The 288,358-nt window shown below is 36.4% G+C and overlaps 6 protein-coding genes and 1 long non-coding RNA gene across 11 annotated transcripts in view; 5 read left to right on the plus strand and 2 right to left on the minus strand.

The window, feature by feature from the left end:
• LOC121378528 overlaps positions 1–1,950 on the plus strand; it is a 48,738-nt gene extending 46,788 nt beyond the window's left edge. For both annotated transcript variants that reach the window (XM_041506741.1, XM_041506740.1), the window contains one exon: positions 1–1,950. This exon is cut by the window's left edge. The gene's annotated coding sequence lies outside the window, so the exon portion shown is untranslated.
• Positions 1,951–28,958: 27,008 nt separating this feature from the next.
• On the plus strand, positions 28,959–77,693 carry LOC121379460. Its single transcript, XM_041508102.1, has 24 exons — positions 28,959–32,014; positions 44,945–45,126; positions 45,667–45,840; positions 46,536–46,691; positions 47,218–47,339; positions 48,192–48,389; positions 49,319–49,447; positions 51,684–51,821; positions 53,174–53,276; positions 54,543–54,736; positions 55,984–56,040; positions 56,373–56,744; positions 57,572–58,061; positions 59,001–59,143; positions 59,618–59,851; positions 61,283–61,450; positions 62,951–63,111; positions 64,498–65,020; positions 67,183–67,377; positions 68,754–68,871; positions 70,972–71,213; positions 72,389–72,563; positions 73,820–75,079; positions 77,289–77,693. The coding sequence occupies exons 1-24, from the start codon at positions 28,959–28,961 to the stop codon at positions 77,471–77,473; spliced, it is 8,775 nt and encodes a 2,924-aa protein (XP_041364036.1). The 3' UTR covers positions 77,474–77,693.
• A 26,714-nt stretch (positions 77,694–104,407) lies between these two features.
• On the plus strand, positions 104,408–145,533 carry LOC121379040 (SEC14-like protein 5). The gene is made up of 15 exons (XM_041507482.1): positions 104,408–104,544; positions 106,319–106,468; positions 108,563–108,694; positions 110,147–110,275; positions 111,171–111,393; positions 112,730–112,869; positions 114,470–114,659; positions 115,497–115,585; positions 118,292–118,362; positions 119,370–119,676; positions 120,853–120,990; positions 121,956–122,204; positions 123,484–123,629; positions 128,854–128,952; positions 141,864–145,533. Exons 1-15 carry the CDS (start codon positions 104,482–104,484, stop codon positions 141,877–141,879), a joined length of 2,142 nt encoding a protein of 713 aa, XP_041363416.1. The 5' UTR covers positions 104,408–104,481; the 3' UTR covers positions 141,880–145,533.
• Positions 145,534–156,677: 11,144 nt separating this feature from the next.
• On the minus strand, positions 156,678–219,934 carry LOC121379117 (dynein beta chain, ciliary-like). The gene is made up of 51 exons (XM_041507593.1): positions 219,415–219,934; positions 218,205–218,398; positions 216,489–216,675; positions 209,771–209,870; positions 208,678–208,889; positions 206,800–207,033; positions 205,161–205,445; positions 204,496–204,761; positions 203,479–203,547; positions 202,536–202,662; positions 201,631–201,886; positions 200,930–201,174; positions 200,109–200,441; positions 199,325–199,579; positions 198,335–198,504; positions 197,837–198,059; positions 196,449–196,652; positions 195,504–195,905; positions 194,491–194,736; positions 193,640–193,864; positions 193,041–193,259; positions 192,333–192,485; positions 191,481–191,714; positions 190,644–190,936; positions 189,905–190,061; positions 188,608–188,870; positions 188,169–188,307; positions 187,592–187,684; positions 186,076–186,270; positions 185,540–185,750; positions 184,754–185,030; positions 183,225–183,507; positions 182,751–182,924; positions 181,318–181,623; positions 180,726–180,893; positions 179,692–179,931; positions 178,103–178,264; positions 176,947–177,570; positions 175,751–175,912; positions 173,624–173,857; positions 170,804–171,064; positions 169,344–169,490; positions 167,424–168,884; positions 166,577–166,747; positions 164,676–164,798; positions 163,588–163,781; positions 162,758–163,034; positions 161,882–162,421; positions 160,828–161,070; positions 159,588–159,776; positions 156,678–158,748 (listed from the first exon to the last, which is right to left on the minus strand). Exons 1-51 carry the CDS (start codon positions 219,769–219,771, stop codon positions 158,131–158,133), a joined length of 13,401 nt encoding a protein of 4,466 aa, XP_041363527.1. The 5' UTR covers positions 219,772–219,934; the 3' UTR covers positions 156,678–158,130.
• A 9,020-nt stretch (positions 219,935–228,954) lies between these two features.
• LOC121380054 (CDP-diacylglycerol--glycerol-3-phosphate 3-phosphatidyltransferase, mitochondrial-like) lies at positions 228,955–243,843 on the plus strand. The gene is made up of 9 exons (XM_041508787.1): positions 228,955–229,018; positions 236,506–236,710; positions 237,453–237,524; positions 238,656–238,945; positions 239,488–239,669; positions 240,471–240,838; positions 241,707–241,932; positions 242,863–242,945; positions 243,663–243,843. Exons 1-9 carry the CDS (start codon positions 228,960–228,962, stop codon positions 243,780–243,782), a joined length of 1,605 nt encoding a protein of 534 aa, XP_041364721.1. The 5' UTR covers positions 228,955–228,959; the 3' UTR covers positions 243,783–243,843.
• A 771-nt stretch (positions 243,844–244,614) lies between these two features.
• LOC121378965 lies at positions 244,615–248,262 on the plus strand. Its single transcript, XR_005958790.1, has 2 exons — positions 244,615–244,855; positions 247,575–248,262. It is a non-coding gene; the product is annotated as an uncharacterized LOC121378965 (long non-coding RNA).
• A 2,574-nt stretch (positions 248,263–250,836) lies between these two features.
• The window catches only part of LOC121379864 (poly(ADP-ribose) glycohydrolase-like), a 67,608-nt gene continuing 30,086 nt past the window's right edge, over positions 250,837–288,358 (minus strand). For 2 of the 4 annotated variants that reach the window (XM_041508517.1, XM_041508516.1), the window contains exons 12-20: positions 287,716–287,876; positions 286,398–286,480; positions 285,347–285,483; positions 280,274–280,421; positions 275,813–275,891; positions 274,444–274,552; positions 271,860–271,962; positions 261,650–261,781; positions 257,065–257,887 (exon numbers count right to left, since the gene is read on the minus strand). In XM_041508517.1, coding sequence (XP_041364451.1) covers positions 257,643–257,887; positions 261,650–261,781; positions 271,860–271,962; positions 274,444–274,552; positions 275,813–275,891; positions 280,274–280,421; positions 285,347–285,483; positions 286,398–286,480; positions 287,716–287,876 — 1,197 coding nt within the window. In that variant the 3' untranslated portion in view covers positions 257,065–257,642. Of the gene's footprint in view, positions 251,633–254,737; positions 255,506–257,064; positions 257,888–261,649; positions 261,782–271,859; positions 271,963–274,443; positions 274,553–275,812; positions 275,892–280,273; positions 280,422–285,346; positions 285,484–286,397; positions 286,481–287,715; positions 287,877–288,358 lie in introns of those variants that run through there. The other 2 variants (XM_041508519.1, XM_041508520.1) reach the window with 2 other exon arrangements.

Genomic DNA, 288,358 nt, shown 5'->3' on the forward strand with positions numbered 1-288,358 from the left:
ATGTTTTCATATCAATATTGGTAGCCTGTCATTCGTTCTTATCACATTCGATGGCACTTAGTTTATAGTACTAATGTTTTCATATCAATATTGGTAGCCTGTCATTCTTTCTTATCACATTCGATGACACTTAGTTTATAGTACTAATGTTTTTATATCAATATTGGTAGCCTATAATTCGTTCTTATCACATTCGATGGCACTTAGTTTATAGTACTAATGTTTTCATATCAATAGTCCTAGTTTTCTTTAAAAAGTATGACTAATGCCTTGCATTTCACATTTGCTATTATATGCAAATCTTCTTGTAAACTTACACTGTTTTAATGCATAGACAACAACAAAATTAGTGTAGCATATAATTTGTGTCACACTTGAAGGTGTTTTTTGGGGGGAGGGGTTGTATGCTGGGGTGCTTTTCTTTTTATTTATTTCGAATTTGGTTGGTGTTTATTTTTTGTTTGTTTTTTGCGGTGGCGATTTTGTTTTTTTAGTTCTGTGTTTTTGCTGTGGTTGTGTTTCGGTTGTGTATAGTTGGTTTTGTTTTTTAGTTCTGTGTTTTTGCTGTGGTTGTGTTTCGGTTGTGTATAGTTGGTTTTGTTTTTTAGTTCTGGGTTTTTGCTGTGGTTGTGTTTCGGTTGTGTATAGTTGGTTTTGTTTTTTAGTTCGGTGTTTTTGCTGTGGTTGTGTTTCGGTGGTGTATAGTTGGTTTTGTTTCGATGTTCCCCTTAATTTATGGTTCTTGTTCACTTTTATTTATTTTTTGTTTTCCTCTCCAGTAATGTTTATTATTGTTTATTAGTTAATTATTATTTAATTAATTAAGTGATGGTGGGGCATTAATTTTTGTATCAATAATTAATTTGTTCTAGATATTTTTTCTTGTTAATTTCTCTTTTTTGGTGGGGGTAGGGGGATGTTATTCTTCTTGGGGTTTTTTGGTGGGTGTTAGTATGCTGAGGGGATTCTGGTGTTGGGGTAGATTGGGGATGAGTTGGGGTGAAGATTGTGAACACATTTTAATTATTTCAATATAAAATGAATTAAGACATTTATTGACTAATTGTGAATAATTTTCGCATGATAGTAGTTGTATGCTTGTTTTCATCTTTGTATTTGGATATGTTACAAGTACATGTATGTATTTTTTTATCTTTTTATTTTTATTTTGACTTTTTTCTTTGTTTATCAATAACGGTATCACTTTCACGTTGTAAACAAATATCTGTATGCATCCACAGATTTTTATAGTTGATTTTTTTTTCTTCTTTCAGTTTATTATTACATTTCCTATAAATTGTCATAAACGTAACAATTGTTTCTATTTCTACTGTTGGACGAAATATAGCATAATCTACATATTTGCAATATAACAAGATGAAAATTGAACATAAATGTTTCAAATTACACTTTATGTTCCCCTGTGCCAGAGTTATAGATAAAATCAAAGTTATAGATAAAATCAAAGTTTATCAAATATATTTTTTATTATTATTATTGTTATTATTGTTGTTGTTGTTGTTGTTGGATGAACAAATGGTTTGCTATCATGTTCTGTTTATCGTTGCAAACTGTGGTATTTTTGCATAAACCACCAAATTAATATACTTAATATTTATATCGCAAATTAATTTTAACACGGAATCGCGAGGGCCTTTGTGTGCTCAGTAGACACACATTTGTGGTAGAGATATCAGTAACTAGTAGTTCGACTTTCAACTCACAGGGGGTAGGGCATTATCTTCTAAATTGAAAGAAGTGTTACCTAAATTGACCTACATCTGCTTCTGAACCTATGGTTGCTTCGAGTTAGGTAAGATCAACAGAGGGCGTCTGTTTTTACGTACCAATGTTTAAATCTTTACCTGTTATTGTATGCTTTAGTGCCGTGTATGTATATGTATTATTATGCAATGCACTTTAATCCTTAATAAATGTATTTAGAGCTGATTCTGTCTTATTTTCGTTGTTCAACAATTTGTTATCTTTTTAGCAGCTACAGATTCTATCTGTGGATCGATTCAGTTTTAAAAGTGTATCTCTCGGTCAGAGGTCGAATACATTCATGAAGACTAATATTTTCAGTCCAAAACAGTCCATAATAGATCGATATTTAGTACATACCTATTCAGTCTTACTATAGTGATAAAGACATTTGTTTCACTATAGTGATAAAGCCATTTGTTTCTTCTTCCTTCTAAATCACCTGTTGAATAGTGCTATTGGATGTCAGACATTTTATCATTCTGACACAGTCTTCAGAGGGGGAGCGGGACGTAGGCCAGTGGTGAACAGCTCGCCTGGGGACGCACGGTGTGGGATCGACCCCCGTTGGAAACCCATTCGGCTATTTCTCGTTCCAACCAGTGCACTACGACTGGTATATCAAAGGTCGTGCTATATGCTATCATGCATATAAAAAAAAATTCGTTATCACTAATGGGTTTCCTTTTTGATACTGTATGTTAACATTTGACATCCAATAGCCGATGATTAATAAATCAATGTGTTCTAGTTGTGTTGTTAAAATTAAATAAAATGAACTTTAAGATTTTTAGCGGTCTTCAGAATAGAATAGAATAGAGGTTTAACGACACCCCAGCACGAAAAATACATCGGCTATTGGGTGTCTTCAGAGGAAAAAAAAGTAAAAGTTTATTTTATTTAACGACGCCACTAGAGCACATTGATTTTTTTATCTTATCATCGGCTATTGGACGTCAAATATATGGTCATTCTGACACTGTTTTTTAGAGGAAACCCGCTGTAGCCACATAGGCTACTCTTTTACGACAGGCAACAAGGGATCTTTTATTTGCGCTTCCCACAGGCAGGACAGCACAGAACATGGCCTTTATTGAACCAGTTATGGATCACTGGTCGGTGAAAGTGGTTTACACCTACCCATTGAGCCTTGCGGAGCACTCACTCAGGGTTTGGAGTCGGTATCTGGATTAAAAATATTTTGCCTCGACTGGGATTCGAACCCAGTACCTACCAGCCTGTAGACCGCTGGCCTAACCACGACGCCACCGAGGCCGGTTTCTTCAGAGGAAGGCCGCTTCATGTTTCCAACGACTCCAGATCCACCGGTGAGCACTCTACCGACAGATCTAAATCCTGAATCTCTTCTAGCTGAAGACGATTATATTATATCACTGTAAACCTGCTAGTTAATACAAAGTTAAAGTTTGTTTTGTTTAACGACACCACTAGAGCACAAGAGGCGGGACGTAGCCCAGTGGTAAAACGTTCGCCTGATGCGCGGTCGGTCTGGGATCGATCCCCGTCGGTGGGCCCATTGGGCTATTTCTCGATCCAGCCAGTGCACCACGACTGGTATATCAAAGGCCGTGATATGTGTGATTCTGTCTGTGGGATGGTGCATATAAAAGATCCCTTGCTGTTAATCGAAAAAGAGTGGCCCATGAAGTGGCGACAGTGGGTTTCCTCTCTCAATATCTGTGTGGTCCTTAACCATTTGTCTGACGCCATATAACCGTAAATAAAATGTGTTGAGTGCGTCGTTAAATAAAACATTTCTTTCTTAACCATATGTCTGACGCCATGTAACCGTCAAAAATGTTAAGTGCGTTGTTAAATAAAACATTGATTTATTAATGGATGTCAAACATTTGGTAAGGTTTTATTTGTAGAAAACCCGTTACATTTTTCTACTCTCTTCATTATACCCGAAGGCAGCACAGTGATATTCCATTAGGATTTATTAATTATTCATGTCTCATGGATACCACGGCATACGTAAGGGATTTTGTAAACTGATATTTGTTCAGCGTATGTCACATGAAAATCTTCAACTGAAATCTTAACTTGTTTCATCTGAATCATTAATATTAATCTCCCATTCTATCTTTTCCCGTTGTGTATCCTGAAATCTGGACAACAGGATCAGTAAAATTATTCTCTCTCTCTCTCTCTCTCTCTCTCTCTCTCTCTCTCTCTCTCTCTCTCTCTCTCTCTCTCTCTCTCTCTCTCTCTCTCTCTCTCTCTCTCACACACACATTTAAAACCATTACTCCTTGTAAAATAACAAATTAATTGTTCCACAGGGAACTTCATTTTTCATACTATGGAATACACCATTGTGACTCACACGCCAGTTATATGCTCGTAAAGCAAATTTCATATACACCATTCCGACTGGCACTATAGCTGTATGCTCGTATAGCACTTGTCCCATACACCATTCGACTCACGTGCCAGCTGTATGCTCGTATAGTACGTATTTCATACACCATTCGACTCACACGCGAGTTATGTGCTCGTAAAGCAAATTTCGCATACACCATTACGACTCTCACGCCAGCTATATGCTCATATAGCACTTGTCCCATACACCATTCGACTCACGTGCCAGCTGTATGCTTGTATAGCACTTATTACATACACCATTCGACTCATACGCCAGTTATATGCCCGTAAAGCATATTTGAAATACACAATTACGACTCATACTACAGCTATATGGTCGTATAGCACTTGTTAAATAATCCATTACGACTCACGTGTCAGCTGTATGCTCGTATAGCACTTGTCAGATACACCAGTACGACTCACGTGCCAACTGTATGCTCGTATAGCACTTGGCTCATACACCATCACGACTCACGTGTCAGCTGTATGCTCGTATAGCACTTGGCTCATACGCCATCGCGACTCACGTGTCAGCTGTATGCTCGTATAGCACTTGGCTCATACACCATTGCGACTCACGTGACAGCTGTATGCTCGTATAGCATTTGGCTCATACACCATTGCGACTCACGTGTCAGCTGTATGCTCGTATAGCACTTGGCTCATACACCATTACGACTCACGTGTAAGCTGTATGCTCGTATAGCACTTGGCTCATACGCCATTACGACTCACGTGCCAATTGTATGCTCGTATAGCTCTTGGCTCGTACACCATTACGACTCACGTGCCAATTGTATGCTCGTGTAACACTTGGCTCATACGCCATTACGACTCACGTGTCAGCTGTATGCTCGTATAGCACTTCGCTCATACGCCATTACGACTCACATGTCAGCTGTATGCTCGTGTAGCACTTGGCTCATACGCCATTACGACTCACGTGTCAGCTGTATGCTCGTGTAGCACTTGGCTCATACGCCATTACGACTCACGTGTCAGCTGTATGCTCGTATAGCACTTCGCTCATACGCCATTACGACTCACATGTCAGCTGTATGCTCGTATAGCACTTGGCTCATACACCATTATGACTCACGTGTCAGTTATATACTGATGTAGCACTTGTCCCATACACTATTATGAATCGCTCGCCAGTTATATGCTCCTAGATTTAAGCTTGTCATATATTTAATCATTGATTTGTCTGGATAAGCTATCCGTGTAGTTTAAAAATGACCTGAAAACAAATGTCTTATGTTAGTGTAGTTGACGAGTCCCTGTATCATGTAATGTGTTATTTTAAAATCTAACCTGTTACATTTTGGTCGGGGCTGCTGAAATCATTAAAGGGGCATAAACATGATACGTAATGGATGCTTGTTTAATATGTTATAAATTATATATAACGTAAGTAACATAAACATGAAGGCGCTAACATGTTCGCTCCAGAACGCACATACGTGCGATACAAAATAATTTTTATGCCACTATAGTAAGATTGATTTGTATGTAATAAACAGTAGTTATGCCACATCTTTAGACGTTGCTTTTTTTTTTTTTTTTTTTTTTTTTTTTTTTTTTTGGTTTGGGGTTGTTTTGTTTTTTGGGGGGGTGGGGGGGGGGGGGGTAAAAACAAAACGAGGTATGTAACAAGTACAGAACTTCATACACGTAGTTTTCGAGTCCTATTTGTTGCACTCGTTTATTTTGCGTTAGGACATACCGATATGTGGTCTCACGGTATATACTAGGTATAATAAACCTGTGTATGAATGAATGAATGAATGAATGAATGAATGAATGTTTAACGACACCCCAGCACGAAAAATACATCGGCTATTGGGTGTCAAACTATGGTAATGCAAACAAATAAAGTGATGATCAACATCAATATAAAATTCAAGATTTAAATAAAAACACAGTGTAAAGAACTGTGCAAAAATACAAATATCACAGATAGATACTGACTTTTACTCAAAATTTCAATTGTATTTCAAAGAAAACGAGGGGATTTGTGCTGTATTGGCCATTCTCAAAGAGAATGTTACACCCCTGCATCACGGTGAGGTTACAGCACGCGCAGGGTGAAACATGTGCAATAAATAAGAACAATGTGCATGTACGTGAAGTTCTGTTTATGTAGCTATAAACTAGAAACAAATACGTCACTTTATATGTAGTTAAATGACTTTAAATTAAATAATTGGTTTTACTTAATTTACAAATATTGTTCTAATTTATAAAATTTCTGCTGTGATAATGGATGACAATGGTAATGAACAAAGCTACACACGCATATGCACACACGCGCGAGCACACACACACACACACACATTGTACATATATATATATATATATATATATATATATATATATATATATATATATATATATATATATATATATATATATATATATATATATATATATACAGATAATGATACACTAAATTAAAAACCTATAATTATGGTAGGCTATTAAAAGTAGTTGATAATTTATGCTTTCTTAAGCATAAATATTCCACGATTGCATAGTTGTAAACGTTGCATTCGTTAACGGGTGTGTGTGTGTTTGTGTCTGTGTATGTATTTTTATATGCATGATAGCATATAGCACGACCTTTGATATACCAGTCGTAGTGCACTGGTTGGAACGAGAAAAAGCCGAATGGGTTTTCAACGGAGGTCGATCCCACACCGTGCGTCATCAGGTGATGGACTCAGAGGGAACGGAATAGAGTCGCATTTAGAGATGAATCACGATTCACACTGCGATTTGCCGATGGTAGGCGGAGGGTTTGGAGACGACGTGCTGAACGTCATGCTCAGTGTTGTGTCAGTGAAGTTGACGGATTCGGAGGCAGAAGTGTAATGGTTTGGTGTGCTTTCTGTGGAAATTGCCGTTCTCGACTTGTCATCCATGGCAACCTCAACGCTGCTGCATACCGCGACCAGGTGCTGGCCCAGGAATTTGTACGCCTCATGGCAGCTCATGGTCCAGGCTTGGACCCATATTCACAAAAAGGTGTAAATTTACGTCTACGACTAGCACTTACGTCTGCCGTAGATTTACGTTTACGTGCAAGAAGCACCTTATTCTCAAAGATGGTCGTAAATATAAACGTAACTTAGTTGGACGTAAATCTACAATTTAACACTCTCACCAGAGAAATTAAAAAAAAACACATTATAAACGATGGCTACCGGGTAAATAAAAAATGCGCAAAACGCAATTTCGTTTGTCGTCTGCTAACAATAACATCGCGAACGGCGAACCATGACATTTTAGTATTGATGAGGATCCGCGTTTTGGTACGAACTTGAGGACATTTCTTAAAAAGAAAAAGATAACTCAGGAGAAATTGGCCGAGTCGAAAACATCCGTTCGATCACCAACAAAAATATGTTCAATCCGTGGGCGTTCGCCATCGCAAACTGCTTCAATTATTGGAAATGCTGCCAGTTTCCGTAAATAATAGTAAATAACGGCGATCGTGCTTTATTTATAATATATACACGACTTACATGCAGCGTTAGTTGTAACCGAAGGCACTCTTATATTTATGTCCAACTTTACACGTAACTTACGTTTACGCTGTTTCATGAATAGCTCTTCAGTCGTAGATTTACGTTTACGTGTAAAACTAGGCTTACGATGTTTTATGAATATGGGTCCAGATCTTTCAGAATGACAACGCCAGACCCCACACGGCCATCTTAACGTGGGATTACCTGAGGAACGCGGGCATCAATGTCATGGAATGGCCTTCAGGGTGTATACTACCAAATCAAATCCCATAGACGACAATAGTAACATATGTGGCTAAAACTCCTACCTGCAACGTATCAACCGACATAAACGCCACGGATATAAATACTACCACCCCTTACACTTAAAGTGAATCAGAAAAAAATGGGGGGGTCAAGCTGCTCGTTTCTGAGATAACGGGTAGCGTCTATGACTACCCTAGTTCCGCACAAAATTCGAGTACTTTTTTTTACAGGTACCCCATACATGTTTCAAGCACAAGGCTACTTGACACATTGGTACTAGATGAAATAAAATTGCACATTTTTTTTTACCCAGATGAAACTATTATTTTTTACAAACAATACACTCACATTTATAACCAATCACAGGACTTGTGGTGTTCACTTCTCTATCAAAAGTTCGGTGCACCTCGAACTTTGACCCAGCCGGAAGTTATTTGGTTGATACGTTGCAGGTAGGAGTTTTAGCCGTATATGTTACTATTGTCGTCTATGGGATTTGATTTGGTAGTATACACCCTAGAAACTATTACAGCAAATTAATATCACAAATTGAATTAAATAATGGAACAATAGTCAGTGACCAAAAAGAAATTTTAAAAGAAATAAAATGTTTTTATCAAAAGTTATACTCAGCACCAACTGAACAATCAGTTAATGATATAGCAGACAACATTTCTGATTATACTTTTAATAAATAGACCAATGACGAAGCGAAATCATTACAAGGACATATTACTTATTCGGAAATATGAAAAACGATAAACGTCCTGGCTCGGATGGATTCACTGCTGAATTTTTCAAATTTTTGGGTCTGATTTGGGATATTTTATAATATATTGCGATATTTTATAATATACAGCTATTAGGAATAATAACATGCATTCCAAAGCCAAATAAGCCTAAGCAATTTTTTAAAATTTGGAATCCATAACACTTTTAAATTGCTAATATAAAATAGCTGCAGGTTGCATAGCTAACAGAATTAAAACGGTTCTTGATATAATAATAAATAATGATCAAACGGTTTTTATTAAGGTTCAATATATTGGAGAAAACATACGCTTAGTTAACGACATTATGATACTAGTAGATTTTGAAAAGGCATTTGATTCTGTATCTTGGTCCTTTGCAGAAAAAGCATTAGAAATATTTAACTTTGGATCATCAATAAAAAGATGGGTAAAAACGTTTTATAATAATTCAAAATGGTCATATATCAGACCAATTAAGCTCGAAAGAGATCCACTTTCTCCGTATATTTTTATAATTTGCGCTGAAATCCTTACTATTTTGGTTAGAAACAACAAAGATATAAAGGGCATTACTACTGATGGTGAAGAATACCTGATGTTACAATACGCTGATGATACTACGTTTATTTTAGATGGATCATCCCGGTCTCTGAATAATACTTAAGAATTAATTACACTAAGCCGAAAGCCATTTGGATTGGTAGCAAAATGCATTCCAAAGAAGTCTCTCACCACACACGATGGAAATTAGAATGGGGTGCGGAAAATATTAATCTACTTGGTATAAACTTTACATTCAATTTAGATTGTATAACAGAATATAATTATAACTCAAAGATTATACAAATGCAGCACTCAATTAAAACTTGGTCAGTTAGAAAACTATGTCCTTGGAAGGGTTACAGTCCTTAAAACTTTAATAATACCAAAAGTGCTCCATTTACTAGTAACACTACCAAATCCAGTAAAACATATGATAGAAACCCTTAAAAAAAAAATTCAAATTTATTTGGCAAAATAAACCCGAAAAAGTTAAGCGAGAAATATTAGCACAAGATTGTACATATGGTGGCCTAAAAGTTCCAGGTATAGAACACTTTGTTACATCTCTAAAATCTAAATGGATACAAAGACCTTTTCGGAAAACCACAAAATGGATTGCACTATTTGAATCCACTACTGGTTTAAACACTAAAGATCTCACTATATATGGAGATTATTTTATTGCAATGAAAAAAGAATATATAACAAATGTGTTTTGGAGAGATGCCTTATACAGCTGGGTATTAGTTCAACAAAACCAAAACGTTACAAAACACAGAAAATATCCAGGGACTTAATATTATTATGTCTTTAAGATAATATTTATATCATATCAAATAAATTATAATATTAATAACTTTTAACAGGTTATATTTGCCGGACACAGGTTAAAATAACTATAAATTCAGATTTACGTAGACAGTGATACCTGTATATCACATTCCAACTTCGTTAAAAAAAATATCATGATTCAGTGTGGCCATATCGCGATATATCGCGATTTACAAACATTCGTAATACCGATCCTAATTAAAATATCATGATTCAGTGTGGCCATATCGCGATATATCGCGATTCAAAAACATTCGTAATACCGATCCCTAATTAACATTTTGCTCATTATGTTTTAGCCTCTCTGAAGTTGTTTTCCAATAGCACCAACTGAACCTCGTCCTGATTTAGTACGTTTGCTACATATCGTAACTGGATTTTTCCTTTCTTTCTTTCTTTCTTTCTTTCTGCGACGAAGATAAAAGAAATCGATAATCCTTGTTTAAAAAAACCCATACAGATCTCAAAGTGGAAATGTCACGCTACATTATTCATATTAATCCATTAACATTTCACGAAATTCCATAACTATCATAATTGTTCATCTAGTAAGCCAAGCAAAACGCTCACGCACGTACATACATCAGGCACGCACACGCACGTACACACATTAAACCCTTAGAAACTCGATCTCAGTCAGCCACCCACGCTCCCAATGTCTACTTGCTACCGCCGTGCCTGTCACACATATACCAAGGCGTGCACACACGGAAATACACGCTGCTTTGAAGGAGTCGTTGTTTTTCCCGTTCCATCCATTGTTCCATAACTGGCCCAGTGCGTATATGAGTCGAGACTCATGACTTCATTTAATATTTAATATAAGACTTTATTAAACGTCACGACAATAACATACAAATCGTGTGCGTTTGACGTCATCAGAAATTTCACCCTAGACATTAAAATAATTTATTGTATAAGTACAAAAAACTAGGGTATTAAATACTGTGAAATTTTGTTCATACTTTGGAGGCATAGTGCTTATATAATATTCATTGTTTCTCGTCTATAGGAGTAGCATATTAGGTAGTAATGAGTTTTATTTTTAACAGTCCAGGCTCCAAGCTGTCCAGGCGGCGACAACGCTCAATTATCAAATATTGTAAATATGTATTTATTATAATATGCTGTTTTATTATAAAGCTTATAAGTTGTATTACTTAAAGCAATAAAGAACTTCAACTGTTGTCATTGCTAGAATAATTACTATCTTGTCTTATTATTCCAGCAAATACATGGGCGTGGCCTTTGGGGGTGCGGGCGGGTTTCGTGTGTGCGAACTAACCCTCCTTCTGAGCCTAAAACTATTTTTATAACGTTAAAGTTGTTTTGTTTAACGACAACATTACAGCACATTGATTACTTAATCATCGGCTATCGGATGTCAAACATTTGTTAATTCTGACACGTAGTCATCAGAGGAAACCCGCTACATTTTACCATTAGCTGCAAGGGATATGCACTTTCCCACAGACAGGAAAGCACATGCCACAGCCTTTGACCAGTTGTGGTGCACTGGTTGGATCGAGAAAAAAACTATCAGCTGAATGAATCCACTGAGGTCAGCACTCAACCGACTGAGCTAAATCCCACCCCATGATTTTTATATTGCAATTTTAGTCAGGTGTCCAGGGCAAATGTTAGAGAAAACCATCCGCTAGGTTCATATTCGAATACTCCACCCCACCCCAGACGGGTGTCATACTAGCTTGCCTATTGCCATTGCGAACACCTATTATTATGCAAGCGTCAGTTACCGAAACAAGTTTACTGCTTTATATCATAGCTCTTATTGACAATGTAGGTCACATACGCTGCACGGGTTAATTGCACAACAAGAAAATGAGCGTGGCAGTGGAATATTAAGTCTTGTCAAATTCTCATGTAAAAAATCTAAATCATTAAACCGTTATCCATGATCACAATAAAGGTATTTTTAACGTTTGTTTTGGTTAACGACACCACTAGAGTACATTGATTTATTAATCATCAGCTATTGGATGTCAAACATTTGGTCATTTTGACATATAGTCTTAGAGAGGAAACGCGGTACATTTTTCCATTACTAACAAGGGATCGTTTATATGCACCATCCGATAGACAGGATAGCACATACCACGGCCATTGATATACCAGTCGTAGTGCACTGGATGGAACTAGAAATAGAGGGTCGATCCTAGACCAACAGCGCATCAAGCGAGCGCTTTACCACTGGGCTACGTCCCGCCCCATTGTCCACGATCAAGACCGTACCTCTGTAGAGTCGAATGGGTATTTGGCAAAATAGTGGATAATTCCATGATTCTATATTTAGTGCCTCGTCTATCGGAGGACAGTCACTCATGGGGAGATCCTTTAGTGGACATTTCATTCTTTCTGAACCGCTCAAAGAAGACTGCCACTCCCATTCTAGTTTACTAAATCAAAACTAGCACAGGACAGAGTTCATTGGAATACGTAGATATGTAAAAAAAAAAAAAAACATGTAGTCATGAATGACTGTCAAAACAGTGATGACATCAGGTGATCGCAAAGGTAAGCTATCCTGAGCAACCTGTCGCACCCTTCATGAGTACTGCCACCACAGCTATCCTGACCAACCTGTGGCACCCTTCATGAGTACTGCCACCACAGCTATCCTGACCAACCTGTGGCACCCTTCATGAGTACTGCCACCACAGCTATCCTGACCAACCTGTGGCACCCTTCATGAGTACTGCCACCACAGCTATCCTGACCAACCTGTCGCACCCTTCATGAGTACTGCCACCACAGCTATTAGTAGATATAGCCTCCAATTATCTACCATAAAGCTGTTTGAATGCCCTCGTGGACAGCATAACCCTGATGGAATAACTTCCGTGCCAGAATGATATGACGTTGTTTTAAATCTGCTTACAATGAGCATGTCCTAAGGTATCTTACAAAATTGTGATATGTATACACTAGAACGCTGGAGCAGAAGGTATGTTGCTCGACATGAGAGAAAAATTGACTATTGGAAAGTTGAAGTCATCCTTTTTGTCATACAGCTTTGTTTGGATACCTGTGTCACTTTGAATCTCTACGCATAGACCGCGGTATCGAACTGATTGCATACCTTCAGGTGCTTCTTTTATTTGTAACTATTGTGCATAAATCAATGGAAGGTAATCTGTGATCCTGCTATTACTGAATGATTTAAGATCATTAATATAGCGGAAAGTAAAGTTAAACGTTTGTTTTGCATAATGACCACACTATTAGAGCATATTGATTCATTAATCGCCGACTGTTACTAGGTACATTTTCCTATTATGAGCAAGGTGTATTTTATATGTACTTTCCCACAGACAGAGAAACATATACCACGGCCTTTGAATAACCAGTTGTGGGGCTGCCCTGTGCAAGAGTATATGCATGTGTACCAAGCAAAGAAAAGTTGAAAATGTTAGCCATAAAGGTGTCTTCTGCATCGTTATTGCCAAACTGTCTGGGGGAGAAACTTTGTTCATTAATAAAAGGTCTACATCTATTATAAATACTATGTTTTAGTCTTAATGTTCAATAATGACCAGTGCTGGAGTTTCGTTAAACATTCATTCATTCATTCATTCAATAATGACCAAACATTATCTGTGAATTTTTGTTGTGAACTGTAAAGATTATACCTTTACAAAATTACAGCCAAATAATCTCATATAATACTGTTTATAATGTTTTATTATTTGCAAAGTCTATTAAGTGTTTATATCCAATTAAGGTTCAAGCACGCTGTCCTGGGCACACACTTCAGCTATCTGAGTTGTCTGTCCATGACAGTGGATTAGTTGTTCAATTGTTAGTGAGAGCAAATAGGGTGTAGTGGTATTACACCTTCCCACTGAGTCGTTAAATGTCGCTCTGGGTGGGAGCCGGTACAGAGATGCGAACCCTGTACCTACCAGCCTTATGGCCGATGGCTTAGCCACGACGCCACCGAGGCCGGTAACATCATCTCGTGGAGGGATTAATATAGGCTTACTGCCTGTTTGCCGATCCACTTCATTTATTTGATTGATTATTTGAATAAATATTGTTTAAAAAACAAACAAAAAAAACCACGGTAACTGCTGACGCATGGATACAAATAAATCGATACCACATATAAATTCTGCATAAATAACTCGAGAATATCTAAATTATAATATACTTTGATTCCGGATAAACTGGTTTTACAAACAATCCTTGACCAAAAAACATAAAATGCATAAAAAATATTCATAAAATTTTCACCAAAACGGTATCCAGGCATTTGTCAATATGGAGACTCGATTCAACTTGAAAATGGGATGAAAATAAAGTTGAACTGAACTGAATTGATGATGGGACGTGCTGCATAAATTTGAATGAATTATAAATATAAAAGATAACGTTTCAAAAATATCATTTCAGCCATTACATACGAAATACAAATACTGGGATGGGTTTAAAAATACAGTGCAAATAGTGCACCAACTAATATTGTAATAGTATAGAAGAACATGCTTAATTGATAAAGAAAATACAGTGCAAATAGTGCACCAGACTAATATTGTAATAGTATAGAAGAACATGCTTAATTGATAAAGAAAATCGCTTTGTTAAGATGAAGAAATTACATACATATTGTACTATCTTTAGGTTCAATTCGGATGGATAATCCTTGCTTCGAATACCACCGTTTTATTACCAAAACCGCTAGAGTAAAAGAACATGGTTGGGCGAATATGATCATACAAATGACAGCAGAACAGAAAGTAGAATATATCTTCAAAAGGGTGGCCACAACAACAATAAGGATTATCATAGACATGTCTTGTGAATCTATGGGAATTTAGATCATTGCAATCTAAACGGGGTCTGCAGTGGATTATTTGGTTTGAACGTGATTGCAATTCTGGAAGGTATTTATGTTGTAATATGTTTAATGGACATACTTGTCGTTTTAAGTCTGTTGAGATAGTTTAACTTTATAATATTAATATCAAGAGCATTCCAGTCCCGAACTATTGACCCCTGCGCGTGCTGTAACCTCACCGTGGTGCAGGGGTGTAACATTCTCTTTGAGAATGGCCAATACAGCACAAATTGATGTTTAGAGTAAAATTCGGTGTCCGTAAAATTCTGTGATATTTGTATTTGTATTTTTGCACAGTTCTTTACACTGTTTTTGTTTAAACCTTGAATTTTTATATTGATGTTGATCATCACTTTATTTATTTGCATTACCATAGTTTGACACCCAATAGCCGATGTATTTTTCGTGCTGGGGTGTCGTTAAACATTCATTCATTCATTCGAACTATTGATGGCAAAATGATTTCTTATTGGAAGGAAATGTTTTATTTACGGTTATATGGCGTCAGACATATGGTTAAGGACCACACAGATATTGAGAGAGGAAATCCGCTGTCGCCACTTCATGGACTACAAAGAGACAGGAGAGTACATACTACGGCCTTTGTTGAGCACTGGCTGGAGCGAGAAATAGCCTAATGGGGCCACCGACGGGGATCGATCCTAAATCGACCGCGCATCAATCGAGCGCTTTACGACTGGGCTACGTCCCGCCCCAGGAGGGAAATAATGTGACCTTACGGACAGAAATATATAAACACCGTCAGATGACAAATTGACAGATTTTCGGAAATATGTTTTTAACATAAATTGAGTAGATAAGCAAATTAAATATGGTATCAGGAAAAATTATGTAAATTGGAGTATAAGATAAACAAGCAAACAGGTGGGGTTTTTTTTTTAATCATGAACGTTTGCCTGTATACTTGTTGGTTATTGCTTTCATTTTGTACCACTGTTTGACGTCATTTTTAACGCGCACAGCTCATTAGTCGTGCATTTGTTAGGTACGACGATATATAGATAGATATAGAGATACATACATACACACACACTCACTCACACACACACACACACACACACACACACACACACACACACACACACACACACATACATACATACATACATACATACACATATACATACATGCATGCATGCATACATATATAAATACATATATACATACATACATACATACATACATACATACATATATAAATACATATACATACATACATACATACATACATACAATAGCTCAGAGCGCAATAGTCTGCAATTTGCGGGCGATTCGGTGCCACAGGTTCGAGTCCCAGCAACGATATGGGACAAATTATGAGGCCAGAAAGGATGTAATTATCCCCTGCGCCAGTGCGTTAATATTTATGCATGTAACAGTCAACCTCGACATACATACAATATATAGATATTCATACATCAATACATACTAGCCAGTGCCTGGTCTGCCCACTGTTTCATGCACGTAAGCGGGATCGACCGCGTAGATTGTAGGCCCCATGCATGTGGTTGAGTTAAAGAACATCCTTTGTATGGATGCCTCGATAGCTCAGAGCACATCGTGGTTAGTCTTGCAATTTGCGGGCGATTCGGTTCCATATGTTCGAGTCCCAGCAACAAACATGGGACAATTTGTGAGGCCAGAAAGGATTTAATTATCCCCTGCGCCAGTGCGTTAATATCTATGTATGTAACAGTCAATCTCGACATACATACAATATATAGATATTCATACATCAATACATACTAGCCAGTGCCAGGTGTGCCCACTGTTTCATGCACGTAAGCGTAGATTGTAGGCCCCATGCATGTGATTGAGTTAAAGAGCATCCTTTTTATGAATGCCTCGATAGCTCAGAGCGCATCGTAGTTAGGGACAATTTGTGAGGCCAGAAAGGATTTAATTATCCCCTGCCCCTGATCTTTTATATGCACCATCCCACAGACAGGGTAGTACATACCACGGCCTTTAATATACCAGTCGTGGTGCACTGGCTGGAACGAGAAATAGTCCAATGGGCCCACCGACAGTGATCGATCCCAGACCGACCGCGCATCGAGCGAACGCTTTACCACTGGGCTACGTCTCGTCCCATAGCTTTAAAAGTACCCGCGTCAAGGATATAGGATAGAAAAAGAATGACTACAGCTTTAAAAGTACCCGCGTCAAGGATACAAGATAGAAAAAGAATGACTGCAGCTTTAAAAGTACCCGCGTCAAGGATACAGGATAGAAAATGAATGACTGCAGCTTTAAAAGTATCTGCGTCAACGACGGGAGTCATACTATTATCATGTAAGCTGATAGCCATATCTTCGAGATGTTAATAATTTATAAACACTTGTGTTGACGACATTGAAGCTCTGTATTATTAACCAATTCCCTTTCGATAGTTTCTTCACTGGCATCATGGTTTTATAACTGTGCAATATGGAGAGAGGGACAGTGCATTTAATAATATGTTTCTTTCTTGGTAAGTGATAAAAGCTAAATTTTCAATCATTTAGTTTTCGCCTATAAATAACCAAAGGTTAAAAACAATTGGGCCTCTATGTGTATACGTGTCTATATGTATTTGTGTGAATTATTGGGGCCAACTTTGTTGAAAATATAAACATTTTTATTGCGATTATACGCAATAGTTTTGTGAAAGTAATATTTTGACAATATTCGAAAAACATTTAGTAATAATATTATACTCCATGTTTTTTTGTGAACATAAGCAATATTTTTACAAAGAAACGCAATATTTTTATAAATGATTATTCAGCTACGACATGGAATAGAAAGAGTAATTAAGCTACCATACAGTTAATTAATTGTCTTTATGTATACATTGTGGTAAAATTAACATGTTGTCAGAATCTGTGCACTAATTACATATGGATTCCACGGCATTTCCTGTTTGATACACCATATAAACCGAACTTAAATTGATTGTTTTGTCTGCGAGATTTAAACGAATATATTGCGACCTAAAATACGAATTGCACAATCAGACATTCCCTGTAAAACACATTCGGTGGCAGCTTATTGTCAAAGTCACACGAATACCAAACTTAGACCCTAGTTTCAGACTGTGAAGATGGACGCCAAGTTTAGTTAATCTAGAAACTTGCAGCACATATTTAGATAAGGTTATAACAGACAAAAGCTATAGTCTGTGATGTTTAAACAGGAAAATACCGTTTAAAATAGCTTGAGCTTATCTCGATAATCATTATTTCTCTGACGAACGTGCGTTTTTAGAAACTAGGGTCTGTCACTTTAAGTCGATTGTTAAATTCATCTCTTGTCACTGGAAGATTTTGCAGATTTAAAGACAGTGGTCCTTCTTGGTTTCCTCTTACAGTCAGATACTGATTCAAAAGGAAGACATTTAATAGCATTAGCCTGTTGGGTCACTAAGAGACGAACGATCGACCGTGCAAACTTGAACGTGAATCTGCTTTATTGTATGTATAGAAATGTGTACATTTGTTAGCGAGATCTGGACCCTATACTCTGATTGTTAACGTAATTGGAAGAAATGCTAGCAATGGTATGTGTTTCTCTTTCTATTCGTCATTCCAAACTCCACAAAATATAGCTTGTACTACTACGACTGGAATCAGTAAAACACTGAAGTGATACCGACGTTGCCCAAATGTTCTCTAAGAAAAATGACTTACCATTGTTGCACATAGGTACTTGATGACAGGATAATAAACTATTTCCCAACTGTGACACTAGTACATGATACGGTTACTGCATATTAGCTACTATCGACGTTGTAGACGAGTATGTGGAAGTTACTTTGTCACCAAATACCAAAATGACGGGGGGGGGGGGGGGGGATGCAGCGAAAGTAAGAAGAAAAATGAGTGATTAACTATCAAAAACTTGAGAAAGAGAAGTTCAATTTGAACTGTCAAACAAAATATTGATGTAAAGTTTGATGATGAGCTTAATATCGAAAAGTTATTGTAATCAAGTCTATTATTGTTTTTAAATAACATTTTGGTGAAATAACAGACCCCCCTCCCCAATGTCCGTTAACCTGTCAGTACTTTGTTTCTTGTTGTTTTACTTTGTTTTAACAGCACTCTCTTCAAGGCGTTTTGTCCGCGTTTTATTCCCGGCCGGGCCGAAGTGAGGATTTTACCCGGCCCATAATATAAATTTTAAAACACGAAATTTCATGAAATATGTAAAAAAATAAGTACACAATTAATTTTACTGCTTAAGTTGCTTCACATGCTTCGTGAAAAATACCTTATAAAGTATGAAAAACCTTCACCGGGACCATAAAAAAGATTATATACCCGACTTTGACCAAGAACGTTTTTTAATTACTTTGTATAATATCTACATTTTATTGCATCTCTATAAAGCATCTTAGAGATTTAAAAAGTTTCCTTAATTATTTGGGGAAATGCCACAGTCACTGACATCTGCAAAACGCTTGTAACAATATAGGCTACATCTCAGTGTTTGGGACGCTAATTTATGGAAATAAAACATATTTTCTAACATTTATTATAAATATTCATCATATTTTAAATTTCATGATACAATAATATTACTTTTATTATTATTATCAGACGTCATCACTTTTGAACGAGCATATTTTTCCTTTGGTAATAGGTATATCTATATCTTCAAAACCTTGTTCTAATTGCAGCAATTTTATGCTGCACATATCCTGTCATTTGTCTAACTTGGCCAAATAATAAACAATTTCACGAATACCTAGCTTTTCTTTTAATATCCATTTCAAACAACTGACAACTGGAACTGCAACCTATTGGTAAATTCCTATCACAGTAAAATTATTCCTTCCATTTAAGCCTCAAAATGGTGGGCCCACTATAACCCCTGCCCCCCCCCCCCCCCCCCCCCCCCCCCCCCCCCCCCCCCCCCCCCCCCCTCCGGGATTTTTCAAGATGAGTATATCTTTGAAGCCTATCCATAGACATATTCAAATCAGCTTGTCTGCAGGCAATCTGTTGGTGGGTGTGCCTGTAGGGTATGTTTAAGTGTAGGCACCCTATTTATTTTTAACAGGGCAAATTTCTGATCAAGGTAAATGTTCCACATAATTTTCAAAAATATTTGAAAATAATTCTGGACTATATCACTGCTTTTACTTTAAAGCTGGGTTACTGGTGAATGTATTCTACCAAAAAAATAATACATTTTTGGGATCTGACTAAGCATAGTGAGTCAATGAATTTGAAATGTCCTGAGTATTACAAACATAGTATATGAAAAAACTGCATAGCAATGTTCAAGTTAACATCCAAACATATTTTGAACAGGTTTGAGACCAAATTATGAATGCTATTCATGCTAAATTACATGTTCATAACAACAAACCACAAAGCAATGCAATATATGTGGTATGGATATAGTACCGGAGGTATACTCACCAGCAAAAGTTACACAGTTCCCGATATACGTAATTCTTTATGTACATGTGTATATATACATACCGTACCTAAAACATTTTGATCCTTTTATTATTGTATTGTATTTAATATCTGAAGGCAGCATTACTTAAATATGGTGCAGTACGTGCTGTCTAAACCATTTACATGGATATTTTGAATATTTTTATATTACACACAAGTCTTACAAACATAAAAAGTGAATTTACATACCATTCTAGGCAAGTCTGCATTACATATACAATTTATCTGTCTCAGAACAGTTCATCTTACAATAGCTAGGTTTTTTGTTGCTTTTTGTAATAGTTTAGAATTGCAGTTCTATTTATATTATGTTTAACTTATGTTTTGGTGTATATAATTGATATCTACATAGAATAATGTCATCAGCCAAATATCTAGCACTATAAAAATCCAACTTTCATTCCCAATTCTCAATCATTTTATGTCACCCAAATATGATATATGTGAAGTTTACAATTTTCTATTTCTACATCCTTCCTTTTATTCTATTAAGTAGATGTTAATAACAATTACAAAACAATATAATATGAGGTATGAATAATTATATACTTCTCAAAACAAGTTACTAGTAAGCAATGCCAGAAATGTATTAATTTCTATGTATACACATACTTAGGATTGCCTGAAGCTTTTATTATTAAAAAAACAAATTGACCTGGCTTTTTTCTATAACATATTGAGGCTTCATTATTCAAATATGGTTAAGTATATGGAGTTTATATACTATGTTCACAAATTTATGAAGATGTCCCTCTGTTCATAGTACCAACCAATTAAAGTACCTTTCCTTGGCATGTGTGTTAAAACATTTACAATTCATCTATCTCACAGAAGCTTGTACTATTTTTAAAAACATATTTGTATTTAAATTGTGCTTAATTTATGCTTAGGTTTATATAATTGACATCAGATATAGTCATCAGGCATATCTAGTACTTGACTTTCTTTCCTATTTCAGTCTTATCATCTGACTCAAATATAATGTCTATTATGTTCACAATATCTGTAATTTCTTATTTTGTCCTCTGGGCCTTTGCTCTTGTTCCTCCCTCAGTATGTCAACAGCTCTTGTTATCAGATCACAAACCATCCAATTCAACTTCAGTATTTCTTTGGACATTTCTCAGCCATTTCTATGTGGTTGAGGAATACCCTGGACTTTGTGATATGACTAATACCATATGAGACCATGGCAATTTGCTCTCTTCCAATTTGCTCTATTGGTACAGCATATTTTCAGGGATATTTACTGGATGGAAGGTTTGCAACTAATCCACAGTAGCATAATAACAGCATTCGTGGTTTGGCATTAAATTTCTCATGTGAAAGGGGTTCTTCCAAGCCACACTTGATCTAAGGAATCTCTACAAAGATCTTCAGAGACTGGGAGACCATTTAAATGAGAAAAAAAAACTCTGCCCTCAGCTTCTTGGGAAGACGGTTCTATTTGTGAGACAAAGTACATGTTTCAAACGCAAACCATGTCTGAGGGTGTTGTAAAGTGCACAAGAAGATGCAGAAACAAAGATTATACTTCAATGTCTGTACATTGCTGCCAGTTCACCATCCCAGTTTTGTATACACTCAGTTTGGCAGCAAGAGGCATCTTATAGATGTGCACAGCATCATTAAGGATGCAGGGAAGACACCAACTAGCAATTCCAGCTGTGCTTGCCATTACTGGCTATGATACCAACAGTGCTTTTATGCAGAATGGAAAACTGGAGGTTTTGAATATTCTCAAGCAACTCCAAGACTTCCTTGAAATGTTGTTAGCTCATGGAAGTTCAGCAAAAATTGATGTTCATATATTTAAGAAGCAGATCATTTCATATACCTTCTCTATGGGAGTGCAGGTGCGAATAACATACAAAAAGATCATGACTTGAGAAATATCTGGAAATGTTTGTTGCCAAACCAAGGATGATAATATTGAACTACAGTAGAGTATAAATCAGCCTTCTCCACTCTACATGCATTCACTGAGAATGCTCTGAGAATGCACATAAAGAGAACAAATTGCCAAGTTGTCATTTGGTATCAATCATGCCAGGCATACCAGGCTATTCCCCAACCAAATTGTCATATGGCTGAGAAATTTTAGAAGGCTGATGGACATGCTGATGGGGGAACCAGAGCAGAGTCTGGAGAAGGAGAATACCAGAAATTGTGAAAATGCAAAGGAATATGAAAGGAAGTCAAAACTTTCCTAGACAATATTTGATGTAGAAACTAATTATATACACTTGAGCATAAGTTAAGCACAATGTAAATATAAAGGCAAATCTAAAAATATTACAAACACAGACTAGTATAAGATGAACTTCTGTGAGATAGATGACTTGTACATGTAATGCAAAAGAAATTATGGTAGGTACACAAAACTGATGCTTTAAATTTTAACACTGGTATTTAGTAAAGAGGGACATATTCATAATATTGATGCACATACATGTATACTCAACAAAATTAATTAAGGGTTAGTAAACTTTCTTATATTATAATATAATTCTTTGTTACTGTCATATTATTTCAGTAAACTTTTACTGGTTATACACGCAAAAAACACTGGGTATTTCACATACTTATGAAAAATATTGAAATGAGCATTAGGCAAGTATTTGTTACACATTTGTTCAGAATGTTTTTTGTCATTGTGTTCCCTCAAAATTGTTATTTAAGTCATTAAGTTTAAGAACATGCCACAGTGCTGACAACTTTCAACGGAAGAAGTTGTATTTTCCTCCATATTTAAAGGAAAATGCTAAAATATCTATTGGACCTTAATTAATTTTGTTGAGTATAGTATAGGCAGATATACTGAATCATATTTGAATAATGCTGCTTCAATATATTAAATACAGTGCAATTTTTAATAGTAAAAGGTTCAAGCAGCCCAAAATATGTGTAAATATAGAAAATAATGCATTTCAGGCATTGCTTAACTTTTGCCGATGAGTATATCATTATTCATACCACATATTGCATTGTTATTTGGTTTGTTACTATTAACATCTAGTATAGGATGAATATCATTCATTTTGGCCTTATATGTGTTAAAAATTTATATGGATGACAAATTTATCACTATATTTAATTTTTCACTATACTAGTAGTGTTTTTGGAACACAAAATGTGCAACGGTACCCCCATTCAAATGGCGATATTTTTTTAATCCACCAACATTTTTGCTGCAGACAAGCAGATATTAAATTCATATATAATGAGGTATCTAAAAATACTTGTCTCCAAAAATTCCTGGGGGGGGGGGGGGGGGTTTCGGTATCTGGCCCATGGACTAAGGGTTCTTCTGACGCATAATTACATACAACTGATTCCATATTTTACGCCATTAAGCAAAAGTAAAAACAAGCATTTGGGCTTTTTAAAACTAAAATATAATGAATCAGTATTATCGTTATAATTGTTGACGTTCTCTTTTTCAACAAATTCCCCATACCAAATTTTGTTCTTAATTTTATCCGATAACTATGGTGCCATGCTTACCATTAATATTATCAGATCTTAAATAATTATTAAATACATTAGCGCTAGTATCCTGACCTGTAGTATATGTACTGATAGGAGAATCCTTCATTATTGACGCAATAGCAGGCCTGCTGGTTAGGAATACCATCACTCCTTCAAAGCGTCCATTTATATGACCCGATAACTTGTTCAAAACTTCTGCTGTTATCCCATCAGCAATGAACTTTCGTTAAAGACTAATATACTGTTTCTGTGAAATATTCGCAGAACCCTGTTTAAACCGCAGTCATTTATTAACATTGCAGAGATTTGGTGAAGTGCTTGTTGAAATCTGATTAAAACTTTGTTTTCGTGGCCTGTCACCGACTTTGTTAAGTACTTTAGGTTTACGTTTTGTCATCTGCAAGAAGATCATAATAAAGAGCTACTCTCGGATTACTAAGAACAAAACCTATTAGCTCTCCTCACTATTACAATTAGAACGACCATCAAAATTGCGCCAAATTTTCTCCATCAAAATGCGCACCACTTTCTCTTTGGATATAATCCTACGGGACATTCAAAATTCCATAGCACCAATTACTGCTGGTGCTCCCTTGCACTTGTCAGTGCAGGCGTCCCTTCTCTTACCCCCCCCCCCCCCCCCCCCCCCACTCCACCTTTCCTGTCCTGGACAGAGAGATCCGGCCAAGGCCGGTCCCTGTGCCCAGTATAGGCGTGCGCTACAACAGCTTGCTCTGAATGTGCACGTAAAATCCTTCTCTTCTTCTTCTTCATCTGCAAATCTGAAAATCTGAAAATCGATCTATGTAAAATGAAATTATAGAACTAAACATAAAAATTATAATCTTGTAAGTATACTCAGTATTTATATAACATGATGAATATTCACCAACAATAATTATAACTTTTATTACACTTTTTACGTGATACTGACTTTTATTTTAAATTTTAATTTTATCTATCTGTGATATTTGTATTTTTGCACAGTTTTTTACATTGTATTTTAATTTAACTGTTGAATTTTTATCTTGATATGGTTCATCATTTAATGTTTACATTTACCATAGTTTGACACCCAATAGCCGATGTATTTTTCGTGCTGGGGTGTCGTTAAACATCTATTGTATTCTATTCCAATAAAAATTCTACAATTAAGGAATACATACCAAGTATTAAAATACTACCAGTCGCCCACGAGCTTCCTAACATGATAAATACTCAAAGTTGATCATTCTAAATTCGGATTAGCCGTCCATGAACCTCATATAACATGTCGAATACACATCAATGAGTATTCAGTATCTAAAATGGACTAGCCGTCCATAACATGTCGAATACACACCAATGAGTATTCAGTATCTAAAATGGACTAGCCGTCCATGAACCTCATATAAAATGTCGAATACACACCAATGAGTATTCAGTATCTAAAATGGACTAGCCGTCCATGAACCTCGTATAACATGTCGAATACACACCAATGAGTATTCAGTATTCTAAAATGAACTAGCCGTCTATGAACCTCATATAACATGTCGAATACACACCAATGAGTATTCAGTATTCTAAAATGGACTAGCCGTCCATGACCCTTCTATAAAGTGTCGAATACACACCAATGGGTATTCAGTATCTAAAATGGACTAGCCGTCCATGAACCTCATATAACATGTCAAATACACACCAATGAGTATTCAGTATTCTAAAATGGACTAGCCGTGCATAAACCTCATATAACATGTCGAATACACACCAATGAGTATTCAGTATTCTAAAATGGACTAGCCGTCCATGACCCTCCTATAACGTGTCGAATACACACCAATGGGTATTCAGTATTCTAAAATGGACTAGCCGTCCATGAACCTCATATAACATGTCGAATACACACCAATGAGTATTCAGTATCTAAAATGGACTAGCGGCCCATGAACCGCATATAACATGTCGAATACACACCAATGAGTATTCCGTATTCTGAAAAGGACTAGCCGTCGATCAACCTCATATAACATGTCGAATACACACCAATGAGTATTCAGTATCTAAAATGGACTAGCCGTCTATGACCCTCCTATAACATGTCGAATACACACCAATGAGTATTCAATATTCTAAAATGGACTAGCGGTCCATGTCCCTCCTATAACATGATTAATACACACCAATGAGTATTCAGTATCTAAAATGGACTAGCGGCCCATGAACCTCCTATAACATGATGAATACACACCCATGAGTATTCAGTATCTAAAATGGACTAGCGGCCCATGAACCTCCTATGACATGAAGAATACACACCAACAAGCATTCTAATGCTCATTCCTAGCTTGTTATTCATAAAAATAATATTTTGGATAATGTGGATAATACAGAAATTAGTACACTCACGTGTGAATTGTACTGATTTTACGAAACTCGTGACAGGATTAATGTATTACCTTTGTTCTTGCTCGGGCAATACAACAATCCTGACACTCGTTTGGTAAAATCAGTACGACACACAAACTTGTGTAATAGTCTCTATTTATTATCCACGTAGTTCAAGATATTCAGGGAAATATAACCAGTATGTCCCACGTGTGTCATAATGATTTCTCGTGCACAACGAATGACGTCATTTTGTGAAGCGACGTCATAACTTCCCCAGTGTAAACGCTTATCAAAATGACGTCATAGTTTCTTTTTAGTAATGGTTGAAACGTTTTGACATGGCTGTAGTTTGTTATTCGTGAAAATAATATTTTTGAAAATGTGGATAATAAAGAAATTATTACACTCGCGTGTGAATCATACTGATTTTACGAAACTCGTGTCAGGATTCCTGTATTACCCTCGTTCTCAACACATCAAAACACATACCATAGTGTGCACGTGCATCACGCAGTTGCCCCATACACGTGCGTGGGGTGTCATTCTCGATTTTGACCATTTCCAGGAAGGTCGATTAATCACTGTGGAACATTATTTCTGTCAATCGTTTTCATTCTATTGATCATACAGTTGTTATTGTTTTGTTTTTAGTCATTTTTATTGTTTGATTTTGCTATTTACTGATAAAACCGTCAACTTTCAAATTTCACTTTTGACCCCAATCGTCCTTCAAGATCTTTAGTGGTCATAAAACCTGCTGTAATATTGAACTACCGGTTGTAATGTTCGCTCAATTAATTCACTTTATCATATATTCATTCCCCACAGCCAATATACCTTAAACGTTTGGCAATTGTAAATTCTTACTAGAGTTCCCCTACTTTTTTTGAAGAGTTATATATATATATATATATATATATATAGAGAGAGAGAGAGAGAGAGAGAGAGAGAGAGAGAGAGAGAGAGAGAGAGAGAGAGAGAGAGAGAGAGATCTTCAAAAAAAGTAGGGGAACTCTAATAAGAATTTACAATTTACAATATATACTGACACACAATGAAAACGCAAAAACAACTTTTCATTGCAAATAACGACAAACTATTAATGAATTGATGGATAATGTAATATGACATTAATGACTGGTATTCATGAGATACATCCACATGGAAACATGGCCAGTTATCATCAGTAATCGAGTTGCATTCGTAATCGAATATCAAGATCAGTATCTGGTGTGTCCACCATTGGCCCGTGAGCATGCGTGAAGACGGCGGGGAAAGGATTGGCACAAACATCTCAAATAAGCCACAGGAATGTTCCTCCACTCCTCCTGCAACGCCTGTGCAAGCTCAGCGACGTTACGCGGTGGTGGCTGGCGGTGACGTACACGACCTGCTAACTCATCCCACATGTGTTCAATTGGGTTCAAATGCGGTGAAACGGCGGGCCAATTCATAACGGTGAAACGGCGGGCCAGTTCATAACGGTGATACCGGCTTGTTGCAGGAATGCCTGGATAATTCTTGAAGTATGTGGACGGACATTGTCTTGTTGAAACAGAAGGGGACCTCTGGTCTTCGGTGACGGCGCAAAAGTGGCTGGAGAACTGGTCTTAGAATAACGTCAACATAACGCTGGGCTGTAAGGGCATCGTGGACAATGATGAGATCACTCCTGAAATCACAGTTGATTGTCCCCCCCCCCCCCCCCCCATACCATCAAACAACCGCCGCCAAACCGATCACGTTCCCTGGCCCATCTGTCAGCGTACAGTCCATGGAGTCTCCTGTACACACGTGCTCTTCCATCGGCAAAGGAGACAGAGAAACGGGACTCATCTGAGAAAACAATGCTCCAGTAAAAGGCTGGTGGATGATTACCATTCTGGAGAGCAAACTGTAGTCTCGCAGCACGATGTCGCAGTGTCATGATGTTACCGTTGTACGGGCGTCTGCATCTGAGTCCAGCCGTTCTGAGTCGACGGATGACCCGAATCAGATGGATATGCCTTCCATGACGTCCTATCGTGTTGCTTGCTGTCATCGTCGCAGTTCTGAACCGGTCACGGAGGTGGTGTCGTCGAATCTGCCGATCTTAGCGTGGGGTCGTAACGGGACGTTGACCAGGTCGAGGTCGATCACGGATACTCCCGGTCTAATGATGGCGTTCAACAGGTCGTACAATAGTTGATGGATGGACTCTGAAGGTCCTAGCAACTTGGCTTTGCGAAGTCCCCCCCCCCCCCCCCTTGAACCATGCCCAACGCTCGCTCCCTTTGTTCTTCTGTGAGTCGTGGCATTCTTAATGTGACGAGGAATATGACACCGTTACGTGACTTTTATGTGTCCATATACTGGCATTTAACGTGCATTGCATGCAGCATGATTGAGCATGTAGTGAACGCATTTCACACCATTTGTGTGTTTCTGCTATTGTATGTGTAACGAGAACATAACCAGGATTAAAACCCAGACAAAAGTACCAATCAATGGCTTCCTCTCATAAATTGTTATTTTAAGTCCAATACATATATTTTTCATTAATCACAACAAAATATTGAAAAATATCTGTTTTGCGTTTTCATTTTGTGTCAGTATATATATAACTTGAAATGTTTCGTATGAGATACTGTTTGGAACATTATTACTTTATTTAACAGGCCTGTCGTCAAATAAAGTTATAACTAGCGTCGGAGGGAATGTAGTAATGTCTAAATCCAACGGTAGCGTCTGCGTCACGTGTAACATCAACAGAGATACGAACTACGGGCTGAAGCTGAAACCTGGCGAAAAGTACATCTACCGGTTAGAGCTCGGCTCCACCGACAGCGTCACGGTGACCTACAATGATACTAAGCAATACGGCATCCCGTACAACGTCACCATGAATTTGAACGATGACCCAAACAAAACCGACTCCGACGTCTGGAACAGTAATGTAAACAACATACAAACAAGTGGACGCGATCTGACCATAAACCTGAAGCCATCCACGTTTGGTAAATTTTACGGAATCCACGACTTTCGAATCGAGCTGGGAAATGGAGATGACTATGATATCCTAGAGATATTTGTCTACTATGACGAACGTCCGGTGGGTCTGCATGCCGACCAGCACCAGTTTGTGTGCATTCACAGAAACTCCACGTTTATGGCGTTCATCGAGAATGGCACAACGCTGCTGGTCGAATGGATGATAGATAAGCAGAATTCCACATTGTACGATTACAGGGACATCGTCAAGCCGCGCCGTTTAAACCACACCGGCATCTATCACGACATAGCCAATATCAACATGACCGTCATCGCTACCAACGAAATCGGTGGCATCTCGACATCTTTTATCCTACACGTCCTGCACCCAATCCAGGGGATCGCGTTTAATGCAAACAACACTGAACTGGAACCAGGAGAAGTACTAACACTTAGCAGAATGTTGTCTGACAATCTACCAGAACCAATGGGCATGGTCAACGTGACTATCGACTATTCGGACGGACATCCACCAGTTACTATTGGTCTCATTAACAAAAAAACAACGGGTGATGAATTCAGAAGCCAGAAGTACCAGAGACAGGGTGATTTCAACATCAGTGTCATCATGAGTTCACAGGTAGACACCGTGGAAAAGAATATTTCTATTCAAGTGTGGCACAAACTTAATATTTCGCTGAAAGTAAATAGAACAACATGGGCAGTTGGAGACAAAGTTGTCTTCGAACTAACAAATATACCAGATTATGGTTTCAATTACATCATACAATATGGAGATGGGCGGCAAACCCATCAAAGTGACGAGCAGGTGTTATACTCACAAAACAAACTTAAGATTTTAACCCACGTGTACGAGAAGAAAGGTGAATACACGCTTCAAGGCAGGATGTTTAATAAATTGCATGATAGCAACAATTCAGCACATGTAATCATTGAGTATCCAGTTCCTGAAATGACTCTTTTACCAAACAATGCTACCTACCCAGTTCCAGACGGTAAGGTCTTGTTTTCGCTGAATGTGCCAAAAAATATTCCAGTCCCAGAAAATGGCCAATGTTTGTTTGAATTTGAAAAAGACAAAGCAGTGAAAATGGTTTTGAATGTCACTTACGAACGGCCACTAGTCTACGAATACACATTTTCCAGAAAAGGAACATATAAGGTTAACGTCACTTGTAATAATACTGTAAGTAAGAACGTATGGAAGAGCGAAGTCACGCTTGCACCATTCCGTGTTGACGAGTTAAAACCGAGTTTGTTTGGACCATTAGCCGTCGGTGATACAGAGGAGTCCACGACCGTTAATTTCAGCTTGAATTTCGGTAACATGGTCCGGCCTCCACACAATGCATCGGTTTTTTGGAACTTCAATGACACAACTACTGTACAAGAAGAAGATTTAACAAACTGGACAAAATCGCACACATTCGAGGATAAAGGGATATACAACGTAAAGGTGACAGTATCCTACAGCGGCATCACAAAGGTGATAGAGTTTCCTGTTCGAATTGGAATAGTGTTACTGTTTGTCAATCAGACAGCTGGTCGCGTTGATCAAGACTCGTTCAAGTTCACTGCTGATGTTCCGCCAGGAAGTAATCTTCGACTCCTGCTGTCGTTTGGTGACAGCGAAGACCAGGGCGTAAGAAGTAATGAATCTGTCTTGCATATGTACGAAAAAGCAAACATCTATCACCCGAGACTTACGGGAGAAAACGAAACGTTCTCGGAGACGATGGTACTCAAGACTCCTCTGGTTGTGGACTATTCCATCGACACGATGGAGATAAGCATGGAAGGAAACATAACGCACCCGCCGGGAATGCTCAAAGTACGCCTTTCTGTACCTAAAGGTGGTCACGCCATAAGAAACCTCTCATGCCAGCTTTTATTTGGTGATGCTATTGATCGCCAGACGTACAAATGGACCGTCGATCTTGGACGTGGAGCGCACGTGAATTACCCGTACAGTTACAAATCCCTTGGTAACCATGGTGTTACAGTGAACTGCTTTAATCTGATCAGCACCAAGAGGGTGCAGAGAAATGTCACTGTAACAAACGGATGTTTTGACGACGAAGGCATGTTTGATCGACAGCATTCCTTCAGCGATTCCCCTCTGGCAGTGTACTCCCACTCCAGAATCGTAGTCCGAGGACGAGTTGCCGTTATTTGCTACGACAGAGACCCCGTGTACCAGTGGACGGTGCGAAAGAGCAGCTCCAGTCACTGGGAAGACATATCGCTTACGGACCCGCCGTCATCTGAAGTGTTTGAGTTTAAGAAATCGCTCCTCTCGGCTGGTCTCTATCAACTCAGTCTGAACATCAGTTTTCGGCAATTGCGTGACAACTGGCTTGCTGAGACTACCTACGTTCAACTTATTGATGCGCCTCTAGTAGCCAATATCGACGGTGGGAAAATTCGGGTGACACCTTCAGAAGACGTTCTCATAGATGCGGTCTCACGGTCGTATGACCCTAAACTTGGCCTTGGGAAGTCCGATCGGCTCTTCTTCAACTGGACCTGTGGCTGGTGTCCCAGCACGTCCATACAAGAACTGGAACGATGTCAAGATAATTTAAGTCACGTGGCATGTGATGAAATCTCCAAGCCTGTGAAAAATGGCGCAATACTGTTTCTGGGCAGCAAGGTTCGGCGTTTTAGAGGATACATGTTCGAGGTCAGAGTAACATTTGGAGGCAGGTCATCATTGCCAGCTAAACAGCTAATTCAAATCAAGTTAGGGGCGCCATTGCTGAAAATCACGTAAGTCAATCTGTTTCCTTACTTATCAAACTGTTGTATATGTACAAGCACGCACACAAACTAATAGACAGACACAGAGAGAGACCGACACAGACAGTCAGAGACGTGCATACATACATACATACATACATACATAAATACACAATACAGACAGACATACAGACATACATACATACATACATACATACATACATGCATACACACACATACATACACAAACACATCGCACACGTATACACAAGTACCAGTGGCGGATCCAGCGTGAAATCGAGCAGGGATCACGACTGAAGTATCTTGATCGGCAAGGGGATGGGAGGGGATTTAGTAATTATGAATATTTTAATATGGTCAGAACTGGCTGTAGGAGATGTAGGATTTTTGTAGGGAGTATGTGCAACACTTAAAGGGACATTCCCGAGTTTGCTGCAACTTTTAACATGTTATCGACTAGCAGAGACTTTTTAACGATTGTAATTACATATCAAATATATTTTTCTGCATAAAATATTAGTGGCTGCATATTAAATGTGTTTCTGATCGTTCTAATATTTGTACTAGGTTAAATTTCATTTTATTTCCTAAAATATTATTTTTTCGTACGTACGAAATTATTTGAAGACCCAATCCAGTTTGGCCGTCTTACAAATATTAAGATGACCAGAAACACATTGAATATACAGACACTGATATTCTAAACAAGAAAATATATTTAATATGTAAGTTTAATCGTAGAACTACTTTATTAGTCGGAAACATCTTACAATGCAGCAAACTCAGGAATGTCCCTTTAAAACGGGCACCTGTATTATCTATAACTTTAAATTGTTCACAGAAATACCAAGGTGTCCGTTGTATACATGTTCCCCACTAACAACCAATAAATGTATTATATTCATCTGCAACACTTAAAACGGGCACCTGTATTATCTATAATCTTAAATTGTTTAAAAATATACCAAGGTGTCCGCTGTATACATGTTCCACACTAACAACCAATAAATGTATTATATTCATCTGCTAATCACTAGATTTTTCGGGGCACTTCGAATTTTGGAGGTACATGTATGCGTACCCAACAAACTCCTCTTGGATGATCCACGATTGCAGTTCTTGTGGGTTTAAAGGGACATTCCTGAGTTTGCTGCATTGTAAGATGTTTCCGATTAATATTTCTACGATTAAACTTTCATATTAAATATATTTTCTTGTTTAGAATATCAGTGTCTGTATACTCTGGTCGTCTTAATATTTGATAGAAGTCCAAACTGGATTTTGTCTTCAAATAATTTCGTACGTACGAAAAATAATATTTTAGGATATATAAAATGAAATTTAACCTAGTACAAATATTAGAACGATCAGAAACACGTTTAATAAACAGCCACTAATATTTTATGCAGAAAAATATATTCGATATGTAAATATAATCCTTAAAAAGTCTCTGTTAGTCGATGACATCTTAAACATTGCAGCAAACTCAGGAATGTCCCTTTAACTGGTGCAATAAACTAAATTGAACTGAATTGAATTAACCTCGCGAACGTTTGTTGTAGATTTCATTACTGTGCATTGGCATAGCTGGAAGAATGGAGACATGGTGGGGCATGCCTCCCACTCACGCGTACTCCCCCCCCCCCCCCCCAACATCTTTTTATATGTGCATGTCGCGCCATAACACGACGGTCTGGGTGTCTCCTCCCATTATCCTGGATAGACTAAGACTGTGCAGATAGGACAGCTGAGGTGTGTGCCCAGCGCGCCATAACACGACGGTCTGGGTGTCTCCTCCCATTATCCTGGATAGACTAAGACAGTGCAGAAAGGCTAGCTGGGGTGTGTGCCCAGCGCGCCATAACACGACGGTCTGGGTGTCTCCTTCCATTATCCTGGATAGACTAAGACAGTGCAGAAAGGCTAGCTGAGGTGTGTGCCCAGCGCGCCATAACACGACGGTCTGGGTGTCTCCTCCCATTATCCTGGATAGACTAAGACAGTGCAGATAGGATAGCTGAGGTGTGTGCCCAGCGCGCCATAACACGACGGTCTGGGTGTCTCCTCCCATTATCCTGGATAGACTAAGACAGTGCAGATAGCATAGCTGAGGTGTGTGCCCAGCGCGCCATAACACGACGGTCTGGATGTCTCCTCCCATTATCCTGGATAGACTAAGACAGTGCAGATAGGATAGCTGAGGTGTGTGCCCAGCGCGCCATAACACGACGGTCTGGGTGTCTCCTCCCATTATCCTGGATAGACTAAGACAGTGCAGATAGCATAGCTGAGGTGTGTGCCCAGCGCGCCATAACACGACGGTCTGGGTGTCTCCTCCCATTATCCTGGATAGACTAAGACAGTGCAGATAGCATAGCTGAGGTGTGTGCCCAGCGCGCCATAACACGACGGTCTGGGTGTCTCCTCCCATTATCCTGGATAGACTAAGACAGTGCAGATAGGATAGCTGGGGTGTGTGCCCAGCGCGCCATAACACGACGGTCTGGGTGTCTCCTCCCATTATCCTGGATAGACTAAGACAGTGCAGATAGGATAGCTGGGGTGTGTGCCCAGCGCGCCATAACACGACGGTCTGGGTGTCTCCTCCCATTATCCTGGATAGACTAAGACAGTGCAGATAGGATAGCTGAGGTGTGTGCCCAGCGTGCAAAAACTGTAAGTGGATATAAGCAGGCAAATAACTATAAACAAACAAACCTACGCAACCAACCTCCTACATCATCGGGCCTGATAAACAAATAATTATAAAAACAAACAAAAACAATCAAACACTTATCTTTATTGATATATCCACTCAGCATTTGCAGTAGTTAGATGACGTCATTAGGTAGTAACAGTAGTAGACATTTAAAATAAAGGGTCATTCAAATATTAGGCTACGTAACGCTTAGGGGGTGGAGGTGTAAGTCCAAGCATTATGTGGCGTTACAAAGGGTGGGGAGGGGGGGAGGTATATTGAACAGCGTTACGTAACACAATTTTGTTTTTTCTTAAACGTGCCATGCCAAGTTGGACCGTCTTTTTGGACAACTCTGTGTGAGCTCGTCCGTACCCTTCAATTAGGGTCTGGTATAATTTTTCTTTGTCGACCATGATGGTGATCAATTAAAATGGCGCAGGTGAAAACCTGCGTGTTTTTTGTTTCCATCCTACAGCAAAACGTCACTTTAATGACGTCATCGTAGTACACATGGGTATAAATAAACATTGCCACGTTGCTTTGTATGTGTGTTGGAGGGGGGGGGGGGGGGGGGTATCTCCGAGCGTTTCGTAATATTTTGGGGTGTATGGTCTAGCGTTACGGGGCGTTATAAGGGGGTGGGTGGGTCTCTAATTTTGACAAAAATAGCGTTACGTAATATTTGAACAGCCCCAAATATGCTTATAAATGTCAAAGAGTGATTCTATTCCACATTTCTGAAGTTAAACTATATTCAGAAGAATGTACGTAGAAGCGCTTTGACATCAATATTAAAACGGCAAAGCATTGTTAAAGCCGCACACCCTAGTTCCATCCAGCGAAAATAAATTATAATTTGGTTAATCTACAAACCTGTAACACACTTAGATCACGTTTTTATTAAATGGAGTGAAAAAGCAGGTTTTATATCGATAAATACCATGGGAATCCCCATGTCCCAATTGCTTGAAATAATTTTGAAAGTTAGTATTCTGGGCCCGGTTGTTCGAAGCCTGGGTTAACTTAATCACTGATTAACACTAACTGTGAGTTAAATTCCTTAACCCAGGGTTGGCTAATCACTGGTTAAAAAACCGTTGCTGAAAGACACTTTTAACTCTGGGTTAGTAAACTCAGGATTAGTTTTCACTAACCCAGGGTTAGTCTTCAATAACTCAGGGTTAAGTGCAGTTAACCAATCACTGTAAAGTAAATGTACTTCCTGTTGTCAACATTAACTTTGCCTGTCCGTACTGCTAGTGCTTCAGTAATTTTCAAAAATGAACAGCAATAAACAGGAAAGGTGAGCAATACGATTTGCTGATAACGTTAGATAACTGTAGATTATGATGCGTAAAATATTGAGACAATTAGTGAAAACAATAAGACAAAACTAGCGGGAGAAGGCAGTTGCAAAAACATGCCACATTATATTACTAGAGTTGATGACAGGACATTGCGGCATCATCGTTTTGGTTTCGCACACAATAAATAAATCACATATTACTGTAATATTTTATATGTCATGTTTATAGCTTGTATAGTTTTTAGCTTTCATCATTTAAGCTTTGCTATACATTATGAAAAAATATAAATATACTAAGTGTCCTTGTCTGATCCATGTGGAACAGACAATTGTTTTGACAGGGAGTGAAGATTACCTAGAAAGCTATGTCCCATCGTTCACACGTGTTTTAATTTCAATGACGTCAGTATTCGAATGACATCACTTTACATGTTCCTGCAATAATAATAATAAACTAATCTAGATATTTCAATTTTTAAAAGGCTCAAAATCTTTCAGTGTAAAATTGCTTTTTGTATGTGTTTAATAGTTATGAAAGAAAGAAATGTTTTATTTAACGACGCACTCAACACATTTTATTTACGGTTATATGGCGTCAGACATATGGTCAAGGACCACACAGATTTTGAGAGGAAACCCGCTGTCGCCACTACATGGGCTACTCTTCCGATTAGCAGCAAGGGATCTTTTATTTGCGCTTCCCACAGGCAGGATAGCACAAACCATGGCCTTTGTTGAACCAGTTATGGATCACTGGTCGGTGCAAGTGGTTTACACCTACCCACTGAGCCTTGCGGAGCACTCACTCAGGGTTTGGAGTCGGTCTCTGGATTAAAAATCCCATGCCTCGACTGGGATCCGAACCCAGTACCTACCAGCCTGTAGACCAATGGCCTGCCACGACGCTACCGAGGCCGGTTAATAGTTATGAAACATATGGCTGTAATTAAAAAGCTGCAATAATTTAGGAAATTATACCGTTTGGTAAAAATGGACCTTAAGTGAAATGTTTGATATTGTGTATAAAAAAGGCTGACCTTGAGCTAGGAATGTCTGATATTTCACCCCCAAGTTAGTTCGACCCATACCAGTTCGACCCAAACACATTACCAGTTAGCCCAACAAAACAAAGTTCTGTTCGCCTCCACTTGGGGTTTGGTGTATCTGTTCTTGAACGACAATAAGAATAAACAAACATGAAACACACTACGTGTATTATACAGCTAGGTAAAATAAGTTTATGTCACGTAGAAAAACAAACCAAATTATATTTTGGTCCTTACTTTAAATAAAATGTATAATATTTATATATTAGTACACGTATATATGTAATGCAGATTTTAATAAGATTGCCCATTACAGCCGTGACACGACAGGTGCTACTAAGTCAAAAGCCCTTCGATATACACTGACGAAACTGCCGTGCTGATAATTACTAGTTAACTGTAAATTAATCATTCATTTCCTGATGGCGTTTATCTTCTTGATACTTTATTACTAATAACCGCAAATTACCCCATTCGTTAATCTCACTGGTAAGGAAAAGGCATAGAAATACAAATAAATTTTGCACTGTTAATTCTAAAACTGTTACTTGATCACGATGAGTATCCTTTCGTGACACATAGCTAAATGGCCAATTATAAGCTTTGATTTTTACATCAGTCAAATAGTTACTCATTCGTGTAATTTTCTAGAAGCCCTGCGCCCTTTCTCATGATGAATAAATTCAACATATCAAGATGTCGAAATTATAAAATAATATTGGGTTACAGTTGAATCTCGTTGGCTCGAACCCCGTCGGTGCTCAAGAAAGTGTTCGACCCATCGGGTAGTTCGACCGAACCATTCGGTCAACATCGGATATTTCCGTAACATAAGTTAGAAAATTGAATTAGATAGGTGTCAGGACGTGTTCGTGTATACAGATATATGCTGTAATTGGTATAGTAACACCGGTAATAATATAAATAAAATACAAATTTGTAACATTAATTTGTCGAATAACATTCATTGCGCGCGCACACACACGCGCGCGCATACATACAACCCCGTGACACGCATACACATACACACATAAACATGTACATCAGCGCGTTCATGTAGAATATCACTGATAAATGATGGTGATAAAATAAGGAAGCGAAACTTACGCTTAACGATTCAAGCGGTAGAGAGTTATACAAGACAGAACTTACCTAACCCACGATGCCATCACAAACAACTCAGACTAGGTTTAGGAACTGTGCATCTATGTGTTTTTGCTGTTTCTTTTAAATGCTAGAACACTTGAGATGTGTGTCCAGGATAGCTTGGTTGAACTTTAATGGGATATAAGCACGAAAATAAAGTTGAACTGAACTGAACTAGAACATGTCTTAATGATGCTACTTTCAATTTACCTACCGGCCTCAGTGGCGCAGTGGTTAAGCCATCGGTCTCCAGGCTGGTGGGTACTTGGTTCGGATCCCAATCGAGGAATGGGATTTTTAATCCAGATACCGACTCCAAACCCTGAGTGAGTGCTCCGCATGGAAAACATTCTTTGTGATCATACTTAATTTCTGTACATATGTAACCCCTACTGACGTCAAACATCAGTGGTTCCAATTCTAGCCACATGTAAAGCACCCCTATTATGGGAAGGGTCTACATAATATAATTAAGTAGAACAAACGCAAAACAATTTATTGCAATTTATTAAATTGTATTTACACAAACAAGAAAACCAGTTCATTTTTATTTTTTGATTATCAAAGCTAAATACAGTTTTGGTTGGTTGGCTCTTATTTATTCTTTAACACTCGGATATTATGTTCAATTAAAAATAATAATAATAATCACAAAAAGAGAGAAAGAAAGAAAAAAAGAAAGAGAATGAGAGAAAGAAATTACAATACTTACGATAAAATTTAATAACAAAACACAAGTGACTGAATAATTTGATTTATAAAACAACAATAACCGGGGCCGAAACGTCTGGGGTCGAATGTGTAGCTGAGCCGAAACGTCTCGAAAGCATTAGATACATACTAGTATTATTCGAATCCGGGTCGTTTCGCCCTAAAACCATTTCGAACTCTGCGTTGTTTCGCCCTTAGTCCTATTCACCCAGAGTTGGTTCGCCCTAAATCTCATTCGTACCGAGTCGTTTAACCTCAGCAGGGTATGTAGTATATTTAATAAGAAACCACAGCACATAGTAGTATGCAGTGTGACTGTTCATAAATTAATTATTAATGTGAATACATTGTCTGTATATTATCTAAGGCCTGTACGTATTTCATGTATATGGCTTGAGTAAATGATACTGGAAATAAACAAAATTATAATATTATATTTATCTGTAAATATAAAAATATAAAAATCTAAAAATCAGTGGATATAGGACAAATCAATAAATAAATGTACTTTATTAACAAAATAAAAATTAGTGCGAATCAAAACATGGGGCGAAACGACTCGGTTAGAGGTACAAATCAACCCTATTCAAAACGACTCGGGTGAACTAGTAATAAGGGCGAAACGACCTGTTACCATATTATTTTGGTAACTGCAAATGAAAGGATTTATTAGAAATTACTCCGATTGTGTGATGCAGAAGTCCTTGCCGAAGTGATGATACCGGAGTACCTCGCCCCTGGTTTCATTGAAAACTGGTCTGGTAGACGTGTTCAGAGTAACGTTCCCGCCGAGGCCAATTGTTTGATTGGTATCACGGTTCATCGAAAAGGCACTGTGACACTAGCTGTACTTGAAAGACTTTTACCGACAGCCGCTGGCTGAACAAACAACATGACAGGTATGGCAAAGAAAGGATTGCTTGGCTAGTGTCGCGATTCTCCGATCCATCTATAACTCGTTCAGCCTAAATTATTATAATCCAAAGGTTGTAATAACCAACTGCGCAAGCGCGGCAATTGTTGGTCCTTTTCGGTGGTTTTCCATTTGATAGTTGATGTATCACCAGTTCGAGGGAAATATAGCTAATAACACAACACAGAAGTGACCGATAATTTAGTTCGAGCGAAGCCTTATAGTCGACTCTGGACGTATTCGACCAATCATCAGTTAATATACGGGTTTACCGGACAAAAAACTCGGGACTTCGTTTTTGGTTCGAGCGTTGCGGTGTGGTCGACCCTTCTGAGGTCGAGCAAACGAGATTCTACTGTATTTTGTTGTTATCTTTAAATGAAAAATAAATCAAGGCTCCCTCTTGTTAAAAAAATTTGCCCTCTCAAAATTTGTGATTGAAGTGACTTCACTCTATTTGGACCTCGCGTGAGTCATGCATAATAGTCTTATCATCAAAGCAGCAACCTAATTTCTTGATCCTCTTGGTGAAACGAACAAACAACTTTCACCAAAATCATCTTTATTTAATATTGGACATATTAACGGGGGAGGGGGTGGGGGCGAACTCAGAAATAGTTGAGACAGCAAAACATATATTTTAAAAATCGGAGAATGGGTCTACTGAGGTGATTCGATCCTATGACGCAACTACCTCAGGCTAGCGCTCAACCGACTGAGCTAGATCCCGCCTGGGAAAACTGGGAGCGAACTGACTTGGGGCGAACTGGCTTGGGTACGAAACGTCTGGTACCTTTGACGAATGACTTGGATCATGTGTTTTAATTCTTCATACTGTTATTTAATGGACAATTTAATGATAAGAGACGCTTAATACAGATCGATGTGTTTCCCGATACTGATCACCTTCCACCCTCCCAATCCAAAAATAAAATCAATGAACCTGCTATTCTACGTCATTCATTATTTTTTCGCGGGAATTTGACGTCACTGTAATTTATGCCGATACTCTTATTTCAGCACAATTTTACATTTAAAACGCATCTAAACATACAAATGGAATAAAATTCGCCACTCTTAATCACTGGTTAGACATTTAACCGCAGATCAGAGCTGCTTTAACTTTAACCCAGGGTTAGGGTATATTTAACTCATGGTTAGCGCTAACCAACGTTCGAACAACGCATTTTTCAATCGGTGATTAAATTTAACTCTGGGTTAGGCACTTAACCCAGGGTTAACGCTAACCCAGGTTTCGAACAACTGGGCCCCGATGTCACCGGAAGAAGCACAACAATGCCTACGTCACGACAAATTTCACAGACTTGGGGTGCGTTCGTTTCACGTCTCCTGGACATGTTCCAACTGTTCTGTCCTGGTCTTATCCCTAGAGGCACTGATTTTCCGGAATCGCGGACGGAATCGCGGAAATACCTATTTGAAACGGAATTATGGACACCGACATCTGCCTGTGCTACGCTACGACACTAGTACCTTTGTATGTTACGCCAAATGTAGAGTATCTAGACGTTTTACCAGTCGTGTTTTCTTCGCTTATTCCCGGCGATTTAACGGGAAAAACCGAACATTGTGAGCTAAAATTGTCCGATATTTACTTAAGTGAAAGATATGTTATGTTTGCTTATTAATTTTTAACATTTGCGGCATTGCCATATTTCCGATCTCACAAAGGAATGCAGTAATTGCATATTGTATGCCAGGCTTTGTTCAAAATAAATTATACAAGGGAAGTGGTTTATAGTGTGATCGTTTGTAATTATTTTCCCGATCATATCGTAAAGAAACCGAAAATGTCCGAAGTCTGCGTCGTGGCGTATTCGTGTTTAAATTTAAACCAAAAATAAATACAAACTACTGACATGTTTTACCTCATTGCATATTTATTTTACACCAGCAATTAATTGCTCGGTGTGTGTGTGTGTGTGTGTGTGTGTGTGTGTGTGTGTGTGTGTGTGTGTGTGTGTGTGTGAAACAAAAACAGAATTTGTTTAATACTGAAACGGAAAAAAAACGGAATTTGTAACATTATGAAACGGAAAAGGGAAAAATCTGAAACGGAAAATCAGTGCCTCTATATCCCCTCTCCAGATATCGTAAGACTTAGCAAAATTATTTGTTTAAGGGTTTGTAACGTTTTGTATTGAGACACTTACTTGTCTGAACTTTATTGTTACTGAAAATGTTCACGAACTGTGAAGAAAAATCTCACAAATGAACAACAACAAATCGGATGTTTATTGCGCGAACCCTGCACGAGAAAACAAACCGAACCAAAATGATAACGGTCACGTGATATACCAACGTCTGTGACATTGAAATGGAAATATCCCCTCTAAAAATAGATTGGACCTCGCTTGCTTAACGGTTTTTTCTCGACAACACGTTTTGTGGAAAAATGCAAAAAATGCATTTCGTGGTTTTACAAACATCAGGATTACCAAAAAGCACTTCAGGTGAATGGAAATGTGTATTCTAAATAATAAAATGTAAGTAAAGTGCAATTTTATTTGTGAAAAATGGGGTTTAATAGCGAAAAACAACGCCGTAATGGTTAACAAATAAACGTAACTAGGGTGTGTCCCTTTAACGTCATGTCAATGGCGTTTTTATAGTAATGTCTTCGGCAATTTTCGTAACTTAACGGAAAACCGCGAAATACCATTGAAACGCGCAGCTCCAGCTCCCCACCCCTGGATTCGCGCCTGACAAAGAAAAGGTACGCAGAACTGTGCACAGTAATAATATATTGCCCGTCACCGGCACGATTGATGATGCAAAAAATATCAAATATATTTGTTTAAATATATTCATGCCATGTCTTTGTCAAATCCAAAATGTAACACAGCGTCTTAGTTTGTGGGTCATTAGTGGGTCATATGTCGGTAAATTTGAAGAAAAAATAGGAGTAAATAAAATTATTGGAATGTATTCTTTTTTCTTGGGGGTACGGTGTGGTGGGGTATTTAATTCAAGATATAATATTTACACTTCAGAAGAAAAATTAATAGTTTGGTCATTATGCAACTTAGAGACTGCAGCTTTAAATGAATGTATCTTAAAATTGCATTATTTAACCACTTAGACTAGACAATGCTTTTCGTCGAAACCGGCGAGTCTGTCAGGAAAGACAAAAATAGATTTAGTCTAATTTTAAATGGCTTCCTAATTTAGATGTTTGCTCAGTTTGTTGATCTTAGAATAATGTACAGCATTTGTTTTAGTGTAAAATGTGTAACTACTGTGCCTACGTGAATAAAACATATTTAGGGATTACAGCAAACTACTGACCCCTGTGACCCCTCCCCTTGGTTACGCGTCTGAATACACAGAGGAATTATATATATATCTATACTGAACAAAAAAAGAAACTTCCGATTTGTACATATAGTATTTGTTGTGTTAAAGAATTCATTGTGTAATGAAATTATATAGGTAGTATTAGTCTTGAGCTGTATTATCAGAATTCATGAATTTTATCGATTATTTTTGCACTGTTAATCGTCGACAACGTGAAATTCAGTTTGCACGTGCATGCATGGTTCGACATGTCCCGTGTAGTATTCGGTCAATTTGTTTTACTTGTTTTACTGACATTGTTGTCAAGTGAACGAAAACGCTTCAAAATTTGTTTAAAAAAATAACGTTTTTTACATTGTAGCATTTTTAGTATGCCAAGAATACCCATTAATTTACGCGAACGGGCGATTGGCATGCTTGATGCTGGCATGTCGACAGAAGACGTTGCAAGGCATGTTGGGAGTTCTAGTCGAGCGATACGAAATCTTCGCGTAAGATTTCGAACGATAGGAAGCACCAACGACTTGCCACGTCGTGGACGTCCGCGTGTTACAACGTGTTCGAAACCCTAGTGGTATATGGACACGTTAAACCAGTTACTAAGCTAAGTCATGAACACGCATTTGCGCAATCGATTCCAAACTGCCACTGCTACTGCTGCTAACACACCTGGGCTTCTTAATAACCGAATCAGTGGGCAAACTGTTCGTAATCGTCTGCGGGAGAACGGTTTACATGCACGACGTCCTTACGTCGGATGCGTTTTAACACAACGTCATCGTCTAAATCATCTTAATTGGGCACGTGTACACACTCGTTGGATACGGCGACGCTGGAATACCGTTCTTTTTTCGGATGAATCCAGATTTTCTTTACAACGTGGTGATGGCAGGGTGCGCGTCTACCGTAGCTGAAATGAACGCTATGCTGACTGTTGTGTTCTTGAACGAGATCGTTTCAGGGGTGGGGGTTGTGTCATGGTCTGGGCAGCCATTGCCCATGGTTATCGTTCACCACTAGTCGTCATTGATGGCAATTTAAATGCTCAACGTTACCGCGATGACATTCTCGCTCATCACGTCATTCCTCTGTTCCATAACAACGCCAACATCTCGATTTTTCAGCATGATAATGCCACCTCTCATACAGCTAGAGACACTGTAAATTTTCTTAGGACAAATAACATTGATTTCATTGATGACTGGCCCGCTAAAAGTCCTGATCTCAACCCCATCGAGCATGTCTGGGATAGTCTGGACAGACGATTGAGGCGTCGTCCCAACCCACCCGCTAACGTCAACGAACTTCGTCAAGGGCTCATTCAGGAATGGAACAATATTCCACAGGCAGAAATCAACACTTTAGTCAATTCTATACGCCTGCGATGCACTGCAGTGGTCAATTCAAGAGGTGGTCATACCCGTTATTAAGTGGGTGTTTTTTTTTTTTTTAACCCCTACCACACTTGGTCAAAATTTCTCCCAGTTTCTGTTAACCTATGACCATGATTTTTGCACCAAACGATGCATCATGGAACACTCTTTAAACGCATATATAGCAATTATTCCCCCGGTTTGTTTTCATCAAGTTATGTTCAAGCAAAGTTAGTGTTCTATATATATATATATATATAGATATATATTAGTGATATATATATATATATATATATATATATATATATATATATATATATATATATATACGTACGCTATACTACATTTTTGATAATTTAATTATATTTTTTACTTACACAAATTTTATGTTTTGCTTGATCTGTCTGTGTATAACCATCAATCAGCTGTGTGATTAACTGTGAGATGAAAACAGCCGTGTCGTCAGATTTGTCCGTCGAGTCCGAGTGTTTGTCATGCGTCGGACAGGAGCGGTTCCAGGCTCGGTATTCGTGGACACTGACGCGGAAAAACAGCAAGGAGAAACAAATCATTGTTCCCCATTTTCAACAGAATATTATTAACACTGGTAAAAATGTTTTTAAATACTTCAATTGTTAAGTAATCCCTCTTTCTGTCTCTCTGGCTGTATCTGTCTGTCTGTCTGTCTGTCTCTCTCTCTCTCTCTCTCTCTCTCTCTCTCTCTCTCTCTCTCTCTCTCTCTCTCTCTCTCTCTCTCTCTCTCTCTCTCTCTCTCTCTCACACAGCAGTAATAGTAGTAGTAGTAGTAGTGGTAGTAATAGTAGTAGTAGTAATAGTAATAATAGTAGTGGTAGTTGTAATAGTAGTAGTAATAGTAGTAGTCGTAGTAATAGTAGTAATAGTGGTAGTAGTAATAGTAGTAGTAGTAGCAGTCGTAGTAGTGGACGTTGTATTAGTAATAATAGTGGTAACAGTTGTAGTAGTAGAGGAAGTGGTAGTAGTGCTGCTGCTGCTGGTGGTGGTTGTAGTAGTACTTGTTGCTGTAGTATCTTCTAACAGTCATTATTATTATTAAAGTAGTACTTTTAGTATTATTATTATTATTATTATTATTATTATTATTATTATTATTACTGATGATTTGAAGGGGACAACCAGTCGGCTATCGTGATAAAGAAAGACTTTCTAGAACCCGGTCAAGAGTACAGTTTAAACTTGTGGATGAATTTGCCTGGGAGCAAGTCTAGTGGATTTGCCTCACTAGCCATTGTCACCAACATTCCGCCGCGTGGAGGAAACTGTAGTGTGCAACCCACGACAGGTATGCGTGTTTATATTAGGGGATAAATATGTTGTATTTGACCATTTACGGACGTTAATTAAGAAATAAATATGTTGTATTTGACCGTTTGCGGACGTGAATTAAGAGATAAATATGTTATATTTGACCGTTTGCGGACGTGAATTAAAAGATAAATATGCTGTATTTGACCTTTTGCGGACGTGAATTAAGAAATAAATATGCTGTATTTGACCATTTGCGGACGTGAATTAAGAGATAAATATGTTGTTAAAGCTGGTTTTACAGTCGCAAATTGAGTTTTATTGGTGATGCAAATTTTAAATGTTTCTGACTAACAGAACCTGTTTTAACTGCTAAAACTTCAAATTAAATACATTTTTGTTTCCAATATCAGCATTTAATATGCCTTTGACTTTCCTGATTTTTTAAACTTAATTTTATTCCCAAAAAGTATATGGGAGGTAAACACTTTTATTTTTGGGGGTTTTTCCAAATGTTTTATTTCCAAAATTAGGGTTTGGGGTACTGCAAGCACTAAGACAAACAAATCATTACCTTCCTTTCTTCTAGGCTATACATATCAGACCTGTTGTTGTTGTCTTTTTTATCTTCCAAATATTTTATTTCCGAAAATATATTTTGAGAGGTAAAATCTAATTTGGACCACGGCAAGCATTAGGACAAACACATCGTTATACCTTCCTTTCTTCCAGGCTATGCATATCAAACCGGCTTTGTGATCAGCTGTTTTGGGTGGCAGGATGAGGGTTATCGCGCCAACACATCCGATACCCGCGACGGTAAAGAACCCAAGGGCTTCACGTACATTCTAGCCAAAGATGACTTCCAGTTAGTGCTGCGAACTGGGGGTAAGTATGAAATCAGTTTATATTGTTTAAACATTAAATTTATTATTTAAAATTTATTTTGTAAGTGATTTTTATAGTGCATTATTAATTTAAAAGTGTGCAAACATGAATTCTCTTGATTTAGTATAATTTGGTTTAACGCCTTTCTTATTGTTTCGCTCTAATTGTATTTCAGTATTTGTAAGCTATTTTTATTTATTTGTTGTAGGGTTTTGGTTGTGGTTTTGTGGTATGGGGAATTGGTTTTGTTTCTTTGTTTATTTGTTGTTGTCTTTTCTTTGTTTTTTATTATTTATTTGTGGGGGGGGGGGGGGGGGTGTTGGGTTTTGAGGGGTTTGGGGAGGTTGGGGTTATTTTTGTTGTCGCTTTGTTTGGGGTTGTTGTTTTGTTGTACTGGTTTGTACTTGGTTGGGCTTTCTTTTTTTAGGTGGTTGGGGATGTTATTCCTGTATTTGCTTAGTAATTTTTTCATTTTACTTAATTATTTTATTCTAATTTATTTAATTTCGTTTAATACTTTGTGCAGTGGAAAGTACCTCTCCACGTCTGTTACTGCCGATCCAACCTAAACTGACGTCGACGTACCAGTTAATAGTTCGTATACTGGATATACTCAATGACTACACTGATTACTCTATGAATGTGACGGTGAGTAGTACATGTAGTTTAATTTTTCATAACAAATTAATATTTTCTTGCTCACTGGCAGGAATTAGCCAGGTTTTACACGGGGCTAAATAAGTTAGTGCACAGATTTACCCTTTATGAAAACCAGGTATGCGCCTTATGCACGAGAGGTTCTGTGGAGGGCAGGCCAGTAGGGACGATGTAGTGTAGTGGGCATAATCTCTATTGGACGATCTCTAGTGGTGGAGCAAGACGGTATTTGGTTTTTTTAAATCAAAGTAGGACAAAAATTACTTACATTTTCGTCATCGAGTTGGAGAGCACCCCCCCCCCCCCCGCACCCCTCCGGCACACACACACACAGGACACCCCCACCCCACCCCCTCCGGCTCTTACATATCTGGAGGAGCGACTTTAAAGGGGTACATGTCTACAGTATTCCATATAACCTACAGTGTATTACCAGGAGACAATGTCACCTGGAAATAACAAGCCGACCAAGATACAGAATCTTCCAGATTAAAAAAGTAAAAACAAATATTATACATTTACTAAAAGTAATATTGGATTTTCAGGGCACTTCGAGGTTCGGCTGAGGGATGGATTCGTTACTGCCCTGAATAAAAGACGATCTTCGACCAATACGTATCTATAGTCCTCATTCTCCTACAAAAATGGCTTTTGTAAATAATTTAAGGTTTGGTTTCATGTAACAAGAAATGTAAAGGTGTTTTCGAAATAACACAAATATACAATTTGTGTGCGCAATTTACAAAACAATCGGTTGAGAATAACTTGTAGTAAATTCCATTGTATGAAAAAATGTGTTTCCCTGTGGGACGGACTATAGGTCTTCCTTTATTAATCTTTAAGGTATTATCCCCAATCGAGCATTTGAATAAGACAGAAGAGGACTACGAATATGATCCGGAAGAGGAAGCCATTACGTTTGCCTCTGTGAAGAAGATCATTGATGCCGCAAACCAAACCATGGCTGAGGCCATGGCTTCCACTAATCTGCTGAAGAACATGAACGTCTTTACGTCACTGGCGTCCGTCCTAAACGACGTGGTACGTTGTCATGACGATAAGTGCAGCCAATAGTATCTCGTTAGGTCAAAGATCGAAGTACATCCAGTTTTTCATTTCACAGTTATCGCTACCAGTCCTGGCATTGGTGATACGTGTGGCAGGGTTTGTTGTCCTAAAATGTTGTTTCATCTGGCCGGTAAATTCCTTGAAACGTGGGGGGGGGGGGGGGGGGGGGGGGGGGGTGGGATGGGTGGGGGGGGGGGGGGGGGGGTAAAAAATAGGATAGCAATTTTTGTTTGGAACTAGGATAGTCTGTCTGAAGAGAGCAGCTTAACACTAATTTTCTTCTGGTTAACTTTAAGTATGACGGATGGCAGTATTAATATCCATGGTGTATATGTTGATTGAAGCTATGTGTAACAGTTTTAGCCACATATGCTGTTATTATTTATGTGATTTGTGTTGGTGGTACACACCCTATACGTCGAATCTACTTTGAAGGCATATGGTCTCTCTCTCTCTCTCTCTCTCTCTCTCTCTCTCTCTCTCTCTCTCTCTCTCTCTCTCTCTCTCTCTCTCTCTCTCTCTCAATATTTGTCTGTGGAGAGACAAGCAATTAATATTTATTTTCGTAAACATTCTGAAAATCATCATTTGATAAAATAGTATCTAAATGTTAACCATAACCCTTCTGAAATCTGGACAACAGTATCAATAAAATAAGTCTCTCTCTCTGTCTCTCTCTCTGTCTGTCTGTCTGTCTGTCTCTCTCTCTCTCTCTCTCTCTCTCTCTCTCTCTCTCTCTCTCTCTCTCTCTCTCTCTCTCTCTCTCGCTCACTGGTGTAATTGGTGTAATAAAGGCCATGGTATGTACTCTCATGTCTGTGGGATACTGCATATATGTATGTGTGTCACGATAATTTGTTTTAGTCATATGTATGCATTAACCACGTGTTTCATTTGAACAGAAAGTTCCTAACGAAACCACTCTGGTTTCTACGAAACTGAAAACGTATACGACGTCGACACAGTGGATAAAACTGTGGAAAGATTACCAGACTCCCAGAGATGGTAAAGTGACGACAATGATAGCAACGGTTAGCATTAACTTTGAAACACAACTTGCTTTCATTATAAGGAATATTATATTCTGTAGTCATGGTAACATGCTTTCAACAACACGACGTTCTTTTTAATTATTAAAATTTACATGTTTCTTACATTATCTTGCTTAGAATATAAATATAGGTATATTAAACGCATTTCTGGTCGTCCTAACCTGTATAGATATGCAATATGGATTTTTACTTTAAACAAAATTGTATACTTAAAAAGTTCGATATGTGTTGTCCTGCCAGTGGGACAGTGCATATAAAATATCACTTGCTGCTAATGAAATAATACCGGCTTCGGAGGAGTAGTGGTTAAACCATCGACTGGTAGGTACTGGGTTCGCCTCCAGGTACCGGCTCCCACCCAAAGCGAGTTTAATGACTCATTAGGTGTACCCACTATACCAAGTTTTATTTCACTAACCACTAACCTGCTGTCTTGGGCCCAATTTCACAAAATATCTTAAGCCTAGTTTTGCACGTAAACGTAAATCTACTATTAACAATAAACCAAATATAGTTTCAAATACACATATTTCGTTTTCTTTTGTCACTAAAATGCTCCATCTTCCGTAATGATGTCATTTTCTACGTGAAATAGATTCCAAATAAATGTAAACGTATTACCGACTTAACTGCTAGTCACAAACGTAAATTTACGATGTTTTGTGAAATTGGCTCTAGGACAGACAGCCCAGATAGCTGATGTGGATAGCGTTCTTGAACCTAAATTAGATAAAAACATGAAAATTCGTTTGTTACACACCCGTTGGTGAGAACACCGTGAATTATGTTTGATAACACACGAGTTGTTTACACATGTACGTATGTTAACAATTTCATCGACTGGCTGCTCCTAGATGATGACCAGGTCACCACTGCCATACACCCAATGAAAAACTACACGATGAAATCAATTACACTGTGACAATCATGGGTCCGTTGCGCGTAAGTTAGCTACAAGTGCAACGGCTGTAAATGACGTTTAGTCGAAAAAGATGTTAAAATTTGCTTAAAAACCTGGTTTTTGATAATATGTAAGAAACAGAATGATATATTCGTGTCCTTCAGATACCATTTATCTCATAACTCGTTGTTTAAAAACTTATCAAACTCGCTTTCGCTCGTTAGATATATTTTAAAACAATTCGTTGTGAGATAAATGGTATCTAACGGCCACTCATGTATTATTATCGATATAAATGAAATGGAAAAATGTTGTGGGTCAGATCAAGTGTCAGAATTACCAAATGGTTAACGACCAATAGACGATGATTAATAAATCAATGTGCTCTAGTTGTGTCGTTAAACAAAACCAGCTTTACCTTTGTAGAAAATGGAGTAGATGGCTGCTGATAGAAACATATAGTGACTTTCGTTCTTTATCTTTAAAGGGACATTCCTGAGTTTGCTGCATTGTAAGTTGTTTCCGACTAATAAAATATTTCTACGATTAAACTTACATATTAAATACATTTTCTTATTTAGAATATCAATGTCTGTATATTCAATGTGTTTCTGGTCGTCTTAATATGGGGCTATTTCTCGTACCAGCCAGTGCATTACGACTGGTATATCAAAGGAAGTGGTATGTGCTATTCTGTTTGTGGGATGGCGCATATAAAAGGTCCATTGCTACTAATGGAAACATGCAGTAGGTTTCCTCTCTAAGACTATATGTAATAAATTACCAAATATTTGACATCCAGTCAGTAAGGGAGTCCAAATGTCCGCCAAGCTCTCTTACCGTCAAAGTACTCGGGCTATACATCCAATAGCCGATGATGAATAAATCAATGTACTCCATAGGCGTACGGGTTCCCATCTTTGTAATGGGGGAAGGGGGCAGGCTGCCTTTTGCCCGAATTAAACAAAAATGCCCGAATCTGGATAACTACATTTATTCATATTAGCAGTACTACGAAACAGCTACATAGGGTCGCAAACGAACCACTACGTATCTGTACATGGATTATAACTAATATTGAGGGTAGAATGATGGAAATATATGGTAAAAAGATCTTCTCATTTGAGCATATTTTTCCCCGAATATCTGTATAATTTTTGCCCGAATTTGATGTTTTGTTCCAGCACTAGGAGGGGGGGGGGGGGGGGGGGGGGGGGGGGGGCAGTTGCCCCACCCTACACTTTGCCGCCTGTCTCGTACGCTTATGATGTGCTCTAGTGGTGTCGTTAACTAAACCAAAGTTTAACTTTGTAGAAGACTGAGGAGATGACGAGTATCGTGTCGTCCCGCCTCACGGAGATCGACCAGTTCGACGAGGACCAGCTGTCCACGCTCAGCGAGGGAATGGCCGTCATCCTGCAGCAGACGACCAAAACAACGCTCGTGTCCGCGGTTAGTAGCACGCGTCTTTCACTGGCCTAGGAAGCTGGGGGGGGGGGGGGGGGCAAGGAGGGCATGTGCTCCCCCACTTTGTAGCAGCAGCGATGTTTTATACATATGCCCCTTACCTCCCTCCCCAACACACACACTTTTCTACGCCCGTGCGTTTTCTTTAAAGGTTCCAATTCCTATTGCCGATAATGTTATCGCTTACTAAAAAAAAACCCCACCTGATATAACTTATATTATAAGCACGGGCAGCGGCAGGGCACCAATACAAAGTGTGGCACCTCACATTTAATCTACCTGCACAGAAAAACAGGGGTTCACTACCAATCAGAGCCGCAGCTGTTTTAACTCCGTAAATATGAGTGCACCTCGAACTTTGACACGGAACTTTCTCCTTTGGTGGGGCGGGATTTAGCTCAGTCAGTTGAATGGTCGCTTGAGGTGCATGTGTCGCAGGATCGAACCACCGCGATGGATCCATTCAGCTGATTGTTTTTTTCTCGTTCCAACCAGTGCACCACAACTGGTCAAAGGCCGTGGTATGTGCTTTCCTGTCTGTGGAAAAGTGCATATAAAAGATCCGTTGTTGCATTAGGAAATATGTAGCGGGTTTCCTCTGTTGACTACATGTACGTGTCGTTAAACAAAGGAAACTTTAGCTTGTTCTTCTTTGGTACAATGCAACCTAAAAGTGGATTGTCAGATCTCACTGTAAAACCTTTCTGAGTTAAGTGATTAATTGCTCCCCGACATATATTATAAGGAGCCATTTAAAATATCATATACATTCATATGGCAGGGGGGCCTTTACATTACTCTTTTTAAACTAGTCTCAGGGGATTGACGGGAGCGAGAACGATAGCTTTCCTTAAATGACAAGTTTTGTAGGAAATTGGTTTATAAGTATTTGTCCAAATGTAAATGTAACCTACAATTATTTTTATGGACTTGGCTTATTTAATTAAAGCACTTACCGGTACTGCTTATTCTAAATTCATCACTTAAACACCTTTACCCCTCCCCCCCCCCCCCCCCCCCCGTCCCGGGGCCGGTCTCTGGCGAAGTCAGAGATCGGATACGAGATGGGCGTGCCTGAACCTGGTTTTGGATATGAGCAGGTAAAAAGAGTTCCCATACCCATATAAGTATTTGTGATAAATAGTTGCAAACAGGTCAATTACAAATGTAATATTTGCATAATTAACGCAAGAATATCAGAATTATTAATTAAAGCGATGCCACTGGCAGTAAACAGTCGCTACTGATATTTGCCCTTGCCATGCATTTATTTCAATGTTGTTTAGGTAAAACAGTTTTTATTTTTTATGTGGGGGTTTTTTGTTGTTTATTTTTAGCAAATCAGTAGTACGGTTGTGAACCGTGCATCAAAGGTGCTGAATAAACTGTCGCGGAAAAAGCCATATCCGATGAAAGAAAAAATAGTAACAGCAATAAAAGGTATGGAAACAAACTGTACAAACACTAACAATGTGGGTCTGGTGGATGTGTGCAATATTTGGCACGCTTCTGTTACGTGACGTATATTGCAAACACGTGTGTCTTTGTCATTAAAACTAAAAACATTTACCTTTCATAATCCATTTAAAGGATGATTTGGTATACAGCTTTGTAATGAATAACGCTAAAATGCCAACATATTGTGAACTTTTAAACCCATTCCATTTTGCATAACTTTTTTTTTCTCCAATATAAATAAAAGAACGTTTCTTTAAAAAAAAAGAAAACAAGTTAACAAAATGTATAGAATACAGGGCCGTAGCTAGCGGGCTTATGGGAGGTGGGGCAAGTATGTAACCTCCCTGAAATGGCTGCAAAATGGTATTTCAGTGCCTCTAGATTTTAATATTTCCTTGGGGGCATGCCACCGGAACCCCTATTCTTTTGCGCCTCCCATGCTCGTCCGTTCCAGGAATTCCCCCCCCCCCCCCCCCCCCCCCCCCCCCCCCCCCCCCCCCGCGCCCCGCGGGCCCCCACCGCCCCCCCCCCCCCCCAGACCCCCCCCCCCCCCCCCGCCCCCCCCCCCCCCCCCCCCCCCCCCCCCCCCCCCCCCCCCCCCCCCCCCCCCCCCCCCCGCCCCCCGAATGGAACGTGTCTAAGTTTTGAAACTTTAATGGCGGCTAATGCGAGAACAAACAATGTAGGCAACTGTATATATGATATGGAAAAGGATGATATCATTCGGGTACAAAGTATTTATTCCATTATTTTATAATTTCAACTGCAATAATTTGACTGAAGCCGAAAAACTGGGTCCAAATTAATGTTGTATTTTAACATCGGGGTTAGAGTTAGAGTTAAGGGTGGGTTTTGACATATTCTTGGATATAACGTAACAGTAAAATTGTAATAGTAATTGATGTGCAGTACATTTAAGCGACGAATTTCACTCAAGCCGAAAACCTGGGTCTCTGTTATTTTACAAATTTTCACATCAGAGTCAGAATTAAGAGTTAAGGATAGTTTTAGACTTGAAATAAACACTCTATATTCTTGGATACATAACGTACAGCGGAACATATCCACATGCCTGCTTGGGTATGCTAATGATATGTTTTCATTTTGATTAGGGTTAGAGGTAGAGTGAAGGTTAGTTCTAGAATTATAATAAACATTCTAGAGTACCTCTATAGTCTAACGTACAGCGGAATATATCCCCATGCCTGCTTTGGCACGTTAATGGTATGTTTCGTATTTTGATCATAGGCACAGTGAGTTTCATTAACAAGATTCTGAAGAAGGCATTACCAGATCCGAACAAGTCTCTCCCGTCAGACGTGCACGAGGACATAGTTCCCGAACCCGATGGGACGTCCGACACTCACAAGGAGGAGAACATGTTCCTCATCAAGAAAACAGCACAAGCTAACCTCGTCAAGAGATTCCAGCAAATTAACAAGGTCATTCGTCTTTCTAGTGATACTAATATACTCAACTAACCTCGTCAAGAGATTCCAGCAAATTAACAAGGTCATTCGTCTTTCTAGTGATAGTAATATACTCAACTAACCTCGTCAAGAGATTCCAGCAAATTAACAAGGCCATTCTTCTTACTTGCGATGCTACTATACTCAACTAACCTCGTCAAGAGATTCGTGCAAATTAACAAGGTCATTCGTCTTTCTAGTGATAGTAATATACTCAACTAACCTCGTCAGGAGATTCCAGCAAATTAACAAGGCCATTCTTCTTACTAGCGATACTAATATACTCAACTAACCTCGTCAAGAGATTCCAGCAAATTAACAAGGTCATTCGTCTTTCTAGTGATACTAATATACTCAGCTAACCTCGTCAAGAGATTCCAGCAAATTAACAAGGTCATTCTTCTTACTAGCGATACTAATATACTCCAACTAACCTCGTCAAGTAGTGATACTAATACACTTAAGGACAGCCTCGTCAAAAGGTTTCAACAGATTAATAAGGTAATTCTTCTAATTAGTAATACTAATATACTCAACTAACCTAGTCATTATGTTGCAGCAGATTAACAAGGTCATTCCTTAATTAGTAATACTAATATACTTAAGGATAACCTCGTCAAGAGGTTCCAACAGATTAACACGATCATTCTTCTAACTAGTAATACTAATATACTAAACTAACCTCGTCCAGAGATTTCCAGTGACTAACAAGATCATTTTTCTAATTAGTAATAATAATATACTAAGTTAACCTCATCAAGACGTCCAACAGATTAGCAAGGTCATTCTTCTAACTAGTAATACTAATGTACTCAAGCTAACCTCTTCAAGAGATTCCAAATGATTAACAAGGTCATTCTTCTAACTGGACATATTGATGTACTTAAACTAACCTCGTCAAGAGATTCCAGCATATTAACAAAGTCATTCTAACTAGTGATACTAATATACCCAGGCTAACCTCGTCAAGAGGCTCCAACAGATTAACAAGGTCATTCTTCTAATTAGTGATATTAATGTACTCAAGCTAACCTCAGATTAACACGGTTATTCCAACGTGGAGCCTGATTTTGTTTAGTAGTAAGTCGCCAACCTGAAGATGGACTGTGGGTTATCAAATAATATTAGAGTACCATTATGAGTTCAAATAGTTAGGGTGGGGGGGGGGCGTACAAAAAAGTACCATTTTAATATATAACTGTTTTTGTGTATATTTGTAGGCCCAAACCTCTCCTAAAACAGCTCCCTATCTCCCTCCAAAAATGTTTTTAAAATTTGTGAGTGCTGTTTTTATATGGTTGCAGAATATCTTGTTTTAATAGTGTGCCCTGATTTTATTTATTTACATCCTGACCTTGCCGTGAAAATCAAATTGAGATGAATTCACACGTTTAGTGGAGCTACATGTTGCCCTCCTTGAACTAGTCTCAGGCGAACGATGCGGAGCGAGAGTAATAGCTCCCCTTAAACGTTGAGGTCCGATTCGCCTAAGTACAACCGTAGCCTTCCTCTTCCAACAGAGAAATAAGGCAATAGCTGCACTCCTAATGACAGAGCAATACTGGGTTTATTTTTGAATAAAACATTTAAATTTCTTATTATTTGACAGTCCAAGGATATAATGAGGAACATCGAGCAGGCGCTGCCGAACGTCCTTGACACGATGAGCAGCCTCCAGGTGAAAGGTGAAGGACCGCTGGTGATCGAGCGTGGGGAAATCACAATGATTACCGAGAAGAAGGACATGGAGATGGGTTTAGAGTTTCCCATCCTCGTGTCTCCCTACTTCACGATGCACGTCCACGAGGCAATATTCGTAGACACCGGTACTTTACGAGATAATGACTTCAGCGATACAAACGAATCAGAGGGAGAGAGTGATGTAGTCAGTGATGAACACAAGACTGATGATGATGATGCTGTTGGTGTGGAGAAGACAACTGAGAAGAAGAAAAAGAAGATACAGTATGTTAAGTTACAGGTAGAACTATTGGATATGAATTTTAGACCCTCCTGTCTGTAGGATAAATGTATATATTGATAACTGAGAATGAGAACTGGCTATCAGTACATCCAAAGCAGACGCTGATCCATTAGGATATCAAGGTAAACGTCCCTTATAAATATGTTTAAGTGCCTTTGTTTTCTTGATTGCCATTTTCACGAGTTTGTTCAGGTGCCCTTTTTCTTTTAGTTACTCCCTAAAACAATCCGCTCCTGTAAATCTGGATCCGCACCTGTAAAGTCTTGGTCAGAAGAAGGAAACACCTAAGATTTAACGTTTATAAAATCTGGAAAATAGGCAATACTAATTTTATATTAAAATTAAATAGCTCTGCATCACTTCTATTATATGTACCCTAATTATTGCCCTCTCTCCTTCCTAAAAATTAAGTAAACAAAATGTGTAATGCTGGACTCATCTCATTTTCGTAAACAGTGGTCATTAGTCATTTGGTATAAAAGTTCCCTTATTCCTTATCGGAAGATGTAACATCTATGGCGGTAATATGTTTCTTGTCTCATTCTTCAAAACGAATCTTGCAAAAGTAATGAATATTTAATTAATAACAGCTCCGAGCATATGTAAGGGTGTAACCCTGTTTTGACTACAAACCAAACCCCTTTCGGCAGTTCTTTGTTTTGAATAAAGTAATATTTACCAGCAGATTACTGAAAACAAACACCTGGGAATCAGGGCACAGTAATATACGGACCAAACCGGTACTTCTAAACTAAATGGAGTTTTGTCATATTTTCTCGGAATGGAGGCTAGTTATGACTCCATAGTGATATCTTCACTTCCAGGCTATTGAATTTAAGAAGAATCCTTACATCTATGGAACGGACGCAGAAACCCACGACGTTACCTCTCCAGTTCTGAAACTGACACTCAAAGACGCAGGCGATAACCCCATACCCATCGACTTCGCCTTGAAGATGCGTATCGCCAAATCTACGACTTCCTTGGAGACGTACAACACTCGGGACGGCGTGACCGGACCCTCTGGGTTTCTGTACCACCACTTCAGACTTAGAAATCAGCACGACGTCACGTCCATCTTCATCCGCATGAAGCAGACGACAGTGAACGTCACGTGCTTCCTCCGCGCGAAACGTCCGCCCACTCTGAAGAAGTTTGACACAAAAGCGACCGCTGAAGCTGAAGATGTGGACGGCAAACCAGGTTTCAGGGTGTTCATACCACCGAAAACCCTCCAGGCGGGGCTCAACTATCTTGGCATTCAAATGTCCAGTGACCAAACAACGCATTCTGATGTAAAACAGCGACGTCGACGTAAGTATCTTCAATTTTTATTAATTTTAAAGCTGAAATTTGTGCTATCCCATCTTAACATTGCTTAGGACACAAGTTATGCAAAATACGAAGTTTATTGCAATTTTAATAATAAACCGTTTTGTCCATCAACGTTATTGATACAAACTGAGAGTTTTGTACCATTTTTATACATTGAATCACTAAATAGTGAAGAAATGCCCTACCTTTGGAGAGCTGGAGAGATACCAGTATATGTTTGTGTGCTGTAGATTTGCTATTGTATCTATTCTCTTATTTTTAATTGTAAAATTGAGTTTTAACGTGAAGCAAAAGGGAAGGAATGCTTGCATATTTACCTAAGCATATTTGAAACTACGCCTAGTTGGTGTCTAATATATGGTCAATCACACATTTTGGTCAATGGGAAAAAATTTGAGAAAATTCATTGCCACCCTATAGACTACTACTATCGATAAAACAGCAAGGAGTTTACAGTCTGTCAACAACTCAATGTGACAGGGAAGTCGATTCTTCATTTTCATTAATAATGGCTTCAAGGAAGGCGCTAGTTTCTGTTCTGAAGTTTGTAGACCGTTGTCGTGCTGGGAGTGCTCAGGAAGCTACTCGCCCATCAGAATACAGTATATTGATGCCACTACCAGTTCTTTATTGCGTTTCCGGTTGAGTCGTCGATGCAGACATGGATCTACTGTGTGGTGCTGTGTTTTCACTGTCAGATATTTTAGGATGATGTCTTGACTGTTCTCCATTCTTGTTCATTCCTAGGACTTCTTCTACAATTATTATGTTTTTGCAGGATATGTCCCAATCCTCTAAATCATCAGAGGACCCCATTCAGCTAGTGCCCTTGATTAGATGTCAGAGTTTTTGCACTGAAGTTGTTTTTCCAGGTTCTGTCATAAGATATATTTCGTATTTCTCTGCCTTTGTTAACAGGAAGCGTTGATGATAAATTGGCCAATATGACACAAAATGGAGTTGGCGACTCTAACGTCGTTGAGTACGAAATGACGCTGCACACAGAAGGATGTCGTGTCTGGGATGAGAAGAAGCAGAAATGGGACAAAGAATTTTGTACGGTAATTTTAAAAATGTCACCGGAATGCCAAAGGGCGAGCCATGGAGACTATGACTTTCCCAGATACCCCTCTTCCCCTGCCATCACATCTTTTTTTCCCTAGTGACTTCGTTTGGTGATATTTTATAAAACTGAATACCAAAATAAATCATGAAGTGCTTTAGTGAATAGACACTGATCTTTTCAAGCAGTAACAAGACATAGTAGGACGTTAGTATTCGATAATTTCTCATTATATCATAATTTAAGTGCTAAACAGGTAGATGCATTTTGTCCAAAACACAACAAAAAACCCAAACCCATATACAATGTCTCTCGCCGAAGAGGCTCATTAGACCCTGCACACCTCCCTTGGTTAAGTGTCATGTGTTAGCTGCTTACAGGAGAGCGTTCCAAGGTAGTGCTGCTAATTATTAAGTCCATTTTTAAAGTATAATTTCAGGCTAAGCTTGACTGTAATTTTTACTTATTGCAGGTATCGAAATTCACAACAATAGCCGAGACATTTTGCATCTGTGGACCAAATGCACCGGGCAACTCGTTTGCCACTTCTTTTTATGTCCCGCCTAATGCCATCGACTTCAACCTGGTGTTTACAAAGTTTGACATCTCCAATGCGGCAGTGTACGGCCTTCTTATCGCCGTGGGTGCTGTGTATGTGTTGTGGGTGCTGTGGGCAAGAAAACAGGATAAGAAGGATAAAGAGAGGGTAAGAACAGCATATTCAGTGTAAACGCATTTGAACAATTCTTGACAAAGCCTTTACTTTACTTGGGCATGAGCCTTATAACTAAAAAACAGAAAGAAAGACATGTTTTATTTAAATGACGCACTCAATACATTTTATTTACGGTTATATGACGTCAGACATATGGTTAAGGACCACAAAGATATTGAGATAGGAAACCCGCTGTCGCCAATTCATTAGCAGCAAGGGATCTTTTATATGCACCATCCATATACAGGGTACTACATACCACGGCCTTTGATATACCAGTCGTGGTGCACTGGCTGGAATGAGAAATAGCCAAATAGATCCACCGACGGGGATCGATCCCACAATGACGGCGCATCGAGCGAGCGCCTTACCACTGGGCTACTAGGTGATGCATATAAACGTGTGTACATAAACCAAGGCAGCAGAGAGAGAAAAATATTTTGTTTACTAGGTATTGATATTTAAGTATGTAATCTCCCTGAAATGGATGCAAAATTGTATTTCAGAGCCTCTAGATTCTAATATTTCCGGTGTGTATGGGGGGGGGGGGGGGGACATGCTCGCGGACCTCCTAGTATTATGCGTCCTTCATCCTCGTTCGTTCTAAGAATTCATCTGCGCCCTACAACCCCCCCACCACCATCACCACCACCACCACCACCACCACCACCACCACACACACACAAAATCCTAGCTACGGCTCTGTAATCTCGGATCCTGTCATCAATTGTTTACGGGACAGGGATATGGAGCTTTTTGGGAGACAGATCCTTTACTGAATACTTTAGGTTTTTTTAATATTGCTTGCACTGGGCTAAACGACAGTGCGCCTTATAACTATCTGTATGATCAGTTGTTTTTGTTATGTTATGCTCCATTGAGTGCGTGTGCAAGAAAGGCACCATAAAAATGCCTAGACAAATAGCTACAGACCTTCAAGTAAAATGTTACTTCATATCGCCATGACTGTTATATATCTGTACCGTTCAGTCTGTACTACATTTCCATTTCTGTAATGATGAAATGTTGTGCTTGAGAAAAATGGAAACGTATCAATTTGTCACTCGAATTGTGAACTTGGCACTGGTGGTCGAGATGATTTTGTTTTAAAAAGCATTACTTAAGACCTTCGGGTGATGAACTGAACTTGTTTTTCAATTTTAGTGGAAGATGGGATACCTTTAAAATAACCTTGTGATGAACTCCTTTTTTTTCAGTTTCAGACAAAAGGTTTGGTACCTGAAGAACAAATTTGTGCTGTCCGAATATATTTTTAAAAACTTTTAGTCAAAGATGCCATACCTGAAGACATCTTGTGAAGAAATGTTTTTATATTATTATTATTATTATTATTATTTCAGCGTAAAGTTGGTTACCTGAAAGACAATCTTGCGACATGAATGTTGTTGTTTTTAATTTCAGTGGAAGATTGGGTACCTGAAGGACAATCTAGTGATGGACAAGTATTTCTACCTGATATCGATCTACACTGGTCTTCGTAAGAACTCTGGCACACGGTCTAACATCAGTTTTGTGCTGTCCGGAGATTTTGGAGACACGGGTGTCCGGCAACTCACAGATGGAAAACGGGTACTGAGATTGTTTCTAATAGGAAGCCTCGTTCTGTGAACATTCTGCTCTGCAGGTTCATACCTAGCCTAATGCCTAGTATGTGGGCAGTGAAAAGAAAGAACTAGGGCCAAGTAATGTAGGCGTCTCTCCAGTTACAAAATCATTGCTTTTGATTCCTTCAACAAATGCTATGGTATGTACTGCCATGCAATATAACCATTTATAAGAACCATATGTATCCTTGCCCACCACCTCCTCTCTCTCTCTCTCTCTCTCTCTCTCTCTCTCTCTCTCTCTCTCTCTCTCTCTCTCTCTCTCTCTCTCTCTCTCTCTCTCTCTCTCTCTCTCTCTCTCTCTCTCTCTCTCTCTCTCTCTCTCTCTCTCTCTCTCTCTCTCTCTCTCTCTCTCTCTCTCTCTCTCTCTCTCTCTCTCTCTCTATATATATATATATATATATATATATATACTGTTCAAAAACAGTAGGGGAACCTGAAATATTAATGTGAATATCAACTATTAGACCGAACATACGTTTTGACCACAGCTCAGGTCTGTTCATCGACACACCAAAACACATTACATAGTTTACACATGCATCACGCAGTTGCCCTGTACACGTGCGTGGGGTGTCATTCTCGATTTTGACAATTTCCAGGAAGGTCGATTAATCACTGTGAAACATTATTTCTGTCAATCTTTTTTCATTCTGTTGATCATACAGTTGTTATTGATTTGTTTTTAGTCATTTTTATTGTTTAAATTTGCGATTTACTGATAAAAAAAAAAAAACCCGACAACTTTAAAATTTCACTTCTGACCCCAATCGTCCTTCAAGATACCTTACTTCTGTTCGTGTGTCGGTTACGCAACTTTAAAATAACGAGAACCGCCAATCGGTTACGTGGTGAACAATTACATTCGAAAATTAAGTACCATATATCAGTAATGAAAGTGAAAATCAGTTTATGTTTTTAACTATATTTGAACCACCACTGTAGCACATAACCGTAGTTCAAGTCTTTGATGATTAGGTAGGCCTAACTCACTGGGTACAAGAACTATGTTCACGTAACCGAACAATCGGTTACCTAAGTAAAACTCACTTGAATTGATTTCCGGTTACCCAAGATTTTGAATATTGTCCCCTGTGACTGATATTATAAATTACTAGTTGTGTGAAATTTGTATTGCTTCTGTTGTTTAGAAGTAGCTTATGCAGTCACAGCGGGTTGTTGTGTCAAGACAGCCAAACAACCCAACAACATTTAGTTTAAATTGTATCCTAATAACCACTACAATACCATTGGTACATTAGTACCTGCGTTTGTGTACTTGTACAAGAAATGATGGTCCATAGGTTATTTAAACAAACCCGTGACATCTTATTAAAATCAGTAGAACCATGCACATCCCTCCACTTCGGAGAGCAGACATTTTTTAATAAACATGACGACGATAGGTTTATATTAATGTTACTTTTCTTATTCTGTGATTGTTGTGGGGTTGTTTTTTCTTCAGACAATAAACACTGGTTCAGTAATGAACTTTATAATGAGCGTATCGGCGCCTCTAGGTGATCTGTCGTACCTGAGGATATGGCACGATAACGCCGGAGAGGGGACTTCCGCTTCCTGGTTCCTCAACAAGTTAGTGGTGGAGGATCTGCAACAGCAGTTGAGGCAAGCGAGTCGCCATTTTCTTTGACTGGTCACAAATAAGAACAACAGACACACCACACATACACACAGGTGGATGAATGAATTGTTGACCCAGGTGGATGGATAGATGGGTGGGTGGGTGGGTGGATGGATAGACTGATGGACGCAAGTGTGTATATGTTTATTTACACACATAAATAATACTAAATGCTTATTTGTATACATTACTATAAATATGTATTCTGTGTATAGAACGTTTTTGTTGCACACAAACACACACACACACACACACACACACGCACACGAACACGCACACACACACACACACACACACGCACATATATATATATATATATATATATATAGAGAGAGAGAGAGAGAGAGAGAGAGAGAGAGAGAGAGAGAGAGAGAGAGAGAGAGGGGGGGGGTTTTTTAATGTGTGTTTCGTTTTTCTCCTCTTTTTTTGTAAATATATATACACGTGTTTTGTTTTGTAGATATATATTTACACGTTTGTTTTTGTAAATATATATACACGTGTTTTGTTTTGTAGATATATATTTACACGTTTGTTTTTGTAAATATATATACAAGTGCTTGTTTTAGTGTGCGTGCGTGTATATATCTATGTATGTATGTATGTATATATATATATATTCAGGTGTTTCTGTAGATATATATTGACGGGTTTTTTTAATAGATATATTGTTACATTGTTTGTTTTTGTAGATATATTCCCACGTGTTTGTTTTGTAGATACCTGTAGGTCTATATATTCACGTTTGTTTTTCTAGATAATTATATTTATCATATAATATCTTACATTTCCAGTACAATCAAAGTATTTCATATTTTTCAGATCACATACTTTTATAACTTTTTCAATTAGATGTAATATAATCGAGGTAACGGCACTAGTTTTATTGATATTTAAGCAAACGTATTAAGGTGACACTCCATAACTGACTTATGCATTCATAGTCCTCAAACAAAAACATTTCGATAGCAACTTTACACTGAAAGCTGTCCAGCCTTCAGAAAACAAAAACGTTAAGCACTAGTTTATTCTTATGTATGGACATCTAACATGACGTCATTCAAGCTTGACGTCATTTCCATTCAAAGCAACACCGCGTTACATATTTTTACGTCATTTGAATATCAGGTAATGGCTGACTGGAATTAAAGTTGTGTATACAGTTTAGAAAAACACGTTGTATTAAGCTTGAGATTATATGATAAAGAGATTATTACCCTCGTGTGTTTCTGTATCATCAATATCATATATTAGGAATGAAAATAGTGTATTATGCTCGTCATAACCTCTATTTACGTGTTTGTTTTTGTAGATGTATTTTCACGTGATTATTTGTTTATTGATATATTTTCACGTGATTGTTTTTGTAGATATATATTCACCTGTGACAGATGGCTTTCGGTCGACAAGGACGACGGACTCTTGGACGTTGTTCTCCCAGTAGTCGTCAAGGACGAGTTCATGACGTTCGATAAGCTGTTTTCCGAGCACGCTCGCCTCAACATCACAGACACTCACTTGTGGCTGTCCGTCTTCATGAGGCCAGAACGCTGCACATTCTCGCGTGTGCAACGTGTATCATCCTGCCTCGCGCTTCTAATGCTCGTGATGATCACGAGCGCTATGTTCTACAAGACAGAAGCGGAAAAGGAGGACGAGGAGACGATTCGCCACGAGGTGAAAATCGGAATTCTCCGCTTCTCGATGACGGAATTTTTCATTTCCACCGTCAGCCTGCTTCTGACGATGCCGCCGATGGTGTTGTTGGTAATGTTGTTTAAGTCGTGTAAGCCGAAACGCAAGGCGTTGTTAAGGAGAACAGGTTCCAATCAGAGTCCGGATTCGCTGGCAAAAAGCATCATGTCAGACGACGTCGAAGATGACGTTCTTCAGGTTAGAATTTCAGATGTGCATGTTTGTTAAAACAAGAGCTAATTCCGTTCATAAGCGGATATAATTGCATTTTATTGGGGTTTGGGGAGGGAGGACAAACGAATTTGCCCTGAACAGTTTGAAGAATGATGACGTTCATTGGGTTAGCAGTGTTCGAGATTAAACATTTTGGGCAGTATCCCAGTTGGATACTAACATTTCAAAATCTGGTAACCCACCTGAGAATTTAGTATCCTACTTAAATGAAATTCATAAATAACATCATAACAAACTTGGACGACATTGTCCTCGTTCTCAGTCTATTGCTACATCGCAATCAAAATCGTGGAATTTGTGACATTAGCAATCAAACGGAATTTGGACATAAATTAATATTTAGCAGTAATCTATAAGTGTTTCTGACATTACTGATGATAAACCTACCTGTATCAATTTTCTGCAGATGTGGAATCGATACCTCAAATAAAATTTGAAGTGAGAAAACATCCAACAAAAACAATAGCGACTTAGCGGTTCCCAGTCTATTGCTACGCCGCTATTGCTCCAGTGTAGCATTAAACTGGGTACAAGTTGGGGGGAGGGGGAGGGTATTGTTATGGCATAGCATTAGACTGGGTACGAGCTCGAAAATACGTTTACTTAACTTACCAGAAAATGACGACTTACATTTTTTTTAGTGAAAATTAAGAACGCAGGATTAAAAAAACAAAAAACAACATTATATGGCATCCCGGTGGGATACTGGGTTCTTGAAGTCTGGTATCCAAAATTAAATTCTGGTATCCCTGGCATGTCGGGATACCGTCAATCTCGAACACTGGGTTAGAAGCTCATTTATTAAAACAAGAATCACTGCCGTTCACAGGCATACAGAATTGCATTTTATTGTACGTGCAAAGGGAGTTGCCCTGTATATTTTGAAGAATGATGACGTTCTTCGTATTAGATGTCAAGAACCTCGTGTTTATAAAACTGTCAAGTCCATATTTACGAACTCCGCAAGACCCTGCTGTTTTAGCTACATACAGTGTACATGGCATTTCCTTGATGTTTAAATTGATGTAAAGACGTTTAGAAAGTTTATAATCTGAATGAACTGGTCTGCATGCCTATAAGAAACAAGATCATTAACCGTATCTCAGATCCTTGTTTCATTAACAGAAAGGTCCAAGTTGTGTTGTTAAATGCATCGTAGTTCACTCACGATTCCAAACTTCATGATGAGTTTACATGTACCTCTCACTCCCTCTGCCCGTTCATCAGTTTCCGTATAGCAGGCACGGTGGAAGCAAGTAGACATTGGGGGGGGGGGGGGGGGGGGTTGGCTGACTGAGATCGAGAGCGCAAAGCAATTTTTAGGGGGTTCTGGGGTATGCTCACCAGTAAAATGTCCAAAACTAGATGTCCCGAAATACAATTTCCTGTATTCTACAAGTAACATTCATCTCTGCATTAATTGATTTTGAATATTATTGATTCAGAATCATTTGGGGGGGGGGGGGGGGGGGGGGCTCGAATTTTCCCCCCAGCCACCCTCCTGCCTGCTGCGCCGTGCCTGTATAGCCATCAATATCATGTATGAGCAGACTCTTCTATACATTTTCTTTACGGCAGGGCTTCACATACTCATGATGTTTGTGTGTGGTTTGTTTGTTTGGGTTTGGGGGGTGGTGGGGTGGGGGTGGGTATGGTGGGGTGGGGGTGGGTAGGGGTGGTGGGGAGGGTTGGGAGTGAGGCGGTCTCTCGGCAGGGCTGCACATATCAGGTTTGTTTTGATTGTATTGTATTGTGCTTATGAATTTAATATTATTGTATATTTCAAATGTATTTGATGTGATGAATTTATTACTTTGCGTATACAGGTGTTTTATGTAACATTGGTATTAATGGTACCATATACATGATGCCATGTAAATTGGGTAGGTAGGTAAAAACAAATGTTGTTGATTAATTTCTAAATGATTAAACAACACAAAATATATTCCACAGTATACCTGGTATAGCTTTAACAACATATTTGGGGGTTGGGGGGGGGGGGGGGGGCGGCAGGTAAACGCAGGTGTTTAACCATTCTAAATACATTTAGTCAAACATAGGTTTTGTAAATTCGGCATCGATCTCTGTTTAACTTAGTTTTGTATGTTGTATTTTCCACCATTCAGAGGCGCTACCACAACAAACCACTGCCTCATTTCTGCATATACGTGGCGTGGTTTCTGTTGGCCACAATCGTGCTGACGTGCAGCTTCTTCCTCGTGCTCTACAGCATGCAGTGGGGTAAGGCGACGTCCGAGGCGTGGCTGACGTCGTTCGTCGTCTGTTTCATAGAGAGTATTGTCGTCATTGACCCCTTGAAGGTAACGATATCATCATGTTTAATGGTCTGTTAATGGCTTTGCTTTATTAGTATTGAATGGTTGGTTTGAAGAAGTTCCCTAACGTCACTGGTCCTTTACTAGTAGTTAGACATCGTTGTTTATTCCTTAAAGGTAAAGAACGAAACGTCGTCGTTAACCCTTTTAATGCATACTCGCCGCTATCGTCATCATCATCATCGTCACTGACTATTAAAGGTAATGCATTGTCGCTCTTGGTTCATTAAAAGTCATACATCATCGTTATTGGCCACTAACCGTTAAAACATCATCTGCGTTACTGATGCATTAATGGTAATGCTCCTATGTCATAAAACTGTGCTGAGAGCGTCGTCAAATAAAATATATAAGTTCACTTTTCTTTAATGACAATGGGCCATCGACTTTGACGCATTAAAAACATTCAAAGGCAGTTTGACACTGAAACACCGTTAATTTATTGTTTTAAAATCTAGTGTGATTTTAACTGACTAGTTGATCCATAGTATTAAACATTAAACATGAGATGGGGTACGAGAGAGAGAGGAGAGAGAGAGAGAGAGAGAGAGAGAGAGAGAGAGAGAGAGAGGAGAGAGAGGAAGAATGGAGGAGAGAGAGAGAGAGGAGACGGGGGAGTTGCGGGGAGAGAGAGAGAGAGAGAGCGGGGGGAGTTGCGGAGAGGTAGGAGACGAGGGAGAGAGACGAGAGAGAGAGAGAGAAGGAGGGGGGGTTAGGTTGGGAGGGGGGCGCGGTGAGAGGGAGAGAGAGAGAGAGAGAGAGAGAGAGAGAGAGAGAGAGAGAAGAGAGAGAGAGAGAGACTGGAGACAGAAAACTGGAAGAGAAGAGAAAGAGAAAGAGGAAGAAAGAGGACGTGAGAGAGAAGCGGGTAAGAATATATAGGTGATTTACAAATGGTTTTATTGCGGAGTTGCACCATCGTAATTTATTTCACTATACGACTAACACGTCAGCATGTTGAACACGCTGCCGTACGTGTATTTGATTTCTTTATTGCATTTGTCCTGACACATTTTCTACCAATTCAAGGGCGTAACTAGGATTTTGTGTTGGGGGGAGAGAAAGATGAATTTTTGGAATGAACGAGCATGGAAGCCGTAAGACACTAGGAGGTTCGGTGGCATGTCCCCCTCCCCCGGAATTTTGAAATCTAGAGGCTATGAAATACCATTTTGCAGCCATTTCAGGGAGGTAACATACTTAAAACGTCAATATCAATAACCAATAAATTATCATGTTATTACAGGATTTTGGGGGGCACACTCCCTTGCCCTCATCCACCTCCGCTAGCTACGGCCCTGCAATTCTACACGTGAGTGGTTGTGATATTGTCATTAGATATGTTATCCTCTTCTACACAGGTGGTGTTGGTAGCATTGATGTTGACATTCTGTCTTCGAGATCCGTTCTTCACTAAGGGTGATGTTGATATGAATCGAGTGGAGACTGAAGCAGAGAAGTTTGGATTAATAAAAACGGGTGATAATAATAAAACCTGACCATAATAAATAAAGGATAATAAACGAGTTACCAGTTATTGTCAAATTTATGTCCCGAGTAAAATCATTTTCACTTGTCACTCGCTTCACAAGTCAAAATTATTACTTTTTTTTTTTAATATTTATATCACTGGTTATTAGCCCCCCCCCCCCCCCCCCCCCCCCAAAAAAAAACGTCTCTGGACAAAATTTCCAGAATTAATGCGGCGATGATACTCTTTTTTTTTTCATGGATTGTACAGAAAAGGTGGGTATATTTAGTTTGATTACGTTCTTCTCATCTGCGTTGATCCATCCTCAATGGCTATGGTGCCACATGCCTTGCATGTAGGTACCCTAAATATTTTCCTTTACATTTTCCTTATAGCCAAGGCAAGTTTTTCAGTCCAAAAGGGCCTGTTTTAGAGAGAAATGAAAGAAAGCTAATGGTCCAAGCCAGCATATAGATCATTTTGGCTCCAAATGCAGTTTTGAAAAAAGTGGGGAAAAAACTGTTTAAAATGCTGACGCGCTAGGGTCAAAATACTCCAGCGCGCTGACGAGAGACCAGAATATTTATTTTTGGAGGGGGGCCCTAGTAGTAGTAACAGCAGCAGCAGCAGCAGCAGTAGTAGTAGTAGTAGCAGCAGCAGCAGCAGCAGTAGTAGTAGTAGTAGCAGCAGCAGCAGCAGCAGTAGTAGTAATAATGGTAGTAGTAGTAGTAGTAGTATCAATAATAGTAGTAGCAGCAGCATCAGCAGCAGAAATAGTAGTAGTAGCAGCAGCAGCAGCAGCAGCAGCAGCAGCAGCAGCAGTAGTAGTAGTAGTAGTAGTAGTAGTAGTAGTAGCAGTATGCCAGCAATAATTTTGCGTCTCCTCAAATAATAACACTGTGACGCACCATGACATTGTGAGTCCAAATGAGGTCATTTGGGGCAAAATGTTTGTTTTGTTCAATTAAACATCGGCTATTAGATGTCAGACATTTGGTAATTCTGACACATTAATCATCAGAGTAAACCTGTTACGTGTTTCCTAATGTAGCAAGGGATCTTTTATATGCACTTTCCCACAGACAGGAAAGCACATACCACGGCCTTTGGCCAGTTATGGTGCATTGGTTGGAACTAGAAAAATCATCAATGGGCAATGAGGGACCAAGGCAGATGAAAAGTGTGTGTGTGTGTGTGTCTGTGTGTGTGTGTGTGTCTGTGTGTGTGTGTGTCTGTGTGTGTGTGTCTGTGTGTGTGTGTGTCTGTGTGTCTGTGTGTGTGTGTGTGAATGTGTGTGTGTGTGTGTGTGTGTCTGTGTGTGTGTCTGTGTGTGTGTGTCTGTGTGTGTGTGTGTGTGTCTGTGTGTGTGTGTGTGTGTCTGTGTGTGTGTGTGTCTGTGTGTGTGAATGTGTGTGTCTGTGTGCGTGTGTGTGTGCGTGTGTGCGTGTGTGTGTGTGTATGTGTGTGTATGTGTGAGTGTGTGTGTGAGTGTGTGTGTGTGTTTAAACGAGCTTCTAGTCCGTATCATGTTATCCTATTAATTACCCATAATCGATTTTAATTCATATCACTCAACTCGTTTGATTGACGTTCCTGTATGCTTGTATTTCGCCAATTGATTACGCTACCGTTGGACCTCGAAGTGTTACGTCCCACTTGACATTCTAGTGGGACGTATCATTTTGATATGTACCAAGATATTTTTAACCATATGGGTAATAAATATATTTATTATCCATATGGTTAGAAATATCTTGGTACATATCAAAGTGATACATCCCACTAGAATGTCAAGTGGGACATAACACTTTTGACGTCATCAATTGGCGCACAACAGCCTTACAGGAACGTCATCGAAACGAGATGAGTGCGATGAATTCAGATCGATTATGGGTAATAAATAGGATATTAAACTCACTACCATTTCGTATCATGTTTATGTTCCTCAAGACATGATAAGAAATGGAAGCTCGTTTAATATCCTATAAATACCTGCCTTTTCTGTGCAGTCCGTGCTTTTTAAAAAATAATAATAATAAAAATATATAAAATTAATAAAGACCGAATATTTCGATTTTTTCCTTAATGTTATTATTATTGTTGTTAAGATGAGTTGAAGAACCTGCCGGAACCGCTCCCGCCGTCGGTGCTCGCCAAGGCTCGCAGACGGCGCCGTAAGGAGATGAAAGCTCAGAGCGTGTTCTTCGAGCTCATCCAGTACGTGGTGTTCCTCTTCGCGCTCTACAGTCTGTCGTTCGGCAACCGCGACGACCGCTCCTACATGATACACGCCAACATCGAGCACAACCTCTTCAAACAGGGACTCAACATCGAGTACCCTTTTGAACTGGTAAGACGTTCTTGTTCTTTGCATTTATTATCATTATTATTATTATTATTATTATTAAAGTGACAGACCCTAGTTTTTAAACACTACTAAGCAGGGCTCACGCGAGCAGGCGAAGTGAGCCCATACTTCGCTTTGACCAGCCTGACTTCGCCATACCAGTAACCGTAAGGCGAAATCGGTTTCGCCTTTTAAAAAATAGTTGCCACTTGCATTGTACACAATCACAAATGAATGATGAAGAACTTAAGCAACACCTATTCATAGACAGTAAATAAGTGTCTGAGAGTTCAAAGTGATACTGGCGCCACAAAGTCGTTCGACAGGCTCACATATAAGCTGTCTACATGAAGCTCAAACAACATCTGTGTCTGGTATTAAAGTAGGCCTACACGTGATTATCGAGTATATACAGAACTTTTTATTGTTCCTTATCTTTCATTCCTTCTTTCTTTCTTTATCTCTATCGATAATATTCATTTCTGTTCATATTTAAATTGCATAAATATATTACTGTCATGACGTGTATGTATTATGGAGAAGGCCTCGTAATAAGTTGTATAACGTGTGCCTAATCTATTTGTTTGTGGTTTCAAAACATGTTTCAAATCAATCAACTAACAACAATGATGTTTTTTTAAAACTATGTAATCTAGTGGTGTGTGAGGGAGGATCACACCTCTTCTCCATTTGCTCTTGTGGGCTATTCTTGGGCTTTGTCCGATAACACTTGTAGAACTGACTTCAAAACGTTAATGGTTATCCCAGTTAGTAGTTTGCATTTAAACACATGACACAAAAGAGTCCCCATCCCCTTCCCGTCTTGGTTATCCCAGTTTATAGTTTGCATTTAAATACATGACACAAAAGAGTCCCCATCCCCTTCCCATGTTGGACAGAACTCTCTGGCGATGTCACCCGCTCCCACACACACTCTCTACACCTTGTGCCCATGACTGGTTTAACAAATGCCGTGCTATGTACTGTCCATCCTGGGGGAAAGTGCATGCAAACAATCCCTTGCTGCCAAAGGAAAAAAAAGTAGCAACTTTCGTCTGAAGACTATGTGTCAAAATTACAAAATGTTTAACATCTAATAGTTGATGATTAATTTATGAATGTGCTCCAATGATGTCCTCAAATAAAACGTCTTTACTTTCACCGATTCTCTTATTCAGATTCAAAGCCATGCTGATTTTCTTACTTGGGCCAACGAGACTTTTATACCTCGCATGTTCCCAGAAAAAGACACCAGAGGTTGGCGGTTGCCATGGACTACCAGACTGTTCTTTAGTGACTTCACCAGCTTCCGTGTGGGTCCTGCCAGGATTCGTCAAGTCAGAATGCCTCGCCGTATGTTGATTATTCAATTGTTTAAGAATGTATACCATGATATTGGTCCAACATTTGTATCACACAATGATCATTTCTTTTACCAATCTCGTTACATTAGCGGCTGTCTTGTATTCCTATATAACGGACGGGTTGTCCATGTTTCTACTGAGTTCATAGTTATGTCTTGTATTCCTATATAACGGACGGGTTGTCCATGTTTCTACATAGTTATGTCTTGTATTCCTATATAACGGACGGGTTGTCCATGTTTCTACATAGTTATGTCTTGTATTCCTATATAACGGACGGGTTGTCCATGTTTCTACATAGTTATGTCTTGTATTCCTATATAACGGACGGGTTGTCCATGTTTCTACCGAGTTCATAGTTATGTCTTGTATTCCTATATAACGGAGGGGTTGTCCATGTTTCTACCGAGTTCATAGTTATGTCTTGTATTCCTATACAACAGAGGGGTTGTCCATGTTTCTACTGAGTTCATAGTTATGTTTTAGTATGGAGGTACGGTTTAATCTGAACGACAAAACCGTTTTGCCGTATTAAAATCATATCTGCACAAGGTAAAGTCGAAAGGATGTCAGGCAAAGTTGTGATTGCTTCCATGATCCACTACCAGGTGCTGGTCTTTAGCAGGACCGCCACTCCTCTAGGAGATATGTAACAGGATATTTCATCGTACTACACCACTCGTTAGAGGACTGCCACTCCCAAGACTAACTTAGAAAACCACAACTTACACAGGATAGAGCTCATTGGAATATATACAGCTGCCATGGCATGTATTCATGAATCACTGTAAAAACAGTGATATCAGGTGTTCGCGAAAGTTGAGCATGTCCTGCCTTACTGGTTGCACCCGTCATAAGCACAGCCTAAAATATTTTTTTACTTTATTTATAAATCCTCCTTGCATATAGAAACCGAGACATCTTGTATCTGGTCACTCCATTATTTGATTTATACAATATTAGTAATTATTAAGATTGAGTTCAGGTTTATGCAATCAAATTAGAATGTTAGACATTCCTTTAAAATGAACACATGGATAATTCACTATTTATACTAAGAGACTGGACATTTCATCACACTGATTTGCTTATAGTCTCTTATTTAAAGTAGTCTCAGTAGCATATGATCTAATTTGCATATTTATTATATTTATAATCATCATATAGTCGTGTAATAGAAATTAAATTTGACTTTGTTGCGTATATCTGTGGTAACTTGTATCTCCTTCTCTGTCTTCTCTGCAGGTCAAAGTCCATTTTACGGGAACAAATATAAAAGTCTTGTGTCCGATATAACCTATTATGGCACTTACTCGATTTTCGGTGAAGAATCGGGTAACTACTGCCTCGGCTGGCAAAATGAGCCCTGCCCACTGAGTGAAGAGGCTGCCCACTTCACGTCACCAGCGTGGAGGTACACTCAATCCAGTGATGTGTGGGGAATCCCCGTCCCAGGACAGTACAGAGTCTACAGCGGCGGCGGCTACATCCTGGAGCTGAACGTAAACTACGACGTGTCTATGGAGATGGTGAACGAGCTGTACTCCATGTTGTGGCTGGACCGACAGACCAGGGCAGTGTTCGTTGAGTTCACTCTTTACAATCCTTTCGTCAACATCATGGCGCACTGTCGATTCACTGCAGAGTTCCCAGAAATTGGGAGCACCATAGTCTGGAAGGACATCATGACTTTCAGACTCGCCCAGCACCTGGGTCCAATTGGGGCATACGTGCTCCTGTGCGAGGTGGTCATCGGCATCATCATGGTCATGTTCACGGTGAATATTGTGAAGAAGCTGTACGACCAGAAACTCAGTTACTTCACTCACATCTGGCAGACACTTGACTTCATAACCGTCATCTGGTGTCTGGTGGCGATTGTCTTCTACATAATCCGGGAGGTGAATGCCGCAGAGACGCTGAAACGCTTTCGTGAAAACCCAAAGAGGTTCATCAACTTCCAGCACATTGCCATATGGGATTCCCTGTTTGTGTATACTCTCGGTGCTCTCGTCTTCTTCACCACAATTCGAGTCCTGAGGATTCTTGGTTACAACAGACGAGTCACCGTGATTGCAGCAGTTCTGTCCTACTCCGGACGAGAACTGTTTGGCTTCAGTGCTGTCTTCAGCATCGTCTTCTTCGCCTACGTCCTCAGTGGATACATCCTGTTCTCGGCGTACTACTACAGCTACCACACGATCTACGATTCCATGTTCACGATCTTCACCTACATGCTGGGCAAGAACATTATGGGTCGCCTGATGTTGGTCGCCCCGATATGGGCTCAGCTCTACTGTCTGACGCTAGTGTTCTTCATCATCTTCGTTCTGCTGACGATGTTTCAGGCCATCATGAACAACAGCATGACCGTGGTGAGGGACAACATCAAGAAGGTGCAGTCGCCGTATGGCCTGATTGATGTCCTTGTTAACATCTACCGCGGCCTCATTCGAGACTGGTTGCCAGAGAGTCTCTTCAAAGTGCCAGACGATGGCCGTAAAGGTACAGGTGTTCTTTTGATGTTTGAATGTGTGTCAAATGTATAACATAAATAGGATACATGTATACATACTGACATAGTCAGCAGAGACATGGGTGTTATGTCCCCACTTCAGTTATACCTCTTATTTTTTCCATCACCTATTATATTTGCTTGATGTTCCATAAAACAACCTATAGACAGTACAAACACGCACACACACACACACACAGACACAGATATATATACAGATATATATATATATATATATATATATATATATATATATATATATATATATATATATATATATATATATATACACACACACACACACATTGCATATACATTTATATTAAAATCAGTAGAATTTATACTAGAAAATAACATCTTCCAATTCCTACCTTTAGACAAAAAGGCAAAGTAATTAAAGGAGCATCGCAAAAAGGTGATTTATGTATTTTTGTTAAAGTTACAGTCTCTGATTACCATATTATAACATCATGTACAAATATGAAATACAAGCTCAAATGCACTTTTGAAAAACTCGTGTGTGTTCGCTATGAACGGAGATCGTCAAAAGTATACGCTTGATTCGTCGCATGTGCCACCATAGCTCGGCAAATCACAAACGACAGCCTGTTGTCAGTTTCAGTTAACACGTGCGTTTGCCGATTTCAAATTGTAGGGTTCGTCTCAAAAAATTAAAAGAGAAATCTTGCGCTGTACGAAGAACGTTCGGTTGAGGATACGGTCTAGAGTCTTTCGTTAAAATCGGTTTGATCTTGACAACGTATTATCGACAATCGTACCTTCCTATTTCAGAATTAATATTTTATAAAGTGTAAGTAGAACTTTCAAAGTTTAGTTTGTATACTAGTAACACATTAATCATGTATATATTTTTTAAATAAAATATACTAAAGTAGACAATGAACGTTTTCACTTCTTAATTTTACGTATTAAAATCGACAAATTCAAATAAATATTCTTTAGTTTGGAAAGGGTAAAGTTATGGGGGGTTGTTTAACGACATCAAAGTTAGAGCATATTGATTTAATAATCATCCGACGCCATACAACCGTAAATAAAATGTTGAGTGCGTCGTTAAATAAATCCTATCCTATCCTTCCTTCCATCTGCTGTTGGATGTCTGACATTTGATAATTTTGACATATAATCTTAGAGAGGAATCGGATGCATGTGCAGGGGGAGGGTATTGGAGGTCGAAACCCTTACTTGCCCAAGCTTAAAAAAAAATGAAATGTATTTTCTAGGGGAACATGGCCCCATATAAACTTCGCTCAACACAGTCTATAACCCCAACCCCGCTGAAATCCCTGCACACGCGCCTTGGAAACCCGCTACATATTTTTTTTTTTTTTAGCATGGGATCATTTATATGTACCATCCCATAGACAGGATATCACATACCATGGTCTTTTATATACCCGCCGATGGGGATCGATCCTAGACTGACCGCGCATTTCCAAAAAACACCTTTTTCGGTCCAAGTAATGAATAAAAATAACATATAGTCTTGAAAAATGTTACGTAAATAGAACACAGTACCCTCTTCCTCTACCCCTAGAGCGTTACGTAATTTGTAACACCCCCTTACATGTAACGCGTATGCCAACAGCTGGCCACTGTCAAAATTTCAAGGCAAAGCCCCCACCCACCGACCCCTGGAAAGGCGTTGTACCATACCTCTATGGATATAAATATTTTTTGGAGATACAAGACGACCCCTCAATCAAGACAGTTAAAAATTTTCAAAAATTGCGAAACCTCACTTGATCTCTTGTTTGGGAATTCCACACTTGTGATAAGCCAATGAAAACCGAGATCGGTAGGAGCCCGTCAAAAGTGTCCCACTTTCGAAATACTGACTTTGTTTTTGACCTGTATAAGCCAGCGTAGTGAAACCAATGCGGAGTGCGGCGTCATATATGCACCAAACGTAATTGGATTTTCTGTTCTATATGCTTAAATAATAAAAAATATTCCAGATACTGCCGCTTTAACCATTATTCTTCATGTCAAGAATTATTTAAATCTTCAGATCCATACCGGGAGGTAAGGGCAAACCCTTCAATCTGGACACCCTAATCCTACTGCCGCCCTTTGTACGTGCTTAGACAACAATAACAAATAAATATTATGGTTCCATTGTAGGAAACATTGTTGACTTGTTCGATTGTGTACATGTTGATGATATTGAATTTTCAGAGAAGCTCGGAGCCCGACAGCTTCAGCAGCTAAAGAAATATGATCCAGACAGATCGCAGCATGTGAAATCGATTCTAGACCCAAACCAGTTGGTGGTGCTTGAAAAGAACTTTCTGGAGAAGGAACTCGAGAAGGATGACAAAGAGGAACTGAATGTGACGTCACTCAGTAACTCGGTGTGTTAAGAATGAAATTACAGAACATAGCCAAGATTACAGACGCAGTAATGTACTGACATTTATCAAAGATTGTCAGTCCCGTTGAGCTTTTCGTTTGATTTTGGTGTGGGTTGGGGTTTTGTTTTAGCTTTTCTGCTGCTGGTGCTGATGATGTTGTTATTGTTTTTGCTGCTGCTGCTGCTGTTGTTATGACTGCTGTTGAGGAGTGTGTTGTTGGGGTCTCTTTTTTTTTGAGGCGGTTAATGTTGTTTTGTCTTTTGTTTGGGGGGGGGGTGGAGTGTTTTGTTGTGGTGGATGGGGGTTTGGGTGGGTTTTTGTTGGGGGGTTGGGGTTTTTTGTTGGGTTTTTTTTTTTTACTTTAGGTTATATGGCAGATAATGAGAGAGGAACCTCACTGTTGCCACTCTATGGGCTACTCTTTTCGATTAGCAGCAAGGAATCTTCTATATGCACCTATCCTACAGACAGAACAGTATATACCAAAGCCATTGTTGCACCAGTGGTGGAGCACTGACTGGATCGAGAAATAGCCCAATGGAGTAGTGAATGAAATTATTTGGGATGTAATTTTATTGTCATGTAAATGGATTTTTCAACCGGAGTTGATGGGGTGGATCCCCTATATACTATATAGCACCCTTGGCCTCAACTTCAGATATCCTTCGTATACATTTATGTTTACGTTTGGGGGGTTTTATCATGTCACAGACATGACATTAAAACATGGCTGCTGTGATTAATGCTGTTGGTGTTGCTTCATATGGAGCAAAATATTGGTAGAATTTTACAACGAACTGAATTGCGAGTATGCAGGGGTGTGTGTGTTGTGTGTGCGTTTGCGTGGTTGTGATTTAGATGTGGCCTACGTATTAAAATAATATGTTTAAAAAGAAAATAGATTGGGAAAAAAACGAAAACTGAATATTCAGTGATGCTATAATATAATGCCATTAATCTCTGTATGTAACGGATTATTCCTGTTTTGATTGAAGGAGGGTTTGTGGCTTTGTTTTGGGGGTTTGTTTGGCTTTGGCTTGGTGTTGGGGGTTTTCTGAGGTGATCTGTTGCGGGGGTTTTATTTTTCTGTCGGGTTTTTGTTTGTTTTTGGGGTTGTTGTTGTTGTTGTTGTTTTATTTTTTATTTTTTTTTTTTTTTTTTTTTTTTTTTTTTGGGGGGGGGGTAGGGTGGATGTTTGCTTTGTTATTATTTGTCTTTTGGAGCGGTCTGTATTTGTTTTGTTTTTCTTTGTTTTTTGTTTAGTTTGTTCGGGGCAGGGGGGAATACTTTTTATAGTATATTTCGTGATAGTTTTCTGCATTTAGTTTTTCAGGATTTATTACTTTGCTTATAATCAGCAAACTGTACATTTCGTTTAGAAATATTTTTGTTGAATAATCATACGTAGCCAACGAATTTATTGGGAGGTAAAATGGTAATGTCTTGTCACAATCGGCTATTGTCGTGTCCTCACACGAGGTAGTCGTATCGTGTGGTGTGGCCCTGTACCCGAACTACTAGCAGCGGCACACACTTCTCTTCTTCTATATGTAATGGAGAATGTAAGAGGTGTAGATTCGTGAAAACAAATTAATTCACGAGCCCCGTAGGGGCTAGTTAATTATTGTTCATGAATCTGCATTTCCGAATGCATTCTCCAATTTAATCCATTATTCATTTTTAAAAATACGTGAGTGCTAAATTAACTTCTATTATATATTTTTTAAATGAAATATTGGTTAAAATGGCAAGGAATATTTTCAAAACTAACAAACCAAAACCCTTTCGGACCTAACCTGGTCGATTCGGCCAGGGAAGCATCATCAGTGGATGATTGGCGTTAAATGTGATGCACGTGCTAAACATGTAATCTCTTATTTCCTATTTGTTTCCGACAATCTTCACTGTGTTCGACCAGAATATATTACTATCACTAATATCATTTTTGTAAGGCTTAAATTACATCTTTATTTGATGATGCAGATGTCTGGCCTTGTGGGCTAAAGCGTTGTACTTTTCACAATGTATAAGTTATGTCAGACGTGGGTTCCAATCCTTGATTAGAATGCATAAAAGTTCAAATTGCATTCTTTCACAGGTATTAATTCTTGAAAAATAATCAACACCTAGAACAATAGTGTGACGTCACAGGTATGGATTAATGAGAAATAATTATAATTATATCTGTTGAATTAACGCGTCCTTTACTAACCACTAACCCTCTGTCCTGGACAAGATAGCCGAGGTGTGTACCCAGGACAGTGTGCTTGAACCTTAATTGGATATAAGACTGAAAATGAGTATAAATGACACGAAATGAACGCGTCCTGTTATGATAGATGTTTTCACATTCTATTAGCTCCGTATGAAATATAATTACATGTTTTAAAGGCATACTGTCACGGATTTAAGGACATTATTTCTCTAAACATGAATCATAACTAAATATTACATCAGTTGTTTGAAACCAAATCTAGCTATTGCATCACCTTAACTGAACCATGATGGAGTGAAATCCGTGTCAACCCTCTCGGCAATTTTAGTTTTTTTAATTATGGACTATTGCCATAATTCAATTATTTTTACAAAATATCATTAATAAATGGAGTATGGTGGTTATGAAAATGGTTGAATAAAGTACACTTAGGGACAAATCAAATTCTTTTTGTTCAGGTATTACTTTGTTAGACCATTAAATAGGTCAGTGGTCTGTGACAATATGCCTTTAAAGGGACATTCCTGAGTTTGCTGCATTGTAAGATGTTTCCGACTAATAAAATATTTCTACGATTAAACTTACATATTAAATATATTTTCTCGTTTAGAATATCAGTGTCTGTACATTCAATGTGTTTCTGGTCGTCTTAATATCTGTAAGAAGCCCAAACTGGATTCTGTCTTCAAATAATTTCGTACGTACGAAAAAATTATATTTTAGGAAATAAAATGAAATTTAACCTAGTACACATATTAGAACGATCAGAACACGTTTAATATGCAACCACTAATATTTTATGCAGAAAAATATATTTGGTATGTAAATACAATCGTTAAAAAGTCTGTTAGTCGATAACATCTTAAAAATTGCAGAAAACTCAGGATTGTCCCTTTAAAAAAATATTATGTTGCATTTCTATTCTGACCAACTATTCTGAATTATCTTGTATTATCGGTTTGAATTAGTATTGTTTCGTGTCATGCTTATTGCTGTTATTGTTCTTTAAATAAACATTTAAGTTTGGTGTGTTGTTATTTATTGTAGAAAACATACATCCCGCACCACACACTTGGACCTCTATAGCTTACCACTTTTAAAAGGATTGAATAAGGTCGTGGGAAGCGGTAAGACCTGTCAGGCCAAAGTCTTCAATTATTATTTCACATGATTTTTGTTTTTAAACCATCACAAGAACAAAACAAATAAATATTGCATGGTGGTGGTAATCCTTCTCGAAATATAATATCGACAAACACTTCTCGAAACCTATAAATTTCTGCTTTAAAAAAAAACCCAGAATGCAGCAAAAAACAACTATTGAAAAACATGGTGAGATATCATCTCATGCCATCCACGAATGCTGGAGTCAAACTAGGCCTTGCCAATAAATCTGAACTTGATATGGACCTGTAAAAAAAAGGATTACTTTTAATGCAATAATTAATGTTTAACGACACCACAGCACACAAAAAATACCACTCGATAAAAGCTGTGAAATAAAACTCTTCAGGTGATTTATTTTTCGCATAGACAGGTTGTGGGGAAAGTGGGGAGAGCCTCGATGACGTCACACAGGTCACTCCTTTATGTATCGGTTGGTTAAGTGAATGGAGAACGTGTTTTCTTTCGTCCAGGAACAATTGTGTAAGCCTATTTCTTTGTGAGCTGGATTTCTTTTGTCCAGTCCACCTGAGTGCATAGGGTTTTGGGCATCATTTGTTGTCGGGTGTAGTGGTTTTTTTGCCAGTGCAGCATGTGATAGATGTCTGTTAGATGATAAAAAAAAAATCATGTGGCTAGATATATGTTGAATGGTTTAAAGTTTTTCTGTTTAACGACACCGCTAGAGCACATTGATTTATTCATCATCGGCTATTGGATGTCAAACATTTAGTGATTTTAAACTGTAGTCTTAAAGAGGAAACCCGCTGCATTTTTTTTCTATTAGTAGCAAGGGATCTTTTATATGCACCATCCCACAGACAGGATAGCACCTACCACGGCCTTTGATAAAGCAGTCGTGCTCCTATGGCTGGAACGAGAAATCGCCCAATGAGCCCACCGACGCGGACTGATCCTAAACCGACCGCGCATCAAGCGAGCGCTTCGCCACTGGGCTACGAGTCAAAAGTGATAAGGATGACAATTTACTCGTACTAGAAATTGAAATAAAGTCCTATAAAATAACTATAGTAAACATATACGGACCTAAGACAGATTCACCAGAGTTTCACAAAAGTATTTCTGAAAATATTGCAGAATTAGATAACGAGTTTACTATTATTTGCAGAGACTTCAATCTGGTGCAGAATCAAGAGATGGATACCTTCAATTATAAACACTTAAATAATCCTCATGATCAGTGAACTAAAAAAAAAAACTAAAAGAAAACTAAAATAATTCTAATCTGTGTGATCCATGGGGAATAAATACTCCAAAGTGCAAACGTTATACGTAGACAAGAACATCTTTATTAAAAAGGAATGGATGGGGTTTTTTCCCCATGTATCCTAAGAACTGCTATCTTCTGTTAAACAAATCTTTTATATAGTTTCTGGATATAAAACCGATCAACAATTCTTTATCAGGTAATATATAGCATGTTCATAATGTTAAATTATTCTGTTCTGTAATAGAACAATACGCTGCACTACCATATCGTAGGGAAAACGTTTCAGAAGATGACCGAGAATCTATTAGCTTAACCATAAATTCCCACTTCAACTTTTTAGATGCTTCTTTTAGAAATTAGAGATATGACTGTCCATTATAGTTCAGAACTTTAAAAATAAAAGCTGCGTAAAAGCATCGCATTAATTTTTAATGGAACTAGTTGACAAAAATCCTGATTCAAAAATATTAGAAGAAAAGAAAACAAGAGGTCAAATTAGATAGGAGTGAATATATACATAATTAATTTTAAGAAGTCGAGCCAAATGAATTGAAGATAAGCGAAAAGCCATCTAAATACGTTTTAAATCTTGAAAAAAGAAACCATCTGAGTGAAATTATAACGTGACCTATTGGCAGAAATGGTAATGTTATAAATGAACAAAAGGAGACATTAGAGAATCCAGGTCTTATTATACAAAATTATATACATCACAGGATACAAATCTGACAGATATTGACTTAGAGAAAGTCTTTTAAAATATTACAATAATTCCAAACGTTGAAAATATCACTGATAGTTAGGTTAAATTTCACCATTTGAAATATAATAGCGGAAAACCGTTCCTGTGATCCAAATGAATGTATGCAGAATTTTATTTACTTGAAGTCTAGCCATGAACATTTTAGAAAATGATTGTGTAACCATTCCCTTCGATATTCCAGAGATGTTCTGTCATCTGCACGTGCTCTATGCGCACAGCTTGCCTTATGCGCATTTTGAGTCATGCGATCGTGGTTGACGTAATTTTCCTTATTATTTGACTTCAAAACCAGGGGTGCACAAATCGGTTGTCCGCGCGCCCGGGATAACCAAAATATGTTGCGGGCAACCATTCTTTGTCAAACAGTTGCCCCGGCGCGCAACCAAGAAAATCATAAAACAAGTAAAATAAAAAACAAAACTTCCCGACACTCGGACAGTCACGAGCAATTTAAAAGTATCGAAACTGATAACTTGACTGACAGGCAATATAAATATCCACCCTAACGCTGCCATCCACTCAGCGTCCACCGTGCATGATTTAACGAGTTCAATGCAGACTATTAGCACAGGACATGTGAAAGGCCACAAACTACACCAACAAGCATCCAGTTCTGAGCTAAAAATTTGGCTAAGCCATTTTATATCTTCCGATGTGAACAATCGGTTACATAATCTATCCGACACCTAACATATAATAATAATACCAAATATGAACAGGGATCTCGCGATTGGTAACAAGAAGCGGTGTCATCATGAATTCAGCATAACAATGTTTGCTTATTTTAATAATCACAGTTATTAATTTTAACGGCAACATGTATGCAAGAAAAGTCTGAAAAATCTGTAGCGTGTTATTTCAACTCTGTAGCGTGTTATTTCAACTCTGTAGCGTGTTATTTCAACTCTGTAAAGTCTTTGAGCTAAAGTAATAAAAACGGACCGAAATTGCGTGTCAGTTTCAATACACATGCTAGTTCAGGACCAAAGACAAGTAGGCTAGGGCCGAGTTCAGGTAGACCGAGCAAAACAAAAACGTCCGCTAAACTGGTTTATGCGCTTCACGTTAAACCCAATGTCCACGTCGGGAACCAATCGCATAGTTCGCGAACGTTTGGAAAACGTTCGTTGGCTGTTCTCAGTGTGCATATAGGTCACGCTTGACAGTCAGCCGAGACTTGCACATGTCAAAAGACATTGTTGCAGACATTAAACAATACGATTACACGCAAGTAAATCTTGATGTAAATTTGTGAGAAAAACCCCCATCACCAAATAGTTGTTCGCATTAATGATCACTTAATTGCTGTTTCGTTTATTTATTTCCGTTGTCTTTGTTAATTTCGCACTCATGCATTTCGCGATCGCGGGAAAGGAACATGCAGTATTTATACAAATTGCGGTTAAACGTACACTGAATACAATTAGTTTACAATAATCATGATATTTGTTAGATAAAATATTATATAAATTTGTTGACTGTGAGGTGACATCTCAAAAGTTAGCTAGATTTTAAAAAGACCGTAAAATTTGAATTCATTATCTTTTTAATCAAAACCTTTTGACGTAAATGGATAGTTGTCATAACGTGAAGTCAGCATTCTTAGGCTACGTATTTTACAAGCTAAAATCAACAACAAGCATTTAACACGACGAGGAAATCAACAAAATGGCGCAAATTACGAAATTGTTGGGGTGTGGAATAGATGGGTTATTTTAAAATACAATTAAAAGCAGTTCAAACCAAAATAAAGATTGCTATTTTACAGAAATAATTAGCACTGTTTAAAAAAAGAAGAAGAGTATTGGCTCTCAGATTTTATTAATGCCATAGGCCTTAGAATTTTGGGTGTGTTTGCAGAGGGCATTGGCTTCCAACTCTGTATATCTCCCCTCACCCACTGAAAAATCAAAATAATATATTAACAGCCCCTAACCCCATTGCTGTCTTTGATTTTGATCGGGGATACTTTTGTTATTCAGATGTATTCCTGTTTGTACATAATTAGCTGAAAAAGATACAAGTTTCATATTCATATATAAATACTCTATACAGTACAACACAAAACAATTTTAGCTAAAACATTTTCATTATGGCAAATAAAAATCCCATTTGGCAATTTTTGTTGGCAACAGGTATTTTTAATCTTGGATGAGCCCTGAGTTCATCAAGTATTATGACTGTGACAGCCCAAGCGAGATCGAACCACCTCTGTGGATCCATTCAGCTGATTGGGTTGTTTCTCGTTCCAACCAGTGCACAACAACCGGACAAAGGCTGTGGTATGTGCCTTCCTGTTTGTGGGAAAGTGCATATAAAAGATCCCTTGCTGCATTAGGAAAAATGTAGCGGGTTTCCTCTGATGACTACGAGTCAGAATTACTAAATGTTTGACATCCAATAGCCGATGATTAATTAATCAGTGTGCTCCAGTGGTGTCGTTAAACAAAACAAATGTTTTTTCAGCCTAAGCGAAGATGAGCTGTAGATAAATGATGTTAAAAAAGAAATAAAACTAAACTGATAAGTAATGATAATAATAAAAACATTTTAAATTTCAGTTTCATTTTAAAGACAGTTCAAAATTATATTTATAAATGTTTTATGAAATATGTGGGCAACCAAGAGATGATGTTGGGCAACGAAACTTCAGCTACTGGTTGCCCACCGGGCAACTATCACAATTTCACACTTGTGCACCCCTGAAAACGATTGTATCACTCAGAAAAACACTTTTGGTGGTATCTGATTGTCATCAACGTGGTGTCACGCCTTTCAAAAACATTAACGTCTTCTAACGATTGCATATGCTTAAAGCTGGAATGGCACAAAACATTGTTCATTAGTGTTCATAAGAACACCATACATTGTCTGCGGAGATGTTATCAACGGTTAGGAGTACTACAGATATTCTGTATTTAGGAAATCTACGTGACGTCACGTTAGAAAAATGCCTATATGAGGCTAGTACACCTATGGAATCATTAGGAAACGACAAGTCTGACATCCCGAAAGATCCCTGAATTAAGTTAGTTACCGCATAAACAAACGAGTGGTATGCATGATTATTTGCACACTATCGATGTTTTTATTGACAGCCATATGTGGAATGTTTATATGCAATAAAGTTTTTATCTTTTATCTTTTACCACGAGTAAGTTTATGAGGTAACTGATTTGTACTACGCCCCCATAATATGACGTTGCATGATGCGATAAGGAAGTTTGGCTTAGACTTGTTTTTAAACGGCCTATAAGCTTCGAATGCAATCCCAAATGCTCGTATTTGATCCTAGTTAGAAAATTGAAGTAGCCTAATTTTGTTACTTCAGAAGAAAAACAAAATCACAGAAAACTCTTTTACGGTTGTACTGTTATAGTTATTGAGAGTGGGTTAAATGGTCGGTTGGTTTATATAGTCGTCCCATCCTCCTACAAAAATGCGGGGTTTTTTTTGTTTGTTTGTGTTTTCTTTTTTGAGGTTGGGTTTTTTTGTTTTGGGGGGGGGGTTGGGGGAGGAAGGGTTGTAAATAATTTCAGTTTAGTTTCACGTAAGAAGAAAAGTAAAAGTGTTTTGGAAATAACAAAACAAATACCATTTTGGTGTGCAATTTAGAAAACAATCTGCTCAGAAATAAATAACTTGTAGTAAATTCCATAGTATGAAAAAAGGCGTTCTCTGTAGGTTTGTTGGCAAGGCCTATTTTTATATTATTTATTTATTTTATTTTATATTATTTTTTGTTCTTGTTTTTCTTTTTCTTTTCTTTTTAGTTCGACCCCTCCAACGACCAAACAGACAAATTAAACTGAAACAATTTACAAAATAATAATGTTCATGAAGGCTGGGAAGGTCTATAAATAGAAAATCATCTGTTAAAGAGGAGGCGGCATGTAGCTCAATCGGTGGAAATATGTATTTAAAAATTTAGCGCCTATAAAGTTTCGTACACAACCGATGATAAACCGCCCCCATCCTCTCCCCCTTAGCCAAGTGGTGGCGTTCTATGGATACGGAACAATGTTTTTTGTTTGTGTAATAAAATTAAAGTATTACTTATTTTACCTTTTTGTCTCAGTTTTCTTTTTTCCGCAGTTTAAGAATAGGCGTGAACAAATGTTGACCAATCACGGGTCTCTCTGCACTTGAGAGGTAGGGTTTTAAAAGTGTGCAGTGTATGGACAAATACCGCATACTTCTGTCAAAGGGACCGACACCAAAGCGTGCTAAAAGTTGTACGCCACCGGTCACGTGATTACAAAAAAACTAAACAAAACACGACTACGACTGTTTAGCAATACGTTATCATATTACGTCATCGACGACGCACCAAACACGGTGTAGACTGCACTTTAGTAGGTATGACAAACTTTGACGTCACTTTGCGCTGCATATCTGCCACCAGCTTAAAATGACTCACTTTTCAACACAAATATTACACCTTCCCAAAGAAATACAGTGATATTAAATACATGTACACAAACAGCATTTTATTGTCTTTCCAAGAAATATAATTATTTAATTTGTAATTCGGTTAAAACTACACAAATAACGATTTTCAAGAGAGCTCTGTCAATAACGTTGCGTAAAAAGTATGACGTCGCGGCCATTTTTACAGTTGATAGGGTCACATGATAATTTTTTCTTAACGCGGCGTCTGACGTCAATGGCTTCTTTTGGAAGTGTTTTGAGGCGTTCAAGACGTGGCTCATAGTAGAGAAAGGTCGATTTTATGCCATGCTTGGTGCCGATAATCCCAAGTCTTTGGTCACCTCCATCTTAAAAGATATTGCAGAGGAAACTATTCCTAAGACTTCGGCAGTACCGAAGCGTTTCAACAAAAAATGGTTCAATGAGACATGCAAAGATGCAATCAAAGAGCGAAACAGGACCCTCAAGAGGTTCAAACGCGAACCTACCGGGGATAACCTGAATAGTTATCGCATTGCTCGGGCAAAGGCTCGTAAAGCTATCAGACAGAGTAAGAAATCATCTTGGAGAAATTATGTCTCCAAGTTGACTTCTCAAACATCTGTGAAATCTGTCTGGAATAGGATAGGGAAAAGAATTCAGTAATACAGTTCGCCATTTGTCTGTCAACGACACGGATGTGACGTCTCATCGTGACATTGCCAATGTACTGGCAGACAATTTCTCTCATAACTCTTCTTCTTCTTTCAGTACAGATGCTTTTACATCTGTTAGAAATAAAGCTGAAAAGCAACCTATTAACCTTTCATCTGAAAATGCTGAAGTATACAACAGGCACTTATCTTTGGAGGAGTTGCAGGACGCTCTACGTAGAGCCCATGATACTTCGGTGGGACCAGATGAAATACATTATCAACTCTTAAAACACTTACCTGAATCATCCTTAATGCTTCTATTAAATATCTTTAACAAAATCTGGATTTCGGGTGACTTTCCTTCCGATTGGAGAAAAGCCATTATCATTCCTATTCCCAAGCCTGGTAAGGATCCAACAAATCCTACCAGTTATCGCCCTATTGCTTTGACAAGTTGCATTTGTAAAACCATGGAAAGAATTATAAACCGTAGACTTGTCTGGTATCTTGAGTCCCACAAATTGCTTATTAATGTGCAATGTGGGTTCAGGACTAGACGTAGCACGGTTGATCATCTTGATAGATTTGAAACATTTTGTAGGGATGCTTTTATCCATAACCAGCATTTGGTATCGGTCTTTTTTCACCTCGAAAAAGCTTATGATACCACGTGGAAGTATGGGATTTTGAAAGACCTCCATGGAATGGGCCTAAGAGGCTGTATGCTTGACTTTATCTCAAATTTCTTTCAAGGTACGAGTGGGATCTATGTTATCCGATTATCACTCCCAAGAGATGGGTGTGCCTCAAGGTAGCATCCTGTCAGTATCTTTATTTTCCATGAAAATTAACAGCATCACCCAGTGTTTAAAACCTGGCGTTGATAGCTCGTTATGTCGACGATTTTCAGATTTGCTACAGGTCGTCCAGTATGAGTATCATTGAACGCCAATTGCAGCTGTTTGAATAAACTTCAACAATGGGCAACTGACAATGGATTTTGATTCTCAAAGTCAAAAACCGTCTGTATGCATATCTGCCAGAAAAGAGGTCACCATTTAGATCCTAAGCTGTTTCTGGACAAAACTATGCTTCTAGTTGTGGAGGAGACCAAATTTCTGGGGGTTATTTGTGACAGGAGGCTATCTTTTGTTCCTCATTTACAGTATGTGAAAAAGAAGGGCTTGAAGGCCCTCAATATCTTAAAAGTTATTGGCAAGACTGAATGGGGAGCAGATCGAAAGGTTATGCTCAGACTTTACAGATATTTAGTTCGGTCTAAACTTGATTATGGGTACATTGTGTATGGGTCAGCACGTAAGTCTTACTTGCAAATGCTAGATCCTATACACAACCAGGGACTTAGGCTTTGTCTTGGTGCTTTCAAAACATCTCCCGTGGAGAGCTGGTGCGTCAATGCACACGAACCTAGTTTGGGTGCTAGACGTGCAAAGCTTTCTCTGCAGTATGCTACAAAGATTAAATCAATGTCAAAACATCCTGCACACAATGCGGTGTTTGATAATAAATATATGAAGTTATTTGATGCGAAACCGAATGCGATTCGAACATTTGATTTTCGCATTAAGCAGTTTTTATCAGTTTCCAACATTGATTTAACAGACATTTTGGAAACGCCTTGGTGTATCAAACCACCAAAAATTGTATTCGATCTTGTGCATCTAAAAAAGGATCACACAGATGCAGTTATTTATAAACAACATTTTATGGAAATCCAAGAGAGGTACTGCGATTACATTCCTATTTACACAGACGGATCACGGGATGGGAAGTCTGTGGCTTGTGCTACAGTTTCCCTATCAGACGCAATAATTTCCATGAGATTGCCCGATTCAGCATCAATCTTTACTGCTGAAACCTGGGCAATCATTAAAGCCCTGGAACAGATTAAGGATTTATGTGCATCCAAATATATTATTTTCACAGACTCACTTTCGTGTCTCCAAGCTCTACAGTACATGAAGTTGGAGCACCCGTTAGTTGGAATGGTGATACGAAAGTGTGTCTTATTAACAATTGCTAATAAAGATGTTATATTTTGCTGGGTGCCCAGCCATGTTGGCATTAGGGGTAACGAAAAGGCAGATGTTGCTGCCAAGTCTGCTTTGAACTTGCCCCGTGTCCATGTTGGTGTCCCCTACAGTGATTTTAAATTTCATATTAACTAATATATTTTTTCGACTTTGTAAGATGACTGGGACGGTGCGATTGCGAACAAGTTTCGTTCTGTCAAGCCAGTCCTGTGAGAGTGGCAGTCATCTTACAGGCGGTGCAGGAAGGATGAAGTAGTCTTGTGCCGTGCCCGCATCGGCCATACATATTTGACACATTCATTTATTTTGAAGAAGGGCCCTGCTTCTCGGTGTGAACATTGTCAGTGTGCGCTGACTGTGCGCCACATTTTGGTGGAGTGTGATCATCTCAAGCCGACGAGAAATGATATATTTGGCAACAGAAATGTTTTGGAGTCTTTTAAATTCCATCCAGAATTAATTATAAAAAAATTGAAATATTTTGACTTCTATACAAAGTTTTAAGGTTTTCTTACCTCGATTTTATGTATTGTATTATACTTTTCCTCACAACACTGTGGTTTTACATAAATATATATAAATAATATTTCCATATACTTAACATTTGTAACACCCAATAGCCGATGTGTATTTTTGTGCTGGGGTGTCGTTAAACATGCATTCATTCATTCATTCTGATAACGAAATGTGATATTTTAAATGTAGTTTGAAAAACACTGAACTTCAAATGGATTTTGAATATATTTCTATACTTCGGCACATCGAGTTCACATATTCAGTTGTTAAATTGAAGCTATTTCTAAGTGGGTTTTTTAAGTTTCAAATCATTTGACCCTAGCGCATTTGAGCGCAAGGCATCCTAACTGGGGTTGTCTCAGCAGTCATGGCGGCAGCCATTTTATCAATCCCATAATGCATCGCTTTAAGATGGCACTGCCTATGTTACATGTGTTTTATTTTTTTTAAATAAATATTAAGTTGCTGAAATTGTGTTTTGTTAAAGAGACCATGTGTCAAATATCGGAGGTGAATCTAACCCTAATGCACTATGGCTAGCGAGCTGTCACCCACAATTAAATTATTTTGGTTGTTTCTTGCATGGACATTTTCTTTTTTTCTTCTTTTTTTTTTCTTTCTTTTTTCTCTTTTTTAAAAAGCTGCCATCTCGCCTCACATTAATTACCGTAGCATAACTTCATTTAAACATAGAAACACACCTACAGTTTTTATAAAGAATTGTGTGCGACAGTAACACAATTTTAATATTTAAATAATAAAATAGATATTTTAGGTAATATTCCTATCAGCACATATAGTACCCTCCCCCACATGCTATATACTGTTCTTTTTCAATGTATTTTCCGGGGAAACATGACCCGACCCCCACCCCCACCCCAACACACACACTAAAAACTTTGCTAGCCACAGTCTAGACCTCCTCTACACAATTTCCTGCACAGGCGCCTGTTTTACCAAATATTTAGTTTCAACGCTTCAAATTAATTTTATATGTACATTAAATTGTATTATAAACATGCCAAAGTGCAAATTTTGCTGTAATAACAGCAAAAATAATTTATCCTAAAAACATCTACCTAGTAACATTAGTATTTGTATAAACATGTTTATTTTTGTCTGGCATGTCGATTTTTAAAGATAGGTAGGGCCTAGATGTCCAACATGTTAGAATGAAGACATTGTTGTACACATGATTGTAAGCATAATTGGCAGGCAAATCAAAACATAAATAAAACAAAAACAAACAAATTGCTCAATCCACTCCCCTCAAAAAACAGTAACCACACCAACCCCACCAAAAATAAAATACAAAATACCCCCTCGACACACACACGCACGCGCGCCAAAAAAAAAACAAAAAAAAAAAAAACAAACAACAACAACATAATCCAAACGAACACGCACATTTTCTATCTGTATGCATTAATCACGTTTGGCATGCATTAATCACATTTGTATTATTATTATCTTTAAAAATCAGCCTTTTTATGTTTTGCAAATGTGTTTTTATTGTTACTCAGCTTAAATCCCCCACCAAACCACCAACCCCAAAAACGAAGACACGTCACCCCCAACAACATTAATTTTTCTTCAAAATATTTTCACTATCATTAATTACATTTGCATTATATACTTTTTTCTAAATGTATTTTTGTTACTCAGCTTAATCAATAACTCCCTCATACTAAAACACCCCCCCCCCCCAAAAAAAAAAACATCACCACCCAAAAAAGATCCGTCACCACCTCCCTCCACCACCAACTTTTTTTCTTCAAATATATTTTCACTATCATTAAACAGACTGTTTTACCCTATCATATTACAATGGACTAGTCCCGGTCACTGGCTTTCGTCACGTGTTCATTCAAACGCCCATGTGCACTGCCTTTATTTTTTATGTAACATTGTTTCACTGTTTATGCATAAGAGTAGTTGGAAATGAATGTGGTATTGTTGTATATATATATATATATATATATATATATATATATATATATATATATATATATATATAAAGTTGTGAAAACAACAACGTCCGCTTTGTATTCCTTATTTTCCGATTTTACGTTTATAACGACGTTAGGGTTCATAACATGTTTAACACTATAATGCAATTAATGGTATATGTTACCATTTTCCAGTGGCTTAAAAAACACTATTACATATTCCAGAATAATATTTGGCGTGTTTCACTTCCATTTTAAAGTGAAATATACACATGGCGATTAGTAGTTGAGTTTAACCGGCAAGTTTAGAAAAGTAAGTCAAAATTTGGCAGACATATTTCACAGCACGCCAAACTTCAAAGGGCTATAACTCTCTAACCACTAACTATTTTTCCGTTCGGTTTTCACTAATTTACATCTTTTGGTACATATTTTTGCTCGAAATAAAAAAAAACTTGACCACATATTTATTTTTTAATTTTACGTTGTTCTACCTAACTTTAGCCTAAAGTTTAGGTACAGAAGTCACGACTGGTTCTCCGTACTTTTAACAGATACATAATACATGTATGGCAAATAAAAGGTTTTGATTTATTTTAAAAGAATACGTATTAGTGACATTGATACATATATATGCAGTATCTTTTTTCCATTAGTATATTATCCTAGTATTTAAAACATGAAAAATAATAAATCTCGTTGGCCGGATGGTTTTAAACATAATTTTAAAAATTCTTTTGAAAAGATATTGCAATGTTTTATTCAGAAGCATCAACTATTCATTTGAAAGGGGAACGTTCAGCCACACAAAAACAATGAATCACTCTTCTGCCAAAAAGGAATTTACCCAGAGAATATATATATAGGCCATATATATATATATATATATATATATATATATATATATATATATATATATATATATATATATAAATGGAGACCAAATAAAATCTGGTTGTATACCCAATAGATTTTTTTTTTTTTTCTTTTTTTCTTTTTAATGGATAAACTTTGGAGGAGGTGCGCACCTGCAACACCTAGAAATCAGTTCCTACAATTAAATTATTACAATAAACTGAATTGAATTAAACTCGCGAATATTTCTTCTGCTTTTATTTTTCTTTCATTTTTTACTCTCTTTTTTTTTTAAATTTATATTCATACAGTTAATACAATAAATTTGCATAACAGATCCAATGTTTATAAATAAATATATAAATGTGAAATGTATACAAAATGTACCAGAAACAATATCAATATTAGTCACGGCTTTGAACAAAATCCTCAAAGCAGCGTTCAACATAGGCCTACAGAAAGAAAGTCCACCCCCACAATATATGGCAGTGGCGGATCTAGAAAATAATAAGGGGGGGGGGGGTGCTGGATTGGGATGGAGTGAACCGGCGGCGGCTTACGGTAAAAATAGCATTAAACATCACAGATACAAACGTAATGTATTGTCTGTGACGTCATGTTTAATGTATTTTGCTAAAAATGGAAAATGTCGATCAGTACAGCGACTGCGATTAATTCGTAAAATTCATTGAATATGTTTGGAATGAACATAAAAATTAAAAAATGCCCAGGAAGGCAGGGGGTGGCTGGCCACTCTATTCACCCCATGGATCCGCCACTGTATCACCGTGTAGCATCGTACACAGGATATTGCGAGCTCTGAAGCGAGGGGAATGTAAACATCAACTCACCAAGGTAAGTTCTTTTACGTTTTCTTTGACTTAGTGACGATTTATGTTGCACAAAATCATGCCATTAGGTCTCACTACACAGATGTCATCTGCCATTGAAACCCATGTTAAACTGCCCAATTTCAAGCGAAGATTGCTTGTAGAACGGGTTCTCGTTATCACTAACAACATACACCATTGCAAACATACATTATATAAGCATTTATTTTCACTCCAAAATTGAGAACATTTCCGTCTCAGTTTTTTGCTATATGACCGCATCTGGCTGTAGTACCGGTCCGAACAGGTGGTTCATTAACCGATTAACTCCGGCTGTCACTTGCGCTATATACCCATGTCCCAAAAGTTCGATGCACAATATTACAAAACATGGGCGTACATAGGATTTTGAAATGGGGGGTTCCAAAATAGACTGCAAAGATATTGGGCATATATTTCTATGTTGAGTAAATATAATAATGTCAGATATCAATGTCAGATATATTAAATTTTAAAAAAGCGATTTCAGGGGGGGTTCGGTCGAACCCATCGAACCCCCCCCCCCCCCCCCCTCCCATGCACGCCCATGCAAAATAACATGGGCAAAATACAGCCAGAAGGCTTATCATTAAACATACATATTGTTTTAATTCTTCACCATTTCCTAGAAGTGAATATGTGAACCATAACATGTGTCCCAATTAGGAACTATAGTGGACCGTGATGAATGAACTGTCACCCGGAAGTGATCTGTGTAGTGAGACCTTACTTGCTGGATAATCTGCGAATATATTTCCGTCGTCTGAACACCATTTGAAACGACAGACCTTTTATTGTTGCATAAATAACTCGTGAGCTCATCGTCAATCGACGATATCCTGTCAAAAGTGTCCATTTAATAAATAATCACGTGGATTTGGATATAAGACAAGACATGTAAATTATCCTTTGACTGTCTCAAACATGCCATGCAAGTTACAATATCCACACATACGTATTCTGTTATAATCGTCGTCTAAAACTAAAAACTGTGGTGTACTGCAAATTGAGATAGAGTGTACTGCTTATTGCAATGTATCAAATGTTATGTGTACTGCAAATTGTTTTGTTTCGTTATCACGCAGTATAGTCTATTTTCATTGATAATTAAAAGTGAGCATTAAAAAATGACTACTAACTTCAAAGTTAGGTTTTCGAAAATACGTTACTTCTTGAAAATTGTGAAATGTCTATTTATTTCATTTTAGGGAACGTGCAATGCTGTACACGTGTTTTTCCTGTGAGTCACATTATCCGTCGTTTTCAGAAATAATACACCATTCGACCACCAATCACAGTCAGCATATTTTAAAGATATTTAAATTATCAAAACAAAATGGAAACAGTTTAAAAATTATGTGTTATGCCCGATATTTGTTGTGAACAAGGACGCATCATTTCAGTCAAAATAAATACACATATCTCGATTGTTTTCCGGAAAGAAATGTAAAACAAACAAGCATTGATTGACGTTGCACGTGAGAACCGCACACGATTAAAGTTTCACACGTTGAGGACATTGTCGATAAGCAAATCGATTCGATTGTCCGAGAAACATTTTCAATAGATGTTGAACTGGCTATACAAAGATTAGATTACGAAAATTAGGCGTATTTCTGTCAAATTATCCATGAATTCTATGAAGCACAGGACGAACCAGGAATTGATGTAGTAGAGCGAGGTCGGCGACCATTGTCATTGCGAAAATGGCTTCTTACCAGAGTTCCTTTTGTACATTTCCCCTATACGGAGCATACGTTAAAGGCATACCACGTATAATGTTTCAAGGTTTTCTTACTAGTATCGAAAGAAGACTGAAAATATTTCCATACACAAAGTCTGGAGTGTCAGATCACTTGGCAGTTTAGAAATAGAAAATCTGTTTGGACAATTACAAAATCTTGATCCCTGAGGTAGTGGGGGTCATTAAAGCTGTAATTGCTGTTAAAGACAATGTTGATGTTAGATAGCAAGTTTCATGTCACTGTCAACCAGATTAATGATTTAATCTAAGATGATTCTGAGCCATCAGAAAAACCATACATTGTCTATCCACTGTATACTACTACTATTTGTGTCCAGTAAGTAAAATATCAAACATTAATGTAATCTCAAATACAACCACACCGTATAATATTGGGGCGGGACGTAGTCCAGTGGTAAAGCAAATGCGTGATCGGTCTAGAATCGATCTCCGTCGGTGGGCCCATTGGTATATATATATATTTCGTTGCAGCCATTGCACCACGACTGGTATATCAAAGGCCATGATATGTACTATCCTGTCTGTGGGATGTTGCATTACAAATACCTTTGAAACTAATGGAAAACATGTAGTAGGTTTCCTTTCAAAGACAATGTCAGAATTACCAAATGTTTGACATCCAATAGCCAATGATTACTAAATCTAGTGCTGTCGTTAAATAAAACAAACTTTAACTGATAATATTGAGAATGTCTATGCATGGATTTGGATATTTGAGCTTTTAAATATCAGAGACTATTTTTTTTTTTTTTTTTTTTATTAAAAGTGTTTTCTTCTCAATATCACATAAAGTGCTGCTATTTAATACGTCAGTTTATCTATCAGTAGGCCACCCTTATCTCAGAGTTAAACAAAATACCAATATATTTAAAATCAGATTTGGTATGTAGTATAAATGTTGCAACCATTGATTTCGATTATTTTGACATTAATGTTAAAGAAGTGTGTGCATGCATACGTGTATGCATGCATACGTGTATGCGTCTGTGTACATACCTACAATCAAAATAAGTAATTATTAATTTTAATCGCGGAAAATAGCCTTTTAACACAAAACAATATTAACAGTGAACAATAATCTTGTCATCACAGGAATAATGTTTTTGATGCACCATCGAGAGCCAAAAGAAGACCAAAACGTAAAGTTGTGGGAATAGCGCCAGTAGATCTTGCAGATAGGGAAGTTGCGTCAGTCAGACAGTACCACATATGTGATGAAAGCAAAATATTGTCTCACGAAAGAGAAGGAATCTATCTGGACTGAAGGACATCAGTTAAATAATGTTAGCATGAGACATTCTTGCACAGGTTAAAAACAAAGCAAATACCTAAAATATCATTGGAAATAAAGAAAGTTTAAGTCATAACTTCGTAAAACATACATTTCCTCATGGAAGATAAGAATCAAATAGCATTTATGAAAATGAAAATATAAGAGTATCCACTGAAATGGCGTTCATTACTTTGTAGTAATAAAAATGTTAGGATGTCACTAGAAATAACAATATATGATAAACGTTCATCAATAACGAAAAGATGTAACAAGCTGTCCAGTGATATAGCATACATCTGTCTTTGTACTAATGGAAACATATGACGAATAATTACAAACGTTTATTAATACTCTTGATTCAAAAGCAGTCCAAATAAAAATGTGCACTTCTTTTGTGAACCTTAAGGCTCTATCTCCATTTAAATAGTTTGCCGCATTCATTACACTTGTGGCTTGGGGATTGATGCATGCCGTTTTTGTTGTAATACATGTTTTGCCTACTTTTCATCAACTTGCCACACAGTTCATAAACGAACTGGTCTTCCGGAACTCCATCTGGGTGTTGTTCACATGATATTTGATGGGGGGTTTTAGAGATCCAGGGGCTGTAAATTCTTTCTTCTAAAATAGATATTTCTCTAATGACATGCTGACAAAATTTGTGCAGAGGAACCTGTATTGCACCCATTGATTAAACCCCTTGCCACACAAATTGCAGGTGTGCTTATAGGTAAATGTGTGTTAGTTCTTTAGATGTAATGTCAGTCCAAACTTTGATCTAAACGATTTTCCACACTGGTTGCACATTTTAGATACCGATGTTAATTCTTTGACAGGAGTACTTGTATCTTTTGCTAAGTGAGTTTTCAAATGTCTCTGTAGGTTAGACATTTGATTTGAGTACGTGCAACTGTCACACTTATGTTCAATATTCTGTCTATTTTTCACCTCTTCAAGTCCAGCTGTAAGACAATTTTACGTCAGTCAATTGGTAAACATTACACAGCATCCCCTTAAGAGTATAATGCAATTTATAGAATAAATATATCTAGACTAAATTATTGGTAAATAAATGCATTATTCGAGATTTAACTTGAGGGGGGAAAACCCAAACAAACATAGGTATCCATTCAGGAAAAGCAAGACGCCGTATATTGTATTATCAATTAACAGTACACTACAATACCCTGTAGCCTCAATTTGCAGTACACCACAGTTTTTAGTTTTTGACGATTATAAGAAAGAATACGTATTTGTGGATATTGTAACTTGCACAGCATGTTTGAGACAGTCAAAGGATAATTTACATGTCTTGTTTTGTATCCAAATCCCTGTGATTATTTATTAAATGGACACTTTTGACAGGATATCGTCAAATTGACGATGAGCACACGTGTTATTTATGCAACAATAGAATATCTGTCGTTTCAAATGGCGTTCCAACGACGGAAATATATTCGCAGATTATCCTGCAAGTAATGGCATGATTTTGTGCAACATAAATCGTCACTGTCAAAGAAAACGTGAAATAACTTACCTTGGTGAGTTGATGTTTACATTCCCCTCGCTTCAGAGCTCGCAATATCCTGTGTACGATGCTACACGGTGTGTATGGACATTATAAATTTAAAAGATATAATTATACCGTTAAACTTCGTTATCTCGACCTCTGTTAACTCTTTAGCCCAGGAAATATCGAGGTCGGGAAATGGTCCGATGACATCATTTTCATCAAAAAAACTTCGGTCAAAAATGACATTTGCGGGATCAAATAGAAAATAACACCCGCAAATCTAAAATCTCCATATGGTTATCTCTTAATTAGCGTAGACGGGAAAGGGGGTGGGGTGGGGGTGGGGGGGGGGGTGCAGGTCATGGTCCTCCTCCCCTTCCCACGTAGGTGGCCCATCAATATAAAATCCTGGCTACACCAATGTCTACGCACCCCCAGCTCCGACTTCAACGGTCCTGACAAACAAACAATCGAACAGTAATTTTGAATACTTACTCTAACATTGCAACAGAACACCACAGTATAGTTAGCTGTCGTCATTAGATCCAGCAGTATTAAATTCATGCACAGATAGTTTACATTTACACACATTTAAAATAAACATGATTATAAATGTCAAAAGGCAATTTTGTTCGCACATTTCTTAAGTAAAACTATATCAAGAAGAATGTACGTTGTATCGCTTTCACATCAATAAGCATATTAATTGTTACGTCAAAGCATTGTTGACGTCACGTCAAAAGAATGTTGACATTTTTTATTGTAACGTTCCGGCCATTTTCGTTACTTTGCGGAAAATGTCAAAATACCATTAAAATGCGCACTCTCCCCTTGAAGGCCCGTAGGAACCAGGGAAGTGTGGGCGGAGGGCCTACAGAGTGTGGCCCCTATACCAAATGTCGTCCCAACGGACTTGCCTTGAGCCGCACCTGACAGAGAATAAAGGTAGCGCAGGATTATGTATGTACAGTAACAATCCACTGTCCGTCAACGGCAGGTTTACTGATACAAAACATATAAAGTGCGCAAATAATATTCATGCATTATGCAATTGGGTTTGTTTTGAGGGTTTTTGTTTTGTTTTTTTACCCCTGCGCATGCTGTAACCTCACCGTGATGTAGGGGTGTAACATTCTCTTTGAAAATGGCCAATACAGCACAAATTGAAATTTTGAGTAAGTCAGTATCTATCTGTGATATTTGTATTTTTGCACAGTTCTTTACACTGTTTTTATTTAAATCTTGAATTTTTATATTGATGTTGATCATCACCTTATTTGTTTGCATTACCATAGTTTGACACCCAATAGCCGATGTATTTTTCGTGCTGGGGTATCGTTAAACATTCATTCATTCATTATGCAGTTTTTATGTCAAATTCAAAATGTTACGTCACACCTTAACCTGTCGGTGGATGTTTCAATAGGCCTATTTTTTTTTTTTTTAAAGTGGGTAGTGCATTAAATTATTTGGATGAGAGCAAATGTAGCGAAAGTTTAATGACATTCCTAATTTAGGTGCTTACACAATTTGCTGAGCCTAGACTAATGTAATCAAACATATTTAGGGATCACAGCAGGCTTGTCACCCTTAATGTCCATCCCCCTCCCCACACACACACATACATACACACACCACACACACACACACACGAACACACAGAGAGAGAGAGACACACACACTCAATCATCTACGTGAACAACTCTGAATTATTGGCTCTGTATTCCAAGTTTTTTTTTTTTTTAAAGAAATGGTCATTTTGCAAACCATAGTAACTGTAACATTTAGCTCGAAAATTGCCGCCATCATTTCTATCCTGTTTCAAGTCCTATTACCCGAGAAAATAATGCAGAAATCTAACATTTTGTACAGGAATTTAAAAAAAAGGTTATAAAGGTCCGATATATATAGCAGACTGGCAGTTTTCATTAGTCATACTGAATGCCTAGAGACAACTGAAAAATATTTAAAATTCCAAAAACATTTATATTCATTAGATCTACACACATTTACCTTTTTTCTAAAAATCTTCAATATTACAACTATGTGATGGGCGTACATATGGGGGGTTCGATGGGTTCGACCGAACCCCCCCCCCCCCCCGAAATCGCTTTTTTATAATTTAATATATCTGACATTGATATCTGACATTATTATATTTACTCAACATAGAAATATATGCCCAATATCTCTGCAATCTATTTTGAAACCCCCTTTTTCAAAATCCTATGTATTGGAACCCCCCTTTTCAAAATCCTATGTACGCCCATGTATGTGATGATTAATTTTGGAACAACATCCTTCTGAAATCGGAAGCCTCGTTTTGGGGTTCGTTTCAATGAAAGAAACTGAAAACAATGTGGGTAGGTTGTCAGAATCCCAAAACTTGTCTCATTTACCAAATTTCCTTATACATATAGTAGTTGTTTTTAGGAATGTTTTTTTTAATTATGCATCATTTTAGCTCTGACGAAGCACCGAGGTGGATTTGACAGAGAAACAAGCAAAATATAAATAAATGTGTGTAATACTGAATGTAAAACAGTGGTTTGGGTGTCTTAAAAAATGTCTGCTCGTAACATAAAATGGCATTTTAAAGATTCTTCAGTTGTTTCTAAGTATCCAATGTAACTACTAAAAACTATTTGGGTAGGTTGTCAGAATCCCAAAACTTGTCTCATTTACCAAATTTTCCTTATACATATAGTAGTTGTTTTTAGGAATGTTTTTTTTAATTATGCATCATTTTAGCTCTGACGAAGCACCGAGGTGGATTTGACAGAGAAACAAGCAAAATATAAATAAATGTGTGTAATACTGAATGTAAAACAGTGGTTTGGGTGTCTTTAAAAAATGTCTGCTCGTAACATAAAATGGCATTTTAAAGATTCTTCAGTTGTTTCTAAGTATCCAATGTAACTACTAAAAACTATTATAGTCCTGTTCAGTTGTTTAGACGCTAAGGTTTTTGCGAATTTTAAGAATAATTGGCGAAATTTATTTTAATCTAGCGAACAGAAAATAGTGTAGTGACTGATATTTTGTTGGAAAATAACGGTAGATTTGCATTTTTAAAGACAATTTGGCAAAACAAATCTACTCAGCCAGAGCTAGCCCTGCATTAATTAAAATCAATAATAAAAGTATATATTATGCTAGTAGGAACACATTAGGTACTACAAATATTTATGATATTGATATGTTTCATCCAGATGGCAAACTGTATAAGTATGACATTTGTTGTGAGTCCTATGGGATTCATCCTCCATTACTTTATTTGTTTGCATTTAAATTACCATAGTTTGACACCCAATAACCGATGTATTTTTCGTGCTGGGGTGTCGTTAAGCATTCATTCATTCATTCATTCATTCATTCATTCATTCATCCTCCATTAACTATTTGTGAAGGTCTAAAAGCTACTTCTGATGAGAAATGGCCATTCCTTTATACAAAACCTCTTTCAGAAAACGTTCATTTTTGGCCAAAACATATCCATACTATTATCAAGAAGCAAAACGGGTCCTCTGCATGCAGTACATCAGAAAATGATTTTCTTTACCAAAGTATATTTTTTAATGGGGATAAAACTTAGCCGTAGGAAAGGAATATAATTGGTGGGGGAAACCTATCTTTAACATCACAAAGGATACTAGACAGTGGTTTCATTACAGAGTAATTCAATTAATTCTTCCAACAAATAAGTTCTTCAAACTGTAGCTTAGGTAATGAGTCAGTTAATACTTGAATCATATTTACATTTATTCCTTTATTGTACTCATATGCAGGCTATGCAAGAATGGATAAGGATAGCCACTCTCAGAAAAATTATCTTCGTCATTCCGGGAATTCCCCCCCCCCCCCCCCCCCCCACCAAAAAAAAACCCAAAGAACAAAAAAGAACAAAACAAAACAAACAAACAGACACAATATTAAATAGTAATATTATTCTGGTAAAACAGTTTATATATCATTCTAAATTTAAAAAACAAACAAAAACTTTATTCTGTGCATCTTAAACTACTTAGTCTTATACACACATATTTATAGAAAGATCCCCATAGTGTATTAAAAAGGCCAGATTGAATATATTTGGTTATATAATCTGTTCTTGCAACCTGAGCCAGCCCAGTCAGAAACATTCTGCATGCAATGTATAGATGTCAGTACTATCTATGTTGGTAACGCAAAATACAACATGTAAAATGTTGTTACAGAATGAAGATGGTGAACAAAATATAAGAGGTTTTTTTTTGTTTTTTAAATGGACCAATCAAGCCAACCACATCATGGGCGGATCCAGGAAATATTTTTAGGGGGGGGACCAAAAAAGAAGGGCACATTGACTCGTCAAAAGGGCACCGTACTACAAGTTTTGATATTTACAATTAATATGAATTCCTACAGTTCTACGTCATAATATACTAGCAATAATGAAGTAAATTGGCGTCACTCGCATTAGAACCTCAATGGGGCCCCATTGAGACTCAATAACACAGACACATATCTGCAAGCTTGCGCATGTACACGAAAATCTTGATTTCATTTATCTACAATATAATTATTGTTTACTTAAAAAAAAAAAAATTCTACAAACAAAAAGGGCACTTGGACATTTTGAGGGCACTTGAACAATTTTTTTGGGGGACGCGTCCCCCTGGTCCCCCCTTGGATCCGCCCATGCACATCACCGAAACTCGTTGACATGACCTATTCTAGAATAACCCTTGACGAGCCTTCTGGAAGCATGATGCATCCACACCAACCAAAAGGCCCTTTTAACGGCTAACCACAACCACTGGCCAGAGTACTTTGCCGTTCCACATGTCCGTCCAGCTCTCGAACGACAGGGTACTTGAGCTACACAACCATCAGCCTCCTGGAAACACTTTAGAAGACCTAGCAACCGCACCATCCAAAAAGCCCTAATATAACAACTAGGCACAATCTCCAGGTTCATACATTAAACGGACTCAGCGATTTTGGGTATATTCAAAATTAACAGTCCAATATTTACTTTTCGATCGAACAGTCCGAAATCATGTGTCAGTTAACAGCGTTCATTTTGAGTAACGTACCACCCAAATCCCGTCTTATGCTCTTCTGGTTCTGCCATAGCCCAAGTACTCTTGACTGTAAGAGGGCTAGAGGTTTAAATAACCGTCCAAATGTCCGTGTAGCCCTCTTACAGTTACAGTCCTGACGGCTACTCGAGAGTAGTCCTGCTCGGGCGGACGGCTCAGAACCCGTTGGCGTAGGATTTCTAGGGGATACATGTTTGACTGTGCAGAGCCTACTTTTCTCCTATACTCGGGCGGAGGAGCTGGCATAGGCGACCATGTTAACGTTTGTGTTTAAAAACACTATATGCAATATATCAACCAAACTGTGTACTACAACCCCTACCTCAAAGTATTAACTGCAGAAAATGGTACCTTTCATGGCGGTATAACCAGATGTTTCTGCAACACCCAGCACAATTTCAGGTACCCCATACATGGGGGGGGGGTGGTACCCACATTTTTATGGGGATTTTTTTTTTACATGAAAACATATATAACAGAGGTGCTACTGATCAAAAGTACGGTACACCTCGTTCGCCCCCGGATGCATGCAACCTACACTTACCATCTGTCACTATCCTGAAATATAGAGGTGCTCTTATCGAAAGGAGGAAACTTTAAAACAAGACTAAGGATAATGGCGGCTGAGCATTTCAAGGATAAATTATATTTTTTAATTTGACATAATTAATACATTTATTACTTTTACTAATCCTCCGTCATGGTACAGAAATATCAGTCACCCGTAAGGGTATATAAATACCCATTTGAGCTTGTCATGGCGGTGAGTTTCAATCCGTATACTATAAAATATCGAACAGCCATTAAGGTGTCAAGGGTCAGACAAGATGATGATGAAGATGTCATAATAATGTTTCTCGGAAAGATTTCCGATCGTTCTAAAGAGGGCTAACACTGAATACTGGAATGGTTGGAAGTCTTGTCAACCGTTTTTGTTGCGGTCATTTTGTCATGGTGGTTGGATTTTTTCAACCAATATTTTTTATGGTGTTTTTTTTTTTTTTTTTTATCCTCTAGCTACCCTAGCCTGAGTACTGACTGTAAGAAAGCTAGACTGTAGATGAACATTTGGAAGGGTATATGCTCTCATTACAGTTGGAGACCAAGCTATGTCATTTTCTTTCAATCGCTGCCCACCAAAGAGTAGTCAAAGATTCCCGCTCTAATATACCACAACAATCCTGTGTTTGACATTAAATACATTTACATCGATCATTTTAGCGTTCCTTGATTTTTAAAAATCCGGATATTAATCACTAATACATACACTACAGAAAGAAACCCGACATCATATGAAAGGCTGTGGTATGTGCTATCTTGTGTTTCTACTAGCTATAGAATAATTGTTTAACAATAGTATGATATACACTGTCTTCACTTCAAATGATAGATATATATCTGACAAAAACATTATTCAGGACACTTAGCAAGCTAAGTGATCAACATCTTGTCACTTGTGGCAAATGAAATCAAGCCCCAAACTTTTATTGTCAAAACAATCAATTTTAAAACACTCCTGATGATAAAGGCAAAGTTTTTCACATTTCTTTCATATAGATTTACAAAATTTAAGTGACATCCCGCAAGTGTTTAACAGGACTGTCAATTCATAACACACTGGCAACATACTGGCAACATACTTTCAACATAAGCAAGCCATTTCTAGAAAGTATTGTCCTTTGACTGGCTCCAGAATGTCATGCTTGCTTAGTTCCAAACTCCGAAGTTGTCTATTGTCAATGTGGTATATATATAAACAACTTCACCTACATTGATTTTGCTTCCTATTTATTGTATGAGTTTATTTTGTGCAAAGTAAACAAGTACAATAAATAGGAAGCGAAAACAATGTACGTGAAATTTTACAAAAATGTTTTTTAATTTAACATTATAACTACTCTTTCTTAAATCTATTAATCAATCCTCCTTTCATGGATTTACTTAGAATCATACTCTGTGGCAAGCTTGTGTAATGTTTCAAGTGTGCTATGATGTAATGCAGGGCACAATATTTCACAAGAACCGTTGTTCTGTTCGCGTGTCAGTTACGCAACTTTAAAATCACGAGAACTGCCAATCGGTTAGGCCTACGTGTTGAGCAATTACATTCTAAAATTAAAAGTACCATATATTAGTAATGAAAGTGAAAATCATTTTATATTTTAAAATACATTTGAACCACCAATATAGCACAGAACCATAGTTCAAGTGTTTTAGGATTAGGTAGACCTAACTCATCGGTTATGAGAACTATATTCATGTAACTGAACAATCGGTTATCTAAGTAAAACTCATGTGAACTGACTTTCGGTTACCTAAGATTTTAAAATATTGTCCCCTGTAATGTGTAATTATTCACCTATTTAAAAATATAAAAAAATCAATAATAAGAGGGATATGATGGTTATAGAGTGTTGAATAAAATACTTTTAGATGCAAATCAGATGTACATGTATATATATTTTCAGGTAATATTTTTTGTTGGGCCATTAAATAGTTCAGTGGTTTGTGACTGTTATATTTGCTGATTATTGCAGGCGTATGAAAAACGGTTTCCAACCTGCAAGATGATTCCTGTGTTTCTTGGCAGTGATATTATGTCTGAATACAAGAGCGAAGATGGAGCCGTCCACGAGATCGAAAGACGCTGCAAGCTGAATGTCGATGCACCATACCTGCTGAAAAAGGTTACATTATCATCCATTCTGACTATGTTTAAACATATTATCTATTGTTATGCACATAGTTTAAAGTATACAAGAAAATAATTTTAAAAATAGTGTCCATACCCGCATTCAATCACATACACACACAAACACACACTGCTATTGCTGCTGTTTTGATGGTGTCACTGGGTAAGCAATGCCTTGTTATGGGTTTTTTTCAGTCAACACCCATGTCATTTCAGAGTTAAAATTTGACCTTGTAACTTGTATTATTCAATAGCATAAAAGGAATACATACTGCACTGTGTTGCTTTTTAAAAGTCTTACTCCAAAGAACCAAATTCAACCACTGCATTGTCTGAATAAAAAGTGGTGGATCGGGATGGCTATAAGGGGTGTTGGGAGGCCATCTTAAAACAAAATAAGTGCCTATTTTATTCCTATGATATACACATTGTCTTATTTTCCTGTATTATTATCTTTTCAGTGGTTTTCTATTTCCATATTTAGTTTTTTGAGATGTCTCACTCACTTGACCCCTGCAATATTCTCTATTTTGGGACATTTACTTTTATACAAAATTCCTTTTTTTTTTCTATTTTGTGGGCAAAATTCCTATTTTAACCCTATTTTCAGGCAACAAAAGTACCTATTTTCCAATTTTTTTTACCCATCGCCTCACTTGACGGCCTGATAATGTGGCTTCTTTGGTCAAAGCTCTGTTACCAAAATGACATTTCTTTATCTCTTTGGTTTGAAATGGTTTGACATGGTCCTAACTGTTATTCATAAAAATATTATGGATAATTAAGAAATTATGACACTCGCGTGTAAATCGTACTGATTTTACAAAACTCAGGTTTCAGGTGTCAGGTTTCATGTATTACCCTTGCTCTCGCACTGGCAATACATGAATCCTGACACTCATTATGTAAAATCAGTGTAGTGATTTCTATATATATCATTCAGGAAAGTTACTGTCCTGGAGGACAGCATTTAGTAATCTTAGTAGAGAATGCTTTATGTTAAAAATCTTGATTAGCGATATTTCTAGTCAACTGGAAATTAATTAACACTTACTGTTTAATGTTTTAAAATTGTGTAACGATCTCTGAAACTTGCATAGCAAATTGTGATGCAATACTGAACAAAATGTTCCCTGCTTAGGTGACAGCAAGTTAGTTCATGCGATTTTTACTAACAATACTAACTTACTTCCATGCTACCTGTATCTGGCCAAATGATCCCCTTCTGTCCCGGAGTTAGTCACTGGTGAAGTCAGAGGTTAAATCCGGGATAGGCATGCCTGAACCACTTTTGGATATGGGTACGTTAATAGAGTTCCCTTTTCCAAATGATCAGAGGTTTAGTTGTGCCAGAATATTGTTGCAGCCACAAATGTGAAGATGAAATTTAGTTACTATTATATTATACTGTGACTCACATGTTGTGCAATTATTTATAATGGAATACTGGAAGATTTGTTGTACTACTCCATTTGAAAAGTCACTAATTTTGAAATACTGTATGTTTTGACCCCTGAATTTTTGTTGTGCTGAAATAAACTAATTTTCATAATTTACGAAAATTAATCTGTTTATATTTAATTTTATTTTTAACTCTACCTGTTCTTTCATGGAAACATTTAGAGGTCAATGCTAAGCGAATGAAAAATTAAAAGTCTGCCAGTACATGCAGTTAACGGGTTTCCCCAGAGGCATATGGCGTAGGAGGCCACTATGCCTTAGGTGTATACGTAAGCGCTTTAGCATCATGTAAGGGCCTCAAATCAATTGTCTCTATACTTTACTTGGCTATATGTGACAATCAACTGTTGGTTGTAACAACTTTTAAAACTTTACAGCACACAGGTATTCACACTTCTAACATGTGAAATATGTCCTTCATACCTAATTAGGTGCAAGGCCCTCAGCACCCTTTCGTTTAACAACAGTTGACTACTAATTGTCATAGAACACCATGCTGGCACTGAAAATGTAAGTGCCTTAAAACTATCTTCGGGGAATGGTCTGGTTAATGAAAGGAGAAACATTGTTTATATCTCACTTTCAGTAGAGGAAAGTATTCCTATGTGTTGTGGTATTTATTTTGTAGATTGTTGGAGTGGATTATGTGATTTTCATTCAGAAGAACTGTCTAGACCGCCGGAAGCGTACCCTGATGATCAGTGCCTACAACGAGAGTTTCTCCAGTCGGATAGCCATCGTTGAAAACTGCTATTACTCCGTAAGTTATTAGTCACTGAATGCAGTCTTCATCATGTGCGAAATCAAGGCGAGCTGAAGATCACTCTTCTAAAATGTGTTGTGGTGCTAGATGAGCTATCACATGAAGTTTTAAATGTATATTATTTATTCTGTTAGAAATTTTATTGGAAGGTGATCAGTTTGTCACTGTCCTAAAACTGGAGTGATCACTCGCAAAGACTGGAATATAATTTTTGTTTACGTATATTTTAGTGAACCTATTTCTTGTTGTTGAAGAATTAACCAATAGCACCCAGTAACCGATGTATTGTGCGTGCTGGGGTGTCGTTAAACATTCACTGATAAAGTCTGTTGATTAGACTTTTCTTTTATGTGCTTTTCTGTTTGTTGCACTCCTTTGAAAGAAATCAGCATTGCACTTGTGTTTGTATGAAAAATGCTACATTCAATGTTCACTCTGTACATGTAGGTACATTATAAAAACTGAAATTGCAATTCTCCTGAGGCGAAAATAAAAATAAAGTTTGTTTGTCCTAAACCGACCGACCGACAAAAATCGGCCCGTGTCAAAATCTTTTTTGACGTCTTTTGGGGAAGAATTTTGTTTAGTTTTTTAGTACTATTGTCATATATCTGTCGAACAAACATTTAAAAAAAAAATCCCTACCCACATTTGAAATTACAGGTCGGAAATGAACAAACAAAACTATTTTTACGGATGGCCTAACATGTGACTACATCATCCGATCTTGCCATGACAAAAATTAACTAAGATTATGGGGAACCAATTAAGATATTACCACATTGAACACTATTACAAATGTATTTCATCCATAGTCATGCAGCTAGGTCTGCATTATGTTCTTTAAATTGGTGCTATATATTGTTTTTCAATAAGATCTTTTATTGGTTTTTTAAATACTATCAGAGTGAAATTTTCTTATTGTTTGAGTTGAAAATAAACAACTTAGTTTTCTTGAATTTGTTTTTTAAAAACAAAAAGTTTATTTTGTATTTTTTATAAATAACAGAATCCATATTGAATAACCCATCGGTGGGCCCATTGGGCTATTTCTCGTTCCAGCCAGTGCACCACGGCTGGTATATCAAAGGCCGTGGTATGTGATATCCTGTCTGTAGGATGGTGTATATAAAAGATCTCTTACTGCTAATTGAAAGAGTAGCCCATGAAGTGGCGACAGCGTGTCTCGTCTCAATATCTGTGTGGTCCAACTCCATATAACCGTAAATAAAATGTGTTGAGTGCATTGTTAAATAAAACATTTCCATATAAACGTAAATAAAATGTGTTGAGTGCATTGTTAAATAAAATATTTCCATATAACCGTAAATAAAATGTGTTGAGTGCGTCGTTAAATAAAACATTTCCATCCTTCTGTATTGAATAACATTGATTAGTACACAGTATTAGTAGGTGAAAAGAGTGAGTTTGTGTGTTCTTCATCCACAGGTGCACGCTGAGAATCCAAGTTGGACGTGTTTCGAGCAGGATGCTAGTCTCGACATCAAGCATTTCTTTGGATTCGAGAGCACTGTTGAGAAAATTGCCATGAAGCAGTACACACAAAATATCAAAAAGGTGTGTCTTTGTGCTTGGATTTGTCAAAATCCATGAAACATGCTTGAATTTGAACAAAATCATATTAAAAAGTGTCGGAATTGCATATTTCTGCTGATAAATATTGTAATTTACCTTCACGGTTATTTTCTCATAATTCTGAAATTTGTCAGCTGGTATTATTGACAGTTTGACCAGCCTTGATAGTGTCGTGGTTAGGCCATCGGTCTACAGGCTGGTAGGTACTGGGTTCGGATCCCAGTCGAGCCATGGGATTTTTAATCCAGATACTGACTCCAAACCCTGAGTGAGTGCTCCGCAAGGCTCAGTGGGTAGGTGTAAACCACTTGCACCGACCAGTGATCCATAACTGGTTCAACAAAGGCCATGCTTTGTGCTATCCTGTCTGTGGGAAGCGCAAATAAAAGATCCCTTGCTGCCTGTCATAAAAGAGTAGCCTATGTGGCGACAGCGGGTTTCCTCTAAAAAACAGTGTCAGAATGACCATATGTTTGACATCCAATAGCCGATGATAAGATAAAAAATCAATGTGCTTTAGTGGCATCATTAAATAAAACAAACTTTACTTTTTATTGGCATTTTTTACTACTGAGCGTCATTTTATTTATTACAAATACCACAATTTGTTGGGTAAGCTGTTGTGAATACTAACGAAACTATATGAGACCAAGTGTTTACCAATTGAAAAGTAATTTTACAATGAAAAGTGCTTTAAAAATGTTTGAATTTTACGTTCTAAATTGTACATGTATATGCACCTTGTGCTTATTTCAAGGTCTGAAATCCTATGTCATTAATCTGTTATTCTGTGTATTATACAGTACTAATGACAACCAGTTTTACAGTGTTAGTCGTATTTAGTTAAATTTTATGTTTTTCTCTGTTGTGTATTTAGGGTAAAGAAGTTATTGAGTTTTACATCAACGAGCTGATCAGCCAGGGAATCACATACATTCCCCAGTGGAAGGACTCCAAGGACAAAGTGGCCGCGATTGAAGACACACCTTCTCAAGACAGCGGTTTACGTAGTCGGTCGGATAGTGTGAGCAGTCAGCACAGTCACGCCAGCCTGACGCTGGGCGCCACTGCCGCCACCATACACCGCGATTCTCCGGAAGGTAGTAGACTCAGGGCTTCTAGAATTCTTATAAAATTTACTAGCCATGGGATCGGTGATTTAAAAAATTTACTAGCCATGGAATCGGTGATTTAAAATATTTACTAGCCATGGGATTGGCGATTTAAAATATTTACTAGCCATGGGATTGGCGATTTAAAATATTTACTAGCCATGGGATCGGTGATTCAAATAATTTACTAGCCATGGGATTGGTGATTTATAAAATCCACTAGCCATGGGATCGGTGATTCAAAAAATTTACTAGCCTCGATTAAAAATTCACTAATTCTACTTTTCTTTATTTAGTTAATATTTTACAAAAAAAATTTAATAATCAGATGTTACCTAAAGGGGGTGGATAGAGCTTAAAAACACTAACATTGGAGGGTTGGGGTGTTGGCAGGATATTCATATTTACAAAATCAACTGAACTGCAACATTAGACTTTTTTTTTTTTTTCATTAGCCGTCTGGTTTGGCAATAGTAATTAGTTACTAGCCCAATATTGAATATCACTAGCCATGGGAGTGGGCTACTATAATCTAGAAGCCCTGTAAACATGTGTAGCAGATTAGGGAATATGGTTTTTAAGTTGTAGTCAAATTTGACTCTTTTTTGATACAGCGAAATGAAGACTAGTTGAAGATGTCAAATTTTATATTAGTTCTTGGGTAAAATTGTTATGACATGTAGTCTTTAAATTCCAGACTTTCATTGATGAAAAAAAATAGAAGAGTGCAAATTTACGCTACTTAAAATGTCTAGGAGGGGAAAATTGCAGGCCTTAAAATAATTGTGTTAGAGAAAAACTAGGGCGCAATCACTCTCCTAAACATGATTAGGTGTCTGATGTAATTAAGATTTGATTTAATTTATTTCCAAACAAAAATATTTATCATGTTGCATTCAAATCTAGAACCTGTTAGCCTTGATTACCTTTTTGTTATCCACTGACAGTTCAGGTACATGGTTAGGACTTCTACCAGAAAGACATTTTTGGGTATGGCGCTATGGAATTGAATATTTACAGTGTGTGTTGTGAATGCAAGCGCAGATGACGGGGTATAGGGCCTTCTTCAGAAAGAAAATCATACAATAATAATAAAGAGTCATTAATTTTGCACACAAATTTTGGTATGGCGCCATACCCGTTTTACCCGTTTGGAAAAAACCCTGATGGTAGTGGTTATGCTGCTAAAAAACTAAAATGTGAAATTCATCTTCATTCTGTATTTGGTAATTGACTTAAAAAACGGACTCAGTCGGTTAATACTGAATTGTTAGTTTGTGTCGGGTGTCTAACATTCACTCGTCAAATATTTCTTTCCTTGTAGTTGAAGTACCAGTGTCCGTGGCACAGACTGGTAAACTTGACGATGACTACATTCACAGATTTCTCGGTAGTCTCACTCCTGCTGAAGAAAGTAGACTCGTTCAGTTGAGACGGCAGCTGCAAGAAACACACAAGGGAAAGGTAACTCTTCAAGCTCTATTTAGTTATTAATGTTAAAACTTTTATATACTATGATACTGTACTTTTTTTGAAACTGCTGGGGGGGTTTGGTTTGCTATTTAACCTTTAGACTACTGGATTAATTTTTGACAAAAACCACGTTGAGTGGGTACAAGTTTATAATTTTTACTCACATATATTCACTTAAATCAGTGTTCGAGATTAAAATGTTTGGGCATTATCCCAATATGGATACTAACATTTCAAAATTTGGTATCCCACCTGATCATTTAGTATCCCACTTAAATAAAATTCATAAATGACATCTAACAAACATGGACGACACTGTTACTTAACTTCACTAGTAAATGACGACTTTCATTGTTTCAGCGAAAAATAAAAACGCAGGATTGAGAGAAAAACAAACATTATATGGTATCCCGGTGGGATACTGGATTATTGAAGTCTGGTATCCAAAATTAAATTCTGGTATCACCGGGATATCGGGATCCCGTTAATCTCGAACACTGTAAATGTTTTATAAATACATAAAATGAAGTTCATATCTGAATTGGTAAGTATTATTTTCGTGGGTTTTTATAATTTTTATTATATTTTATATCCGTTAATGTTGATTAAAATTAGGCAAAAAATTGAAAAAGTCACGTTTACTTACTGGCATTTGTGGCCAGCTGTCCAGTATTTATGTCTATTATTCCCGATAACTGGGTTTTTTACTAGAATTAAAAAAAAAAAAAAAACTACAATTCATATCCCAATATTTTGTGATTTTCGTTGTTGGTAAAACGATCAAATTTATTATTAAATTAGCTGTCACAATCGGTTATTGATCCCTGAATATGACTGCGACTTGCCGTCATTATTGTCAAGTGAAAATACTTGCCGAAAACCACTTTTTCAACTCAAAATTACAAGTTATTTTCCACTGAAAAACAAAAACCTAAAGATACAGGAAGCTGAGTTGTCTTCTGTTTCCTGTTACACAAGTCTTTCCGGTGAGTGTCATGTGCAAAATGGCGGGAAATATGAATTGGGGAATGCACTGTATACAGTGTACAGTATGTCGACTGGTGTCAAGATATCTCGCCTGCAGTAGCCAGACCGTAAATAAAATGTGTTGAGTGCGTTGTTAAATAAACCATATCATTTCATTTAACTTGAAAGCTAGTTTGTTACATTTGATCATTCGGACACGTAATTATAGAGGGAACCCGCTACATTTTTCATTACAGCAAGAGATTTTTTATTTGCACTTTTCCACATGCAAGACAGCACATGCCACGGTCTACCAAGGGGTTAGGTGAGCCCTCTTCTGACTGAACTAGCTCTCGTCTCTTAACATTAAGTCAAAAACTCAGTTAGCAGGTATTTTGTGATGCCATGTGCTGCTCACATTAATTGAATATTGGAATGGTAACAGAGTTTAGTATGTTATAATATAGTTTAACCCTTGTAATGAGATTAATGTTGAAAATGATAAAAGATACTATCACGATTGGTGGGGGGAGATGGACTGAAAGTAGAAAACAAAAGGGTGGTAATTGATAAGACAAATCTGTATATGAGCTGTGTTAATTATTTGGTGTTACTTTATCTGTAGATTCCGAAGGACTCTCACATTTTGAGATTTCTTCGAGCTCGTGATTTCAACATCGAGAAATCTAGAGAAATGCTGGTTCATTCTCTAGCATGGAGGAAGCTACACAACATTGATCGACTGCTCAGTACATACGAACCACCACCTGTGATACAGAAGTACTACCCTGGAGGATGGCATTACTGTGATAAAGGTAATACAGTAACATACATTAACATGATCTGAGTTTATCTCCCTACCCCTGCACACATACAGACATAAAAACTAGTCCAGACACCTCAGTCCAGAATTTAATGATAGGATGGTCTGGATGAAAACGGGAGCAATAGAAATTGCATCTTAACCTTTAAGGAGGAAAAGGTAGTTGCATGGCTAGAAATGGATTCCTTCGAGACAGTGTAAAATAATAGCCATTTGATGGGAAGCTTATATTAATTCAGGATATTGGCACTTGGTCAGAAGTCAGGTTATGTATGCAGTGTTTCTGCCAGAAAGACATTTTTGGGTATGGCGCTATGGAATAGAATGCAAATACAGTCAACAGGGGGTATGGGGGACCTCCCCAAGAAAGAAAATGAGTTCAATTTAGGGCAAGGGTTAAGAAAATCATATAGTAAAGAGGTAACTTAAAAAACAAATTGGGGATATGACACCATACCCGTTTTACCCTCTGGCACAGAAACCCTGGTATGGGTAACTATATTTACGTGCCCCTATCCACGAGGGTTCAGGCACGCCCACCCCGGATTCAGCCTCTGACATCGCCAGTTGTCGATTCCGGGGCGGGAGGGTCCCTGGTATGCATTACTACAGCAGGGCTACCTAAGACTTATAAAGAGAGAAAGCAGCTTATACAAAAATAATTGGAATAGGTTACTTAATCTGGATAGCAACAAACATATTTTAAGGAATGGTGCATCACATCAAGAATTTTAAACCAGTTTTAACTATTCTTGACGCTTAAATATTAAAAATATAAGTACTTCAGATTTCAGCTTTAGTTTTCTATTTAATTTTTATTTGTTTGCAGAAGGAACCCCACTTTATATCCTACGGCTGGGTCAGATGGATGTGAAGGGCTTGATGAAATCAGTGGGTGAAGAATCCATTTTGAAACATGTATGTTGTAATTTCTCATGTCATTGGTGGGGTCATACTGTTGCAGGCTTCGAATTGAGTAAATTAGAGGGCATGGCCACTTGACTTAGACTGATCGTGTTCAAGTATGATGGCCAATTAACAACATGTAAAATAATGATCAAGGCATGGGGGCATATGACTAGGGCAGTGTGGCAAACTGTTAAATTTGAACCCTGCTGACTTTAAGGTGAAATTTGTTCATATTTTATTTTAATAACTTTTTAAAAAGTGACAAATACTCACAATCTATTACGGTAATACCACAACACGTGTTTCTCAGTAATCTAACTGGTGTGTCATGTGCAAAAATTACATATTCAGAAGAGGTCGTGTCAGGCTACTGTATATGGGTCAGTCAACCGAAACTAAGTAGCGTACTGTCGATCGGCATTCATAGTTGTAAAAATTGTTTTATAATTTCCAAATGACAGCCTTTTGAAGATATTTGCTGTGAATAATGTATTAATATAATTATAATTACATGCAATATAATGAAATACAACAAAACAATAAATATACATAACAACATTATTTGTACTCGGGGGGGGGGGGGGGGGGGGGGGGGGGGGGGGGGGGTGGGGCCTTAACAATTTGAAGTCTGGTTCAAAATTTATGTTTTATCACTGATTGGGTAATTTAATAAACTAAGTGTTCATCTTTCACTCTGATTCGATATTGTCGTATTCAAATCCACTGAAACTTTCGTCCTCTGTTTCGGAATGAAATGCTTTGGCAACGTGACCAGGCAGGTCACTCACAGTTTCCATGTCATCGTCTGATTCTGTGGACTTGTCGGTGTTCGTGTCTGCATAAGTCAGTTCGGTCTTCACAAATCCGCTGATAATGCAATTTGCTAGGACCTTTTTCCACGATTCAAGTATCCATTCTGAAACTGTAGCGTACGTCGCTCTCCCCGTGTGCACTGTAGCTGTATAACTGTGTTCCGCTGGTCATCCAGGTTTTCCACAGTTGTCCAAGATGTGCTTTGAAACACCTATTTACGGAAATGTCCTGGGTTTGGAGCAGTTTCGTCATCCCACCAGGTATCACGACAGGGATAGAATTCAACTGTTTATTTGATCCTTGATATCAACCATAATGTGAGCCCTCATAGAATCCATTACCAAAATGGCCGCCTTTTGATGAAAATTTTTTATGGTTCTACACATGGGTATGTCAAATGTCAGAGGAACTTCATCCATGTTGATGATGCTGTAGTGGTTTATGTTATATTCACTTGCGTAAGTTTTAAATAGTGCCAGCTTTTCCACAAAATCTTCAGGCAGTTTTTGTGAAACTGTTGTCCGAGTATGGATTGACAAGGAATGTCGCTTCATGAAACGAAAACACCAAGATGGTCCGGCCTGGAAATCATCTATTCCCATCTCTCTGGCAATCACCTTGGCTCTTAGTCTGATGGTCACCGTGTTTAACCCTCGGCATGCTGCTCGTTGTAACAGGACCCAGTCTTCAATCATCTTCTCAAGTTTTGGCCATCTAGCTTTGTGTCCTCTGTTGGCTTTTTTGGTCTTTTTTGTCAATCGCAAAACATCTTTTTGCTTTCTCCAACTTCTAACCATCGATTCATCAATAGAGAATTCTCTGCCAGCTGCTTTATTGCCATTTTCTTCAGCAAATGTTATAACTTGTTGTTTAAACGACACGTGTAACTCTTTCTTTTTTTGACAGGAGGCATGTTGAACGTTTTACAGCATGAGTATAAACTGAACACAGGTATATAGTTCGATTGTACAGTATTAGTTTGCCAGTCTAAATTGCTGATACACCTAACCAAAAACTTAAACCAATATTCACAAGAAGACCCCTCAACTGTCAAAACAAAACAAAAAATACATTTTGCAAACATGTTTATCCATGGCGTTACTTAGATAAAAGCCATAGCAATCAACCCATTGTTTGCAGGCTGATTAAAAGGGAAATGTCGACTTGTAATAAAAACATTACAATTTACAAAGTCTCAATTTATGTGATGTCATGCCGCAAGCTCATACTGAACATAAAATCTGATCTACTAATTATATTACAAAGAGGTAACAAACAGAAGTATTAAAAGGATCAATTAAGTAATTGTTTTGTTGTCATTGTTATGTGACGGCTCAGTATAATTAGCCTAAGTGACCATGACATTGTAACCGTGTCACGTGATATTGTTTAACGCATAATTGGCCTTGCTATCAAACTCAACAGGCAACTGGAGTGTTTTTGCTATAAAAACAAACAACATTACAGGCGAGTTGCTTTATTTTAAAACATCGGACAAACAAAACAAATGCACCACTTGCAATGAATGTTGGAGAAATCAAATAAATGAACTTAACGATCGAGTTCATTTTTGACGGTGTAAGTTGTAACAATACACCAGTGACCAGGGCAGGTGTTATTTTATTGCTTCAGCCAAAGTTCAGGCCTGACTAGACAATGAAGGATACCAGTATTATAAGAATGAGGTCAGGTCATAGGGCTTTACGTGCACATTCAGAGAAAGCTGTTGTAGCGCACGCCTTTGAGAATGAAAAATAAGGTGCACTTTTATACGCTTGACAGTTACCGTAAAATTCATAAATATGGCGCACCGTTTTATAAAACACACCTAATTCACAGAAAAACAGTAGCAGCTTATAGGCCAGAAAATACGGTATGTATTTTTCTGTGTTTTTGTTTCAGGTACTGGCAGTTAACGAGGAAGGGTTATTGCGTGCTGAGGCAGCGACATCGAAAAGAGGTTACCCTGTCAGGTGATTTAACATTGTTGGGTTTTTTTATTAAGTTTTTATTTACCGATTAAACCTGTATATAGAGGATACTCCCCTCGTGTCTTGTGACATCATAATTTATCAGTACAAGTTGATAAAAGTATGAAATCCGAGGCTTGCCGAGGATTTTATACTTTTATCAACGAGTACTGATAAATTATGATATCACAAGACACTCAGGGAATATTCTTTTTATCATCCATTATCATTCTTTTCATTTGCGACAGTTGTAAACAATGTCAGTAATGTGGGTTGAATGTCAGCGGTAGACTCATTAACTAGCAAAACGGCAGTGGGGTGACGTCGTTATTGGCAGGTTTAGCATTGAAACAAACGCAGTGATTTAACAAAACATTGTCTTGTGATTAAAATTTGACCAATCAAGATTATAAGAAGTGATATCTCCTGTGGAGATATCGCAGGAGATATCACAAATAATAGTGCCAGCGATATCTCCTACAAAAGCCTTTAATGGACGATAAATTACATCTTTATTTTATACTTTATTTGTTAAATTATTTTCTTTAAACAAGAAGATTTTTCAACAAAGATCAGTCTTGTTTATTGTGTTTTTTTCTTTCTACAGTCCTGTACTGTTGATCTTGATGTGATCGTTTTCCTTCTTCTTCTTCCTCTTTATTCTTATTTTATTTCAAACAAATCCTTTTTAACAAACATTACACTTGTTTTTTATGGGGGGTTTTCTTCTACAGTACTTGTACAATATTGTCTTCTTTTTTTAAAAAAAAATCTTAACCACATACATCACTTCTGGGTTCTTTCCTCCTCCTACAGTACTTGTACAATATTGTCTTCTTTTTAAAAAAAACTAAATCTTAACCACATACATCACTTCTGGGTTCTTTCCTCCTCCTACAGTACTTGTACGTGTATTATTGGTCTCAGAGGCAGCTTATTTTTTTTTTTTTTTTTTAAACAAAATCTTTAACGACAAACATCACTCATGTTTTTCTTTTTCTCTCCTACAGCACTTGTACATGTATTGTTGATCTCGATGGTCTGAGCATGCGACACTGGTGGCGTCCCGGCATTCGTGCCCTACTGCGCATCATCGAGGTGGTGGAGGCTAACTACCCGGAGACGATGGGTCGACTGCTGATCGTGCGCGCCCCCCGCGTCTTCCCTGTTCTCTGGACGCTGGTCAGTCCGTTCATCGACGAGAACACACGCAACAAGTTCATGATCTATGGCGGCAACGACTACCAGGGTCCCGGTGGACTCGTCGACTATGTGGACAAACGCTATATCCCCGACTTCCTCGGTGGAGACTGTCTTGTGAGTTAAACTATTGATTCATTTGTGACTTAAAACACTTTTATGGGTACAAGTTTATAATGTTTACTCAATATTCACCCCTCGAACTTAAAAAAATGTCCACTGCTGAAAACATGCCATGGAAAAAACATTGAATCTAGTACACAGCAAAACAGTGCTGTAGGGAATTAAAAACTCCACAGCAATCTTTACAGCATTGCCGATTGCGTACATAATTGCAGGAGTTGCATATTTTCACTGTAAAATATTATAAATACACAACATAATGTTTATATATGTAAAAAGATATGTGTGGATTTTTAAAAAATGTTTTTATATTTTTGAACAGTTAATGTTTAAAGTTATTTTTAAAATCAGTGAAGTAACCTTTTTACTTATGTGCACTTATGGCCAGAGTTTTAGTATTTATAGCCATTATTCCCATTCACTGTGTTTTACTTATCACAGTTTGTTTTGAAAACTATGATTCATACCCTAATATTTGGTGAATTTGTTCTTTGTTTGTACAAACAGTCTAATATATTATCAAATTAGCTGTCACAATCAAGATATCAATTCCTCAAAATTACCATGACTTTCCGCCATTGTTGTGAAAAGAAAAGTACTCACTGAAAACTACTTTTTCAACTCAAAATTCCAGGGTATTTCTCCTAGAAAAAAGAAGTATATCATCTATTTTTAATTTTCATCAAAACTATGTCCTGTTTTATAATTTTCGGCCAGTCACACGTGCAGAATGATGAAACATATGAATTAGTTAATGCATTGCATGTGATATAATGTGTCGGCTTGTGTGATATCGGACGAAATACCTGCCTGCAGTATCCACACGGTTAATGCTACGTACTGTTTTAGTTAATCTAATCTAATTCCAGTGAAAATTTTGTTTTGAAAATCGTAATTACTGATATTTCTAGTCTATTGAAGTTGATTAACAGCTACATTAAAAATTGTGTAGTGATCTCTGAAACTTGCGTAGGGATACTGAACAAAATGTTCCCCAAATTCCCTGATATATTGGATGGAGACAGTGTTGCAAGTTAATCCTTTAAAAACTTATATTTTACTATTAATCCAATTCATTTCAGTCATAAATGCTTCACTTTTAATGAAATATATATGCATTGTCCTGATTTATTTTATTATTTAATGTTATACTTTTCGTATATTTACCAGTGTGAGGTGCCAGAAGGAGGACTGGTTCCGAAGTCTCTGTACCAGGACGATCAGTTGGACCGATCGCCCGACGAGCCCCCTCTCAGCATGGACAGTCTCTACATCACAGCTCAAGTTGTAAAGGACTTCCCTCACGAGGTATTCACTGTCACAGAATCCACTTGATTTTATTGTTTGTCCAGTTAGGCCAGTGCACCATGAATGGTACATCAAAGGCCGTGGTATAAAGAGTAGCCTATGAAAGGCCGACAGCAGGTTTCCTCCCTCAATATCTGTGTGGTCCTTAACCATATGTCCGATGCCATGTAACCGTAAATAAAATGTGTTTGAGTGTGTCATTAAATAAACCATTTCCTTCCTTGTCCAGTTGTTTAAACTCTTTAATGTCTTATTTTTACACATGCATTGTGATGAACATTAATATAGTACTTACAGTTTTACACATGCATTGTGATGAACATTAATATAGTACTTACAGTTTTACACATGCATTGTGATGAACATTAATATAGTACTTACAGTTTTACATGTATGCATTATGATGAACATTAATATAGTACTTACAGTTTGTGAGAAATGGAGTTAAATATAAAACTTTAACATTGAGCTAAATGCAAAAGTTTGTTTTTTTCACATGGATTGTGATGAACACCCATACGTGCAACTATAAACCAAGTTTTATTGATATAGGAGTTTGTTTGTAAACAATGGAGCGTGTGAAACTTTAACATTGAGCTAAACACAAAAGTAAAATTTTAATTAAAAAATTTTCCTGGCATTGTGATGAAAATCAGTTGGTACAGCTATAAACCAAGTTTCACTGATCTTTAACATTGAACTAAATGCAAAAGTTGATGGCATGACTGCATTAGCCATCACCATCAGAAAAGTACACAATGGATATACTATTTATGGAAACTAATTTTTTACGGATATTTCCTCATTTCAGTGTCACAGACTCTGTTGTAACTTTGTTCAAATGAGTTGCAGGTTTGTCAATTAGCCAAACTTTGTGTCCATTTTCATGGGTTGAAACTAGGCTTTGACGCTTTAAAATAAAGTTAATGTTGAGAGTTATTGTTGTTATATTTATTTTCTTTCAGGTGTTGATTCAGGTTCCAGAGAAAGGTTGTGTGATCACGTGGGATTTTGACATCCTGAAGGGCGACGTGACATTCACGGTGTTCCGCTGCAAGGACCACCGCGGCTCCGACCCATGTCACCAGCACCACATCAGTGGAGCCATCGGTGGAATCGGGTCCGTCCAGTACCTCGACAAGTCTATGGTGGTCGGAGTCGACCTCAGCATCATGGAGGCACCCCATATATGCAGGAACGGGGACAGTGTACAGGTTGGTAGATATCTGTCGTATTTTACATGTGTATGTTATATATACAGGAACGGGGACAGTGTACAGGTTGGTAGATATCTGTCGTATTTTACATGTGTATGTTATATATATACAGGAACGGGGACAGTGTACAGGTTGGTAGATATCTGTCGTATTTTACATGTGTATGTTATATATATATACAGGAACGGGGACAGTGTACAGGTTGGTAGATATCTGTCGTATTTTACATGTGTATGTTATATATACAGGAACGGGGACAGTGTACAGGTTGGTAGATATCTGTCGTATTTCATTGGTAGATATCTGTTGTATTTTACATGTGTATGTTATATATACAGGAACGGGGACAGTGTACAGGTTTGTAGATATCTGTCGTATTTCACTGGTAGATATCTGTTGTATTTCATGTGTGTATGTTATATATACAGGAACGGGGACAGTGTACAGGTTGGTAGATATGTGTCTTATTTCATGTGTATATGTTATATATGCAGTAACAGGGACAGTGTACACAGAGGTTCTAGAATTTTAAAATCATTCTCTTGCCATGGGGCCAGTGGACTTGAAAATTCACTGGCAATGGTTAAAAATTAATTTGCCCAATTTTAACTGTTGATAAAACAAAATACAAGTAAATGAAATTATTAAACTTTTCAATGTACATTTTGCCTACAGTGATCATGTTTGATCAGTTTGACAATTTATACAACAGATAGGCTGATTAGGCATATATTATGGTTTGTTTAAAAAGACATGTAACAAATGTTTATCAATTTGGAACTTTAAAATACTACACCAATTAACAGCATTGAAAATCAAATGAATATTTATCATTTATAAATAAGTAGATATTTATTTACCTTTTTTCACTTGCCATCAGGCTTGCTCAAAGTAATCTGTGGTGGCCCGAGTCAGAGTACAGGGTGGCAGATATATTTCTTATGTCATATATGTAGCAATGGGAACAGTAGACTGGTTGGTAGATATATGTTGTATGTCACCTGTGTGTGTTATATACAGGAATGGGATAGTTTGCAGATCTGTACCCAGGGCCTGTATGATGGATACATACATATACAAACCCCATGGTCGAAATTTAAAAAAAAAAAAAAAATTAAATTGTTTAATGTTCACATTTTCCGAACATGCTTCATTATTTAAACCAAGTGTGACAGTAACCATATGTTAAACACTATATGTAGCTGTAGTTTAAAAATGGGCTGAGGTGTTATTAGACAAACCTTCCTCTCCTTTATTGACTTGTATGGTATTGCAGGGTACTCATGTCACCAGTCAGTCAGGTAGCTACATTCTGCAGTGGAAATATTTCGACTCGGCTAAGGCTGCGTTTGACTTTCCGCTCACATCACACAAGTCAAAGGTCATGTACAACACAGAATTGCTGCCATCCAATGCTTTCAAGTAAGTTGAACTTTATAGTAGGCTAGTCATACTGGTGTTATTATTGTTAAGTGTGTTAACAAAATTGATCGAAATTCAAAATTGGCTATTGTAGCACGAGTCACAGACTTTTGTAAATGCACATATACGGAAAAAACTTAATTGCATATTAGATGTATCATTAGAAACCTATTAATTGAATGGTTGTCAGACTGCCATAATTTTCTGTGAGTCAGCCATTGTAATAAGTACAGATGATGATAGAAATGGGAGGGGGGTGTTAATACTGTAGATCCTGAAATTAATGCAATCATAATATTAATGCGAAAAATGCGAGTTCGTGTTATTCGCATTAATAATATGACGCATTTATTTAGATGTTTTGTCTATGTGTCCCACATTATTAAAACAAAAACAAACAAAGATTAAAATACTAACATATTTATAAAACACAACTGGAAAACAATTCATCGTAGATGAGACATACTAATTCAGGGTTGAAAATTAGCAGTAGCCCATGGCGACCTTTATTGGCTAAGGGCGACTAAGAATTTTAGTGTCTGGCGAGTATGTTACTAGTTAAAAGAAACAAACTGATACTGAATTGAATGTGACAAAACACACCGTGTCTATGTTGGCATGAACTACAGATCTGGCAGCAGAAGACATAGAACATGTTCTATATTTTGACAGCGCCAACATAATGAATAAAGATAAAATTCATATAAAAACATTAATTTATTAATTTCAGGATCTACAGTACTGTTCATACAGAGTTTCACTATGGTCTACAAAAAGAAAAAAAAGAAAAATGTTTTAAACAGAAATGAAATTAACTTGTCTATAAATTAGTAAATAATTTAACAACCATCGTTGTTGTTGGGTTGTTTGAGCGTTTTCTGGGGGGAAGGGGTTGTAAAATGTATGGAAATGGTAAATGACATGATTGGAATCATATTATTGTATTTTTCTTTTAAATGAAGATGATTCATTATGTGTGGAACCAGAATGCAGTACTTTTAACAGATTGTTGGCAAGAAAACAAAATATATATTTATGATAATAACCAGTGTAACCGATTATCTGTTAGAGCCCCATTTCCTGATTGTAAGCAACAGTAAACAGTGGACATTTTATCTTACTTTTAATGCAGAACAAACACTGCCTTTGTCATAATAAAGAACACTAATATATTTATATAGTTCATTTGTTTATACATGTATATATTTTAAAATAATAATAAATAAAATAACAGTATGAATTTTGTAATAATAAATATATTAATTTTGCATTGTTATAAATCTGTGGTTGGTTTTTATCGATGCTATTTTTAGCTACTAATATTCGCATTGCAGTTCATTGCACACAGTTTTTCCTTGGAGAAAAAAAAGTTATTGTATTCATTGTTTTACGTCTCTTTTTTTTATTAATATTAATTATTGCTGGAAATAGTATGATCGACAATTAAAAAACATCTCAGTCAAACTCAACACCTTTTAAAGGGACATTCCAGAGTTTGCTGCAATTTTAAAGATGTTATCAACTAACAGAGACTTTTTAACGACTGTAATTACATATCAAATATATTTTTCTGCATAAAATATTAGTGGCTGTATATTAAACGTGTTTCTGATCGTTCCAATATATGTACTAGGTTAAATTTCATTTTATTTCCTAAAATATATATTTTTCGTACGTATGAAATTATTTGAAGACCAAATCGAGTTTGGGCTTCTTACAAATATTAAGACGACAATAAACACATTGAATATACAGACACTAATATTCTAAACAAGAAAATATGTTTAATATGTAAGTTTAATTGTAGAACTATTTTGGGGCATATTTCAAAATACTTGTTTTGGTGTCAGGTGGAATTTGAAACTTTCACCGTGTATTCCTTTTAAGTCGAATCACATTAGGAAGTTAAGTAATATAGTTTTGCAGGAGGTGGTGCATTAATACCATGCATGACAAATTCCTCAATTACATTTGTAACTCATTTTGACTTAGTGAAGTTTAAATAGTTTTGGTGTTGGACATTAATAGAAATCAAAAATGTCAACTAACAGAATCAATGCAACATTCTATCAAAAGTATATGAGGGAACATTGATTAACAAGTGTGTTTTTTTATTACCAAGAAACATGTTTGAAATCTAGATCAACTAACTAACTTCTTTGATTAACTTTTGTCTTCTATAGGCACTTTAGTTTTGGTGTCGGATGGAAATTATATTTTGGTGTCGATTGGAAATAAAATTTCATACATCAGTATAATTTTAATGAACACATTATACAGTATTATCACACCTAGATATATATTTTAAAGTGCTTTTTTCATCATTACACTTCATTAAGAAATGACAGTCATAAATGTTAAAGAGGCATTCCTGACTTTACAGACATTTAAACATGCCCCCTACTAACAAAGCTTTTAATGAATAAAACTGGATATTAATTACATTATCTTGCTTAAAATATTAATGTTTGTACACCATGTGTTTCTGGAATTCCTTATATATATATATATATATATATATATATATATATATATATATACTCTTCAAAAAAAGAAACGCAAAAGGGTACAAATGGGTTATAACTCCGATTTTATGTTTCCTACCGGTTCATGCTTTGTGAATATAAGGTCATTGCATGTCCCAAACACATTCCCACGGTTACATTCGATAAAACGCAGCTACTGTACAATAAAGTTCCAAAATGTGAATATTCGCAAAAACGCAGCCACGTGCAAACCATGTCACCACTGCACGTGCGTTGTCTGCACGTGCAACATGAACACCGACAGTATAAAAGTGCAGGGTGTTCGCTTGCCTGGCCTCTGTATCTGGCCGACAGTTGACAATCCAGGACATGCCACGTCTCGGTGAACCGCAGAGAAACAATGCCATTGGCCGATTAGACGCAGGCGAATCCAGAACGGCCGTTGCCAGGGCATTCCATGTGTCCCCAAGCACCATCTCCAGACTGTGGGACCGTTACCAGCAACATGGATCAACACGTGACCTCCCTAGATCCGGTCGACCACGGGTCACTACCCCCGGGCAGGACCGCTACATCCGTGTACGCCACCTTCGGGAACGATTGACTACTGCCACCTCCACAGCCGCAGAAATACCAGGTTTGCGCAGGATATCCGACCAGACCGTACGGAACCGCCTACGTGAGGTAGGAATTCGTGCCAGACGTCCAGTTCGAGGTGTCATCTTAACACCACAACACCGTCGACTCCGACTGCAGTGGTGCCAGATTCATCGACAATGGCCTCAACTGCGATGGAGACAGGTGTGGTTCAGTGACGAGTCCCGATTTCTGCTCCGACGTCATGATGGAAGATGTCGCGTGTATAGGCGTCGTGGTGAACTTTATGCGGCAAACTGCGTGCAGGAAGTGGACAGATTCGGCGGTGGTAGTGTCATGGTGTGGGCAGCCATCTCACACACTGGCAGAACTGACCTGGTCCACGTGCAGGGCAACCTGAATGCACAGGGCTACATTGACCAGATCCTCCGGCCACACATCGTCCCAGTTATGGCCAACACCAAGGCCTCACACAGCACGTCTCACAACGGCTTTCCTACAGAACAACAACATTAATGTCCTTCCTTGGCCATCGACATCACCGGATTTGAACCCAATTGAGCATCTATGGGATGAGTTGGACCGACGCCTCCGACAGCGACAACCACAGCCCCAGACCCTGCCCGAGCTGGCAGCAGCCTTGCAGGCCGAGTGGGCCACCATCCCCCGGGACGTCATCCGTACTCTGGTTGCTTCAATGGGCAGGCGGTGCCAGGCAGTTGTCAACACACGCGGAGGCCACACCCGGTATTGACTCCAGATGACCTTGACCTTGGTGGTGTGTCCTATCACTTACTCACAATGGACTAGAGTGAATTGTGAACAATCCTGCAACATTTGGTAATTATCGGACTCACCATTCAATAATTAAATCAATTCTCCAAATGTTACGACAATGTGGTTTTGCGTTTCTTCTTTTGAAGAGTATATATATATATATATATATATATATATATATATATATATATATATATATATATATATATATATATATATATATTAGCTTAAACAGGATAGGTGTTGTTTTTTTACATACACAAAATTATTGAAGACAAAATCTAGTTTGAGCTACTAATTTGAATTTTTGTGTCTGGTGTTGACCACTTTTGTTAACAACTAATGATAAATTACTCTCTTACCTTTAATTTAAGTTAGATTTTGGCCAGGCAGAAATTGTGAAAAAAATATTACATTGGCATAGATTCCACATACTGGAATGTAACCATGTCACCTATATTGATTGACATTGCTGATATCTACTAGGACAAAAAGCATGTATTCGTTTGCCATTTTGCTTTTTATGGAATACTCTTCAAGAGAGGTGGAAGCCTTCAAAGAATGTGACATAATTAATATGATGTCATGATGATTGCCTATACCATAACCAGTGTTTCCCCTAGGGGCCGGATGGACCCTGCACCGACTGAATTTCTTTACCAGGACCATAAAAACAGTTGTAATCATTTTTAAAAAAGGGACTCACCTCTGTGATCAATTCGCCTATAGAATTTTTTTAAATGCAAAAACTACTTGTAAGTACATTGTTCGAGCCCGGTGGCCAGTTTGAAGAAAAAATTTCAACCACCATGATGTTGAATCATGATCGTGTGAAAAAACAACGAATCACCATGATCATATGAATATTATTTTGATTTCCTTTCACATGTAATGGTTCTCTAATGAATATATGGACACCAGTAATCCCTGTCCCATCCCTGAAATGAATATACCTATATGATTATGATGATCATAATACATTTCATGATGTTGTTAGATGACGTCACATCCTTCCACTTCTCTTGAATAGTAGGCCCTATTCCATAAAAAAAAGCAAAATGGCAGCATACATGTTTTTTGTCCTTGAAGATTTCAGCGAAAATATCAACCTTGTCTAGTTAATCAGTATTTGTCTCGGCAGAGCCTCGACCGATTAACATACACTTGGTTGATATTTTCCATATTAAAAAACACTTGTGATGAATCCTCTTTATATACACACAGTAGAATCTTGTTGGGTCGAACTCGTTGTTGACCAAATGAAAGGGGTCGAATACTTTCTCGAGCACCAACGAAATTCGAGCCAATGGGATTCAACTGTATATATATTTGGAATCTGAATGTTATCCTTGTTATATTTTTAGGGGTTCAATGACGAGCTTGCTGTCATGTCAGAGTGGATTTTCTTCTCTCAGTATTAGTACACAGAGCAGCCAGTCAGGAATCGGCTCCTGCCCTTCAAGGTGATCACATGACCTGCATGCACAGCCATTCAGCATCAGTCTTTTATATCTGCATGTCCTGTGTGTGAACTCGGTCAGCACTTTGTGTTGTAGATGTAGACAGCACTTTGTGTTGTAGACTATGTCTTTCTTCTGTTTCGCTACACTTTGCTTTGGGAACCTCTAACAACTGCTGACTGTGAAGCTTTTCGTGTGCTGTTGTGACACAGATGTCTTAGGAAATGTGATTGGTCAATATCTACTGTTATACAAGAAATAATGAAAAGTAATTGATTGATATATTTTATTCTATTTAAAAACAACTGTATTGGCCCTGTTCTTAATGCATATAATATCAGTAACAATGATATGTTTATATATTTCCATCAGAAATGGGAACAAAATGGAATAATTAGAAATGTATTTTGGAATTTAATTGGTGACCATTATCGGCCAGACAAATAATGAAAACTAAACTAGAAATCTATTTTGGGATATGATTGGTCATTAACTACTATAGACATAACCAAAACTAATACAAATGTATTTTGGAATGTTATTGGTCAATATTTACTATACAAATAATGAAAACTTAACTACAAATGTATTTTTTGAATATGATTGGTCAGTATCTACTTAGTAAATTTGAAATTTGATATTGATGTTGGTGAATTTTGGTTGGTTAATAAAGATATGCTACATATGTTAACCGATACAAATATCTGTAGCAGTGCCAAATGAAACAAGTTTACACAAAATAATTGTTACAAATATTGTATAATATGTAACCTAATATAATTTATTAAAATGTATCGGATATAATGATATATATTCTTCTCATAGATATTGTAATTAATACAAAATAATTAAACAAAATACTTTCAACAGTGCTAAAATTTCAACGTGTCAATTTAATCCTTCTAGAATAAACGATGTTATGCTAATCAATGCATATGATTTTGATGACCAATAATATGGCCCTACTTGACAAAATATTGTAACATTTAACACTGACTTTACTGTATTTGGCATTTGTAATCTACTAATATGTAATCAAGCATTCTGTGTTGTGTTTCACCTGGTAACAGCATTTTGTATTGTTTAACCTTTGTGTGAATCTTTAAAAGTAGATTGGCTTTGCATTAGATAACATACATGTAGCTAGAACGTGTGTATGTAGACGTCTCTGTTTAAAAATGGTTATTATCTGCCTTTATAAATTATGTCCCTTGATTAATGTAAATCACACTTTTGAGAAGAGAAGCATTCCTCTGTCTTTGGTTTTTTGGGGGGTATGGGGATTAGCTTCAGTGACAGTTGACTAAGTTTTTATTATTATTATTATTTATTTATTTTAAATAAACAAGGTACAGTGTAAGGTAATATATTCTTTCATTGGTTTAGGTTATTCTGTTTCTTGAAAGTATTCATCATTTATTACTGATGTCATTTTATTTATGTCCATTACAAACTTCTCTTAGTTTTTTCATGCATACATATTATGAATGGTTTTGTCTCAGCAATTGAAAATTAATTACATTTTAACCTACCACTGACAAAATAAAGTTTCATTTTAAACCAAATACGTAAGGGAAAATACTGAAGCAGAACCAACTAGTGTAAACTAATAATGACAGTACTTCCTGCCATCCCGACCACATCCACGCCGACCACATGACCCAATTCTGTGAGCCCTTACAGAAATTATAAAATCAGTAGCATTCACGGACTGATGAAGAATTAACTCTTAGCATTTAAATAGACTAACCTGAGTTTGCAGCCATATGTTGTAAAAAAAATTTGACTAACAATCTTTTCATTTTTTAAATTACATATTAAATGCATTTCCTTGTTCAGATCCAGTGTGTTTGTGGGCATGTGTTAATGTTTATATAGCAATCATCTGCTAATGTTTGTAGCAGTAATTTTTCATTTTAGGTCGTAATATATATTTTTTCATACATATAAAATTATTGAAAGATAAAATTTAATATGCTCTACTACAAACATTAGGATGACAACAAACATCTTGTTTATATAGACATTTTCTTGTTTACAATATAAATGAATGAATGAATCATTGTTAAATATTCATTGATGCATTTACATTGTAAACATGGGTAAAATCATTTAATATGTAATTTTAGTCCCCAAAAAGGCTCTGTTAGTCCGAAATATCTTACAGTGGTTGAACACTCGGGACTGTCCTTTAAAGGAAGGGACAATTAAGGCATTTGGCCTGGTATGTATATTCAATGATATATAATGCACATTATTGCTTAATATCAACAAGTATAATCGTATATAGTTAATTAATAAAATGGTTAAATGTGACGGCTATTATATACATTGTATAACGGGCGCAGCCATTTTGTACCATCTCAGTGAGTATGCCCTCTGGCGAGCTGGTGGTTAGTAATACTTAATGCGTAATGTTTTGCGGGATGGTAAATAGTCATACATTGCAATGTTTTGTAATAATACACATCCCAGTAAGCCAGCAATAAGTATATCCCACACTATATATATTATTTTTCAATACAAAATAAAATACCATTGTCAAAGTTGCTACACAATAAGTCGAAATAATTAACAATGTTTTGTCCATGCATTAACCTACATACTGAAATGATACACGGAGTTGCTTCTACCTGTGATTCCTGATTGGCAGGTGTGTATTTGATTGGTAACCAGACGAGCCAATTAATTGATGCTGTCTATACCGGTATTGTGGAATATTACCTGTCGCCCCTAAAATGGTAATGGACATGGTTTATTACTGTAAATAGTTCTGTAAAACTATTGATTAAGTAGACTTTTCCATCTAAAACCACAGAATTGACCAATTACGTAGTCCCAAAGAAAAGAAAATTATCACTTGGGTATCGTGGGTTGTTATTTTTGCTCCAACGTAGCATATCAATAGGCCTAATAGTGTAAATTTTTCATTTGGATTATTTAACAGAAAAATACTGTGACCCCATTTTGTTCCGTTAAAGCAACTTTAAATATATTTAGTTAAAATTTTATAGTTTATTATATTATTACGTCATTTATGCTGGGTTACAAGTCAGGTGCACCTTGTCGAAAATAAATGCTTTTGTTTACACTGTACATACAGGAGATGGTCAGGAGCTGACGTCACTTCGCCCCAAGCTATGCCACCAGACGTCACAAAAACAAAACAAAATGGCTGCCCCCAGTTAGCAGGAATAATAATCTTTTTTTATGAACTCTAAAATTACGCTTTTTTCATTTGCTAAAGTGTCAGTATGTGTTGGTGGTCCGGGTATGCATCTTTTCAACACACAAGGCTTTTGTTTGAGGTGACCCTACCTTTAATAGTGAAAATCTTCTTTTCTTTTTTGTTTCTTTTTTTTCTTTTTTCTTTTTTTTTGCTTAAAGGTTGCAGTATACATATAGATCTATGGCCTACTAACAACTGCATAGTAGGCCTTATCATTAATCCTTTGGCTATTGGTTACAGGATCCAGGAGAGGCACAGTGTAAAACATAGTGGTTGCCAGACTCGCCTTTCAAATTACTTGTAAGGACATTTTCACAGATACAACAAATAAACACACACACACACACAAAGTGGTACGTCCATGCCGTATCTCTTTGAAAAATGGTACGGTCATGGCCGTACCATCTGCGCTGCCTCTGGGATCATCATACAAGCATAAAATAGTATAATATGTTATAAGGGGATTTGTATGCAACATTATTTCTATCACAGACGCATCAGTGTTGTATTCAATTTTTTATTCAAACTGCAGGAAATTATTGAAAAAGCTCAGGATATTAAGTTTTTTTGTTGATATTATATAAAAATGTTTTATGCCATCTCCAGGTAATATGTGTGACAGTTGAATTTTTATATTTCAAAATACTCAAAAGTACTTCCTTATGCTGTGATGCCATTTGTAATTTAAACTTAATCACTGATTGATCAGTTTATCTGAACTGAATGCAATATTGTTGGTAAATAGAACAAGCTTTATACACATCAGCATATGAGCATTATTACTATTACTAGTAAGACGAGATACAGATATTACATTTCCAACAGAAATGCATGGAGTTGACTTTTGTGACTAGAACATTAAGACCTATTAACATGGTGTATGCAATGTAGCTCTGCATCTGAGAAAGTTTCGCGTTTTGATCCGTTCCTCACAAAACTATACGTCCTACATCAATGAAACTTGGTTTATAGTTGTACCGATGGATGTTCATCATGGTGCACAGTGAAATTGAATAAGTTTATGGCACGCAATTCCGCGGAATTCTTTTTAATTCAATATTATTTAAATATATAATAAAAAGAAACATGACTTGTACCAGTGTTAATAAACCGGTCAGTTTGAACCAAACCAGTGTGTGATTCATAAAACATTAAATTCCATGGAACTGATGTTATTAATGAATTATGAAATATCAGTGTTGTCCTGTGTATATTGTGACGTTTCAATTAATGTTGACTTGTTAAAGGGACAGACCCCGGTTTCAGCCCGTGAAAATAACACTAAGTTTAGTTAATCTACAAACCTGTAACACATGGATAAAATTACATTAGTGGAACATGAGTCTGTGACTTTGAAATAGTGAAATACCCTTTAAAAAATAAGACTAAAACTGGACTCCATAACTGTTACCTCTCAGACGCACGTGCATTTTTAAGCATTTTGTGATATTAAAAACATCAGTATGAACATGAGTCTGTGACTTTGAAATAGTGAAATACCCTTTAAAAAATAAGACTAAAATTCGACTCCATAACGGTTACCTCTCAGACGCACGTGCATTTTGTGATATTAAAAACATCAGGATGAACATGAGTCTGTGACTTTGAAATAGTGAAATACCCTTTAAAAAATAAGACTAAAACTGGACTCCATAACTGTTACCTCTCAGACACACATGCATTTTTATGCATTTTGTGATATTAAAAAGATCAGGATGACCAAAAACACTTCGAATGTATGGAAATGGATAATCTACACAATAAAATCTAAGTAAAGTATGATTTCAGTTGTCAAAAATGACTCCAATATTCAAAAATATGCCTTGGTGTTTAAAGCTAGGGTATGTCCCTTTAAGTATAGTAGACATTAACATGTAGAGTAGACATTAACATGTAGAGTAGACATTAACATGTAGAGTAGACATTAACATGTACAGTACACATTAACATGTAGAGTAGGCATTAACATGTAGAGTAGACATTAACATGTAGAGTACACATTAACATGTAGAGTACACATTAACATGTAGAGTAGACATTAACATGTAGAGTAGACATTAACATGTACAGTAGACATTAACATGTACAGTAGACATTAACATGTACAGTAGACATTAACATGTGCAGGTTTTATAAATGTTGTGAAAACCTTGTTAAGTTTGTCATTGTTTGATGTTGTATACCACATACAACGATTATTATGTCATAATAAATATACTGTGATTATGGTTTTTGTGTTTGGTGTGTTTGTGTATCAGTGAGCTACATACACAGGGAAAATGAGTGGACATTTTACAACACCAGCAAGGAAAACAAAATGTATACATGTAAGTAGGGCAGCTGAATTGCACTCGCCTGCTCACCAGAAACGGTAAAAAAAATCTACCGGGCGAATCAATAGCAAAACCCAATAGCCCGTCTAGCGACCCACAATTTTGAGTAAAACTGTGCTGACAAATGGTTTGTTTCATATATGGCAATTGAAAGTGGTCATAAGATTTGAGGACAAATCTTGGGCTAGTGATAATATCTGCGGGCTAGTGGATTTTTTTTATTTACTAGCCCGGCTGGCTATTAAAAAAAATTCTAATTCCACAGGCCTGTGTAAGATACTGGATGTAAACTTTGACACATGAAAATTTAATTGTTCATACCACATGGTAAACAGTGTTCACTTTCATGTAGCTGACATCAATGACTGGACATAATAAACAAGTAAATCATTAAATTTCTGTTGTATTCATTACAATTTAACGTCATCCCATAGGTCCGACCGTAACAACGCGAGTGTTTTTATGAACGTAGTAATAGTAGTAATAATAATGTTGGGGATCTGATAATGTCACTTTATTTTGCTACTTTGTCTTATTGAGAGTTATTTTTTAAAAAACGAAAAAATAACTCAAAATAAATCACATGCATGAACTTGTAGTTTTATTATTAGTAAGTGTGTTTTGAATTTAATTATGAGGATTGTCTGTTATATTTTTTACATTCATATGGCTATAAAAAACCCAAATCATCATTACATTTATGTGTGAACAGCTTTGCTGATTCTTAACTAATAACACCCCAGCATGTACAGAAGTTATCCGTTATTGGATGTAAACATGGATACATGAATATTTAGTTGTTCATACCACTTGGTTAACATTCTTTTCTTGTAGTCAACAGCAATAGATTACAGGCCTGGCTCCGTATTCATAAACATACTTAAGTCAATGTATGATACCTAAATACATACTTAAAGTACGTAGATAAGTATCATACATTGACTTAAGTATGTTTATTAATATGGATCCTGGGGCCTAATTCACAGTACAATGCTAAAAGACTTGCAAATAGGATGCTTTGTTGTCTAGCAGAGTCTAAGAGACCATTGTGAATTAGACCCTTGGTGCTTATAAAATGTTAATAGAGTCTGAGACACTAATGTCATGACAACACTGTATAAATTGTATGTGTGTGACATCATTAGAGATTGAGTCTGGACCCTAAACGTTTTATAAGTACGGACCCTGGTCCCTTGGTACCATACAGTGGATGGGTATATACATGCAGAACTAGTAGGGAACATTTAAAATTGTGTAGCAATCTGTGAAACCTGTGTATACAATATGTAGGCTTCTACATGTCCCATGGGCGGGACGTAGCCCAGTGGTAAAGAGCTCTCTCGATGCACGGTCGGTCTGGGATCAATCCCTGTCGGTGGGCCCATTGGACTATTTCTCGTTCCAGCCAGTGCACCACAACTAGTATATCAAAGGTCGTGGTATGTGTTATCTTGTCTGTGGGATGGTGCATATAAAAGATCCATTGCTGCTAATCGAAAAGAGTAGCCCATGAAGTGGCGACAGCGGGTTTCCACCCTATATCTGTGTGTCATTAACCATATGTCTGACGCCATATAAACTGCCCCTGCGTGTGCTGTAACCTCACCGTGATGCAGGGGTCTAACATTCTCTTTGAGAATGGCCAATACAGTACAAAAAAGTTTTGAGTAAAATTCAGTATCCGTAAAATTCTGTGATATTTGTGTTTTTGCACAGTTGTTTACACTTTTTGTTTAAGTCTTGAATTTTTATATTGATGTTGATCATCACTTTATTTGCATTACCATAGTTTGACACCCAATAGTCGATGTATTTTTCGTGCTGGGGTGTCGTTAAACATTCATTCATTCATTCATTCATTCCATGTAAACTGTAAATAAAATGTGTTGAGTGCGTTGTTAAATAAATTATTCCTTCCTTCTACCTGTTCCAGATTAATGCACAAAGACGGGCATGGAATATAACTTGGACATGTTCACATGTACATGTAGCTGTGTTGCTTAAAAGTCCATATCAAAACTATACTCCACTATGGTTTTGCTTTTTTATATATGATTTATAAATCCCTGAAATGAAACCTTGAAAACTACTAGCATCATATTCGTAATGACCTACTACTATATATATATATATATATATATATATATATATATATATATATATAAATAACAGGTATAATAAACATTACTTAACAATTGCCTTTTATAGATGAAAAATTACAAATTGCATTAAAACACTTGTTATTTTAAAACTAACTATAGGTGTAACAATGTTGTCTAGTATAATTCAAATTGTGTGTGGATATTGCCTTGTCAGTATGATAATTATTCATCTATAAGAGACGACTATTATACATGTTATTTGTTAATGTTAATACACTTTTCAGTTTTTGATTTCAGGGATTTTCATAAATGATATGCAATAAGCAAAAACATAGTAGGGTATAATTTCAAATAGTACTTTGGTACCAATAGTTTGCTAGCAAGCTTTTAGTTGGTGTTCTTTTTTTTCTTTCTTTTTTAATGATTTGGGGGAACAGGATACATTTAGCCTTTTTATAAACCCATCTGTGATGGGTCATATTATGATATTGTGTTGTCCGTCCATCTGTTAACTTTTCTTGTTTGGACCATATTTTGCATACAGATGCTTACAGGACCATCAAATCTCACATATAGGAAAAACTTGGAATGGCAGTGTGTCGTACTATTACTAGGTCACTTTGACCTACTTTTCACAGTCTACTGCACATAACAGTAATAATAGAATCTATCACCATTGTGAGGTATAGATATGGCAATTCCAATCCGAGGGACAAAACATTTTGTCCCAAGGGTTGGAATTGCCTTATCTATACCTCACAACGCAGGGGTGCACAAATGTGAAATTGTGATGGTTGCCTGGTGCTGAAGTTTGGTTGCCTAACATCTCTTGGTTGACCACATATTTCATAAAAGTTTCGTTTTATGATTTTCTTGGTTTCCCGTCGGGCAACTGTTTGACAAAGAATGGTTGCCCGCAACATATTTTAGTTTTCCTGGGCACACGGACAACCAATTTGTGCACCCCTGCGACGGTGATTGATTCTTTTTCTTGCCCATTTAATTACAGTAACAAAACATTAAATTTGTAAGTTATGGTTTGTTTATTGTAGAACGATTCATAAACATTTCAGCTACAAACTCCTTTAATCATATGAGGAAAAATATAGTCCACATTATGCAACGATATAAAAATGTAACAACTTACCAATAAATATAAAGTTGAAAATATTAACACTATTTCACGTGAGCCATTGTCCTGTTTGCATGTCTGTTGCAAATCACCAATGGGTTATGTTGTAAACCGTTAAACGTTCTGAAAGTTACTTTACCAAGTACCCCCCTAAAAAAAAACCTGTACTTTAATTATTTGCAATAAAACATATCAATTTTATATATTATTTTGCTTGAACTTACAGAACCATCTGGAAATTATCATACTGTAAATAAAATGTACAGTCAATGCAGTTTGAGGTAATCGAATAGGTTATACAATATAATTTAAGTAACTATAATCAGTTACCTGAAATTTTGAAATATTGTCCCCTGCATTTTCATCAGTGATTACTGGTTTTGAAAGAATAAAGTGTGTTTAATTTACATCATTCTTATAGGCCATAATCTTTTTTCAGTTTGCCCATTTTTTGTCAACTTAGTAAGGTAAGGGCAAACAAAGTAGTATTAGATTTTTTTATTTGGCCTAAAAGGTAACAATGACCATTGTTACTGGTCAACGGGGTTTTTTAATATAAAAAGGTGTTCTTGCAACTTTTTAATTAGAATGCACTAGTTAGATATATTTTTACCTTACCATTTTGCTACATCAAGTTTGAGCATTGGTTTGTTTTTGTGTGTTTTGGTTTTTGAAGGGGTATTCTTTTTTTATATTTATGTTTTTATATTTGGGGGGAGGGGTTTCGTTTTTTTTTTTGGTTGGGTTTTGGGGATTTTTTTAATTCACCATTACCACCTTTTGTGCCCAAACACTAGCATTAGTGGAAATACATGTGGTTTGTCACTGTTGTAGAATTACAGCTCAAATCCAAGAGGTGCCATTTTGTGAGTTTGGTTGTGTTTAACAGTTTGTCACCATCATGGCTGCAATGTAAAGTTCTGCACTGCTTCAAAGGTGACCCGTTAAGAAGTGAGTTCATAAAAGTCAGCAATAGACTCAAACATAGGCGTACAGGCTCACTTTTTAGGGGGAGGGGGGAGCATGCTGGCTTTTGCCAAAATTAATGAAAATGCCTGTATCTGGATAACAACATTTATTCATATTAGCATTATTACCAAATTGCTGCATGTATATAAGGTTGTAAACAAATCACTATTTTTACAACTAATTTTGAGGGTAGAATTATAATTACATGGTAAAAAGGTCTGATATTAGTATATTTTGCCTCAATATCTCTATAATTTTTGCCTGAATATGAGGTTTTGCCCCTTGTACACTTATGGATCAAAACTTCCACAATTTATTGAAGAGGATTGGGAGATAATTTAATTTATATCTCATTGGTATTGAGGCAGGTTTGAAAAAACACAAAATTGTTTTGTTTAAAAACACCACTAGATCACATTGATTAATTAATCATCGGCAACTAGATGTCAAACATTTGATGTCTGACTTGTAATCTTCCAAGGAAACCTGCTATATTTTCCCATTAGACACCACAGATCTTTAACGTACACTTTCTCACAGACAACAGCATATACTATAGCCTTTCAAATATCACCCACAAAGTACTGGTTGGAATGGGGGGAAATCGGTCTGCCAAGGAGGTTTGATCTAATGTCCTAAGCCAGTGTGATTTTGAGGAGAGTCCAGGAGCCTGAGGCTTGTAAAAATCATATAGAACCCTCTAGCTTGGCTAGCATATGAGCCAACATGGCTTGTAAAAGTTATTTGTACATATTATATTGACTCTTCAAAATGACACGGTCAACATGTATATCAAAATCATAGGAAACCACAGTCTTGAATAGCGATAATTTTCCAGGCTTTTATACAAAACATTTAGTGTATCTTGTTCTTCTGGAGGCATACGGCAGGGCCCACTGGGTTGGTGGCGGGCTCTAAAGATTTGCAAACGGGGAGTCCTTATGACACTTAAATTTTTTAAACCAAAATTGCACACTGTAAGCACCTCAGGCGACCACTCTACTGATTGGTTTGACACCTAATATAATAGCCGTTCTATATTTGTGTGCTGGGGTGTTGTTAAACATTCATTCATTCATTCACTCTACCGATTGAGCTAAATCCCACTCCTCTGTTAGAAAATGGTCAGTTGTCTTCCATCTCATATTCACACCTGATCATTTTTGAAATGGCCCTTGCATTTAGAATTTTACTTATTAATTTTATGGACTCAAATATAGTATACCCTCCCAACTAACTCCTATATAGACAATTTATGCACTCCCTCCTCACCTAAATATGTTACAATATAGAATTACTATCTCACAGAATACTTACCCCATCTCTTGGTCTTTTTATATTCTGTTAGATGTGTTGCAATTTTAAATCACTATCTCACAAATATCTTATTTCCATCTCTTGGTCTTTTTATATAGATACATTCAGTGTTTGAAATAAGCACAAATGTACCTTGGTGGTTGTTCAGTGGACAAGTAAAAATGTTCAATGAAGTTTCATTTTGAGCAATGAAAAACATTGTCCTTTTATTTCAATAAAACAAACTTGCTTTGGACAAGTGAAAGTAGATTTCTAGATGTATTTGTCCAGTAGACTAGTGAAAAATTCTGATTATTTCTATCACTGACATGTATGTTTCTTGCAATATAGAATCACCCTCTTGCAGAAATCTTATTTCCATCACTTTGTCTTTTTATATACATATGATGCAATTTGTAGAATCAGTATCTTACAGTAATCTTATTTTCATCTCTTTGTCTTTTTATATAGATATGTTGCAATACAGAATCACTGTTTCACAGTAAACTTACCCCAATTCTTTGTCTTTTTATAAATATAGATATGTTGCAATACAGAATCACTGTTTCACAGCAAACTTACTCCAAGTCTTGGTCGTCTTATATAGAATTTAAATCCCTTAGGATATTGGTTAGGTTCTGAGTATGAGTTGGGTCGTAAGAAATACACAGGTTAAAAAGTGTTCTGGCTTGTCATTTTTACATAATTCAGACCTGGGGGGTATTTTTCTATTGTGTAGTTTTACTACATTTTTTTTACTATTTTTGAAAATGGTCTGAAATGTGTCACCTTAAAACATTTTTAAAATTAATTTTTAATTATATTTTGTTTGATTTACAATTTTGTTTAAAAAAATATTTTTCACTTGAAACATTTTTATAACCAAAATCAAGTTCGATCCCTTTTATACATTTGTTTTGTTGTTTGGTTTTTTTGCTTCTTTTTTTCCGTTTTGTTGGGGTTTTTTGGGGGGGTTTTTTTTTGTTTGTTTTGTTTGTTTTTTTAGGGGGGAAGGTGGTGTTTGATTTGGGGGGTTTTCTTGTTTTTTTCTTGTTTTTGGGGTTTTTTTTCTTTTTAAAATTTTATATATATACATCTAAAGACCAGTTTCTTAACTGCTATTCTTTTTCAAATTGCATATGATTCTTTTAGAACTACATGTATATTATTGAACACCAGAAACTATAGACCAAAGCACTGGTTTTATATATTCAGTAATATTTGAATAACTCTTAGCATGTAATATGTCCAAGACTACAATTTTTAATTTATGGTATCCTGGGGTTTTACTTTTTCTTTTCTGTTTTTTTTATAAAAATAGTTATTATTCTTTTGGATAAAGATTGCTTGACAATGGAACATTAATATATCATGGGTTTTTTGTGTGGGTTTTTTTTTTTTGATGGGGTTGGAAGGTATTGCTGATAATAATATAATAGTTGTAATAAAGAATATAAACTCTATTTAAACATTAATTACAAAATAAGAGTATATATCTGCACAATATAATTTACTAAAACTAAGTTAACTCAACTATACTGAGTATATTTTAATTATTTTATCACTTAGAACAGATCATCGACATAAGGTTTTTTTCCCCATAATGCTATTCTTTGGCATTCTTTAAATGCAGTCATTAATCTAGGCCTGGTAACATTAATTTATGATTAACAGTTAAAATACTTGATACCATCTTAGCTGTTTAATATAATGGTGTATTTGTGTTCAGCATTTAACCTTTTAACTATTCCTGACATTTTTTTTCTGGTATCTGTAAATCAGACTAAAAATACATTTTCAAAATTGATTTTTTTTTTCCTTCTAATACCTATTTTTTCTTTTTCTTTTTGCAGGTTGCTGAAGAGATAACAAAAACTAAAGACTAGATTGCATCTGTTCATTGGACCTGTTTATTGGTATTCAGCAGATATTGGCCAGTCTATTTTGGAGTTTTGACCCGTTTATTTTAGTTAAGTGACACATATCAAGAATTTGAGTCTACTCATTATACACTTATCCCTCTTCATATCACTTTAATACTTTAATACAATGGATAATTGTGTGTGTAAATTCTAATATTATATGTGGTTTTCTTTTTAATGAAAAGTTTTCTAATAAATTATAAGTTGGATGCATTCTCATGATCCAGAATATGGTAAACAATATTATCCCAGTTTCACACTCTCTTTTTTTATATATTATAAGTCTTTTTAATATTAAACTAAATTTTTAGGGGTATTTGTTATCTGTTTCATGAATGAATATGTATTAGGTTTTTTTTATATGCATTTACATTTTTCATATTTTCCTACAATTTTCTTTTCCACCACAACCACACCATATACCTCACCTTTCCGGTTTTACCTAGCTTTTTTTCTGGTGAAGGAATTATATTCTAAGGTTTTTAAAAATTATTAATCAGAATTTAATTATACCATTATATATTTTTATTCTTCTTTGTTCTTCGGATGAACTAAAACTGTTGGCCTAAAGGCATCTGCTTTTTGCTGTATATTATTAAACTTGATTTTTGCCTTCTATTTAAATCTGCAGTTCAGTGGCCTGGTTTTATGTTCTTGAGTTTGTAGCCATTAAAACAGATAGTTGTCTAATCTACTCGCAAAAATAAAGTTTGAAATAAAAATCACATTGAAATACATTTGCGATTGCATGTACTTTTGATCCAAGTATTTCTCAAAGATTTTTTGCAATTGTAAATAAAAAATAAATTGTGTCTTAGAATTATTGTAGACCAGTAATTCTTGGCCTACATGTATACATTTATTTTATTTTTTTTGGTAAGAAAATGTATAGATAAAAACCCTACATATATGTATTTTCAGTAAGAGTGAAAATTCTACAGATGTATTCTCAGTAAGAAAATGCAGAGATGAAAAAACCTACTGATTAATGCAAATACATATATGTGCATCCCTCCAAAATAATATATTGTTTCTTGATCATGTTGTCAGTAAGAAAATGAAGAGACGAAAACTTCAGATACATGTATGTTTTCTCAGTAAGAAAATGCAGAGATGAAAAAACTACCAATTAATGCAAATATGTGCATCCCTCCAAAATAATATATTGTTTCTTGATCATGTTGTCAACTTGTCAGTAAGAAAATGCAGAGATGAAAACTCTTTAGATTACTAGTACTTCAGAAGTCAGGATTTTAGTCCTACCTAAAAACTGGCCATGTTTTTCTTCTTTAATGAAAAGCTTATAATCCCTTATTTCTGAAGATCCTGCAGAGTTTTCTGGAAAAAGATTTCCAATGTCATATACATGTACATGTATTATATGTTACATAATTTGAAATGTTGTATTGGATAAAAACATGTTAAATGGCTACAAACTTATAATAATCCCATTTAAAATTCAAGTGCTAGTTAATCTGTTAAAAGTAAGTAGATTAGGCTGCTTATGTATGGCCTAGAAAAAGTGGATTTTTAAAAAGTGTTTTTGTGGGTTAGGGGTTTTCTTTGGTGGTGAGTAGGTTTTTTTGGGGTGGGTTGGTGGGGTAGGGGGGGGGGGGGATGTGTGTGTCTTAATTTCTAGCAGATTGGGATTGTGGCTATAAGTGATTGTGAACATGAAAGTGGACCAGCCTTACCGGTAGTTTTGTTGTGGTTAAATCAGTGGACATAAGTCTAATAGGTACCAACTTCACATCACAGTCTCAGTTTCCAGCCAGCGTCCGTTTGAATGGCTCAGTGTGCAGATGCGAGGCCACTACACCACTAAACCTCTGTCTTGGACAGACGGCACGGATAGCTGAGATGTGTCTCCAAGACAGCATGTTTCATATAAGCTGGAAGATCAAGTTAAATGAAAATGAATGATGAAACTGAATTTAAAAATAGAACATTAAAGACATTTTAATAGACAAATTGCAGGTGTTGTAGATGAATTGACCTACGTAATGAAATAAAATGTCTGCGGTGTATGAATTGTTATAAATGTTGAAAACTATATGACAAACTTTTATTGTTGTAAATGTGTGTAAAATCAAAACACTTTTTTTCAATTTTTAAACCTTTTTGTTTTAATTTTCTTAAATGTTCTTGACTTCTTTTTTTTGTATTTAAGTGTCATTCATTTTCCATGTGATTTACATGAATGTACTTTTTTCCAGTTAAAAGGTACCAAAATGATGTCCATTGTCCGTCACTGTAACCCCAACTTGTACCTTACACCCAATATATGTACATTCTTGAAAATGGAAAACACAAATTAATGGCGCCTTACCATAGCTTTAGAATCTTTGAGGTTATTCATTAGATATGTAGTCTTCCAGATTGTAGCTTCCAATTTTGTTCAGTGTTCACTCCTACTCCACTATTGACTTTAATGTTACATGTATATAATCCACATAAAATCACAGGTTTTCCTTTTTTTATCATGTACTTGATGATTCTTCCACGATTTGTGGAAAACAAGACTTAGCTCAAAACCAGCTAAGATTGTGTCATGGTTAAGCCATCAGATTTAAGAAGAAGAAAGAGATCATCTGGATTTTTCCTGATTTCCAAATTTCTTAATTTGATGACAATCTCAAAGCAACCCCATAATTTTCTAGAACCTGTTATGTTTTTTCTGGTGTGTGGGGTTTTTTTTTTGGGGGGGGGGGGGGGTTGGGGGTGGCAGTTGTCTTAGTAACCCCCCATTTTTCAATATCCTGTAAAGTATACCTTGATTTCTTTTTTAGCATCATTTACATCTTTAATTTCAATACAGTTACTGTGTCAGAATCCAATTTCAGGTTACATATTACTGAAGCATATCTTAATTAATATTATTTCATGGTATATTTTTATTGTCAGTGTGTAGCCTTGCAAAGTTCAATGTCTTTCTGGTTGTGTGAATAAATGGACGTATCATGAATGGTGTAAAAGATGAATATTAAAAGAAACAAGAAGTAGCATTGACCTTGAGAACAAAATGACAAAACCTTTGGCATATCCAATCATATCCCTTTGCATGAGTTCAGGGAATAGGGCTGTGACATGATTTTAAAATTAATGCAAATATGTGCATCCCTCCAAAATAATATATTGTTTCTTGATCATGTCAAATGTTTTTTTGTGTTTCACCATTTCATACTATAGCTACACGTGCAGATATAAGTTGCATTTTAATAATTTCTGACACTAGTGACCGTAGCTACCAAGGAACAGACCTGTCAACCCTCCTGGATTCAGCAGGAGTCTCCTGGTATTTGATCAAATCTCCCGACTGCCTGTGCAGGAGACAATTTCTCCTGTTAAATGACATTTTTGTAGGCATAAAAAAAAAATCAATCCCCTTTTGCCAAAATAACATAAAGGAAGTAGCTATGACAGATCTTAAGTGCCAGACTCTGGCCCAGAGTTGACAGCAATACACACAATGTTAAAGTCACATGTCACAGCAAGACAAAGAAAAGACCAATTAGCTATATAAACATACTTGTGTCAGTTAATTTTGTATGTTTGTGCAGTAAAATGTTGGTAACAAGGGTATACTTCAATAGATTTTTTTTTAACAATTTATAAATGTGTTTGATATAAAGTTATCCACGGAAATGGGTATAATTCCGGTATATTTCACACAATGTCTGTAATGAGGTTTTACTTATGATTAATGGAAATACAATGTTTATTGCATCATTATAATGATTTTAAATAAGTACCACGCCACTGTTCCTCATTATAGTAAAAACTGAATATTAATTTATAAGATTTATATAAATTTGTCTTGGGTACTTCAATTTGGGTACACTAGCCACAAATGATGATGTGACGTAACCTGTAAGTGCAGTGCTGTAAATGTACTAATTAATTTTTTTAATTTCTTGTTAATGTTCTTAACATTTTTGGATAAAAGAGATGTTTTAAAAAAATATTTATTAAATCATAATATTTAAACTTTAAAAAGAAATATATACACACATAATTTTTTTTTTTTTTTTAAATGAATTAATTTTTTTTTTTTTTTAAAGCCAAGATCTACGGTTAACAAATATATATGACATTATGTAGTGTTCATATAACTTATTGTAATAATGTTTACAACAACCTTGCGATTTTGGGTTAAATTGTGTGAAGTTAAAAAAATCTCCTGTTTTTTGACAAAATCTCCTGCTTTTTCAACACACACCTCCTGCTTTCTCTTGACTAAAGGTTGACAGGTCTGCCAAGGAAACCATTACCGGTATGCTTAAAAGTTAAGAAAAAGACTAGTATATTGTATCGTTTTTTGTAAAATGTACTGCATAAAAAGAAAATTAGTTTAAAGTGTAATTCAACAGTATTAAAATTTAGCAATCGCCTCTTAGTGACATAAACATTATTAACCCTGACGTATGTACATAAATATGTATTGTATGTGTTGTTTTTCTTTGGTATCTGCAATAAGCAAACAGTATTGTCTAGTTGAAAAAAACATTAACTTATAAATAAGTTATATACATGTAGTTTATTATAATTTATTATAAAATGTACTGATTTATAATTTTGAAAGAAGAAGAAAGCTCGTTCATTTGCCATGGTCTCCCGGTGATTTTGGCTGAAGCTATTTAATTTGAACACTACAACAAATGGAATTTAGCTCACTGTGATTATATTTTGATTCATATGAGCTATCATTGGTTTAGCTAGAACCATCTTATTGTTTTGGGAATATTTTGTCTCTTGTCTTAACAGTCCATCCATCTGTTGTTCAATAAATTTTCAAAAACATGAAGTGTAAGTGCAACTATTTTTGTATTCTTAATGCAGAATCATGATTTAACACGGTGATCTTGTATTTTCCAATTTTTTTTGTCTTTGATCAATTGTCATGAAGACCATCTTGAATTGTTCTCCACACTATAATATCCAAGTATTGTAAATGATTTGTTTGTATGGTCCTACCCCCTTGTTTAAAGTTGCACCAATGAATTTCAAAAGATTCATAGAGCACTAAAAAGGTTTATTGTAGGTGGGACATTTCATTTGGCACAAATTTAGTTTTCCTTATTATTATATTTACTAAATAACATTTATCACATTTTATTTTTTTATGAGTGCTTTAAGATTAAAATTTTTGCAAGTAAAAAAAGTTATAAATTCATATTTCTGTAAAAAAAAAAATTGCAAGTAAAAAAAGTTATAAATTCATATTTCTGTAAAAAAAATCTTGATATTTTTACTTATTTGTAATGTTGTTTACTTATTTTTATTGTCAGTAATTATATTTTATGGTACATGGTTTATTCTTAATTGATTTTCTTAAATATTATTATTAATCAGCTTTTGAGCAGTACTTTCCTTCTAATATAATTATACCAAAATTTGAATTTGTATTAAATTTGTGTTAGGACATTTTCTTTATTGTTCAGAACTATGCTATTATTGATTGTATCTGGTCTCCACATTGGTGTATACAATTACAATGTATATTTATTTTGTCTTTACTTGTTAGTACTTTGTTGTTTGTTTAGTTGTCTTTAAGCACAAGTGTTTTTGTTTTAAAATCTAAACTGTTTATGTTAACATCATTATTAATATTTCCTCTTTTTTTCAAAATGGCTGAACCTATGTCAATGACATGTTTTAGACATGTATGCTACCTTAAGGTTTAAATTGTTATTACGAAATCTGTCAATCTGAATTGAAATTCCTTTTGCAAATACATATACCAGTATGTGTAATAAACTATGTATTTTATAATTTGTTTGCTACAGATTAATTTGAGCAGTATTAGCTTTGTTAAAGGGCCTATCCTGAGGTTTGGAGTGGCTTTGTTAAAGGGCCTATCCTGAGGTTTGGAGTGGCTTTGTTAAAGGGCCTATCCTGAGGTTTGGAGTGGCTTTGTTAAAGGGCCTTTCCTGAGGTTTGGGGTAGCTTTGTTAAAGGGCCTATCCTGAGGTTTGAAGTAGCTTTGTTAAATGGCCTACCCTGAGGTTTGGAGTAGCTTTGTTAAAGGGCCTATCCTGAGGTTTGGAGAGCTTTGTTAAAGGGCCTATCCTGAGGTTTGGAGTAGCTTTGTTAAAGGGCCTACCCTGAGGTTTGGAGTACCTTTGTTAAAGGGTCTACCCTGAGGTTTGGAGTAGGACTTAGCTCACGTGTACAATGCTCACCTGACCAACTGAGTTTTTTCCCATTCCAATCAGTACCACATGACTGGTATATCAAAGACTTGTATGTGCTGCCCTGTGTGGGAAATTGCATATAAAAGATCTCTTGCTGCTAATGGGGGGGGGGGTGAATGTGTCAGGTTTCCTCTGATGACTTCTTGTCTGAATTACCAAATGTATGACATTTGTTTGTGATGATGAAATTAACTTTCTCTAGTAGTGTTGTTAAACAAAACATTTCAACTTTTTAGCCTGAGTTAATTTGCAGCTTTTATGATTACAATAGACAGGAGTTTAACCTGCTTGAATGCAACACATGTGGGTAATAAAACATGAGCTATGTTGGTAGGTTAAATTAGGTTTACAACATCATTATAGTAGATCCATAAAATTCATTATTATAATATTATTGTTATCCATATTTTTGGACTGATTAAACCATAAAAAAAATCGTGTATACGTGTATCATATATTTTCTACTAAGCACTTTAAGCTGCATCTAATCATGGGCCTAATTCACAAAGGTCTAAGCTCTGCTAGACAACAAAGCATGGCAAAGTTGCAAGAGTTTAGTGAATTAGGCCCTATGTTTTAAGTTCACTTTCAGAAAAACAATGTGATATAGTGTTATATAAATTGTTATAAACTGACCTATATTTTAGCACTGCCAAAAGTATGTCTTCCCATTTGGAATGAATTTATTGTCTGAATTGCATGGCACATAGTTGCTGAGTAGGATCAGTTGACATCATTTAATAAATGTATACCATGTAGCAGTAGTGCACTGCTCATGTTGTAAAGGGGGTTTCGGAATGAGCAGTTTGAAAGTATATATATGTCAACAAAATCAAATTACAAAGCTAACAATTGGTGTATATTTTAAAGGCGCAGACCCTAGTTTTAACCTATGAAAATTAACACTAAGTTTGATTAATCTACAGAACCTGTAACACATCTCACACTTTCTCTCTCTCTCTCTCTCTCTCTCTCTCTCTCTCTCTCTCTCTCTCTCTCTCTCTCTCTCTCTCTCTCTCTCTCTCTCTCTCACTCTAGCTCCCTCCCTCCCTTTCTCTCTCTCTCTTTCTTTCTCTCTCACCTCATCACTCCTCTCCTTCACATCAAATTACATAGAACAAATTTTAAAATGTTTTCTTTAGATTGTTCCCAGGATTGATGCACATGCATAAAGATAGGTACATGTATCTGGGCACATTTGTCTTGTGATTTCAGTGATGACGGCAACTTCTTAATGTATCTATATTTACATGTATCTTGTTTTTTGGTACAATTTATGAATAAATATTTCATGTTATGTTTCTTTCTTTTTTTGTGTAAGAAATTGTACATTGAATGAAAAAATTCAATAATCAGCTCAATCATGTAACTAGCCAATTTACATTTTAATTCTGATTTGTGTTTGTTTGTTTGTTTGTTTATTAGAAAGGCACAGCCATTTTGAAAGCACTTACCCTTAGGGTATGAATATACACATTTTACATACTTATAACAAGTAGCCATTTTGAAAGCACTTACCCTTAGGGTATGAATATACACATTTTACATACTTATAACAAGTAGCCATTTTGTAACCCTGTAATACAGTCGTGTTTATATTTATGTAATTTTCCAACTGGTTCCAACATATACATGTAAGAAGATTACCTTGAAACCATTTTAGGATATAGAACAGCATATATTGTCCATTGTTACTTCAACGTACATAATTTACTTCATTAACTACATAATATAATAGTACAGACATGAGACTCAAGTTTAGATCATATGTTTAATTCTGAGTAAAAGGGGCAATCTCAAACTAGCATAATGACCAATAAGAGGTATTAAATTTTTTTAATTATAAAAATTAAATCTTGAATTACATGAATACAAAAAATTAAATCCAAATAGTTTCATTCACTACTTTTGTTCTTCTTTGTTTTTATAGCATTAAAATCCAATACGGGTGACCTAAAAGTTAATGTGTGACATCATGGCTTGAATTTGAATTGCATTTTCATGTTTACAAAGAACTGGCTGCTATTTTAATGGTTACACAATTAATATTTTCTACGTACTTTTATATTTTTATGCCAAGGAGTCTCAAGGAACTCACTGTTTACGGAGAGTGGTATCACATCACAGTTTTGATATTTTTGAATTAATTATGAAAAGATATTACAGGTCATTATATATGTACGATTGATTAATTTGTACTTATTGATCACAAATACATATCAAATTGTGAAATAACACACATGTCAAATAGCGAAATAACACACTTGCCAAATTGTGAAATAACACACTTGTGAAATAGCAAGATAACACACTTGTGAAATAGCGAAATAACACGCTTGTGAAATAGCGAAATAACACACTTGTGAAATAGCGACATAACACACTTGTGAAATGGCAAGATAACACACTTGTCAAATAGCGAAATAACACACTTGTGAAATAGCGAAATAACACACTTGTGAAATAGCGACTAGCGACATAACACACTTGTCAAATGGCGAAATAACACACTTGTCTAATAGCGAAATAACACACTTGTCAAATTATTGTGAAACAACACCCTTGTGAAATAGCGAAATAACACACTTGTCAAATTGTGAAATAACACACTTGCGAAATAGAGAAATAACACACTTGTGAAATAGCAAAATAACACACTTGTCAAATTATTGTGAAATAACACCCTTGTGAAATAGCGAAATAACACACTTGTCAAATTGTGAAATAACACACTTGCGAAATAGAGAAATAACACATTTGTGAAATAGCGAAATAACACACTTGTGAAATAGCGAAATAACACACTTGTGAAATAGCGACATAACACACTTGTCAAATGGCGAAATAACACACTTGTCAAATAGCGAAATAACACACTTGTCAAATTATTATGAAATAACACCCTTGTGAAATAGCGAAATAACACACTTGTGAAATAGCGAAATAACACACTTGTCAAATTATTATGAAATAACACCCTTGTGAAATAGCGAAATAACACACTTGTGAAATAGCGAAATAACACACTTGTGAAATAGCGAAATAACACACTTGTCAAATTATTGTGAAATAGCAAAATAACACACTTGTGAAATAGCGAAATAACACAATTGTCAAATTGTGAAATAACACACTTGTGAAATAGCGAAATAACACACTTGTGAAATAGCGAAATAACATACTTGTCAAATTGTGAAATAATACACTTGTAAAATTATTGTGAAATAACACACTTGTGAAATAGCGAAATAACACACTTGTCAAATTATTGTAAAATAACACACTTGTGAAATAGCGAAATAACACACTTGTCAAATTGTGAAATAACACACTTACGAAATAGCGAAATAACACACTTGTGACATAGCGAAATAACACACTTGTGAAATAGTGAAATAACACACTTGTGAAATAGCGAAATAACACACTTGCAATTTTGAGAATGCACCTTTAATGACGTGAAAAATCTGGGACAGCTGAACTTTAAAATGAATCTTTAGAGATTTTCTAAGCTCAATTCATGATAATGCTATCTTGAAGTAGTAATTACAGGTACTCAAATGCATATATTTCAGGTCCGTGTGCAGGCAATTGTGCATGGGGGTCTAGACTGTTGTGAGCGAAGTTTGTTCTTTCTTTTCTTTTTTCGGAGGGGGGTGTCAAGTCATGCTTTCCTAAAAAAATACATTTTGAAATACTAACAATCTGTAAATAATTTTATAACCCAGCCGTTGGAATTTTAGGATTCCTGCAAAATCATAAACATGATGTAAAATGTGGAAATTTTGGCATTCCATCTGGGATCGTGAAAGTACGCAATCCTGCTAACTTCAGTCTGTAACTACATGCATTTTTAATTAATCTTTTTTTCATTCAGAAATGTAACTGTAGATATAGAAATGTGTACAACATTTTAACATATGATCAGTCTATCAAAATGTATGTGTATAAAATACATTGAGAATAATAATGTGTATCTGTTGAAAATGCAACTACCGGGTATATTCAAATAATACATTTAGTAAATGCATAAAATACCATTTAGAAATGTTAGCACATTCTGCATATCAGATGTAATTGCATTTAGCTTTTTGAGATTTTTTTTTTTTTTCCTTTTTTTTTTTTAAGATGTCTTTCACTAGATGAATTGTGTTGCATTGTTTTTCAAATGGTCATTGATATTATAATTATTACTATCTGACTTAACTTAGTATGGAACATGTGTAGTAAAACCTGTCTAAACTAATCACGCCTGGGACCTAATATTTATCCCATTTAGACAGGGTCGTATTTTTAGAAATAGAAAATTCGGGAACATGTAACTTTGCCAGTTTTGACAAGATTCTGGGGTATTTTTTTCAGTGTCCAGTTTAGACAGGTTTCGCTGTACATGACATCAAAGTGGCTAAATATGTTTATATTCACTTGCGGTATGTTTGTCTTGCCTTACAAATACCTGTACATTGTGTTTGTAAGGTGTGATGTAATTTGTGTTCCTTCTTTGGGGAACACAGGGAAAATGCACAGCATTTCAGTCAATCATTTTCAGTCATGCTATGTGATGTTATGCATTTAAGAGGTTTGTTGTTTTGTGTAACAAGTATAAACTTGTTGAGTGTTTCGATATTTTGTTTATTTGGATTGTAAGTTATGAATATACATGTAGTAAAGAGCAAGAAATAGTAATTGTGTATGAATGAATGTTTAACAACACTCCAGCACAAAAATACATCAGCCAATGACACCTCCATAAAATCCATTTAGGGGGCCTCAGTGACATGTAAAAGGAAGTAAATAATTTTATTTACGGTTATATGGCATCGGACATATGGTTAACAATACAGATATTGAGAGAGGAAACCCACTGTCGCCACTTCATAAGCTACTCTTTTTTTTCAATTAGCAGCAAGGCATTTTTTATATGCACCATCCCACATACAGGATAGTACATACCATGGCTTTTGTTAAACCAGTTGTGGAACACTGGCTGGAACGAGAAGTAGCCCAACGGGCCCACCAATGGGGATCGATCCCAAACCAACCATGCATCAAGTGAGCCACTTAGTTGTCTGTGTTGGGTTTGTTTTTTGCCAAATGCCCATTCGATGGTATTGTGCAGAGATACAGTCTTCCGATCGCAGATATAGGTTTTGTCGTTAAGATTAATTGTAATGAACCAGTCTCGGCAGTCCTCCTGCAGACAGGCCATGATGTATAGTCATGGGGATTGACCTTGTTAAAATATCCCTTTAATACTGCCTTGTGCAGAAATATGATTTGTAATATTTTTTATTGCAGACAGTTTATCATTCAAGCTACAGATTTTCAAAGCTATTTTAGCGCAATGATATAGTAAAGCCTTTGTAGGCTATGACATCACTAAAACACATGCCATAGCCTACGACCAGTCTTGATTAAAATCACTACCAGCATGTACAAGTGGTATTGGTTCAATTAACTACACTCGTTTGATGCGCGGTCAGTGTGGAACCCATCCCTGTTGGTGGGCCGATCGGGCTATTTCTCGTTCAAGCCAGTGCACCACGACTGGTATATGAAAGGCTGTGGTATGTGCTATCCTGTCTGTGGGATGGTGTATATAAAAGATCCTTTGCTGCTAATTGAAAAGAGTAGCCAATGAAGTGGTGATAGCGGGTTTCCTTTCTCAGTATCTGTGTGGCCCGTAACCATATGTCCGACGCCATATAACCGTAAATAAAATGTGTTGAGTGCATTGTTAAATAAAACATTTCCTTCCTTCAATTAACTAATTTTCCAATCTAATTAGAATCAGCTCCACTGGCTTATACTAAGACTCAGTGGAGCTGATTTTAATCACATTGAGCCTACGACGGTTTTACCATATCATAGCTTCAAAAATATGGGCCCAGATTGATTAGTCAGGACTTTAGTAAAGTCCTGAGATAATGAGATTGAACATTTCTGCTGTTACTCTGAAATATTTCATCTGAAATTTGGTGAGATTAAGTGAGATTAAATAATAGTTCACCAATAACTTGTTTGAAATTTAGTGACAATAGATGTTATATAGGTCGGTGGACATGTTGTTATCAAACACAAATACACATGTACTTAAAATGTTGCAGGACTTCAGTTGTACGAAAAGCATTGCTGTTGTGATTCACATTTATGACAATTTAACAAACCTTGTTCATTTACATACAATATTTTGCTGTAAAATGTTATTGGAATTGGTATGGGTTTAAAAGTTAAAGGGACATTCCCGAGTTTGCTGCATTGTAAGATGTTTCCGACTAATAAAATATTTCTACGATTAAACTTACATATTAAATATATTTTCTTGTTTAGAATATCAGTGTCTGTATATTCAATGTGTTTCTGGTCGTTTTAATATTTGCAAGATGCCCAAACTGGATTCTGTCTTCAAATAATTTCGTACGTACGAAAAAATTGTTTTTAGGAAATAAAATGAAATTTAACCTAGTACAAATATTAGAACGACCAGAAACAAGTTTAATATACAGCCACTAATATTTTATGCAGAAAAATATATTTGATATGTAATTACATTCGTTAAAAAGTCTCTGTTAGTTGATAACATCTTAAACATTGCAGCAAACTCAGGAATGTCCCTTTAATGTTTTTACAAACGTTTTAACATAATTCAGTATAGTGTTACGTCGTGCCAATTTATCAGTTTCTTTTCGACACAAACGGATGATAGTATCGGCAGTGGTAAGATAAGGTATGAACGTGTGCACGTTTCTCACATTTAAATTACTTAGTATGGGTGACTGCATTGTAATTTACATTATTTAGTATTATATGGTTGTTTTATTCAAATATTGATACCCACTTTTGTGAATGCAATATTCACCCAAATACACAGTCAATGTGCTATTAATACGAGGAATAAAAGTTTTAACATTGATTTGTTTTATTTGTTTTACACATTACCCATGTATTTTTATTATTATACATCACAGAAACTGGCAGATAAGGATCAGTGTTGGTCCACATTTGAATTTTGTCACAACTGGAAATCACCATTGCACCAAGAAATGGGTTTTAACAGCCATTTGTAATAATTTGTCATGCTGCCTTATTTGATCAGTTTGTGATGGTACCCACCGACAAATTTGGTCTTTGCACATTTGGCTTGAATTTAAAAGGCTGGGAACATGTCCATTCATCTTCTGTATTGGTTTTCTACAAGTCATAGAATCTGTACAGGGTCAAATAAATGTGCCTGCAAATTCACGTCTCACACCAACTACTATCCTGACAACAATCAAGGATCATGGATTTCAATACACTGCTAAAATGCAAAAACAATTCTCATAATTTCCAAGATGCGCTTGGAAGTCTTCAGTGTAGTTCAATTAAAGTTCACTAGTGTTTAAGCACTGGATTTTTCAACATTATAGTCTGGTGTGGAGGGTGGGAGTGGGGCTTGTGCCCTCCAATTGAGGACCTTTCAGACTTGTCATCAAATTTTATATTAACCTAAATCAAAACAAGTTTTTGAATCTTCATGTACCTAAAAACTTTCTGCTGTATGACGGGATAAGAAACCAGTTTTTGCCAGGAAAGACAAGTGATTACTTGCTCTCCTCCATACTCACCTCAGGGGTGGGAATTCTCCTCGCATCAGCTGTTTTCCTCTCACGGAACATTGCGTTTCCTTGCATTTTAATCGTCCTTTCCTCCAAAATGTGTCAGATGGCACAGATTTTAACCTAGGAATTTCCAAGAATTTCCTGAACCTCTCTCGATTTCCTGTAGTTTACAGTTCACCAATTCCCACCAGTCACCTGCACATATTTTTAGGACACTTGCAGATTGATAGCCTTACAATAAAACTTCTAGCAGATTATAATTGAAACCTTGCAATACTGCTCATGATTTCAGAAAGTGTTCTTCAGCTCACCTCGATTTTGTTCCAAGGCAAGGACTGACCGACTGAGTTACATTGATTTACCCCTCAAAGATACTAACCATAAAGAGATTCAAACGTAAGCCAGCCTTCAAAAGAAAAGGAGACTATTCCAGCTTTTGGAAAAAAGAAAGAAATGTTTTATTTAATGATGCACTCGACACATTGTATTTAAGGTTATATGGCGTCAGATTTATGGTTAAGGACCACAGATACTGAGAGGAAACCTGCTGTCACCACTTCATGGGCTACTCTTTTCAATTAGCAGCTAGGGATCTTTTATATGCACCATCCTACAGACCTGGTAGTACATATCACAGCCTTTGATATACCAGTCGTGGTGCACTGGCTGGAACGAGAAATAGCCCAATGGGCCCACCGATGAGGATAGATCCCAGATCGAGTGAACACTTTACCAGTGGCTACATCCTGCCCCTCCAGCTTTTGGTGTAATTTTGTTATTGGATTTAATCAAGCAATATGTTTTCTGTCATTTGTGGCTTGATTTTGGCTTCCAGTTGTAAATGTAATCAGTCTATGTGTAAGTGTGCACTGAATACCAAATAAAAAATACCCAGCATCACTCTTTTGTGCCATCACATTTTTCTGTACTCTGCATAACAAACAAATTAATATTTTTAAACATTTTATTAAATACTTTATATAAATTAATAACCAGCTTTCAAAGAAAGATCTATACTATGAATTCATTAATAATAATAATAATAATAATTTATACGGACGGTGTGAATACTGACTGGAATATTAGGAAGGTTTCTTATCACAAACAATTTTAAAGCAAGGCAAATCTCAAAGGAGATGTCTTGGAATTTAATTTTAAACATCTTCCTCTACTAGTTTCTGGATACCACCCTAGATATTCATATTAGAATTAAACATGGAAGAAAAGTTGACGGACAGATGTTGAGCAAACCAGTACCAAAAAAGCCCAGCTGACAAATGTCACAGAACTAAAAAATTACAAACTTTTACATGCTGTAATCTGACCCACTGTTTTAGCAATTAAATAGATCTTGTAATGAGTGTTTTCTTGTTTTATTAAATAGATCTTGTAATGAATATTTTCTTGTTTTATTAAATAGATCTTGTAATGAATATTTTCTTGGTTTTTTTTTTAATTTAAAATTTGTTTATACTGACACAAGGGTGAAAATAATCGGACAGTATGGTTGGAAAAAAATAGGGTAACTATATAATTATATTTTAAGGGTAGTCCATTGACAAAGTTTTAATACTTCTCATTCTCAATCTATTTTATGAAAAACAGCAAGTTAACTCTAAAAACCTTTGCAGTCTTAAAATGAAATGTTAGTGTCAAAGTCAAACAAAAATATACTTGCCTAAAAGATATTTTACATACTTTTGGGTGACTGAGATAAGCCATACATGCTTCTTTTATCAAATATAATAGGCCACACGTTTGTTACATAAAATATAATAGGCCTCACACATTCTATTACAAAATATAACCTTTTCAGGTATTCAGTGTTCAGTCTCAATGTGATAAATGTAATTTAGTATGTTGAAGTTGTCAGATTACTTAGAACTATTTGCTTTAGTGTTAAATATCCATAAATAGGCTTGTATTACAAACAAATAACTTCATGTATATTAATTTTGTCATTCAAATACTGAGATTAGTTTCAGGAAGACATTACAATACAGGAAGAGGTAGAAGGATTCACTTCTGCATTATAAATACTGCAATGTAAATTTCCAAAATTAACATGCTAATGTATTTATGAACAAAAATTCAGACTTGTGAATGATGCTAATTATAAATTAATGTCCAATCATCTTACTATACTAATACTTTTATCACATTTTAATTTTAGCTTCTGTACATTTCTTAAAACTGAAATCCCAAATGCACAAATTAGGGTAAAGAAATATTTCCAACAACTAAGTCATACATATATATATTAGTACAGCATGAAAAATCACAACACTTTTTTTTAAAGAATTTTCAATGGGAAACACAGAACACAAAGGTTTGATTTAAACTTTCAAATGTCAACTTGAAGGAAGAGAACACAGTTTGCTATTTGCCGATGTCGCTGATGCCTTAGACCTGCAGCAGGAGAGCCACACCCCCGAGAATCCACTTGCTAGCCTTCTCCTTCGTCTTCAGGTTGAAGGTCCACACGAACGTTGGCCCTCTGGACTTAGTCTTGTACACGGGACACTCGTAGATGTTTCTCGAGTCGATCCGGTCGACGGGGATGGCCTTGATGAACATGACGGGCATAGCCGGGGCAAGCTCCTTCAGCCTCGACTCGGCGATCATCCCGGTCTGCGTGTCCCACCGGGCTCCCTCCATGAACAGCCCGTGCACATACGCGCCTTCCCTCGGCGGGCCCGCCATGTCCTCACGCGTCTTCTTCGTGACGTCGCACTGCAGGAACATGCGGTCGAGGGGCCACTCATTCTTGCGGGCCATCTGCTGCATGATGGCCGTCAGGAAGGACTGCGGGTTGAAGAAGCCTCCCAGCCAGACGGCCGACGGCAGCTGGAAGTCAGTCGTCCACGTCTCCAGCTCCTTCACCCTCTGCAGCAGGTCGGGGTACCAAATGCCGAGAGAGTGCAGGGACGCGTACGCACGGTTCGTCCAGTTCAAGGGCACTGTGTCCAGGAAGAGACTGTTGCCGAGCTCTTCCATGTCAGCAGTAATTGTTAGCTCACCCTGTGTGAAGAGAAAATAAAGTTCATATTAGTTATTGCTTACATTCACACATATGATAAATTCATACATCAATTAAAATATTCAAAAAAATTATTTTCCCACTTGTATGTTTATGCCAAATTTTATAGTCCCAAACTGCACACAATATGTAGTCCAATACCTAGGCATTAAAAAATCAAGACTTTGAGAACAGCACTGTTCTGATATTGTAATTTAAATGAATGTTTGAAACGTTACATCCATTGTGCACTCATACATTTAGAACTTTGTAATTATGATTATACAGTAGCGAGAAAATGCTCCACTTGTTCAATGATGTATTAAGATAATAAAACGATGTTGTGACAATCTCATAAAAACTCAATTCTGACTAAATTGTCAGCACACTTTTATCTGAGGTTGCCAAATGCATGATTTACTTCACACAAAAATCACTGCCATATTTCTAGGCAGATGGGGTGAAGCCATTAAATATTTGTCAGCGATTAATGAAAACAAAATTACATATCAAGTAATGGTAAAGCAATAACTTTTATTTTAATGTGGCACCATCTCTTTAAAGATGAAAGGGGTTACGAAAACAAAATCTAGATATATTAATACTGTGGTCAGATACTGAAATTGGCCTAGGTTTGGAGTTGCAGCTCCCATTCAGAATGCAAGTAAAGCTCAAAACATATCTTTAGCTTTAAATGAAGAATATGGAACATGTTGGATAAACAGCTGAAAACCAGGAAACACTGTACAGACAATTAAAAATCTGGAATTCCCCATAAATCCGGAAAACGTTAATCTCTGAAAAAGAGAAATGAAGGAAAAAGTCCAGTGGATGAATTTACCTTTAATCCAAGGTCCAGCTCTTTGAGTGAACGTCTGATCTCATTGGTGAGCGTGTTCATGCGCTCACACTCCTGGAAGGCGACCACGACATACGGGGTTCTCTCCTCCACGGGCACCTTGCCCATCATCTCTATCATGTTGAACTCGTCAGGCAGTTTCTCCATGATCTCGTCCAGGATGTTCTTCATCTACAAGGGGGAAAGTTAATAGCAAAATATTTAACACACCAGAATTTCTTCCACCAGCAACACTAGCACACTACTACCACTGCCAAGTTAATTGTAAAAACTTCAGTTTTATATCGAAGTCTCCAGATATGAAAATCTTTGGGAGATTCTAGCACTACACACAAACTGTTCCTGTCCTTGTTCTTTGATGAAAAGGTCACTTTTTTAAGACCCTGCAGGATTTTTTGTCCCATGTCATTTTCAATTCTGATGTTATCTACAATTACTTTTTTGGCAAAAAACCAGACAGTTCAAACATGTGTCTTTGGTTCTTAGGCCTCCTCAGGGCAGGGTGTAGGTTAGTGGTAAAATGCTCTCCTGATGCATAGCTGATCTAGGATCAATCCCCGTCAATGGCCCATTAGGCTATATCTCATTCCAGCCAGTGAACCAAGACTGACATATGGAAAAGACCATGGTATGTGTTATCCTGTCAATGGGATGGTGCATATTAATGATCCCTTGCTACTAATGGAAAACATTTAACAGGTTTCCTATCTAAGACTTTATAGCAGAATTACCAAATGTTTGACATCCAATAGCTGATGATAAATAAATCAATGTGCTCTAGTGGGGTTGCTAAACAAAACATTAACTTTTAACTTCGGAGCCTCCTTATTTTTTGTGGTGATTGTAGAAGCTCTGTGGTGAATTCAAAGCAAAATATTATCTTCAAAATAAAAGACTGAGAATGTATCTTAATCCAAATTTGATGAACAATTAATGTTAATTATTTTGGGAATATACTTTAATCCATATTTGATGAACAATTAATGTTAATTATTTTGGGAAGGTACTTTAATCAAAATCTGATGAACAGTTAATTAATTTGGGAATGTACTTTAATCCAAATTTGAGGAACAATTAATGTTAATTTTAGTTGAAAAAAGATTATACTAAATATTAACAACATATAAAGAACATTCTTTGATGATCCTATGAACAGAATGACACTCCATATACTGGTTGTTAGGTGTCCGTGTGGACAAGAGGAATCTAGAACCCAACCAACCTTCTCTTCTCGACTGATTCCTGCTCCAGTGCCAGCCGACGCGTCACGGGGCTGCATTTCAAAAACAGTTCGGAACAGATTCTCCGAAGTCGTTGTCAAGAACTCAATCTCAGCATTTGGGTGGAGGCCGTACAAGTAGGGACTCTCTGGTGGTAGACATTCATCAATGTAGTTGTGGTAGCCCTTGTAGTCAGAGTTCGGGGGCAGAGGAAAGCCAGGAGCGAGGTTTAATTCTCCATCAAGCTGAAAGTAATAACAAAAAAATCATTTCGGTGCTTTCAATAAATGCCGTAGAAACCAGAATCTGCATATTTCTTAATGAAACACACTGTTATTACACTCAAATTTAAATATCATAAAATCGATGAGGTGAAGTTACTAAGTTTAACATGCATTTACAAAATACAATTAAATAATACACATAAATGTGTTAATAATATTTCACATTTATTTTACGGACATTGCCCAATTTCAGTGACAGAGTAAATCCGTTCTGAAAATCTTATACATCATGTGAGGACTTTCATACTGCAATTGACATCAGTAAATCAGTAAAACTGACCACGCCCAATTTGTAGTCATTGGATTAATGTTTTTGAAAATGAAATTGGATGTAGGACATTTATATATCAGGAGAATTAACTTGAGCTGAAAGTGAGAAAATATGTGAATTAACTGGGTTGCTTTCTTTTTGTATTAACCAACCGTATATGGATGCAAAATGAAAAAAAAGAGTAAATTAACTGAGTTGCTTTCTGTTGTATTAGCCAACCCATATATGGATGCAAAAAAAACATCATTAAAAAAAAAAAAAATCTAACAAAAACTTTTGTTCAAATTCTTGTGTATGTTCCTTACCAAATATGAAGAAATTATAAACTATTAACCAATCATATATGGATGCAAAATGATGAATTTTTTTTAAATAATAATAATAATCTCAAACAAAAACTTTGTTCAAATTCATATGCATGTTTAACCAAATATAAAGAAACCATAAACTTGTGCTTTTCTTTTTTTTCTTTTTTCTTTTGTCTCAGACTTGTAGTCTTACCATATCTGGGTGCATGTACACCTCGAGGTAAGTTCTGCAGAGGCGTCGATCCCAGTCGTCGGTGATGTGCCCACCGTACATGATCTCTCCGAACAGGTAGCGCAGGTCCTCCCACGGCACCTTGGGGTTGGCCTCCAGGTAGTTGTACAGCACATTCACGCTGATGGAGAGGTCGCCCGTGTTGTACGGGTACACCCGGTTCCAGCCCTGGGGGCCGAACTTACGCCGCTCGCACACCACCGCGTGGAAGTAGCAGAGAGCAAAGAGGATGGCCTTGAACTCAGTCTCACGTGCACACATTTCCAACGTATCCTGGGTGAAGTTATCAAGAGCTTTGTGCAGATTTGCATGCATGCCGGTGGGCGGCTCATTTGTTATCTTGATAGCTGTCTCCAGGATGCCTTGGGGGATTATGTGCGACTCCGGGGTACCAGAGGGTTCGGCACTGACAAACACCCGGTAGCTTTCGTTTGCATCACTGCTGTACTGTTCCAGTTTCTTCTCCAAACTCGGAAGCCATTTTGCTACAAGGTGGACATTCTGAAACAAAATTACTAAAGATATACTTGACATTTATATCACATGTCAGATATACTATGTAAAAAAAAAAAACAATAACAAAAACACTGAAGATATTCTAGATATATGAAGTAAAAACCTAACCAAAATATAACAACTAAAGATATACTTGATAATAATATCGTATATCAGATATATAATGTTAACACTTATTTTAGATATAATTTTAGATATAAAGCTGTGAAAATTTGCTTTGAATTTTGGTTTATTTTGTGATTTCTTGCCTGTTATATAACACGGCCTAATTTGTACAGACACAGATACCGACAGACAATTATGAAAGTATAAAAGTCGAACCTGTAGGACCACCCAGTGGCCCTCCTTTGCAGCGATATCCATGGCCTGCTCAGCGACGATTTCTTGACCTTGTCCCAGTGAAATGTTGTGGAAGTTCTTGCACTCATCAGTGAATGACAGTTTCTTGCCAAGGGCTTCCACATCTTTGAGAGGATCGACTCCCGGAGAGAGGATGAAGAATATCGGAATACCTGGACCAGATTCTTCAAATGACTTGGCAAACTCTACCGCTCGGCCTTCAACGTACTTCGTTCCAAGCTTCTCCTCAATGAAGTTTCTGAACACAAAGTGACAAGTACTTATACATACAATATTCAATACACAAAGACTACTAATAATTATCAATACCTTACACTTTGAAACTAAGTAGGCATCATATTCAAACACTGATATGAAAAAGAATTACAAATGATCTCAGTGATTTTGAAAGAAGTAAGTCTAATCTCCAAATAGTTCATTATACAAGAAGTTTGTTTTATTTAATGACACCACCAGAGCACATTGATTTATTAATCACTGGCTATTGGATGTCAAACATGTGGTCATTTTGACAGTCATATAGAGGAAACCCGCAACATTTTTCCATTAGTATCAAGGGATCTTTTATATGCACCATCCCACAGACAGGATAGCATATACCACTGTCTTTGATATACCAGTCGTGATGCACTGGCTGGAATGAGAAAAAAACCAATCAGTTGAATGGAACCACCGAGGTGGTTCAATCCTGCAACCCAAGCACGAGCACTCAACTGAACGAGCTAAATCCAGCCCCTGCTGCTGATGTAAGTCAGTTGCCCATGAGCCTCAAATTTTGATATTTTTGTTACCTCACAGCATAGGTCATTCTGTCAGGACGTAATGCTCTCATCATGCAGAGTTTCTGCAGAGCAGATTTGTTCTTCCATTCCTGGGGGAATTTTTCCTTTTCTGGACATTCACTCTCAACAAACTTCTTCCACCTCTTGGCTGATCCCTCAATATCCCGATCCAAGTTTCGGAACTCATCCATGTTTGCCAAGTTCTGTTTGCAATACAACAAAATGTCATTTTATTTCTTTCATTTCAAGATGAAGGTTACCTCCATAATAATATGGGTTACTTTCATCTACTTTACTATATATACTTTGTGTCTTCAATAACCAACAGCACTGCAAGCACTGCAACATGTTTTACAAACTACCACTCTAAAGGTTCTCAATTTTCACCCAATATATCAATTCTGATCATCATGTCTTTCGAGTCATTAATAATGTGAGATGTAGATTTTTGTTTTACAAGGGTTAACCGTTTTGGTTCGAGACTATCAAGTGGAAGGGAGGTGGAGTAGAAGTCTGTTTTTATTTAGAGCAGGCTCACTATAGAACAGGATCATTTTATTTTACGGGTGTTACCATGTACAGAAATGCTAATATTAAAAGATAAAAACATTTAACAGTTAACATTAGCTATGGTTCTGCCTAAATAATAGTAACAGCACTTGACACCCCCCTCAAAAAAAAAATTAAAATTAAAAAAGAAAGAAAAAAGAATCTTTGAAAAGTAAATGTAATAATCACAGGTGCTTCAATACTATCGCCAATAAATTTGTAATAATTTCTAAATACAAAAGTTATCAGTCATTTGCTGTTTTAAACAATAACACACACCACAAAGTCCAACACACTCAATGCCACCAAGTCTTCAATAGAATACTATTTCTACTCAGACCTGGATACACCTTATTTGGGGTTACAGAATGACCATACCATTTCTACACAGCAACATCTTAAGTCAGTTCTACTTCATAGTGTTTTATCTGCAGTTTTCAAAGAAAAATACATCAGTGTATATTTCTTCTTTGACCTGCTGTCAGAGACCCTATTCAGTGTTGTGAGCCACATGTTGTACAATCACACTGTCAGTAGCTGAGTCTTACCTTGATTCCTCCCCAGGAAAAGTTGCTCAAGAAATCCACTGGTGTTGTTACATTTGCTGCTGAAGGGAAACGGAGCAGGAAATCCAGTTCCACTGGATTCAGCTCGTTGTTCTTCAGCAAAATCTAAATGGAAGGGGAAAATCTCTTACAGACAACGTATTAATGTTGATAAAACAATCATCAAATTGTACATAGAAACAAAGATACAATTCTGACCATAGCCATTTGAACAATATGTACTATAAGTGACAAGTGATGTTTCTATACCATTGGTACATAGTTTGTAAGAAAAAATCAACATAAAACTTAAAGGTAGAGTAAACTCAAACAAGAGATTTATGTGTTGGGAAGATGCATACCCGAACCACCAACACATACTGACACTTTAACAAACGAAAAACGCGTAATTTTAGTTAATAAAAAAACATGATTATTCCTGCTAACTGGGGACACCCATTTTGTTTCCTTTTTATGACGTCCGGTGGTATAGCTTGGGGCGAAGTGACGTCAGCTCTGTCCATCTGCTCTATGCACAGTGTAAACAAACGCTCTAATTTACGACAAGGTGCTTCACTTTCATCAACCTGACTTGTAAAACAACATAAATGACTTGATAGTATAATAAACTATTTAACTAAATATATTTCAATTTGCATCAATAGAACGAAATGGAGTTATAGTATTTATCTTTTTTTTAAATCCAAAGAAAAAATGCATATTATTAGGCCTATTGGTATGCTACGTTCAAGCAAAAATGACCACCCACGATACCCAAGTGATAATTTTCTTTTCTTTGGGACTAAATAATTGGTAAGTTTTGTGATTTTAGATGGGAAAGTCTACTTAATCAAGGGTTTTACAGAATTACTTACAGTAATAAAGCAGGACGGCTGATCGATTACGATTAGCGGGGTGTCCGTTCGGTTAACACACAATACCCTGTGATCTTAATAAAAAAAACACGTCTTTTTAATGTGTCTAGACACAGTGTCTGGGGACAGTCTAAATATACACCTGCCAATCAGGAACCACAGGTACAGGCCACGGAAAGAAAAGACCAGTTAACTAAAAAAACCACTGATTATTATTTCAGTATGTGGGTTAATTTATGTACAAACCATAATACAGTTATTTCAACACTTTGACAATGGTGGTTTATTTTGTATTAAACATAAATATATAATTGTTGCTGGCTTACTAGGATGACTATTATTACAGAATATTGCGATGCATCCGCAAAAATCAGGTATGTTTTGTTTCTTCAGTTCGAAGACTACTTCCTGACGTGACACGTTAGGTATTACGTAACCACCGCCTCGCCAGAGGGCGTATTCACTGGGATGATACAAAATGACCTGCGCCCATTATATATAATAGCCATCACATTTAACCGTTTTATTAATTAACTATACGATTATACTTGTTGATATTAAGCAATAATGTGCATTATATATTGTTGAATATGCATACCAGGTCAAATGCCTTGATTGTCCCTTTCTTTATTATCACCATAAAAACATAACATGGTATGGATTTTGTTTTCTACAATTTTCTCCCACAAAAAATGTGTTTTGTTTTGTTTTGTTTACGACACCACTAGAGCACATTGATTTGTTAATCATCGGCTATTGGATGTCAAACATTTGGTAATATTGACATAGTTTTAAATAGGTAACCCACTCAATTTTTCCATTAGTAGCAAGGGATCTTTTATATGCACCATCCCACAGACATGATAGCACATACCACGGCCTTTGATATACCAGTCATGGTGCACTGGATCCCACAAAAAGTAAGCAATTTTTGTTTTTAACCATTAATCTAGTACAATACAAAATTAAAATGCATTAAAATGTTATGTACAACTATTTTGTGTAACTTCCTATTTTGGTTATACTTACTGTGAAAGCCATCTGTGTAGTGAAAATAAGTTTATCTTTCTCGAACAAGCCTCTGGTTGTGTAGACATAGACTGAGAAGCTAATGCAATCAATAAGATTGACAACTCGCTGTTTCACCTCCTCAGCCGGGTCAGCTCGATCGATAGCCTTGTTGAACACCACACTGAAAGCCTAAAATACAAGAAGAAAACACCATCAGAATACTGACAGGACAGGTGAAATATGATCAAGATTTTGAAATGGAAATTAAAATAAGATCAAAATAAAGCAATTTACAGCCATTTCATAAACAATTATTGTGGAGGTGTAATACGACCATGCTCATTTTTATTATCTCACTAACCACAAACAGCAATTGACCTCTTTCCTGGGTACAAAGCCCAGATAGCTGTTGTATGTATCCAGAGCATGTATGTGATTGAACTTCAAGTGGATTTCTTACACACCCGCTGGTGAGAACATTATTCGTTTTTTTTTTTATAACACATATACGTGCAATAACATTTTACAGACATACGACTGGCTGCACCTAGGTGATGACCAGGACCTGAAATTTACTTGTCTGTAATGCACAAGTTAATTTTAAGTGCTAGGGCCGTACATAGGTTTTAGCTGGAAAAGGCGTTTAAATTTATTTTAAAACTCTTTTCAAAAGATATGTAAGAAATAGAATGCTACATTCGTGTCCGTTAAGATCCCATTTATCTTACAACTCATTGTTTAGAAACGTATCTGTTGCTCGCTGGATACGTTTTTAAACAACTTATTATAAGATAAACGGTATCTAATGGCCGTTCATGTAGTATTCTCAATATCAACACAGAAATAAATAACAAGCGAAACCCACCTTCAGTGAGAACTGATACATTGGGTTGATCTTGTGCAGATCGTTCATGATAAAGTACAGGAGGGATGCCCGCGAAGCCGCCGGACGGTAGTTCTCGCGGGCAGTGTTGATGTCCACCTCCGTCTGCTTTGCCTGTTCGGCCTTGACCTCGATCTCTGCAGCGGTCCTCTTGGTGGTCTCCAGGTTCTCCACGAGCGCGTAGTCGCCCAGGAAGTTGCCCTCGGCAGCCGACAGTCGTGCCAGGAGGTTGTCCTCCAACTCCTTGAGCGTGATCTTGAACTCATTCTGCTGGCGGGTCAGGTCGCTCTTCATCTTCTCCAGGTCGGGTCTCTCCTTGCTGACCACCTCTCCGAGGAGCTGGTCCTCCAGCCCGTCCCGCGTCACCGTGAAGTTGATCAGCGTCGTCTGGGCCTGCATCTCGGGCTTGTAGTGGGGGTTGGCCAGCTTCGTCTGCAGGATGAGGCGGAAGTCCTTGTGGTACTCGACCTCCTTGTCGCCCATCTTGATGGCACGTCCCTTCTTGATGGTGTTCCGTCCCATCACGTGGTCCAGCACAGGATCCATGTCCTCGCCCATGTTCTCTATCAGCACTGTGTCACCAGACTGGATGGCGTTCTCTATTGCATCCAGGTATCCCTTCTGTCCAAGACGCACAACCTTCAGGTCGGTCCCGAACTTGCTTTTGATCCACTTGATGCCTTGCAGCTGGGGATCAATCATCAAGGGCCAACGCTCGCTGTTGGTGAGGATGGTGGCATTCTCGGTGGACATCCTGTCTCCTGGTAGACCTTCATTGTTCCATGTTGCCACGACCGCGTCATCAATGAGAAGAGTCAGCGGATCGAGACCTTCCGATATTGCAATTGGATGCTTCAAGCCTTTGAGGTATGGCAACCAGTGTTGCTCCATCAGGTCGATACGATACTGCTTCGTGAAGCACCCAACATAGGACACAAACGCCGTGATCATCAAAACATCACCAGCCAAGGACTTTTCTTGAAAGCGGAAGTTGTCGATGGCTTCTGCCCATCTGACATTCTCAGATGCTAATCCGCCCACCAAGCGGTTAGCGAGTTCGATAGTTTTGGCAGTTGTCTCAGCCTCCTGTTGACAACGTAATTTCTCTGATGTGGCTTTCTCGAATTCCGCTTGACATTTAGCCAGTGTAGCCTCAAGATCAGCAACCTTTGCTTTGATGCCACGTAACTTTTCTCTAGCAGCAGCCAGCTCATCGGTGGCTGCTTTAAGGGCTAGTCTCTTGGGCTCTACAGTACAGTACACTTTGTAGTATCCTACAATGTTCACTGTCCATGAACACAAACCAGCGGCAGCAATTGATTTGTTACGGATGAAGTCTGGATCAAATTCTGGATCATCAAGATACGGCTGGATGGCTTTTAGAACAGGCTCAGCTATGCTGTCTTTGTCATAATTGATCAAGTTGTCCAGAAACTGGTCGATCTGAAGATAAAATAACATGAAGAGGTTAACTAGTGCAGTATGCAGTATGAAGTGATCTTGGTAGGCGAACCTTAAAAGCCAACATTTGAAAGCTTGGCTACCATATATCATGGGGACGATTGAACCTCTGGATTTAAAGGGTTTCACTATATATGTAAATGATTGGTACCTTTCCCAAAAATACAACACGGTGACTCTCATTTAACATGACACATTGAACATGTAGGGATGAACTTACGACTCCTGTTTTTCTGAAATGCAGGTGCTTAAGCATTGTAAATGTGTGTAGTTACATGCATGCAAGACAAAAATAGGCTTTGCATATTCGACCCAAAATATTTTACTTATTTACATAAAGTTATCATATTTGTTACATATTATCTTCAATACAAAATGGATTTAGACTGAAACAGTATGAAGTAAAATCAGTTCATTACAATTTACTATTCAACAACATACCTTGCTCATAATAGTTGCTTTTGCTGCTTTCCAGCTTCGGTCTTTTGGTATTTTGTTACCTGGAGCCAACAGAACCATGACTGCAGCTGTTACATTAGACACAGCCGGAGGTGGAGTACCAAAGGATTTCAACTCTGTCAAGTTACCCTGATGGAAAATTTATAAGTTTATATAATGTGTATTGCAACAAGCATTCTTAGACTAACCCATGTCCCCTACCAGGTCTAGGGTTTCTCCCAGAGGGTAAAATGGGTATGGTGCCATACCCAAATTTTTAAGCAGTTGACCTATTGACAAAATTAATGACTCTTATCATTACTGTATGGTTTTCTTAACCATAACCCTAAATCTAACCCATTTTCTTTCTGGGGAGGACCCCCATACCTCCTATTCATTAAGCACATACATTGTAAATATTCAATTTCATAGCACCATACCCCAACATTTTGTTCTGGTAGAAACACTGCAGGTCCAATAAATTTTCATATCTCCTAAGATAAGGACAGTAACTCTGTCAAAAATGGCAAATCCCCTTGTAAGTCAAATTTGATATGTAACTCTACATGATAGAGCTAATAATAAACATAATGATACACAAAATTTCAGATAATTATCATAAGGCACTGCAAAAACAAAAAGTCTGGAAAACTATTGGATGGAGACAAAATCTATAGCCCCCTCCAATTTCATTTTAAATGCTTTCCCAAAGTAGCAAATGACCTTAAAAAACACAAAAATAACAATTATATTTAAATTTATAAAATTTATGCTGATGTTTAAATGGGAGTTATTTTAAAATTAGTTCCAACATATTCCTGCAAATAAACCGAATGTAGTTTGTGCCTATTTATACCCAAATATATGATTGAATGTTATGAATGTAAAGACAATCTTGTTGATGTTTACATAAAAGCTAAAATTAAATCAGCTTCAACATAATATTCCTGTATATAATGTCTCTGGGAATTGAAAATTTGCTTAACCCATTAACAGGTTATGCAAAAATAAATCCAGGTAACCCATTTCCTTTATGTGTAACCCTTTATGTCTATGTAAATGATGTCCTAAATTTGATGTGAAAACCTAAATATTGGTTACGCAAAATGATATTTGTTTTAATGACATGCAAACCAAAATGATTGTCCTCGCAATTTTCAGGGGCCTGCCTGTAGACACACTAATCATCGGCTACTGTATATCAAACATTTGGTAATTTTGACATTTAGTCTTAGAGAAAAACCCCACTACATTTTCCCATTAATAGTAAGGGATCTTTTAGATGCACCATCCCACAGAGAGGATAGCACATACCATAGCCTTTGATATACCAGTCGTGGTGCACTGGCTGGGAGGAGAAATAGCCAAATGGGCCCACCGACGGGGATCGATCCGAAACCAACCACACAACAAGCGAGCACTGAGCTATGCCCAGCCCCCAATGTTATGAATGCAATGACAACCTTGTTGAGTGTGTTGAGGGCATCCTCGGCTGCTTTCAGTGCTGGTTCTGCCTTAGCCAAATCGATCTCACAATCCCGCTGCTTCTTCTCCACTTCGATGGTGATCTGCGACACCTTGATTTCTTCTGCATCAGCAATGGCCTTCTCCTTGCCAACCTTCTCCGTTTCTGCTCCGACAATCTGAATCAGTTTGTTAGCATCCTCATTCTTCTGTGCCAGTTCAACCTCTTGAGATGCCAGTTTCGATTTCAAGTCATCTACCTGGGTTTGAAAAGTAGAATGATGTAATTTTAAAAAATTAAAACAAAAAAAAAGAAACAATCAGAAAGAACCAAATTAGACCCTCAGGGAATATTTTCAAAAATTAAATTTTCAACAGTTGTTAACCTTCTGACTATTGCAGGTAAATTAACATGACTTTTTCAATTTTTTGTCTAATTTTAATAAATATTAACTGATCTAAAATGAAATAAAAATTTGAAAAATCCAATGAAAATAATACTTACCGATTCAAATATGAACTTTATTTTATGTATTTATAAAACATTTAAGTGAATATATGTGAGTGAAAATTATAAACTTGTACCCACTCAATGTGGGTTTTTAAAAAAATTAATCCAGTAGTCTAAAGGTTAATCAACTGAAAATTGATTAATTACTATTACTTAGCATTTTAAAATTGTATTATAATCTCTGAAAATTGTACAGTAAATCACAACATGACACTGATCAAAAGGTTTTCTGACACTGTAAACAAGGCCAAGAAATATTAATTTATCAGATAGTCATTTAAAAATAAAAGCTGAAGTGATCTTTCAAAGGCTGAAAATTGCATACCATAATTGAAATAATTGTAATTTTAAAGTATTGCACATTAAAATGGCTTTATATACACATGAAAAAAAGGAGCTGAAATCATATCAACAGCTAAAAAATCACATTCCTGAATATTGCAATTGCCCTCAATTAGTAAGATTCTTAACATTGCCAAAATTAATAAATATTTCCAAATCTAGTACAGTCAAATCCGCTTATTTGGATGTGCCTCGTGCAACAAAATTATATTCAAATAAGCGGCATATTCAATAAACCGAAGGTACAATTTCGACATACGATATACCCAATTAAGACCTCTTGTTGATTTATGCAAACCCTAATTACGATTCTCCCAATTTGGGCCTCATGACATGTGGCATTTTCGTCAGTATTCTGTGTTAATAAAATACCGATTCCAAGTTCCATATTGTGACTCTGTTATCATTATCAAGTTTGTCTATAAACCTGATAAATACAAGAGGCAACAGTTAATGCCGTTTGTACACCTAGAAGTAGAAGTGACTAAACATCTAATGACCCAGATAAAACCACCGGAAGCTCAATTAGACTGGCCACAGTCAAATAATTAAAAGGCCGTTATTAACTTCTTGATAATTAAACGGCCGTTATTAACTTCTTTGTACATTTGTAAATCAAATGCAACAAGACCCCACCCCCACCACCCAATATAATCTTGAATAAGTAGTCATTTCCATGTTCTGTATTTTACCAGGACGTCTATCTGACTATTATCTGTGTGCATTTGTAACTGATTTGACAGGTAAACTAGACTGGCCAAAGTCAAATAAGTGAAAGGCCATTATTCAATGTAACAGAAGGAAAAACACAAACACAAACGCTAATATTGGGCCCGATATTGGACGACGGAAAACCATTCTGACAAGGCCTTCTCCACATTGGCTGCTTTTCCCGTTCTCTGTCTTTTTCGTTCTGGGTTAGCATTGGCGAGATACTGGGCACATATCTCGTATTTCTGAGCCAAAGATAAATCGTTTCGTTTCCGTTTATTTGCCATGTTGACATTGTGAAGAAAAAAAAGTTCTTGTCAATATTTATAGCCAAAAGATGATTAATCCAACTTGCTAAGAAAATCTCCTACAACTTACCTTTTGTCGGCATTTAACAATTTAAACAGTAATCACCATAATCGGTCACCCCAAATGGGGCCTCGCATTGTGAGCTGCAGAGGAAAAATCACGTGATCAAAAGATCCACTAAAAATAACACTAGTAGCAAATGGCTTTTGTTTGTTACTGTCACCGACAATTCATAGAGAAAAATATCTGACAAGTGTTTATTTATGGTTTAAACATACACTGCTTCAAAAGTGGCCGACATGAGATTAAGGGATGCCTGCTTACGAAACGCACATGGCCGCCAACAAGGTGGGAATGACCAACTTTGATCCTTGATTGTCCTGCATTGTCTCGGCCATTGGGTCACATTTGAGATGAATCTCAGAGTTCATGGATTAATTACGATGTAATTAGGAAATGTATTGATTAATAACGAGTCATCCGAAATAATTTAAGAAACAAGAAAACAAGTTTGTTGTAAGTCTTTTCTCTTTTTTTAACAATGAAATTAAATAAAATTAAAAGTATTCATTTCTGCATGTACGATAGTATGGTATTACGTACGATCATAAATTTTTACAAAAACACATCAAGTAACACAAACTTTCCTATGTTTTACATGTAATTGCCATTCGGCAAGGATAATTTTATATTCAAATATCCGAAAACACGTTAAAAAACACATCCAATTAACCGTTGGATTTTGTATTGTTATAATGGCAAATGGTTCCGTGCAGGACAAACATATTCAAATATCCGAAATATACAATAATCCGACATCCAATTAAGTGGATTTGACTGTATTTGTTGCAAATGATATTACCTCTCCTGAAAAAAAAAATCAACTCCAACGTATGGCCATATACATGTATGAGTAATAAATTAGGAAGTTCATTCAGATACAAACCTGTGATGCTGTGCTTCTCAGCTTTTCCAGACCATTTTCCAAACGAATAATCTTTGCTTGTAGGTCAGCATTCTTGGTTTTTAGAAGGTTTTGATACAGAGCAATCTGTTCCAGGAAACTTTTTGGTGTGGTGTAGTTGTACCGCTTCTCATTCTGCAGAAACTGCACACTGATTTCATTCACAGATTTGTGTACAAAGGCCATAAAAATTGAAATGGATTCCCTTGTATTAGCCTGTAAAACAATTTCAAATATATATATTTATATATATGTGGTAACAAAAACATATTTATTATTTATCAGACATGTTTTCAAATTTTGTTCTCTCTAATATAATAATATATATAATGGGTTTTTTTTGGTTTTTTGGGGGTTTTTTTCAAATATGTCACAATTTGTATATTTTAAAGACAAATACTGAGTTTCAGTATCCATCTGAGTACATGTAAAACCAGGTAAGGTGTGGTTCATAAAAATTACCAATATGCCTGTCCAAATTCACCACATATAATTTAACTATTAAACAAAAAGAGTTAATAGTCATTCATATCTAAGGCGTGAGTCATGCCCAAGCGCACCTTACTTTTATCATGTGAACATTTTTTATCATCCACCTAAAATATGGTAATAGTACATCCGCTGGTTGTTTGAATAGAAGCTGGCTTAACACTAGCCAGCCTCAATGTTCGATACATCCCCAGGGATATACCGGACGCACAAAACTTGCGTATAGGACGCACTAAAACTTAACTGGACCCGCAAAAACAGAGATACTGCGTCCCGTGGGACGCATAAAATATCTGACATTTTCAGTAACCCTGTCCACTATCAAAGACCGATCATTCTGTGTAACACACTATTTCTTTTCTACCTATAAACTGCGTATTCAAATGGGGATTCCCCACATCGAAAACAAAAAGTTTTAATCTCTGGGAACACTGCGTCTTTATCCTTTGCTGCTCTTAATCGGGTAAAGTTAGTAATTTCCGGAAAGAGACCGCGGATTTGCGATCATTCAGAACTTCTCGTCAACAGGCCGAACACAATCGGAAATTCCCGGGCGAATAAAACAAATTGGTTAAATGTTCTGATTTGCATTAACAAACAAGTAGCACGATTCATAAACAACGCATGGTATTGTGAGTGTCATTTAGTTTGCAGGAAATAGTTCAAATAATTATACAGATCAAAGTGAAATGTTGATTTTGAAAGAATAAACAATGAATACAGACATTGATTTCCCGAAAGGAAAAACAACAACACAGCTTGTTAAATTTACTTTAATGAAACATATAGTATACACGTGATTTGTTGTCTGCAGCTCTCTGTCGTTTGTGTGGTTTTGGGACCTTTGTTTTCAGGTTGGGACCCCCAGAAAAGAAAGAGGTGAGTCCAAGGGACCCCCATTTCAGAAAAACAAGGTAAATCCCTGCATCCTCAAGATATTATTATTGTTACTGTAAGTCAGCATTCCTGTTTATGTCTTTTTGTTAATGTGCATGCTATACTGAATATGTTTTCTTCTATGCTAGTCACTCAACTGGAGCTTATAAGGCGAGTAGTTTTTCAATCATCTGGTAATTTTAAACATGAAAGACTGAGCTAACCTCATTTTATATTTTAATTTAAAATGAAACTTCATAGTTTATATGAAATGATACCAAAAGTCCCCAAAGTCTGTCATGGGCTTCAAGTTAAATTTCAAAGATAACGTGTTGCAGGTAATACTTTGTTTCTGAACTTTTAATAGCGATGGTTGCTTTCAATTTGAAATATCACTAACAAATAGTATTTAATGTTTTAAAGTTTTGTAGCAATCTCTTAAACCTGTGTAGCATTCATTCATTTCAACTTATTTTCGTGCTTATATCCAATTAAGGTTCAAGCACACTGTCCTGAGCACACACCTCAGTTATCTGGGATGTCTGTCCAGGACAGTGGGTTAATTGTTAGTTGGTTAGTGTTTAGTGAGAGAGAAGAGGGTGTAGTGGCCTTACACCTAACCATTGAGCCCTTAAGAACTCGCTCTGAGTTGGAGCCGGTACTGGGCTGCGAACCTGTACCTACCAGTCTGTAGTCAAACTATTCCCTACCCTGGCTGTAAGATAAACACCACTGGTGACTTACATCAATGAGCTCCACATCTTCCAGAAATCTTGCACTGACAGATTTGAGCGCCGTCTCGGGCCACTCGTGGAACCAGTCAATGGATGTGCAGTTTGTGACGGCAGGGAACTTGCGACTTCTGACTCTGAGGGTGGAGCCAACAGGTGAGAAACACAAAACAACCTGGATGAAAAAGAATACATCAGATATCTCAGGTGTGAGATATTATGCAGGGGAGGGCACAAGATCGTTGAGGGTTGAGATCGAGGGTTTGGAGCACTCAGGTTTCTACAAGGGTGTTAAATGCAATTTCCTACATTCTACAAGTAAAATTCATCATGACAAATGCTGGTAAATTAAACAATCTTTAAAAAAAAAAAAAAAATTGTACAAACATGTATATATATGTGTGTGTGTGTGTGTGTGTGTGTGTGTGTGTGTGTGTGTGTGTGTATATATATATATATATATATATATGAACACCAGTGTCATGTACCAAATTGTTGGATCAAATGAATTATTTAAAATTAAAAACTATACAATCCAATGAAATAATGTGTTACAATCACAAATGTATATCAACTAAATTTGTTTTATTAGTTTGCACTGTATTATTTTCAAATGACTATGTAGGATGTTGTATTTAAAAATTTAGCTGAACTGGTTTGATTCCCTTAGAAAACTTCATAATGACAAATACAGGTATGTATATGCATTTAAAACAAAAAATCCCCATGAGCAGGATTTATTTAGTAAATAACAAATAACTATTTCAAGACTTTGGTGAACTAAATAAGTCTTCAGTTAGTTCTCTTGTGTACCCATTTGCATTGTCAGCTGTGCATAAAAATGTTTGTATTCCAAATGAACAAAAATTATAATTATTGACTCACTGAACTACCATAACTTCTGAACATGAAGTTCAAAAGCATGTAATTTATACTGAAACCATCCCCCTTAATAGAGATATTTCAATGTCTTCTGACAGGAAAAGAAAAACCCCAAACAGAATGACAGGTAAATTGTCAAGGTGGCTTTTTTTCCAAAATGGTTACTTTATAAACAGGAAAGTTCTTTAGAAAAACAAAAACAATGTCGTAACAAGCAGTTAAATGATATGTATTTACAGCCATCCTGTGAAATTTCAAAAATTGCTTGCAATATCGATTCTTAATTTTACATTATGCACATTACATCAGCAAAACTGAAACATTTACCTTCAGCATTCTTCGAACACGGTCAATGAAAAATCTCCAACAATTTTCTCGGGTATCCTCCATGCCTTCTCCTTTAACTTCATTCCGGACGCCATTGATTATATTTTCAATTTCGTCGTCTTGGAAGAGGTCAGGAATCTCACCTGACGCCAACAAGTCATTAATCAAAACAAGAAACTGTTCATCTGCAACCTGGGCGTCTGTCATGAGGAAGACGATGCCAATGTTTTTCAGGCCGGCCTTCATGTAAAGCAGATTGAGATCGGCTTTGAGGTCGGGAATGCCATAGCCTTTACGCAGCGTAATCTGAAACACATCCAAGCTACTGATGAACGCGGCCAGTCGGGAAAGACTCTGCTTGCCACTACCACCAACACCAATGAGAAGTGCATTGCCTCGAGGGGCTTCCAGAATTCTGTTTATTCGGCAGATGTGCATCATGGCATCTTCAAAGAGGACAAGATTCATCGCTGCATTCAGTTCATTGTAATTGTCCAGTGCCTCCAAGAGAATTTTGTTGATGGACTCCCAGGTTTCAACAGGAAGGTATTTGGGTTCACCGATACCCGATGTAAAGTGACAGTACAGAAGAGGTTTGCGGTAAACAACCGTTTCATCAATGTCCTGTAGGAAAACAAATAACCAAAAGTACAAATTAATAAGCTGTTGACATTGGATATGCTTCCAACAAAAACAATAAAATTTAAAAAATGTAAGTTTTAATCCAATTTGAGAAATGATTGGAAGATATTCCTTGAAATTAATGTTACTGTAATTAAATAAAATATTGCTATTTTTAGTAACAATAATTTGTTTGTCTACACAACAAGCTAAATATGATGGTTGTATATGGAAGACATCTATGTTTTGTAGGAATAGGGTTAGGGTGGGAAGATGAAAGCATAGTGCGTAAGCATATCCTCATAAACTGATATTGTCTGGCAGTACCTTCTAGAGAAATTTAAATCTCTTACAATAATGATTTTGAGACAAATTATTCATAAAATGATATGGTTTAGCTTTTGGCAACATATTATTTTGGCAGAATAGTGATTTTAGGTAATAAATTACTGTATAAACTGATGTTGTCTACCTTTTGCCAATATATGCATGCACGCACTCCCCTTAGAATATTTGGAATAAAATGAGCTCAAACCTCAAAAATCTTCTTGACCATTTCCTTCTGCAGTCTTTCAAAAGTCTCCATATCAGTGAGTTCTACCAGCTTGTCCTTGTAAACGCGCTCAGATTCATGCAGATACATCCGCACCAGTTCGGCAGGAGTTCTTGCACACTCTGGGCCAGCAAACAATATGCCCTAAAAACATAACAACCAGTTAAAATAATGACAAAACTTTTGATGTCAATTATCTTAGACTAGATCTTAGCTTGCTGGTTTAAGTGTTAGTTAAAAAAAAGAAAGCAAAACCGTGTCAAGTTATGTAAGTCTCAGAGATATATGAAATTTGAGTTTTATTTTAACCTTCTGACTACTGCAGGCGAGATCTCTCACACGACGTCACACAAGTCGACAAATTGTATTGTATACAGTGCAGTCCCCAAATCGTATTTTCCCCCTCCGTTTTGCACACAGCAACCACAGAAAATAATAATAGACCACAGGAAATAGATTAACTGAGAGTATGGCAGCTTTATTTTTTCGTTTTTCAATGGAAAATAACTGAGAATTTCGGAAAGTATTTTTGCTACACAACAATAGTAGGACTTAGGTCATTTTGAGGAATTGATAGCTGATTGTGACAGCTAATCTGATAATAAAGTTGATTGTTTTACCAACAATGAAAATCACCAAATATTGGGATATGAATCATTATCTCGCCTTCAAGTAAAATTCTTTAATCTCATTGGTTGTTTGCCATTGGACAAATCCCTTATACCCCCCTGTGGGCGGAGCCAAATTCTCTTATACCCCGTCTGTAATTTCCAACAGTTTCCAGCCACTTCAGTTAATGCTAAAGCAATAATTAGATTATAAATAAATACAGTTTTTAATTTATTTTATTAATATCAGTTTCAGACAATTTCGTATTACAAACATTTGAAGTTAAAAACTCGTTTATCGATGGAACTATTTTTCGTCACTGGCAAGTGGTTTCGTTCGCGTCCGCATGGTACGGCTCCGTTACTAAATTGTTAACAGTTATTGTCTGGTGTTATTTTGATTATTTGGCTATATGGTTTAACATGTCGGCAAGATAAATTCGTTGTAGAAGCATCTCTCGGGGTATATGGCTTTTTATGTACCCTCTGTGTGCTCTTTTACCCCCTCGCCTTCGGCTCGGTGTAAAAGAACACACAGAGGGTACATAAAAAGCCATATACCCCTCGTGATGCTTCTACAACTTATATTGTTCATTTTTAAAAAACATTCTGGACATAAACTTGTACCCATTCAACATGTTTTTTGTCAAAAATTTCAGTAGTCTGAAGGTTAAAAGTCAAAAAGGTTTACTACAATAAAACAAATATTTGTGTAGTAATATAATAAAAGATACAAAGTTTGTTTAATAAGCATTTATTTTGTGCATTTCATAAGAAAACAAATCTGTCCCCAAATTTTCAAACAAAATTGATAAAAGTGTTAATAATATATTTGTTCAACAGCTTTTACACTGCATTGCTCTGTGCAAGGTTGTAATTAAAGAAATCAACTATATTGTCAAAAATATACCCTGTATTGTTTTTCTTCAGTTAAACTGAAATTTTCATTTCTATCACAAATACCTGAAAGATGTTGGAGAGATCTCTCAGATTGAAGACATAGTGGAATTTGACAGCAGTTGGCAGGAAGGTTACAGACACTTTTGAGTGTAGTGCCAATGCTCCAGCCACCAAATTGTGTGAAAACTTCTGAACCGCAGCAGGGAAGCTTGAAAATGCCAGATGCTGAGACAAAATGCTGGTGTAAATGGTAGACAAAGCATCTTGGTTGGGGAAGCTCATAGCAAACACACAGAAGTGGCGCTGAAAAACAATTCCAAACAGAAACATTATTTTGTGTGCATGGTGTTGTATCATGGCAACAAACAAATAACCTAACAAAACTCATATCAAACATAATACAATAAATATTCTGCATACACCATTAAAAAGTTTGGGTTGTTTAACGACACCACTAGAGCACACTGATTTGCATGCATCATTATATACCTTTAAATGTCTCTGGAAATTTTGCATACAATTGTCTAGTTTTGTGTAACCAATTTTCCATTTGCATAGTAAATTTAGAACATCATTTACATGGTCATAACAGGTTAACCTAAATGAAATTGGTAACCTAATTTATTTATTTTTCTGTCGGCATAACACATTAACAGTTTATACAAATTTCAATTCTTAACAGCCTACATGTTCAAATGTAATTATACTATGTCAAGAAAATTATAATTAAGCATAAATCACATGGAACACATAAAGTTTGTTTGTTTAATGACACCACTAGGGTACATTGATTAATTAATCATTGGCTAATGGATGTCAAACATTTGGTCATTCTGACACGTAGTTAACAGAGGAAACCCACTACATTTTCCCATTAATAGAAAGGGATCTTTTATATGCACTTTCCCAAAGACACGAAAGCACATACGACCGCTGATAACCAGTTGTGCTGCACTGGTTGGAACGAGAGAAAAAACAATCAGCTGATTCAATCCTCCAATGCAAGCACCTCAGGCAAGCACTCAACCGACTGAGCAAAATCCTGCCTCATGAAACACATATGCCAGCAATATTCTGTGTATGTATACTCAGCTTACCTGCAATCGGGAATCAATGGTGAAGCTGCCAGCGGTGGGGTTCATACAGGACACATACTGGGTGTTGTGGACATCCTTCATCGTCAGCTTGTGCCGGTCATACCAATGGCCATGGTCAATGTGCTGTCGTATCAGAGTGTGCGGCTGCACAGTGAAGTACTTGTCAACCTGACATTATTTCAAACAATAAGTTAATTAATTTTAACTGAATGCAAATGGATTAAGTTAAAAGTGTTGACTCAGGGTTTTCCCCAAGTTTAAAATCTTTTTTTTTTTTTTATCAAAGTATGCTACGATTGCCAAATATCAAATTGATATAACTGTGCAGTGGGCATATCAAATATAAATACCATATATCTTCGCCCATAAGTCAAATGTTTTTCATCAAAATATTATTTTATAACTTAAGGGTTTGACTTATAAGGGGGTCATAAAATGCCACAAAAAATATTACCAATTTGGGGAAAATTATGCTTCGAGCAAGAATAAAAATGTTTAGCTTTTTATTAATCTGGCTTTTATGCTACACAAGTTGAAAAAAAAAAAACAAGAAAAGAAGAAAAATTACAAGTACAAACAGATATATATATACCTCTGGCATGTTCATGTCATCAACAAAGTAGATTAGCCTGCGATTGCCAGGTGGTCCGTAGTTTCGGCCAGCTTTCTTCTCCAGTGGTTTTTCAAGAATCCCTTGCAGCATCTCTGATGTCGTGTAGAAATTGAATGGTACATTGGTCACCATGAACTCATCAGATAAACTGTTCAGTTTGTCTTGCATCAACACAGTCTTGCCAGTACCAGCATTGCCAACAAGCATGATGGGTTTCTTGAGGGTAACCAGCATGTCCAAGAAGTACTTCACACGGATTGTTTCAGCAGTATAAACCAGAGCTGCCTAAAATCACCAAAGAAAATAAAAAAATTTTTTAATAAATAGCAAAATAAAGAACTGGAGTATCGTTAGTTTTATTATTAAAAAAAACAAATAACACTTTTGTTAATAAAACCAATCATCTCACAGCAACATTAATGGCACAGTAATCACTCAAACCAGGTTTAGGATTTTCTTAAGCATAATCTTTCTGATGATTCTCACAAAATGTTTAAAAGTTAAAAATATTATATAAATGCTGCCCATAGTCAATACATACATTAATAAAACAAGGCATCAGAAATGCTGCAAATCCCCTCACTGTTGAATCATCCTATTCCTGTATGTCAAGTTTCATAAAAATCAGGTAAGAAATGGTATCACCAGAGCACTGAAGTCTTATTTCTATTTCTAATAATAGTGTACTTGACCTTTGATTCAGACAGGTGAACTGCAAACTTGGATCAAGATCATGATCCTATTCCTGTATTTGAAGTTTCATAAAAATAGGCTGTGAAAAGAAGTTGCTAGAATGGCAATGTTGTATTTTTAGTTTTAGTACGATTCATTCACAATATCATGATCCTATTCCTATATTTGAACTTTCGTGAAAATTGGATGAGAAATGAAAGTCACTAGAGTGGTTATGTTATATATCTATTTTTAGTAATAATGATATTCAGCTTCAATGCGGTGTGAAACGTGAACTCATTCACGATAACAGGATCCTATTCCTATATTTAAAGTTTTATGAAAATTGCACGAGTGGTGACATTGTTTTGGGTTTTTTTGTAACAGTGACCTTGACCTTTAATGCAGGGGGTAAAAATACTAACTGGTTCAAGACATCATGATCCTATAGAAAGAAAGTCGCTAGAGCGGTGACATGCATACGTACAGGCAAGATGCTATATCTCCTTGACGACTCATCGCGAGGGGATAATAATCATGTAAGCAATATAAAAAGTATGCAAAGTGACTTTCCTAATCTAACAAGGATTGTAAAACAATCTTGTGACATATCATACTTTGATCAGTTATTGAAATGATTGTTATTTTCACCCTTGACAAACAAGCATGATGTCTGTGTTTATATTTTAATGTTAATGGACATAACAATGCTCTTACAAAAGCAAGGGAAAAGTACTAGCCTGTAGTGGAAGATCAGGATCAAACTCAAATTTGGGAATTCTCTTGGTCCAAGGTTCAAACTTCTTTGTCTCTGGGTCGATGAAATAATCAAAGACTGTGCCAGTGGATGGAAACTTGATGGTCTTGTACTCTGTAACCCACCATTTGGTGAACTCAATACGATGATCTGTGAGCTGACAAAGAGAAGCATACAAACAAGTTTAAAATTAGTATTCACAATCGAAACATTTGTTCCGTTTGATTAAATAAATTAAATCATAGACCTCACTACAACAATACTCTGTCCGTTTACATTCTCAAATAAAAATAAATTATGAAAATTATACGTTTAAATCTCATCAATAAGGTAGAGATATCAGATTTCTAGAAATACCTGCCTAAAAAAAAAGTCTTGGGGTTTTCTAACAAAAAAAAGGCAAAATATTTGCACTGAACATTAATTTTTAACCAAACACATTCAATGAATGATTTACCTGATCCTGGAACATGACTCCTCCGAAGGCCCAGACACAGGCGAACACAAAGTATAGCTCATAAAGCTCCTTAGGGCAGTCTGGGGGGGTGTTGTCCACTGTGAGCAGACCCTCGAGCAGGTAACAAAGCATCTGTATGTGAGAGACCTCGGCCACAGGAGTGATCTTCTTGAAGCGGTGACGCATCGTCTCCAGCAGGCTCGGGACGTACTTGTCAAACAGAATGGTCAGGTTGGCTCGCTCCGACTGCACTTCACGAGTGTCAATCCAACTCTGAACGTACCTGATGAATACCACAACACACTCTAAACACATCTGATATGCAAACATGAAACACAGCATAACATAGGTCCAAGGGAATAACCTGTGATCTCACACTTTTGGTAATGTAATATTATTGAATTTTAAAGTTTATAACTCTGCAGTCATGGACTATTTATTCCAAAGCATGAATCCTTTAGCATCAACTCTTAATGTCCTATATATAATAATTATAGGTTTGTGTCATTGTGACCTTGATACACACCTTTATAATACTGACTATCTGTTTGGACATCATAGGTTATTCCCTTGGACCTTTCATATATATTGGGATGAATACCTCAACACACACTGCATATATTATATATATCTGATAAATATAACATTGACATGGCAAGTGGTAGCTCAATGGTAGAGCATTCACTCGACGGTGTGATGGGTCATGGGAATGACCCCCTTTAATGCACTCTCAGTTGTTTTTTTCCTGCTCCACCCATTGCCACCCAACTGGTATATCAAAGACACTTTTATATAAAAAATTACCTACTAGGATTGGCTTATGGCAATAGGTTTCTTCTCCATCTTTTTTTTCTACTGACCAAATATTGTAATGTTATCAGGGTACAATATTTTATATGAATCGTTGTTTTGTTCATGTGTTGGTTGTGCAAATATAAATTCACATGAACCGTCATTAGATTATGTGATGAACCATTACCCATTGTGAAAGTCACTTTATCACGTATGTGGTTCAAAGAAACTCTTCATTAATTATCTGCAATAAATTTATTTTGCTTAAATAACAGTAACATCAGTTGGAAATACTGTCATTAAAATGTACGGTCAAGGCAAGTTTTAGGTAACTGACTGGATTACACAAATATATTTCATGTAACCAAACAATTGGTTACCTTGGTACCAAAGCAAATGTCAGACCAAAGGTTAGGTGAATGTATGAAAAGAAATGTTCAAATAAAGGCTTGTCTACCACCTGCAACATTCTCGTTTCAGCAAGTGCACCATGACTGGTATATCAAAGGTCGTGGTATGTGCTATCCTGTCTGTGGGAAAGTGCATATAAAAAGATCCCTTGCTGTATTAGAAAACAAATGTAGCAGGTTTCCTGATGACTCAAGAGTCAGAATTATCAAATGTTTCACATCCAATAGCCGATGATTAATTAATCAATGTGCACTAGTGGTGTCATTAAACAAAACAAACAAACAAACCACCTGCAACAATAAGTACTCTGAAAGAGAAAAACGTACGGATTCCATCCCAAGTCCTGTGCGTTGACGAAGAGGATGCCCGCCCGTGACACAGTGGCTGGTGTTGCTGTCCTCAGGTGACTGATCTCGAACAGCAGCCGCATGGATGGTGTCAGCGGGATCCGCTCATTGGAGGCCAGGGTCAACACTTTATTGTCATCCATGACAGTATTAAGTGACTCAATCCACATGGGATCTATGTCTCCATCCAGCACAATCCACTTTGGACCATCTCCACTCACGTTGGCTAGATCTCGCATAATCACTGAAAACAAACCTGAAAAGCAGAGAAAGTGTGACCAAATTAGAAATAGAGAAATAGAGAAGAAACAGAAAGGTTGTTGTTAATTGAATGGCAGCCGAGAACATTTTATCTTTTGAGAATATGTTATTTAATTTATACACAGTAATGATTTATCAGAAAAGGCAAACCTGCGTCAAGGAATAGTCTTACCAGAATTAGAAATATTTCCCAGCAATTAAGTTTAGTAACCATGGGTAATTTACTCTGGATAGAAGAGATGGATGAACATAGATGAATCAACCTGATCTCTGGGGTTAAGGCCCACGCAGCTTCTCCACTTTTGTTTCTCCTGCCTTTGGCACTCCAGAGAAAGAAGAATGCATCTATCAATTTACCAGAATAGAATGCCCCTATCACACTGGCAGTTGTGATATTTGAGCCAATCTATGGCACTAGGGGGAGTGCTGTAGGTCAGAGGTCAGGTTACATAGGAAATATTAAAAGAAATATGTTCTATCTTCCAAGTGGTATGAAAAAATTACCGTCTTTCCATTCTCTGGTTGATGGGTTGATCACACCAAACAGCTCATCATTTGTCACAGCTTTGGGATCAAGATCAATAGCCACAGGTTTGCGTTGCAGATTCCTGTATGTGCGAATCAGTGTGTTCCACACTTTACTCTTCCCGGTGCCAGCACCTCCCAGCAAAAACACAGAGTGACGCACCTCAAACAACTCTTCAAGCTGAACAATCTGCACAGGGAAATAGTAACACATTAGATTGAAGTTAAAACAGAAGCTGGCTCTAGCATAACTTAGCTATATTTCTTGTTAGTCTTATGTAGTTAAATAATAAAAGAAGTTTTATGTACAAATTAATTAAATTAATCAATACATATTACTGCTGGTGTTTTCAGTCATACTGTCCGATTATTTAGAATTTCATTCCATAGAATTGCAAGTTCTATGTATGAAAACTATAACTGATGAAAAACCAACACCATAAGATAATCAAGATGGTATCCAAATCATTATCACATATGAAACTCATACTTTTAATTGTGATTTTATCACACACCTTGAGAATGAAGTTGTCTTCTGGCTGCAGCTTCTGGTCTAGTGTAGCCTGTTTGATGTGTTTCTCAAAGTCCATGTTTCGCTTACGTGGTACGTCGAGTGACGGGAACAGATCGCCGATCAGACCCATGAATACTGGCATGTCATCCAGAATGATCTTGGGGATGTTGAAATCACGCAAGGCTCTCATCAAAACCTGGACAGGTCATATATTGTTAAAGTCTACTGTTAAAATCCAGGTCCTTGTGAATATATAATTTTAATTAATCTTGCCTATAAAGTAGTAATTACATTATGTGTGTATAACCTGTGTATATAATTACTGTAATGACCTATGTCTCCTCCATTTGCATGGGTTGACATTTGTCAACAAGTGAATGGTCAAGAAAAAATAAAGTTATAAAAAAAATATTTAAAAAAAAAAGTATATTGGAGAAATTCCTATTGTGTAGAGACCATACAAACAATATGAAATGTGCAAATATAAATTTTTAACTTTAAAACATGCATTTTTGAAAGAATACTAGTTAATCCAATTATATTTTAATTTATTGATCACCTGTAGATAGTTTTTTTGCTACAGATATACACCAAAAAACTGATATCCATGAGTTAAATCTTTCATCTGGAGTACCAAGAAAGCATATAATAAGCAATAAATTTAAACTAACCAGATTTACCATCAATACCAATAATAAATGCAAATATTTACTATTATTATATTAATTTTACAGGGCACAAATAAAATTATTAAAAAGCTTTAATTGACAAAACAAATCGAAGAGTAGTTTATCTTTGAAATTAAACTTTTTAAAATTTTGTTTCCTGCACAAGAACAACAGGTGTCATTTGGGAAAATGTTGAATCAAAACATCTGCATAAATCCAATCCAATCAATATCATCTACTTAAAAACATTTACCATAGAGATGAATAAAACAAACATTTCTAAAAATATTAACAGGAAACAGAAGACAACTCAGCTTCCTGGGTTTCGGCAAGTATTTTCGCTTGACAACAATGGTGGCACGTCGCGGTCATTTTCAGGGATCGATAAGTGATTGTGACAACTAATTTGATTATAAATTTGATCGTTTTACGAACGACGGAAAATCACCAAATATTGGGAGATGAATCACACATTGTTTTTTATTTTAAAAATTCTGGTCAGAAAACCAGTTATCGGAAATAACAGACATAAATACTGGACAGCTGGCCACAAATGCCAGTAAATAAACGTGGCTTTTTCAAATTATTTTTGCCTAATTTTAGTCAACATTAACTGATCGAAAATATCATAAAAATTAGAAAAACCTATGAAAATAATACTTACCGATTCAAATATGAACTTTATTTTATGTATTTATAAATTATTTTAGTGAATATATGTGAGTAAAAATTATAAACTTGTACCCACTCAACATGATTTTTGTCAAAAATTAATCCAGTAGTCTAAAGGTTAAATAACAATTTTCTTTTTTTCATTATAATTATATCTAAAGAGAAAGTAAAATAAACCTGATCTTCTGGCCTTCCTCTATCACTTCTCTTGAGGGAACCAGCGACAACAAGTACAGACTTGATGGCACGAAGACCCCAGTCATAGTGGTCCTGGAATAGTAAAAGAAATAATATCATACAACACATTTCAAATAGTCCCACAATGGTTTTTGAATAACAAACATTTTATTCACTACTAAAATAGTCATACACAAAGTGTATAGTTAATTATAAGCTTTCTAATATTCCCAGCATTTGAGTCACAAACATTTTATCTGAGCCCAGAATAGTTTTGAAATTAAAAAAAAATCTTTCCAATTCTTTTATTTAAAGTTGTATAACCAATACGCAAACAGAACAATGGAGAAAACATGGAGTGCAAAATAATGAGCCCCAATATCAGCAGCTCAAATGATACATTGAAAACATTTAAATAATAATAATAAAAGAGTCACAGACAAAACCACACCAACTACATCTTCACTTAAATAAATTTGATAATTCATAAAAAATGTATACTACCATAACAAATTTGAGAACTATTTTGTCTCAAACAAATGACTAATCCTCATTAATAATAAACTATAATGCATGCCTGTTTGGAAAGAAGTTCCTTGCAGAGTGTGTACAGTGTGATGAACTTGCGAGCCAACAGCCGGGAATCAAGGAAACCCTCAGACACCAACATGATTTCACAAATCATTTCAAAGTCAGGAACAACCATAGCACATGGTCTACAATGAAAAAGAAACATATAAGAATCCTTAAGAACTCCAAACATAAAGAGGATTTTTATTAAGTAACACACAAAAAAAAACTATTGTCCTCCACAAATAATTTTGACATAAGCATCAGTAACAAAAAATCTATATACATTTACTATAGGACACTATAAAAAAAAAAATTCAGGTGTAAATAGCTTGTATTTTGTTTTAGTCTGTCAACAGTCTAAAAATGTTTGGTGGAGTTACCAACTTATTGAGAAAGTTTAGATGCCATTTCAAGCTCTACAGTGAAAGCTGTAAGATTCACACCTGAAGAGAGCTTTAAGATTTTCTGGCAGTTCTGTTCGTCCAGCATAACCTGGGTTCATGGTGATGAAAATGCCCACTTCTGGTCGGAGTTTAATGACCTCTCCCAAGAAGTTGAACTCTTTCTTTTTGTCCCGGATGGCATCCTGAATACATTTCACCTGTACTGCAACCACTGACAATACCTCCACTGCAATTCTGTTGAACTCATCAAAACAACCCCATGATCCAGACTGGGCTAAACCTTTGTAGATGTTTCCAATTGACTAATAAAAAAAATAAAAAATGTTCAGGGTTTATTGCTTATTCATATGATATAAACTGACGTAGAATTTTACACTAAAATTAATTAACAAATAGGCATTTATTTCGATGCTTTTTATTTTATAAAAACATACACACACAGACCCACACAAGTATGCAAGTGTGCATACACACAAATTAAACATCCATATTTTTCACATTATCAATACTGTTCAAACAACTTAAATAATATATTAGTCCAAAATAAAGTCAATTGAACAGTGTTCCATTAACCTTCTGACTACTGCAGGCGAGATATACTGTACACTGTATACAGTGCATTCCCCAATTCATATTTCCCGCCGTTTTGCACACGACACTCACCGGAAACGGAAATATAATTAAAGAAAAAAGATTTTTTTTCAAAATGGTGGTTTTTGTTTTGATTTTTTCAATTGAAAATACCTTGAAATTTTGAGTTCAAAAAGTGGTTTTCGGCAAGTATTTTCGCTTGACAACAATGGCGGCACGTCGCGGTAATTTTCAGGGATCGATAGCTGATTGTAACAGCTAATTTGATAATAAATTTGATCGTTTTACCAACAACGAAAATTACCAAATATTGCAATATGAATCGTAGTTCGGGTTTTAAAAAAAATTCTGGTCAGAAAACCACTGTTATCGGGAATAATGGACATAAATACTGGACAGCTGGCCACAAATGCCCGTAAGTAAACGCAACTTTTTCGATTTTTTGCCTAATTTTAATCACCATTAGCCGATCTAAAATAATAAAAATTACAAAAAAAGACACGAAAATAATACTTACCGATTCATATATGAACTTTATTTCATGTATTTATGAAACATTTAAGTGAATATATGTGAGTAAAAATTATAAACTTGTACCCACTCAACGTGGTTTTTGTTAAAAATTAATCCAGTAGTCTAAAGGTTAAGGATAGACTAATGCTGAACTACAATGTAACTAAATTCTGTGTCCTAACATATGGTCAGACAGGACATTTGATCTAGGACAAAGATGACTAAAACATACTTTATAGTCCATCTGTTCTGAGCAGTTGAAGACGTACACCATGATGCCGAGGGCACGTCCCAAATCCTTGGTGGTTTCGGTCTTGCCTGTCCCAGCAGGCCCAGCTGGGGCTCCACTCATTATCAAATGTAGAGACTGTGTCAGAGTGATGTAACATCTAAATACAGAGAAATATTTCTAAACATATCAGCTTTACATTTTCATTAATGCAGAAATTAAAGTGATTCACTAAAACAAATTTAGAGTGTGGCCTTTTTACAGAATGCATGCAAAGCATCAGCCAAAACTATAATGCAAGTTCCATGAGATGGAGAACATGGAATATTTTGTACAAACAGTGGAAAATCTGGAAACACTGTTTATACGGTTAATAATCCAGAATTCTGGATAAATTCAGAAAAATTAATCTCTAATTAAAAGGATGTGAATAAAAAAAAAAATTTATATCAGAATAATTATTTATAGTAAGAACAAAAATTAATCTCATTGGAATGCATGCACGAACACGTGCGCACACACACTCAAACTTCATTTTAACAGTTCTTATTAACAGAGCAGGCTGTGAATTTAGCAGGATTCCATGCTTCCACAAATACCAAAGTGTAAGATTATAAGATGGAATCCAAAAGTTCTAAATTACATTATTTTTCCATTCCATGGAATCCTAAAACAAACTCCCTGTAGAGAATTATACTTATACAAATACAATGTGATCACAACATGAAAATCACATTATTACCTGTCAGTCAATGGTGTGATGACCAGACGAGCTGTGTTGCCAAGATACTCATGGGAATATTTAAACTGTGCATCGCAGATGTTAGCAAAACAGTCATGTACATTGTCATCCCATCTATGTCGCAGCTGGGACAGCCAGGCAAATGCCAGAGAGCTGTCGATTTTCTGGGTGATCAGCTTGGTGACAACATCACGAGCATGCACATCAATTGTACAGATAGTCATGATCTTCTGGCGATCACCTTTCGACAAGTCACCGAGCAGCATGACAATCAGGGCATTTAGCTGAGCGATCTAAATAAAACACAGTTACCTTTAGTACATATATAACATGCAAATCATTGAGAGAAAAAAAATCTTTATTTGCATAAAAACGTTATTCCACTATTTCAGCCAATCAGGTGTCTAGGCCATAAATTTAGTTTCCATTAAAAGTTGTTATCATTTTCATTATTATATCGATTTGTATGGGGTCAAATCCAATTCGACAATTAGATTAAGCAATGTTGAAAGTGGAGACTGAGCAACTCCAATAATTAAGGTGCAACAATGAAGCTGATTTCAGTTTTAAACACATTGCAGGCTAATCTTTGGAAACACATTTATTAGGTCTTGCACATTAATTACTTTATACATTTTTGTTATAAAGAGCCACAAGATATTTTAACTGTATTGACTCATAAGTTAAATTTATATTTAGCCTTCTCCTAAGTACAATGTATATAAAAAACCTCAGAAACACTACGTTAGCCAGATATTTGTTGAAAAATTACATTGACTTGCTTTCACTGAGAAAGTATGCCCTTTGTCTTAGTAAGGCAAACAAATTCTGTTTTACCTGTTTCTTGTTATAGTCCTTTAAGGCATTTTCGTAGCCTTCCTCTAGACGACCAAATGCAATGTTGACCTCGGTGGTCCACCAGATCTGTGTTCCGCACAGTGCAACTTGAGCCGGGAAGTCAAACAGCCACTGGTCTCTCGGCTTCTCCTCGTATGTGGTCACAGCATCGGTCAGTTCCTTACACACAGTACTGCACTGAGCCAGGAGAAGGCGGTTCAACCAAACCTCAACCTGTAACAAGTGTGAGATGCATGAAAAGTTCCATTTTTAGTTTATAAATGCATTTATTTTGTCTAACAGGAGTATTTTCTATTCCCTAGTTATTTTAAGCTAAATACCGGCCTGCATGTTTATACATCATCTAAGGATATATATTAGGTTTTTCATGTAATCTATGATAGGAGGACATAACAGATGAATGGATGTCATAAAAGGAATAAAGCTGGATGATCAATTAATTTGGATATCTTAAACAAAATAACAAACTAAAGAATTATGCACACAAGCACTATAGTGAGTTTCAGGTGTGCCCTAGATATTACAAATAAAAGTTCGAAGAATGAAAAATATGAAATAGTTAATTCCTGTTTTCAATTTTAATGTTGGATGTTGCACTGCTGAATACAAAATAAAATATCCATTGGAAAATTCAATATTTCATATTCCAGTCTTGTACGTTTTATTTTATTTATTTGTTTAAAACTTGCTACTAATGGAAAAATGTAGCAGGTTTCCTCTCTAAGACTATGTAAACATTATCAAATGTTTGACAATTCAATAGCCAATGATTGATAAATCAATGTGCTCTAGTGGTGTCGTTAAACAAAATATTTTTAACTATTCACTAACCTGGCCTGTGAGATCACACGGCTTATCAAGGTCAACATACTCCCCATCCTTGCTGTGCATCCCAATGGCATGTTCCACCGACGCATCCGGTTCATCCATGTCGAACTTCAGATGGGCCAAGCTGTCAAACAATTTGGTCAAGTGACGGGATACCTGCAAGAAATAACTAACAAATAACTATGGGCATGGAACTTATAGTTTGAGCAAGACATTACATGGTTGACTTAAAAAGCAATTAGTTTGAGGCCAAAACTTTCCATTATAACTGTGATGTTTCATTATTGGAGAAATAACACTTTATTTAACACTTAAGACTTTTGAAATCCACATGGAAAGAACCAGTTTTTGCACAGCATTGTGTAAAAATATCAACTGATGAAATATTAACTACAAAATTACTACTATCTATATACCGACTTGATTCAAAATGTTTTGGTTTTTTAATGAATTTGTTTTCATTTTTGTTTAAGACTGAATTGAGCTATGTGTTGCTTACTTTCAGTGTAAGAATGAAGAAAATGTTTGTTATAAATAAGTATTATCTCTCTTGATGAATACTTCACACCTTTGCAATGGACTGATCAAAACATCCTAACAACCAGTCTGAATAGAATTTTTGATGAATGCAATAAGGTTGACATGTCACATTACAGTATAATAAGAAGCATGTTTCAACATAAAAAGTTGAAATAAACAAAACAAACATACCACAGGTGGATTGTTGCCATTGGATAAGATATCCAGCAAGTCGGCCGATGACACAAAGTAGAATCTGGGGAAGGCCAGACGTTTGGTTTCGAGGTATTCTGCAAGGGCCTTCTCACAAAGGGAAAGCTGCCCTTGCAACTTCTCCAGTTTGTTAAACAGGTTTGGCTGGTTGGTAGCTTTAACAACATTCTTTGATTTTTCCACTTCGCCAACAAGTTCCTGAAAAAAAAAATTAACAACACTGATTACAAATTCTGGTTCATTAACTTGCAAACATATACAATCATCAGGTTTAAGAAATACCAAACAAACATACAAATGCCAGTAAATTATCTGGTTAGCTGATGTGTTTTCAGGAGTTGTTAACAGATGTAGTTCTCTTCACTTGTAAACATGTGAGTCATTGCTGGAACAAGTCCATTAACAATGCAATAATTATGTCACGTCCGATTTTCATTTGAAAATGTTATGAACAGACTCAGATATGGTATTGATGGTGTTACTAAAATTAACATTCTAGCAATTAAATTAGTCAGTCTATCTTATTGTAACACTGTAGCTAATAACAGATGGAAAATTACGACAGGTAAATTTCTTACTTTAAAATCTGTGTCAATGGTATCAAATCTCTTGGAATCTTCTGGCAGCTGGTTTCTGATGTCTTCAGAGCCGATGAAAATGCTCTCTAAATGAGACCATGTGCGCTGCACCTCCATGTATATAGAGATCACCTGGTCAGCTGTAGACAAGCTCTTCTGCCATTCAGACACTTCCGTCAAGAAGTGAGCAATGTACTTGGATGTCATCATGTTCTGAAGTTGGACCTAGAACACAAAAACAAAACAACTTAATTCTAAAGGATAGGTTCAGAAATTTTCAAATACTATAATTGTTATGTTCACTAATAAAACAACACTGACAAAAATCCTAAAACACAACAAATAGCAATAACTTTGTTATTGATACAAAAAGTAAAATGAAAGTAAAACATGTACAATAATACACATTTCAAACTGTTGGCTGTAAACAAATGACCCATTGACAGCAAAACATTATAATAATGGTAAATATCAAATGAGTTTATGACATGGATATTATGGGTAAGCTATAAGATAAATTTGTTTATTATAGCCCTTTTGGGATTTTTTGTTGTTCTTGCTGCTATGACTATTGTTGATATGCCAGCCACACAATGTAAGGTTTTTTTGCGTAGCTTGAGAACTTTACATAGGTTACAACCCCTGCAAATGCTCACAGCAATCGGCAATTCCATGGCATTTTTAATTCTCCACAACACTTTTTTTGCCTTGGACTATATTCAGGGTTTGTTTCAATGGCATTTGATTTTGTTGTGGACATTTTCTTAATTGCAGGGTTTGGGCTAGGTATGCTCCTGGTTGACTCAATAAAAGAGTGACAATTAATCTTTTATCCGTAATTGCTTCCTCACCTGGTTGTCCTCCAGAGTTTCTATGAGCTCCTCGCTGGTCTTGAGCATGGTGATTTGTGTGCGCGGGTGTTTCTCGTGCTCAAACTCCATCGTGGACCACGTGACGTCAAGCTCCTTCAGCACCTTCTCCATGCTCATCTCCTTGACGGCCTTGTCGACGATGTTTCGGACCTCGTCCTCGTAGTTGTGCAGGTTCAGAGACAGGAGGTCGGACAGGGTTGTGTTCTCGTCCATCATGAAGCGCACCTACAAGTATGTCAATCTATTAGGTACCAAACATAGTGAAGAGTTCAGATGCAAAAAGCAACAAATCCATTTCAGTAATTTTCAGCAAAAGAGGATTTTTTTGTTATGCTTTCTATGTAGAACATATATTAAATATACAATGGGCAATCTTAAGTTGAAATAAGTAAAGTAAATAAAGGAAAGAATTTCAAAAACAAGAGTATGAAAATCACAACCTAATGCCTCGAACAGAGTAATGATAGAAGAAGTAGTTTTTTTGATAAAATGGCATTATCATTTTTGGCGCCTGAAGTCTTTATATATAAACTTGACTGAAAAAAAAAAAGGAACATTAAAATTATAATACAAAATAATAAAATAAATAAGCTCCACACTGTGCTGGGCTATCATCTATTCATGTAGTTCAGTCCTCTGTATATTAATTAGTGATCCTTTTTTCAGACAACAGAATATGCCATAGCATGCTCAAAATACTAACAAACCTTCTTTAATTTAATGGGCCTGGGTTATGATAAACTATTTGTATTACTGTCCTACAACTCATTTCTGCATCACTGACTCACTCTGTCTCTGTCTGTCTGTCTGTCTGTCTGTCTCTCTCTCTCACTCACTCACTATCTCTCTCAAGAGAATTAAATTCCTTCAATTAACTTTCTTTTTTAAATATAAAGTCTGACATTTCAGACTTTAAAAAAAAACATCTTCTCCATTGTTTAACCATTTTATAATTTACTTATTAACCACAAATCATTGAGGACTAAACAAACCTTTGTGGCAGCCATCAGCTGCTGCCAATGCCTGTCTCTGATGGCTGGATTCTGCAGTTCACCCACGGCACGTAGGGATGTCAGCATGTTCTTGACAGTGTCCTCAACACCAATGTACGTGTCCCAGGCTCGCATTTCTTTGTCCAGGGCTCGAATATCTTTGGCAAACTTCTTACAGTCGATGTCCATCTGCTCAACATTGATCTCCTTCCATGGCGTCGTCTTCCAATCATCAATACAACTACGTACAACAGTGACATAATCCCAGAGCGTCTTCAACAACTTGATTTCCTTCCTGCATTGTTTGAGCTGCTTGAAGTCGGGAACATTCACCTCAAACAAGCCAGCAGAGTCCAACAAACTGGCCATTTCTTTCTCCATCGATACAATCTCTTCATTGTACTGTAAAAAGGGCAACCAACATGGCACATTTGTATTTATTATAAATATTTTAAAACCTCAACAAAAAGGTTTTGTGAAACAATATAATTATTTATGAGGTGGAAATATATTCACAAGACACATATATTCCCACCTTAGATGTATGAACATACAGGAAAAAAGGGACAGGTATATTTCTATTAGTTTACTGCAACATTTTATTGTTAGTGAACAAAGAAGTCCAAATGTGATGAACGATAACAATATCTGATTAAATAATGTTAATACCTTAGTTATTAATCAGCATGTTTAGATACTCAACCATGCACTCACTTATTTCTATAGTTTCCAATGCCTAATGCAGATAAGAGAATTTAATTAAGATGACACTACTATGACATCACAGGAGAACACAATTTAAAACCCAATATAATGAAGATTCCTCGTTTGTTGTATGAAATTCATAAGTATTAAATTGAAAAATCAAAAAAATTGCAAATAATTGTAAATTCAGTCTATGATATTTATTCGATTACCCAAACCCAAACAATATTTTATACACACCTTGTCAATCATTTGATACGGGAACTCGCAGTCATATCTGAATGGTGGGATGCTTCGGAACCTCTCTCTGAACTTGTGCTGATGCACATCGAATGTCGCACTCTTCTTGCGAACATTCGCCACCTCATTGGCTTGCAGTGGCGCAACCTGTTGTTTGACAGTGATGGCAATCTTCTTCGTGTTGTTCCAATGTTCAGGAAGTTCCTACAGAGTGAAAAATAAAATGTTCATAGGCACATGTGCAGGAAATTATGCAGGCGAGAGTCTAGACTGTGGGGGTTCTAGTCATGCTCTCTTGGAAAATGTATTTCAAAAAAAGAAAATCGGCTTTAAGCAAGAATGGGGGAGGGGTTCATTCGATCAAAACAAACATTTCTACACACATACCTGGTTCATTGCATCAACAAAGAAAACTTCTCATGAATGATAACAGAATATGTCATTTAGTCAGTGATCATGAATTATTATCCAGTAAAACTACCAATGAACAAAGAAGAATAAATGAATGCTTGCTTAACAACTTATCGATACATTTCAAAGTATGGCTATTAATATGTGGTACCTAACATGAAGCTATTTTGACAGCTGGTCTACAATAGAACTGGAACCCTGCTGTCATTCACACATGCTACGTCTGCCAAAATAGAATCAAGGATCTTTTATATGAACTTTTTAACAAACAGAAAAGCACATATTACAGATTTTGGTATGCATATCATGGGCACTGGTTTTAACCTTCTGACTACTGCAGGATACCTCGCCCGACGTCAAGCCAGTCAACATACTGTACACTGTATACAGTGCATTCCCCAATTCACATTTCCTGTCATTTTGCATTTGGCACTCACCGGAAACGGATGTATAATACAGGAAACTTGACTTCTTAACAAGATGGTAGCTTTTGTTTATGTGTTTTCAATTGAAAATATTGTGGAACTGTTAGTTCAAAACGTGGTTTTCGGCAAGTATTTTCGCTTGACGACAATGGCGGCACGTCACAGTGATTTTCAGGGATCAATAGCTGATTGTGACAGCTAAACCACTGTTATCGGGAATAATGGACATAAATACCGGACAGCTGGCCACAAATGCTCGTAAGTAAATGCAACTTTTTAGATTTTTTGCCTAATTTTAATCAATATTAACTGGTCTGAAATATTATAAAAATTTGAAAAACCAATGAAAATAATACTTACCGATTCAAATATGAACTTCATTTTATGTATTTATAAAACATTTAAGTGAATATGTCAGTAAAAATTATAAACTTGTACTCATTCAACGTGGTTTTTGTCAAAAATTAATCCAGTAGTCTAAATGTTAACAGGATACTAACAAAGAAATGAATGATCAATAAGCTAATATGTAACAACATCGAATGTTCCCACCTGAAGTTGAATATGGACTTCTTCTGGCATCTCTTGGTCATATGTTTTCAGTAGCTCTATGGTCTGCTTCAGTGGTTCAAACATCTCGTCTGTTATTGCTTGCCTCTCTCTTACTGCAAACAAATTACCCATCACGCTGACCAAGCCTTGGTAATCCCCATCTTCAATTGGCTTTGTTAACCCATCATCTGTGGACTTAATGAAGTCAGCCAATTCCTTCAAGCTACAAAATATGATTCAAGACATTGGGTTCTATCTCTGTAAGCAGACTTCATGGCACTAATTGGTTACTGGAATTTCAAATAGGGAATTATTGAATTTAATTAACACTGGCTCAGTTATTAGTGACAAAGACAGATATTTATTACGCAGCCAGTTTAAAATAAATACTATTGTAAATATTTAACATGACACGAGTTATGAAGATTTAATTTTATTTTTTTGTTGGTAATCCATGTAAAGACAACATTTACAAACAAATACATAAAATGTTTTAACCTGTTGGTCACATGATCAATAAGATGTTGCTTGAACATGAAACTCCACCGCTTGATGATATTTAGCAGTGCTTGTTTGAAAGGCTTGGCATCAACACGGAACCAGTTGTCAAATATGGCTGTTCCTTGAATTTGTTCAGCCTCTTCGTAAATCTTTTCATAGGTATCAATCTAAATGGAATCAATACAACAAGGATTATATTAAAAGGAGTCTTGACTTACCTATTACAGCAGAAAGGGAGATGAATAAGAAAACTTTGAGTCACAATGACATAGTAATCTCTGATGACAACAATAGGAATATGTATGGTTGGGTTTTTTTTCCTGTGTGTCACAAACTCAAAACTAACAAGTCATTTCATTGCTTTTGGTCAGGGTTACACTGTCATGGTCCTTTGACTTGTGTGACAGATGAAAAATGTGTAGATACTATTTTAGAATACAATCAACACTAACAAATGAGTAAGTATTACAATCATGTCTGATAAGAAAAATTACATAAAACTTGGTAACGCTGTTTAATTATGGTATGGTATAATTTCTGTTAGTACTATTGGTTTTATATGCATGAAAAATTTCACTCTGGAAAGTGCAACTATTAAGGGAAATGTGTTTCCATTGATCAGAAATTTTCAAAAATTGTAGATCACTTTGTTATTTCAAACGACTCTAGGAGATGAAAAACATTTAGTTGGTGACAAATGCTAGTTTCAAGAATAAAAAAATGATGATAAACCATTGTGTTATTACAATTAAGGACACACTAACCCAACCACCCAAATACCCATGCACAAACCATGAACACACCGACACAAATTAATAAGGTTTTGTCAAAAGCAAGGTAGAGAAAACACTTTGATCTAATTCAAACACTTAAAATAAAACATAACATAAAAAATAAAAGATTTAAACTTTAAAAAGAAAAAACTAAATGTTCCTATCATTTGAATAATAATGAAAACCCCAAAACGAGGTTTATTTACACATTTACCTGTTCCTTAAACTGCTGCAGCGTTGGTGGACACTCGGGTACCCCGTCATCAGCATGAGCTTCTATCTCCTCGGCGCTCAGCACATGGTTGTACAGCAAGAACTGGCGCATGAACTCCGTTCTGTCATCCACCCACAGGTAGGCATAGTTGTCAAACGAGTTGCGGTAGTCACACGCTTTGTTCATGATGCCCTGAACACGATTCATCAGCTCCTCGCGCATTTCAGACAGCTCCTCCATTTCTTCCAAGTCAGGCTATCGGATAGAAAACAAGAAAATATGTCTGTAAAGCAACTGTGTTAATAATCATACATTTACAAATCATTTTATGGTACAAATATATAACAGAGATCCTTCGGAATTAGTTTCTGATGAATATGTGTGTGTATACTGTTTGGTCTAAATTACAAGAAATTTGTTACCTAAGTTTTTAGAATGTATGGGATACAAATTGAACAAAATAAACAAATACATAATTATAATAATGTATTATGGTTTTTATAAAAATTCATAAAAACATTTGATTGATTTTAATTTATACTGATGGATGGAAAAACGGCCCTGAATGTTAATCATCCAATATTTTGTTATTATTAAAAAATAAAAAAAATATTTAATTATGAATGTAAATTCCTGTTAACAAAATTAAAATCTCTAGTACTGTCACAAAGGACAATTCAAAATATTTTCCACAAACTTGTTGATTCTATTAATCATGTTAGACAAATGTCATGAAACAATTCAATGTACCAACATTTTTAAGTTGTGGAAACATAAAACAAACCTGATAATGCTCCTGCCCACTGTGTTGTGCCAGCCTGGGGACAAGAGACGACTGTTTATAGATATCACCGACGAGTCCATCAACCAGATCATAGAAGCCATCGGCAATCCCGCCGTCCAAGGAGGGTATGAACACCATGTCGGGAACCTGCAGCTCGAGGTGAGCCTCAAACAGGGGAACGGGGTTGTTCTTTGGATCAGTGTTGTCCAGCAGGTGCTGCAGACTGCAGTTGACAGTGCTGAAGAAGCCGTCAACCACCATCTCATCAGCATAGTCAACGTACGCTTTCCATATATCAGAGTTCGCGTCAGCTTTGAAGAATTCAAGGTTTTCCTGCAAAACAGAAAATGGTGAACTTATTATTTATAAATTAAGGAATACTTAAACGAAGTCTCAGCACATTAAAAAATGAACGATACTTGAATATTCAAGCAACATTTGTGTATATCATTTAATATAGGTTCTATATATTTGCTACAACCACATGTGTGATGTACTAAATTTATTGCATAAACAAAGTTAGGCATAAATAAAATCTATTGAAGGAGTAAAAAGTAATTTGTTATGCTTATTATAACATATGTCCTATTCAAAAGATATATTTAAAGCATAAAGAATATTTAACAATTTCTATACAGGTTTTGATGGCTTGTAAACAAATTACCCATTAACAGCAACATATTATTACCTAGAGACCTTGCAAATCTGAATATACCTTTAAATCTGCATACCATTATTACATGGGTTAAGACACTATATTATCACCCGAGTTTATGACATGGATATCATGGGTAAGTTATAGGATAAATGAAGATACTGACTTTGAGGAGTGTGTGTATTTTCTCAGCAGCATTCTTTATGTCATTGTAGCGCTTGTTGAGCCTGTCCGTTCGGTCATCAAGGTTGAGTAGAGAGTCGTATTTTTCTTCTTTCCTGTCAAACAGTGGCACCTTGCTCCAGGTGGTCATGATCTTCTGTATTTCTTCTATATTGTTCTTCGATTTCTGAACCCGTGTCTCCAAGTCGTGCACTTTGTCTCGGGTCTCCCCAATGTACTCCCAAACACCTTTTTAAAACAACCAACCAAATGTTTATATTTTACATTTCTAACTAATCAGCTAAATAATACTACATAAATAAAGACATATATAACACAATTATACTTGTCTAGTATTTAGACCAGATACTACTTTTTGGTAATTTTAGAATTACAATCTTGATATAATTTATGAGTGTTAAAATGCATTTAAGACAACCTGTTTTTTAATGCAAATAGAAAAACCCCTAAACACTTCATCTCAAAATATAATTTTTTAACATTTATCATACCTGTTTGTATTTATTAACATTTATCATACCTGTTTGTATTTATTAACATCTCATCACAAAGCTAATAGTTTTTAGGTTTTCATTTCAAAGATTTTCATTAATCATACATACATGTAATTGGCCAAACAAAAATGTTTGTGCATAATTTACTTTGTAGGATTTTATTGTTCATGTGAATTCTAATCATACCAACCTTCACTGTTCCAGTTAAGAGTCTTTTCAGCCCGCTCTAACTGCTGATCAATTTCCTGCAGCTGACCTTCGATGAGCGGGTACTCCACCTCGAGAACTGTCTTCCTCACCTTGTTGTACCACTGGATAGTCAGGTCCAAATTGGCCAGATATTTGCGGAAGGTGTCATTTCTGCCATATATGGCATTAGCACTCTCAGGAACATCTTCATCATCTCGGATTATCAGATACTTCACTTCTCGCAAAACAGCAATCAACTGAATAATATTAATAATAATAATAATAATAATAAAATTCTTTATTTTCAGAGGGTAAACACATTCAGTACAAGGTGACTGGTCTCCCATAAGTTCCTCTCTAATCTATACATATTATACATACATACATTCAAAGAAACAATAGCAACATGCATGTAATATGTATAGCATGAGGAACAATAGCACATATTATGAATATTTAAATAATATTTAAATCAATTTGTTAAGAAACTTGAGTCAGTGATAACTCAATACATCATAATTATTTTAACAAACACATCAAAATCAACAACAAAGGTATATCTTAAAATTGATTATTATTTGAAGTGCTTAAAGTAACTGGATTTGAATGAGGCGAGGGATTGAGAATATTTTATCTTTGAAGGTAGTGTGTTCCACAGTTTAGCTCCCCTACATGAAAAACTATGGCGATAACAATGAGATTTGATTTTTTTTTCAAACTACTACTAAGAGGAGATTAAACGGAAGTAAATATGATTTTGGACCAAAAAAATCAAGAAACCTTTGCTAGGTCTTGAAAAGTAATGGGGTTATTGGCTTAAGATCTGTTCCAGACCTAATTTCACTTTCATGACACAATACATAATATATTTACAGCATTTCTTTAGTAAAACTGATGACAGCATACCTGTGGATCAAAGTTGACACAAATAAGATTTGACTCTGCATTGCGGGTGACCAGTGGCTGTGACAGATTAAATGAACAAGCCTCGTCCACATCCTGAGTCCATTCTTTGTAGAGCTGTTGATCCCATCTAACAAAAGAAGTTAAAAATTCATTAAAGGAAATTACTAACCAATGTGTCTACCACAATAAACACTCTTGTATGCAGCTAAACTAATATAATAACAAATAAACAAGGTAATAATATAATTTATCCTACAACATACCCATGATATCCATGTCATAGACCTATGTGATAACTTAGTGTATTAAACCGGTTAATAACAGTATGGAAATTTGCAAGGTCTCTAGTTAATGTGTTGTTGTGGATAGGTCATTTGTTTACATGCCAAAAAGACATGTATACCTGAGCGTAACGTTTTCAAAGATTTAGTTAAAATGCGTGAAGTCAAACTAATTTGTGCTAATTGTGATGACGTCATATTACAGATGACAGTGACTTTAGTACTGTGATTTACTAAAAATTGAATTTAAAATGTTATTTTAGAAGTGTTATAGGATAAATAGAATTTGCTACTCATGTTTTGTAATATGTAAAATATCAACCTCGTCTAGTTAATCAGTATTTGTCTCAGCAGAGCCTCAACAAATTATGGATTAACATACTGTTGATATTTTCCATATTAAAAAATACTTGTGACGAACCCTCTATACATATAATGTATTTAATTTAATAAGATATATATTATCACATGTATTACACAATTGTACAAGTTCATATGCAAGTGATAAATTATGACCAACATAAAAAAAGAACTGCATCTCAGAGCACATGCATTTGGCACGAGACTGCTGATACGATATAGACAATAATGAATTGTTACTTACTCTCTAGACAATAATGAATTTGTACTTACTCTCTAGACAATAATGAATTGTTACTTACTCTCCTAACAGCTTCATCATCTCATCATGTTTGGTGTATACCAGTTGAGCATCTTCACCCTCCATGCATCTGAAAAGAAAATCATGGGATATAATTTTTTTTAACATTCTCTGCCTGTCAATTATATTTAATAAAAATAATAATTTATCTTTCATTAAAAGTTCTGTATTTATTTGTTGGCAGATTTCTATTAACAACAATTCTAACAATCACAATCTAATTAATTTTGATGAGGAAGCCATATTGACTATTTGATATAAAGATGTTTTGTTACCTCAAGGAGTGAAATCAGATAATTTGCATCTATTCCTTAATTTATGATTATGATCCTCACACCGCAGAAAACAATATAAATAGGTAAGTTTTGATTTTTCCCCCAATTTTATCAACAAATTTTTGGAACTTTATGATTTATAAAGATTTTCCACCATTTTTGTTTTTTAATGTATAATACACCAATTTGTTTTGCACTTTATTACTTCTTTTTGTTGGGGTTTTGTTTTGTAAGTGTGTATAATATATATATATAATATGATGGGTAAAATCTTAAAACTGGTGATGTTTTTTCATTCCGACATAACTAAATGTCCGTTACATTCATTACAACATAGCGTCATCCCATTGGTCCAGATGTAGCAATGAGAATTTGTTCATTATTCGATGAACGTAAAAATTACGTCATAAGGGAATGTCAGATCTAATGACGTCATTTTATATGAGCAAGTTGTCTTATAGGGTGTTATTGTTTGTGGACAAAAAATAATTCAAAATAAAGTATGAAGTTTTAGTGTTATTATTAACAAGTACGATTCAAATTTAATTATAAGTAGTCTGTTAATTCTTTTACGTACATCTGAGTATGAACTAAAAAAATCATCCGCAAACTTATGCGAGAATGATTTTTTCATATACTCCGATGAATGTAAATGAAATAACAGACCATCGTTAATTACAATACAAGACCAGCTCAACAGAAATACAGACATAGCCTTAGTAACATTGCTGAAAGAGGCTTACGGATGTTCTATTTGCTTAAAGCTCCACATTGGATTAGTAATTCTATCTCGTAGCTCTTTGGCCCATCTCAAACCACCGGTCATTCTTGGCATATTCTTGTGTATCGGAAACTTGTTGGTTTTCTTCTTGAGAGCCATTTGTTCATCGTATATGAGCTTTGCTTCATCAAACAGTTCGTTCATCATTCCAACCAATACCGGATATTTCTGATCAAAATCCTTTTTGATCAGAGGTCGTTCCAGTAAGGTTCCCATAATGTGAATGAGCTGAAACGGTTTATTTTATATATGTATAGTATGGATACAACAAATCATAAGTATAAAGAATATTCAAAGTACAGATGTTATTTAAAAGAAAACCGAATGCTTGTATTGAATGCTAATTTTCTTACTACCTTTTAGACACATGAAAATGATGGACACAAAATATGAAAAAAATTGCTGTTCCGAAAAGCCAGGGAAAAAAGAGAGACAAAAACAGATTTTGGGTGGCAATAAAATTTGTAATTCAGAAAATATATCTGCTTTTAATAATTACTGACACCTTGAGACGCATCTAAATGTTCAAATGAAGTTTGACTTGAACCTTATTAGAGCACAATCTCCTAGCCCGATTCCAGGACAAGTGCTGTTGTAATTAAAACAGAATATGTATGTTAACATTACCTTAAATGCAGATTCAAGCCCAGAAGTATCATCGAAACCCTGACAAATACAGGTAGCTAGTCTTCTGTCAAAGTCACTGATCTGATTGAAAAAGTTTTTGTAGTCAGTGAGAAACTCCTGACTGGTGGTGTCAAGACAGTCATAGGTTCTTTCAGAGAAAACTTTGTACACCTCGTTGAATTCTTCAAAGATCTGCATCACTTCAGAACTAAGAACTTTTCCTTTAATGCCACCAAACTCAATCTTCTCAAGTTTCATGAATTCCAGTGCAGTTTCCATCAGCTCCTGTAAAGACAGATTGATAAAATTTCCTTTATCTGGCCAGTAAATTAGTCATGTGATTTGAACTAGAATCAGAGTATCAGGTACCATTCTGATTGAATTATTTGCTGGGTGTCACTAAAATGAGCACAACAATTTCATGCAGCACAAAAGTAGTAAAATATAATTCCTGTTATATCTGCGCTAAGCAATTGGTTTTATTAGTATTAAGGGTGAAAAGTTGTAGTATTTATGTCTGTTACAAGTAATGCTCAGCTTGTGCTACTTAAAATTATACGACTGTCCTACATGGGATTTCATTTTGTTGTAGCATCATATACTGTAGATCCTGAAATTAATGTGAGACTGTGGGCAGATTAAAATGCGGCATGAAATTAATGTGAGTGGCCTCCATATGAAATATTACTTTTCTAATAACACCCATCTTAGTACTTTTCAGTTAAATTCAAGTTATAGGCATCTTCAATGAGATCAACTCACTAACATGTCAATGTACAGATCAATTAACCCGTTTAGTCCCTAGTGTTTTTGGTAATATCAACTCAAAGCATATTTTTGCAGCAATCATTTTCCTAATGTGTATAGTTACCTAAATGTGGCTAAACATTAGCATAGCCTACATATACCATTAAAACTGTATCTTCCTAGATATCCAGAGAAAGTTGCAGTGAACTTGAACAGTAAAAACAAAGAAATGGTCAACCTCAAGATTAGCATGCTAAAACCCACTCATGTGCGATGAATCGTGTCAGCTTTTGGTGGACTATTGAACCATTAGTCTGTCTTGCCAAGATGAATTGTGCTCCAGTTGTCTTATAAATGTATTAGAATTTTAATCTTTGTTTTAATAGCATGTGACACATAGCTTGTGTCATATTATTAATGTGAATAACAGAAACTCAAATTTTTTGCATTAATATTATGATCACATTAATTTCAGGATCTACAGTATATGAAAGTCAACACTAGAGCACATAAATTTATTAATCATCGGCTACTGGATACCAAACATAGTTTTAGAGGAAACCTGCTATACTTTTCCATTAGTTGCAAGGGATCTTTTATATGCACTTTCCCACAGATGGGATAGCATATACCATAGCCTTTGATATACCAGGCATGGTGCACTGGTTGGCATGGGAGGAATACTCAATCAGAAAATGGGTCTACTGAGGTAATTTGACCTTATAACACAAACACCTCAAGCGGGCGCTCTACTGATTGAGTTAGATCCCTCTCACACACCCACTGATATTTTTATTTTGAAACTCTTCTTCATAAAAACTAATTTGTAGACATGTATAAAACTATCTAAACATCAGAAATAAAAGAAGATACGGTGCCCCATATAACTTACTTTAATAATCTCCACTCTCGCCTTGAACTTGTCATATCTGGCAAACACCAACTGAGGCGCAAACTCCCACTCCAGAGGGGTTTCCCCTTCTTTGAAGTAAGTCTTCAGTTTGGCCTTGTGCTCCTCATACAGATCTGTAAAGGCCTTCAGCACATCATAAGCCTTCTGTACTTTCGTCACAGTTTCCTCAACTTCTCCTTTGAAAAGTTCCAATGGATCGAGGAATGTGGTTGCCTGTAAAAAAATTAAACAATATGTGTAAAAAAAATTAAGTAGAAAATCAAAACAAAACAACATGTTGTCTATTCCAGAGTAAATCAGACATCAATATGACATTGAACGAAAAAATGGAAAACCATGAAGGTCTTCAAAAGTGCTGGTGATGGTGGTGTGAGAAAATAAAAAGGACAAAAACAGTTTTCCAATAACAGCCACAAACCAAAGGATTCTCATTTCAGTTAGTTCCTTGCAGTCACAATTATTAAATATAAAGCCAAGACCAGACTATATGCATAGGCATACGGGTCACATTTTTGTATGGGGGCAGGCTGGCTTTTGCCCGAATTAAATGAAAATGCCCTAATCTGCGTAATAATATTCATTCATATTAGCATTTTTACATGGATTATAATTAATTTTGAGGATAGAATGATGGAAATAAATGGTAAAAAGGTCTCAGGTTAGCACATTTTGCCCAAATATCTGTATGATTTTTCCCATATTTAAGGTTTTGCTGCAGATTATGACTATATGCATATTTATCAAACGTGACATTAAAGTTATTTCACAAGCTATAGACAGAATCTATCCCTATGTTATGAGAATTATACTTAACTTCAATTGTTTCAAGGTATATGTCTTGATGATATCCAGACAGAATAGTCTGTACTAATTGATTCACTATTTAAAAATTAGAAATTTGTTAACTTTAACAACACCACTAGAGCACATTGATTTATTAACCTTCTGAGTACTGCATGCGAGATATTTCGACCGACGTCACGTCAGTCGACATACTGTACACTGTATACAATGCATTCCCCAATTCATATTTCCCGCCGTTTTGCACACGACACTCACCGGAAACAGAAATATAATAAAATAAAAAAGATTTTTTTTTCAAAATGGTGGCTTTTGTTTAAAAAAAATTCAATTTAAAATACCTTGAAATTTTGAGTTCAAATAGTGGTTTTCGGCAAGTATTTTCGCTTGACAACAATGGTGGCACATTGCAGTAATTTTCAGGGATCGATAGCTGATTGTGACAACTAATTTGATAATAAATTTAATCATTTTACCAACAACGAAAATTACCAAATATTGCAATATGAATCGTAGTTCGGGTTTAAAAAAAAATTCTTGTCAGAAAACCACTGTTATCGGGAATAATGGACATAAATACTGGACAGCTGGCCACAAATGCCCGTAAGTAAACGCAACTTTTTCAATTTTTTGCCTAATTTTAATCACCATTAGCCGATCTAAAAATAATAAAAATTACAAAAAAGACACGAAAATAATACTTACCGATTCATATATGAACTTTATTTCATGTATTTATAAAACATTTAAATGAATATATGTGAGTAAAAATTATAAACTTGTACTCACTTAACTTGGTTTTTGTTAAAAATTAATCCAGTAGCCTAAAGGTTAATCATCAGTTATTGGATGTCAAACATTTAGTCATTTTGACGTCTAGTCTTAGAGAGGAAACCTGTTAAAGGGATCTTTTATATACACCATCCCACAGGCAGGATAGCAAATACCACAGCCTTTGATATACCAGTTGTGGTGCACTGGCTGGAACGAGAAATAACACAATGAGCCTTCTGATGTTAATTTTATTATAAGGACTTAATAAAACAAAAAACTTACTTGATCTATGAGCATGTTGCACATTTCTTGCAGGAGAACAATGATCCTAGCTGGTGTGTTGTAAAAGCTGGAGTTGGACCACACTAGACAAGTGCAGTGAAGAAGTGGAGCCAGCATAGGAATGCACTCATCAAACTCAGCTTGTTCGAGATCCTCCAGGTGATGTCGAAGTGGCTTCATGAACATGTTGATGTCCTGGGCTTCAGTCAGGGCTACAAGTTTATTAAGAAAGTGAAAAACAGTTTTAAAGCATGCACATGGCTGCAAATTACACTGAATGCTATCATAATCCAGAAGATATTACAATTAAAGGGACAGTCCATGTCAAATCAATCACTGTTAGGATGCACCGTCTTAGATTTCAATGAAATTTGGTACACTTAAGTAGTCACTGAGAAAACCTCTGAACCAAAAAAAAATTCTACCTCTAATAAAGCCTTTTAAAAATGGGTGGTATCCTTAATGAGGTCAAAGTTCAACGACCTGCATCTCAAAGATTAATTGAAATACGTCTAAAATTTTGGTTCTGAGGTATTCTCAATGACCCCTATAAGTGTAACAAATTTCATTGAAATCTGAGACGGTGCATCCTAAAAGTGATTGATTTGACATGGAATGACCCTGAAAACAAATACATGCATCAGGGTGCTGCTTACAAATGTATAAGTGGGAGACATAAAATGCCAAAGTGTGAAGTTCTCAAATTTATTGCAATGACATATCGTTGTAAATGATGGTTAGCAACACGAATGGAAATAAAAGGGCTGGTCAGAACTTTAAAGTGCTGGTCAATCCCGACCAATGCCAATACCATGGGCTAGGGCCCTGATGTAACAAGAAACAGCTATGTATTAAGGCATAGAACTATATCTAGGCATTTTAAGGCACAGAACCATAACCATACTTAATTAAATGACATTGCATTTTATGCATACATACGTGAAAATATAAATATATTACTGTATTATCTCCTTGTTTGGACAAACATTTGAATGACGACATTTCTCAGAGATACTATACATCAGTCAAGGAATGCAATGGAAATTCAACAAAGTTACAAAATGCCAATATGTTAGTAGAAATTAGTTATTACCAGATACAACATCTCTGAAGATATTTTTGAAGGATGGGAAATAGCTACTGTTTGTTCTTTCCAACAGCTCTGCCATTTTACGAACTTTGGGATCTCTCAACTGAAATGAAAAAACAAGAATATTGCAATGATAATGTTCAATTAAAGGAATATTTCAGCATCTGTTATTATACTACAAAGGGTCCCAAATCAACATGCATGTGTTATTTTCAGTAACTCACAAATACAGTAAACTGCACTGTTTCGAAGATGAATGGGTTTCCATCTTTATATTTTATTTTAAAACGTTTTTGATACCCAACAATTCTTTAACCCTTATCATGCCGCATTCTTTTTGCTAAATTTAAAGAATTTTCACCTGTTCTACATTTCTAGTAATTTTATTAAAATCCATGGACATTTTAACATGAAATTACATCCATATATACCATAATGATCCATCTACGTAATGATAGCATTTTGTAGATGGTTATTTTATTTATGTTACCATGGCAACAGCTGCAAATTTCAATATACAATTTTTTCATTAATAATTAAAAAAACATGAATAAAACACTACTATTTTTCTTTTAATTTAAGTGTATGCTGTGATGTATTAAGCATGGTGACTGATTAAAAAAAAAATTAAGTAGACTGCCATTTTTTTCTCTCAGAATAATAGGGTGCAATGCACATACTGTCATCAACGCTTTTTTGTAAATTATGAAGATAATGTCCAACATTAACTATTATACATTTTTAGTAATATTATTAAAATCAGTTGACATTTCAGCATGAAATTACACACACATATCCACCTACGTAACGCTAACATTTTATAGTCAGTCATATTATTTATGTTACCATGGCAACACCTGCAAATTTCAATATACCATATTTTCATTAATAATTATGAAAACTTTAATTAGAAACTAAAAAATTTTTTAATTTAAGTCTATGCTGTGAGTTATTAACCATACTGCTTGATGAAAAATAGGGTCAGATGCGCATTCGGCTATCAACGCATTTTTTGTAAATTATGAACATAATGAACTATTATACATTTCTGGTAATATTATTAAAATCAGTTGCCATTTCAGCATGAAATTACACACATATATACTAAGAATATTCACCTACATAACGCTAACATTTTATAGTCAGTTATATTATGTATGGCAACAGCTTCAACTTTCAATATACCATTTTTTATTAATAATTATGAAAACTTTAATTTAAAACTAATATTTTGCTTTTAATTTAAGTCTATGGTGTGATCTATTAACCATACTACTCGATTTAGAAAAAGAATTAAGTAGGCAGCCAATTTTGTTTTTGAATAATAGGGTCAAATGCACATACTACCATCAACACATTTTTGTAACTTGTGGACATTGTGTCCAACATTACCTAGACACTAAAAATATGTATACTATCTCTATAACTTTATATATCTTTGTCAAATGACAAGATTTAAAAAAAGGTATATGCCCTTTCACTTCCTGTCATTTTCAAATGAACATTATTAATTCTGTTACCATGGTAACCAATGCAAAAAAAGGAACCGTTTCCCATATGAATTTTTTTTAATTAATTTATTTGAATACAAATCACTGCATAATGATGTAATAATAAGCTGCCAGCTGTTTACAAAAACAGGGTGAAAATTGTGAATTCTATTACCAAGGTAACCAATGCAAAACAGAAAACAAATTTCAAAAAAATATCATTTTCAAGGACTGAGAAAAAACAACAATGTATAGTGACATAATTGTACTATGCCTGTAGAAAATATATATGAAGCTTATTAATTCTGCTACCATGGTAACCAGTTCAAAACTATATGTTACCATGGTACCCAGATCGAAACTGTTACCATGGTAACCAATGCAAACTATTGGTTACCATGGTAAGGTATGTAAAACTGGAAACTATTTGCTGTGTGCATGCAACTTTTGGGTCATAAGGTCAAAAGTAAAGGACACCAGTAATCAATAATTTGAGGGTACTTGAAATCTCCAGATCATAACTGCCACTACTAGGTGGTTATGGGGTTTAGAATATTTTTTAAATTGGACACTGCATTTCATATACAAACTTTAAGCAGCAGCGATCTTACTATAATCGTTCTAAAAATTATTAAAACGTATCCATTAATTCCCAAGATTTTAGGGTATATAATTTTACCCTTCATACCCTCTGGCAGAAACACTGGACATTGATATTAGAATAACAGAAATAGTAAAAAGGATTTTATGTATTTCAGTAATTTATTGTGACACAAGATACTTGCAATAGTGTTTCACACGGTCACAATTGTAAACAAAAAGAAAAATGTTCATGCATCTAAAAAATGTTTAAAACCCAAAGAAACAAACATCAACATGTGAGCTCTAATTAAAATTTAATATGTACCGTATACATAATGTGTATCCAGTGTTAAACACTTATGCATGATACAAAATAGATTTAAACGGTCACCTGAGTAAATTGCTGACCACAGGGAATACGACATTAACGAAATTCGCAAAATTTATATTTGTATGGTATTCCTGGACATGACAATTGGCTTAATTTTCCCCTATTTGTGCCCCACCCTTAGGAGAGGGGTTGAATGACCAAATTCACAAGGAAATGGATCACAGATATGCAATTTCTATATAACTATTGTGAACTCCATCCCCACCTTGGGGACATTCACAAGTTATATACACTGGTCATCTATTTGCCTTTATATATTATTTGAATACTATCCAGGTATAGCATTTCGGGCAAATGAGTTGGCCTAAAACCGTTTTACCATGTATTTCCATCATTTTACTCTGACACAATATTAGTTGTAATCCATGTAAAAATATGTAGTGATTCATTTGCAACCCTATATAGCTGTTCAGGGCTGTAACTAGGATTTAAACAATGAACCAATGAGCATGCAAGGTGCAAGACACCATTTTGCGGTTATTTCAGGGAGGTTACATACTTAAAACATCAGTATCAATAAACTATTTTTCTATTATTTTATACCCCCACCCCAATGCATTCCTCCCACAACAGGGGAGGGATGCAGCCTAGTGGTAAAAGTGCAGTTGGTTTGGGATTGATTCCCATCGGCGGGCTCACTGGGCTATTTCTTGTTCCAGCCAGTGCTCCATGACTGGTATATCAAACGCTGTGGTATGTACTATCCTGTCTTTGGGATGGTGTATATAAAAGATGCCTTGCTATTAATGGAAAAATGTTTGACATCCAATAGCCGATGATTAATAAATCAGTGTGCTCTAGTGGCGTCGTTAAATAAAAAATAAAACACACACACACACACACCATTGCTTCTACCCGTTAGCTGAGACCCTGCTGTTTGGCAGTAAAACTAATATGAATATTTGTTGTTATCCAGATTCAGGGATTTTCGTTCAACTCTGGCAGAAATCTGCCTGCATCCCCAACAAAACTGAGAGCCCGTACGCTTAGGCTGCTTCATTTTTTTTTTTTCATTTTGGGCCCTGTCGCTTAGGCCCTTGTAGAGGGAGGTCAGAATGTGTCTATGTGTGGCACAAAATGTAGTTGGAATGGATTTTTAAAAATTTGAGAAGTCAAAAACGTGAAACGTTTATGCGTAACGCAGACATAGAAAATGTGCTCCCTACCGCAATAGGTCACTTGAGATGTCACACAAGTAAATGTTTAAAACATTATCGGAATCATGAATTTATATCTGTGCAACTTCTTCTGACATGTTTATTGACGGAGTGAAAGAAGAAGAAATCACTGGTAGTTGGTCCCGCGAAGTATTGTATCTGGGTCAAGTGTCGATAATATAGGTCAACTACACTTAGTTTTTGCGATTTTTCTTTGATATTTTTATCAACAATATAGGATCGTTTTATGATTTGTGATTATTACATCCTGAATACAACATTTTATTTGCATTAAATAATTTGTTTAACGATTTTTGAGACCAAAACAATGTTTTGGGTCGTTGCCTACACAACAGTGTCCGCCCTGCTAAAGTACGTGGGATTTTTTTCTTTTTAATTATTATTTTAAAGAATTTAGTTATCACCGTATTTTAAAAATAAAACACGTGATTACTTATTCTGAATCTATTGCAAACCATTATCCTACTGTAATTTTTACATTTTATATAGGTCCATATAGTTACCGCACGATTTTTGGGGGTGTTGAGTAACACGAAAAAGGACCGTGTTGATGTTCCAAAAAAATGGACGATAACTGTTGCATGGAAACAAAATTGGACCTCGCAGTGAGGGTGTGTATACCCCCCCACCCCCCCCCCCCCCCCCCCCCACGCATCCACACCAATTGGTACCATACAGGCCTGATGCACTAATCATAAGCATACGGGATCCCGTTTTGTTTTGTAGGGGTGGGAGAGGGAGAAGGGCAAGGCAGGCTAATTTGTGCCTGAATTAAACGAAAATACCACCAACTAAAAAACAACATTTATTAGTTTTAGCGTTACTGCCAACTAGCTATATATAAAATAGGGTTTCAAACGAAGCACTACACAATTTTACATGGATTTAATTACAACTAGTATTGTGGGAGAAATGTTGGAAATACTAGTACATGATGAAAAGGTTTCAGGCCAGCTTAATTTGCCCGAATGTCTGTCGTATTCGCCCGAATTTTAGATTTTGGTACTAATATATTTATCAAAATACAATAGATCCAACAGTGCAACACAACTACAGTTTAGCTAATGATGATTAATTTATCTTTATAACATTTGCAGATGTGGGTGCAGGGAATGGGTCGACCCACCCGTCACCCCCACCCCCCACCCTTTTCAGTCCCTGCTCGAGCAGATTAAAAAAACAAAAGCAAATTCAATACATATTCCGGCGGAGCATTACAGAAATCCCCTATAAACTTCGCTCTCCAAACACCCCTACCTAAAATCCCAGCACACATGCCTGATTTTTTAAAAATTGTCATCCACCATACAACATTATTACAAAACATTCACTGCTTATATACGCTTATTCATAAAAAGCCATGCACGGCGCCCCATCCCCCCCCCTCCCCCCCACACACACAATCCTTGGATCCGCAACTGGTACAGTATAGTACATGCTTTAATCTATTTCAATAATAAAAACAAAAAACTGGTGGAGCCACATAATTATGTGTGACACGCAACGATAATGTTTTGTGATTGGTTATTGAAAATAATGTAGGTCAAGGTATTCTCCAGACTACTTCAGCAAATATTCGTAACTTATCGTTTGTAATTCATTTTTTAAAAATGAGAACAAATATATATCCACTCAGTAGTGATTAATACCAATGTGAATGTTGAGAAGGAAAAACTGGCAGAAAAACAACACACAACAAAACAACAACGAACACCGTGCACATGTGCGTATTCGATCATATATAGTCAACATAACTGTTCAAGCAAACATGGCTAGTTAGAATATCGTCTGCTGTAGTATAAGTAACCACGTTGTAATTATTAATAAAAACAGTTAGCAGCACATGCAAGCAATGTGTACTACTGCTGTCAAATTGTATGGCGGGAAATGTGCTGTCACATGACCTGTTGTTTATAAATAGAAATAGGGAAATGGCGCTTTTCGATGACTGTTTATGCCGTCGGATTACAATTATTTGATTGTGTTTGTATCTTTTTTTAGGCATTAAAAGTGATACTTGTTCTATTTTAATGCAACTGTCATAATGTAGTTCAGGCCAAAAAAAAAAATAGGTGTGTTTACACCCCGACCCTAATTTGTTTTCTTATCTGAAACTGATTTTTTTTTTTTTAAATAATAATAAAAATAAAAGAAATAAAAAAAAGAAGTAAAAATAAAAGAGGACAACATCACCAAACAAGAGTATTTCCTTCCTTGCACATTGTTTACGTACTATTATACGATAAATTTTGCACATGTAATTCCCATTAATTTAAGGAAATACACAAGCAGTGTATACCAATACTACTACTACAACGACAACAACAATAATGATGATAAATAATAATAATAATAATTATTATTATTATTATTATTATGATTATTATTATTATTATGATAGTATTCAATTTAAAAAAAAACAAAAAACAAAAAAAAAAAAAAAAACCCTACCTACCTACCCTGATTTTGGGAGGGATGCAATCGGAAACACACCTATTTTTTTTTTTGGCCTCATATATAATAGTATATTATGACAACTTTGTAGAGATAAAAGAAACCGCTACCAAAAAAACAAGAAACAATAACAAACAATAGCACGCGCCATTTGACGGGTCATTTTTTTTCTTCAAAAAAAACATAAGATGTACAACAGCAATTTAGCAAATATTTGGTTATGTCATTCTAAGACTATTTATTGACATTTTCTTACTTTGTTTTTGACAAAAATGTCAACAATTAAGTTAGAAAATGATTTTTAAATGAAAACAATGCAAAGTGACGTCATTGTGATGACGCTTGACGTGTATACACATCAACGGCAGGAAACAGGTTAAAATAGGTTTAGAATTTGAAGGTAAACCGACATTGTAACCGTATTTCATATTAATTGTTTTCATAAATAAATCTGAAACTAATACAAAGTTGAGGCTTTAATTTTCAAATCAATTAATCAATGATGGGTGTTCTGGATTTTCTATTTGTGAGTATTTTGACTTTCATTTAATAGAGAGGTAAATTATTCAAGGCATCCAGACATGATTTTGTTCCCCCTCACTGTTTGTTTCCATCAAATATCTTACCTGTTCATAAATGCATTCTAGATTAGTGGCTTTGTTTTTCCAGAAATCCAGTTCCACAAATGGTGTAGGGTTAAGACCCTCAAGCAATGGTTGAGCTGCATCTCGCTTGAGTACATCACGAATCTGATGTGTCCATTCAATAATCACAGATTCAATAGCATGAACCAAATTTCTATCATAGGAATCCCTGCAGTAAAAACAAAAAACAAACATATTTAGAATCTTACAACAAATATTAAAATGTTTATATAGAAATAGAATCATACACATACCAATCGACATTTAACTGTATGCAACATATCACAGCAATATATTAAACAGTCTACTGTAGAGTACATGAAATTTAATAAAGACATTTTTTATACCGAAATATGCTATCAATGTAACCTAGTTTATATGTCAAAAGTAATTATATGCAACAATCACCAATTTAGGCATGTCAGTACAGATGTTATCCTGGACTAATAGATTTCATCATATGTGGTCATGTGAACTGTTCTCGTTCTCAGTCTACTGCTACACCGCAATCGAAATCGCGAATTCACGAAATTCGCAATCAAACGGAATCGGCAAAAGGATTTGCTGCATCTATTTTTGAGTAATACTGACATAAATTAATATTTAACAGTAATCTATAAGTGTTTCTGACATTACTAATGATAAACCTTCCTGTATAAATTTTCTGCAGATGTGGAATCAATATCTCAAATAAAATTTAAAGGGAGGAAACATCCAACAAAAACAATAGCGACTTAGCCATTCCCAGGCTATTGCTACACCGCTATTGTTCCAGTGTAGCATTAGATTGGGTACGAATTGGGGGAGATATTGTTATGGCATAGCATTAGACGGGTACAAGCTCAAAAATATTGTTACTCAACTTCACCAGTAAATGACGACTTTCACCGTTTCAGCGAAAAAATAAAAACGCAGAATTAAAATAACCCAACAACATTATATGGTATCCCGGTGGAATACTGGGTTATTGAAGTCTGGTATCCAAAATTAAATTCTGGTATCCCTGGGATATCAGGATACCATTAATCTCGAACACTGCCGAGGTGGTGGAAATTTAGACCTGGGATGAGACTCGCCGAGTCCCAGGGTTGAAATTTTCACCACCAAGGGTGTACTTTTTCTATCCCACATGACTGCATATGATGGAATCTTTTTCTCCCATCCATTCAATAAATAAACCATTATTTTACACGAAAAAAAGGACGATGGCGGAAAAAGAAACTTCTTTATTTGACTGTTTTATCATAAATAAACTGCACTGTCATATTTGCTGCGTCCGTTTCATGTGTTAAATGTAACTTAACACTACAAATTAACAAGATAGCTTTTATAATGAAGGTTTAAATCACAAAATATTATCTAAAACTAACCAACTCGCACTGATATGACATTATATATTACCATCATCATAATACTCCCCCATGTTAAATTCAATGACGTCATAGCCCATGCAAGACCGATTTATTCCATATGGGCTGACGTCATGGAATGGGTCTGTCTTGCAAGGCTAAGGATGGGCGAAAATGTTTTCTAACATATACAATTAAAACACTACAAAGAGAATAAAAGTTTAATTTGGTTAAGACCACAGTTAAGTTATACTGGGTTGTTGTTGTTTTGGGGTTGTTGTTTTTTTTGTAGTTTTTTTTTTTTTGGGGGGGGGGGTAATAAATGGTATAATCTCAAATTTAAAATTACTTTTCAGTCTGAGCTGTAATATCTTCAACAGTTTCTGCTCCAACTGGTAGTGGTAGCAATGTTTTGCCTTTAGCCTGTCCTGACACAACATACACCTTACTCTTGAGACTTCTGACATGTTTGGTGACATCCTGAGATACTACTTTTGGCCAGTTGTCATGATTTCGTTCATTTGACAGAAGTGGTACAAGAACCTTTAAAAGAAATATAATGTGCATTAAATAACATGATATGTACAGTTTAATTAAATATAATCGTTAATATTATAATTGAAGAGCACTCCCAATACAAACTCTTATACAGTTCTTTACAATGCTGGTGACCACTAATTTTGTACGTATGAAAAATAAATATTTTAGGAAATAAAATGAACTTTAACCTAGTACAAATATTACAACAATCACAAAAAATCTCTATTAGTCGATAACATCTTAAAAATTGCAGAAAACTCAGGAATGTCCCTTTGACAAACTTGACTACTTGTCACCCTCAGACATCTAGTACTTTGTGCATTGCATTTACAAGAGTTCTATCAAAGACCTAATTGATCCCTCTCCTCACTCAAAATGCTGACCCAAAAAGATGGCTGTAGGCTGTCAAAGGTTAGCCCAAGTACTCTGCCGCTGGACAGCTATACAGCCATTTGGTTACCAGCCAGAGATAACTATAACAAAGAGAAAATTGCTGCCTACCATTAGGTAGGCAAAGATTCCCACTCTACTACACAATAACCCTATTTTTGACTTTAAATACCATTACACTGATACATTTTTTAGTTTGCCAATAACATATATTTCACATATTAACCACTAATACACACACTACAGGAAGAATCCTGACAATACCCCCTTTTAATAATGTTCTGGTTAAATACATAGGTGCGGAAGGGTTTCTTCCTGTAGTGTGTATATTACCGTAGTGATTAATATGTCAAATATTTTTTGTCAGCAAACTTGAAAATTATCAATGTAATCATATTTAACGTCAAAGATAGGATTATTGTTGTATTAGAGCAGGAACCATCGTCTAGGCAGCAATTCTGTGTTTTCGCTATAGTTATCTCTGGCTAGTGTTCTCGAACGGCAGAGTAATCGGGCTTGTCTATGGTCAACAGCATCCAACTTGTAACACTGGTTTTCATCTGTAAAGTATTAAGTAGTACACTTTGCACTAGTTAACTTTTAGGAATTGTGTGTGAACACAAGCTAACCTCATCCACAAATGCTGAAAGCTGATCCAGTGGTGACGTTGATAAATCACCATACACAATGGCATTCCGGAATTGTGTGTCTTTATTAATTGGATCTTTACTTTTCTTCACAAAATAGCACGCTTTTCCTTTGGGATTGGGTGGCCATTCATATTGTACAATGAGTGACCCAGCAGGATTTAAAAGAATAATAAGTGTTGTTACGTCGGATTTCTCAAAATAGTCCATAAACAGCTGCTTAGATTCGTCCACATTATACATCTTTGACCATTTGTCTGGTTTGACTTTCATAGTTTTTAAGACATAGTCTGCGATGAATTCGACACGGGCGTCGTTTAATTCCAATTCTGCTGCCATTTTTGATCAAATAAATCTTTCCCTCCTACACCGAGAATGAATTCAGCAAATATCCAGCCGTCTAAATCAAGCCATCCAAAACAGAAAAGTAATAATGTTCAGTTGTTTGACCTCTCACTGAGTCTCAGATCCTAACATTGACGGTCGTCTGCGTCTATCATGGCCGTTGAGTGCATCAGTTACCATGGCGCGTTGCGATGGTCGGTTGGTAACAAGAATTGACTGGCTATGTGCAGATTTAAACATACTTTTTACATGTTGCGCTTAAAGCATTGATTCGGAACATCTCGATAAATTCCGGTTATATGCGGATAGACTAGATTTAAAGTCAGTGAAGAATATGGAAATATAGAATAATAAACTCAATATCACTTAAGGTTTTCTTATTCATAATCTAAGCAGATCTATCCATGTCACTTTAAAAATAACCTGGAACGGAATCAGCCACCGGATTTCGGAAAGGCTTTTTGTGTACGTTATAGATGGATTTTGTCCCTAATTATTACAAATTCCTAAAACGTCCACCTTCATCATTTCGGCCACAGAATACTTAATATACATGTGTAAAATGTAATGGCCTCGCTTTATTTGTGCATTTATAGCAACACTCTTTGAATGGTTACTTTGTTTCTTGCTTCATATGGTATTTAGTTGTTTTTATATTATTAGTGTGGAGCGTTTGGTTGATTTTCTTGATTTTCACAATATTGTAACTTTTCGTTTACGTTGAGCAGTCGCTCTTTTGCATATATATAATAAATATTTACGGATCAAGGCAAAGACAAACAAATATTTATGCGTATTTCGAAATCACTTATCGTTTTTAATCGTGAATTTTGCAGCTTAGTTTTGAACATTTTTAAAAAAGTAAATTTTATTTTACGACAGATTAACTATCGTTTTAATTGCATACATAACCTAAAAATATATAAACAGTTTTATATATATATATATATATATATATATATATATATATATATAGGCATACAATACAATACAATACAATACAATACAATAACTTTCTTTCCATGTTCATATAGGACTAATAAAAACAGTTTGGTTGACCAGCAAAAATAAAATATTAATCGCTAACATCAAAAAACTAAACTACAACTCTATCTAATAAAGTACATGTAGTGTAACAAATTCTATTGTCTTTTGTCTGATCTTCGATATTCGTTAAATTAAAATAAATATTATTAAGTGGCAGGGGGTCTAGTTAGCAGAGTAGTTCGTGCTATGTCCAAATCTGAGCAGAGTTGTGCGACTGTAATGAGTTGTGTTTTAGGGCATTTGACGATATAATAACTTCTTTTTTGTGTGTATTTATTTAGTGTTTGGAATATTGGGAATTCTTGTGCGAGTGTAATAAAATATTTTCTTTAAAGCTTGCAGAGTCGGTCTTTTCTGAGAATATTGCGATACCTGCCTCTTTCGATTTCGAGGCGGTGTGCACATATTCTAAGTTTGGTTACAATTGAAGAGTTCAGGCGCAAAACGCGATATAAACCATTTTCTTTCTTTTTAAAGTTAAAGCCATTATTGTATGTCAGTAACGGCTAATCGTAGGCCCGCTGATTTGCCGCAAAACGCGATTGATCCTTATGAAATTGTATTGGGTAAATCCCAGTTGTTAGGGTTTTTTTGGGGAGTGGGGGTTATCAAAACGCGATATACGCCAATTAAAAAAATCACTTTTACTGAAAATTAAAAAAAATGGATATATCGCGTTTTGCGCCTAAACTCTTCAATTATTTAATGTTTCAAGGTATAGGGCAAGTTGATATGATCGTACTATGTGTTTATAATATAACAGTTTTTCAGTCTTTTAATTTTTGTTTAAAGTATTGCCTGTTGTCGTGTTGTAGTTTTTCAGTTACTAGTTTGTTGAGTGTTTTCTTGTTCTTTGGTGTAGTGCTAATAGCTGTTATGTCGATGCAGTTTTTCTTAAGTATGTTTGCTGTGTAGTTGTGAAAGCTGTTTTTGTTATTGTTATCAAGTAGCTTGCTGTATTGAACTGCATCAAGGTGTGTGTTCTTGAGGTATATTTTGTAGGTGTGCCCAGTAGTTTATAATTTTCTGAATGATTTTATTTATTAGTGGGTATCTGCCTAGTTCACTTTTACATGCAATATTGGTTGTTTTTCTTCCTACCTCTAAGATGAATTTTCAAAATTGTATATGTACTTTTTCGAATGGTTCCGATTCTAAAATGTCTAGTAGTTTATTAGGGTCATGTGTTTTCATCTTATTATTTAGTTTAGTGCCCCAGATTTCACAGTTATAAGAGTAGGATCGGTTTGATTAGGGTGTCGAATAGTTTGTTATATATCTGGGGAGGTGGAGGTGATCCAGAAAAGGATTTTTTGAGTCTGAATAGGGTTTTAAGTCCTTTAGTTGTAAGATCTGTTTTGGTTGTACTCAAGTTTCCATTAGTGTTAATGGTACAGCCCAAATAGATATATGTGTGTGTCTGTTCGATTTGCTCCATGCCGTACTGAAATGCTACATGTTTTGGTTTTTCTTTCTGGATAACCATGGAATTTGTCTTTTTCAAGTTGACTGACAAATGCCATTGTTGGCTATATGTGTGGAGTTCGTCTAACGCTTTTGGGCAAAGTCAGATCATGTACAGTGTGGATCGATGTCTAGAACTCTACGATCCCACGTGGAAAAAAGAAAAAGAGGAACAGAACAAACCCCCCGGCACCCAGTGTTGTCATGGTCTCGCCAACGCAACAGGTGGTAGAGCAAGCCAAAGCCGATCTGAAACGGAAACAACAACAACAACAACAAAGTGGTACGGGTTGGAAAGCCCCGAAACTGCAGAAGTATTTCTAAATAAACTATAAAAGGAACTATCGTCATTTCATTTAGAGTCGTCATGCAGAGCACATGTTCAGAATGTGGTTTCACATTCTCGAGGAGAGACGCCATGTTAAGACATTTTCAACAAAAACATGCTAAAGGTCTACCACCACCACCACAGCAGCAACCACAGCAGCAGCCACCACCACCACCACAGCAGCCAGCACCACCACCACCACAGCAGCAGCCACCACCACCACCACAGCAGCAGCCACCACCACCACAGCAGCCACCACCACCATCACCACAGCAGCAGCAGCAACAGCAACAGCAGCAGCAGCAGCAGCCCCTAAGATTGTTACATCCGTTCACCATGATCGTGTCGGGACCCACGTCGTGTGGAAAGACAGTTTTGTTGTACAAACTGCTAAGGGATGGTAAAATCCAGCCGCCTCCCCAGCGCATCATTTGGCTCTACAAACGATGGCAACCCCTCTATGATATGATCAAAATGGTTGCTCGAGTGAAATTTATTCAAGGTATACCTGAGAATTTAGAAAAGAATCGTTATTTGGATCCCAGTCAAAAATCTCATCGTGTTGGACGACCTGATGTCTACAGCTGGAAAAGACCCTCGCATCACCGACCTGTTCACGGAAGGAAGTCACCACAGAAACCTCTCTGTGATTGCCATCAACCAGAACCTGTATCACAGCAAGGACCCGACACAGAGAAGAAACTGTCATTACCTGGCACTGTTTAACAACCCCATCGACAAGCAGCAAGTCCTAACCTTGGCACAGCAGATGTATCCTGGAAATACTCGTCATTTCATGCAGCGGTTTGAGGAAGCTACCCACAGGCCCTACGGGTATCTCTTGGTGGACTTGAAACCGACCACGCCCGAACATTGGCGCCTTCGGCCTAATGGTTTAGAGACGGGGCCGTCCGAATGGTATAAAAGCACGAACGTAACGGCGAATGTCTCAGAAGAGTTGCAGCCACCGACGAAGAAAGAGCTCTACATGCAAATCATGCAAAGAAACGCATTCAAGAGAAAACTACCAGGCATACCCGCCTACGAAAGTGACGACGAAGAAGAAGATGAGGTAGAACCCTATCTGAAAAAAGTCAAGAGGATGCAGTCTTGCGATACGTGTGGTCTGGTCTTTAAAGACGGAAGCGACTTGCAGCGACACGTGAAAACGTGCGAGGAGGGAAAAGAAACAGAAGAAGAGCTGTCGCCCGACCTGGAAAACGAAGGCATTCGTCTCATGGTGGAACGTGAATTCGACATCAATCATGACTATATCGAAAGCAAGAGGAAACGCTACGAAGAAAAAAACATGTCCCAAGATGCCATAGAAAGAAACATGAAGACTTTACAATGGAAGTTATTTAAAGACACGTACTCTCGCTTTCTGACCTATATGCATTACTTTGACAAAGGTCCCAACACCAGGAAACTTCTACAGTTTGTGAATCCAGACAAAGATGTGAGACCACAGATTCGTTCTAAATTAAATCAGTATCGTTCCTGGATCGGCGAATATTTGGATGAACAAGACGACCACGATACCGACGATGATGATACCGACAGTGATGAAGAGAAATGAACACTCATATTATTCACATGTCGCCCTTAAGGCCTCTCGATGTAACCCAGTGTGTGTCCATTTTATATATGTGTCAGTGATTTGTAATTTAGAAATAAATGAAAAACCAAACCATTGCGTTTGTTTTTTTGTGTTTTTTACTCTATGACTAGATTTGTGATTGGATATTTCTACCGCTACTTTGTAGTAGCAAGAACTGTGTGTACAAGACGGAATATACCACGACCTTTGATATACCAGACATAATACACTGGTTGTCTGTACTCTAGGAAAATACTTTTGTTTAAAATGCAGTTAAACGATCATAGGTTAGGTTGGAGCGTTGAGTTGCAGTCACGCGTTCTTTCTTCAAAGCAATGGGCTGAGGTGTTTCACACACACACACATTCCTTTCTTCTCCTTAACAAATATTCCTTTCTTCTCCTTAACGCATATGCCTTTCTTCTTAACAAACATTACTTTCTTCAAGACAAATATGTCTTTCTTTCCCTATGACTAAAACAAAAATAAATATTTGTATTCAATTAATCTTTATTTTACGAGGAAGGAAATGTTTTATTTACTCAATATATTTTATTTTACGGTTATACAAGAAAGAAAGAAATGTTTTATTTAACGACGCACTCAACACATTTTATTTACGGTTATATGGCGTCAGACATATGGTTAAGGACCACACTGAGAGGAAACCCGCTGTCGCCACTGCATGGGCTACTCTTCCGATTAGCAGCAAGGGATCTTTTATTTGCGCTTCCCATAGGCAGGATAGCACAAACCATGGCCTTTGTTGAACCAATTATGGATCACTGGTCGGTGCAAGTCGTTTACACCTACCCACTGAGCCTTGCGGAGCACTCACTCATGCCTCGACTGGGATCCGAACCCAGTACCTACCAGCCTGTAGACCGATGGCCTACCACGACGCCACCGAGGCCGGTTTACGGTTATACGGACATATGGTTAAGGGCCACACAGATATTCATTGACGAAACCCGCTGTCGCCACTTCATTAGCTTCTCTTTTTTTTATTAGCAGCAAGGGATCCTACACCATCCCACAGACAGGATAGTACATACCACGGCTGTTGTCCAGTTGTGGAGCATTGGCTGGATATATCCCAGACTGACCCACATCAAAGGAACACTGAGCTACGTCCCGTTCTCAAAGGGTTATTAGACTGCTTGAAAAAAACACCTCGTAACATAATAAATAAATAAACAAATAAATAAGTAAGTAAATAATTAAAATAAAAACAAACTATAAATTATTATTTTGTTTTAAAAATAATAGAAAAAATTTAATTTCCCCACATGAGATACGAACGACGTACCATCAGCGCTGGACGCGAACTCGTTCGCAGCTGACTACTTCACGCATGTTAACAAAACCTGTCATTTAAACCATTATATGTATGAGCGGCGAAGCGCGGAATGAAGTGACGAAATAGGTCAGTTAATAATAATCTTGTGAATGCTCTATCAGATAGCGTAGAACGAAAATTCTGTTTTACACCTATTTAAATCATTTCTTATTTCACGTCTTTAAGAATGTAACTTCTAGTTCCGAAGAGTATTGTCATCGACAATAAAATAGAATACCACCGCTTCCCGGATATAAACAGTGATAACCATTCATCATTCAGCGCGCTAAAAATAAATACACTACCTCGCGTCGGGTAGAGTCCTTAGACGTTGTACGTTTTATTTAACGACACCACTAGAGCACCCGATTTATTAATCATTGCCTATTGGATGTGAAACATACTTCTGACAGTTTTAGAGAGGAAAACCCCCCTGCACTTTCCCATTAGATGCAAGGGATACTACACCATCCCTTTCAAGGCTAGGCGATGAGTCCCACACCAAGTACGTCAAGGCTATGACTTACACCAAGGTCGCACACCTGCCCAGGTATACCAGTCACTGCCCTCTAAGTCGGTCAATGCTAAACAAATCGGTCAGGGCCAGTCCAAGGACGTCAGTACCAACCTAAGTAGGTCAGGGGCCGGTCTAAGTAGGTCGGGTCAGTAGGATGTTGCACACGGCACAGTAGGCCAGTCTCAGTAGGTCAGGGCCGGGTCAGTAGGACGAAGTCACGTGACAAGACCGTGACGTCATCAAGGTCAGTCTAAGTAGGTCAGGGCCGGTCTCAGTAGGACGTTGCACACGGTACAGTAGTCCGTGACGTCATCAAGGTCAAGGCCAGTCTAAGTAGGTCAGGGTCAGTAGGACAAGGTCACGTGACAAGGCCGTGACGTCATCAAGGTCAAGGTCACGGAAAGTAGGTCATGACACTGTACAGTAGGCCAGTCTAAGTAGGTCAGGGCCAGGTCAGTAGGACGAGTTCACGTGACAAGGCCGTTACGTCATCAAGGTCAAAGTCAGTCTAAGTAGGTCAGGGTCAGTAGGACGAGGTCACGTGACAAGGCCGTGACGCCATCAAGGTCAAGGTCACGGCAAGTAGGTCATGTTTTCCTAGATAGTCCCCAGGTGTTCGTTCTGTCATCGGTTAGAACACAGTCAACTGCGCTGTTTCCCTGGTAGTTGAAGCATGTGAGTTTTCCTAGATAGTCCCCAGGTGTTCGTTCTGTCATCGGTTAGAACATAGTCAACTCGGTTAGAGACCCCATATTAGAACAAACTGCGCTGTTTCCCTGGTAGTTGAAGCATGTGAGTTTTCCTAGATAGTCCCCAGGTGTTCGTTCTGTCATCGGTTAGAACATATTCAACTGCGCTGTTTCCCTGGTAGCTGAAGCATGTGAGTTTTCCTAGATAGTCCCCAGGTGTTCGTTCTGTCATCGGTTAGAACATAGTCAACTGCGCTGTTTCCCTGCTAGTTGAAGCATGTGAGTTTTCCTAGACAGTCCCAGGTGTTCGTCCGTTAAGTATTCTGACACCACTTGCTTTACACAATTCAATTAACTTTTTGCCATGATTATTGTAAGTTGTGTCCTGCGAGTGTCGTTGTCGGTATATGCTATCTGAAATGTAATGAGATGGAAAAGGTATGTGATTTATGGGATCATGTTCTATGTAGTCTACTATAGGGAGGCGAGTATCCCCAGTCCTAGCGTTAAAATCACCCATTATCAAGACCGAGACTTTTCACTGAATGTTGTCAGTTAATTTTTGAGTGTTTGGAATTGGTCCTGAAAATATGGGGAGTCTGCTGGTGGTATATATAGACAACATAGATACAGATCACGTGACCACCCAAAGTATGTTTTTGAAAGTCTGAGCCAAAGGCTGTATGCGCTGCTTGTTTGGACTGTATGTACCAGCTTATGGTATTTTGTTTTGTAGTAGATGGCTATACCACCCGATATATATATATATATATATATATATATATATATATATATATATATATATATATATATATATATATATATAAATGTTACTTTCTGGTGGCCTTATCGTGACTTATATTCCATGGTGATGTAATTTTTTGCATGTAACATTCCATGACTGCTAACTATCCGGCTCAATAAACCTACCAATTGAAGAAAACTATTTCCTTTTTAAAGCAGTACATAAATACATAGCTGAAAGTAAGAGATTCGAGTTGCACTAACTTATTATTCTGATTTTTACTGCCCCATATAAGGTTTAGCTCCAACAATAGGATCATCACTACCATTATTTTACTCGATTATCCCATTTCTATTCTGTCTATTCTCTACCTTTAATTACCATATATTAATAAATATTAATTATGTTAAATACTTTATGCCATTGGACATTATGTTATTATGTTTTATATCATCTTCATAAATCAAGGCTAATATTCGTTCCTCGTATTCAGGAACGAATATTAGCCTTGATTTATGAAGATGGTTTTATATATGATTATGAATATTGATTATTGTCTGATGCCCATGTTGTTTAGGAGAGCACTTATATTGCCTGTTGTGCAATCCTTTTGACATTTTTTTTTATCAATAAAATATCTAAAATAATAATAATAACATATATATATAAAAAAAACTGCTAACAATACGGGGCGATACGTATCACAGTGGTAAAGCGCTCGCTTGATGCACGGTCGGTCTACGGTCGATCCCCTTCGGTGGGCCCACTGGGCTATTTCTCATTCCAGTCAGTGATCCACAACTGGTGTATATTTAAAAAGAAAGAAAGAAAGAAAGAAGAAAAAAAAAAAGGCTGTGCTTGTGGTATGTTCCATCCTGTCTTTTGGATGCTACATATAACTTTTATAAAATATCCTTTGCTGCTGATTGAAAAGAGTATCCCATCCATTGCGTGTCGTTAGCGGGTTTCCTCTCTCATTATTTGTGAGTCCTCAACCATATGTCCGACGCCATATAACTGTACCCCTGCGCGTGCTGTAACCTCACCGTGGTGCAGGGGTGTAACATTCTCTTTGAGAATGGCCAATACAGAACAAATCCCCTTGTTTTCTTCGATACAATTGAAATTTTCAGTAAAAGTCAGTATCTATTTGTGATATTTGTATTTTTGCACAGTTCTTTACACTGTTTTTATTTAAATCTTGAGTTTTTATATTGATGTTGATCATCACTTTATTTGTTTGCATTACCATAGTTTGATATCCAATAGCCGATGTATTTTTCGTGCTGGGGTGTCGTTAAACATTCATTCATTCATTCATTCATTTATTCCATATAACCGTAATTAAAATGTGCTGAGTGTGTCGTTATATAAAACATTTCTTCCTTCCTTGTTCGTGCTTCGTAAATGCTCTCTAAATTAGAAACAAAATTACTGACACGGAAAAACGAGTATGGCCGACAAAGTTTTGAGGAAGATGTTGTTACGCCACAGATCTAGTTTAATATCACGGTATTTTATTTGAACAATAATACTAACTCTGTAATTCCTAAAAGTCTAGCACAGTGGACTCCCATATTTGTGTTCGAAACCCAGTAGACACGTCTAAGTGTGAAAAACAACAGTTTCCAGAAACATTAACACGTGCAGTTGCTAACGTGACAGTCACAGTCACAGTGACTGTGCTGGCAGTGGCACAGTCACAGTGACTGTGCTGGCAGTGGCAAAATTGGCAAAAGAAAGGGACACAGGTCAACTGGTATCAGATCGTTTCGTAACCATACCGGTTGGTACCCAAAAGCATACCAGTTCGTACCCAAAGGCATACCAGTTCGTAACCAGAGGAACATCGGCATACCAGTTTGTACCCACATTTGTACATGTTATTTAATGAAAAACAAAACAACAAAAATCCAAACCAACTGCATTTTAATAATTAGCGATTAGAAATTGTCACAAAGAATCATGTCAAGCGAAGTCAGCTTATTTGTTGATATATTTCAAACACATTACTTTCTACGTCCGTTCGGACTAAGCAAAAAGCAGATTGGATGTGTTGTGACAGATACTAAACATGTGTTAAAGCAAATGGATAAATTAAAACAAAAAGTTGTATTCTTCTATCAAAAATGTATTATATCGGACAATGTAGGCATTATTAGACCTAAAAAAAAGTCCACATTCCAAAAACATCGGATATCAGATCTTATTATATTTTTGTTATGTGTGCGCACGTAAGTACGTGTGCGTGTATAATGTTTTTGTTTTGAGCATATATACGTACGAAGAGAGGATCGGTCTTGCGAAATATTCCGATCGATATCTCGGAAAGGTTATGCATAAAAATAAACACCATCGCTGCATGTGGAATCGACACCAAATTACAAGACAAAATAATTGCTCTTTAGCTACGAAAAGGTATGCTTTTTGGTTACGAAACGACATGCTTCAGTGATGCACAGCACATAATTGCTCATTTAATGCTTATAAAAGATACTGAGTGCTTATTACAACAATTTTTTGCTAAATGTTACAATATGTTTGTAATATAACATTATAATTGTGTATTTAAAAAAAATATTAATGTTAGGTGTAATGTATGACATTATTTAATTGGTTACGAACTGGTATGCTAGTGGTTACGAAACGGTATGGTACGAACGGGTTTGGGTACGAAACGTCTAGAAACCGGTCAACTAGTCCCCAACTAACTCGTCCAGACGGGATTAGCTCTAATAATTGCTAAATTTGAAATGTGCAAATTTAAATAACAGTTCATTGGCAAATTTTATTTTAATTCAACAAAATCATTTCCATTTCGACAAGAGTTCCAAACTTTCAGCATGAGTTCGACCTGTACCCCTCTTTTAATGATTCGGGTAGTTTTAGGTACAGGGTTAGGGTTAGTCTTTAGAGTCTTTGATATAGAGGGGTATGGGTCGAACTATTTCCAAACTTTCCCCAGTTCTATACAATATATATATATATAAACACATTTAAGTGTCAAAAACAACTGGAAAGTTTTCAACCCGTACCCCTCTATATCAAATGCTCTAAAGACTAACCCTAACCTGGGCTAGCTCTGGCATTCGCCAAATTCGCCATTTGTGAATTTCGAAAACAACTAGTGAATTTAGTAATTCTCAGGGTTTCCGCTAGGAAAAAAATGATGGGGGGGATCGGACCGCCGGAGAGGGTGAATCCCCCGACCGTGTGCCATAGGCGCGTCGCCAGCGGGGTGTTTGGGGGCCCTCCCCCATAAAAATTTGGATTTTAGATTCCCAAAGATGCGATTTCCTGTCATCTCGGAACACAATCCAGCAGCCAAAACAATTAATCTATTCTGATGCACTAACTGTGAAAATCGTCACAAATTTGGACAAAATAAATGTATTCCATCTTATAACTTTTGTTCTGATAATTTATACATTTAAAAATTTCCTCTCATCGGCGTTGTTTATCATTTGACTATGCATGCGCCAGCAGCCATAATATATAGCTAATGATTTCAGGTGGCAGAGAAGTAAATAATAATACACTGTCGACTATATTAACATAAAAGCAAAAAGTTGTTGTCAATTGCAAACCACATTGGTATTTGTTTTTTTCAAAATGAGCTGAATTAACAGCGTCCTACATTCGTATACAACCTAACGCTCATTGGTTGATTTACTTCTCTGCCTCCTTCAGTTTCTCTACATACAATCACAAATTATCGTTACTTTTCATGTATCTTGTGAAATAAAATCAGTTGTATACAATTGTTGTTCCCAAGCCAAAAACATGTCTGCAAAACAGCTAGATAATTAACATTTGTTAATTAACATATTCTCTCTACCTAGCATTTTCTTATTCTAAGAGCTAAAAATGACCTTAAAAAACCCACTGCTCTGCAAATTGATGGGTGGGATATCCACCTATGTCAAAATCATGGTGGGGATAAATCCCTCTGGATTAAACCCTGACTCTATCCCCAAAAAATACCCTAACCATTGAAAGGGGGTACACGTCAAATTCATGCCACAACAGTTTCCAGAAACATTAACACGTAACAGTGACATGCATATATCAGAATTAGGGTTAGAACTAGGTTCAGGGTTAAGATCAGGATTATGATTATACCTGAGGCAAATTCGAAACTCTTTCAGTGGCGGATAGCAAAGTGTATGAACCAGATGTGTCTGCTATCATTTATTTTTTACCTAAAGTTACTAAATACATGTCTTAAAGCATGGCTTTAGATTGCATCAAAGTCGAGGCAATAAACATTGTGCCCACAATACACATGTCCAAAATAATCACGTCCAAATTAACTACAAACATAACTTTACATGCTGACCTCAAAATATTTCAACTATAAACCACTGAAAGGTCAAAGGGAGAGTAAACTCAAACATGAGCCTTATGTGTTTGAAAGATGCATACCCAGACCACCAACACATACTGACACTGTAACAAATGAAAATGCATAATTTTAGAGTTAATAAAAAAACATGATTATTCCTGCTAACTGGGGGCAGCCATTTTCTTTTATTTTTGAGGCATCCTGTACTCTACCTTGGGGCAAAGTGATGTCAGCTCCAACCAACTCCTGTATGCACAGTGTAAATAAAAGCAGTAATTTATGACAAGGCGCTTCTCTTTGATCAACCTGAATGTAAAACCATAAAATAAAACTGATTCTAGTATGTGTAACTTTTGTTCACATGAACCAGAAACACTGCAGCATCTATTTTATGACTGTCCTAAAGTTGACCTCTGGAGTATTATATAAAAATAGTTATTACAAAAAGGTGATTATACCCAGTTGAATAGGAACAGTCTTATTTGGAATTATAAATAGTAAACATATAGTTGTAAACTGGTTAATTGTTAACGTAAAATATTACATATACAAATCAAAATTACAAAAGAGTACACTAAATGAAACTGGTATCAACAATTTTATTAAAGATTAGTTACAAATAGAAAAATACATATATTACAAAAACTGTTTACATGCAGAATTCGACGACAATTGGGAACCATGGTTAAAAGTTCTAGAAGGCCACAACTGAGACACTTAGTACATTTGTTATGTGTATAATTTTAAGTATGATGCCAGTTTGGAAGTATATCTATAACTTCATTTTAAGTTTTCTCTTTTCAATCTTCTTTTTATTTCCACTTTTGTCACTGCTCCTTTTTTATATATTAGTATATTGTTTGCTATGTAGTGTACTTTGTAAGGCAGTGAATTCAGAGCCCCAACCCTGACACTATCATAACATATTTCTTGGGCAATAAACTATTTTTAAAAAACCCAAAAACAAACCGTGACGTGTAAAACAACATAAATGATGTGATAATATAATAAACTATTTAACTAAATACAGTCCTTGCCTTTTGAAAAACAAAGGCGAGTGAAAAATTGCACACCTCAAAATGCTTAGGCGAGTGAAAAATCGCACTCGTCAAAATGCTAAGGCGAGTGAAAATCAAGCATTTATTAATTTAGTAATTAGTACGTGTAAATGTAGAGACATATGTTGCAAAAATGAACTAATAAACCAATAATGTTTTCTAATAATTTTATGTTGTTTGGTTCATTAGTGTAGTCTGACTTCTTTTCCCTTTCAGGAATGGAGTTATATAGTTTATTAAAAAGTTTCAGGAGTAGTACTATAGAAATATAATTATGACATGTATACACTGATGCAGACCATTTGATTTTTTAATTACAATATGTACTATTCAGATACTTTGATGTACACAATTATATATATACCTTTTCAGTGTTAGATGGTTTGATGAACGTGCAGCTAAACATATATAGGAATTAGCTTGTCTTGAATTTGAATATTATGTACAACGAACATGATTAGGATAGTTGGGATGGGAAAAAAACACTGGTTCGGAGGAAGTGGTTCATGAACTACGACCCAAGCATATCAGGTGTGCACTGACTCATATTATTAAAACATTTTTTTATTTTTTTAAATAACTCATGAAATGTGGGCTTACAATTACTTCAAATGATAGTGTTAGTTGGGACATTGACATTCACGTGGCATTTTTAATTCAACAATTACGCAACCAATCTCTTTCCCTAAACATTTTGTAACACGTCATTTAATCTACCGCTACAAGTTACGAACAGCTCTGACGGCATTACGTCGTTGATCTAGAACGGCCCCAATGTTTTTAATAACAAAATACACAAATTCTGAAAAATATCTGTCATTGTAAAGGATTTTATTCCAAACGTGGGATGCCATAATAAAGATAATAAAAAACCCCATAATTTTAGACACCATCATCAATGCGTAATAAGTTGTCAAGTAGACCAGTGTGTGCGTGCAGAATTCCAAGAGTAAAAATAATCTGACCCCGATAGCTCTGATTGGTCAATATGCCACAGACTAAGTACTGCGCATCAAATAATGTTCCAGTCACATGGTCTCTGACTTTCTAACAAACGAAACAAAAATTAAAAAGTCGGAAATGATAATTGATTACGGTTACTATAGTGTGTACATATATACATATCTAAATAACATATGCACATTCATTAACCTGTGGCTGAAATACAAATATTTAAATGAAGTTTTATTTGATTTTTTTTAAAGATAAAAAAGAAAAATAATAGACGTAAAAAAAATACCTATGCTTATTCCTACATACATATTATCATTTCTTTTCCATCTTTTTATTATATTATTCCATCAAAAATATTTTTTTTTTAAACGACAACCCACAATACCCAAGTGATAATTTTCTTTTCTTTGGGACTACGTAATTGGTCAATTCGGTTATTTTAGATGGGGAAAGTCTACTAAATCAAGGGTTTTACAGAACTTTTACAGTGATAAACCTTGTCCATTACCATTACGGGGGCGACAGATAATATTACACAATACTGGTATGTATTTCAGTGTCTAGACAGCGGTAATTAATTGGCTCATCTGGTTACCTATCAAATACACACTTGCCAATCAGGAATCACAGGTAGATCAAGGCAACTAAGAAAAGAATAGAGCAATTAACTAAGAAAATACTCTGTGTATAATTTTTGTAGGTAGGTTAATGCATGGACAAAACATGGTATAATTATTTCGACTTGTTATGTATCCACTTTATTTCATATTGAAAAATAATATATATACATATTACTGGCTTACTTTGATGTATATTATTACAGAACATTGCAATGGATGCCTATTTTATCATCCCGCAAAAAAGGTAGATTTGTTTCTCTAGTTCTATGACTCATTTCTAACGTTACGTGTTAAAGATCCATGCTTATGGCACATTATTAATACACAGTATATAAAACAAATATATAAACATTACAGGATTAAAAATAAAATACCATCCCAGTTATTAATAAAGTGACTTTTTGTAAAACGCTTGGGGAAAAAACCACTGCTCAGTCGATTTAACCCGCAACAGACCTGTGATGTAGCATCCGGCGTTCTGTTAGTAGGTCAACATGCTGACAGCAGATAATGATTTTTCGAAAAACGGATGATTCTTAACGGACGTTAGTTTAGACATTTTGGTCTTATCACATTTGTACATCTACTCTAATGGTACCTTGATTGGTGAGGAAGTGGTATATAAGCACATATAACCTAGTTACCTACCTACCTGTGAGAAGCAGGACACAAGTTCAGTCCCGACTTTTGAAAGTGGGATATTAACATTTGACTGTAATAAAAAATATGTATTCAGATCAGAACGCATTTCAAAAACAAGCAGAATAAAGAACATTATTTTATTGATTAATATTTATCGTATAAAATAGGGATCAGATTTTATTGTTTTAGACAGATCGGTATGATGCAATGCAGGTATGAACACATACAAATAATAATACAATTTATCTTGCTACCTACACCCGTTACTACAGGTGGTGTTCCTTGTTTATTAAACTTTCAAAGAGGCACGATTATTTCATAACACTTTCTGTGGTGTTCTAATTACTGGGGAACTGCCGTCATTGTTTAATGTATGCATGTACAATTAAGCAATAATGTGCATTATATATCATTGAATATGCATACAAGTCCAAAAGCCTTGCTTAAGCATTCCTTTAAGTTTAATTAGATTAAAATAACTTGAAATGCATTTCTGAACATTGTGGTGACCGGCGTCGTGGTTAGCCATCGGTCTACAGGCTGGTAGGTACTGGGTTCGGATCCCAGTCGAGGCATGGGTTTTTTAATCCAGATACCAACTCCAAACCCTGAGTGAGTGCTCCGCAAGGCTCAATGGGTAGGTGTAAACCACTTGCACCGACCAGTGATCCATAACTGGTTCAACAAAGGCCATGGTTTGTGCTATCTTGCCTGTGGGAAGCACAAATAAAAGATCCCTTGCTGTCTGTCATAAAAAGAGTAGCCTATGTGGTGAGTGGGTTTCCTCTCCGAATCTGTGTGGTCCGTAACCATATGTCTGACACCATATAACTGTTATAACATTGACAACTTTACAGCAGCTGTTAATGACAGTACTGAACTAAAAAATTACTATCATGCAATCAGAAAAACAAAAGTAATCGTAATCACCCAAATTAGTGAGATCTAAAGCAGTGTGAAGTAAAATAGCGAGATACATACCTGTATATCTATAGGTATTACCTTTTTGGATGTGATGACAGCAATGGCAACAGTGTCAAGTTTTGTATTTAGTTGTGAACATCCAATGAAACTAATTAGTTTATTGTTTCATCTATGAATGTTTGTCCCAGTGCATGTTAAATAAATTTGAAGTTTGTAAAAAATTCAATTAAAATTTTAATTTAACAATTAAATGTTTTTGTAAGTTTTTTATATTATTATTATTATTATTATTATTTTTATTATTTTGGACATGCATTGAGGTTAATATCTGTGGATTTAACTATCAGTGATACCAAATAGGTTTTTGGTAGGTGAGACATTTACAGTAATTCCACACAATTCTTGTTAATTATTATTATACTAGCATGACTGATCAATGTAAACAATTTTCTCCAGAACTTTTAGCTCCTGCAGTCGACGATGTTCAGGCGAGAGACTACAGTCAAGATTGAGTCCAGGACAGACAAAAAGTGCTCAGCATACCAACACATCTGCTCAGAACTACTTTTCATGGATCGGAAAATCATCTCCATGTTTCCAAGTGAAAGGCGAACAGGTTCTTGTCTTGACGGAGCCGACACAGTTTTATGAAATTTTGAAAGTGAGTTGTTATTTCACCTGCTTCTGTAAGTTTTGTACCTTGTACCTTGTATTTTTATTTTTTTATTTTGCTCTCTGTAGGCCTAAAGCTTAATACAAACTAGGGACATGATGATTAATCTCATTTCATAATATTTGCCATTTTAGGCCCACCATTCAGTGTACCATTTTTCAATTTGTGTAATTTTATTCAGAGGAAACTTGCTACATTTTTCCGTTAGCAGCACAGGATTTTTTATATTTTCTTTTCCACAGACAGGACAACACATTATGGCCTATGATATACCCGTCGTAGGGCACTGACTGAGGTGGGTGGGTGGGGAATAGCCCCCCATGTAAACTGTATTTCTCGTTCCAGCCAGTGCACCACGACTGGTATATCAAATGTTGTGGTATATACTACCCTGTCTGTGGGATGGTGCATATAAAAGATCCCTTGCTGCTAATCGAAAAAAGTAGCCCATGAAGTGGCAACAGCGGGTTTCCTCTCTCAATATCTGTGTGGTCCATAACTGTATGTTTGACGCCATATAACTGTAAATAAAATGTGTTGAGTGCATCATTAAATAAAACATTTCCTTTCCTTTCCAATGTAAACTGTGTTCATGTATTAGGAAATTGTCATGGAATTTTATAAACTTGGGTAATCTATGTTCAGAGTTACTAGTATTTGATTAAAAGAAGATGAATACTATATATAAATTAATTATCTTGGATTATTATTATTTTTTTATTTTTTTCAGTTGAAGACCAGGAAAGCAAAGGAAAGGATAACTTTTGCTTCACTTTACCTGGGGACTGGTCATCTAGAACAGGTAGAGTTGTATCTCATATTTTAGACTCAAGAGTCATCTTCAAAAAAAAGAAGAAAGAAAAAGAATTGTGCTTACATGTATATGGATTTACGGTTTATCAGTGGATATACACCTTAGCAATTTGGGCTGTCTGTCTATAATGGCTTTTGGTGATTTAGTGAGACACAAGTTAGTGTAGTACTTTAATCCTTCCCATCAAGCCATTGAAAGTCACTCTGTCTTGGGGCCGTCTTAAATGTTCACTTTATAATAAAGTAAAGTTTAAACCAGACAAAAAATATGTTTGCAAAGTTGTAATCAAATACCAGATTTTTTCATTTCCAGTAAAGGCTTTTTTCAGTTTTATAAAAATTATTTAAAATCCTTCATTAAAATTGCTTTTTGGCTAAAAGGAAAAATAATTCTTGAAAAGTGTCGTAATTTGTTAATGCTAACACTGAAAATTATCAAGATTTATTTCATGTATGAATAACTATACCGGTAATCCTTGTTTTCAAATAATGTTTGGAATGTTTAGTGTAGGCATTTTTTAAGATGCTTTGTGGTACTTACACGAAAGCAACAGTGAATAACACTTTTTACAGATTTACTGCAAAGTATACAGTAAAATAAATTTAAACTGCATGGCACATTAATACATTTATTATAACATTATGATTAACTTTTAATCCTAGGTAGTTACACATTAACCTGGGCTATTTTTTGTTCCAGCCAGTGCATCACAACTGGCATATTAAAGACTATGGTATGTACTACCCTGTCTGTGGGATGGTGCATATAAAAGATCCCTTGCTGCTAATCGAAAAGAGTAGCCCTTGAAGTGGTGACAGCAGGTATCCTCTTAATATCTGTGTGGTCCTTAAACATATGTGTTACGCCATATAACCGTAAATAAAATGTGTTGAGTGCATCATTAAATAAAACATTTCCTTACAGATTAATTTTAAACATATTTCTTCAAATTCTGTTTGTAAAAATTTAAAAGTCGACAGTGAAATATATTCTTTGAACCACTGATTATGTTATCTAATGTTTGAACAGCTGGTTCATGGAGGACTTCCAAAAATATTTCCCTGAATTACTTAATATAATTTTTTCTGCCTTGAACCATGTGTTAATTATTTATTGTAGGTCGAATGTGTTCGAGAAGCATGTGAGAATGCTAGGCTTGAAGGAAACACCAACTTTCAGGTGAACATTTTACTAGATTTTAATCGTGGATCTCGCGGGAGTGACTGCAATTCGCGGACAATGCTGTTGCCGCTGTTGGAGGAGTACCCAGAAATGGTGCACGTTTCACTGTACCACACTCCAGACCTGCGCGGCCTGCTGAAACGTGTGGTACCGGAGCGATTCAACGAAACCATTGGCCTCACACACGTCAAAGTGTATTTGTTTGATGACAGCTTCATAGTCAGTGGGTAAGTACACGAGAACTTTTGTTTGTTATAGATCATTTTAAAACTTTTTTATTATTATTAATTTTTTTTTACACCCCAAATCAAACATACAGTGTCAGGTTTGGAAAGCCTTGAATTATTGCCGTACATTGGTAATACATTATGGCTTGCATTCGTAACAAGGGACACGTAACCAAATATTGAGGTATGGTTATCATTTCTACTAGCTGAATTTTGTTTTTAAAATTTACATACTGACCCATGTTTACATCGGCCATTTTGGATTATCGCGAAAACTTTTGATACGACGCTGTACATTCGCAGTGTTCTGCTTCAGAGAAAGTGAGGTGCATCACATGTTTGAACATTCTAATTTTCTTTATATAATTGTGATAGTGAAATAAACCCAGGTTGTGTTTGTTTAACCAATTGTATAAACAAGGACATTGTTAATCATTTCTAATTTATAGCATTTTAAAGAGAGAAAATTGTTAAATGAAGCTCTAGAGCTCTGTATTATTATGTTCCTGGTCATTGCAGCTCTTTGTTGTTTAAATTTTCAGAGCTAATTTGAGTGACAGCTACTTCACGAATCGTCAGGACCGATACATTCTTTTCAACAGCTGTAAGCAGCTGGCAGATTTCTTCCATCAGTTAGTCGAAACAGTATCCACATTTTCATTTCAACTTGGCAGCAACAACTCAATTTCATTATGCAGGGACTGGAACATCCACCCATATAAAGGTAAGAACCATGATCTATGTTACCAGCCTCAGTGGTGTAGTGGTGCTCAAGTCATGAGATTTAAGACCGGTTGGTACTAGGTTTGCATCCAGGTATTGGCTTAAACCCAGAGTGAGTTTTAATGGCACAGTGCCAAGTGTAAGGCCATTACATTGATTTCTCTCTTACTAACAACTCATCTACCCTGTGCCCAGAACAGCATGCTAAACTTTAATTGGATAAAATCACCAAATAATCAAAATTGATCAGATCATCATCCAACTGTCATTTGACATCTACGTTAGTGGCTTACAACTGCCTCGTACCAATTGTAAATTTTCCCTGTAATTTATGCCGATAGTAAGCTATGCTGTGTTGTGGAAGGGGCTGGCGATTGTAGAAAAAAATTAAGGTTGCGATGGTAGGCATTTACAGCGATAGTAGTGTTAAGATCGCTTCGTGGAACAGGGCCAAGTCAGTTATTGCAGTAGTCAAATGTTAAGACCCTAAACAACCATAGCTTTAAAATGTGCTGAAGTTGTTGTTTTTAACACAGATCTCGACTTCCTTTCTTATCTCAAGACTAAGTGTTAGGCCATAATAAAATGAATGCTACATTTTACCCAAATGTTTTTAAGAATTGGGGGGGTATTTTATTTTTTATATTGTAAGGACATTGAAAATACATCTAGAATTTATTTTGTTATGGCCTCAGTTGCTGATTATTCAATGTGCTGGAGTGTAACGTATTTTTTTAAGGTTACTTCAGAATGTATAACCCAATAGATGGCTATTTTTAATTGATGTTCTCTTTCTTCACAGACAGTGATGACGGGACAAGGTTCAAATGGTCTGCACGACAGAAAATACAAGATGTTATTAGTAGAACGTTTCAGACACAAGTTAATTTAAAAGAGAATTCAGATGAACTCTCAGCAAACGAAGACAGCTCAGAACCTGACAGTGCCACAAACAGTTCTGAGTATGACACATGGATATATCCTTTGATACAGATGGGACCTCTAGGAATATCACATGATGAGTTTGTGACCTTGACCTTGTTAAGAAAAGCAGCAGCCAGGGATGTGATTCTGTTGTCATCCGGATACTTTAATCTGACGGACCACTACATGCATGTTATACTGGAGGAATCACTCGCAAAATATCGAATTCTCATGGCATCCCCAGAGGTAATGAAATTCTTTAATCTGGTGTATGTTAACATGTAGAATAATCAGTATGACTCATCAAGAAAGAAACAAAGAAAGAAAATGTTTTATTTAATGACACACTCAACACATTTTTATTTACGGTTATATGGCGTCAGACATATGGTTAAGGACCACACAGATATTGAGAGAGGAAACCCGCTGTCGCCACTTCATGGGCTACTCTTTTCGATTAGCAGCAAGGGATCTTTTATATGCACATCCCACAGACAGGGTAGTACAGCCGTTGATAAATCAGTCATGGTGCACTGCTGAAAAAGACAACTTCATAGCAATTGGCCAAAAGTAATCTGAAATCTCATATTGTGTGTTTTTTCCTATTTCCATCACTGGTATTTCAAAGGCAATGCTGTTCTGTTTGTGGAAAAATACATATAAAGGATCCCTTGTTGTTAATGGGAAAGAATAGCAGGTTTTCTCTGAAGATTACATGTCGGAGTTACAAAATACATATAAAGGATCCCTTGCTGTTAATGGGAAAGAATAGCAGGTTTTCTCTGAAGATTACATGTCGGAGTTACAAAATACATATAAAGGATCCCTTGCTGTTAATGGGAAAGAATAGCAGGTTTTCTCTGAAGATTACATGTCGGAGTTACAAAATACATATAAAGGATCCCTTGCTGTTAATGGGAAAGAATAGCAGGTTTTCTCTGAAGATTACATGTCGGAGTTACAAAATATCATGTTCCACACCAAATAGCTGTAGTTTAAAATGTGCCATGTGTTGTTAAATCAGAGTTCCTTTACTGTTCATTGGCTTTTGTTTTAAATAAAAAGGTCTGTTAATATATACAATATCTAATGAATAATCTTAAATTTTTCACAGGTAAATGGCTTTTTCAAAGCACGTGGTATTGCGGGATATGTACCTCACGTGTATATTTACATTGCACGGCAGTTCTATCGAAGGATAGTTCACAGTGGTCAGAACAGGAGGCTTCAGCTCTTTGAGTATTTCCGCGACAAGTGGACGTTTCACGTCAAAGGCTTGTGGTACTACTTACCCAACAACAATCTTCCTAGCATGACAATGATTGGATCTACAAATTTTGGTAAGCAGTTAAGTAGAACTAATTGGTCACACTTAGAAACAAAATGCAGCATGTCTTCTTAAACACGCCCGCACAGTTGGATTAAATTAATAGTTTTGGGGAGAAGTGCTTTTATAGATGGTGATTCGGACACAAGTCTCAAGAAAATCAATCTTGGAGTGAGTGTTATCAAGTTTGATGGGTTGATTTACTTCGAGATGGGCGTCAGAAAAAACCAGTTCATTACAAAACAACAACTCAGGAAATATGTTCTAGTGCATTTAGTCTTATGATTTTAGTATTATTATTTTTAGTTAAAATTTATTGCATTTTATTTTTATAATGTGACATCACTCCCTCTCTCAGCTGATACATTATAATGTCACAAGTTTTGTCCAACATAAGCTGTAGTTAGCCACGGTCGTTGTAATACCTGGACGATGAGACCAATTAACCAATTAAAAGGGTGCATTATTGTCTGGTACATCTTTTTAGCACCTTCGAATCACTTGATAGTTCTTTCTTATATATCTGTTGGAGTGAACCTGGTGTGAATTTTTGTTATTAACCATGATATCATGCTTTTAAAGTATTCTGATTGACTGATCTATGGTGATGACCACAGCACCAAGGTCACTCCATCCATTGAAACTACTATAAAAACTGATTGCTTAGTTAGAAAAGATGTTTTTGGTTTTTTAAGCTGGGTGGTTGTTTCTATTTGGGATATGTAAGAAGAAATAGAATACTTGTGTCCAGTCATGTCCATTAGATACTTAAACAATTTGTTTAAAAAGTATCCACCTTCCTTTTGCTTGTTAGATATGTTTTAAAACAACTCATAAGATAAATGTTATCAAATGTCACTCATGTTGTATTCTCTCTATATATTGAAATGTCATGCTGTCATCAACTGGCGACACAAATATGGTGGTAATTTCTCTATTGCAGGTTACAGGTCTGTTTACAGAGATCTCGAGTGTCAGCTGGCCGTAGTAACAGAAAACCCACAGCTTGCAGAACAGCTCAGGGAGGTTAGAACATGGGCCACATTTACAAAGTCTGTTTATGTATTACACAGGTGTAACTACATACATTTACAATGCTTAAACACCTGCGTTTAAGAAAAAATCCACCCATTGTGTTTATTTTTTATTCATTCATTCATTTCAACTTATTTTCGTGCTTATATCCAATTAAGGTTCAAGCACGCTGTCCATGGCACACACCTCAGCTATCTGGGCTGTCTTGTCCAGGACAATGGGTTAATTGTTAGTTGGTTAGTGGTTAGTGAGAGAGAAGAGGCCTTACACCTACCCATTGAGCCCATAAGAACTCGCTCTGGGTGGGAGCCGGTACCGGTGTAACAGCCCAAAATATACCCCCCGCCAAACTATACCCAGGGTTAAAGTGGGCTAGCCTGTTTTATACCCCTAACCCTAACCCTCAGTTTTTATTACTAACCTGTATACAAAATAAATAAATAAATAAATAATAAACGCTTTAAAAGAAAAGCAACTATTGCTTTCATAAAAATAAAACTTAGTAATTTTAGAAGATATTTCGATATATAAATTATGATGGAAAAAACCTCTGGACATTGAAATACAGACTAGAGAGGTATATTCTGGGCTAGTCTGTTTTATACCCCGAGGTATATTCTGGGCTAGTCTGTTTTATACCCCGAGGTATATTCTGGGCTAATCCAGTTTATACAATATAATAACCGTACCCGTTTTCTTTTTATTCAGGAACATGCAAGGTTGTACCAGTCATCAGTTCCAGTGACCAGTGACCTGTTTCAGAGAAGAGACAGACATGTTCCACTGTGGGCCAAAATAGTGACAAAAATTATAAAGAATTTCTTTTGACGGACTACTTTTAATGTATTTATTGACTGGGAAAAAGACCATAAAGTGTTATTGTTTTAAAGCAGATTCTCTTTTTTTTTTCAGAATTCGTTTTTACGTAATACAGAATACGATGAGCTTTCCACTGGATCTAGAATATTAAGAAATGTGTGAAAAGATAATGAGAAAAACAAAATGATTTTTTCACACCAATCTTTAATCCGTGGCCGTTAGGTATTAATGTTAGAACTTGATCTAACCTCTATTTAAGTTGATCAAATATAAAGTTTAGAAGGACAAACCTATTGAAAAAACATAATTTCATTGTCCATGGAGCAGATCTACCATTCGTCACTATACATAGGTATTGCCGTTTTATGTATATCTGAACCAATGTTTTAACAAATTGCACATATCAGAAGGAAAAAACCCTGTAATTTCCACACAAAAATTGTTTGTTTACATAAATCCAATCTGAAATTATTGACCCAAAAAAAACAATTAACTGGATAAACCGAATAAAAATAAAAGCATCTTTTATACATTCTTTCCCAGACTAATAGTTTCTGGCACTCGTCCTTTTCGTTTTTGTGACACAAGTCTCAAGAAAATCGGTCCTTTTAATTGATTTTCTTGAGACTTGTGTCACAAAAAACATCTACAAAAGGACGAAGAAAATAGTTTATTTAACGACATACTCAACACATTTTATTTACGGTTATATGACGTCGGACATACGGTTAAGGACCACACAGATATTGAGGGAGGAAACCCGCTGTCGCCATTTCATGGGCCACTCTTTTTGATTAGCAGCAAGGGATCTTTTATATGCACCATCCCATAGACAGGCTAGCACATACCATTCTTTGATGTACCAGTCGTGGACAAAAGGATGAGTGCCAGAAATATTTTCTAGTTCAATCATATTTATAATTTTAGTATATTATAAAATTCACATCATTTTATTTTTGTACCATGACGTCATGACCCTGCTCACAGCCGATATATGTTATGTGACTAAAGGAATGCATGCAGTGTTACGTGTTATGCGACATCAGGTACTACCTTTGCTTAAAGAATGACGTATTCAACAGGTAGCAAGGACCGTCTACCCCTAAACGATGAGACCAAATGACCAATGAAAAGGCTGGATTACCGTCTAGGTGACGTGTGCTAGACGTTTTATCTAGCACCTTTCTACAGATTGATTGAACTAGAAAGGACTACACATTAGAGCTCTTATCAATTGTGTGACACAGTTTGAGATTGAGGAAAAAAACCCACTGGGTTCACCAAGGAGATCTGTCCTATTACCCATCAGACACATCCCGCCACTAGAGTGGAGCACATTTCACTGTTGGTGAGACCAGGCCTGGAATGTGGAGATGGATAGCAAAAGAAATTGAACAAATATGTTGAACATCATATATTGTAGGTTCTGTTAGTCTACACACGTGAGCAAAATATAGTAGATATTGAAACTTGTGCTATGTCTACATATGCCATTCTATCCCAATACATGCCAAATCTGCATAGATCATGGCATTATCATTGTGATTTATGGGTGGATTTTCTTCTTTTTTTTATATGCCATATTTGTGCAACTTGTCTTGATGTACATTTTATTTTTGTGCTCAAGTGCTGAAATTCATGTTTTGCTAGTATTTAATAGTTGGTAGTTTTAATACAGCAGTTTCTGCACATTATTATGTTTTGTGGTGACCTCATACATGCAATACCAATAATAATTGAAAATCAGGTGATGTGTTTTCAATGGAATTCAGCATATAACCAATCTGCTTTTTCATCAAAACAACTCAGAGATGTAAACTGTCTTGTTTTATTACAATCATTCAATAATTTAGTATTGATGAATCTACAAGATGACAATTCAATGAATTGTTTAGTTCCATATACACACACATGCACAATATTTAAAAATATTCATATTATGCAAATTATAAAATATTAATGTATTTAAATAGAAAAACACACATCAGTTATTTCCATCAATTTCTCTCTGTTAAAGGCGCAGACCCTAGTTTTAACCCATAAAACATGGACACTTAAGTTTAGTTAATTTACAAACCTGTAACTCATTTGAATGTTACAATAGAGTGAAAGAAGAATCTGTGACGTTAAAAAAGAAAATATCCTTAAAAATAGACTAGAACTCGAATCAATAAACTGCTAGACGCACGTGCATTTTTAAAAATATGAAGAAAAAAAAAAAATTGTTATTATAAACACCAGAATAACCAGAAACACTTTGGTTCTACGGAATTGGATCATCCAAAGAATAAGATACAAATAATGTTTGATTTCAGTGATCATAAACGGCTCTAATAGTGAAAAATATGGTGTAGTGCTTAAAAACTAGGGTCTGTCCCTTTAAACATATACCAGCCCCATCTTGCCACATTTACAACCATGGCAGAGCATTTGCTAACCATATGCACTGTCCTGCTAGAGCAAAAAGGCAGTGACAACTGGGTATAAAATGAGTTAATGTATAAACTAGTATTTTAAAAGTACGCATCAAAACAATATGGTCAGATACCAGAAAAAATAGCTTCCTAAAACACTAATCTTGAGAAACAAAATCATTGAATTGCTAAATAAAGCCTATAGGGTGTATACCACCAAATCAAATTCCATAGACGACAATAGTAACATGTAGTGAAAACTACTACATGTAGCATTTCAATTGACATACACCACGGATATAAAATATTACCACCAACTCGCCCTAAAAGCAAAACGGAAAACAATTGGGGGTTAAGAAGCTCGTTTCAGGACACAATGGATAGCACTTATGATTACCCTAGGTTCTGCACAAAAATGATCATGCTATTTTTCAAGCACAAGCCTTAGGGTAGTAGTACATTGACACTAGTTCAAATTAATTAAAGGAATTTATCCTGCAATCACTGTTTCTATGACAGATTATGATGAACCGATTAAAAGCAAAGTCATAAACTTATACTAGCAGATTATGACTTGACGTCACTCATATGACGTCATAGCATAAGCTACATTACAAAATGCTCATTTGACCTCTTAGGTCACCGTACAGATGTTGGTGAAACTACAGAACATAATAGCTTTTCCCCTTAATTGAATATTTTTTTATGGTTGTCTGCAGGATAAAGATAATAATAGTTACTGACGGTGGATATCTGCTTTATCCTGTTCAGGCTGAACAAGAAACATTCCGCGAGGCTCTGGCCATTCTTAACCGTCGCAGGATAAAGGGAGATACGGACGTACATTAACTAGGTATTCTCTATTATGGCCAGATGAAAGATAATTGTTAACACAACAAGCACTTATCCCCAATGGTAGGACCGTAGCCTCAACTGTAGGATGGGGAAGGCGGTGCACCGGAAACTTTGACCCAGTCTAGATACTATTTGGTGTACGGCCTAAACTGTACCAAATTGATAATAGGTGCACAATTGTCTATAATGTTCATTCCCCCCATGTTACCTTGGCAGCGGCAGTTGATGCCACTGACCACTGTAATCCATAAAAAATTAGTTTGTCAATCTCACGAATCATAAATCATACGTTATTTTCATAATCAAAAATATTCAATCTATACTAACACATTCAGTCTTAGAAACATAAAAGTTAAAAAACATGCTATAGTGGCAACCTGTATTAAATGTGCACCTATGTTAAGATTATTATATTTGTAGTTTACTTAAAATAATTTGTATTTTAGAGACAGTGCGTATAATTATATAGCAGTGTTTACGTGTTATGCGACATCAGGTACTACCTTTGCTTAAAGAATGACGTGTTCAACAGGTAGCAAGGACCGTCTACCCCTAAACGATGAGACCAAATGACCAATGAAAAGGCTGGATTACCGTTTAGGTGACGTGTGCTAGACGTTTTATCTAGCACCTTTCTACAGATTGATTGAACTAGAAAGGACTACACATTAGAGCCTCTTATCAATTGTGTGACACAGTTTGAGATTGAGGAAAAAAACCCACTGGGTTCACCAAGGAGATCTGTCCTATTACCCATCAGACACATCCCGCCACTAGAGTGGAGCACATTTCACTGTTGGTGAGACCAGGCCTGGAATGTGGAGATGGATAGCAAAAGAAATTGAACAAATATGTTGAACATCATATATTGTAGGTTCTGTTAGTCTACACACATGAGCAAAATATAGTAGATATTGAAAAATATAGTAGATATTGAAACTTGTGCTATGTCTACATATGCCATTCTATCCCAATACATGCCAAATCTGCATAGATCATGGCATTATCATTGTGATTTATGGGTGGATTTTCTTCTCCTTTTTTTTTTATGCCATATTTGTGCAACTTGTCTTGATGTACATTTTATTTTTGTGCTCAAGTGCTGAAATTCATGTTTTGCTAGTATTTAATAGTTGGTAGTTTTAATACAGCAGTTTCTGCACATTATTATGTTTTGTGGTGACCTCATACATGCAATACCAATAATAATTGAAAATCAGGTGATGTGTTTTAAATGGAATTCAGCATATAACCAATCTGCTTTTTCATCAAAACAACTCAGAGATGTAAACTGTCTTGTTTTATTACAATCATTCAATTTATTTAGTTCCATTATATATAAATGTACAATATTTAAAAATATTCATATTATGCAAATTATAAAATAATAATGTATTTAAATAGAAAAACACACATCAGTTATTTCCATCAATTTCTCTCGGTTAAAGGCGCAGACCCTAGTTTTAACCCGTAAAACATGGACACTTAAGTTTAGTTAATTTACAAACCTGTAACTCATTTGAATGTTACAATAGAGTGAAAGAAGAATCTGTGACGTTAAAAAAGAAAATATCCTTAAAAATAGACGAACTCGAATCAATAAACTGCTAGACGCACGTACATTTTTAAAAATATGAAGATTTTTTTTTTTTTGTTATTATAAACACCAGAATCACTTCGGTTCTACGGAATTGGATCATCCAAAGAATAAGATACAAATAATGTTTGATTTCAGTGATCATAAACGGCTCTAATAGTGAAAAATATGTTGTAGTGTTTAAAAACTAGGGTCTGTCCCTTTAAACATATACCAGCCCCATCTTGCCACATTTACAACCATGGTAGAGCATTTGCTAACCATATACACTGCCCTGCTAGAGCAAAAAGGCAGTGACAACTGGGTATAAAATGAGTTAATGTACAAACTAGCATTTTAAAAGTACGCATCAAAACAATATGGTCAGATACCAGACAAATAGCTTCCTAAAACACTAATCTTGAGAAACAAAATCATTGAATTGCTAAATAAAGCCTATAGGGTGTATACCACCAAATCAAATTCCATAGACGACAATAGTAACATGTAGTGAAAACTACTACATGTAGCATTTCAATTGACATACACCACGGATATAAATATTACCACCACTCGCCCTAAAAGCAAAACGGAAAACAATTGGGGGTTAAGAAGCTCGTTTCAGACACAATGGATAGCACTTATGATTACCCTAGTTCTGCACAAAAATGATCATGCTATTTTTCAAGCACAAGCCTTAGGGTAGGTAGTACATTGACACTAGTTCAAATTAAATTACAGGAATTTATCCTGCAATCACTGTTTCTAATGACAGATTATGATGACCGATTAAAGCAAAGTCATAAACGTATACTAGCAGATTATGACTTGACGTCACTCATATGACGTCATATGCATAGCTACATTACAAAATTGCTCATTTGACCTCTTAGGTCACCGTACAATGTGGTTGAAATAACAGAAATAATAGCTTTTCCCCTTAATATTTATGGTGTCTGCAGGATAAAGATAATAACTAGTTACTGACGTTGGATATCTGCTTTATCCTGTTCAGGCTGAACGAGAAATTCCGCGAGGCTCTGCCATTCTTACCGTCGCAGGATAAAGCCGATACCGGACGTCATTAACTAGTTATTCTCTATTTACTGGCCAGATGAAAGATAATTTTAACACAACAAGCACTTATCCCCAATGGTAGGACTCGTAGCCTCAACTGTAGGATGGAAGGCTGGTGCACCTTGAACTTTGACCCAGTCTGATACTATTTGGTGTACGGCTACCTTTACCAAATTGATAATAGGTGCAAAATTGTCTATAATGTTCATTCCCCACTGTTACCTTGGCAGGGCAGTTGATGCACTTACCACTGTAATCCATAAAATTAGTTTTGTCAATCTACGAATCATAAATCATCCGTTATTTCATAATCAACAATATTAATCTATACTAACACATTCAGTCTGATGAACATAATAGTCAAACCTGCTCTAGTGGCAACCTGTATTAAATAGGCACCTGTGTTAAGAGGACAATTTTTTATTCTCCCAAATCACTTGCATGTAATATACATGCGTATTATAAACTGACCAAGTGTCCGATTAATAGAGTCTGACATTATAATGCCAAGGCAACGCCATACAAATTGTATGCAGATGATTTTAGTCTAGACTAAAGTTTTATAAGCCCAGGGACTGTATTAAGCAGCCACCTGTTTTAACAGGTCACTCACTATGGTGGCTGCTTAACACAGGCTTGACTGTTTTCTTCATCTTCAAATTCATCTAACTGAACACTAAATGAAACAAATACATATATGCACACAGCTTTATAATGAGTAGTGCAGTTTTCTAAAAAGATTTTTTTTTACTAAATATGTAAACAAAATTATGCAAATGTTTTGCACATTAATTTGCAACTACCTAATATATTCATAAGCTATTGCTTCATTTTGGCTAAAGCTATTAATAGTTCACTAGCCATTAGTTAATCCAATCATTTTAAAGGGGCATTCCTGAGTTTGTTGCATTGTAAGATTTTGTATGATTAAACTTACAAATTACTAATTATATTTTCTTGTTTTGAATATCAGTGTCTATATAGTCAATGTGTTTCTGGTTGTCTTAATATTTGTAAGAAGCCCAAACTGGATTTTGTCTTCAAATAATTTCATATGTAGGAAAAAATAATATTTTAGGAAATAAAATGAAATTTAACCTAGTACAAATATTAGAACGATCAGAAACGTGTTTAATATACAGTCACTAATATTTTATGCAGAAAAATATATTTGATATGTAATTACAATCATTAAAAAAAGTGTTAGTCGATAACATCTTAAAAATTGCAGCAAACTCAGGAATGTCCCTTTAAGAATAACTGGCAATAATTAAATATTGACTCTCCACAATGGTTACTCATCATATTCAACATTCCAATTATTAGAAGGGTAATAAAAAAAATATGTTTTTGTTTCTTACCAGTAATCAATATAAAATTGTGATCATTACCAATTTTTATAACGAAAATACATTTGTACAGACTACTCATCAAAATAGTGACCATACAAGCCTAAAATGTGGACCATCTTGAAGATTTCTGTTCATTGTTACACATGATAAGTTGGAAGCTACAGTCATGCACTGCAGCCATGGCGATACCCAATGTGTGAGCAGGTACATTGTCCTCATGGAACAGCACACCTTTCGTGAAATCTTCATCATGGACAACACACTGGAATTATTTCCTCTGCAATGCCGACTTCACTGGCTATAGCCATCAGTTTTGTATAAGCTTGTCATACACAGTCCCTTCCAAGTAAGGCTATTTGTTTGATCAGGTGTCTACATATTTATTTCCAGTATTGGGAATAGGATTGGTGAAAAGACACGTGCCTACATTCGAGACTTGCATGAGTGATGCGAGAATGAAACATTTGTTCTCAGGCCTTGGTATAGTACACCAGACACACATTTATTCAATTAACTCCCGCAATTCTAACTGCCATCTTGTACTGTTTGTAACCACACTGGATTTCAGTTCTCCTTTCGCACAACCTAGAACACTTAATTTAATCATTTACATACAAAGACAGGCATGAAAATAAAATAACAATATCTATAAAACAAAGACATAGGACATGATTCTGTAAACATATTAAATAATTTCAACACACAATGTCATCTATTAAAATGTTGATCCAGTTCACAAATGATGAAGCATTCATTAGCAATGTAATGGATCAAATATTACTAAAATATTTCAAGTTTCTTGTGTAGCTTTTATGATTTCTTCTTGCACATTGTTTAACATCATACAGTACATCAATTAATAAGGAATGTATTTTCAACAATGAAAATTTTTTGTTTCATATTAATGTAAAAATATGTATTAAAAATATGGTTCACAACATCTGATGAAACATTAGCAAATTGAAAGTTAAAGTTCAAGTGTGTTTTTGTTTAACGACACCTCTAGAGCACACTGATGTATTAATCATCTGTCATTCAGACATATGGTCTTAGAGAGGAAACCTGCTATATTTTTCCATTAGCAGCAAGAGATCTTTTATATGCACTTTCATACAGACAGGCAGCACATACCAGAGCCTTTGATATACCAGTCTAGTGATTTTCCTAGAAATTATGCAAGGCATGGTAGACCAAACACTTTTGGGGCATTTACACCATTTTCGGAACACTTGTTTTTCATTAAAAATACCAAAAAAATTAATTAAAATAAACATTAATGTAATTTATGTGCTTGCTTTAATAAATGAATGGCAAAAGATATAAAAGGCATATTTTATTAATTAATTATACCTTTTTGGGTGTTTTATAAAGGCAATTTTAGAATTAATTACTGAAAAAGTGCTAGACTATTGAGGCATGGTGCTGCACCATGCTAAAACAAGCTAGGGAAAAAGAAAGAAATGTTTTATTTAAAGAAAGAAAGAAATGTTTTATTTAACGACGCACTCAACACATTTTATTTACGGTTATATGGCGTCAGACATATGGTTAAGGACCACAGATTTTGAGAGGAAACCCGCTGTCACCACTACATGGGCTACTCTTCCGATTAGCAGCAAGGGATCTTTTATTTGCGCTTCCCACAAGCAGGATAGCACAAACCATGGCCTTTGTTGAACCAGTTATGGATCACTGGTCGGTGCAAGTGGTTTACACCTACCCATTGAGCCTTGCGGAGCACTCACTCAGGGTTTGGAGTCAGTCTCTGGATTAAAAATCCCATGCCTCGACTGGGATCCGAACCCAGTACCTACCAGCCTGTAGACCGATGGCCTGCCACGACGCCACCGAGGCCGGTCAGCTAGGGAAAACACTAAAGTCATGGACACTGGTTGAGATGAAAAACAACCCATTCAGAGAATGGGTTCACTGAGATGAGTGTTCTACCAACTGAGCCAGATCCCTCCCGTAACAAATTGAATGTAAATTGCTAAAATATGTAGCTCTGTTGATTTCTTTCTACATATTTTTGTCTAGCATATTGATAACAAATAAATTTTCAAACATGAACACATTAGTTTTAAATTAATTAAGCATCAAATTCACAAATGAAGCATTACTTAGTAGGGTAATTTGCTAAAACAACTACATGTAAGTACCTAAAACATTTCAGGCCACACTGATGGATATCACTTGCAACATCCCTAAACTAGCATGTATATTTAATACATTATGATACAATGTACATGTAGGTGTTTAGCCACAACATACAGTCATGGATGTCTTAATTTGTGTTTAATGATCACTTCAGTATATTCACTCGTTAATATTAATAAAGCATATACAAAATTATTATTTCTCAACTTCATATTCAATTAGATTAATTAACATTTACATGAAAGTAAATTGTGAAATTAGATGTTGCATCGAGATGATCTACAAGCCATAAGCTGACATAATTTTCACCTATAAAATGTTCATCTCAATGCATGTTTTGAAAAATGGGTAACTGCATGAAAATAATTTTATCAAATAAATATAACTGTCTGACAAATAATGTATTCATTTCGACATCAATGCAGTGAAACAAAGTGTGAACCATGACTATTTTTTTAATTATTATGGTGTCATTAGATATTAATTAATACAATGAAACCCCTCAAAACCGGACCCTCACAAATTGGAATTCTCTGAAACGCAGGCATTTTTTCAAGGTCCCAACACAGACATTTGCCTCGGTAAAGAAACTCTGAAAAAGGGATCCCTCTGAATACCAGACATTTTGCATTCTTCATTGGATGTCTGGTTTAGAGGAGTTTCACTGTAATAAAGAAAATATTCCAGAAATGTTAATATAATTATAATAGTCTGAACTGCCTGCAGGAAGTATTTTGTCTTTAACTGCCAGATGGGTATAATAATAAGCGTTAGTGTGTAATAAGCTGAGCAGACAACTCGGATGATATGATGGTGTGGTAAAAGTATTTAAAGGTTTGGGGGGATACAAGCTATTTATAGTCCATCCCATGTTCCTACAAAAATATTTTTTTATAAATAATTTCAGTTTGGTTTGATTTAAAAAGAAAAGTAAAAGTGTTTTGGAAATAGCATAAATATACCATTTTTGTGTGCAATTTAGAAAAAAAAATCAGCTCAGAAATAAATAACTTTTCAATTCCATAGTATGAAAAAATGTGTTCCCTGTGGGATGGACTATAGATGGAAATTTTACTATTTGATTAATCTTCTAACACAATTTCCTACTTTGAATAGCAGAGAGGGTTTCAGATAATGTGGAACCATTCAGCAAATACACAACACTCAATGGAATGAAAAGCATTTTGCTTGCATTCAAAATGTATGATGTTAAAACATGTCATGGGTGGGAGAGAAAACAATCATCCAAGCTTGCATTACATATGTATTTAAAGTTCCTATCTCCCATTTACATGGTTGTCTCCTCGTATCCTCTACTCGTCACTTCATTAGCACGGACACATTGGCAGGCTGAGTGAGTCACATGCCAGTCCTCGGTCCAGCCAGTGCTCCACAACTGGTGTAACAAATGCTGTGGTATGTGCTATCCTGTCTGTGGGATGGTGCATATAAAAGATCCCTTGCTGCTAATCAAAACGAGTAACCCATGAAGTGGTGACAGCAGGTTTCCTCTCTCAATATCTGTGTGGTCCTTAACCATATGTTCGACCGTCGGATGTAATATAATCCTAAATAAAATGTGTTGAGTACGTCGTTAAATAAAATATGTCCTTCCTTCCTTCACATGTCATGATGTCAGTAATGTGACTTTATGTTTACAGGTTACATCACATCGAGTAAAGATTCTGATTTGATTTTGTATATAGAAAAATGATACCAAGTGTTAGCTGCCCCCTTAGAACTTGAACCGATTAAAAAATAAAAAATTATTAATCGAGAGCATAAATTAATATATTAATTATCGATGAAAATGAAACACTGTTCTACACAACTGGTAATCTGTTGGTGCTGTGATGTGAGAAATGATCAGCAAGTTAATACTTTTGTATTTGGTAGAGTGAACACATTTTTAATCGTGTATAAACCCACCAGCATATTTGACAAGCTGCGCCAGTTAAGAGAATAGTTGCCGCCCTAATAGTTACTGACCAGAAACACAAATGTAGAAAGTAAAACACAACTTTACTGGAGAAATACAAAAGGAGAAGGAAGAGTGAAAAACAAGGGCGATTACTTTCACCCAATACATCAAGGGAGATAACTCCAACTAAGGTTGCTGACATCAAGTACTAAGAATATCTGGTGCGGAATATTTGACAAGCTGAGCATTATTGATATGAAGCAACAAGTTAAAACCCAGTAAACTGTATGTCCTGTTGATCAGCAAGTTGAACATTCGGTTGTCAAGTTATTTTTTCCCAGCAGACTTACAAAATGGGTATTTTCCACTTCTCAGCAACCCTTAAAATAGCAAAATAACTCTTTAAAAATAATAAAAATATGGAGGGGGCAGGATCTAGCTCAGTCAGTAGAGTGCTTGCCTAAGATCGTAAGATCAAAGCTTCTTGGTGAACCCATTGTCTGATCAGGAGTTTTCCCATCCTAACCAAAGAAAGAAGTGTTTTATTTAACGACGCACTCAACACATTTTATTTACGGTTATATGGCGTCAGACATATGGTTCAGGACCACACAGATTTTGAGAGGAAACCCGCTGTCGCCACTACATGGGCTACTCTTCCGATTGGCAGCAAGGGATCTTTTATTTGCGCTTCCCACAGGCAGGATAGCACAAACCATGGCCTTTGTTGAACCAGTTATGGATCAATGGTCGGTGCAAGTGGTTTACACCTACCCATTGAGCCTTGCGGAGCACTCACTCAGGGTTTGGAGTCGGTATCTGGATTAAAAATCCCATGCCTCGACTGGGATCCGAACCCAGTACCTACCAGCCTGTAGACCAATGGCCTGCCACGACGCCACCGAGGCCGGTCCATCCTAACCAGTGCCCCACAACTGGTATATCAAAGGCCACAATGTGTGTTGTCTTGTCTGTGGAAAGTCGATATAAAAGATCCCCTGCTGCTGGGGAGGGGGGGGGGGGGGGGCGGGGGTAATTCTACTTAGTAGATAAGCAGAATTTCGTAAAAAGACACAAAAAACAACAACAAACAAACACTCAAACTTTTTTTGTTTTTAATGTTTGGAAGATTTAGTTACTCCCTAAAATTTGGCACTATAGGTCTGGGCCTAGTCGGTCTGTGCATTACTACAGCTCTGCACAGCTGCAGTTGGAGGAGGGGGGGGGAGTGGGGGGAAATTGCACAAATTACATCACTATTCAAGGAGTTAACTCAATGGTACTTTTTCCTTTGAACCTTCAATGCAGGATTTTCAATACTGTAATAATAAAATTGAAATAGCCGGTGTTGGAAATGACAACATACATGTATGTAATGTCATCTGATATTTCACTACAACTTGGTAAAACATTTTTTGGTCTGGCTTTGACTTTATTACAATTGTAACTTGATAGCTTAGGGGAAAAAATCACTATGGCATGTTTAACAATGTGAAAGTAAAAACAATGGCCGATTTTCACATCGTCTATAAAAGTTTTACGGCCCGATTAGCTAAATGGTGATGATTCAAGTGCTAAACATTTAAGTTTTGTATGACAATTATATGAAGGGTTCAAGTGTTAAATATATTCTGTTTGAATCTCCTTTCCAAGACAAGTGCAAATAACAGTTAAGTAAATATCCCATTTAAACCATGACAATAAACATTTACATAAAGTTGGAGGATTTTAGCCTCTCAGATATATGAAAATTATCAGATAAAAAACATATAAATAGATATATACGTCCAACTACAACAACATTACAAAATTGCTCATTTGACCTCTAGGTCATTGTACAATGTGGCAGAAATAACAGAAATAATGGCTTTTTCTCTTAATTTTTATGGTCTGCAAGATAAAAATAATAACAAGTTACTGACGTCAGATATCTGCTTTATCCTGTTCAGGCCGAATGAGAAATTCCGCTCGGCAAAGCCTCGTGGAATTTCCCATTCTTACCTTCACAGGATAAAGCAGATATCCGGCATCATTAACTAGTTATTCTCTATTTAACCCTACAAAACAATTTACTTGGGGATCATTAGTGTGATAGGATATTTGATATACTATTAGGCATTGATATTTGATATAGTATCAGGCATTTAACTTTTAAAGCACCTGTCTGTTTTCTTTTTAACTTGGTTTCTGTGCTTCTATCCATTTAAAGTTCAGCACACTGTTGTTAGTAGTTAGCGAGAGAGATGTCGGTGTAGTGACCGTACATCTCCCCACTGCAGCATTAAAATATCCCCTGGGTGGGAGCCAGTACCAGGATGTGATCCCAGTACCTTCCAGCCTTAAGTCTGATGGCTTAACCACTACACTACTGAGGTTGGAGCAGCATCTGCCTAATGGATATTTCCATATGAAGCTAGATCTCTTTGTGGTCCAGTTGACAAACAATTCACCTGTGTAAGGGGTGTTTACACCCGTCTAAGGGGTGTTTACACCCGTCTAAGGGGTGTTTACACCTGTCTAAGGGGTGTTTGCCTTGTAGTCTATAGATGGGTTCCGATTAAGATTTTGCTTTTCTGATTCATTCTTATCATCAGAAGACTCACTTTCCATACAACTGTGGGAACTGCTTTCGTCAGCATCTGTATCCTCCAAAGTTCCTTCAAAGGTTCCAATGATATAGTCAAATAGGTTGATTTGGGGCTTGCCAAAGGTTTTCTTGCACACATTCAAATAGTACTGATGTATTATCTTCATTATATGACCTGAAAAATTAAAAAAATTAATTCAGAACAATAATTATGAATGATAAAATTCAGTCATGAAATATATCCATAACAGACACATTTTCATAAGAAAAATATATTGACACAATCTGACACATCACAAAATTCAAACATTTAAGGATTCTTTGTTACTGCTTTTATGTTCATCGGGGTATGAAAAAAACAAAAAATCATCCACAAAACGTGAATTGGTGAAGCCATTCACACATAAGTTTGTGGATATTTGTTTTGTTCTTACCTAGATGAACATAAAAGAAAAACAGACAATCCGTATAATTAAATTGTAAACATACTTGCCAATAATGACACTAAACGTTCATATTTTATTTTGAATTATTTTTTTGTTTTTAACACCAACGCTCAATAAGACAAAGTAGCAATAAAAAGATATCATGTTCCCTGATGATGTTATTTTTACATTCATTGAGAAATGAACATACTCGCATTGCTATGGCTGAACCAATGGGATGACGACATATTGTAATAAATGTAACGGAAATTTAATTATAACCAATAATAAATCAGTTGGGTGTAAATCCGATCATGCCTGATCCTGATAATGAATGATAACATCACAACCAGTTCTCATTAGTGATGTTATCATCCATTATCAGGATCAGTTATGATCTGATTTACACCAACTGATTAACTATTGGTTGTATAATCTGACAGTTAATGTCAGGATGTTTGCCAGAGGGTAAAATGGGTATGGCGCCATACCCAATTTTTTTGCAGATTGTGTTTTTTTAAAGTTAAACTTTTGACAAAATTAATTACTCTTATCACTACTGTACATTTTTTTCTTCACCCTAACCCTGAACTTAACCCATTTTCTTTCTGGGGGAAGTCCCCCATACCCCCTGTTGACTGTGGTTATAGTCAATTCCATAACGCCATACCCAAAATTTATTTCTGGCAGAAACACTGAATGTAGTAAAGAATGTCTATTTTAACATTAATCAAATTAGATCTCTCTGCTTTATTTTCTTGTTACTTGGTGAAATAAATAATAACCCATTCAGTTACGATAAACAGACTTTCAAGAATCAACATTCATTTGGGCACAGACCGGAAATTTATAATTAAAACATCAAAAGACTTAGAGAACAGGGAACATTAAGTCTACATTTCCAGCCCTTTAGTACTAAACCAAATAATTTCCGGCTGGGTCAAATTTTGAGGTGCACCCAAATGATAAGAGCAGTTAATATCACAAGTCCTGTCATTGGTGATAAATGTGAGTGTGTTTGTTGTAAACAAATTAGTTGCATCTGGGCACAAAAATGTATGCAATTTTATTTCATCTAGTACAACTGTGTCAAGTAGCCCTGTGTTTGAAACATGTATGGGGTACCTATAAAAAAAAGTACTCAAATTTTGTGTGGAATAAGGGTAATCAGACACTACCCATTATCTTTGAAATGAGCAGCTTAACCCCTAATTGTTTCTGATTTATTTTAAGGGTGAGGGGTGGTAGTATTTATATCTGTGGTATATATGTCGATTGATACGCTGCAGGTAGGATTTTTACTATTGTCGTCTATGGGATTTGATTTGTTGGTAAACCCTTTAATATGGATTACAGCTTTTGGTTTGAAAATTCATTACATTAAGGTCAAATTGTAAACTGTTGATGAATATCTTCTCTGATTGATTAATTATTTACATTGAGGACATCAAACAGACAATAACACCTGCAAACTGAGTCACATCATTAGGAAGTGGGACCGGCTAAGTTGAAGAGTGTATACCACCAAATCAAATCCCATAGATGATAATAGTAACACATGTGGCTAAAACTCCTACTTGCAGCGTATCAATCGAAATATACACCATGAATATAAATATTACAGGCCAAGTTAAATGTTTAAGGGTCCACTGTTAGATTATAGCCAAGTATTTCTTTCTAAAAATACGAGCCATTCAGTTGGTTCTGTGTAAAAAAAACCATACAAGTGTTACTGTCTATTTGATGCCAGCAAATGTTTTATTTTTGACCTCTGACTACCGCCTTCAATCAAAAATTATGTATGTGGGCATCAAATTGATTATAACACCTGCAAATCCAAAAATTCCATATGGTTATCTCCTAATTGGCCCATTTTCATAGTTATACAGTTAACAAAGATTAATTTTTACTCCCCCCCCACCATTTACCCCCAACCCCCCCCCCCCCCCCCCCCCCCCCCCCCCTTCCCAACCAGAAGAGTGCAAAACGAGCCTCCTCAAAATGCTACTTACACTTTTCAAATAGTCAAGTGGGAAATCACACTTTAAATATAATTGATATTATATGTAGGATTTGCACCCATGAAATGATTACGGTCCTCATATGATTTTGATTTATATTATAACTTACATAATTATATGTCATTTCTTAGATTCAGGGACTATAGCAATCCTGCACAAGTACAAATTCCAAGAATAAATAACTTTATTAATTTGTTATACCAATAGCTATATCATACATGCTAAGTTTAAAAATACAATATTCAATTTACTACAGGATGAGAGAAATTTTTTATTTAATGATGCACTCAAGTCTGTTCAGTCATAATGAAAGAATGCCAGGTAGTTGTTTTATTGTTGTGAATTAGATTTAATTTAAATCATATAAAATGGGGATATTAAACAACAAAATAAATGTGTTTTGTTCTGACTGCTGTATGTGTGTTTATGGGGGAGGAGAGCAGTATTTTGCAACCCTCAGACTGAATTGAGAGAGATATGCAGAGAGTGACACTCATGCTCTTGTGAACCGAAAATCTGAGGTATTTAATAACCATAACATCAGTATTTTGCATTAAACCTACACTAACCTATTTGAAGGGGATTTTCTTCTGTCACATATTCTAAAGTCAGTCTAGTCAATTGATCACCATGACATCAGTATCTACACTAACCTATCTGAAGGGGATTTTCTTCTGTCACATATTCTAAAGTCAGTCTAGTCAATTGATCACCATGACATCAGTATCTACACTAACCTATCTGAAGGGGATTTTCTTCTGTCAGATATTCTAAAGTCAGTCTAGTCAATTGATCACCATGACATCAGTATCTACACTAACCTATCTGAAGGGGATTTTCTTCTGTCACATATTCTAAAGTCAGTCTAGTCAATTGATCACCATGACATCAGTATCTACACTAACCTATTTCAAGGGGATTTTCTTCTGTCAGATATTCTAAAGTCAGTCTAGTCAATTGATCACCATGACATCAGTATCTACACTAACCTATCTGAAGGGGATTTTCTTCTGTCACATATTCTAAAGTCAGTCTAGTCAATTGATCTCCATGACATCAGTATCTACACTAACCTATCTGAAGGGGATTTTCTTCTGTCATATTTTAAAGTCAGTCTAGTCAATTGATCACCATGACATCAGCATCTACACTAACCTATTTCAAGGGGATTTTCTTCTGTCAGATATTCTAAAGTCAGTCTAGTCAATTGATCACCATAACATCAGCATCTACACTAACCTATTTCAAGGGGATTTTCTTCTGTCAGATATTCTAAAGTCAGTCTAGTCAATTGATCACCATAACATCAGCATCTACACTAACATATTTGAAGGGGATTTTCTTCTGTGAGATATACTAAAGTCAGTCCAGTCAATCGATCACCAAAACATCAGCATCTACACTAACCTATTTGATGGGGATTTTCTTCTGTCAGATATACTAAAGTCAATCTAGTCAATTTATCACCATTACATCAGTATCTACACTAACCTATTTCAAGGGGATTTTCTTCTGTCAGATATTTGTGTATTTCATACAGCTCATCCACAAGATTCTCATCTTCAAACGTGAAGTAGCAGACATCTCGTCTAGCTGCGGCAGCCGCAAACAACTGAATCAAAGCTGCAACAAGACAATACCTGCAATCAACAACTGAATCAAAGCTGTGACAAGACATTACATGCAATCAACAACTGAATCAAAGCTGCAACAAGACATTACCTGCAATCAACAACTAAATCAAAGCTGCAACAAGACATTACCTGCAATCAACAACTAAATCAAAGCTGTGACAAGACATTACATGCAATCAACAACTGAATCAAAGCTGTGACAAGATATTGCATGCAATCAACAGTTTTTATACATAGTTATTAAGACATTTAACTCAACACTAATTTGTTAAAAAAAAAGTTTAAAGTTTTAATGCAAAGTGATACAAATTATGTTTTACAAAAACATTACTATTAAAATTACAATTACAAACTTTCTGCCATTATGAAGCCAATTTGATTCAAATTAGATGACATTTCAATTTTTAAAACAATTTCTGACATTCCGCAACTCAAGGTTTCCACTAGTAATAGTAACAGTATAGGAAGGAAGGAAATGTTTTATTTAATGATGCACTCAACACATTTTATTTACAGTTATATGGCGTCAGACATATGGTTAAGGACCACACAGATATTGAGAGGAAACCCACTGTCACCACTTCATGGGTTACTCTTTTCGATTAGCAGCAAGGGATCTTTTATATGCACCATCCCACAGACAGGATAGTACATACCATGGCCTTTGTTACACCAGTTGTGGAGCACTGGCTGGAATGAGAAATAACCCAATGGATCCACCGACGGGTATCGAACCTAGAGCGACCGCACATCAAGCGAGTGCTTTACCACTGGGCTACGTCCCGACCCAGTAGTAGTATAGAGGCCTGGGTTTAGAGAGAGCAGTAGATATTAACATGCTCATTGTAATGATAGCTTGTAGTTTTCTGTATTTCGTAGATTAGCAAAAAAAAAATGTCTTGTTTCATTTTCCATATATTGTAAGGTTGTAATGTTCACTCATGTGATACAGAGTATATGCGCTAGTTGCATTGTGCACGTGGAAGTTGTGTGGAAGTTGTGTATATGAAGTTATTTAGAGGTAGGTATTAGTGTAGTAAAGTTATTCTAGCCTTGGAAGAGCAAATTTTTGTTCTGGTTTTTAAAGGAATTTAATATTATAAAGGCAGTGGTTGTCATAAAGTTTTCCAGAGTTTTTAGCTTTTTGAGTTTTCTCCCTTGTTTTTTTAACCTGGGCAGGGTTTTGTGAAGTTTACATTGGAATGGATTTGTTTATGCGTTTGACCATGTTTGTCATTTACTATATATATATTATTGTTTAATAAAGGCCGGCTTCTTGTCAAGTAGGCTAATTCCATTAAATGTGTTTGGTTGTTTTTTCTTTAAATGGATCTGGAAATAGAATGGAAAGAAAGAAACAAAGAAAGAAAGAAATGTTTTATTTAACGACGCACTCAACACATTTTATTTACGGTTATATGGCGTCAGACATATGGTTAAGGACCACACAGATTTTGAAAGGAAACCCACTGTCGCCACTACATGGGCTACTCTTTCCGATTAGCAGCAAGGGATCTTTTATTTGCGCTTCCCACAAGCAGGATAGCACAAACCATGGCCTTTGTTGAACCAGTTATGGATCACTGGTCAGTGCAAATGGTTTACACCTACCCATTGAGCCTTGCGGAGCACTCACTCGGGGTTTGGAGTCGGTATCTGGATTAAAAATCCCATGCCTCGACTGGGATCCGAACCCATTACCTACCAGCCTGTAGACCGATGGCCTAACCACGACGCCACCGAGGCCGGTGGAAATAGAATAGAGTATATATGTATGAAAAAAGTAGAATCTAACTTGTTCCCACAGTAAGGAAGGAAGGGAAGGGGAAAATCTAGCTGAGGTGCTTCGTTTTTAGGATAGAACCCACTACATGGACCCATTCTCTGATTTTGTTTGTTTGTCACAACTAGTGCCACATGACTGGTATATCAAAGGCTGTGGTATGTGCTGTTCTGTCTGTGGGAAAGTGCATATAAAAGATCCCTTACTGCTAACAAGAAAATGTAGCAGGCTTCCTCTAAGACTATATACAGAGAATAACTAGTTAATGACGTCGGATATCAACTTTATTTTGTGACAGTGAGACTGGGAAATTCTCATTCGGCCATAACAGGATAAAGCAGATATCCGACATCATTAATTAGTTATTATCTTTATCCTGCAGACCATAAAAATTAAGGGGAAAAGCTATTATTTCTGTTATTTCAGCTACGATGACCTAGATGTCAAATGAGCAATTTTGTAATGCAGCTATGCGTGTGACGTCACATGTGGTGTGATGTCAAAAGTGATCTCCTGCTACTATACAGATATGACTTTGCTTTATCCATCATCATATTCTGTCGGTAGAAACGGTGGGTGCAGGATAAATCAGAAATATCAAATGTTTGACATCCAATAGCTCAGTGATATCATTAAACAAAACCAAAACAATAAGCAGAAATTTACAACACATTTAAGTCTATTAATAAAACAAATTTGGAAACCCTTATTAATTTATTTTGGTTCTGTTCATTAATACAAACATTTTGGCAAAACCTACAGGAATTGTTAAAAAAAAGAATGTACTCGTATTAGGCATCTTCATTTTACAGTTACAAAACTTATATAATATTTCAAATACATGATAATCATAGGGTCGATAACATATTAAATTTTATTATATTACTTGCACAGAAGTATATATACAGGATGAAATTTATAGGGGTAGTACCAGACGTACAATCGTTTAAAAAAAAATATATATATATTTATATATATATATATATATATATATATATATATATATATAATTACAATACTGAAAAGTTTCTAGCATTTCGCATTTGTTACTGGACCAAATTTGATAAACAGTGGTCGATCTACAAGCATTAAATTCATTAAATAGTTGTTGTTTTGTGTTAAAAAGTCGAGACTGTGTTTATGTTTTCTAATATATCAAACAAGAATCAACTTGTATTAATACAGAGAAAAGGCTTTCATTATTTGCAAATGTCTTTCTCTTACTCTCCCTCTCTTTCCTTTCGTACAAATCTTATGCAAGTATATATTTATATACTATTTATTTTATTTTATTTATTTATTCTGTTGAAAATAATGTTGTCTCTTCTTTTTTTCTTTTTGTTGATTTTGATTTTTTGGAATCCCATGGTATCTTATAAATCCAACTGTATAACTTGCCTCCAATATACATCTCACAATATATTTACTGACATAATCATACATGAGTGTGTGTTTTTACAGTAACAAATAGTGTATTCAAATTATTGAACAGAATATTGTGTTTTCAATGTCTTTATTTGTTAAATGAACAATTAGTATAGTAGTAGGGAGTTTGCTTGTAATCCATGACCATTTTGTTCCTACCTGTTTTTTCTCGATGGATTTGACAACCTGAACCATTTTAAAGGAAAATTAGCTCCTATGCCCCTCTGAAAAATGACGGCTAACTCTGCTAGAGCCCAATATTCAAAATGGCCGCCAACGCCATCTTGAAAAACATGAAATGTAATATCTCTGGCATTAGATGAGCTACAAGGACGAATGAGGTGTCCTTTTTCACTAATTCTGGCATTACAAATCCACTGGAATGGTTATTGTAGAGTTTAGGATTCATCCTGACCTCTAAATCCAAGATGGCCACTGTCCGCCATCTTGAAAAACATTAAATGTAATGTCTCTGGTACAAGATAAGCTAGATGGGCATGTGAGTTGTTTTCCACTAATTTTAGCATATCTAATATTACTTTTTATATTATTTCCAATATTCAAAATGGCCGCCAACGCCATCTTGAAAAACATGAAATGTAATATCTCTGGCATTAGATGAGCTGGCCTCAGACCACAATTAATTTCGCTATATGTTTCTATATAACCTTAGTGGCTATAACATTTTTATTAATATCAGCAGGCCCGTGAAGTTTTGTATGTACCTTTGCCTGCATGGGGGACACATACCCTGAAAAGGACAACCCCTGTTGTCCAGCTCTTTCTCCCAGCATATTGGTTTAAACAGACACACCCTCTAAACCAGGCCGGAGTACACCAATTTTACACAAAAAGCACTACTTTTGCATGGGCCGGAATTACCACAAACAAGTCTTCAATGTCAACAAGTTACACATGTTTACAAACTACATGCTATCCCCTGTCACTTCAGTCAAACAGTTGCCACTTCATAGCTGTCTGCCAAGAAATAATCACAGTCAAACAGCAGACTACTTGCGCGGTCAAATTTCCGGATTTTGGACAACCAAATGGGAAGATAACTGTAATCTGAGGCCAGCTACAAGGACGAATGAGGTGTAATTTTTCACTAATTATGGCATTACAAATCCACTGGAATGGTTATTGTAGAGTTTAGGATTCATCCTGACCTCTAAATCCAAGATGGCCACTGTCCGCCATCTTGAAAAACATTAAATGTAATGTCTCTGGCACAAGATAAGCTAGATGGGCATGTGAGTTGTTTTCCACTAATTTTAGCATATCTAATATTACTTTTTATATTATTTCAGATGCATCGCATGCCCACGATATGGCGAAGTGGGGAAAAAATCAAGTGTATATCTAATATTACTTTTTATACTGTTTCAGCTGCATCGCCTCCCCAGATACAACGAAATGGCAAAAAAATCAAGCGTATATCTAATATTACTTTTGTACTGTTTCAGATGCATCGCATGCCCATCTGATGAAAATCGCCGACTTGTGAAGTGACCGAAATAATGTATAATAGAAGAGAGAGTGAAGAGTTACCAGACAAGACATTAAATGAATACGAGTGCATTTTACTCTGTGGTAAGCCATGTACCGCAGATGATCGTTTGGAAAACATTACACCTGAGAAGTGGGAATCCATCCGGGAAAAGTCTTTACAATGGAAAGTTTCAACACATACATGAAAATGTGGTTTGGGAGAAGGGACCAAAGGGTCACCACATGCATATCACTTGTTACGCATCATTATCCAGCAAGCGCAAGCTCTCTCAAGCCGAAAAACGCAAACACAAATCCGAGGAACGTCTTGAAAGAGATGAAGCATCAGATCAACAAGACCCTTCCCCAGAGGCCAGTGCACCTAAAAGGCTCCGCTCCAGTATGGGTGTCCTTCACGATAAGACTGTATGTGTGTGGTGCATGAAAGGGGCATACAAGAGTAGTGATCGTGACAAGCAGATTTTACTCCTATCAACAGTAGATGCCTGGATTAAATTCAAGTTACATACTGTCCGTCTGGAAGATGAGGTCATGAGATTGAGACTTGACACTCTGATTGCATCCATCCCAGATAGTCAAACAGCATTTGGGTTGGAAATCCGCTACCATCGTGCGTGCTGGCGCAAATATGTAAGCGACCACAAGCCCCTTTCAGATGAAAGTACTCAACATCTGCAGCATGTAAACCTCCGAGAGGCCCAAGGTCTCTTCTTTCATCATATTCGTCAAGTCATCTTCAAAGACCATGAAATTCGCACACTGCAAGGCCTGCTGCAGGACTATAAGCGCATTATCTCAAATCCAGCTACTTAAAGGAAATTCTCGTCAATGAATTTGGGGAAGACATCGGATTTCATGAACACATTCAAAAGAATGTGAGTGAACTGGTATATGATACACAGCAGCAGGTACATACATCGAGGCAGCAATATCTTCACTGGGTATCAGCAATGATCAGTTGGTGATGAATGTTGCGGCACGACTCAAAGAGCAAGTCATCAGGACAAATACTATTCCCTGGCTCCCATATATACAAGAGTTGGAGAGAGAAGAAGACCTCAGTGAGCTCCTGCTGAAGCTTCTCACATGGCTGAAACACCCAAATAAGTCTGCAATTGATGACAGTCCATCCGTCCGATCGATTGCATCTATCCTCACAAGCTACATCACTGGAAAACGCACTGCATTTGAGATAAATCTCTGTCTTGCTACATGGACTGACCAAGAGTAGGGAGCTAGTCGACATAATGCACAAAGATGGACTGGGCATCAGTTACAATGACATACTTATGCTGCGAAATTTTTGGGTGGTCGATGACCTCAAGTGCTCATCTAATTGCCCCTTCGAACTAGCTGAGGTTAAGCCTGCTATCGCTATAGACGACAACGATGACTTCAAGAGTGACACACTGACCGATGCTGGCCAGTCACACTGCACTAATTCATGTTTGTGCAGCCAGAATCATTTGATACAGAACTTCCTTCCGAGAATCACGAGGATAGACCAGTTCCCGGTGCCAACTTTGCATCAAACCTCTCGACAACTCTCAAAGAGCTCGGAAGTGAAATGCAAAAAGTCAACCCATACAAGACAGCGAAGCGTGGGGAACCACCTCTCAGGAAGCCACCAGCTGATCAAAGTACTCCTCCTCCTGACACATCGGTGCAAAGAATTCGTGGTGTGATCCATGCAATGGCCAGGGCGCAAGATGACCGAACGAGACCTAAGCCAGAAGAACAGACTGTGCCTGGGTTTTCAGGGTTTCACACCAGCATGTCAAATGCGGATGAGAAGAGTCGTGCAATATACCACATGACCTATCCCAACCCACCCAGTAAGACAATTCTCAATGATGTGATGTGTAAGCTTGCAAAATCAATCGAAGAAAAAAAGATGCCTTTTGCAATAATTGTTGGTGATCATCCTGTCTACGTACTCATGCTAGAGTTGAAAAGTGAGAATGCTGAGCTGTTCAGCAAAATCTTACCATTCATGGCACCCTTCCACATCCAAATGTCGTTCATCTACACTATATACAAGAGGTTTAAGGGATCTGGCATCTCAGATGTGTTGGTGGCAGCTGGTGTTACAGCAGACAGGTCTGTTGATCAGGCCCTTCGTGGAAAACATGTTAAGCATGGGGTTCGCTGCTTGCAACTATTCTACGAGACTCTGGTCCACCATGTCATAGACAAACGTTTGGAAGATTCCCCTCTATCTGAAGAAGTAAAGGCATCCCTTACCAAGCTTCGACATCCGATTGATGCACAGGAACTTGCAGATGAGCATGCAGAGCTAGAGAGAAATGCTGAGCTGAAGGACCTCGTTGATGCTCTCTTCAAGGACTTTGAGGGTGCCCCACAAGCAGAATACTGGATGTCATTCATGGAAATGGTTGAGGTTCTAACTCAAAATATCCATGCAATCAGAACAAGCAACTGGACTGAGTTCAAGTCCTCACTCAAGCTCATGCTTCCTTTGATGCAAATCTATGATAATGACAAGTATGGTCGGCATCTCCCCAATTTCACCGCAATGCTTGATACCCTTCCTGTCGATCAGGCTGCATTCATGGAGAGTGGTATGTTTGCACAGTCAATGACAGGAAAACCATATTTGTGTGTCGCCCTCGACATATGGATAGAGTCAACAATGAATAAGGGCTCTAAGTTGAAGTCTGGTTGGTTGGCCATTCTGAACAATGAAAAGCAGCTCCTTTCAAACACTCGGAATGTGAATAACATCAATCGGGTGAGAACAATGGTCCATCGCCATGCTAATCGCAAGAAACAAGGAAAAGGGAAGCATGCTGAATGCTCGTCAAGTAAAATGAAGAAGGATGAACAAGCTGTACAGGATATAAGTGCATGTCTCACTGAATTCAAGTGTGATCCATTTGACCATACAAACAAGACACTTCGATCCCTACAGTCAGGAATCCCAGCCTCAGATGCTCTCGCTGCCGACTTGAAATCGGCAAAGGAGGATGGCACAAGCAAACTGAAGCAGTTCTTGGATGAGAGAGTGTATTCCAAGACCAAGTCTCTCAACGACAGAGTTCTCCGTAGCAAGCGTTTGAACTTTTCAACTCAGGAATTGAAGAAAGCAGATGGTGAGAACCTGAAGGGAAAGACTGAGGAAATGGAGCGTAATGCCTTGGCCTCTGTTCTCGGACTGGTTGAAACGAATGGTGCCCTCAAACTTCAAGAAGTCCGGCAGCATCGTGTTACAGCCGAGTGCCTTTCCATCTTCAACGTCAATGAAACCATCCGTAAGGCACAGAAAAGCAAGCTTCAACAAAAACTAACTATGACTGTCATTCCAGAGCCTAATGTATACACGTCTATTATTGATATGGGTCTCATCTGGTGCCTAACAACTCTTACCATTGAAGACAGAGAGAAGGGAGACGGTACCAAGTATACCTGGGGAGATTATGCAGAGAAGTTGGTGCACTTCTTTCTAACGAGACACAAGCATACTGAGCGCATCATTTGCATCAATGATTCATATGATCAGAATTACACGATCAAGGCAGTGAGAGAATACTGCGCCAAAAAAACCTGCCAATCAGCAATGTCTTCATGAAGACAGAAGATAAATTTCCTTCTAGTAAAGTTTTCCATGCTCTCCTGGGTAAACCTGAGAACAAAATCCGCCTTCAGGCATTTCTTCAAACGGAATTTCCAGAGAACAGCAGCGACAACTAGCACCGAGATCATCTACTGTGTAGTTGGCAGCACTGTAAAGAATCTCACCACAGGCAAGCTTGTGCCAGAGCTCACATGCTCCCATGCAGAGGCAGATACGGCAATGCTCACCATATATAGTGTGCTCCGGTCAGACAGCTACACAGCAGCTGTCGTTCTTAACACAGAGGACACAGACAACTACGTGCAAGCGGCATATGTTGCTCAGAAGACAACAGGAATCCTGTGTGTGAAACGCAAATGTCAGCTTATCGATGCCCGATGTTTGTGCAAGAAGCTCATTGCAGATCGTCTGGAGAAGTTTAAAGAGGCACACGACCTGATAGCAGCATTTGGTACACAGCTCCTAGTCACAGAACAGGTCATCAGTGATTTGGAGCGGTTTGTCATTCGATATGTCTATGGCGATACCAAAAGCAAGACCCTGGGAGATGCGAGGGCAGCGAAGTGGAGAGCTCAGAAGAAAAAAAGCACTATCCGACTTGTGCCTGACTTGGACAGTCTCCGTCAACACTTGGAGCATGCAAACTATCTTGCATATTTGCAAAAGCATTACCAGCTCCAAAGTCACCCCTCACCGATCGGCCATGGATGGCATCTTGTAAATGGCCTATGTCTGCCTGTCCATTCAACCCAGCCCCCACTTCCCCCATCCATACCACTACCTAAAAATCGGCAGGCAGAGAACAACAGTGATGATAGCAGCGAAAGTGAGGACAGTGATTCTGATAGTGGCTCATACAGTGAATCATTAGTGGAAAAAAATACCTCTTTCGTACTTCTAGTGCATCTCATTCATGTTTTTCAAGATGGCGGACAGTGGCCATCTTGGATTTAGAGGTCAGGGTGAATCCTAAACTCTACAATAACCATTCCAGTGGATTTGTAATGCCATAATTAGTGAAAAATTACACCTTATTCGTCCTTGTAGCTCATCTAATGCCAGAGATATTACATTTCATGTTTTTCAAGATGGCATTGGTGGCCATTTTGAATATTGGGCTCTAGCAGAGTTAGCCGTCATTTTTCAGAGGGGCATAGGAGCTAATTTTCCTTTAAAATGGTTCAGGTTGTCAAATCAATCGAGAAAAAAAGGTAGGAACAAAATGGTCATGGATTCCAAGCAAATGACCCTACTATAGTGTTTGAGCACTTATTTTGTAAGGCAATGAATTAGGAGTCCCCAATCCTAACATTACCAACATATTTTGGGGAAATAAAAAAATTAATTAATAATAATAATACAAACATATATATATATATATATATATATATATACATACATTGTATATATAAAATAAAATAAAAATAAAACAAAATTAAACTAAACCAAAAATAAATTAAGTGACTTAGTATGCTAGTTTGTTTGGGGAAAGGGTAGGGGGCGATTAGTCTTCCTCAAACTTTCTCAAGGAGGGATATCTCTCTTCACTTTTTAAAAGGTTAGCATTTTCAAATAAGGTCCATTTTTACAAACGAAGTTCAGATAAGACATAATTACAAACATAATGTGTGAAAAGCATCTCCTGGTCTTTTGGATAAAAACTTTCACCAAGGGGAGGGGACCCTCCCAGAATTCCTTCTAGCAAAAAACATTCTACAAATATTCTTTCGACAAAGAAATATAATGGCACACCTTTAAGTTTCTTGTCTCCTCCGAAAGCCCCACATCCCCAGTTTCCTGTGCACACGGCAGGCAGTTTTGGCTCATTACTTCTGCTGCAAAAACCACTGTATGCCTGAAATTCAACACGGTCTATTACAGGCTGGGATTAAAATGACAATGGACAAATAATACTTTCTGAACAACTGGCTGGAAAACGTTACTGGGACAGGGGGGGTGGGGGGGGGGGGGGGGGGGTATTGTGAGCTTTCCATCAAAGAACAAGAATTCTGAAGGCACAGATAATGCAATGTATATCTCCTACCAGGTCCAGAAGGTTTCGTATCTCCTAAGTTCCAAGGCTACATACACGTAAACTCTGTCAAAAAGGAGCAAATTTGCCATTTGGTGACTAATTCCATCCAAAAGAGTTCTTGTAAATAACCAAAATAATGTACTGATTGAAAGAAATAAGGGATTAGCCTACGCCAGCATTAACGGCAAAGAGTAATTGCAACCACACCACACCTCATCCACAGTACCAGGTATGAATGAATGAATGTTTAATGACACCCCAGCACAAAAATACACATCAGCTATTGGGTGTCACACAAATGGTAAGTATATGAAAATATTATACAGTACCAGGAAGTCAACCGTGTTAATGACATTCAATCCCACATTACATTAAAGTATTTTGTATACTATTTATACATTTTATTTCATTTCAACTTATTTTCGTGCTTATATCCAATTAAGATTCAAGCACGATGTCCTGGGCAACACACCTCAGCTATCTGGCTGTCTGTCTAGGACAGTGGGTTAGTGTCTAGTGAAAGAGAAGAGAGTGTAGTGGTCTTACACCTACCCAATGAGTCGTTAAAACTCACTATGGGTGGGAGCCGGTACCGGGCTGCAAACCTTGTACCTACCAACCTTATGTCCGATGGTTTAACCACAACACTATCGAGGTCGGTATTTAGACATTAATGAGTTAGTACTGAATAAAATTGGGTCTACAATACCAAATGTTCCCTTATTTGTCTACATGTATAATACCTTACATCATATTAATTTGATAAATTTAGAACTTAGACATTTCAAATAACCAGCTTACATGGTGTTTTAGCTAGTAGTAACTTATCAATCTTGGATTGAACAATATAACCAAATTACAATATTATAGTATGTGGCAAATTAATTTAGATTCAAAAAAATAAAAGTATAACCTAACCCTTCCAAAACTGAACCACTCACAAGTTAAAGGCCAGTATAAAATGTTATCTTTCTTTAACAAAACTGAAGCACTCACAAGTTAAAGGCCAGTATAAAATGTTATCTTTCTTTAACAAAACTGAAGCACTCACAAGTTAAAGGCCAGTATAAAATGTTATCTTTCTTTAACAAAAGAAACAATTGAGGGGCCGTAAAAGGTATTTGATATTAACACTTTTCCTTTTTTATATTAACACATTTCATGTCTGATTAGAGTTGGGAAGGTATACATTTCTTTGCAATCTGGTTTTGGATAACCATGCCAACAAGATGTAAACAGAGCATTCTGGACAATGATTGATGGCTAATCAATGAGACATGTAGCAAGCTGGGGTGCAGAAAGTACTCGTCTGCTCGCCAAATGCGATTACAAATTCTGATGGACGAATTAAAAAAAGTAACTACTGGGTACCAGTCCGACAGGCGATATTTTTTTCTGACTGACGACGGAAACAAAGCTGGTCAAAGGTCAATACTTTCTAGAAATGGCTTGTTTACATTGAAAGTATTTTGCAGGTGTGTTTTGCATAGATTGTTTCGTTAAATACTTGTGAGATGTCACTAAGTATTTTAAAATTTGTAAAAGTATATGAAAGAAATGTGAAAAAAATTACATCAGATTATTGTATTTTTTTTATTGATTTGTCAATCAAGGTATGGGACTTGATATCGTTTGCCATGTGATGTTGATCAATTACAAAATGTATTTAATAATATATCATTTGTTGTGGAGACAGTGTATATTATAATATTGTTAAACAGTAATATTGTTCTATAGGCTGGCGGACTAGTAGAAATTCTGGCGGGCTAGTAAATTTTAGTTGGTTCTAGTCCGGTAGGCTAGCGAATAGGGGTGTAGCGTGATCTGGACCTGGATTGGTTCAAATATGAACCAAGTGGACCCTTTTTGTGTTTGGTTTTTGCACCGCCAGAAATTCCATATGTATAAACCTGTATTTTTTAGTTTTGAAAGAGCGGACCATTTGCTTCAGTGGGGGGGGGTGGGTGGAGGGTGGTGGTGGTGGTGGTGGTGGTTCGTCCGTCCCCCCCTGCCTATGCCCCTGGTCAAATATTATCTATTACTGCACCCCTGGCAAGATACCTGCAAGTGAACCATTCCGTCATCCAATGCCTGCAAGAATGTTTCTATACCACTGGCAAAGCAAATGAGCAGTCTCGCTTCAGATGCAGCATTCACATGGCCCTTAACATCTTGTGATTAATATATACAGCTGCCCACCCCCCACCCCGACCCCCAAGTTGCTGGCATCTTCTGACAATTGTGGATAATTAACTTCTGTTTCGCAAATGATGGCACTGACCACTCAAACCCCGAACTGACCTTGTTCAGTTCTCTGGCCACCATGTGTGGCTGGAACTGGTCACAATGTTTATGTATCACAAGAGCATCAATTGCTACAACCTCGGTACACAGGTGACCATTGATATCCCTGAAATCACAAAGAAAGAAATGCTTTATTTCATGACACACTCAACGCATTACAGTTTTATGGTGTCAGACATATGGTTAAAGACCACACAGAAAATGTCCCATTCCAACCAGTGCCCTATGACTGATTTATCAAAGGTTGTGGTATGTGCTGTCTTGTCTGCGATAAAGTGCATATAAAAGATCCCATGCTGGTAATGGAAAAATATAGCGGGTTTTCTCTAAAAACTACATGTCAGTATTAATATTAACAAATGTTTGACATCCGATATCTGATGATCAATTAATCAATGTGCTCTAGTGGTGCTGTTAAAGAAACAAAAAAACAAGAGACAAAATCCACTGCCACTACTCCAGGGGCTACTCTTTTCAACTAGCAGCAAGGGATCTTTTATATGAATGATCCCACAGACAAGATAGTATACACCATGGCCTTATTATCAGTCGTGGTGCACTGGCTAGAACGAGAAATAGCCCAATGGGCCCACCGACGGGGATCGATCCTAGCATGACAGAGCATCAGGCAAGTGTTTTACCACTGGGTTACATCCCTCCCGCCAAAATCTGAAATACACATTAACTGTAAGCTAAACAATTAACCATTATTATTAAATTTGAGAAATTGTCTAAGCATATTATAACATAATTTACTATACACAAATATAACTATTTTTTTTTAAATGTGGATGTTATTGCTATCAAAAGTCTTGAATATCAGCAGTGCTAATTAATTTGAATATTGATTAGCAACTACTATTTAACATTTTAGAATTGTGTAGTGATCTTTGCAACTTACCTAACTAATTTTGACACGATTATGAAAAAAATATTCTCTGCAGCTGCCTTCATATAACCATCATATACATGTATGTCGCCATGTTTACTTAGTTAACACATACATGTAAGATGCGGACTCCCCACCAGGGTTGCACAGATTGCACGAAAGACCTTTTTCATTTGCATGCAGGTGAAACAGAACCATGTTTGTGTAACTTATTTGCTGTTCATGCAAAGTTTATACAGTACTGAACAATATTTTCTCGTCACTGCACTCATTCTAGTAAAAGTTCCAAGTCAACAACCACAGACATTTTCTTAAGTTTTTACTAGTAATTTATATGAAAAGTTTACATTAATAAATTATGTAGTATTTTATATTATTTTGAAAATAGGTTGCACAAAAAAAAAAGGGTTAAGCAAAAATAATGTTGCATAACACATTAAATTGTTTTTGTTTTGTTTTGTTTTTTACAAAATTCACCTGCTTGTTTTATCATAGTGATTTCCATCCCAAGAGAATGTGTCTGCATAACCTTTGTACTCGCTAAATTGTTCACAACCTGAAAAAAACAAAAAACAACAACATTGCCTGGTAACTTTCAAGGTACCACAAAGATATTTTTCTGCTGTGTATGTGATGTTATCTCTCTACAGGATATTTGTGTGAAACTGTCAACCCTAATATCACAAACATTAAGCAAAATAAATATTTTCTAATCAAAACCTCAATGTGGGAATATTTTTAACATGGATCCGCTGATATGTGATACTTAAAGCCGCACACCCTAGTTCCATCCAGCGAAAATAAATTATAATTTGGTTAATCTACAAACCTGTAACACACTTAGATCACGTTTTTATCAAATGGAGTGAAAAAGCAGGTTTTATATCGATAAATACCATGGGAATCCCCATGTCCCAATTGCTTGAAATAATTTTGAAAGTTAGTATTCTGATGTCACCGGTAGATGTCGCTCGAAGCACAACAATGCCTATACAACACGACAAATTTCACAGACTTGGGGTGCGTTCGTTTCACCTCTCCTGGACATGTTCCAACTGTTCTGTCCTGGTTGTATCCCCTCCAGATATCGTAAGACTTAGCAAAATTATTGGTTTTAAGGGTTTGTAACGTTTTGTATTGAGACACTTGTCTGAACTTTATTGTTACTGAAAATGTTCACGAACTGTGAAGAAAAATCTCACAAATGAACAACAACAAATCGGATGTTGATTGCGCGAACCGTGCACGAGAAAACAAACCGAACCAAAATGATAACTGTCACGTGATATACCAACGTCTGTGACATTAAAAATAGATTGGACCTCGCTTGCTTAACGGTTTTTTCTCGACAACACGTTTTGTGAAAAAATGCAAAAAATGCATTTCGTGGTTTTACAAACATCAGGATTACCAAAAAGCACTTCAGGTGAATGGAAATGTGTATTCTAAATAATAAAATGTAAGTAAAGTGCAATTTTATTTGTGAAAAATGGGGTTTAATAGCGAAAATCAACGCCGTAATGGTTAATAAATAAACGTAACTAGGGTGTGTCCCTTTAATACATGTAATTTCATTAGTATATTTATAAAACTGCTTTGCAGTTGTATTACAATTGTTAGCTGAACAAACATTTTAATTGTTACTTGAACAAACAATGCAAAAAATGCAATACTTTCAAAACTGCATACATGCTTACAATCGGCCGACCCACACTCACTGAAAAAAGAAGCATAACTCTATTGAGTCATGTAATTTATTATTTTCAAGTACAGAAGCGCAAAATGTCATAAGAACAAATTTGCATGGTTGGATGCATCTTGTGAAGCAATCAATAAAAAAGGAACTGTTCCAAAAATTATTTTTATAGATTTAGCAAACAGCCGATTGTTGCATGGAGTTTAAAATATTGCTTGCAAGATAAGGTGGGACTAACTTCTTTTGTATTTTTAAAATAGCTTTAGTGATTTTTATTTTTTATTTGAATATTCATTTATTATTTATTCAAATGTAGTACTGACTATACATATTGTTGTAATAGTCATATTTTAATGAAAAACTCAATACAGATCTACATTTAAAAATTTTAACACCCTTAGTTGCTTCCATACAGGTCATGTGGTTTAGCCCTATTTTGGTTCATGCGCAGAAAAATTAATTTTGAAGATAAAATGTAACAAATATTGGCTATATTTAAAAATTCTTGGCTGGTCAACTGTCTGCACTTCTAACAGTGACAATGGGAACGTAAACAAATGGTATGTTGTGTACTATACCGCTCCATTCTTTGTAATGTAAAACATTAAGTAATATGAAGGAAGTGCAAAGTGATGAAAATCAGTTTTACCCAGCATAGGTATGCTTTCATTCTTATCACGGGTCATTCATTCATTTATAGTTATTTTCATGCTTAAAGGTAGGATCAACTCCAACAAGAGCCTTATGTGTTGGAAAGATGCATACCCAGACCACCAACACATACTGACACTTTAGCAAATGAAAAACGCGTAATTTTAGAGTTAATAAAAAAACATGATTATTCCTGCTAACTGGGGGCAGCCATTTTGTTTCGTTTTTGTGACGTCCGGTGGGATAGCTTGGGGCGAAGTGACGTCAGCTCCTGACCATCTCCTGTATGTACAGTGTAAACAAAAGCAGTAATTTTCGACAAGGCGCTTCTCTTTGATCAACCTGACTTGTAAAACAGCATAAATGACGTAATAATATAATAAACTATTTAACTAAATATATTTCAAGTTGCATTAACGGAACAAAATGGGGTTACAGTGTTTTTCTCTGTTTAATAATCCAAAGGAAAAATGTACACTATTACGCCTATTGATATGCTACGTTGGAGCAAAAACGACAACCCACGATACCCAAGTGATAATTTTCTTTTCTTTGGGACTACGTAATTGGTCAGTTCTGTGGTTTTAGATGGAAAAGTCTACTTAATCAATAGTTTTACAGAACTATTTACAGTAATAAACCATGTCCATTACAATTTTAGGGGTGACAGGTAATATTCCACAATACCGGTATGTATTTTTGTGTCTAGACAGCGTCAATTAATTGGCTTGTCTGGTTACCAATCAAATACACACCTGCCAATCAGGAATCAAAGGTAGAAGCAACTAACAGCATAGACCAATCAACTAAGAAAACACTCCGTGTATCATTTCAGTACGTAGGTTAATGCATGGACAAAACATTGTTAATTGTTTCGACTTGTTGTGTAGCCACTTTGACAATGGTATTTTATTTTGTATTGAAAAATAATATATGTAGTGCTGGATATACTTACTGTTGGTTTACTGGGATGTGTATTATTACAGAACATTGCAATGTATGACTATTTATCATCCCACAAAAACCAGGTAGATTGTGTTTCTCTAGTTCTAAGGCTCATTCCTGACGTGACGCGTTAAGTATTACGTAACTACCAGCTTGCCAGAGGGCGTACCCACTGAGATGGTACAAAATGGCTGCGCCCGTTATATATAATAGTCGTCACATTTAACCGTTTTATTAATTAACTATACGGTTATACGTGTTGATATTAAGCAATAATGTGCATTATATATCATTGAATATGCATACCAGACCAAATGCCTTAATTGTCCTCTCCTTTAAGCAAGAATGTTCAAGCATGCTGTCCTGGGCACACACACTTCAGCTATCTGGCTGAGAGCAGTCAGTGTAGTGGCCTTGTAACTACACAATGAATTGTTAAACTAGCTCTGGGACCTACATGTAATTCACTAAACTCTCGCAACTTTGCGATATCACAATACAAAAAGACTTACAAAGAGGATGCTTTGTTGTCTAGCACTAAGGCTAAGAGAGCTTTGTGAATTAGGCCCCTGGATGGGAGCCAGTACAGTATCCGAACCCAATACCTACCAGCCTGCTGGCTTGACCACTATACCACCAAGGCCAGTCCAGCATAATGATGCTTTTTTCTTTTAACAAGGGCAATTGGTCACACAACTGGAAGTCATAACTCAAAACATAATGGAAGATTGTAAACCATTTAATTGGTTGTTGAGATGTCTGGACCAGTCCATGGGTAGAGGAGGGGGATAAGTCATGCGTGTGTGCAGGAATTGTAGTGGAGGGGGGTCTAGACTGGCAACTGAAGTTTATAGAGTGGGTCGAGTCATGCTCCCTTACAAAAATTATTTAGAAAAGTAGAAAATCTGCTTGAGCAGGGAGGGGTTTTGACCCCAGAAACCCCTGCCCTTGCACACCTGCCTATAAGTACACTTGCTATGAGGCCAGGACCCATATTCACGAAAAGGTGTAAAGTTACACATGTACGTCTACGACTAGCACTTACATCTGCCGTAGATTTATGTTTACGTGCAAGAAGCACCTTATTCTCAAACACAGTCGTAAACGTAACTTAGCTCCACATAAATATACGATTTAACTCTCTCACCGGAGAAATGAAAAAACCCATTAGAAACAATAGCTCCCGGGTGAATGAAAAATGCGCGAAATGCAATTTCGTTTGTCGTCTGCTTACAATAACATCGCGAACGGCGAACCATGGCATTTTGACATTGGTGAGAATCCGCGTTTTGGTACGAACTTTAGGACATTCTTAAAAAGGAAAAGATAACTCAGGAGAAATCTGGCCGAGTCAAAAACATCTGTTTAATCACAAAAAAAATATGTTCAATTATTGGAAATGCTGCCATTTTCCGCAAATAATAGTAAATAACGGCGATTGTGCTTGATTTATTAAATATACATGACTTACGTGCAGCATTAGTTGTAACTGGAAGCACTCTTATATTTATGTCCAACTTTACACGTAACTTATGTTTATGTTGTTTCGTGAATAGCTCTTCAGTCGTAGATTACGTGTAAAACTAGGCTTACTATTTTTTGTGAATATGGGTCCAGGTTAACGTCTGAAAACACAACATTTTTACCCAGCATAATGACGCTTTCGTTCTTATCGAGAGTCTCTGTAAACAAGAGAGTGAGTAGCATCTCTGGACAGATTAGAAATCGAATCTCCTCCTGCACGCAGCCATGGCGCAACACTCCTCCACCGATGACTTTGTTTGCAAAATCAACCTGTACAAAACAAACACTCATCAGAAAGAATATTTGGAAAATGTATTAAAGGTTTCCTTTATAGTAACAGCATGAACTGTAAGCTGTACAGTTTAAATCTATTTGACTGTTTATTTCGTATTCACAATAATGAATAAAGTCTTATTCCTACTTTGGCTTTCTCAAATGTTTTTTTTTTTTTTTAATTATTATTTTTGTAATATATATTCCATTACCCCGTTTCCTTTTACTCCTTTGAATTCCATCTCATTTCTTCCCTATTTGGCAACTCCAATCTTTCAACTTCTTTTGCTGTTCACCACCACATCCCAGTCTTTGTCTTTCCCACCACAACATTGCTTGTCTCTTGTGACTATTCGTGCCACATACCTGTCATTCCCCATCAGCTTATGGGCTTAGTCTGACCACTTCGGTTCAGTAGTTACTTCTGGCATTGTTAAGAGGCACTTGTAACCACCTACTATGCTCCCCTACTACTGGTGGTCATTAGTGCTGTGGGTCAGACCAGCCTTATTAGTGGCAGAGGACGAGGATGCCAGGTGGGTGCAGGGAAATACACAGAGATTGCACCCATGGAGGAAGTTGAGACTGGTAGGTAATGGTGTGGACAGCTCAGAAGACAGTTGGAGAAAACTGACAGAAAGGGTCAAAACAGATTGAAATCGTGGGAGAAATTGCAATGTTTTTTTTAAAATAAGATAATGAGAATGGTAGGCAGTGAGTGATAGATGAGAAAGATGAATGAAAGTGTGAGCCAGCTTTGATGGGATTTGAACCACTGTCATCAGCTTGATTGTCCGGCAGCTTATCCTTGTATGCTTGCACTGCAAAGAGTCTTACAAAATACCTGTGCTAAACGTTTCAAACTTAATCCGAAACCAAGGATGCCTTATACGTGACATCATTCTAGTGTTTTCACTATACAGCAAATCAAACAAATTATGTCATTATTCAAGAGAAAATCATACGAACTACGTCACAGTTCAAGTGAATTATCTTTTGGTCCTTTTTCTTTTTAACCAAACTTTTAATGCAGGATTTTTAATAATTTTTATAAAATCAGTGAAAGAAATGTTTGGGTATGGCGCTATTGAATGAATGCAACCACAGTCAACAAGGTGTATGGGGGCCTCCCCCAGAAAGAAAATGGGTTAAGTTTAGGCTTAGGGTTAAGAAAATCATACAGTAATGTTAAGAGTAATTAATTTTGTCAAAAAGTTAACTTAAAAAAATAAAATCTGCCAGAATATTTGGGTATGGCACCATATCTGTTTTACCCTGTGACAAAAATCCTGAAAATTGTAATACGGCTTTATTGAAAATTAAAACATACATCATATCACCTTGTGATATTTCACTATAACTTAGCAAAATATGTTTTGTCTGGTTTTAATTTGACCTTATTATAAAGTTAACCTTTTATGTTAAAACAAATAAAAATACTTATAAAGAATATTTAGCAAAATTTAACATCAATTAAATAGTGTACATCTAATAAGTTTTGCACGCAGCAAAAACTATGCAATTATATTGTTATTATTGTAAAGAAATAAAAGACAAAAATACCAGTCTGTATAATAAATAAAAACCCATCCCAGAACATTGCTTTAATTAATTATTAACCAGTCATAGGTATAGGATATTACACAAGCTTCCATTTCGCATCATGTTTATGTCCCAAGTGAACTAATTTTCAATTATCACAAGCTCTAGCGAGTGACAATGAAAATTAGTTCACAAGGGACATAAACATGATTTGAAATGGTTGCAAGTTTAATATCCTATTCATTTCCCATAATCGATCGTAATTTATATCACTCAACTTGTTTAGCTGACATTCCTGTAAGGTTGTAGTGCGCCAATTGATGACTTATCATGTGGCGTGGAAGTGTTACGACCCACTTGGCGTTCTAGTGGGACGTATCACTTTGATATGTTCTAAGATATTTTTAACCATATGGGTAATAACAATGCTTAGTTAATTTACCAATCACCAACACAGAATAAAAAGATTGTTGACAATTTGTTAAATATTTATAAACATTTACAGTACAGCTATGTACTGAACATACACTGAGAAAGAATGTTACGAGAAAGAATGTTTTCCAAATGTGGAACTTAACAATAATGACAAAAAGGAATAACAAATAAACTTAAATTTATTAAATGTTTAAATTAATTTTAATACGAGTCTGTCAAATGAAAACTTAGTGCAAAGAAATTTAAACATTGGTTACATGGGTAGAAATTTGAACATTATTAAAACCACAATACGACTTTATCACTTGTGATTAAATTGATAATACCTGTAACATCACTAAAACCACAATACCACTTGTGATTAAATTGGTAACACCTGTAGTAACATTATTAAAACCACAATACCAGTGATTAGACTAATAATTATAATAACTGAAAAAATTATTAAAACCACAATTAAAACCACATTACCAGAGGTAAGATTCACTTTGATATTTATAATATTATTACCTGCAACATTACTAAAATCACAATACCAGTGATTAGATTGATAATTATAATATATGTAAAATTATTAAAACCACAAGTCAAACCACAACACCAGTGTTAAGATTCAATTGGATAATTAAACTACCGGGTAACAGGCAAAAGAAACCTATCACTTTTAAAATAAGTTTATCTGAATTAAAGATACTGCAATAAGTTTGAAAGTAATGAGAAAACATTCGCCAAAACACACCCTGTGTTTCCGAAAAGTCACTGTTTCCGGCTTTAGTGAATTTCGTGCAGTCATAAAAAATGTGAAAAACAGCATAATTTGAATTTGTTAAAAATGCTTGTGCATGATTGTTGCATAAATACCGGTGTGGGACAAAACAAGGAAGCAGTATCAAAAAGAACTGTACGTCAGTGGCAGCGGCGTGATTGGGAAAGGGTGCTGTTCACGGAAGAAAGTCGCTTCAACATGTTCCGAAATGATGGCCGAGTTCGTGTTTATCCACGTAGGGGAGAGCAACTGGCACCGAACTGCATCCAAGATGTGCACCCTTTTGGTGGAGGCAGCGTCATGGTATGGGGAGGTATTTGCGGTCAACGGGCAACAAGGCTTCTCATCATCTGTGGAAATCTGACTGGACAAAGATACAGGGATGAAGTGTTGCGACCTGTTGTAGTGCCATTCTTGCATCAACAGCCTAGGGGTACCCTTTTGCAGCAGGACAATGCACGACCTCATACAGCCAGACTTGTTCAGGATTATCTCAACAACATTAACGTCAACGTATTGCCTTGGCCATCATGTTCTCCAGACATGAATCCCATAGAGCATCTCTGGGATCATCTTGCTCGACAGCCGAGACAACGCGTACCTCCCCCAGCAAATCGACAGCAGCTTGAACAGGTTTTGTTGGATGTTTGGCACAGAATTCCTGCTGACGTCATCCAGCGACTGACGACATCCATGAGGAGACGTGTTTTGGCGTGTATTGATGCAAGGGGTGGTCACACACGCTACTGAGAACATGTCTTGTCCCATGATTTGACTTTAGAAGCACCTTTTGAAGGGACTCTGATTGTGTAATTTTTTATTATGTCCCCATGTCTCTTTCGCTCGGCCTTATGGCAAGTGCACTATCGATATGGCAAAGCTTTTTTGTAAAGATATTGGAAAATGATTCCTTTCAGTAAAATAATCATCATATAGATCACATCTGTCTTGTGTTTTTCTTTATGGACCTACTGAACAAGGTGACAAGTTTCTTTTGCCTGTTAGTTTATATTACTTGCAGCATTATTAAAATGACAACACCAGTGCTAAGATTCAATGGGATAATTATATTACTTGTAGCATTATTAAAACCACAACACCAGTGGTAAGATTCAATTGGATAATTATATTACTTGTAGTATTATTAAAACCACAACACCGGTGGTAAGATTCAATTCAATCTAATTAAAATTAGCTCCACTATTACATGTGGATCTAACAGCAGCCAGTTGGAGCTCATGTCCACCAATCAAAACCTTACTTGCAGAATCATGCCAGTGATTTGAAAATAATTTGAAAACATTCCAAATTATCCTGAGCGTATACGACATGTTTTGTGTGAATTACAAATGTCTTATTTAGACCAGTAAAACTAATTTTAATCAGATTGCTAACAGCACTGTATAGACTACTATGTCCAGGTAACATTTCGTCTGTAAATAATAATTTAAATATTGACCAATCACACTTCACCTTTTATAACGTTATTTGGGAGCATACAAATTCTAAAAATATCGGATGAGTCTATTTTAGTGGCCTCATTACAGCAAACCATACCAATACGTACGGGACTGGTTATCAGTCTTCAATTTTACATTACAAATTATTTATTTATTAAAAAAAACCCAACTAAATCAGTCTTCAGTTTTATATTACAAATTATTTATTTTATAAAATAAAAGATGTTTTAAGGAATTCGTAATTCACACGAAACATGTATACCCTCAGAATAATTCGGAATGTTTTCAAATTATTTTCAAATCACTGGTATGATTCTGCAAATAAGGTTTTGATTGGTGGACATGAGCTCCAACTAGCTGCTGTTAGATCCACATGTAATAGTGGAGCTAATTTTAATTAGATTGGATTCAATTGGATAATTATATTACTTGTAGCATTATTAAAACGACAACACCAGTGGTAAGATTCACTTTATATTATATTACTTGTAGCATTATTAAAACGACAACACCGGTGGTTAAGATTCACTTTGATATTATATTACTTGTAGCATTATTAAAACAACAACACTGGTGGTAAGATTCAGTTGGATATTATATTACTTGTAGCATTATTAAAACGACAACACCGGTGGTAAGATTCAGTTGGATATTATATTACTTGTAGCATTATTAAAACAACAACACCAGTGGTAAGATTCACTCTGATATTATATTACCTGTAACATTCCTTTACCATCGTCCTCTATTGTACCATCAGAAGACACATGCAGTCTTGGTAGGTTAACCGTAAGCTCATTCCAATCGGGGCAGTTGGAAACACTTTGGCGTGTGTATGTGACCACACCCAATGGCACTAAAATATAATTAAAAGATAATTTAAAAAATTTCAACAAAACTGACAAGAAATATATATGTCAGGTATTAAACTTAATGTGTCATAAAATTCATTAAAAATTTTCCCAATTATTAAGCACTATTTTCACCATTCTTTTTTATCCAGCAGCACCAAAACACTGTCATCAGTAAATCCACTGACCTATGGACAGTCATATCACTACAGCAATTGATGCATTGATCGGTGTCGTTGTTAAGTTTGAGCCCCATTAATACCATGCCAGAAATGCATATTTCACTAAAAGTACATTTGAATGCATCCTAGATTGTTAATAAGAACAAAAGAAAATTGAACAAGAGGGTGTCAAGGGATGGGGGGGGGGGGGGGGGGGGGGAGAGAGAGAATGGAAGCTGGTGATCAACTGGGTATGCCAAATGTAAATTTTATAAAAAATATACTTCAAAACCATGTATTTTTACAAACCTAATCATCATAAAAATATTGCTGACTAAATTTACTATAAAAGTCCATGTTTTTATTTCTTTATATGCAGTCTTGGGATCGATCCCCGTCGGTGGACCCATTGGGCTATTTCTTGTTCCAGCCAGTGCACTACAACTAGTATATCAAAGACCGTGGTATGTACTACCCTGCCTGTGGGATGGAGCATATAAAAGATCATTTGCTGCTAATCAAAAAGGTAGCCCATGAAGTGACGACAACGGGTTTCCTTTCTCTCTCTATATCTGTGTGGTCCTTAACCATATGTCTGACGCCATATAACCGTAAATAAAAAATGTGTTGAGTGCCTTGTTAAATAAATCCTTTGATGTACCAGTGGTGGTGCACCGGCTGGAGCAAGAAATAGAGTAATATTTTGAGTGAGCTTGTTTATCAACACTCATGTTCCCGGGTTATTTTATTTCATTTACCTTGTGTAGTTACCCGTTTGAAATAATGTATAATGCACTGGAGCTTCTGCATCTTTTTATAAGTGGGTGCATCTTGAAACAAACTGAAAGAACAAAGAACATCATAACCACAATTTTCTGATGTTGGTTTAAACACCATTTATTTGTCAAAACAAAATGGGATTTGTCAAGAGCTTTGCCTATATTAAGACTTCTCCCTACATTTTACAAGCGGAAACATATTAAAATACCACAGACTTACACAGACTTAAACAAAGAGGAAGAAAAAAAGGTGGTATAGTGGGAAGAAAACTGCAGAAATTTTACATTGGATTGGGTGGGGTCTAGCATAAAATTTGTTGTATAACTTTAGTAAGAATGTATGAGACATTAAGAACTATATATGTATATGTTCCCAGACAGTATTACACTACGAGATCCTTTTATATGTTTACTAACTTAATGGCAACAAGGAAAGAAGATGTTCGGAAAAATTTAGGAATCTATATTGTAAAAGCATTAAAGTGTAGAGAAGAGGAAATTGCATTACTTTAAACTGAACCATCATGTGTTTAGGTAGATACTTGATGTATAACGACATGTATCATTTATGTATAATCCACTGTATGCTACTACACTTGAAAATGATGTTACCTGCACCAGGGGCCAGTTGTTCAAAGAATGGTTACGCTGACCACGCGCTTTTATAAATATTTATTTTCATATATTTTTACAAATGTAATAATTATGGGATATTGGACGAGCTTCCATTTTGTATGGTGTTTATGTCCCGAGTGAAATAGTCTTCAGTAGTTTCGAGCTTTAGGTCGTGACAATGACAATGACAATTGTTTCACAAGGGACATAGATATGGTGCAAGGTGGTGGTGAGTTTAATATCATATTTATTACCCATAATTGATCTGATTTATATCACTCAACTTGTTTGGTTGGTGTCCATAGAAGGTCGTAGTAAGATAATCGATGTTATGTTGCAAGATATGTTTTTAAAACAAATGTGTAATAATAAAAGTTTCCATTTTGTGTTTCTAAAACAGCTGGCCAATCGTTTGAACAATTGGCCCAAAAATATATCAATATATGAGTTCTTGTATATATCGGCTTATGGCCTTATATACAATAAAAGAATTGAATAGCATAAGATGTAGACGAAACCGTAACTAGCGTTACTATTAATTAGTTTCCACCATTTTGAGCAAACAGTAGCAAGAGAATGCATTTTTCCATATACAGGACAGCACATACCACAGCTTTTGATATACCAATTGGGATGATTCTCCACAACACTGCAATTCCAATGAAAAAATTAAGTATATTACTTGTTAAAATTAATGTCCGGATAGCTGGAATATTCTGCATTTCGGTTTTTTGTGTTTCTCCGCGGAAATGTGCAGAAGAAAGCGTTGGCCAGCAAACACGCGACTTGCTCCTGACTCATTGATATGCTCTTGCTTTGTCCTCTCTTCAAAAGAGGAATAGGCTGCAATGAAAACAACATTAAATATTTTTTTCAATTTTATTATTTTATTACCGGTAAATAACTTTTATCAGTAAGTCATAAGAAAAATGGGCCGACCCTAAATCAATTTTCAATAGTTTAAAAAAAATAGTTTTTCATAATGTATTAATATGTAAGTGAAAACAAAAACGTTGATGCTGTCATGAAATACATGGTGACAGGTTGTGAGCTGTGTTCACAGCAAAGGGACACTTCAGCAAATAAATATATGTACAATATATATATATATATATATATATATATATATATATATATATATATACACACACATACACATACACATACACATACACATACACACATATACATATACATATACATAGAGAGATACACATATACATAGAGATATATACATATACCTATATACATATAGACATATACATATACACATATACATATAGATATATACATATACATATATACATATACATATACATATACAT

This window comes from Gigantopelta aegis, chromosome 8 (genome assembly GCF_016097555.1).
Source record: "Gigantopelta aegis isolate Gae_Host chromosome 8, Gae_host_genome, whole genome shotgun sequence".
NCBI lineage: Eukaryota > Metazoa > Mollusca > Gastropoda > Neomphalida > Peltospiridae > Gigantopelta > Gigantopelta aegis.

Coding starts and splice junctions, on each gene's coding strand:
- LOC121379040 (XM_041507482.1), top strand. CDS start 104,482: ATGGTACAGAAATATCAGTCACCCGTAAGGGTATATAAATACCCATTT. Junction 110,276..111,170: donor ACACACAAAATATCAAAAAG/GTGTGTCTTTGT, acceptor TTGTGTATTTAG/GGTAAAGAAGTTATTGAGTT. Junction 118,363..119,369: donor AAAAGAGGTTACCCTGTCAG/GTGATTTAACAT, acceptor TCTCTCCTACAG/CACTTGTACATGTATTGTTG.
- LOC121379117 (XM_041507593.1), bottom strand. CDS start 219,771: ATGGCAGCAGAATTGGAATTAAACGACGCCCGTGTCGAATTCATCGCA. Junction 202,663..203,478: donor ATGATGAAGCTGTTAGGAGA/GTAAGTAACAAT, acceptor TTCTTTTGTTAG/ATGGGATCAACAGCTCTACA. Junction 198,505..199,324: donor TGCAGCAGTTTAAGGAACAG/GTAAATGTGTAA, acceptor GATTCCATTTAG/ATTGATACCTATGAAAAGAT.
- LOC121380054 (XM_041508787.1), top strand. CDS start 228,960: ATGGCCGACAAAGTTTTGAGGAAGATGTTGTTACGCCACAGATCTAGT. Junction 229,019..236,505: donor AGATCTAGTTTAATATCACG/GTATTTTATTTG, acceptor AATTTTCTCCAG/AACTTTTAGCTCCTGCAGTC. Junction 239,670..240,470: donor GAACATCCACCCATATAAAG/GTAAGAACCATG, acceptor CTTTCTTCACAG/ACAGTGATGACGGGACAAGG.
- LOC121379460 (XM_041508102.1), top strand. CDS start 28,959: ATGTCTAAATCCAACGGTAGCGTCTGCGTCACGTGTAACATCAACAGA. Junction 65,021..67,182: donor TCGAAGATGACGTTCTTCAG/GTTAGAATTTCA, acceptor TCCACCATTCAG/AGGCGCTACCACAACAAACC. Junction 72,564..73,819: donor TCAAGTCAGAATGCCTCGCC/GTATGTTGATTA, acceptor TCTTCTCTGCAG/GTCAAAGTCCATTTTACGGG.